We start from the raw sequence: 243848 nt of genomic DNA on the forward strand, positions 1-243848 counted from the left end.
ACATCCACCTTCTCCTGCCCTCAGACATCATTGCTCTTGGTCCTCAGGTGTTCAAATTCCAACTAGGACTTAACACCATTGGCTCCCCAATTCTCAGGCCTTTGGGCCCAAACTAAATTACACCATCAGCTTTCCTGGCTCTCCAGCTTGCAGACAGTGGACCATGGCCCTTCTCGGCCTCCATAACTTCATATATACAAAGGAACGGGGTGTGTGTGTGTGTGTGTAACAGATGCTCCAAAATGTGATTGTGGGCATCTAAGTTAACCTGCATTGTCATTGGTTTTTCAGATAGCATTGCTATAAACAGCAGAATTGCCTTTTAAGTTTGGAACAGTGGAGTAAACACAATTTCCCTTAGCTGCTGCCTGCATCATGAAGTCAACCCCAATCGGCACAATAAAGCTGACCTGAGGACAGGAACAAAAGTCTGCATCAAACCTGGATTCCTGCTTGTCCTATTCCAACCCTTGATTTTTTTTTTTTTAATGCAGTTAGTTGTATCTTGTTAAAGAAAATCATTTACTATCTAGCTGCTCACACTGAAAGAAGGAAAAAGAGTATGTAGGTACACTAACACTAAGGCTAATTATGTGCCCAGCACCATGCTCAGTGCTTTTGATGGATTATCTGATTTCTTCCTCAAAAGATCCTCTTGGTGTTGTCCCAAGAACACGAGGGATCTGTTCCAGGCGCTGAAGTGGTCCCCTCAACCCTGGAGCACTGCGATTCGCGTGCCCCACGGGGCCGCGAGCAAGCGTCCACGCTGCCACCCCGCAGCGGCAGTGCTCAGCCTGGGCGGCCAGGTGGGCACCACGCCTGAAAGTCATTCCCCCAGCGCACAGCGCTGTGCCCGGAAGGCGGAGTCTATCGGACATTCAAGCCTCAAGCACAGCCTCCTCCAGACACGGCTCTGGCCCCCAGTGGGGCCGCGGTCAGCAGTCAGGCTCCTCCTTCCCGCCGTAGGGCCTCAGTACCCATCACTGCCAGGGCCAAACTCATTGATCCAGAAGAGTCCTGTAAGCACCGCACCAGCAAGAGTGGAGCTCTCAATGCCCCTCCTCTTCAGCCTCTCTGCAACTCCGTCACCTCCTGCCTGGAATAGCTTCCCTTTAGCGGGTATTGCAAGCGGGTGCCTTGCCCGGCGACAGAGGAAGAACTAGGAAGCTCGACTGCAGCATGTCCCCCGCTTCCCAGTTTTGTGGTTCTTTCCCCAGAAGGGGCTGGCTGGATCTGCTTCATCGGATCTGACAGTTTACAGAGGAGTTCCTGCTCTCAGATAAGCTGCTTCCTCCCTGACAAGACACAGTCCCTCTGGTTTTCAGATGGTGACAGCAGTGTTCTTGGGGTTTTTTTCTGGAGCCGTAGCATCTGGGCTGCCAGAGGCCGCATCTGCTGTGTGTCTGGGGAAGATGCTCTTCCTTCTGTATCATGCAAGGCCTGGTTACCACTTTAGTAAGAAAGGAGCCCCAAAGAAAAGGCACTTCCATAGGTGGTTTTGCACAAACTGAAATAATTATCTTTTATCCTGCTAACTTTATCCTGCTGTGACCAGTTTTGTTTGGGGAACTAGTTTTGCTTTGAACGCAAATGTGCTTCCCTCTTGCATCTGCTCACCACAAGCTTTCCAAACAGGCAATGACAGACCACTGAGTAAAAATATTTTATCCCCTGAACAAAGCACTTATGTGTTTTTTGAAAACACGTTTCCTGAAGAAACATGTGCAACATCCGTCTTTTCCAAGCAAGTGCCTATGTGAATCTGACTTCTCTCTGGGGTTCACTGAGCCAGAAATGAATCACTCACTTGGCTGCAGGGAGAAGCCAACCTGTCGTTCTGCAAGGTTACAATCCTGCAGTCAGACTACCAATCCCTTCTGCTGATTGAAGCCAGACGACGGGGCTGTATTAAAAGACGGCTGAGGAAGTGACACAGACTAGCACATTTTCACCTCCTTTCTGATCTGAAAAGAGTTGCTCCCAGATGCTGTTTCTGCAGTCCAGCTTTTGTTTCGCAAACCGTTCAAGGGGGAAATTGTGGCCTGGATGGCAAAGAGCCCATGTGATACAACCTTTACCTTGTAACACACACACATGTATATACAGAGGAAACGAGGGGACATTTGAAGGAGGAGAGGCTCAGGGTCAGCCTTTGGTTGAACCCCTATAGTTCATAGGTCAAGACACCAAGGTTCCCCTCACACCCATAAGGATGGTTATTATTCAAACACAACAAAGCAACACAAAATAATTGTTGGTGAGGATGTGGTAAAATTGGAACCCTGGTGAGAATGTAAAATGGTGCAGCTGCTGTGGAACACAGTATGGTGATTCTTCAGAAAACTTAAAAATAGAATCATCGTATGATCCAGGAATTCCACTTCTGGATATATACCCAAAAGAATTGAAAGTAGACTCTTAAAGAGATTTCTATATTCATAGCAACATTATTTACAATAGCTAAAATATAGAAACAACCCATGTCTATCAACAGATAGATGGAAAAATAATATGTGGTGTATACATACAATGCGGTATTATTCAGCCTCAAAAAGGAAGGAAATTCTGCCTATGATATGGCATGGGCGAACCTAGAGGATATTATGCTAAGTGAAGCCAGCCCATCTCAAAAAGACAAATACCATATGATTCCACTGATAGGAGGAACTTAGAGTCAAAATCGGAGAGATGGGAAGTAGAATGGTAATTGCCAGGAGCCGGTGGAGGAGAGAGTAGCGGGGAGTTGTTGTTTAATGGGTATGTAGTTTCAGTTTTATAAGACGAAAAGAGTTATTGGAGATGGGTGGGGCGACATTATGTCTTTGAATGCATTGAAAAACCACTGAACTCTACACTTAAAAATGGTTAAGATGGTCATTTTTATGTTATAGAAAAAAATATTGGGGGGGGGGGAGACAACAAGGCCCAAAGAGGTGAAGTTACTTGGAGTCAGAGTTCGGGCTGCCTTCAGACCCCTGCTCCAGGTTCCCGCCCGGGCACATCCTGTCCGCCCACAAGGTAAGGAAGCAGATGAACTGCGTGTTGTTCGTGCAGCCACCATGGCTTCATGGATTTAAGGAATTTATCCTTCCCCATCACTGCCCCTTCAGAACCCAGCTTCACTCTCTGAAGTCTTCCGTCACTGACTAACAAGTCCAGAATTGTAAAGGGCATCTAGGAAAATAGAGTGAACACAGCCAAGGTTGCTTATAAAAGGGTGGCAAAACCCCCATGAAAGGAGAGGATCCGGAGTGAACAAAGGCTGGGCTGATTTGAGGTGTTTGGAACGTGCTCAAGACAACATTTGGAAAGGAGGTGGGAGGGGAATTCAGAAGTCACATATAGAACAAGAAGGGAAAACAAAAGAATGGTGTCCACTGTTTGGAAAAGAGTTCAATCTGATTATGGCTCCCCCTGTGGTAGATCCTTCTTTGAAATCTCTGCTTCTTACCGTGGCTCAAAGGTCAAGATGTGTACCCTTGTGGACCCTCCATGTATCTTTTCCCCTTCATCCCCATATTCCCCATAATCTGCATCCTTTCATTCTCAATTAAAATATAACTTCTGTTAGAAGACTTCCATCCACGTCCAGACCATCTCATCACACACAGCACTGTCCATTTCCTTTTGTAACGCTTAATTCTTGTTTATTGTTCACCTTCCCTGTCAGCTTCCAAGACTGTTTTTGACTTGTCTGTTCTCAGTTACCCAACATCTAGCACAGTAGGCACTCAGCAATATTTGTTAAATGAACTCTTTAATGAACAGGTGATAGAGAAAATAGGACAAGTCAATGCACGCAGAGCAAAGGAATAAAAGAAGGGAGAGATATGGTTAATCAGGAAAGACTTGTATGAAGTGGCAGATTGTCTGCTAAGTCTAGAAGAGACTAAATACCAATTAGCAAGGACGAGGCAGAAGTCAATGGGAAGCAGTGGGAGAAGCATCGGTGTCTAAGGCAAGGTCAGCTCGGAGTCTGTCCTGACCATGCAGCTGAGTTATTTAGATTGCATTCTTGTGGTCTGCATCAACAGAGTGACAGTCAGCCTGGAAAAAGGCAGAACATGGGGTGGTAGAAGCAAATTGAATCCCAAGATAACACATAACTGTGCTAAAAATGTTGTCTCTGGGTAAATATCATATAAACATGGTGCTGAATTTCAGAGCTATCATTGGTTAAACTCTGAGAAACAAAGCAACATCAGGAGACAGACAGAAGGAGGTAGATTTTGAAAGCTTCAGATCAACAAGCTTTATATTAATCCACAGTAAAATTCTAGATCAGGTTATTGAAGGTGGCCTGTGACCATCCTCACAGAAGAAAGCATTAATTAGTGGATATTAGCAGAGATTCACTAAGAACAAGTAATAAAAGGCTAATGTATCCTTTTTCCACACACAAGACTACCAGATTGAATTGTATAAATGAATAAATCTCCTAGTATAAATCCCACTTAAGTTTTAAAATAATTAAAAATTAAAAAAACACTTCTAGAAACCCAGTATACTATCATAGCTCCTCTTAGAGTTAAAGTGCATATTAACATATAAAGATTCTGAAGTGCACCGAAGAAGACTAACATTATCACACTGAGCAAGAGTTCCTTTAAACACATTTGAGAAAGGATGGTTTGGGCACATTTCACCAAGGTGTATTGCAAAGTCTTTTGATACATAAACTGTTAAGGAAGTGGAGATGTTTGGGATTAAAAATAGTTTAGTGAATTCACAGCTAACTAGACAACTGTACTTAAAGAACATGAATTAATCAATTAGTAGCGACTCTTTGGACAGTCTCTAATATCAGTAGACTGTCTCAAGGCTCTGCCCTTGGTCCTGGAATGTTTGACATTCTTACAGGGACTTGTATCACAACATTGAAGACCTATTTTAAAATTTTTTAGAGAGCCTAAAGTGAGAGAAACAGCTAATATGCTATATAACATGCAGAAATGCCATCTCAAAATCAAGAAAGGAATCCAACAGAATCCCACTGAAAGTTGTTAGCACCAATAGTATATGTAAAGGATAGATAAATTCTGATTTGAAACTAGCTCATATTAAAGCGATCTGAGGTCATAGCTACACCCAGATCAGCCCAGGCTAGATACATGACAAGGCTACTATGTCTCTGAAGTCGGCGAAGCCATGCTTGACAGGGAAGATGGCTTGCAAGGCAAGCATGGTGACCAGGATGGACTGGCCACACTGGGAATGGTATTCTGGTCTTCTGTTGTATTTGGTGAGAAACATTGACAAATTGGAGTACATTTGGAGAATAATTGACATGAGGAAAAAGTCTAAAAAGAAAACCAGAGATATTTAGATGATCTATAAAAGAGAAGAAAAGGGGCGTGTTGATAACCGGCTTTCGGAGGCAGTGTATTATAATAGGAAAGAGATGAGTTTGTGCTTAAATTTCTGCCCTAGTATTTCTAGGCTATGTGGCCTTCGACAAGTATCTTAATATCTCTTAGCTTCAGAGCCATTTAAACAAACCAATTAACAAACAAAAACCCTACCACTCCTATTTAGTGTGGATACTAGGATGGTCCTCAAGCAGAGTAGATGGTCAGTACATGCTTCTCTTTCCTTTCTCCATGTGAAGAAGCACAAACATAGCAATGAGAAAGGTACTCTATTTGATGTAGATATAGGGGGAAACTGGGACCAATGGGAGAATTTCCCTAAGGAGGGTAGATTTGGCTGAGAGTCAGGAACCTTGTAATCAAAAGCTGGAAAACAAAGGAACTGGCTCAGCTGCCTTTACATTGACAGCAGAATCACCACAGATCCTATAGAAGAGATCTCTGCTTTGGGTGTATGATGGGATTAAACGGACCCAGATCTCCTCTAACTCTGAAATTCTGTGCTTCAGACACTCTGCTAGACTGTTTATTGTCCTCTCTCATAGGTTGTCAACTCATATATATTCAACTCCCATTCATATATATTTAAGAGATACTTACATGAACTTCCTTAAAATTATTCTCTGGCCATTTCCTATGAGTTCTTTCTCTCCTGCTTTTGGGACCCATAGAGCCTCATTCAGGGATTTTTCCTCAGTAGGTACTTAATAAATGTTGATGGATTAGTAAAAGAGGTCTATGGGGTCTGGTGATTACACAGTCACACTTTGGACTCATCCAAGTATGTGTTCAAATCTTGTCTCTCTTACAGAAACACTCTTCCCCTGAGTGACAGCTAATACTCTGCAGCTAATGCCAGGGGTGGGTGAAAATACAGCAAGGAAGTTGCTGAGGTCCGCCAGTCATCATTACTGGGAGACCAAAGACACAAAGGCACCACTCAGACTCTCCCAGTTCACCCACCCCTACTCTTTGCAGCTGCATTCCTGGCAGAGGCTGGCTGCAGGGGACAGAGCTGGGATTTCATGGATTTGAAACCCCATCACCCACCACATTCCCCTGCAAGGTTGGTGTCCTGAGATCAAGGCAACCTGATCACAGAGAATATGCCCACCTTCCCGGGGAATACAAAACAGCTTCCACCACCCTGCAGAGAACTAAAAAACCAGTGCAGTGCAAGAGAAACTAAAAAAAACTTGTGCTTCCATGTCACCTGCTAGAAAAAAATAGAAAGACTTCTTATCGATCTACTAGAGAAGTACCACTCATACAAAGATGCCTAGACAGAGAAGAAATCCATCAAATACCATGAATAACCAAGGTAATGCGAGCGCTTGGAAACAAAATGAAAAATCTCCAGAAAATGAACTTAAAGACATGGAAATATGCAATTTAAATTTAATGACAGAGAATTTAAGATTGAAGTTTTGAAAAAACTCAGTGAGATACAGGAAACCACAGATAAGCACTTAAATAAACTCAGAAATAAAATCAACAAACAAAATGGGTGCTTTACCAAAGAGATTGAAACTTTAAAAAAGAACCAAATAGAAATTCTGGAGATGAAGAACTCAATAAAAGAGATCAAGAATGAACTAGTGAGTTTAGGAAATAGAACTGACCAGGTGGAGGAAAGAATTAGTGAATTGATGATAGAAATCTAGAAATGATGCAGATAGAAGAAGAGAGGAACTTGAGCATAAAAAGAAATGAAAGAACTCTAACAGAACTCTCTGACTCCATCAGAAAGAGTAATATAAGAATAGTAGGTCCCTGGCTTGTGTGGCTCAGTGGATTGAGCTCTGGCTTCCAAACCAAAAGGCTGCCAGTTCAATTCCAGGCCAGGGCACATGCCTGGGTTGCAGGCCCAGTTCCTAGTTGGGGGCATGCGAGAGGCAACTGATTGATGTATCTCTCATGCATCCATGTTTCTCTCCCTCTCTTTCTCCCTCCCTTCCCCTCTCTCCAAAAATAAATAAATAAACAAACAAATAAATAAGATCACTTTAAAAAGAGAGAATAATAGGCATGCCGGAAAGGAGAATGGAACAGTGAGCCTATTCAAATAAATAGTGGATGAGAAATTCCCAAACCTATGGAAAGAGCTAGATCCTCAAACTCAAGAAGCAAACAGAACACCTAATTATCTTACTCCAAAAAGGCCTTCTCCAAGGTGCATTGTATTAAAACTGTAAAAAGTAATGACAAAGAATGAAATCTTGGCTGTCCTTCTTGGCCATATAACCTTGGGCAAGTTACTTACTGGGCCTCTATTTCCTCATCTGTAAAATAGATATAGTAATAATAGCTTTATGAGATAAAATTGAAAAGATATTTTAAATTTTCAGAAAAACAGTAAGTATACAACAAATGTCAGATATCATTATTTTTATAGTTGTTGTCAGAGTGAACATAAATCAACTTAATACCCATATAAGGGTTTACACAGTAAGAAGCTTAGGGATGAATTGGTTCTTCCTGTACCTGCTTATTTAAAAACATTATCTCCTAAACAGTGTTCTTGGTTTTCATGCCCCAAAGGCTACTTAAGTCTATTATCCTAGTTCCTGCAACATTCATGATGGGGACGAACAGTAAGCAACTGGAAATAGGCAAAACTGGAGACATTGAAATAGAGGCAATTTAGCCTTATCCAGAAAATCTATGACAAAGCCAGAGCTCATTTGAAACGTACTCATGGGAAATACCTAGCGTGTAGTCAGCTCATGCTGGAAACCAAGTGAGCCTCCAGTTGAGGTCACTTGGGAAAAGGCCCTGCCTCTTGTTGTGCTCTACAGAATAGGGACTGTCCAATGGGTATGTTCTGGGGGTCTGGGGGCTTCTGCAGATGGGGCCTGCACCTTGTTCAGGGCCTAGCCCAGCATGGGCCATGGTCTGGGCTTAGAGATACTTGAATAGCACGGGAGGGAAGGAGAATGAAGTAGAGATGCTTTTTAGAATATTTTTTTAAATTGTGGTAAAGGAAAACATGCATGACTTAAAATTTACCATTTAATTATTTTTAAGTGTAAAGTTTTGTAGCGTTAGGTATATTCATATTGTTGGGTAACAGATCTCAAAACTTTTTCATCTTGCAAAACTAAAACTTTCATTAAACAATATCCCACTTCCCCTTCTCTCCAGCTCCCAGTAACCACCATTCTATGTTCTGTTTTTTATGGATTAATTAACCACTTTAGATACTGCATATAAATGAAATCATACAGTATTTGTCTTTCTGACTGGCTTATTTCAATTAGCATAATGTACTGAAGATTCATCCATGTTATAGCATGTGAGAAGATTTCTTTCCTTCTTAAGGATGAATAACCTATTGTGTGGGGAATGTATATATAAAATTTTGTTTATCCATTTATCCACTGATGGGCACACTTGGGTTGCTTCTACCTCCTGGCTATTGTGAATAATGCTTCTATGAACATAGGTGTACAAATATGGAAGTGATTTTAAAGGGATACAGAAGAGTTTGGAGAGATGTAGGGGGGTACTTTGGAGAAATAAATGTGTAGAGACAAAGAAGAAACTCAAAAACAATTTATGCCCAACAAGGGCAGTTTTTGAAAGGATACCAGCAACCAACTGGAGGAAAAAGTTGGTAGTCATGGATTTTGAGTTGTAAGGAACAGAATCTACTCAAACCGGCTCAAAAGGAGAGAAAGGTTTATTATAAGAACACAGGGGTGTGTTTCTCATCCTACCCAAGGTGAGGCCTCAAGAAAGACTAGAAACAAAAACTGGAGTTAAAAACCAAAGTTCCTCAATTTACTCCTACAAAACCCACATTCATTCTGTCGAACAGTAAGCACTGCTGTTCTAGACTTTGTGAAAACAGCTGAAAACAAAACAGACTTTACACTGAAGAGGGAGAGTGATAAACACTTAAATAAACAAGACATTTCAAGTTCTGTAAATTGTATGAAGAAAAAAAGTGAATACTGTAGGAAAGAATATAATGGAGTTGGGGTTGAGATTGGGCCTGACTTTATCCAGAGGAGCATCGATTGCTTCTCTGAGGAGGCCACATTGAAGCTGCCTTGAGGTGACAGCAGCAAGCAGTTCAAGGCAGCGAGGACAGAATGTTAAGGATGTGAAAGAAGATCGTGCGCCTGGAGGGAGGTGAGCGAGGGGGAGTGTAGCTGATGAAGAGGAGTGTAATGCACAGAGACTGGTTGATCACAGAGTGGATTTTTTCTCTAGCACAGTGGGAATCCTTTCACAGATTTTAAACTAGGGAGTGACATTACCTGATTTACATTTCTAAAATCCTTCTGGTGGTCAGATGAAGAGTGGGTTGAAGAGGGGGAAGAGTGGGGAAGGGAGATTCTTGTAGACAGTGGCTTAGGCCAAGGTGGAAAAGTCAAAACATAACTGGGGTATATGAATATTCAGCAGCATTACTCATAACAGCAAAAAGGTAAAAATGATCCAAATGCTTATCAACTGACGAATGGTAAAAAAAAAAAAATGATATAGCCATACAGTGGAATATTATTCACCCATAAAAGTAATGAAGCACTGCTACATGCTACAACATGGATAAATTTGAAAAACATTTTGCTAAATGAAAGAAACCAGTCAGAAAGGACCACATATTTATAATTTTATTCATATGAAAACCCAGAACAGGAAAATCTATAGAGACAGAAGGTAGATGAGTGGTTTCCTAGGGCTAGGGGGAGGGGTGATGGAAGAAGAGGTGGTAGGTAAATGGGGGAATTTTTTTGAGATGATTAAAATGTCCTTAAAATGACTATAAGGATGGTTGCCCATATCTGTGGGTGTGCTAAAAGCCACTGGATTGTTCACTTTAAATGGGTGAATCGCATGGTATATGAACTATATCTCAATAAAGCTGTTAAAAAAAAAATGACTCCTCCTTGGGAGGCAGAGCCAACAGGACCCGCTGCTGGTTTGAAGGAGGAGGGCACAGCCCCTCACCTCTATTTTCTCTGTGTCGCTGCTTCATTCCCTTTCCTCTTTGTGGCTGGGCTTACTCTGTGCACAAGGAGAGAGGTGCTGTCCTCGGGCTTACTCTGCATTCCATCCGGCCTGGTGGCCCTGTGCCCGGACAATAGAAATCTCTGTCACCCAGCTTCAAAACGCTGGGACAGAACTTGTTTGCCCAGTGCAGGTCAGGGCCGGGGAAACAGGGCTGCTTGGTCCTCCTGTCAGGCCCACCCCTTAGCAAGGCTGTGTGGGATGAGCAGCTCCCATCCTTAGAGGAAATAGGGGTCTATTTTCAGATTTTTCAGACAGAACTGACACATACTGAGCACCTGCCATGTGCCACATACACTGTCCACTGTTTTCACCTCCCTAATCCCATTTAATCCCTTATCTACCCTGTGTGAAAGCATGTGCTGACTAAAGAAAACATCCTCAACTGGGTTCACTTGCGGTGTATACAAAATGTCTCATCTAGGCCACCACTGGTAAAGCCATCGACCTCAGGGTAGGAAAAGGCCCCCTTAATGGGGTTCCCAGCCCCACAGTCTGGTTGCCAGACGTGTTTTCAGTTCACCAAAACACAAGGCTCAGAGTTCCTCCTGGCTGATGAGCTGCTTTAGCCAACAGAGGTGTTTCTGAAAAAAACCAATCTGGTGGGAAGTGAATCTGTTACACAATGATTTGGTTCTTAAACATTAGTGATTTGTGAATTCCCTAATTAAAAATCCTCCCTTGCCTTTGCTATCTGACATTAACTCCTTAGAAAGAATAAGTGCTAGCTAATGCCTCAGCTGAAGGTGAGGGGCCAGACACAGGGCAAATCCATATTCTTTAAGTTAATCAGTGTTTGTGTTATAGGCAGAACCCAAATCCAAACCATATTTTCCAAAAGAAAAGAAAATTTCCTTTTTAATTCTCAAGTCTATGTCTATTATATGAGAAATATAATCTGTATGTTTCTTACTCATTTACACTCAACTCATCAAAGTGTCCTCTGAAGAAGTATTTGATGGCCAAGGAGACTTTAGAAACTTTTCCATTTTAACAAGCCTTTGTTCTTAGACATAAAGGAGGTGCTGAAATTGTATATGCAAGGAATAAATGAACTTGAACCTCAGAAAGGTTAAACTTTGTTTAAGTAGGTTCTATATTTGGAAGAAACAAATTTAGGAAAGAACTGCTTTTCTTAAAAAAAAATTTTTAGGAGGGGCCTCCAAATGGAACTGGATTCTCATGCCAAAACAATTTTCTCTCAGCTATTGGTAGGCACCATGGGCTGATAAATTCTGTCTCCATAAGGTATTCGGAGGTGATCTTCAGCTTTTTAGTTAGAAGAAACCTCACCTAATTTTGATTTCTCTCTGATAATTTGTGACAAAATCTGCTCAGGGGGAGATGCTTTCTTCTGAGATCCCGGCATGTGTGCTGGGGAGAACAAAGCTCCTCGAGAAAGAGGTCCCATAGATCCACAGGCCACCTCCCTGTGGCCCCTTCCCTCAGGGCTGTTCCCAAGCCATCTCAAAGAAAGTGGGCTCATATCCTCTCTTATCCCCCCAAACTCCCAAATTTCTCCCCTAATTTGCTAACACTTACCTTTATCCTTCATTCATGTCACACTGTATTTGACTCTGTTTATATCTCTCCGCGTAGCTGCATCAGGGGCTATGGGGGATGGGAGGAAGCAGAAGATGCTGCTCCTGCCCCCGAGAAGTTCATCATTTCATTGGGAGAAGAGGCTACCCAACTGAGAAGTTCACGAGGTGTGTGCTTGGTGGGTATTCCAGAACTTCCAAAAGGGGAATGATGGTCAAGAACAGAACAGGAAAAGTTCCCCAGAGCCAGTGGACCCTGGGGACTGGGAACAGCTGTCTGAGTACTGATGCAGCCATACCCAGACGAAGACTCAGGTACCCTTGCTGCTGGTGGAAATAGGTCTCTTCAATGGAGTCATGTGAAAAGCATTTTGGGGGCCCATGCATGGGAGAATGAGGTGTAGTGTTAAGATTTATTGGAGCAAAAATAAAGGACTGCCCCCAGGTGCCTGGTGCCTCGTCCATGACCAGATGGCTAAGCTCCGTCTTGCTGCGGGGAAAGCCCAGACTCTGGGCCCACAAGCATACACTTGTCTTTACCAAGCCCAAGAGGACCAGTGCCCAGAGATTGTGCGCCATTGGCCCAGCATCAGCAGGACATCTGAAGCTTTTATAGTTCAGTTCAGTCCATGCCAAAGCTTAGCGCAGTTCAGTCTGTGTCCCTGTCTGGCTAGCTTAGTCTCTGTTTGGGGCTGTGCTCAGGCAGGTGCTACTGTGCCACACCCAGCCTATGGGAGCCACGCCCTTGGAGCCAGTGGCTGCTACAGAGAGAACCAATGAATGAATGAACCCTGGGGCCTTTGTTAGCCTTAATTACATTATCCCAAGCTTGGGAAAGAGCAGGATTTCTTTAAAACTAACCAATCTCTCTCCTGGGCTTGAGTTGGACCCTCCCACTACCCAATCCCTCCACAATCCCTTTTTTTATATCTTCCAAGGTTTCCTGCCCTCATCCGACCTGACCCTTTTTTCCAGGCTAGACATCTTCCCTTTATGATTACCATCTTGGCTTCTAGGGTTATTCCACCCCCTCCCCCACCATAGTCCTCAGGAGTAAACTGGTTCCTCCTCCGCAGCTTCAGGAGACTGGAGAGCCAGCCCTTCCTCCCTATACCAGGGAATGGCAGTAGAGAGATGTTAATTCCCTTGGTGGGGATTTGGCTTCCCCCTGGGGTGTCTGAAGCTGTAACTGCCACACATAAGCCTGATTAAGTGCAACTTCCAGACTCAATCAGACCCAGCCAGTCTAGCTCCCTTCTCTTTGGTTAACTCTCAGGCGCCTATGCTAACACCCTGGGCTGGCATCAATTGGGTACTTCTTCAAATTGATGTGTTTAAAATATTTGCTTGATGTTTATGTGGAAAAGAACTGTTTTAGTTCCTCTTGCGGTCTGTGCTGGGACGGCAGCCTGGATGGGATGAGGCGAGATATGGGTAAATATTTAGCTCAGTGCCTGGAGGGAAGGAACGAGGCTCAAGAAGAAAAAACAAGGTCTAGAGAAACCACATTTGCTTTTCTCCAACGTTCTGAGGTAGTGCTCGGTGCTTGCAAGAACGTTCTCATTTGTTCTCCAAAGCAGCACAGCAAGACGTGTCATGATTCCATTTAATAGATGAGGAAGAAGATACAGAGAGGCTAATACACTTGCCCATAGGCAGTTAATAAGGAGAGAAGCTTGGCTAGAAACCCAGTATAGGGTTAGGATGGACAAGGCGAGCAGAGAGGAGTGATGATTAGAGTCAGGGAGAGCAGTAAAGAACCACTGAGAAGCCTCAAGGTAAAAAGAAGAGGCAGTGGGCAGAGAAGGGACTGGCTTACAAGGGTCGAGGGTGGGGCTGGAGGGAGAGAAAAAGAAGTTTCTGGTCCTGATAAAACATGGGTGTTGTTGAAAGCTGGATGTCAAGTGAGGGCGTGGGTTTGAAGGAAATGCTGCTGGGCCTGCTGTGTTTGAGGTTCTGGAAGAGCTGTAGGTTAGGCTCCTGGTCTGTGCTAGAAAGTGGGTCCGTGCTGGACCGGGGGACGAGCCTCAGGGCGAGGTGCGGCAGCCCGCGGATGGGCAGCAGGCCAGGAAGCGGAGCAGCCCACCGAACACTGAAGCTTTGGGACCACCCTGTGCTCCTCCCAGTACAATAGTGGTGCTTCCCAGTGGGGCCTCTGCTGTTTCTGAGTCAGAGCGTTGAAAAATAGAGAGGATGATTTTGGTTGTTCCAGTGACTGGAGAGTGCCACGAGCATACAGAGGATAGAGGAATACAGAGGCCCCACAGCGCACAGGACAGTTCCGAACAATGAAAAGTTACTCTGGGGTCCTCTTGATTTCTAAATATCCAATTGGACATTCATGTAGGTGAAAAATCTATTTATAAGTCTCTGAACCTAGAATCTAACTAGTTTCCATCTATATGTGTATATTTTTCTCTATTAAATTAACTCAATTTCACAAGAATGTAAACATATAAATTAAAAAATTGTACTTTGTTTTGTTGGAACTTGATGGAGTTGTTTCAGCTCAGAAAAATCCCATCTCTGATGGGAATATAATTCTAGGATTTGAGGTATTCTTCTGCATGAATAGCTAATGCATTAATTGTGACCGTGCATATGTATTCAAGTATATGATTATTTTGTCTTTGAGCACTCATATCTAACTGTAAATTGAAATACAATTGAAGCTATAGATTTCTTTCCTTTATCTTTTATATTACAGTTAGTCCATTGTATGGATCTTTTGAAATTATGCACATAGATGTTATGTTATCTATAACATCTATTTAGGAGAGTGAAGAGGGTGTTGCAAATTTTTGTTCTAAGGAGGATGAGGACTAATGTGGTTGATAACCACTGGCTCTAGACTAGCACCATCCAATATAAATATAATGCAAGTTACAAATAAAATGTTAAATTTTTAGCAGTCATCTTAAAAAAATGAAAAAGGATAGAATCTTATGTAGCCTTGAAAAGGAAAGAAATTCTGTTACATGCTACCACATGTGGAACCTTGAGAACATTGTATTCAGTAAAAGAAGCAAGTTACAAAAAAAGACAAATTCTATATGATTTCACTTCATACGAGGCATCGAAAGTAGTCAAATTCTTAGGCGGATAAAGTAGAATGGTGGTTACCAGGCACCGGTAGGAGGAGGAAAAAGGGAGTTGTTACTTCCTGGGGATAGAGTTTCAAATTTGCAAGATGTACAAATGCTGGTGATCTGTAATACATAATGTGAATATCCTTAACGCAACTGAACAGTGTGCTTAAAAATGATAATAAATTTTGCGTTAAGTGCTTTTGAGCAAAATAAGAAACTAAAAGGCACAGATAAAATTAATTTTAATAGTATGTGTTTATTTAACCCAATACGCCCAAAGTCCCCTCACTAAAATTTGGCGCTCTCAACATATAATCAAGATAAAAACTATCATTGAGGTATTTTCTTTTCTTTTTCTGGTAAAAGTTTTTGAAATCTGTGTGTATTTTACATTGACAGCACCTATCAACACACACTAGCCACATTTCTATTGCTCAATATCCATGCGTGATTAGTAGTGACCATATTGGACGGCAAAGTTCAAGATAATAGCTAACACTTGTTGGGCAGATTTTCAGGGCCAGGCACTGCTGTGAAGTGCTCGCGTAGAATGACTCAATCCTCCTAACGGCCCTATGAGGTAGGCACAATTACTGTCCCCCATCACAACACAAGGAACTCGAGATCAGACCGCTTGAGTAGCTTGCCTGAGGTCACACACCATTGTGGCCCCAAGTGGAAAGCTGAACCCAGGCATTGTGGCTCCAGAGCCCTCCCGTAACTGCTGCGCTATGGCTGCCCTTGTGAGCCTTTGCTCTGGGACTCCTTTTCTGGCCACGTGGGAGTCTGCACAGTCCCCGTGGCTTCAAGGCAGCAGGAGCCTCACTGACTGTCTCACCTCGGAGGCGGGGAGGCTGGTCTCCCTGCCATTCCTGGGGAGCATGGCAGAGGTGCTGGCCTGCCCTTCTGAGGAGCAGAAAGAAACATGCGCTTGCCTCACAACCCTCTGCAAGGTTCACTCTTCTTTGTATTTCCCATTAGGAGAGGCAGCGGTCTGGGCAAATCAATACAAAACAGATGGGGCAGAAAGACCGCCCAGGCTTACTACCAGGATCTTGCTGGTGAACTGTCTGCATTCCAATACATTATTTCTCCTGGGTTCTCCTTAATAAAGACAGAGTTTTTCCTTAAAAGATTATACCGGTAACTTCCTCATTAATTACCAAATTAAGCCCCATCACAAAATGATTACATTTACTTCCTACCTAAACACCTCCCCTCATTGATGCAAAGCCTCATTTAAACTAATATGCTTTTAACTTGCTTCATTTCAACGCCTCCTTAGAGGCTACTAATGAGCTGACTCCTTGCCCAGCTGGTCCCTCAGCCCTTCCTCCTGCTCCGTGTTATAGACCAATTTAACTCTTGCGGTACAGGGAAGGGGAGGACTCGCCCTTTGAATCAGATGCCTGGTTGCAGCCTCCTTCTTCAGGGATGTATGCACTTAAACCCACGCCTTTGAGCCTGAGCCCCCAAGAAGTGAGACTCCAATTGCTGCTTCCAGAAACCTGAAAACTGCCCGAGAGCACGGCCACTGGAGTGAAACGGCCTCCTGGTTTCGAGTGGGCAGCTTAATGAGTCAGATAATTATGCCCAGATTCTCTTTACAGGGGCCTCTTAATTATTACTTAATAAAGAGATGATTTCAGGCTGTGACCCACAAGGCTAGTGGCACTATAACCACAGAGTTGGAGAATTGCCTCCTCCCAGATGTCCTCCTCTGCCGGGAAGACCGCATGCTTTGAAAGGACCCCTCATCCCTGCTTTTGGAGAACATCACGTGCCAAGCAATCCCTCTCCCTGGCACTGCCTCCCCTGGAGTGTCAGATGGGTCACTTCACTGGAGGGCTATGAATCAGGTCAGTCTGTTCCTCTGATTAACCCTGATCTCATTCTGTTGGCAACGGTGAAGCCCAAGTCCCTGCTGCCTTCTGAAGCCTGCCCATTCCTGCCGGCGCTGCCGGGAGCAGGAAGAGCCAGCTGACCGAGCTCACTCTGTGAGCCAGGCTTGGTTCTAAGTGCTCTCGATGCCTGTCCCCTTAAATGTTCACGTAGGTGTCACGTAGGAAATTACCCTTTCCTCCCCATTTTACAGGTTAGGAAAGTGAGGCTCTGTGGTTATGTGCATTGTCCAAGGCCACACAACTAATGTAACTGGGAAAGTGGGCATTTGAACCTAGATCTCTCTGACTCCAGAGCATAGGGGCTTAACTCCTGTCTCATACTGCCGGGGTTAGCTGGCCAGGGAGGGAGTTTTTTGGACTGTGTTTTCATGGCTAAACTTTAGTAGATTATCTCAGGACATCCATTTTTAACAATACTGATGGTGCATTATGCTCTTAGCCTCTGAGCAGAGGTATACAGCCATTATAATTTCCCATCCCCATGGAAGCCATATTCATTACACAGGGGATGGGCTCATTATCCCAGCCAGAACGGTAGATCTTCAATGGGAATTTTCAAATTGGAATTTAAAAAAGAGGGATCTTTGTCACTCTGGTGGTACAGCTAGGTAAATGTGAGCACCAAGTGGCCATGGGTCATGGTCCAGGCTTGTAGAAAGGGGCGAAGAGGCAATGTTAATAATACACAGAGAAAGAGAAAATATTCCAATGTCACGTGAGCCTTAGATTCAAGTGCCCGAGGCACAACCCTTGTTTTTCCCATAATTCAACTATGAAAGCCAATAAATTTCCTCTTTTCACCCAAAATAGTCCTACTTAGGTTTCTATCACTTGTGGCAAAATCATTCTAATATAGCATGCTCTGGAATGTGGTCTGCGGGGAGCCACTGAAGGGTTTTAATGTGCCCTGTAGAGAGGCAGCCGTGCGTGGCAGGGAGGGGGCAGGGGGCCTCTGCGCGGGCAGACGGGGAGGGGCGTCCTGCAGTGCAGGCTGCAGCAGGCGTCCCACGGAGAGATGATAAGGGCCCGAACCGAGGTGGTTGGGGATGGTGTCGAGGAACATTTCATTGGTAGAACTTTTTAGATTTTTGTGATTGATTAAAATGGGAAAGATGACATTGGAGGTGCCCAGGATGATTTGCAAGTGGATGACGATGCTAATGCGCTGAAGGTTAAACATGAGGCAGAGCAGACCTGGGGAGGTAGAGGAGCCATAGGTGATAAGCTTGGCCGTGGACACTGGACTGATGTCCAGCTGCGTGAGGCTCCTTTAAGCTGACGCCATGTGTCCTGGCACCGCGGCAGAGGCATGCTCTGGCAGTCCCCTCTGGTCACAGCCTCAGCCCTGACTCACTCCTCCGAACCTGCTCCTCACACCCCTTTCCATCCTGCTCTCAGCTCTCCCACTTGCCAAGTGGTCATCTTATTTTTTGCGATTACATCACCCTGATTTGTCAGAACTGGTATTGTCTTTCTGGTGGCACTCGGGCTTCTTTCCATGGGATTCTGTTCCTCCTGCTGTTCAGTTGAATTGAGCCACCTTGAATAACTCCCTCCCCGGAGGGGTGGGGAAGGATGGCTAGCACTGTTAAAAACAAACAAAGGAATCATGCTGCGGAAAACTGACTGCAGCCAATTGGGCTGCTTATAATCATTAGGTTCTTTGTGCAGGGTGACTATAGCCTACCATCGTTAAGGGGAGCTGAGGGCTCCAGCTCTCCTCTCCCACAACTGCCCAGCTAAGGGCTGTGGTAGTTTGCATTGAAAGCAAGACCCAGACCAAACTCTGCTGTATGTACAAACATTAACTAATGAGCAGGCATTGTAAATAAGGCATGGTTTTGTTCTTTGTTTGATGACATCTTTGCTTTCTGTCTGGCACACACCTGGCATGATGACACAATGTTCTAGCGGCAGAATTCATCTGAGCTACTAGTCAGGATCAGACAACAGCCTCATCTGTTAAGTGCAGCATGAAGATCAGGTGGAGTCTCAGGCTTGGCAGGCTGTTACAAAGGGCTCCAACATTCTTGCACTCTGTTTATGTAAGCATGGAAGGCTTGTATTATATGTCTAGCTATCCACACATCTTTTGTACCATTCATTTTACAAATGAAAAATCATTTCTAAACCCATTATACCAATTAACAAACCCTCTAGTGTCCACTAAAGATAGAGATGGCTGAAGCTCTACCCAGAAATGAACACATGCATATGGAGTAAACTAATATTTGACAAGGAAGCTAAAAATATGCAATGGGGAAAAGATAGAATCTTTAATAAATGGTGTTGGGAAAACTGTATACCCACATACAGAAAAATTAGATACCTGTCTTACACCACGCACAAAGATGAACTCCAAATGGATTAGAGATTTTAATGTAAGACCCCAAATTATAAAACTACTAGAAGGAAACATAGGAAAACTCCTTGACATTGGTTTTGGAAAAGATTTTTTTTAGATACGATACCAAGAGTGCAAGCAAAAAAACTTTTGAAAAAGCAAAAGTAAACAAGTGGGGCTATATCCCACTAAGAAGCTTTTTTTGTTGTTGTTGTTGTTTGCAAAACAAAAGAAACAACCAAAAAAATACAAAAGCAACCTACAAAATGGGAGAATATTTGCAAAACATCTATCTGATAAAGTGTTTATGTCCAAAATATATAATGAACTCATACCACTCAGCAAAAAAGCAAACAATCCAATTAAAAATGGGCAAAGGACTTGAATCAACATTTTTATAATGAAGAAATAAAAATGACCAACAGATACAAAAAAAGATTCTCAACATCATTAATCATCAAGGGACTGCAGATCAAACCACAATGAGATATCACCTCATACTTGTTAGAATGGCTATTCTCAAAAAGACAAAAGATAGATGTTGGTGAGGAAGCAGGGAAAATGGCATTTCCTTATACACTGTTAATAGTAATGCAAATTGGTGCAGCTAATACGGGAAACTGTGTGTAAATTCCTCATAAAATCAAAAACTGAGCTAAACTAATATATGATCCAGCGATCTCCCTTCTTGGTATACATACAAGTAAAATGAAATCACTGTCTCACAGAGATACTTGTACCTCCATGTCCACTGCAGCATTATTCACAATAGTCAAGACATGGACGCAACCTAAATGATGTCCATCAGCAATGAATGAATAGATAAAGAAAAAAAAAATATATATATATATATAATTTAGCCATAAAAAAGGAGATCCTGACTTTGTGACAACATGGATGAACCTTGAGGACATTATATTAACTATAGTAAGTGAGAAAGAGAAAGACAACTGCTCTGTGCTCTCAGTTATATGAGGAATCTAACAGAAACAGAACTCACAGAAACAGAATAGAATAGTGGGTTCCAGGGACGAGGGGTGGGTGAGTGGGTGAGGGAAATAGGAAGCTGTTGGTCAAAGAGTAAAAACCTCCCACTATAAGATGAGGTTCTGGGGATCTAATGTACAGCAGTAATGTGACTAACAGTAATGTACTAAATATTTGAAAGTTAATAGATTTAAAATTTTATTACTACACACAAACAAAAATGATAATTATGTGAAGGGATGAAGGCGTTAACTAATTATTGTGGTAAACATTTTGTAATATATATGTATCAAATTATCACATTATACACCTTAAACCTATATGTAGTAAGTCAACAATATCAATAAAACTGGAAAAAAAAGATTGCTGAAGCTCTCGTTAGAAGTTTACAAAATACTCTGGAATATGTATGACTGATCAGAGTATTTCAGATGTTAACAAATTGCTTCTCAGGTGTAGATTAAAATTAATACATACATCTCTCTGTCTAGGCTAAAATATTTTAAAATAAGTTGCATGCAATATAATTCACACCATGTACTTGCCTCAGAGCCTTTGCAAAAGCTATTCTCTGCATACAGTGTCTCCACCCCCTTTTCGCCCCTTTGTTTGGGTAACTCCTATTCAATCTTGAGGACCTAGAATAGCTGTCCCCTCCTCCAGAAAGCCTTCCCTGATTCTCCCATATCCTCACCAAGGCTGACTCTCATGTTTTGTATACTTCTGTAGCATTTCACATGCTAACATTTCATCTTTGAGAGTCAATTGGTCTGTCCCCTTCACTTGCCTGTAATTCCCAGTTTGTTTGCTTTTCTGTCCCTAGTCCTGAGCATAATACCTGGCCATTAGCAGGTGCTCAATTTGTTTGTAAAATTGAATTTAACTCAAAAAAGAAACCAGGTTTGTTTTCCTTTCTCCCTGCTTCCCATCTGTGTATTGGAAAACAAATCTTCAATGATGATTTGTCCGTGATGACTTGGCCAAACACTGGTACCTGGTGAGAAGGGGATGAATGGGGCACAGTCCTGGAGGGATCATCAGTTTGAGATAATTTAAAAGTGACCAAACATAGAAACATTTTTAGTCTGTTTTCACTTTAAATGCTCCAAGTCTTCACTGAGTTTGCTCTCCGGGTGAGCTCTGGAGCTGAAGTCTGTGTTTGCTGATCTCTGATATTTATCTTGAAGAGAAGAAAGCAACCGGAAGTCTTATTGAGTCGATGCTCCCATGAGCCACAATTCCTAGCGGAGTGAAGGCCGTGGAGGTGCTGTCAGCCAGACAGAAAGCCCATCGGGAGGCTGCTGACCTCATTTTGTCCACCGCAGTCCAAATACACAGACTTGGACTTGACATTTGCCAAAGTGAAGCTAAACAAATGGTGGTAAAATGATGCTCCCCACCTATTCAACGCCACATCAAAGTGGCTAAATGGGGTCTTTAATGTTAGACAATAGACTCACCATTTTCACAGAAACAGTGGGATATGGGTCATTTATTCGGAGCTCCTCTCCTTTGCAGCTCTGAAGCTATGATTTTTAAATAAGACCAGGACTATATCTCATTGACCATTTTGTCTCATTCAAATAAATAGTGAAGAAGGAGCAAGCATGAGGTGGAATTTATGGGTGAAATATATGCTTTCTCATAATGTGGAAAAGACTGAGCAAATGATTGCTGATCATAGAGGTGCCAGGGAAGCAAGGCTGAGGAGGGGCAGAGCTCCTGTTTCTCTCCTGCACCTTTATCCGTAGCCCCGACCTCGCAAAGTCACGCCAGAGTCAGCATTCTGGGCAGGAAAATTCTATAATACAGAGTTAACAACCACAATTCTAGGAAGCATTGGGCCTGCATTCAGGTAGAGCTGGATAGGCATATGTGGCCTGAGTCTTTTTATTCTTCCTTGTTGGGGATCAGAAAGTCCTCTGAACAGTTCTTGAATGAAAGTCATTCTGTAAATACAATCTGGAGGGTTTGTATCCTTGGCTCTGGTAATTGGTAAGAATGACCAGAGATTAAGAAAAAACAACAACAACAATGGAAGTCCTAAGCCTTTATTCAGAATACTTTGGGCGACAGATGTGTTCCAGAATTCAAAATTCTTTAGATTTTTCTGAGACCTCAGTAAATCAGCACATGAATATTTCTGGAGTGAACATGTGATTGTTCATCCCAAGTGAGGCCACAGAGATGGCGAAGAACTCACATCAATTCAGATCAAGTCATATTCTGCCATTGAATGAATTAGGAAAAACTTTTGGTTTTTGGAGCTATCCGAATCAGAATTTTTGAATAAGGGATCATGTAATACCATTTTCCAGAGGGGCTACTGCCCAGCTCAGCTTTCTTGAGGAAAGATACTCTGTGTTCCACCACCCCATTAAGGGAGCCACCAAAACCAGCACAGGGCTTCAGGCTTGGAACCCTGGCACCTTACAAGTGAACCTGCAGCAAACCCCTCCCACCAGCATTTCCTTCTAAGAAATGTTAAGACTCTGTGTGTGTGTGTGTGTGTGTGTGTGTGTGTGCTTTCGGCTTTTCTTTTTATCTGCATTGTGCTTAAGGCAATGTTGGCTTTATCACTCATGCTGATGCCCACAATGGTGAAAAAAATGCAGAATAATGGCTAAAGGCTAAGATTGTGGTGAGAACAAGCTTGGTTTAAATCCTACCTTGGGCACTCGTTAGCTGTTTGTTGGAGTCTGGGATGCTGCGTAGCCTCTCTGAACCTCAGCTTATTCAGCTATAAACCCTCTTGCAGGGTTGGCATAAGAATTAAATGAGACTATAAAATCGCTGACATTTATGGAATGCTTGCTCTGTACCAAGCGTGTGTTCAGAGTTCTACACGAAGGGTTACTTTATAAAACAGATACCATCCTAAATTTATAGAGCAGGAAACTGAGGCTTCAGAAGGTTAAGTAAATGGAGCCAGATTGCTATCAAATGAAAAAGCTGGTATTCAGCACTGCACAGCATTCAGTCTACCTTCTGGTACTCTTAGGTGAACTACTAGACTGTAATGGCACATTAGATGGTAGGTGAAATGTTTTGCATGGTTTCTGAAACGGAGTGAGCTCTCAATGTATGGTAGACTTATAATGTCATAGCAATGATGATGATGATGATGATAAAGGAGAACCAAACTTTATTTCATTTTTTGTTTTTCAATTATAGTTGACATACAATATTATGATTAGTTGCCGGAGTACAGCATAGTGGTTAGGCATTTATATAACCTACAAAACTGGTCCCTCAATAAGTATAGTATCTACTGACACCATAGTTATTACCATATTATGGACCATATTTTCTAAACATCTCCATGAATATTCAGTACTTCTCAATCCCTTCACCTTTTTTATGTAGTGCCCCATCCCCCATCTCACCTGGCAACCTTCAATTTATTCTCTGTATCTAGGGTTTGTTTCTGTTTTGTTCGTTCATTCATTTTATCAGATTCCACATATAACTTCACTTATATGGTATTTGCCTTTCTCTGTCGGACTTACCTAGCTTAGCATAATACCCTCTAGGTCCATCTATGTAAGTGAATGATAAGATTTCATTCATTTATATGGCCAGGTAAAAAATATATATGTATAAATGTATATAAAATATATGTATATATTTTCATATGTATAATGCATATGTATAAATATTGTAAATAATGCTGCAATAAATATAGGAATGCATATATCTTTTCAAATTAATATTTTGGATTTCTTTGGATAAACACCCAGAGGTAGAATGACTGGGTTATATGGTAGTTCTATTTTAATTTTTTGAGAAACTTCCATACTTTTTCCCATAGTGACTGCACCAATTTGCAATCCCACCAACAGTGTACAAGCATTGCCTTTTCTTCACATCTTCACCAAAACTTGTGTGTGGATATTTTAATGATAGTCATTCTGACAGGTGTGAAGTGATGTCTCATGTGGTTTTAATTTGCATCTCTCTGATCATTAGTGACATTGAGCATCTTTCCATGTGTCTATTGGCCATCTATATGTCCTATTTGGAGAAGTGTCTATTCAGGTCCATTTTTTAATTGTATGGCTTGATTTTTGGTTGAATTAAAAGCATTCTTTATAAATTTTGGATATTAATTCCCTATCAGATGTATCATTGGCGAACATGCTCTCCCATTCAGTGGATTGTCTTTTGGTTGGGTGCTGGTTTCCTTTGCTGTGCAAAAAATTTTCAGTTTGATGGAGTCTCATTGTTTATCGTTCCTTTTGTTGCTCTTGCCTGAGGTGATATATCAAAAAATGTTGCTAAGAAAAATTTCAAAGAGTTTACTGCCTATTTTTTTTCTAGGAGTTTTATGCTTTTGAGTCTTACATTTAAGTCTTTATTAATTTTGAGTTTATTCTTCTATATGGTATAAAAAGTGGTCTAGTTTTATTTTTTTTACTTGTATATGTCTTATTTTCCCAATACCCTTTATTGAATAGACTGCCTTTACCCCATTGTATGTTCTTGCCTTTTTTGTCATATATTAATTGACCACATAGGAATAGGTTTATTTCTGGGCTGTCTATTGTGTTCCCCTCCTCTATGTGCTTGTTTTTATGTCAGTACCATAGTGTTTTGATTACTATGGCCTTGTAATATAGTTTGATATCACATAGTGTGGTACCTTCAACTTTGTTCTTCTTTCTCAAGATTGCTGTGGGTAATTGGGTCTTTTGTGGTTCCTCATAAATTTTTGGAATATTTGTTCTAGTTGTGTGGAAAATGCCATTGGTATATCGATAGCAATTACATTGAATCTATAGATTGCTTTGGGTAGTATGGACATTTTAATGATGTTAATTATTCTGATCCATGAGCACAGTATATCCTTCCAGTAATTTACATCTTCAATTTATTTCTTCAATGTCTTATAATTTTTTGAGTACAAGCCTTTTTTCCTCTTTGGTTAAATTTATTTCTAGGTATTTTATTTTTTGATACAATTGCAAATGGGATTTTAAAAAATATTTCTTGTGATAGTTCATTATTAATGTAAAAATGCAACTAATTTCTAAATATTTATTTTGTATCCTGCTACTTAACTGAATTTTTAAGTTCTAGCAGTTTTTTGGTGGAATCTTTAGGGTTTTCTATATACAGTACCATGTCATCTGCAACTAATGGCAACTTTACTTCTTCCTTTCAAATTTAGATACCTTTTATTTCTTCTTCTTCTCTGATTGCTGTGGCTAGGACTTCCAGGACTATGTTGAGTAAGAGTGGTGAAAGCAAACATCCCTGTCTTGCTCCTGATCTTAAAGAAAACGCTTTTATCTTTTCCCCATTGAATATGATGCTGGCTGTGGGTTTGCCATATATGGTACTTATTATGTTAAGGTATGTTCCCTCTGCTCCCCCATTGCTAAGAGATGTTGTCATAAATGGGTGCTAGATTTTGTCAGATGCTTTTCATTAATCTATTAATATAATCATATAATTTTTATCTTTCGTATTGTTTATGTGGTGTATCACATTAATTGATTTGTGGATATTTTTTAACAAACCCTGCATTCAATGAATAAATCTCATTTGATTGTGGTGTATGGTCTTTAATATGTTGCTGAATTTGGTTCGCTAATATTTGGTTGATGATTTCTCATTTATGTTCAGCAGGGATATTGGCCTGTAATTTTCTTTGTTTGTAATGACTTTGTCTGGTTTTGGAATTGGGATAATGCGGGCCTTACGTAATTAGTTTGGGAGCGTTCCCGCCTCTTGAATTTTTTGAAATAGCTTGAGAAGGATAGGTTTTAATTTTTCTTTGGATGTTTGATAATAGTCACCTCTAAAGCCATCTGGTTCAAAATTGTTGTTTGCTGGAAGTTTTTTTTAATTACTGATTCAGTTTCATTGGTTGTGATCACTCTGTTCAGATTTTCTGTTTCTTTTTTATTCCATCTTGGAAGATTATATGTTTCTAGGAATTTATCCATTTCTTCCATGTTGTCCAGTTCGATGGCATATAATTGTTCCCAGTATTTTCTTCTAATTTTTGTATTTCTGTGATGTCAGCTTATACTTTTCCTCTTTCATTTCTGATTTTATTTATTTATGTCCTCTTTCTATTATCTTGATGAGTCTGGTTTAAGGTTTATCAATCTTGTTTATCTTTTCAAAGAACCAGCTCTTGGTTGCAATATCTTTGATATTTTTTAGACTCTAATTTATTTCCACTCCTATATTTATTATTTTCTTCCTTCTACTCACTTTAGGCTTTGTTTGTTGTTCTTTTTCTAGGTCTTTTAAGTGTATGGTTAAAATGTTTAATTGAAATATTTCTTTTTTCTTGAGGTAGGCCTGTATTGCTATGAATTTTCCTCTTAGGACTACTGTCAGTGTGTCCCATAGAGTTTGGGTGGTTGTGCTTTTATTGTCATTTATCTCAAAGTATCTTCTGATTTTTTTTCTTGATCTTATTGTTAATACACGTATTGTTTAGTAACATGTTATTTAGCCACCATTTGTGTATTTTTAAATTTTTTTTCTTGTAATTGATTTCTAATTTCAAATCATTGTGGTTAAAGAAGACGCTTGATATGATTTCAATCTTCTTAAATTTATTAAGACTTTTTTGGTGGCCTAGCATGTAGTCTATCCTGGAAACTGTTTCATGTATACTCTGCTGCTTTGGAGTGAAATACTCTAAAAATATCAATTAAGTACATCTGGTCTAATGTGTCATTTAAGGCTACTCTTTTCTTGTTGATTTTCTGTCTGGATGATTTACCCACTGATGTCAATGGGGTGTTAAATTTTCCTACCATGACTGTATTTGTCAGCCTCTCCCATTATGCCTATCTATATCTGTTTTATATAGGTAGGTGCCCCTATGTTGGGTGCATAAATGTTTACAAGGGTTATATCATCTTGTTGAATTGACCCCATTATTATTATGTAATGTTCTTGTTTGTCTTTAGTATAGCCTGTTTTAAAGTCTATATTGTCAGAATTAAGTATAACTACTACAGCTTTTTTTATTTCAATTTGCATAAAATATTTTTTCCATCCCTTTACTTTTAATCTGTGTGTGTTATTTTTTCTGAGATGGGCCTCTTGTAGACAGCATATATGTGGGTCTCACATTCTTATCCATTCAACTAGTCTATGTCTTTTGATTGGAGTATCTAATGCATTTACATTTAAAGTGATTATTGATAGGTATGTAGTTATTGCCATTTTATTGCTCATATTTATTTGTATACAAGAAATGTTTTCTTGTAATACTGTTTATGTAGTGATGAACTCCTTTAGCTTTCTCTTATCTGGGAAACTCTGTATCTCTCCTTAAATTTTAACTGATAGCCTTCATGAATAGAGTAGTCTTGGTTGTATGTCCTTGCATTTCATCACTTTAAACATTTCATGCCAATCTTTTCTTGCCTATGAAGTTTCTGTTGGGAAATCAGCTGACAGTTTAATGGGATCTACCTTGTAGGTAATACCTGCTTTTCTCTTGCTGCTTTTAAGAGTCTCACTTTGTCTTCAATTTTCCCACTTCAAGTGTTATGTGTTTTGGTGTGGACCTCTTTGGGTTCATCTTATTTGGAACCCTCTGGGCTTCCTGGACTTGTGCGTTTTTTTCCTGCACCTGACTAAGGAAGGGTTCAGTCATTATTTCTCTATCCTTTTTCTGGTACTCCTCTGATGCAGATGTTGTTATGCTTGATGTTGTCCCAGACATCCTTTAAACTATCCTAATCTTTAAATTCTTTTTTTCTTTTTTGCTGCTTTGATTGGGTGTTTTTTGCTTCCTTATCTTCCAAATTGCTGATTTGATCCTCTGCTTCATCTAATCTGATGTTGATTCTTTTTAGTGTATTCATTTTAGTTATCGTATTCTTTATTTATGACTGACTCTCTTTTATGATTTCTATGTCCTTTCTATGTGCTGTTGCAGTTCTCACTAAGTTTTTGAGAATCTTTATAACCATTGTTTTGAACTCTGTTTCTGGTTACTTGCTTGCCTCCATTTTATTTAGCTCTTTTTTTTTCTGAGATTTCTCTTTTTCTTTCATTTGGGACATTTTGTTTGTTTGGTCTCTCTGTTTTGGCTGCGTCTGTATTTATTTCTAGGTATTAGAGAGATCCGCTCTGTCTCCTATTTCTGGCAGGGTGGTCTTATGTAGTAGGTGTACTATGAGACTCAGTGGTCCTGTGTCCATGATCACCTGACTCCAGGAGTGTCCCTGCATAGGTTATTGTGCCCTCCTATTGTAGTAGAGCCTTGGCTGCTGATGGCACGTCCTTGGGTGTGGTTGATTCTCAGGCAGGCTGGCTGTCAGAATTGGCCGCAACCACAGTGTACAAGCTCTTATGGGAGTGCTGACCCCTTGTAGCAGAATTTGCCCCAGCTTGGTCTGGTGCTTGCCAAGACCTTCTTTGGGTGTGCCACTTGTGCAACTAACAGCATGGTGGCCTATTGTGGTCTGAAACCAGCCACCAGCTATGCTGCTTCTGGGACTATTGGGAGGGATTATGGTGCAGGTTAGTGTAAGACACTTCCTTTGACCAGCCCAGAGATACCTGTTGGGAGTTATAAAGCAATGCACATTTGGTAGCTGCCTGTTCTGGGCCCGGGTGCAGGTTGGAGGTGCCAAGCTTCAAACTGAGGGTGGCTGCCACCAGTACTGAGCCTGAGCAGGCCAACAAAGGCTCAAGGCACCCCAAGACCTGCCACCATCTGCTGGATGCCTGCAAGGCTTTGCCACCAAAAGAGCAGCAAGCAATACATAGTATTGCATGAAAGAGCATCTCAAGGATCAACTGAGTAAAGTGAGTGATATTCACCAGGTTAATATAGATTCAAACCTGGCACCAGTACTGGGACTCAGGCCACCCAGCAGAGGTCTCAGGGAACAGAGAGGCCAGCCACCACTCACTTAAGGCCCTATGGTGGGGGTGAATCTCAGGGAGTCAAGAGGATGGAGCTAGTAGAGTTCACCAGGCTAATGCAGATTAAGATTTTGCCATGTGAAGAGAGGTCTTAATACAGGAAAGTTGGCATCTGTTGAACATGGAAAGACGGTGCTTGCCCTGAAGCCACACAACTCGGATTCTGTCTGTCTCTGGAAGCCCATGAATTTGACTGGAATTTCTACAGAGTTTTTAAAGAACTACTACAAGGAGGGCCCCAGCTGGTTCCCAACAAGGAACCTCAGGCTTTGCATGAGTTGTGTAGCATTGGGCCTCAAGGAGTCACCAGCGTGGAGCTAGTGTAGATCAACAGGTAATGCCATGTGGGAAGGTGGCCCAGCCCAGGAAAGATGGCACCAATAGGAAATCTGGGAGGAGGAGTCAATACAGGGACATTGGCTGCTGACCTTTTAGCCCTCTCCCCAGTGGCACACAACTAGGTCTCTCTCCCTGTATGTCTCTGGCAGCCCCCAAGTCACTCTGCATCCACTGGAGTCCAGGGTGAGTGTCTATAAGTGAGCATTTTTATAGGTTCCTTTCAGAGGACACCTGGGTTTTCCAGCAGTCTTCATTCTCACTTGGGCAGGCTAAATCCCCACTGATTTTTCACTGGTAGGTGTTATGTGGGCTCCTCTTTCCAGTATTCATGTTTCAGGCTGGAGAGCCCAGCATGGGGCTGAGATTCTTCACCCTTCAGGGGAGACCTCTGCAGCTGAAATATCCCTCCGGATTCTCAGGTGCCCCATTTGGTTGTGGGGCCAGCCCTTTTTCATATCTCTGCCCCTCCTACCAGTCTTGATGTGTCTTCTCTATATCATTAGTTTTAGGACTCTTGGTCAGCTAGTCTTCAAATGTTTATCTAGATTGATTATTCTATAATTTAGTTGTAATTTTGATGTGGTCATGGAAGGAGGAGAGCGCAGCTTCCCCTTACTCCACCATCTTGGATCTCTCTCAAGATTCATAGTTTTAAATTTTACATTTAAACCCATGATCCTTTTGAGTCAGTATTTTATAAGATGTGAGATGTAAGTTGAGGTGCATTGAAAAATGTAGCCTTCTCCCACTGAACTACTTTTATACCCTTGTAAAGAATTAGTTGAGCATGTTTGTGTAGATATATTTCTGGGTTCTTTACTCTGTTCTATTGATCTATGTGTCTGTTATTCTGTAAACACTACAGCTCTATAAGTCATCTTGAAATCAGGTAGATTGATTCCTCCCATCGTACTCTTCTTTTATGAAATTATTTAGCTATTTTGGTTCCTGAACACACTTATTTGCTTTAGGAGTTGGGTTATTTTGTTTATCTATTTGTTTGTTTGTTTTGTAGATTCCATGGGATTTACTACATAGACAATCATGTCACATGCAAATAAGGACAGTTTTATTTCTTCCTTTCTTATCTCTTTGCCATTTTTTCTTTTTCTTTAAATCTTATTCAGTTGGTCAGAACTTCTAATACATGTTGAATAAGAGTGATAAGAGTGGACATCCTTACCTTGTTCTTGATTCTAGGGAAAAGTATGCAGCCTTTCACATTAAGTACACTAGCTATAATCTTTTGGTAGAGACACTTTAATAAATGTTGAGAAAGATCCCTTCTATTCCTATTTTTTTCTGAGGGCTTTTATTATGAAAAAAATGCTTTTTTGAACATCAATTGATAAGACCATGTGATTTTTTTTTTTTACCTATTAATATGGTAGATTACATTGATTCATTTTTAAATATTGAACCGGCCTTGCATTCTATGAATAAGCCTCTCTTGGAAGGGTGAAGAGGATCATTGTGGAGTTTTTTGTTGGATTTTAAGCTACCTCAGAAACAATATGAGGAGTTCACCCATCAAGGAGAAAAATTTCCAGGATCAGTTACAAAAAAAATATATAACAGTTACAAAGACACTGAGGCATAAAACTGGCCTCTTTGAGGAAAAAAATGCAAATATTTCAGTATGCCTGGAGTGTTGAGTTCAAGAGGAAGAGTAGTAGGAGATGAAGCTAAGATATCGGCAGGCAGAGCTCCAAGTATTTGTGTGCTATGCTCTGGACAGTGCCCTTTTGCTCGCAGGTGATGGGAATCAGTGTTAGGCTGGGTGAGGGAACGATCCAGTAAAGCTTGCTTTTTAGAAACTTTGTGAGGAGTAAACTGGAAGACTGAGCCAGAGAAAGGGAACCAATAGAACAATAAGAATAATCCAGGAAAGGAAGGAGTCCTGCATTACCACTAACATTGAATCCATTATCTTCCTTCTTCAAATGCTTCTCCTCTGAGTCCCCTGACTTTACACACACTGACACCATAGCCTCCTCATCCACCATCTTACTACTTGCCCAAGGTTATGTCAAACTCTTTTTTCTCTTGTCTTCCACATAAAACCTGTTGGTCCACTCTGTTGGTAGAGCCTCTGTGTCCTCACTCTGTCTCCTTGCTTTACTCACTACCACTAACTCAGTGAACCTGGAATATTCATATTTTCCTTATTGCTCCCCTACTTCTGTGTTTCCCCTACTTCCAATCTATTCCCCATTTCGGCCCTTGCTTTCATCTTTGAAAGTCCCTAATCTAATCAAATCATTTCCACTTCTCTACAAAAGTTTCAGAAAGGGTCTGCTTGGTCTGGGTCAAGTGGAACAGATTCCTTGGTCCTTTGGGGCATGGACTGGAGTCTCAGAGGAACTGCTTTGAGAATTCTTTGGAATAAATCTCCTGCGAATTGTTGGGGCCCCCACAGCAAGTGTCTTCTGCAGGGCAGATCTTTAGCGTGTCTGCCATCATTTAAACTCTGATCATTTCTCCTTGTGGCTGTTCTTTTAAGCAGACTAGTTCAGAAAAGGAACACAGGGACATTCAATGTATACTTGCTGAATTGAACTGAACTGAATGTGGTTTAGCCAGGTTATTGCTTTATTATTATTTTTTGTAACCTAATCTGAATTTCTGGGAGTTTCTTCTTCCTATAACTACCCCACTATTAAAAAATCCTTCCCCTCTCCCCACTTTACTGTGTTTGGCCTCAAATTTATGGGAGGCAGAAACCCTGGCTGTGCTATGGTCACTTAGGATCCCTGGACACTGAGTCTGTGTACCAGGGTGATCCTCCCAAGCTCTCGAGGCACCCTTTGGTCTGGATTGCGACAATCTTGGGGGCAGGGATTGGATGGTATTTGTAATGCAGGTGGGGCATGATACTCCAGTCCCCACTCATCCAGAGATAGAAAAGTATTTATTCAGTAAACAAGTGCTAATATTTGGTTAGATGTGAAGCCCTCAGGAAGTCATTCTAAGAACACAAACTAACATCCCAGGCTTCAAGTTCTCTAATCCAGTCTATCACTAAACCCAGCCCCCGCCATACACCTGAATTTTTTACCTTTCTTTATTATCTTCCTTTTAGATCTGCTCCCTAAGCATTCTCTAAGCCCCTTTTATGTCTCTGCACAGCCCAGGCATCTACTCTTGGCATTAACTCTACCTGACTCCTCCCTCTTCCCCTTTTCCAGTACTAGGTTGTTTGTTCAAACCCATTGTATCTCCATTTATAATAGCTATTAGGAAATGCCTCTGCTATCCCAACCATGTCTGCCTTTGAGTACTATCTGCTCACCTCTTGACCATGGTGACCTTCTGGCTTTGGATCTTCCTGCCTTACCTGTCAGGAACAATGGTGGTGGTGTCAATGGTGAGAGGAGTGACTGTAGGGTGGTCCTAGGTAGTTGTGGGAAAGTGTGGGATGCAAGAGGACTACGGATGATAGATTCTGGGAATGTCCACCTCTTTAGGGGTGTGCATTTACTCTTGGTCAGAAGGAAAAATAGCTTTCATCTCCTTGCCAATATTCATCAGTTTTTCATGAAGCTCTCTATAGAAAGATAGCAAGAAAGAGTCAGTGATTGATTAACAGCACCTACCATGGGTATGGCAAGGAGGAAAGATAGCATTTATGAAATGTATTTGCCTATGGCCTCAGCAGGACAACCTGTCTTTGTACAAAAAAAAAAGTCCAAGGTCCACACTTGGGGAATTTATTTCATATTTGCCCTTTAAGGATTTAAGGTTCCCCTTGGCAGCCTGCACACCCACTAGTGCACTACAGAGACTTGGGGAGTGGAAACTTTTAATAATTTGTATGAGTTCCTGATACAAAGCTGCTCCTAAGATATAGCAGAAGTTGAAGGAAGTAATTCAGTCACTATTGTTTTTTTGATTTTAGAATTTTATCATAAGCCTATATGAGGATGCTGTGCTCCTTGTGAAGCATTGTTCTATGCTTTGGCAATGGTGATGGATAAATCAGGAACAGTCCTACCTGGGTCTGAAACACATCTTCTAATAGGCCCCCAAGGGCATTTAGCTCAACGTCTACCCCAGGACTCTCTATATTAGATCTCCTGATGGGAGACCAAGAAGGCTCTCAAGCACCCTGAGCGTGGTGGGTGATGGTAGCCGGGGAAGAGCCCGAGTAGGTTTAGGTTGGTTCTGTGTTTGAACCAATGTGGGGGTACTGAGCATAAGAGGTGGATGGATCATAATCTGATCCACTGTGCCTCACAGCCCCAGACAGTGGGGCTGCAGACCCAGGGAGAGAACAGTAAAACACCGTGGAGAGCTGAAACAGGAGGTGGGAGGACGGCAGTGCAGGGTGAGGGAGCAGCCTTCCACGGGCGTCAACAGGAGAGGCGGCAGAGATGGAGTGTTCATGCCCAGTGAAGTGGAATATTGTCTTTGGAAGTTCAAATTACCCCATGAATTTCTTCTAGTACTTTCCCACAACTCTGCAACTGAACATGGGCATGTGGCATGTCTATAACTGTCTTGTTTAAAGCAATTGTTTGAACACTGTTGGAAACAGCTGAGAGAGACAGGCTTCCCACTTTCAAACATGGAAAGGAAGGGTTGCTCTCTGACTCAATAACGTGAGCAGATCATGGAAACAACGCAAGCATCAATGCATGGCCTTGCTCAGAATGGCCCAGCTCTTCTTCCTACACTTTCTGCAGTTTCTCAGACTGAGGGGTGTCTAATCGTTCACTTTCTCCATGGGCAGCATATCTTATTTTAATTTAAAGGACACCATCCTCTTTGATGGCCAAAGAATGAATATTTAGGAAGTGCTTATTTTTCTACTGTTTAAAAAATTGTTTTACTCAAAGATAAACAGATGTAAGTGGCCACGGATGATGTAAGAAATGCACAGATAATGGACGAGGGAGAGGAAACCCATCACACCTCCCCAGCCATCCCACTAATGTCCAAGTCAGAAGACTGTTGTTTTTTACTCTCTCCCTTGATCTTCTTATTCAGTAAGTAGTGATGACAATAGCAGTGTATATTATTTACAGTGACCGTGCAATGTATTATTCAGACAAGACCCTTCGGACAGGGAAAGCGACTGCTAATGATGACTATGACTCCGGGACAATAGATCTATGCTGACACATGTGATCACCCTAATAAATAGTGGAAATAGCATGGATTCTGCAGTCAGGGCCAGATTTCAGTCCTAATGTCTCATATGCTTACCTTGTGAGTACAGACATGCTACGTCACCTCCAAAGCCCCACTTTGCTCACTTGATATTAATATGTACCTCGCAAGATTGTTGTGAGGATTAAATAAGATAGCATATGTAAAGTCGCCCAGCACAGCACAAAGCTGGCATTCCAAATATATCCATATTCTTTGCTTTTTAACAATATGCCAGGATTAGTGAATTAGTTCATTTATTTATTTAGTCATGCACCCATGGGTGAATTGAACAAACATTTATTGAATGGAAGGGGCTCTTACTACTTCTCCACTGGGGATGTTTTGGGAATTTGTGGAGGTGTATCTGTTGTCACATGACTAGAAGGTGTGACTGGCATTTGGTAGGAAGGTTTCAGGGGTGCTAGATATCCTGCAGTGAACTGAAGCCCTCCGCACCACGGAGCATGGTCTCCCATCCCTCGTGGCTTCCGAGTGTCCCATTGGACATGTAGGTTAAAAATACTCTTTGTAATGATCTGAGCCTAGAGAATAATTTTATTTTATACATAAATGCAAAGCATTCTTTTCACAGAGTTCTAACGTGCACTGGATTTTCTAAGAAGGTAGCAGCTATGTAAATTAAGGGAAGACTTTAGAATTTTACCAAGAGGTTGCTCACCATTCCAGAAATGCTCCTTAGTATTACTGGGTTGGCTAAAAAGTCTGTTACATTTTTTCTGTATGATGGCTTTGGTAGTGCTTAGTTATCTAACTTCATTCTAAACAATTTTGCTAGATTGTACGGTGACAGCTTACACATCAGTGTAATTTTTTAAAAAAATTATCAGCCCCATCTGGTGTGGCTCAGTGTACTGAGTGCTGGCCTGGGAACCTAAAGGTTGCTGGTTCAATTCCCAGTCAGGGCACATGCCTGAGTTGTAGACCAGGTCCCCAGTTGGGGATGTGTGAGGCAACCAGTGGATGTATCTCTCACACATTGATGTTTCTCTCCCTTTTTCTCTCTAAAAAATAAATACAATCTTTAAAAAAAATTAAAATTGGTGAATTTTTGTGTAGCCATTTAAATATTGAAGATAGAGGAAAATGTACATTTTTAACATATTATGCGTTATTATTTCAAGAAAGGTAAAAACAACTGAAATGCAAAAAAAGATTTGTGCAGTGTATGGAGAAGGTACTGTGACTGATCAAATGTGTCAAAAGTGGTTTGCAAAATTTCTTGGTACTATTGACATTTTGGCCAAATAATTCTTTGCTGTGGGCTTGTCTTATACATTGGAGGATGTTTAGTAACATCCCTGGCCTCTAGAAGCAAATAGTGGGAGACAGTGGAAATACTCAAATTATCTAAATCAATAAAGTTATTTTTGAAAATGAAAAATGTCTTTTATTTTATGGACAAAACATAACAGACTTTTTTGGCCAATCTAATAGCAGTATCCCTGTTGGATAGTAATGGTAAAATAGGGAAGGATATGTTAGTCCCTAATACAACACACCTGAGTTAAACTTCACTTAAAGCCTTCCCATTCACATGATTTTCCATGCTGAAATAAGCATCTGACTCTCATGTCTGCTCTCATATAGACATGGCCATGCCAAAGGTTTTACATAATTAAAATCATATTACTTTCTTATAAATTGTTTTTCTTTTATATCTCCTTAATAACAAGATATTGTATTTGTTGCAAAAACTGCAAGATGTTCACCAAAGCTATGTTCTCCTCTCTTTCCTGGGGCCACAAGTAGACTCGATTTCTTAGCCACTCTTACATTTAGTTATGGTCATGTGACTGAGTTCTAGCCAATGGCACCTGAGAAGTGATGCGTGCCACTTCTAGATTTGGCCCACAAAGACCTTCTCCACACCCCCTCCCCTTTTCCATTTCTGTTCCCCACTAATTCCTTATTTGCCCAGACCTATGTAGAAGCTAGAAATAAATTTCTATTGTGTTTATGCCATTAAATATAAGGTCTCTTTGTTTTAGCAATAAATGTACCCTAACTAATACAATATGGTCTTTTATTACTCACATATGAATTTCATTTTAAGATAGTAAAGAGGACATCATAAAATATTAGTTATAAAACAGGACTTAGGTCTGATAGATTTGAGAACTTCTGCCTTAGACTGCGGAATGTTCTGTAAGGGCTATAAAGAAGAATAACACATGGTCTGGTCTTCACCAAGCTTATAATAAGAGTAGGCACTATTACTCAGACACACACATGCATTCAGAGTTAATCATTCATTTAAAGCAGTGTGTAATAAGAAACAATTAAGTTGTATAGGTTGGTGGCCACCACACTTTTTTCATTTTGTGACGCCATTAATTAAAAACATTTTGAAAAAGCATGTTCTCTCTCTCTCTCTTTCAGTTCAGTTGTATATTACAATTATATTGGAGCATAAGGTTTCTTTAGGCATCAATTGTAAAATGCATCCCAATATGAGAGAGGATAAAATGTGATATAATGTGTATCTTAGAACGTAGATGAAAATTGATCATATACTTGTAAATGAACATATTAGGTCCATTTAAAAACCCACGCAAAAATGGGAGTTTTAAATGGTTGATATTTTATAAGCAAAAGTTCCAATACTTTTTTGCTGCACCCCAAAAATCACCAGAGACATCCCACTTAGGAGACCTGTGGCCTAGACATAAGTCATCTGTGAGCTGAGAAAAGAGAAAGGTACTATCAGCTGTGCCTGTGGGCTCTGGGTAAGTGGAATGGCCTTCCAGACGAAAGATGTTTCCTGAGTACAGAAACAGGCAGAGCTGTCTGAGTGGTGTTGGGAGACTGTGAGTAAACCAAGGGACTGGAGCTGAGTCTGAGCCTTAGTGTTAGAGCTAATGACAGAAGTGGCGTAGGCAAGAGGAGGAGCTAGGCTTTGGGAAAAAGATAAATAACATAAAGGAAACAGAGGTCACTCAATGGAACTAACCTTGCACAGGGCAAGGAAATGGTAGCTGGACGCTGGATTTAACATCAGCCTGGGAGAAGAACAACACGAGAGTTTGGGTAGGTGCTATTAAGGCTGATCTTTTACGCCAGATGTTGTGTGGTTTGAGAATGAGTCAGGAGTGCCTGGCTCAAAATATCTTCCCTACTAAATATGACCGTGCCTGAAATTTCTCCTTTGAAAATTAATCCCTGTCAGTTAAGGTACTGAAGACCCCAATTAAAGAGCAATTACCCCCAACAGAAGTAAGGTTTTTGTTTCTTGTGAGTTAATACTTCAAAGCAGACAATTGCTGAGAGGAAAACACTGTAGAAAAATAGTGGGGAAGCTTGAGGTAAGAGAGTAGGAACCCTAAGAAGACAAAAGGTTGTACTAACAGCATAAGATCTACTAAAGTGACTTTTATATTCAAGCTGCATATATAGTCTTGAATTCTTCACTGAATTTTATATAGTAATACATAATTAATGTATATAATTATAGATTAACCTTGTGGTAAACACACACATATGTAATGTAATTATATATAACATAACCCACATAATAATATAATGTAATTATACATATTTTATATGTTATACAGGGTCTGGCGGAAGTAACACCTACTTGAGTGTGGTTGGTAGGGTAATAATATGGGTGTAATAATTTATAGTTTTAATTGGAACATCTTGCCTAAAATGTCATATGGTATGCTTGAGTGTGATATTGTTATGTTACAGAATTACATGCTTATGATTTTGTAATAAAAGATTTTGTAATAAAAAGGGGCATTATTTATGCTGGAACCTGTATATTACACATATGTATTTGAGTTTTCTTACAATTTTTTCTTTGTGAGAAAACACACATGATTTATATAATTATCACAAAGAACTATATTCATTAAAAGAATAATAAAATTATTATATTAAAAATATAATTATATTACATTATAAGTATTATTATATGTATCATAGACATGCATGTGTTTCCTTAAAAGGTGGTTTATAGCAAGAAAAAAGTTGTAAGAGAATGCAGAAGTAACCATTTTTAGCATTTTCTCAGCTTAAAAGAAGTCATAAGCAAAAAGAGCAATAGATTTGAATAGGTAACTTTAAATTCTGTAAAAAGAGGGGAAAACCACCAAAATTAAGATTAAAAGGTAAACTGAAGAAAATATTTACAACAAATATAACCAAGAGCTGCTCTCTGCTCTGTAAAGAACTCGAGCAACTCAATGATAAAAATACAGGGAACCTTGAGTTTCAACTGGCAAGGGCGTCACATACAGTTCACAGAAGAGGAATTCTCACGAGTCAATACCTATATGGTCTGTGAGGAAGGGGCCGTGTCTTTGCCCTCACCATTGTAGCTCCAGTGCCTGGGTCAGGGGCAGGTCACCTACTTAGTAAATATTTGTTTAATAATTGGTTAAGTGGATTAATTGACTAATATAATAAAAAGTTAATCTGGAGGTAACTGAAGGATTAAAAAGTAAATTTTTTGTCCACCACTGAAGCAGAGTTTTTAAAGGACTAATATCCAATGAGTACAGTAAATAAGTGTAGTGAAAAGAATATTCTTGTGTGAATTGATAGTCATGTCAATTGGTGTGACTCCACAGGAAAGCAATTTGTCAATAATACTAAGCTTGACATGACAGAGACTTTCAGTGTTCACCTCTTTCTCATGCATGGGAGAATCACACCCCCTCACCTTATTTCACCCCCTTGGAATGTAACTAGTTCTGCACAATGGGTAATAGGCAGAGGTCATGTGTGTCACTTCTAGACTGAGGCATTTGAGAACCTTCCATGAAGAAGTGATCATAGAAGTGGCTCTGGTTGAGGTGATGGAGCCAAAAGACTGCACAGCGTGGATTGTTGAGTCCCCATAATGAAGACAGCAGCTTCAGAGGATAACCTGGAACTAAAGGTGATTTTCTGTGACTAAGAAGTAAGCTCTTATTTTGTTAGGGCATTGAGTCATTAGAGCTGCTTGTTACCGCAACACACTTAGCTTGTTCTGACTGATATACTTATTTCATTCTATTAATGAATATGTATTGAGGTAAGCACCTATTATTACACAGACCTGGACATTCCATCTGTGAGGATGAAAATTATCCTAAACATGAAAAAGGATATTGATACATGAAGAGGCTCACTGTAAGCTTATTTTAATTTTTTGGGTTTTTTTATTGCATTTATTGGGGTGATACTGGTTTAGAAAACCATACAGATTTCAAGTGTACAACTCAGCAAAACATTATTCACACACTGCATCGTGCACCCATTGCCCCAAGCAAAGTCTCTTTCCACCCCCATTCCTCCCTACTCCTTTGCCCACCTCCACCTACCCCACCCTCCTTTCCTTCTATCACCACATGGTTGTTTGTGGACGCATGGACATGGACAATAGTGTGGGGATTGACTGTGGAAGTGGGGGGTGGGCTGGGTGGAGGGGGCAAAGGGGGAAATATTGGGACAACTGTAAGAGCATAAACAATAAAATGTTTTTAAAAACACGATTGTCTATGTGTCATATTCATATATACATATAGAAATATATATTTTGTTTAATCCTTAAGGTTATTTTTAAATCTGCATTCCCATAATAGAATAGTTAGTTACTAGGGAAAAACAACACATAGCAGATATTTATAAATATGTAATTACATGGGAGAATATTTGTGACTATCATTCTCATAAACTTTTTGTACGTATTAAAAAAGATTGAAAGGAAAACTGCCAAAAATATTAAAGACCGATTCTATTGGGTGATGAAAATATAATTCTTCTTTTTTTCCTTTCTACAATTTAAAGTTTTCTGAATATTTAAAAATAAATTGATATCAATTTTATAATGAAAAGCAGTTCTTTTCTCCCGGTTAGTCAACTTTGAGATTTATAACAACTAGGTTATTTTATTATCTCATTGAAAATATTTCTCTTAATTCTGGAAATAGACCTTTCCCAAGTTGCTCCAAAATCCAGATGGTAGATGATCTTTATGCCAATATATATATTATCCAAGGATATGGTTTTTGTTTTGAGAGAGAGTCAGGGGGAGCGAAAGAGAGAGAACCATTATTGTGAGAAACATCAATTGGTTGCATCCTGCATGTGTCCCTGCTGGCGATCGAATGTGCAACCTTTTGGTGTAGAGACGAAGCTTCAACCAACAGAGCCACCTGGCCAGGGCTCTTTATGCTTTATATTTTTTGCTACTTTGTTTTTGTTCATATACGTGCAGAAAATGCAAATTTTATAGGAAAAAAAATCTAGTCATTTTTTTTTAAAGGCATTACAGAAAAGAGTGTGAGCAAGACCCTCCTCCTCTCTGGAGCCCATTGTCCCTGTCTGAACAATGGGGAGCTGGGTCTGACGGTCCCTGAGACCCCTGGCAACTCTAAATCTAAGTGGAAAAAGAAGTTAATAATTTCATGTCAGAGGTGTCGTGCCTTTCCACCAGGTTTGGAAAACACTTGTCCCATTAATCTTTGTAAATAATTCTCAATGGAAACAATTTATATGTACACTCAGGGGAGATAATTATTTATGAATTTATCTCCACACAATACTCACAAAGAAAAGTTGTGCTCAGGCTAAGCTTCTAACAGTATGCACAGGAAGATACGGTTTTATACCCTTTTTGGTAGAATCGGGTAAAAATTATCCTGACAAACTGAGATACTATCAGAATTGCAGAAACTGGAAGGTTTCATTTGAAAATATACCATAGGGATCCTGAGAGTCACAGTTTTCCGTAGACACAATTTTAGAAAAGTTGAAAAAGATATACTGGAATGGTGGCAGAATGACTCAAGTCATCATGGAAAGCAAAAGAGAAAAAAAAATAATTAGAAATAATCAGCATCAGTTTTTAATTCAACCTGCATTCATCCAATGATTCTGAAATGACCAGTTTGGTCCCTAATTAGCTAATCCTCTACGCTGAGCCCAAGCTTCTGCATGTAGAAAATGAGGCACCTTGGCCAGAAGATACGTAAGGTCCCTTGCAGCTCCAATAATAAGACGATTAAGCTAGTATTTATTTTTGCAATCATTTGATGTCTTCACCACTTAAAAACAAAAACAAAATCTAGATTATGTGCAAAGAAGCACTTCCATGTCTTGATATTGTCTGGTAAACAAAACTGATGTCTTCCAGCTAACGGTTCTTTTTTCCTCTCTAGCTGTAATATTCAGAATTTCTGGTAGCTAGTAACTGAAGCTGAACATGACTTCACTTAACTCAAAAGTGAAGCTTTGACTCTCTTAAGGCAACCAAATTCCTGGAAGGTCATGGCTCATATGGCCAAAGGGCTCAAATGGATTCAGCGACTTGAATACCATACAATGAATCACATGGCTGTAGGCAGCTTTGGCTCACATTCTTACAGCTCAGGACCAAAGAGAAAAATTAGCTCCTTTTGTAAAGTTTAAAAATTCACAGGTAAAGAGACTGGTTGCACAGTTTGGGTTATGTACCCAACACCTGAACCAATCATCAAGGCCAAAGGCAAGGGATATGCTGATTTGCTCACCTGGTCACATGCTCAGTCTTTTTTTGTTAAGAGAATTTGAGTCTATTATTATGAGGAATTGAAAGGAAAGGTGCTGAACAGAAAATAGGTGCTGTATTAGTTTTCTGTTGCTGTGAAGCAAATTACCACAAACTTAGTGGCACAGAGCAGCACCCATCTATTAGGGCTTTAGGTCAGGAAGGCTGTGCACAGCATGGCTGGGTTCTCTGCTCAGGATTGCACAAGGCTTAAAGGTGTCAGCAAGGTTGTTTTCACTGGAAGCTCAAGATTTTCTTCCAAGGTCATGTGGTTGTGGTAGCATTCGGTTCCTTGTGGTTGTAGGACTGAGGCACCCATTCCCTTGGTGGCTGCTCTCAGCCCTGAAAGGCTGCTCGTATTCCTTGCCGCGTGCCACCTACAATCTTCAAAGAAAGCATGTGTTGAATCTATGAGTATTTTACTCTTTAAATCTTTCACCAGGAAGAGCCCAGTGCCTTCTATGAACTCACCTGAGTAGGTCAACTCTCTGCCCTTGGAAATCTTCCTTTCTAAAATTCAATTCACATGACACCTTAATTATGTTAACAAAAATGGGTTTGCTGCCCAGCACACATAGAAGCAAATACTAAAGCACCAGCTTTTGAGAGAAGAAAGGAGCTTTATTTGCCAGTCAACTGCCAAGACAGGAGGCAACCCTCAAATCTGTCTTCCTGTTCCAGGATTTGGGGTGAGGCTTTGAGGGATAGCAGTTAAGGGCTCACAGCTGTTACTTGTAAGTGGTGTTTCACAAGTGTTATTCATAAGTGGTGTTTCCAATGTTTAAACTTTGGTTCTGGGTCTTGTTAGAAACACAATAGGACCAGGTTCTGCAGGCAAAATGACAGCTGCAAAATCTCTTTGCAAGGGCACCCAGCATATTGTCTGATTGAATAACAGGGGGCAGGTATATGCTGGGGGACAAGCGAGTGGGAAAAAGGGGGGCTTTCTTAGAATCCTGCTGACCATGGCTGCTATAGGAGGAACTTAGGCAGTTGAAGTCAGTTCTGAGTAGACATATTTCAAAAGGTCAATTATCCCAAGACTAAGTTTACCTAAATTTTAAGCAACTGATTAATTTATCAGTCTGGCTCCTTTATTTGTGTAATCAAAATAAGTTGATGAAGTAGACTTCTTATTATTAATCTGATTGTCTTAATTTTAGGAAGTTGGAGTATAAACCAAAACCAGAATTTAGTTAAAAGCATGTTTTAAGCACTTTCTGCAAGCTTCTTCCCTAGGTCACACAGTTTGATATCATAAACTCAGTTTAGTGCCCTTGTTGTACACCCCCATGGAACCATATCCTTTCCACTCACGACCTTTACAATACTCGTCATTTCTACTAGACTATGTACCGACCATGCAGAATCTGTGTTCCCTGTTTAATGCAGTATCCCCTGTACAAAGCACAGTGCCTAGCACATGCAATATTTCTAGGATGAAAGAGGATGGGTGCCATACTGTGGTGTAGCCACTTAAGTGCTTCTGTACATAGGGCAGTGCCAGCCCATGCTAGGTGTTCATCAAAGTAGAGGGAAGGGAAGGAGGAGGGAAGAAGAGAGGCCACAGCACTAGGCATTTGAAGGGAAATAGTTCCTTTGTGTCATTCTGACTTGATCAAACTATAAAAACAATTTATCAGCATTTGCTTCTAAGAAAAATTGCATAAAGCGATCCAATTATTTCAAAATGGTTTTTGAAACTCTCCAAGCCCATGGAGGACAGCGGGCAAAGGCTGGCATCAGGTGCACCGGGAGGGAATTTTTCTGGCTGGGCTCCAGGCCTCCGGACTGGCTGCCGGGGCTGTTCTCTCAGTCTGTTTTATCCTGAGCACAGAAAATTGCCCACTTCAGACTTTACACAAGTAAAGTGTGCCTGGAGTCAGTTATTCCTGTAGCAAAGCAAATATGTACATCTACGCTCAGACCAACAGTGGATAGGCCAGAAGGCAACTTTGACTCACAGAACCTGGGACTGATTATATAAAAGACTTTCTATCATGCCTGGGAGCTCAGTCTCAGTGTTCTGGCTCTGGGGATCTGGCTTTGGAGGTGCTCTCAAGATTTCAGACATTTCATAAAGAAACCCATATATTCTTGGTCCAAAATGCTGGTAAAAATGTACAAACCAATCATCTTCACTGAAAGAAACTTGGGAAATACCTTCCAGGGCCATTGTCGGTGACACTGTGTTGGTCTCCCCTGCCAGACCTTCCTCAGTCTCCTCCCTCCTCCCCCTGGCCTCACCCACAACTCCGCCTCTCTTTTAACCTTTTGACTGAAAGTTTGACAGATCAACATGTCCTACTGCCTAAGTGGTATAACCATATTCTCTGGCTTTTTCCTTCTTTGATACATGAATCCCTGAGGAAGAGATTATGTATAGATCCGGGGACAAAACCATTGGAAAGAGTGTGTCTTCAACACCAGTTCCACATTCCCCAATCCCAGACCCCTCCCCCCGCCAACTCCCGTCACTAGCTATTGTCATGGGCTGAATGTTCGGTCCCCTGAACATTTATATGTTGAAGCCCTAACCCCCAATTCCATGGTATCACATTGTGTACCGTTCACAGGTTTTCTTGTTTTTCACGCGCCATCTGTTATGGACTTTAGATGTCAACACAATGTCTTGTCCACATCGAATGAAGTGATCTCATTGGTGGAAACCATGCAGGTCAATCTACAAAATCTATATAATTGCACGAACCCATAATGTATTGCAGTTACATTGTATTTTGGTCATTCGACCCTGGCGTATGTCTTAGAGATTTCTATGCGGTATGCAATGTGGTATTTGGAAGTAGGACCTTTGGGATGTGATTAGATTTAGATGACATCATGAAGTTGGACCCTCAAGAAGGTATTAGAGCCCTTCTAGGAAGAGGGGGAGAGATCTTGATCTCTCTTTATACCCATGTACTGAGACCCTGTGAACATACAGCTAGAAGGTGTCTGTCTTGTCTACAAGCCTGGAAACAGGCCCTCAGTAGGAAACAAATTTGCCCACACCTTGACTTTGAACTTGGACTTTCCAGCTTCCAGAACTGTAAGCAAAAAATGTCTGTTGTTTAAGCCACCCAGCTTATGATATTTTGTTATAGCAGCCTGAACTTAGACACATATTCCTGGAATTGATAATTCGTATGATGACAGATTCCTTCACTTGTATTAAAGCTCTCCAAGAGCATGTTTTATTCATCTTTGCTCCGCATGGCACCTAACTACAGGTTAGGTACTTTCCTGTATAAATGCTTATTAAATTTTGTTCAACCTTAATTCTTTTCTAAGGAACTTGGACTTGAACAATGAGAGCCAATAGTAGTTTTTGAATGGAGAGTGGTGGTAGCTGTGTCTTCTCAGGCAAATCACTTGCCCTTTGGAACTTCAGGATTCTACTAAGAGAAATCAGGTTGCACAAAGACAAAAAGATGCACAAGTTTCTGAACAGCATAATTCATTACATTAATGTAGGATAGCCAAAGGGTTTCACACTTGCCCCCCCCTCCCCTCCGCAAGGTGAGGACATCTGCTACAAGGCCACTCTGTGAGTGCTCATTTCATTTCTGTTTGGTTAAGCAGGGCTAACTTTTTGACTGAGTAATTCTTTCTAACCCTGTGCTTTAGCTGCCTCCGCAGAGAAACTATTCACATGTGCAGAGGATTTAAAATCCTTAATTATGGAAAAAAATCTCCCATCATGACTTGCAACTTTACTTCTAGGCAAAAAATAGAGATTCCTTTCTAAATTGTTAAAATTCAGTTTGCTATCCAAGAACTACTGAAGGCAATGAAACCTTCAGCTTAAATTTGTTAACTATATGCTAGTAGCAATAAAGGCTATTTAAACTCGCACAGACATGCACAGATGCGCGCACACACTTCATACCTGTTGCTGTTGTTGCCAATCCATCCTCAGGCTTTGTACTTGGCTTACAAAGACCACAATATACTCAACACTTCCCAGTAAAATGTCTTGATTGTGGAGTTAGACACATGGCAAGTATTTCTATATATGGCCGTATGGTTAAGAGCTGAGAGAAAATGTGGCAGAGACTGTTAGCTAAAAATCCTGAATAATTCCCTGAAAAGAAAGGGGAAAAGGATAAGAAAACTTGCAAGGGCACACAGGAAATGCCTGCCCAACATGGCAGCTGAACATATGTGTGGGAAAACATACGGGCTCGCAAACACCAGTTCCTGCTGGAATGATGTTTTTAAATTGCTCTCTCCCATTTTTACCTTTTTAGATGTCCAAGAGCTTCTTTGGGGACTTTTTAAAAAGCCCTTGGCACATCAGGCCGGGACATTTTGAATAACCTTTTGCACAGGCTCCATGTTCTTTGCAAACTGCTGAATCTCTCAACCTCAAAATTTTGTTCTGAAGTCATAAATTTCTCTCCAGGTGTCTTGGTTTTCAGAAAGCAGCACAGCATGTTTCACTTGTGAACGACTGGAAGAAAGCAACTTTACTACCCAACTGAAAAATTTTTTTCACTCTTACTGGCTTTTAATTTTACATTAAGTTATATCCTGTCTGCCAGATGCAGGGAAATGCAACAGCATTGAAATATTGTAATCCTCAGAATTATACTGGTTTTCGAGTCTAAAAATATCTCACCAGGCTAAAATGTTGGGCTGATTTAACAAAACATAAATGAGAAGAGATGAAGGTAAAAGTCCTTGCTTAGCTTCAGTCATTCAGCTGCCTGAGTGCATTTAGCACTTAGGGGTTATTTACTTGCAAGTCTCTGGTCCTTGGCTGGGTTTGCATTCTGCCATTGTTACCAAATAATGGACCCATTGCAGGGTGGGGGCCCAGATGCTATTATCGAAACAACGCCCCTCCCATTTCCCCGAGGTCACTCGGTTGCAGGTCCTTTGCCCGCCACCCTTGGAATTATGGCTCTCAATGGCAGAGTTTGGTGAAAAGGAAAGGAACTATTTATTCAGAAGTTATACAGGTTTGATTAATGGCTAAATGTCGCCCTTAAATCTCAAAATCCCTTCAAAACATCCGCCATTTAAAATACCCACCAACTCACTCAGTCCTGCTTTTCCCTTTTGCCCAGTCAGGCCAGTCAGGGGTACCGTCCTTCAGAAGAAAAAAAACAGAAGTCCAGGGCTTGATGAGGGAGGTCTCTTGCGGTTCTCAGCACCAGCCACTGCGTCGCCGCGATTTCCAGTTCTTATCCAAAACCATGTGGCACCTTCTCATGGCCCACTAGCAAGAGTCCTTTCTCCCTTTTCTTCCCGCGTGGTCTTCACACTGTTCCCCAGAGTCTGTGTCCCTTTTCTCCCCCACAGGCCCTGCCTCTCCTTCCTCAGTTACGTTCCGTATTAAAAGTTTTCCAGACCTTCTCAGTTAGCCTTTTGAGATGCAAAATAACCATCTTGGTGTAGGATGTCTGAAGCCAACCTGTGATTGACATGCAAAATGACTCTCAGTGGCCCTGCTCCAGGTCTCCCATCCCCCATGGCAGCCCTCTTGGGGCAGGGAGAATATACCAAAAATTTTTTGGACATCCCAATTTCCGGACCCTGTTACAAATACTCTTTGGGGGGCCCTGGCTATGCCCTGTTACACCATCTCCAGCCCCCACACAGACAGGGCGATGGGTGGTGGGCTCAGATGGACCTGGATTATAGCCCCAGCCCTGCCCCTAATGCAGGCGGCTGTTTTGGAACAAGTCCCTTCACTTCACTGAGCCTCAGCATTCTTACATGAAATACGAGGAAAATAGGAAATCTTTCCCAAGGGGTGGGTAAGGATTAAATGAGATGACCCATATGCCTGGTCCTTCTGAAGCTCTAAATAAAAGCCTGTTATCATTAGGGCTGTTTGTCCCTGACTAGGCACCACGTTGGCGGGCAAATAAATCAGTGGGCTCCACTCGGCTTCCAGTATTTCTGACATAAACCGAATCTGTAAGGGCCATTCCACTGGAAATGTTGAAGCCAAAAGGATTTCCTTCAGAATAACTGCATATGTACAGTCTGAAGAACTTTGAAACCACTCACAGGGTTTCAATAATGGAACATATATAAAATCTTTATTGTATTTTTTCATTACTATTTAGCCCCCTTATATCCCCTCCCCCCAAACATCACCACACTGCTGTCCATGTCCATGAGTCCTTTTTCCTTTTCGCTAAGTTCCTCCACCCCTAACCACCCTCCCCCACCTGTCATCTGCTCTCCATCTATATTTTTAGATGTCAGTCGATATCCTTGTATCAATCCTTCTTAACAAGTCTCAGGATCTCCCTCCTTGCTGACATTCATTCATATTTCATTTCTTTTTTCTTTTGTCTCTCTCACACACACACACGCCTAGGACATTAGGTTTTCAGAATAATGCCACTACAGCTGCTTTTTCTTTCCGTAGTGTCGGCTTGGGTTCATATCCTCTGTTACTTGTCCCTTACCCTCTGTGCCTCCATCTCCCCACCTGTAAGATGACTTTGAGCAAGAAAATACCTACTTCCTGGCAGTGGGAGGAAGGGAGGAGGGGCGGTTGTGCTCCGGTCAAGGGCCGCACAGCACGGTGCAAAGAGCAAGAGCTTGGACCCGGAGGGCCTGGCTTCTAATCTCAGCTCAGCCCTTCCTTAGCCGTGTGGACGTAACCAGTTGCTCCTCGCCTCTTGTCTTGGTTTTTCATTTGTAACACTGACTGGCAGCCTGTTGTTTCTCATTCCACATCCATTTCCCATTTTTCTTTACCAATAAAAAACTGATTTTGTTTGGAGCTGAAATGTCCCAGATAAAAATCTTCATCTTCCCACTGTCCCACTGGACACAGGTCTGACCCATGAGCTATGGAGCGGAAATCACTGAGTAAGCTTGATAGGGAGGTTGTTTCTTAAAGAACAGCCCGGGCTGGCATGATCTTCTCCCTTTGCCAGTTCTCCTCTTTTCTCAAGAACCTGGACATGATGCCGGAAGGGACAGTAAGCCATCTTGTAACCATGGATGTTACGTGTTCATGACAAACATGAAGAAGGCCTATACTCTAAGGTGGCTGAACAAAAGGATGGAAAACGCTGGTCTCTGGTGGCCTCACAGGAGCCCCTGCAAACCCTGAGCTGCCCAGGTCCAGACTTGCAGTAAGTTGCAAGACAAATAGATTCCTATCTGTTAAGCCTTTTTGGTCAGTTTGTCTGCTATTTGCAGCCAAACTCTTTCCAAATAAATACACTGAAGTGATACTTGCTTCCTGAGGTACTTGCCAGAGTGAAAAGAGTTTAGGTTTGTAAAGCATTTAGCACAATTGCCAACACATAGCAGACTTTCAATAATGTTTATTCCCTCCCTCCCTTTTCCATCCGCACATTATGGATGCTCTTTGCTGCACGTGTCCTTTGAGTTGCCCAGCTAAATGCGACCCCACAGGTTGTTGTGACTTCCCAGAGCACATGAACTTCCAGGCTGTCTTCTCAGAGCAGGGTGCTGGGAGAAAGAGAGCTAACGGCCAGGCATTTTCTGCATGAAGACATTCAAGCTTCATGATAAATTCCAACCCCACATTTCAGGACTGACTTCCCTACCTGGAGAAGGATCTAAAAACCACTGTCCTATTGTCTTCCTTTGTACATTTAGCTTAGAAAAGCAAACATTTAGGGAGAACATTTTTCAACTATTACTTGGGCCCCTGGGAAATGGCTAATTATGAGCCAAGTGGCCTCAACAACCTCTGAAAGCCCTTCCAGTTCAAGTTGAGATGCGTTTGTGGGGCGTGGGCTTTGAGAGGATGAATGTGATATTATATTTTCTTGGTAAATATTTAGTAAATTGATTAATTAATTAAATGGCTAGGTATTTAGCCCTGATGCTTCTATGAAAAAATAGAGCCCGAGTCTCCCATAAACCAACTCACTGGTGAGATCATACCCTTGTGTAAAACAAGGTCATCTGAAATCCAGCTTTACCTTTCTCTCCCTGCTGGGCCCTTTCTGGGACCGCCCACGGTAAACCCCCTTGAAGGGGCGAGTTTCTAACCGGTCCCAGCCCAATTTTGAAGGCAGTGTTAGCAACTGAAATCGCTAAGGCCAGAAGGACTGGTTTATGCAAAAATCATTTTCCTGAGCATTTTGTTTTATTTCAACTGAGTTAACATCACACATTTTAGGCATTTCCTCTAAGAAACGTATTCAGTAGGTCAGAAGCATATGAAGCGGAGCCTCAGCTCTCGGAAATGGCATCCTGACTGCTTTTGAAGTTATTAAATCTTGAACATGTAGAAAGGAAAATGCCATAATGCTACCAGCGGAGAAGAGAAAGTGCACACAGGATCCACTAATGTGGCAGCAGCATGTTGGGAAATGAAGCAAAAGGGAATTGTTCATACTCATATCAGGGTTTTATGTTACAGTGAAAAGTATCTGGCTACTACAGTTGGTTTTATGTACACCTCATCTATAACTACCTTAGCGCTCCATCAGGCTAAAATTTAATCAAATATCTTGGCTTCTAGTTAGTAAATTTGTGGCATCAGAGATTTAAAAAAATCCACATGAAATATTCCCACCTTGGATACCATAAATGTTCCCTTCTCAAATTCAGGTTGAAAAGAAAGAATTCTCTGACAGAGACAAGAGTATGAGTTTTCTCACTTTTTATTCTTTTCCTCATTTAGACAACACATTCATCTTTATCAAGGACTCTTGGCATTAAGTTTGGTTTCAAAGCACGAGAACTTGTTTCTGAGGTGATACTGGCAAACAGCATCACATCTTTTTAATAAACTTTTCCTCACTATCTATGTAAGTCAGCTGAAATTTTTCCAATCATTCCTCACTCCTAAGCCCTGGCCCCAAATTTACCTTTCTATACAAACCTTCCAAATTGGAAGAAATATCCTTTTCCCCAAACTACAAGAAATTGTAAAAAACAAAATTAAGCCACATGACTTTGGCAATAAGGGAAAAGATGTGTTTCACTTGTATACTTTCATTATGACTTACATGGATCATCGAAAGAAGCCCTGTATTTTTATACATTTGGTTTTCTTTATCTCCTGTAAGAATAGGTATCTTGCATTCTCTGGGGAAGGCAGGAGGGGTCAGGAGGAGGAAAATGAGTTGTTTCCTCACATGCACCTCCAGGGCCCTCTGCAGCCTAGGAGGCTGTGTAACCTAAACCCCTGCACACTGCAGGAGAAGGAGTGGAGCGCTGGGTTTCAGGAGGGTTCAGAGCTGCCGAGACAGCACCTGGAGTCTTGTGTTGTGCTCTGGCGGCGACATTTTAACCCAGCTACTGTCAATCCGGAGAACCTCCAGAGAGGCTGAAGGGTAGACTCCGTGCTGTGCTTGAAGGAGCCCCTCACATCCAGCGTGGAGAGGCCCCGGCCTGGGAGCAGAGCAGCTGCCCCCGCTGCCTGAAGTTCTATTGGGGAGAGAAGGAGAATGATTAGGTTTAGAGTCCAGCCTTCCAGAGGGGAAGGAAGCTGCAGGGAGGACAATCTCAGAAATGTAGAAACACATTCTGACATGGAGAATTGCCACAAGTGCCTCACAAGAAGCTACTCCTAGTAATAGTTGATGTCTGGAAATCTCTTGCAACACACTTTCATATTTTTCATCTCAGTTGAAAAGTATTCTTGTTTTACTGAGGAGAAAACAGATTCTGAGAGGTCAAATGAATTTTCCATAGTCACTTTGAGTTATCCCTTTGAACCTGCAGGGTGTTGGTTCTAGGACTGCCTGATGCCAAGCTCCCAGAACGCTCCGTCTCTTATACAAAATTTGCACATAACCTATGCCCATCTTCCCATAGACTTTAAATCATCTCCAGATAGGTCATAACACCTAATACAATATAAATGCTATGTAAATTGTTGTTGTATTGTTTAGGAATCACCTTTCTGGAGATTTTTTTTTCTAGCTATTTTTGATCTGCAGTTGGTTGAATTCATGGATGCAGACCCCCCAGATATGGAGGGCTGACTAATCATTTTAGGGTCCTAGAATGTCATCCCTGACTTGAAACCCTTCAGTGGTTCCACTGATTTTAGAAGGGCCACAATGATTAACACGGCCCATAGCCCCGTGCACGGTTTGGCTTTTCCGTGCCTGTCCAGCCTCAGCTCACAGCAGCCTCCTCTCATTCAGCTCTGGCCACACTGGACTTCTTCCCCATGCCATCTAGGTTCTTTCTTACCTCAGGGCCTAGAATGTTCTACCTCTGCCTCAGGAAGTCAGGTTGCCCCACTCCAGCCTAGTCCTTCTAGAGCCCCATTACATCCCTTCATGGCATTATGCCTGTTCACAGTTAGTGATTTGTCTGATCACTCACTACAGTCTGTCACTAAACTCTAAGTGTCTTAAGAGTTTTGCTTACTGCTATTTCCCAGCATCCAGCGTGAGGCCTGTCATTTACATAGGTGCTCAAGGAATACATGTGAATGAATAAATGGCTTTGGAGGGGGCACTTCCAGAATAGAGTTTGGTGAGGTGTACGATGGAAGGTAGGACTAGATTTTCTCCCAGATCCCTTCCTCCTCAGAGATGAGATGAGTCCAGGCTTTCTTGGATAGCCTCTCGCCACCCTTTCCAGATGTCGCAGCGCTTCCATGAGCCCACAGGAGTCTGTCAGTAAATACTTGAGAACTTGTAATCAATGATGCTGAGAAGTAGAAATTTAACTTTGAACTGACTATTATGCAGATTCTTATCCTGACACTATCTCCACTCCTCCATAGAAAGGTAGACACTCATTAGGTATATGATTTGGGAGAAATTAAGTAATATCTCAGAACCTATTTCTACATTATAAAAATGATTAGTTTTAATAAAGAGTTTAGCTAGATTGCTGGATGTAAATTCAACATACAAAAAATAAAATTGCATTTTTTATACTAGCAACAAGTAGTTAGAAATGCAACTTTAAAAAATATTATTTATAATAGTAATGTGAAATGTAAAGTATGAAGTATCTGTGAATAAACATAACAATAGCTATATAAGATCTTTGTGGAGAATTTATAAAGCTTTATCAAAAAAAATTAAAGAAGCCACAGATGGTGTGGCTCAGTGGATTGAGTGCTGGCCTGCTAACCAGAGTCGCTGGTTCGATTCCCAGTCAGGGTGCATGCCTGGGTTGTGGGCTAGGTCCCCAGTAGGGGGCGCATGAGAGGCAACCACATATTGATGTTTCTATCCCTTTCTTTCTCCCTCCCTTCTCCTCTCTCTAGAAATAAATAAGATTAAAAAAAACATTAAAGAAGTGGGCAGGGGAAAAGGAAGGGAAGGGGCAAGTCAAGGAACATAGAGCAAGGACTCATGGACAAAGCCAAAGTGGGGAAGGATTGAGGGAGGGTGAGGGGGGAAGGGGGCAAGGGAAGGTGGCGGGGGGGGGGGGAAGGCGGAGACAAATGTATTTGGAAAAATAAATTAATTAATTTAAAAAACATTAAAGAAAACCGAAATAGTCAGAAAAATAGATCACATTCATTAATAAGGAAATTCATTTTTTTCAGATAAACTTTTAAACTCAATACAACTCCAACCAAATTTCTGAAAGAGATTTTCTTGGATTTTGTCAAGCCAGTTCTAGAACTCAGGAAAAACTTTGAGCTAAAAATAATCAAGGCAATTTTGAAAAAGAATCAAATGGTGGAAGTATAGAAGAAAGAAGGGCCTCTAATTGTCTACAGCAACTACGACAATGTGGTTTGGCACCGCGAGAGAAAAACAGGCCAGTACAAAAAAGTGAAGAGCTTAGAAATAGTTCCTTGAGTATATAGATATAATATTTAACAGAATTACTGAAGATTAGAGAGACAAGGATGATCTAATGAATAAAACTATGCTGGAACAATTGGTTATTTGTGTGGAAAAAATGAAAATAAATCTCTCCTTTAGTAAATTCCTTAAAATTAATTTCAGATGGATCAAGATATAAAAGAAAAAAGCAAATTTTTAATATTTTAGAAGGAAATACAGAATATCCTTATGAAAGATTTCAAATATACGCACTAAGTTCAACCCATAAAAGAAAAGATTGATATATTTCATTGCATTAAAATATCAACACTGTTAAAGGATACAGAGTTTTGGTTGGGAAAATGAACGAGTTCTGGATGTTGGCCATGCGAATGCATTTAATGCCATAGAACTAATTGTAGACTTAAAAATGGTTAAAATGGTAAATTTTATGTTATGTTTATTTATCATGACTTTTAAAAAGTCTCAAACACTATTTAAAAATGAAACAGGTTATAAACCAAAAGAAAATATTTTCACAAGTGTTCAAATATGTAAGAAGTCATACAAATAAGTATAAGAAGACAAATATGGAAATTAAAGAACAAGCAAGGTCAACGAAAAGGCAATTCACAGAAGAGAAAATCCAAATGGCCAATAAGCATATAAAAAGATGTTTACATTTACTAGTCATCAGAGACCTGTAAATTTAGGCTTCAAAAAGATACTATTTCACATCCACCATAATCGCAGAAATTATAATGTCCAACAATACTGATTGCTGGTTAGAATGTAAAAATGCCATCTCTCATTACTGTTGGTGGGAGTGTCCATTGGTATCTGGCGCTTTGGCGGTTACTCTGGCAGCATCTTCTGAAACTCAAGATGGCCAAACCCTGTGATTCAGCAATTCTCTATCTCGGTAGACACCTCAGAGAAACTCTTGCACCTTTGCCTCGCCCAAAGCAAGGACTGGCATTGCAGAAAAAAAAAAAAGTGAAAACCTAACTGTCCATCAAGAGAATTCTAAATAAATATAATATAGTTACACAATGAAATACACTGCGGCAATGCTATATCTTTTTCAAAAGCTTAATAATAAAAGCAAATCTCAGAAGGATATATAAAAAAGGATAAATAATCCACTTAAATAATTTTTTTAGAGCAAAACCACAAAATGTGTTATACAAAGATTCTTGCAGGTGTAATAAAAGCACAAAGACATGGAAGGGAATGGTCAACACCACAGCCAGTTCTGGGGCTGCTCCCACTGTGGAGGGAGATGAACGAGATCTGAGTGTGGCACCGAGGGGCTTCCCCCGTCCTGGTCATAGCTATTTAAGACGGGTAGTTCGTCAACTGCTGATCATTACCTCTGACTTTTGTCTATCTGAACTGTATCATAATTAAATTTTTAAATATATACTGCAGAGGCTGATTCATTTTAAAACGAGAGGCCACACAGGGTTTTATGGGCTCCCATGCGTGTGGCTGGCTCAAATTAAAATTGCGTTTCTTCTCCCCAGTCTGGGATTAGAGATGCCAGGTGAATGCCGGGCGAGTACCAGGCCTCCTTGCTGTGCCTCCAGATCCCTTAGCTCTCTGGTACATTCTCAGTGGACCCTAATGAGGACTCAAGCCAAAAAGTTTGAAAGAAGATATTTTCCCTCTAATTCTGGGCACCGGGAGCAAGATCCTGATGTCTCCGTAGGGAGCCTGCAGGGAGAAAGCCTGGGAAGAAGATTGAAGCCACTAGGTCCCAATGTCTCTCTACGGTAGGCATTATTGTACGTTAACTTTCACTATCCTGGCCGGAAGGAACACAGGACTGGTTGGTCTTCACAGCAGGTATTCAAATAAAGGCAGTTTACCCGCTTGACCCCAGAAGGCCAGCAGGCAGAAGCTGGACGGCCTTGCATTCTCCCTCCACGCCTCATCCACACACCTGTGGAAGCCTTCTGTTGAGGGTGGGCCGCCATCCTCCTTAGATTTACCCCAGTGCTTGTGGGATCCCTCCCGCCCCTGCCCAGGCCTGGCTTCTGCCCTGAGGTGACTGTGGCCTGTAAAAAATACCTCATGCTGATCACCCAAAGGGTGTGCTAGTGTGAGCTTTCTGCTCACTTTCTGTCTCCGGGTGGCTCTAACTCAAAGGTGAGAGGGTAGGAAAGAGTGTGAGGGTCAAAGTGAAAGAGAAAGGGCGGGGCGGGGGGTGGGGAGTGCGCGGGCAGGGCCCTGAGGAGGGAGCTGCTGTGCGGGAGGCCAGGGGACTGCAGGACAGAGTGGCCAGGCCACTCACTGTGTGAGCTGCTCCTGTAATAGGCTTCCAGTTTCTCTCTCCCTCTCCCTCTCCCCTCCTCACCACACACAACCACACACCCCCCTTCTTATGGCTTGCTGGCTGTGAGCACAGGCTCTGGTACCACCATGGCTGGATTTGGCTTCTGGCTAAGCCACTTACCAGCTTAATGACCTTGGCTAAATTGTGAAGCCTCAGTTTTCTCCTTGCCCACACAAAAGCATTACTAGAAATGATGATATCTACTTTGTATTCACAGCCAGGAGGGTGAAATGAGTTAATATAAGTTATGTATCTAGTACTGGTGTACTGGTGTAGTTAGCTGCGAGATTTCCCCTTCCCCATCCTCTCCCCACATATCTTGCCTTAACCCAGTCCTAGGAAAGCTGCCCAACAGCCTTCAGGCTGCTCCACCCACTTCTCCCTGGACAGAGAGAAACACGGGTGGGACAGAATACCAACCACCCTCACCTCATCAGCCCAGGTTTGCAACAATGGCCACCTGTGCCAGAGGGGATGGTTCAAGGCCTCCCCTGCTTCATTCCTCAGGTGTTTCTGTATCTTACTCAGGATCACTGAGTATGAGGAGGCACAGGGCCACTCTTGACCACTGTTGGTTAAACTGTCCCCTCTGGTTCCAGTAGCTCACATCTCGGGGAGGCTGGTGGGAAATCTGTCCTGCCACAGAAGCACACCTTTCAGGCTGAGGTAAAGCACTCCGACCTCTGCCTTTTTGTTTCAGCTCTCCTATTGTAAATATGTGTCTTTTTTTTGCAGTGTATTTGGTGCCACCCCTTTTTGCATTTTTGTGATTTTTGTTGCTACTGTTGCTGTTTGAAAGGATGCTCAAATGTAGTGCTGAAGTGCTTGCTGCCTGGCGTTCCTCAGTGCAGGGGGGCTGCAATGTACCTTACGAAGAAGAGATGTGTGTTTAATGAGCTTCATTCAGCCATGAGTTCTTGTGCTGCTGGCCATGAGGTCAGCATTAATGAATCAACAACATGTAGGCGATAAGATGTCCTTAAATACAAACACACATGAAACATGAAACAAGCTTATGTATTAATCAGTTGATGAAAATGTTGTGATTAACGGTTGGGAGACCCTAACCCTGCACTTCCCCTAGGTGTCGTGGTTCGGTATTTGTTAATTCAGTGTTTATGGTGACTTTACAGAAAAAAACATAACTATAAATAATGAGAATCTACTCTGCTTGCATTTTTACCAAAAAAAAAAAAAAAAAGTCCTGAATCTCTCTACATCTTGCTGTCACAAACAAATGGGTCTTTTTCAGTCAACAAACAAGGTGGAAGGAATGGCCAGTCCCAGGTTCCTGAGCTCATGTTTCTCCCTGAGCACACAGTTTAAAAGATTTTACTCAATTGTCCTAGAACTTCTACCAGAGAAGTAAGAAGGGCAACCAGGTATCTTACTGCTTTCCAGCCTATGATTTTCCTGTGGGAAATCTAAACTTCATAAAAAGTAAAAGCCAATTGTTTTCAACAATTACCTTATTAGAAATATCATTAATAAGTAATTTTTGAAAAGAAGTTATTATGAGAAAAACAACATAACTTCTTAACTTTCAGATCTGTAATACTCTAAATTTAAACTCTTTCTTAAAAATTAAAATGCAAATTAAGTATTAAAATATAAATTGTACTGAAGCTCTTTCGACCTCATGGTAAGATTAATATTGAGCAGAACAAGTCTTTACTGTTCAGTAAATCCAAATTGAAAGGAATCAAAATTTGTTACTTGTAACATGAATCTTGGGTCCATTAACTTTCTTGCATGTTTTCCAAAGGGACATAAAAAATGAGGGAAATAACCTTAAAAACAAACAGCAAAAATAAAAATTAGAAACACAGCTATTGCAATAATTCAACCAAATAGTTAAGATAAATGGTGTAACAAATTACCACAACCTGGTGGCTTAAAACAACAGAAATTTACTCTCTCCCAGTCCTGGAGGCCAGGGGTCGGAAGTCAGCCTCACCTCGCTTCCAGTCCCGGACAGCGGTCTGCCACTGGGCTTCTCTGTCCTCATGCTTTTTACCTGCAAACCTGAAAATTTACTGCTTTACCTCTGGAATTCAGAAATTTACCAAGATTGGGAGTAGAATTCAGTGAAAACTTCCAAGATGGTTTCTGGTCTTTCTTCGTCTGCAGGAAATTTTTTTGGATTGTGATTGAATTGTTGCCTTGTCCCCACTTGCCCCTCCTGGCACCGCTTTTTGCCCTCACGGAGGCAATCTCTTATCGGCTGTGTGTTCTGAGTCTAATTTTTTAAGCGCCTTTATTTTTTATATTCAGATTTCCTGTTATTTTTCTCTCTCTCAGGCTGTTGCTTTCTGTGACGTATTATTTTTCTTTGTTTACTTCTTGGGGTTCAGGAGTTGCTGCAACAACCTCCTACGCTACCACTTCCAAGAGCAGGAGAAGCTTCTGTGGTATCTGCGGCCCCAAGGGCTGGGAGTGGACCAGACAGTGAGCTGTCAGGCCTCTGTGAAGGCACACAGGAAGGAAGTCTTCCTGTTTTCCGTCTTTTCACAGCCTCCCAACCTCAAGAATGAAATGGCCTCAGCCTCCCTTTCAGCCCTTGAGAGGGATTACACCTGTGGATACAGATGTTCTCCTGGGGTGGACAATCCCTCAGGTGCGCTCTCCCTGGATGTGTGTGTTCACAGCCTCCCCGAGTTCCTCAGACACTGGTTCCCAGGCTCCCTCATGGTCCAGAGGAGAGAAGGCTGCTGAACTCCCTTGATGCCCCCTTACCTGTTGCCAACGCCTGTCTGGAATAGGTAGGATAGACAGGCTGGATTTGTGGCAGGGAGGGAAAGGAGTTAGGACATCTTGCCCAATTCCTGCTCATTTCTGCAAGTCAAAACTCTATCCATCCTTTAAAGGATGTTCACAAAACCACTTCCTTTATGAATCCCTTCCTGATCCTCCAGTCCCAGTGGTTCTCCACTCTGGCTGTGGAAGACTGGAATCTCTTAAGAAACTTTTAACAGTATACCGATGCCTGGGCCACCTCCCAAGATTCTGAATGACAAGTTGGATGTGCAACGTGGGCTCTGGGACTTTTAAAGCCCGCCAGGTGACTCTACTCTGATCATCCCTAGCATGTCCCCTTGGCATTCAGCCTGGCCCATATTACACCTTTGTGCACTTATGTGTCCTCCTACCAGTTAGCTTTTTGAGCTCACATACACTTAGTCACTCAGTAATTTAGTCATTCATTTCCTTACTTTATTCATTCACTTTCATTTATTTATTCAACAAATATTTAAAATCTACCAGTCTCAAGGTAGCAAGCCCTGGAAGATTCAAAGATGAGTAAGAGTCTCTCTGTAAATATATTTACAGACTTTTGTGAGTTTAGTTCATATTTTTCAAATGAAGGTGATTTCTCTTGCATTCTTTTCTAAAATAAACCTGGGAAAAAACCTGCTACAGACTGCTCAGTGATCCTGACCTAAAAAGAGTTTTTGTGAGTAAAGGTGTGATCTCATACTCAATTTTTAAAAATTAAAATGAATAAGGACTACAGTGTCAATTGTTATCAGAGACAAATGGGAAAAGTCAGGGAGATCTCTGAATAGGGAAGCTTCGCAAGTCACATATCATGCAGGCTTGTGTCACTAACATCTGCCACTTACTAACCTAGAATCCAATTTGATGGCAAAGTTCCCTTTTCTTTCCATAATTTCTCTTTTCCAACCCCCCAGATCTGGGCATATTCATAGATATATATATATGAATAATGTTTGCTTTGAGTCATGAAAATAATAATAAAAAAACAATTCTAACTACTAATGTTCAGTGTAGCCAGATGTTTGCAGACACCTTGCGTGTATTGGTTAGGAGGCAGTACCATGGAGGGGAAAGATCAGCAACCCAAGAATTTGATGGTGCAGCTCTCATACCTCTTCGATATTTCCCTCAGTGTGTCCTGAGCACCTCTCATGCATGGTCAGGAGCCCAGGTGGTCTCTTTCCATCCTGAGTGAACATTTGTTTGGATAAGCTTTCAAAATGAGCAAGTGAAATGCCAGAGGAAAGAGTTTCTATGAAGAGAGGCTGCATTCAGGCTAACTTCTGTAAGTTCCAGAAAGATTGGCTTCTGAGTTACAACAAGAAATGCCATGAAGTTAGAGTAACTTTTTTTCTTCTCCTAACTTACTGCATTTAGAGTCACATCTCACATGTCTGGAACCAAGGAAGGAACAGAAAGGGCTCTAAGCATAGCTGGCCATTGTAGAAGTTCTACTGCATGGACATCAAGACATTTTATATTTAGGAAGATTTAGCTCTTATTCAGCATCTTTTTTTTTCTTTCCATACAGTTTTAACAAGTTTGAGGGTCCGGTTTCCAAATCTACAAGAGATGGATAGTAACACTTTGGAAGGGATGTAGAAGATACGACATGACAGCCATGAGAAGCAGGCAGGAGACAGGGAGAAAGAAATGCTCATAATGTGTCATGTCCCCATTTTTTTCAGCCCATTCTACTTTTAATATGAATGTTTCACCTCCATCTAGATTCCAATGAGCAGCCAGAGCTGAGGACCACTGGGACTGGAGGATCAGGAAGGGATTCAAAAAGGAAGTGGTTTTTTGGACATTCTTTAAAAACGGAGATAGTTTTGACTTGTAAAAGTGACCAGAATTGGGGCAAGGAATGGTCCAGGGGAATGCTAACAATAGTGATAATGTACAATGGAAAGTTCTTCTATATTTCAACTAAACCTAGAAGTGGGAGAAGGATGGAGTTTAAAGGCCAAATCAATATGTCTCTTCTGGAGAGGGAGAGGAGAATGAAAAAGAAAAAGCATTCTAAAGGAAAATTAGTCAATATTAATGCTGAGTGAACTAAATAGAAAACAAAAACAGAATAGACACTGTAAATAAATCCCAAAACTAGTTTTTAAAAATTCAACAAAGTTGATAAACCCTTCTCAAGTCTGAAAAGAAAAGAAAGAACAAAAAACAGACAGACTGGGAATGACAAAGGAGTCATCATCACAAATATAGGAGAAATTAAAATAATTATAATAATTTATTACATGTTAACTCTTAAAAATAAGTTTGAATATCTAAAGAAATTACCAAAATTAATCTAAGAAGTGAAATCCTGAATAGCTAATTATAGTGGAGGAGAAGAAAACAATTAAGATCTATCATTGAAAAGGGTAATGAGACAGATGGATACACAGCTCAGCTATTTAATCTTCAAAGAACAGATTATATCAATGTTAATTAATTTATTCTAGACCATGGAAAAAATTGAAAGCTCCTCAATTTATTCTATGAAAAAAAGCATAATTTTAGTATTAAACTCTGATATAGATACTACAAAAAAAGAGAACTATAGGCCAACTTTACAGCAAAAAAATTCTAAATAAAATATTAACAAATATAATCTAGTAATATGGCAAACTGTAACTAAGCAGAGTTTATTCTACGACTAATAAGAACAACATTAAGAAATCTATCAACATGTAATATTTTGATTGACAAATTAAAGGTGAAAAATCGTATCATCCTATTAATAATTCTTGAAAAGTCACTTGATAAAATTCAGCAGCCATCCTTACTAGAACTTTAAGGAAAATAAGAACAAAGTGAGAGTTGTTCAGGATAATAAAGTCTCTACCAAAAACCAATCACTATTATTATTCTAATCAACAAAATATCCAAAGTATTTCTTTAAAATCAAGAACCTATAACAAAGGAACACCCATAAGACTGTCAGCTGATTTCTCAGAAGAAACTTTGCAGGCTAGATGGGAATGGCAAGAAATATTCAAAATGATGAAAAGCAAGGAACTACAACCAAGATTACTCTACCCAGCAAAGCTATCCTTTAGAATTGAAGGACAGGTAAGGAGCTTCCCAGACAAGAAAAAACTAAGGGACTATATCACCACCAAACCAGCATTATAGGAAATGTTAAATGGTCTTTTTTAAGAAGAAGGAGAAAATAAAAAATAGGAACAATAAAATGGCAACAAATATATGTCTATCAGCAATGGAATCTAAAAAACAAAATAAACAAGCAGAACAGAAACAGAACCATTGATATATAGAAAATATTTTGATGGTTTTCAGATGGGAGAGGTGTGGGGGATTGGACAAAAAATGTGAAGGGATTAAGAAGTACAAATTGGTAGTTACTGAGTAGTCATGGGAATGTAAAGTACAACTTTGGAAATAAAGTAGCCAAAGAACATATATGCATGACCCATAGACACGGGCAACAAGGAAGGGGGGGCGGTTGCCAGAGGGAGCGTAGGGGATTGGGTGGAGGAGTGCAAAGGGGGAAAAAGTGGGACAATTGTAAAAGCATAATCAATAAAATGTAATTAAAAAAATAAAATCAAGAATCAGACAAGAACTCCCACTATTGTCATTTTAATTCAGTATTTTATTAAAGACTTAGAAATTTAAACAAATGTAATAAGGTAAGAAAATAAAGTAATTGAAAGCAGAAATATAGGATTGGAATTTTTTTTTGCTCATGGTTCTGTTTCTTCTTTTCCAGATTTATGCCCGCTATTAACATCACCGCTCAGCAGTGCCTGTGACGTTTTTAGGAAACACAATAAGAGCATAAAACCAAGCAACTGACATAAATATTTTCTTCCACTAAAAACATGATTATATTCTAAAACCCAAGAAACTAGTTAAAAAACACACACACACTCAGATTAAAGAAGACTGTTGTAAGGTGCAAGATTTACAAAAATGCATACAAAAATTAATTATTTCTCTATACTACAACACATTTATGTAAAAATAGAAATGAGAAAAATATTCAATTAATTTTTGTGACAAAATCTAGGAAATACTGAGAGAGACATATAAAAAGGTATAGAACGATGTGAAAAAATCCTATAAAAACAAGAAAACAAAATTTGAATAAATGTTAACACAATACAATTTGTTCAGAAAAGTTAATATAATAAATTCAGTCTCTCAAAAAATATAAATGTAATACAGTCTCAATTATAATGTCAACAGATGTTTTTATTGCAAGTGAATTTTGACTTGAAGTATAACGCACATACAGAAATGTGCACAAATTATAAATGTGCCCGTGTCACTAATATCCCTATAAAGAAATGGAACACAACAGGCACCCCAGAAGTCTCCCTCACGCCCCTTCACAGTTTCTACCCTCCACCAGGGCAACCTGTTTTCTTGACTTCTAATACCGTAGACTTACTTTTGGCTCTAACAGGTTTTATTAGTTAATAGGATAAAAGGGGCTTAAAATACACATGGAGGAATAATAAATGTCCAGAAGTGAAGAAAAATAGGGAAAAGAATAACAGCGAGGGAGATGTAACCTTATCAGGTACCGCAGCACTCCAAAAACCATTGTAATCGAAGCATTGTGTATTAGTACAGGAAGGGATGAACTGAGGAGAGGAACAAAATGGGGGAAGAAATTGTTGATTCCAGTACGGGATCATTTAATACACGGCAAAATTGAAATTTCAAGTCAGCAAGAAAAAAAATAGATTATTTAATACATGATACTAGCTCAATTTACTATTCTCTAAAAGAACAAGTTGAATCCCATCTTATGCCATATACAAAAAAATCTAAACATAATAAGGACTTTTTACATTTATGTAAAATAAAATAATAAATAGCTTAGGAGAAAATCTAGGTAAATACATGGGTTGGGGAGATCTTGTTCAGATAGGAAACCCAGAACCTCTGGAAAAAGTGTCATCATGGATTATTATGTAGCCCATACCAAAAAAAATAATAATAATTAGGCCCTTATCAGGTGACTATGAGAGACTTCCACAAGGTGTTTTTGAGTGAGAAATGTAGGATGCAGAAAATGCATGATCAATTTTTTTCCAAAACAAGCAGTGGACTTCAAAAAACCCTAAATATACGGAGAGGCTACTGCCATCAGTTGTCTGGGGGTATGGAATTTGGGGAGAGGGCTGGTGGGTTCGGTACTTAAGAATATGAAGAAGTGGGAAGTTGCCGGGAATGTGCGGATGAGAGTGGGCATCTCAGTTTACCCGAGGGGTATTTCTAGGGTTCTGGGCTCACCCAGGCTCACGCTTTAAGGCTGCTGGTGGGGCCTCCCTGGTGGGACTCTACAACCAGACCCTCATTGGAAGATGTGGGTGCAGGACAAACTAGAGAGAGTGCCTCTCTCCCTCCAACATCTGACCTGGTGACATCATGGCATTGTGAATACGAAGGGCATGGAAGAGGCCCTAAGACCAAATCTTGGGTCTAGGGCAAGGCGCCCCTGCAGGCCTCCTTCTCCGGAGGTAATGGGGTAACCGTGGGATCACTGTATGTGATACTGAACCCAAATTACCCCAGGGCCCTCACAGCCCAGTTTTGGCAGGTCAGAGTCCTACCAAAGTCCACAAATGAAAGTTATTGAGAATAAACTCCAATTTTCACTTACATCTCTGGAAAAACATTAAGGCATCTAAGTCAAAATCCACATTAACACATCTTAAACGACCCGTTCCGAGGGTATATTACTCTGGGGTGATGAGAATGTTTAGGATGAGATGAAGGTGGTGGTTGTACCACAGTGTGAATGTAACTGAATGCCTCTGAATCGTTCACTATAAATTGGTTAATTTTATGTTATGTGAATTTCACCTCAATAAATTATGTAGTTAAAAAAAAAAAATCCCTCTCTCTCCCAGCCTAAAACTGCTTTTGTATCTTACTCTCAACTGTACCAAAAATGCTCCTCAAAGCCCAGCCCACGAGCCTAGTGGGTTTATTTCCCTTTTCTCTTTCTTCCTGTGTTTCTAGTTCAGTGTCTCTGTACCTATGCTCTTTATCCTAAATCTCAAAACCCCAGGACACAGGCAGCAAACGTGGAATTCTCCAACCAGGCAAGGAAAGAGGGAAGCTGAGGGAGAAAGTCACATTTTTTCCTTTAACAGGTGGTGGGAATGGGCGGGGTGAAGGCTGGTGTTACTCATTAGTCAGATTTGCGCCTCTCACATATGTGAGCCAAAGGTAATTTTGGGACCTGCCACCTTCGGCAGCCTGTCTTCCTCCACACCCCGAGTCTCTTGCCCCCGCTTGTCACGACAGCTGCTCTCGGGGCCACCCCCAAAGTCAAGGCCCTGTAGCTGGGAACCCCCAATCTGAGAGTTACATTTGGATGGCGACATGGTACCTCCTACCCTGTGGGGTGGGGGTGGGGGAGGGGGAGAGTGACTCAGGAGAGCTCAGTGCTTGGCAGCACACAGCCTTGCCGAACAGGTGGTATTATTTATTTTTCTCCATTTTATTTACAAAATTGTACCCTTTCCTAAAACAGCCCTGGGGCTCAAGCACAACAAGTACAGGCACAGTAAGATGACATTTAATTAAAGACAGAAATATAAGCAGCTGACATCACGATGGAGCAACAGAAATTGCCACAAAATAAACATTCCCGCAGCCATCGCTATTTGGAGGCTCAGCAACTGAGAGGACAGGGAGACAGAAGTGTCCCTGGCTCTTCCCCTCACCCTGTTTACCTGGGGCGGGGCAGGAAGGCTGATGGGAACCCATCTTCAGGGTCTGCCCCTGCTTTTCCCCACCCCAAATCCCCAAAATGCACAACTCCAGCCCCAGTGTCTCTTCCTGGGGCCCTTTAAAGAGGGTGGGTTTTCCTGGGCTAGTTCCATAGGTTAACTGTGTTTTTGGGAATCAATCTACTAGTATTACTCGCATCAAAGAAACTTCTGTAAGTCATTTTGGCACAGTGGAAAGAACTTTCTATTTCTCCTTCTTCTTCTGGTCAAATTCCCCTGGGCCCACATCCTGGCTCTGTCACTTACCAGCTTTGTTGAACACGTACAAGTCACATAAATAAAGTCTTTAGGCTTCTGTTTGCTCATCTCTGTGGCAAAGATTATTCGCTAGAATGATATAACTAAGTTTACTGAGAGTCTCAGCTTACTGGGGACAGAGCATGAAATGGCTTTTTATTTTTGAGATAAAATTGACATTACATTGTACTAGGAAATGGTTTTATTATTTGTGGCACGGCTCCCCCCTCATTCACGCCCCCCATTTCTCAGTAGGTAGCAGCTCTTCTGAGTGACAGGTCGGCCCGATTACTTAATGTTTCAGTCACCTTCTTTTATTAAACTTACTTCTGATCTTTAAGATTCTGGCTTGTTTATTTTAAAATCTCAATCTTTTATCTGTTTCAAATACTTCTCCTCCCCTCTTAGGATTGCCAGATTAAATACAGAATGCCCAGCATAATTTAAATTTTAGACAAATAATTTTTTATGTGTGTGTGTCTCACATAACACTTTTATTTTCATTTGCTAAGCCTGGCAACCCTACACCTTCTCCCAAGCATATGCTTTAGAGAAGTGGTTCTCAGTCCAGTCTGATCATTAAACATTTTAATGCCTGGCTTCTATTCCAGACCAGTTAAATCAGAATATCTGGGCATATCAAGAATTTTTTTAAAGGTTCCCAAGCGATTCTTGTATGCAGCAAGGGTTGAGTCTGTTGCTAGGGTTTTGGAGGGTGGTCTGGCTTCATCTTTTTTGGAGGGTGGATGGGTCTGGCTTCCTCTTGTACCAACACCTCCCACCTCCCAGCATGCACTGCTTTGGTGTTGGGAAGGAGAGGAAAGCAGGTCTCATCTTACGAGCCTGCTCATTGTAAGCAAGTAATCCTCACTGTTGGTCACCACAGCTATTTTGTTTGGCACTGACACACAATTTGTTCCTAGTAAATGGCAGGGGTCCAAACATGGGCTCCCCTGTGAAGTGCATTTGTTGGTTCTTTGGAGGGCTCTGTGAAGGTTTTCCTTCTCCCTGGTCCCTTGTGTGGAGACTAGCCTTCAGTTTGACCTAGCCAATTCAGCCCTCTGCCAGAAGTAACCCCCACAACAGCGGCTTGCTCCTGAAGGCCCCTCCCTCCAGGGTGTCTTCCAAAGGGAAGATAGTAGCAAGACAGCTTAAACCACGCCCCTTTCTGCAGAGACCAGTTAGCCCTCAGGGCTGGTCTCTGTCACCCTGCCGGGACTCAGCTGGCCCCAAATGCTGCAGCTCTCTGAACTTTTAGAAAGGGAGCACTTAGCACCTGCTGTTCTCAGGTGGGGGTGCCAGATCCCAATTCCAGCCCTCCCTCTACACTCATCACCGCTCTGCTCATCGAAGCGAGTGTTTGTTGAGATTTCCCGTGTGCCTGGTACCAGGCACTGTGCTCAGCTCTTTCACACATTATCTCCTTTCATCCTGAAAACAGGACGGGAAGGGATGAATCACTTCCCCATTTTTCAGATAAATAAATTTGGGTTAAGGAAGTTTAAGTAATTTGCTGCATGAAGTTCATACTGCTATTAAGAATCAGAGCTCAAACTTGGCTTCAAAATCCTTACTCTTGCCAATATAATTTATAACACTTACTCCCACTCTGATGTGATTTATGAATGAAATTTACCTTGGTGTCTAATACACAGCAGGCACTCAACAAATATTAGTCCTCTTCCTAGACAACCCTCAAACTGGAAATCTATCGTGAAGTACAATATTATAATGTTCAATCCAAGTGAGTTGGAAATGATCTAGAGCTTTGTTTCATCATCCCCACATATGAATTTCGTCAGAAATTCACTTTTTGAAACACCTAATATGTGCCAGGCTCTATGTTAGTACTAAGATAGAAGATTAAAAAAAATTGCATTAGTTTTCTTGTGGTGGCTGCCAACAAATTACCACAGCTTGGCAGCTTCAAAAAAGAGAAATTTATTCTCTCACAGTTGGGGGCCAGACGGCTGAAATCAACAGGCGGACAGTACCATGCACCCTCTCACGGTCCTAGGGATAAATCTTTCCTTGCCCCTTCCAGTGTATGGGGGCTCCAAGTGTTCCTCAGATTGTGGTGGCGTCACTCCAATCTCTGTCTCTGTCTTCACATGACCTTGTCCCTGGGTCTATGTCTTCCTCTCTTCTGTCTATAAGAGTACTTGTCATTGGATATAGGACCCACCTAAGTAATCCACAATAATTTCACCTCAAGATACTTAATTACATATGTGAAGATGCTTTTTTTCAGATAAGGTCACATTCACAGGTACCTGGAGTTAGGATGTAGATAAATCATTGAAGATGAGGTGGAAGGGGAGGTGTGGGTGGGTGCTGGATGGGCACCCTTTAACTTGACACAGAAGTACAGCCTGGCGTGTTGGGAAAAGCTTGCATTTGGTCTTTGGAATTTGAAAAAAAAAAAAAAAAGATGTGTTCAAATTCCACCCATGCTATTAACTCACTTGGGCAATGACAGTTTCACGTTTACAATACAATGTTACATGAAAAGAGCAAGATGCAAAATAGCATCAAGTGCAGGATCTCAGCTTTGCGAGGAATACACATACTCACCCACATGCTTACAGGAAAAAAGACTGGAAGAATATATCTTAGAAACATACACTCACCGAGGGAGGTGGGGCTTCTGTGAACTTCTGCTGAACTGATTACAGATGGTCCTTCCTTCAAGCAGGTATACAGCTCTCTACTCTCAGCATTTGCTTCCCCTCTCAACCAGCTGATCAGTTGCTGATTTATTCCAGTTAGTTCATGGATGTGGCCTGGCTCCACTCCGACGTTCTTTTGGTGCTTCCTACGTACACAGCTCTCTCCTCACGCCCATGCCCACACATTGGGCTGCCTCCTGAATCCCCTTGTCACAAAATCTGCAATGCAGAGTGACATCAGGGAACCAGGATCTGTCATAAAAGTACTGTGAAAATGCATGCAAGCCACTCTTCTTAATGCAGAAAAAATTGGTGTGAATCATTTTCTAATTTTGTTTTTAAGAACCTCTTACATTATGCAAAGCTGAAGAGTTCTTCAGGAAGATAACATGAATTTTCCTGGAAGGAGCTAATGTAATTCTTTTAAAACCTATCTTGTGCTTGTTGGAACAACTGATGGAGCCACTCTTGAGCTTGTTTCTCTTCTTACGTTTGTATTACAGATCAAATACTGTCTAGGTGCTACAATAGGATCTAATTACATCTTTGCTTTCCTTTGTAATGAAAGGAAACCAGGAGCTGTAACCAGCTCCTGGTGAGTTGTCTGATCACTAGGTGCCAGCTAATATTCCTTTGTCCTCACCGTCTGTGAAGCTCAAGAAGCGACATCAGAGAAGAGAAAGACAACAGCAGCATTCCCAAAACAAGGAGCAAGAGACCAGGTTGTCAACAACGGTGAGAAGTTATTTTTCAAAGAGCACATCAAACAGAAGGACACTGGGCAGTGAGAAAGGTGCCTGGTTCACCAGACTTTGGGCACCAGGAGGCTTACTTCTACCCCACAAGGCCCACCCCTCAGGCACATTGATCAACCGACAAAGAGGAGATGACTCCAGTTTAGAAACCAGAGACAGGAAAATCATGGCTATTTGAAATCAAGGAATGAGTATATTGAATGAATGGGAGAGAGCATGACTTCCACGAGTTGGAGATGTTTCTAAGCAGCTGGCTGCCCACGGATTTCCTGTGAGGTATCCTGGATCTTCAGGAAGATATTTTGTAATTAGAAATCAGGCTAAACTGAAACCAGCAAACAGATTGATGTCTTCCTTTTTGAAAAATGTATTTTTGTCATAAAAAGTGGCACATACAAATAAAAGCATAGACACAAATAATCTAAGCCTATCACCAAGAGTGCACATTAAGAGATTCTCTGGGTCTTTTCTTAAAGTCTTTCTTTCATAGGCACATATATAAACACTCTCAAATCCCACCCCCTCCCTGAAATTAGGAAATCGCATGGCACATTCTATGTTGTAACCTGCTTTTCTCACAGAAAATATATAGTCATGTTGCTCCATATCAATACATAAAGTTTCACATGCTTTTAATGACTAAATAGTATTTAATGACTAAATCATATGGATTGGGAGTATTTAATTCCTTAGGGGTTCGAAATTTGTCTTTTTACATTTTATAGTCATTATAAACAATCACCATGAAGTCACCATGAAGTCTTTACCAAAAAAACTCAGTGCATAGCCATGATTGTCTTAGGATAAATTCCTACAACTAGAATTGCTGGAACAAAGGGCATGCGCGTTTTAAAAGAATTTCAATAGGATTCCAAATCCCTTTATTAAGTTCATGCTAGTTTATACTCCTGTGTCCTGCTGGTGGTGTATACACATTCCCATTTTCTCACATCCTCAGTAAAGTGTGCCTTACAGGACATTAATTCAGGAGAACACTGGTCATGCTAATTAGGCAGATTGGAGGGGCAGTACCCATCAAAACTGGACCATCCCAGTTTCCCTCCATACTCAGCTCTTCTCACACCCTTTAACTCTCTTTCTCTTTGTTTTTTCCTTTTTCTTTTCCTCCTTAGCATTATTCAGTACCCTTCTCTCTCTTGCATTAGTCCTAGCTAGTTTGAGGGTAAGGAACATGTCTGATTCAACTTATGTTCTTCTATACCCCTTATGGCCTAGCACAGAGCTTTGTTTGTAATAAATTTGTTAAATAACGTAAGTTAACTGAATTCAAATGTGTAATTTAGATACAAATAACTCAAGGGATACAAAGTGTCAGAGTGTGGAAAAACAGCATATTTTAACTTATGAAGTGATTGTTTTATTTTGAAGTCCAAAGCTGCTTCGCAAGAATCCTTGCCCTTAAATTCATAACAAAATTCTTGCCAATGTTGCCCTTAGGCAGCATACTCATTTAGTTGTTCATTCATTTATTTAGATTCTTACTACATAGTTAGGACACTCAGGGTCTTTACAATGGAGTTGGAGAGCTGAAACATACACATTCACACCCTCATGATGTGCCAGGCCCTAGGGATACAGACATAAATATTAGCACCTTATGATCCCATAGAGAAGAGAGACTGTAGACAATCTGATTGTTTGTGATAGTTCTATGCATATCACAGCATGGTGCCAGTAGAGGCACCACAGTGTGGTCAGAAACTAACGGGTGCCTGAATCATGCTCTGAATTTATGACCCCGGGCAAGCCACATCAAGCTTCACTTTCCTTATACTAGGTCTACTCTGCCGCCTGAATAAGATAATGCATGTGGGGGGCCTTCAAAACCTGCAGATGGTAAATGATTGCTTTTAGCAGGACGAGTTCAGAGAAGGGTTCACAGGGAAGGAGGTGCTGGGATTGGACCAGGAAAGAAGATATGATGTTATTGGGGTCAAAACATGAAGAAGGGCATCCTAAGCAAAAAGAACGGCATGTGTAAAGCATGAAAACCACTTGGTCTGTTTGGAAAATTATGGCTTTTCAGTGATGTTGTACCATAAAATAAGGGACAAGGAAGGGCTGTAAATGAGGAGCAAGAAATAGGCAAAGGACAGATCACCGAAGAGCTCCATATGTCATAGGGAGGAACATGGGTGTTATTCTTTGCAGTAGCTGTCCCCAACATTTTTGGCACACCAGGGACCAGTTTTTCCCCCTGGGTGGGTAGGGGTGGTGGGGGGAGAGGCAGCAGGCAGAGCTCAGGTGAGCTTCTCAGTGGCCTGGTTCCTACCAGGCTGTAGACCAGCACCAGTCCATGGCTAGGGGGCTGGGGACCCCTGCTCTACAGCTGTACTGTTTCATACAGTAACCACTAGCCACATGTGGCTATTTAATTTAAATGAATGAAAATGAAATAAAATGTTAAATTAAGTTCCTCAGTCACATGAGCCACATTTCATTAGCCACTCTCAATAGTCACATGAGGCTAGTAGCTACCATACTGTATAGTCCAGAAAGAGAACACTTGCATCATCATAGAAAATTCTATTGGACAGTACTGCTGTAAGACACATCTACTCCAGGTGGTCAGCAGATGAGCATTGAACTAACTGAGGAGCTTGTTACAAATGCAGAGGCTCCACACCAGCCTCAGTTAATTAGAATCTGCACTTAACAAGGTCCACGCCCACATCCCCACTCTACCCCCATGATTCCTGTGCACATAAAAGTATGATACTCACTGCCCTGTAGAATGGATAATGACTGAATGGTTTAAGCAGAAGCAGCATGTTCAAACACAGTTTTTCTTTCTGTATTTTTTATTCTTTTTGTTCAACATCTCTCCATTTTCTATCCCCTGTCCCCCACAAACAACTACCATTCTACTTTCTGCCTCTATATTGTCTTTCTGTGCCTTTCTTATATGATTTAGCATAATGTCCTCCAATCTTACCCATGTTATTGTAAAAACAGGATTTACTTCTTTTCCAAGGCTCTTCAATAAACAACCCTGGGAAAACTGAATATTTATATACAGAAGAATGGATAATGGAATAATATTCATACATATAAAAATTGATGTGATATATTTATATATTATTTATATAAATACATAGATATATATGATATTTTCTTTATCCATTCATCCATCAAGGGACACTTGGAGTGCTTGTCTTGACTATTATAAATAATGCTGCAATAAATATGGGGGTGCAAATACTTCATTAAGATACTAGTTTCACTTTTGGGGGGCATAAATACCCAGAAGAGGGATGGGTGGATCACATGGTGGTAGTTCTATTTTTAATTTTTTAACGAATCTTCACACTGTTTTCCATTGTGGCTGTACCAATCCGTATTCCCACCAACAGTGCACAAGGGTTCCCTTTTCTCCGCATCCTTACCAACACTTATTGTTTGTTGATTTATTGATAATAGCCATTCTGACCGATGTGAGGTAATATCTCATTGTAGTTTGGATTTGTGTCTCCCTGATGACTGCTGATGTTGAATATCTTTTCATGTACCTGTTGATCTTTCATATGTTTTCTTTAGAGAAATGTCTATTCATTTCTTTTGTCCTTTTTAAATTGAGTTATTTGGTATCTTGCTATTGAGTTTCTTGAGTTCCTTATATATTTTAGATATTAACTTTTCATCACATGCATGGCTGACAAATATTTTCTCTTATTCCATAGGTTGTTTAGTCATTCTGTTGATTGTTTCTTTTGTGATGCAGAAACTTTCTAGTTGGATGTGATCTCATTTGTCTATTTTGGCTTTCCCCCCTCTGTATTTTTGGGGTCATATCCAAAATATCATTGCCCAGTCCAATGTTAAGAAGATTTGTGTTTTCTTCTAGAGTTGTATGGTTCCAGGTCTCACATTGAAGTCTTTAATCCATTTTGAGGTGACTTTTGTATATGGAGTGAAATAAGGGTTCAATTTTATTCTGCATGTAGACATCCAGCTTTCCCTGAAACAGTTATCGAAGAGAATGTCCTTTTCTACTGTGTGTTCTTGGCACCATGGTTAAGTTCACTTGATCATACACAAGGGTTTATATCTGGGTTCTTTATTCTGTTCTGTTGGTTTTCCTCTATATTTTTATTCCAGTAACCATATTGTTTTGATTCCTATAGGCTTCCAATATAACTTGAAATCAGAGAGTACAATGTCTCCAGCTTTGTTGTTCTTCCCCAAAATTGCTTTGGCTATTTAGGGTCTTTTATGATTCCCTATAAACTGTATAATTTTTTTCTATTTCTGTGATAAATGCCACTGGAATTTTGACCGCAATTGCACTGAATCTGTAGATCACTTTGGGTAGTATGGATATTTAACAATATTACACAGAATAGCTTTTCATTTATTTGTGTCTTCATTCTTTCATCAACATTTTCAAACCTATATTTTAGAAGTTTATCCTATTAAGTGGATGAATAACAAGGAGGGCAGGATCAGGGGAAGAAAGACAAGTCAGGAGATTTGTGGGGCTATTGTTGCAACTTTTAAGCAAATTAGAAAAGACATCTTTTCTTCATCTACCCAAACATGCTTTGGGAGTCGAGGGCAGGCTGGATGTAAGCCCCACTTTGGCCCAGGCACCCTCGTGCCATGAACGTCATGCATGAGCATATGAGGAAGCATGTGGCAATTGTCCAGGTGAGTGATGAGGAAGACCTGAACTACACAGACTGAGGATATTAACAGCAAAAAGGCACCACGGTATGAGGTGTTGCTCTGTGAAATGCATGTGCTACAGGAGGAAAGGACAGTGGAGTAAGGATCTGTACTGCAAGGACCAATAAGGAGGGCTGGCCCCTTCCCATCATGTGTCAATGGGTAGCCCTGCTCTGCAGTGTCCCTGTTTCATTTCACATCAGGAAAGTGATTAAACTAATTGCCTTACCCGGTGCCATATTTCATGTGTATAATACCCATAATTTGGGGTCTGAATACAATTACAGTAAATTATACTAATCACAGAAAAACTTCATTAAACTAATATAGGTTTATTCAAAAGCATATAGTTTTAAGCAATCAGTATTCCCTAGTTGAAACGGTGCCTTCTTGTTTTATAATGAAAGATATTGGATAGTTCACAACTCTGTTAATTGGAAGTCCTTTTTTTCTTTTTTCTAAAATAATGGGAGTTTTTAGACATTGTGAACCCTTCTGGAGATGTGTTATCCTTAGATTATGAGACATACTGCTAAAAAAATATTATAAAAAACCAGAAACCTAGAAGAAACCTTAAGTGGAAAGTTTTTAAAACTCAGTTCTTTCTATTCTAAACATTTATAGATTTCTCAGGCAAGGTAAAATTTAATTTTTACATTTCTGGTTGCCTTAATAGTATGAGTTGAGGCAGAGAAAATGCCTCCTGTTTGCTCCACAGAGTCGTACACATGCACAAACACACACACACATCCTCTTTTGGTGAGGGTTTCTACAGGCATTCCGTCGGCACCAATCAGGGCAACTGAAGGTTGTTTAATAAAAGGATCGTTTACAGCTGTGTAGGGAGGGCTTAAGAAAATTAACAGGGACTGTGACAGCACTCTGGGAGTAGCAACAGCTGGGAGCTGTTACCACCCTCAGTCTGAACAAGAAAGGGAGGATGGCTCTTCCAGAAACTTGGAGAAGGTAGCTGAAAGGAAAGGTGGATCATGAGCGTCTTTGGCCTTGGGTAGAGGGATGCAACCGACTTACAATGGCCCGGCAGAAAGGGAGTTGAGGGAATAAATATTCCAACCTCATGTCCCTCCCTCCCTCTCTTATCCTGGTAACTCTCTGGCCAAATCAAACCAAAAACCAAAGGATAAAAGAGTCTGTGGCTGTAGTCCTTTCAGGGAGGCTCACCAAACTCAAAGCAAGATGGAGACAATATCCAGCAAACACATACACAGCTTTATACAAACACACAGCTTATATTTTCATAACATCTCACAGTTAGCAAGCACTTCCAAACATTTTTTTCAAATGTGCACCTCACTCACAGCAGATACTTCATATATATTTATTGAATAAATCAATGAAATATATTATTTCAACTGAACTATTTTTTTTACTCTCAATCAATAGGTTTCTTTATGCATTTATTTTTATTGTGGAAAATATATATAACAATTATCATTTCAGCTATTTTAAAGTGCACAGATCAGTGACATAAAGTACATTCATGATGTATAACCATGATTGTTATCTAGTCTCAGAGCTTTTTCATTATCTCAAATGGAATCTCCATACTACAAATTTATTTTTAAAGTCACAGACTCATTTTCCATGCAGAGATTTGTGAAAGGCAAATTGTATAAAGATCTATTAAATGTTGTAACAATTTTTCTAATAGTGAAGGATAAAAAAGCTCCCGTATGATTCTACCTATACCAACAGTGAAATACACAGAGTAGTTACATATGAATTAATGAATTCAGTTACCTGGCTACTTGGGGAAATAATTTCCTATTGACTACCTTGATTGATCAAACTGGCCAGAAAGTCAATCAATTTTTTGTTTCAGTGTGACTATAGAGATGATAATGCCCTGATACTACATCCTTCCTTTTCCAACTATGAAATAGCCATTTTCAGTTCCTGAACTTCTCCAATGAAGGTATAATAAATTCCCAAACAGTTTTGGGTAAACATAATTTCACAGTCTCAGCTGGGCCTGTGAGTGGCAGATGGGAGGTCTCATCCTGGTTCGGCCCTTCACTAGCTACGTGGATGCAGCCTGCCAACCTGGCCTCCCTTATCCATAAAATGAGGGTGCTGGACTTTGATCCCTAAAGCCCCCGGCTGCTTTAATGTCCCGTGACTCTAGGCTCTGCTTCAAACCCCTGAAGCTTTCACTGGAAAATGTTCTCAGTCTAAGCACATCAAATATCTAAACATGCAGTATTTACCTTTCTGATGAAACTGCCAGTGTGGAATTTGACCCTATCAACAAATCACGGATGGGAAAACCAACATTCTGTGCATGTACAGCCAATGGGGACAGGTTTAGCACTTGGAGAAACAAGTAAGCCAGATTCATTGACTAACATAGGTTTGGTGGTTTTTGTTTTTTTTTTAACTTCAGAAAGCAAGATTTTATTTTCAAAACTCTGCATAGTAGTGTTTTATAAAAAGGACTACCATATGAAATTTTTTAGGACAAGGTTTACCTTTACTCAACTACACTGAATAAGAGTTCTTTTTGTTTTCTTTTTTATTGAGTTCATTGGGGTGACACTGGTTAACAAAGTTATATAGGTTTCAGGTGCACAATTCTACAACACACCATCTCATCTGTACACTGTATGGTATGTTCACCACCCCAAGTAAGTCTCCATCCATCACCATTTACCCCCCATATATCCTCCACCTCCTTCCCCCAGCGATCACCACCATCTTGCCCGTGTCTGTGAGTTTTTCATGCTCTTTATTTTTTGCTCAATTAATCCCTGTCCCAGGCCCCCATGACAACTGTCAGCATGCTCTCTATCTATGAATCTGTCACTATTTTTCTTGTTAATTCATTCTGTTCATTATATTCTACAGTTGAGTGAAATCATATGGTACTTCTCTTTTACTGACTGGCTTATTTCATTTAGCATAATAACCTCCAGGTCCATTCACGCTGTCAAGAAGGGTAAGATTTTCTGCCTTTTTTTTTTTAACAGCTGAGTAGTATTCCATTGTGTAAATGTACCACAGCTTTTTTTATCCACTCATCTACTGATGGGACCTCGGGCTGCTTCCAGATCTTGGCTATTGTAAATAATGCTGCAATGAACATATAGGGGTGCATATATTCTTTCAAATTAGTGTTTCGAGTTTCTTTGAATAAATTCATAGAAATGCAATCTCTGGGTCCTAAGAGAGTTCCATTTTCAATTTTTTTGAGGAAACTCCAAACTGTTTTCCAGAGAAGCTGCACCAATCTTCATTCCCACCAACACTGCACAAGGGTTCCCCTTTCTCCACATCCTCCCAGCACTTGTTGTTTATTGATTTATTAACAATAGCCATTCTGACAGGTGTGAGGTGATATCTCATGTGGTTTTAATTTGCATTTCTCTGATGAATAGTGATGTTGAACATCTTTTCATATGCCTATTGGCCGTCTGTATGTACTCTTTGGAGAAGTGTCTATTCAGGTCCTTTGCCCATTTTTTTAATTGAATTGTTTGTTATTTTTGGTGTTGAATTTATACATTCTTTATAAACAGCTTTGGATATATTTTGGATATTAACCCCTTATCAGATGTATCAGTGGCTAATGTGTTCTCCCAGAATGGGTATTTAAATGATATGGAGAAGCAAGTTCTGACCTTTCTCAAAAGCACAGTTTTCCCCATGGTACCAGCAGACTGGCACTGATCCACTTTGTCTCCTTGGTAACCAAGGGCCTAGGCTTGTGAAATGTTTGCAAGATTAAGGTGTAGACTAAGGCTATCAGAGATCACTCCCTTAGCCTTGGCCTTTGAAGACCCAGTGCTAAGTTAAAGAACCAGCAGGCTCTGAGCACACAGCCCTGCTGGTGAGTCAGGTTAGCACAATGGTTGGCAGCGTAGGCTCTGGAACAAGATTGCTTGGGACTAAATATCAACCTATCTCCAGCTAATGTGGAACTTGGGCAAGTTTTAACTTGCTTCTCTGGGCCTCAGTTTCCTCATTTGGAAAATGAGTTTAGTAAGAGTACCTTCTTCATGCAGTTGTTGATAGGATTAAATGCACTGAAATATTAAAAATACCTAGAGCTATATATTATAGGAAGGGCTCAATGTGAATTGGCCAGTAGTAGTGACCTGATTGTGTAATGCCAAGAAGATAAATGGATTTTTTTCAAGAAGACCCCATGCAGCATTGTTTTAGGGAGATCCACAGCAAATGTGGTGGGAATATTCAGCTGGAAAAGCCTCTTTATGTTCCCATAATCAGCGTTCAAGTTAGACAAGCAGGTCAGGGATACGAATAGGAGCAAAATATTTTGAAGGTTATGATCAATGGCTTTGGCATCAGACTGATCTGATTTGGGACCCTAGCTCTGCAGATTACTAGCTGTGCGAACTCCAGTAACTCAATCTGTCTGAAACTTACTCTCCTCAAATGTACAATGAGGTAGCAGAACCTACCTCAGAGGGTTGAATAATGTGTGAAAAGTGCTCAGCACACTGCCTAGAACATAGCAAGTGGTCAATAAATATTAATGACTATTATTACTAGGTCCAATCAGGCCCCATCTGGCCCCAGTTTTCTCCCAAACCCCTAAGATTATTCATTTATTCATTCCATCAAACATTTTCCAGTACTAGCTTTGTGTCTGTTAACCAAACTGGACAGAAGGAATTCAAAAACAATTCTGAGATGAGGTTCATGTTCCTACATATCTCACAGTCTAGTCTGGAAACGAGTCACAGCTACACCGAGTGACAGCAGAGCCGCTTCGGAGCGCCCCAGGCACAGCTGTGAGATGGCAGAGAGGCCAGCCGGGGGCCGCGAGGTGGGCCAGGACTAACCGGCGCTCCTGCGGGGTGGTCCTGAAGGCTGCGGAGAGGCAGTGCGTCCCTGATGAGGGCACAGCCCTGGGCTTAGACCCTGCGCTGCCATCCCCAGGTAGGCCCCCAGGCGCTCACGTGACTCGGTGAAGACAGGCCATCCCTGCTTGTCCCACTTTCCTCCACTATAGACCGGCCAAATGATAATACTTACAGAATTCAATGAGTTAAAAACCTGTGAAGCACTGAGCAGCGCTTGACTTACAGTAAAAATTACTGTTACGGAGGGATAAGAGAAAGGGAGCGTTTTCCAGGCCGATAAGATAGTAAGAGCTTTCCTTTATGTTTTGTTTGTTTTGGTTTTAAACTTGACATTGCCCAGGTAATGCTGTCACTGCGCCCCTCAGAGTTTCTGAGGAGGATCCTCTTAGTTTATCTCTGAGAACCCAGGCTTACTCGTGGCTTATCAGAAACACACGTGCCTCCCAGAGGCTCACATAGACATTTTTGTGCCTTCCCTTTGAGGGACTTTCAGCAAGGGCTGGCTCAGTATTCTATGGAAGCCCCTTCTCCTGGGCCACCTACCCTCCCACCATCTCCACCGTCATCGCCCCAGGGTCCCAGCTTTGTCCTGTCACTGTCCCTGGACTAGAGCCTGTGAACGCTGTCTCTCAGGGCTCCCCACAGTTTCTTAAGTGAGGTCCTGTTTGCCTGTTTTTAAATTCTTCAGGTAGAACACCATCCCATAAAGCAGCCTCTTTCGAGCTAAACCAGTCACGTTGCATGGAATATTGGTATTTTATACTGAAAAACCCTCTCCCCTACAGACAATATATTCATGAATTTTCTACTCAATTCCCCACACTCATGTCTGGCATAGAGAACACTTCATGGCTTTCTTTATAACGTCACCCAACACCACATGGAAGCCCCTGAGGTCGAATTTAGGAGGACTAAGAGTTTAACTGAGGATTCTCATTGCCGAAGAGCTGCTGGATCGAAGCCTCCCCCGCTCTCCCCTCCAGGGATTCTGATTCCAGCAGCATCCAAAGTCCTATCAGCCCAGTGCCTCGGTGAGCAGCCCGGCAGCTCGGTGTGTCCCCACAGTGCTCACCGCTGATGTGCTTGGTTGCACTGGCCATATGGCGGTGCGGAGGAGCTCTTTTGTAGTTTGATGGTCTGGAAACTATGAAGGCTCTCTTCACATTCTGTGTCGCTGGCTGGCTTCCATTTGGGAAGAGCAGTTGCTGCTAGGGCTTTCCGGGACCATGACACTGCTGAAGGAGCCTTTTGAACCGATCCTTTTCATTGCTGGAGTTGGCGCATCTTAACTTGTAAGACAGATGGCTAAGGACTAGTAGTTTAGGAGGCGCTTAACAATCAGCGAGCAGCATTTCTTAAACAACTAATATAAACACTCCAAAGGCTTGGTCTAGTGAGAGAGTCATGAGGAAATGGCAATCATAGTAAAATGGGAAAAAACAAACAAACACACACAGGAGAGGGGTGTGTGGGAGGCCCTGGGAGCAAAGGGAGCTAGAAATAGCTCCTAAAAACAAGCTCAAGTTGAGTTGTAAAAGAAGAGTCTCATTTATTGACCACCTAGTAAGCCCAGGTCCTGCCCTGGATATTTTACTTAGGTTATTACAATAGAGTCTCTCACCAGAGTCACACAGCTAGTATCAGAGCTGGGGTTTGATTCTAGCTTAGTTTGAACCCAAACCCATTCCACTCCTGCCACTGAGGGAATCAAGCAGTCCTGGGTAGGTGGTGAGGGTGGGCCGCAAATGGGATCTCAGGACAAGGGACTAGCCTTCCCAGAAGTTAGACAGAAAGTGAAGGTGTAGAAATTCCTTCCAGATCTGAGGTAGGCACATGCATTTTTTGTTGCCAAGCTCTAAAGTAGCCTTATAATTCTTTTCTTTTGTTTAAATTTAATTTAATTTAATTGTAGTTCAGTCACAATTGTCCCAGTTTTTCCCCTGTTGCTCCCCCCTGCCCCACCCACACACCCCACTCCCACAGACAATTTATACCCTGTTGCCCATGCCCATGGGTCCTTTGTACATGTTCCTTGACTAGACCCTTTCTCTTCTTTCCCCCTTTGTCCCCCCTCTCCCCTTCTCTCTGGTCACGTCAGTTTGTTCCTTATTTCCGTGTCTCTGCTTGTATTTTGCTCATTTGTTTTGTTCATTAGGTTCCACTTATAGGTGAGATCATATGGTATTTGTCTTTTGTCAGCTGACTTACTTCATTTAGCCTATTAATACTCTCCAGTTCCATCCATGCTGTGGAGAAGGGTAAGAGTTCCTTCAATCCAGCACTCCAGGGCCACTGTGGATAAAATTAGGAACATATTTGCCACATAGAATAATAGGTCTGGAAGAGTCACAGGGTTCTAAAAGAATCTTGCAGAACCAGAGCTTCAGAAAGGATGATTTGAATTTTCTTAAGTTCTTAATGACTTGGTGTGGGGAAGAGGGGTGCAGGAGTTATTAACCTGAAAATCCTACTTCTAAAAATTTGAGTCTATTGCTTACTCAAGAACAGGGCCTGAGTTCAAGGTCAGGATGGCTTTTCTTTGTCTGGTGTGGAAATCTCAACATTAGTTACTGGTAAACACTTGTTGACTATGCCAAATTCAGACTCCAGAATGGTACTGAAAGCTTAGTAAGACATGTTCAAAACTGGGCCTTTGCTCTCAAAACTTAACAGCCAAACAGATTTCCACCAGCTGCTTGCTTTGTTTTCCTTGACTTAAAGCACTCTGTAGTTAAGCAGAGATGTTAAAGGCCACCCAACTTTGGTTAAAACATTTATGTTAGGCTGCACTAACCCAGAATATTAGTCTGACCCAGACAGCATTTTGATTAAAAACATGCAACATCATCTGTCTCAAAAGTTTTTGAGCACTTGGCTGATGTCTGATGCCAACTGGAATTCATCTCCGCATCCCATTAAGAGGAATAACTGTTTCTCAGGTGGATTTTTTTATTTGTTTATTTTATTTTATATTTTTGTGGGTGACAATATCTGTGTAATATTCTTCCAGGGGCTCCTGTGGGATTCAATATGTGACATTCAAAAAATAATATGTAAATGAATTTCTGTCCATTCATCAAGAGAATTGTTTTTTCCATTTATAATCTTTTAAAAATGATTTTATTCTTCTTGCAAGAGACAGAAGTAGAGGCGCACCCAGGCCATATGTGTAACTTTGGGATCAGCTCTGTGATGAACTGGAAGCAAACCCCAGATGACAGTCACGACTCTTTCAGTACAACATCGCTAAGCCAGTGTTCTGACCAAGTTGTCACACATAGAGCAGAACTACCGGGGAGAGCTACACAGCATCTGTTGCCTGGGTAACCATCAGTCCAGTAAGCTCCCTCTGAGTCATGAATGGCATGGGGAGAAGGTCTGCCAGGGCAGAGGGCAGTAGAAACTCTTCTCTTCCTTCTCTATCTCCAGATACGGCCAGAGGTGGCAATGGAAGCCTATTGTCAGGTCCCTAAAGACCTAAACGCCCACTCTTGCCCTAGTCTTCGTTCAAAGTTTCTTGGACCTCCATCAGTTTTATCACAAAACCTCCCCCTAGATTCTTATCAGTGCTTAGCATACTACACTGTGAGGTAGCACTACTCCAAATGCCAGTCCTTTGACTGGGACCGCATGGTTCGCACACTGGCATCTGGCTCCCTGCCTGTGTTTTGAGTAGCACTGGACTAGAGCTCCCGGGACCGCTGTGGCAGCCCAGCAGAGCCCACGCACTTGCTGTGACTTTCCCTCGGGACTGGTGCTGGGAAAACCTACCACAGGGGGCTCTCCTTTTATGTATTCCATTATATCCAAGATGCTTTGCACGAATTCAGAGAGAAAAATGAATAAATATGCCTTCACTGAGCAACTAGTTCTAGTTCTCTCCAAAAACACTCCTGTATAGTCCCAAAAGAATTGGAAATAAGTATTCAAACAAGAAGTTGTACACAAGTGTCATAGTAGCACTATTTACCATAGCCAGACAGTGGGAACGACCCCAATGGCCATCAGTGGATAAGTGGATAAACAAGATGGGGTATCCATACAACAGAATATTATTCATCCATGAAAAGGAATAAAGTACTGATATATGCCATGACTTAGATGAACTTTGAAAACATCATACTAACTAAAAATCTAGGCAGAAATGGTCACATTTGGTATGGTTTCATTTATATGAAATATTTAGAAAAGTAAACACATAAAGACAGAAAATAGATTTGTTGTTGCCAGGGATAAAGGGGAAGGGACTATGGAAAGGTTGCTTAATGTGCAGGAGGTTTCCTTTTGGGGTAACAAAATGTTTTGGTACTCTGTAGAGGTGATGGTTGCACAACATTGTGAATGTATTTAATACCACTGAATTGTTCACTTAAAAACTACCCCTGGGATCCCAAAACACCTATACAAAAAAATATACACACCCTTATGTTTGTAACAGAACTATTTACAACAGCCAAGATTTGGAAACAGCCTAAGTGTCCATCAGTAGATGAGTAGACAAAAAAAGCTGTGGTACATTTACACATTGGAATACTATGCAGCAGTAAAAAAGAAGAATCTCTTACATTTTGCAACAGCATGGATGGACCTGGAGAAAATTATGCCAAGTGAGTTAAGCTAGTCAGTGAAAGAAAAATATCACATGATCTCACTTATATGTAGAATCTGAGGAACACAATAAACCAATGAACTAAATAGTAACGGAGGCTTAGATATATAAAAACAGACTAACAGATGCTGGCTGGGCAGGGGAGGGTTAGGGTTAGGTAATAATTAATTACCTCAATCAAGAAAGAATAGTAAAAGAAAATTTACCTAAAAGAAAAGCTGAAAAAAATATATTACCCATAGTTCCACCACCAAAAACCAAATACTGTTTACATTTAGTTCTAGTTTATGTTCATAGTAATAACTCATCCTGCATATATAATTCATATTTGTTTTTAATGTAATGTTATTTTGGGAGCATTTTCTATGTTCCATGTTTCATAAGCTTAAACAACTGGGTAAAGTTTCTTGACAGTATTTTTTAATTGTTTCTTAATGTTCCTGTGCTAATTTATCCAGACACCCTCAATATATGCAAATATCTATTGCACATACAGCAGTGACTAATTTCCTTAAAAGAAAACAACTATTAAATAGTTACATAGTTAGTTTAATACTATGTCATTGGATTGTTAGTAAGGTTGTCACCTTTTTTTTGTTTTGAAATAAATAAATGTGTCGTAGAGATTTCTCTATGCTTTGTCTTTGTTAGAGTGAATAATAGAAAGGCATTATTATTTTGGGTAGAATTCAACAGTAAATGCTTTAAAAGACTAGACTGGACACGACACAGTTGTCCCTTGAACTTGAGAGTTGAGAGATTGATACGATTAAATTACATAGAATGTAATACTGAGCAGAAATAGAAAATATAAAAGATAAGAACATGAAAGATAAAATTTTTGAATTCTGGCATTAATCAAGCAGGTTTTATCAGCGAAGGTTTGACCTTGCACAATTGCGGGAAGTGGTTAAACCCTGTATAAGGCTATTGTCTTCCTGTCTGATAGTAGTTGCAACAGCTACTACTCTAGCTCCTCTGGCTTCCGATAGAGAGTCACAGAAATAACACAGACTGGCCTTGGTATATACCCTAAGATGCAGGCTGTTTAGTCTTACACAAAGTGACCTTGTTCTACGTCAAGGTGTGGAGTGGGGAACAGTGACAACAGGAGCTGGGCTGTGCCACTTAATCTTTCATCTTTGGTAATTAATAAAAGGAATTAAATTCTGAACCTGAAACTTCACCATAATAGCAATGTAAATGACTTTTAAAAAAATTTCATCTTTAACATTGTTGTGTTGAGACGCTGCTCGTATAGCAATGTGGCAGAAAGTCACCAAGATCACACTAAAAAGTTGAAACTTGACTTGTTATTGAGTTATTGGAGAGACAAGACATAAACTACCACATCATCAACTGGCTGGGGTTCCTTGCCCAGGATCCCCCCAGAAAATGGCTGAAAAAAAGAAGCTTTAGGATTACAATGTATACTGCCCAAGATTGTTCTTGTCTCTGTTCTTTAGTAAACCTAGGTGAGAATCTCCCAAATTTTAAAGACTGCTAAGGGTGGTAGTCTGTCAAGATGCAGAATTCCCTGCTCTCTTTTCTATTTTAGAATAAAAATAACAGAAACATTTTATTTAGAATAAAAATAACAGAGTTCTAGTTCATTGTGCAGAAGGAGAAACTGTGATTGAACTGTGACAAAATTTGTTGAAACAGTAAATGCATGACAGATGGGCCTCACTTCTGGTGAGAAGAAGGAATGTTCTCAGTGGTCATTTCTCAGTTCTTCAAAGCCTAATTATGATACAGGACAGTGGTTTGTTTTTTTTAATTATATTTTTTGATTATGCTATTTCAGTTGTCCTGATTTTTCCCCTTTATCCCCCTCCACCCAGCACCCCCAACTCCCTCAGGCAATTTCCCCCACCATTGTTCATGTCCATGGGTCATGCATATAAGTTCTTTGTCTATTCCATTTCCTATACTGTATTTTATATCCCAGTGGCTATTCTGTACTACCTAACTACCTATTTGTACTTCATTTTTTTTTTAAATAGGAAAATTTTTTTATTTTTTATAATTTATTTATTCTTAGACAGACGGGGAGGGAGGGAGAAAGAGAGGAGAAAGAGAGGGAGGGAAACATTAATGTGTGGTTGCCTTTTATGCGCCCCTTACCGGGGAGCTGGCCTGCAATGCAGGCATGTGCCCTGACAGGGAATTGAACTGGCGACCCTTTGGTTCGTAGGCCAGGGCTCAACCCACTGAGTCACACTGGCCAGGGCCCTATTTGCACTTCTTAATCCCCTTACCTCTGCACCCATTGTCCCCCTTCCCCCTCCCATTTGGCAACCTTCTGGTTACAGGGCAGTGGTTTTAATATTTCATCACTTAGTATCATAATACCCTAGAGGTCAATCCTGCCATTCAAACATAATCATTTATATATTGTAGTTATATTAAGATGTTGCTTGAAAAAAGAAAATAAGCCAATCAAACAATAAAGAGAAAAAATTAAACATAAAATGAACAGAAAACCTTAGAGATCTGTGGGAAAAATACCCAAAAGCCTGGAATTTATGTCATCAGAGGCCCAGAAAAGCAAGAGAAAGAAGACATATGCATAGATTTGTAGAAACAATGCCAAAAAATTTCTCAAATTTGATTAAAGACATAAACTTACAGATTCAAGAAAGCCCAAACAAAATAAACTGAAAAGAAATTCATGCTCAAACATATCATAGTCAAGCTACGGAACACTAAAAAACACAAGTCTTGAAAGAAGTCATAGAAGGATGACACTTTACATATAGAATAATAGAAATTTAATGGCCATAAGCTCCTTTTAGAAACCATGGAAGCCAGAAGGAAGGCACACTACACTTTTAAAGTGCTGAAAGGAAAGAATAGCAAACCTAGAATTCTGGCTATATGCAAATATCTTTCAGGAACAAATGCAAAAGTAAAGACATTCTCATGAGAAAAAAAACAAGAGAATTTGTTGCTAGCAGACCTGCTCTAAAAGAATTGCTAAAGGCAGTTCTTCAGATAAAAAGGAAATGATATCGGAGGGAAACTTGAAACTTTATGAAGGAAGGAAGAGCAAGAGAAATAGTAAATATCTGGGTAAACAGACTATGAAGTTAAATATACACACACACACAAACACATATATACACACACACAATTGAAAGCAAAAAAAAAACACTATTTGGTTGGTTTAATGATGCATATAAATATCACACTTATGACAACTACAACATTAAGGGGGAAGAGTAAAAAGACATATGATGGTGAGTTTTCTAAACTTCACTTGAAGTGCTATAATATTTCCTTTAATTATATTAAGCAATCTTTTTCTGTGATCTTGAGTCACCACTAACAGAACTAAATAAAAATATAGTAAAAAACTTAATCGATAAGTTAAAATAAAATACTAAAAATGTTCAAAAAAGACAGCAGGACAAGGGAAGAATCAGGAACAAGCAACACAGGGAACAAATAAGAAACAATGAAGTGGTATACCTAATCCATATATATCAATAATTACATAAAACTTAAATAGTCTAAATACATCAATTAGAATTAAAAAATGTCATAGAAAATAACAAATCAAGACCCAACTAAATGTTGTCTATAGAAAACAATGGTATAGGTGAAGCAGGATAGTAAGAAGCTAGGAAAATCCTGGGAAAGTGGAATGGGGAAACTGAGATAAGATAATTAAACAAGGCCAAAACAATTTGAACAACTTACAGCCAGTTAGTGAATTATAAAACCTTATCTTTCCTAACCAGGGACACTTAAGAGCAAATGGTTTATACCTATTCTCCCTAAATACATAGCTTAAATTACACTGGTGAGGAGATAGAGAACAAAGACCCAAATGCTATTTGTGCCAGCGAAACCCAAGGATGGATGAAGTCAGGGGAACAAATAACAGAGACCCCATTAGAGCTAGACAGACCTGAGATAATAGTAAAACAGTAAAGGAGAACAAAGAAGAATCCCAAACTTATATGCTTATTTTGATGCATCAACATATTAAAAACACACCTGAAAAGCTGATGAATATTCTACTGAAATCCTCCCTTAAGAATCTCACCCACAGAAGAAAATAAAAACCCGCAAGACAAAGACCTGGTGAGGGCTGGCTGCAGCGCATAGCCATGGCCCTTCTCAGGCATGAACTTTTTACTTCCTCCTAAACTCTAAGGGTCCCCACAAGACTTGCAACCAGGGGAGCAGTGGGCAGTAGCAGTTTGTCCTGCACTAACCCCCTGACAAGGCCCCCTACTTCACCTTGGCTCACTTCTTTCCTGCAATGTTTCTAGGGAGCCAAAGCAGAGCACCCTCTAGGCTCCCCTCTTGCTTCTTCTATCCTCAGTCCTTCCTTTGTTTCATTGTCCCCAGCCTTAATAAACATACTCTCAAAATCACCTGGACTTGTGTTGTGAAATTTTTTTCTGCACAAAATCAAGAACCCACACTCTGCAGGCATGCCTGAAGCAGAGCAGTTCCAGGCTTGGTCCCTGTCCGGTAACATAGGTAGGTTAAAAGTAAAAAGATGGGAAAATCATATTATGCAAATATTAATGCAAAGATACCTAGAATGGATAATTTAATATTAGACAAAGTAAATGTCAGAGGAATGAAAGTACCTAGGGATAAAGATGAAAATTACACAATGATAAGAGTCAACTTACCAACTAGACATACAAGTCTAAATGTGTATGTAACTAACAAAAGTTTCAAAATACATAAAGCAAAAACTGATAGTGCTTGAAAGGAAAAATGGTAAAATTCACAATTATAGCTGGAGAGTTTAATATTCTTCCATTAGTAATTGATTAGTAATTAACACTAATTACTTATTAATTAGAACAAATAGATGGAAAATCGACAAGAATACAGTAGACCAAACAACACCATCAACCAACTTCATCCAAATGACATTTATATAACATTTCACCCCACTGCAGAAGCCTGCCAATGGTTTTCAAGCACTCATTGAATATTTACCAAAATAAGTCATACTCCAGATTCTAATGCAAATCTTGACAGATTTAAAATAATTTAAGTCATACAATGCAAGTTTTCTAGTCATCATAGAATTAAACTCGAGAGGTAAATAGCATCCATATCTAAATACTTGGAAATTAAAGAATACATTTCTAAGTAATTCATGAATCACAGAGCAAGTCTCAAGAGAAATTTAAAAATATTTTGAACTGCCCTGGCCGGGTAGCTCTGTTGGTTAGAGCACCATCCCCATATACCAAGGTCGTGAGTTCAATCCCTGGTCAGGGCATATACATGCACGAATCAACCAATGAATACATGAATAAGTGGAACAACAAATTGATATCCCTTCCCCCACTCAGTAAAAAAATATTTTGAACTGAATGAAAGTGAAACTACAGTATTTCAAAATGTGTGAGAAAGCCCTTCCTGGTGTAACTCAGTGGATTGAGTGCTGGCTGACGAACCAAACGTTGCTGGCTTGAATCCCAGTCAAGGCTCATGCCTGGGTTGCAGGCCAGGTCCCCAGGAGGGGGCACACAAGAAGCAACCACACATTGATGTTTCCCTTTCTCCCTCATTTTCCTTCTCTAAAAATAAATAAATAAAATCTTTTTAAAAAGTGTGAGTTAAAGTTAAATTAGTATTAGTTAAGTAGTGATTCTCAATATTTATTCACATTTGAACCACTTGAGAGCTTTTTAAAAATATTGATTCCTGGTCCCCACTTCAGACTAGTAACATTAGAATCTCTAGGGATTAAGCCCAAGCAATGATATTTTTGCAAAGTGACCCCAGTGATTTTAATGTATAGCCACAGTTGAGAGCTACTATCTTAAGTGATGGAAAATGATAGAAAATGCCCTGGAAACACAGATGAAACATTTAACACTGCCAGAGCCATTGTGAATGTCTTCAAAGAGGGGGTGCTGGGTTTCAAATATGTGAGAATTTATCAGGCAGGGAAGGCATAGGAGGAAAGGCATTCAGGCACGGGGAACAGCATGCACCCAGCCGCAGAGATATGAAAAAGGCTTTAGGAAATGAAGTTGAATGGTTGATGCCTATCTATTGCCCCATCCTATGCACACACATACATATATTTGTATAGATCTGTATACATATACCATAATATAAAATTATTTCTTCCTGTTAGGGTGAAACTTGCATACGATCTAAACATACATAAAAGTCTCGATCAAAAAAAGATATAAAATATTTGGAGATACACTCTTATTGGAGAGGAGAAATTTCAGAAATACAAATTGCTAAAAACGTTTTTTTAATATCTCAGTTTATAAGAGTTTTAATATTGTAAAAAATTATGACAAGCAGAAACAACCACTAGATGAAGGAAGCCCACCAGAAAATAACATGTTACTTTCAGCCTGGACTGGTTGAGATTTCCTTTCTTTAAAAATTTTTTTATTGTATTTTTTTCCCATTAGCATTTAGTTCCCTTCTAGCACCTCCCCACTCCGCACTCACCACACTGTTGTCATATCCACGAGTCCTTTTTCCTCTTTGGCCCAATCCCCCTTCACCCCCTAATATCTCCTCTCCTTAGCTGTCATCCACTAATCTATGAGTTTTGTTCTCTTCCTGATTTTCCAGTTTCATTTCTTGCTGCTCTTCCTCTGCTCTCCACCCCTGCGTCCTGTACTTCTGTAACCAACCCTTCTGGGTTGAGCACCCAAACCAAGGTTCTTCTGCCCAGTGCCAGCAGCATGAGACTGAATTGGGTAAAGCAGAGCAGAAACTTTATTCTTTGACCAAGAAATAGGGAAGTGTGAGATGACTCCCTAAGGGCACTTTCCTCCTGACTGGGCAAGGGCCTTTTGTATTTATAGGCAGTGACATGGAGTGATTAAATTTTTTAAGATGTGTACTTACCCTTCTGCACACGGCCCCTTTTGCACACAATGCCCCATCACCATTTGTGCTCGGACCTCGATCTTTGCACTCAGCCCAGTTCATTTTTCAGTGGGGAATGCTTTTTCAGTTCCCATACGCAAGCATAGCTTGTGACATACCAGTAGTTTAGGTTTTGAGAAACATTAAGGTCTTTTGATTGATAGCTTGTTGCCACATTATTCTTTAACAGCAAAACACAGAATAAATTCACTTCCCTACTTCTTGCTTCCATGCTTTTGCTCACATCATACTCTTAAGACAGTCCTACTCTTTGCCCCCAACCTGCCCTGGTTACCTTCTACTCACTCTTCATGTCTTGGCTCAGGTATCACCTTTTCCAGGAAGCCTTCCCCGAAGGAGAGTGCTTGGGCTGGGCCTTGAAGATCCTTCGAGACCCTTGTTTGTAAATTCAGGGTGCTTCATCTTTTTCTGCATTGTCTTTGGTTGTGTGGTAAAGTTTTACAATTTTACATTTTCTTAATTCTGAAACACAGGTCTGAACGAGATTGCAAAATGTTTTTGTTATTTCTGAGACTCCGGGGAGCTGGATTCCTCTGTTGTCACTATTCCACAGGAAGCAGTTTGAAAGACTAGCAAACAGGCACTTGTTTTTCTCAGTTATTCCAGGAAATACTGAGGACGCTTTAGAAGACAAAATTCTAAGCTGTGGCAGGTGGTATCACTGCAGAGAAGAAATTAAGCATTGATAAGGATGGTGACACTAGATCCAGATGCCTATCCCTCTCCGTGTTGGGAAGTGGCTGGAAAGATGCTAGGGCCTGGCACGAATACACCTGCGGCTACAAAACACACTTGGATCCCAAGAGGCCCTATAAGGAGTTTGAAAGCTGGAAATGAAAAATCCACATACACATTGATTCTCTCACTCCCTGGAGTTCCCTGTGGCAGGGATCAGAGACAAAGGTAGCACAAAAGTTTGAACGGAGTAAGGAACTGAACCTGGCAGCGGCACAGCCATTGGTGGTATGAATTTTATATGACAAGGCATTAAAGCTATATTTGGGACAAATTTTGTTAAAATGAGTACTGCCCTGCTTAAATAAAATGAATGTGCAGGTATCAGCAGGAGGCTGTGCTCGGTAAGATACTAGGTGAAGATAAAAGTAGATATAGAATACTATATGTAACGTCATCCTAACTTTATTTAAAATAAAACTAAACGCTGCTTACAAAAATTGGTATTGACAGTATGGGTTCGCATTTTTTGGTATTTTATATATTTTTTATACTGAATACATATTGCTTTTATAATAGAGAAGCAGCAAAATGTATTAAATAAGAGTAAATAAACAATAATAAATTAAAACATGAGCCTGTATGTGCAGAGAGAGGGCTCTGACTAGGCCTGGGTATGAGACCAGTCAAGCCGTGCACTTGCAAAGTGAAGGAATGGACAAGGTCATTTGTTACTCTTTGCCAATTTGACAAATAAAAAAATAATAACTCAGTGTTGTTCATTTTTATTACTTAAAAAAATTTCATTTTCCTATTTTTAAAATTGTTTTTTTATTTTTTAATTATAGATGACATACAACATTATATTAGTTTCAGGTGTACACCCCAGTGATTAGACATTCTATAATAAATCTACTACCCATCTGACGCCACACATAATTATCACAAATTATTGAGTATATTCCCTGTGCCGTACTTCACATCCCCGTGACTGTTCTGTGACTACCTTCTTATTCCCTTCACCTTTCATTCTCCCCCTACTCCCCTCCCATCTGGCAACCATGGGAATGTTCCCTGTATCTATGAGTCTCTTTCTGTTCTGCTTGTTTATTTTGTTTTTTAGATTCAGATGTTGATAGATATGTCTTTATTGCCATTTTATTATTCTTATTTTTGATCTTTTTTCTTCTTCTCCTTCTTAAAGAAGATTTGAACACTTTATGTGCACTGGTTTGGTGGTAATTAAGTGTAGCTTTTTCTTGTCTGGTTAGCTCTTTATCTGTCCTTTGATTCTCAATGATAGCTTTGCTAAGTAGTGTAATCCTGACTGAAAGTACTTGCTCTTCATCACTTTGAATATTTCTTGCCAGTCCCTTCTGGCCTACAAAGTTTCTGCTGAGAAATCAGCTGACAGTTTTATGGGAACTACCTTTGAGGTAACTAAATGCTTTTCTCTTGTTGTTTTTAAGATTTTCTCTTTGTCTTTAACCTTTGGCATTTTAATTATGACGTGTCTTGGTGTGGGCCTCCTTGGGTTCACCTTGTGTAGGAGTCTCTTTGCTTCCTGGACTTGCGTATCTATTTCCTTCACCAGGTTAGGGAAGTTCTCTGTCATTATTTTTCCACAGAGGTTTGCAATTTCTTGCTCTCTCTCTTCTCCTTCTGGCACCCCCATGATACAAATGTTTGTACACTTGAAGTTGTCCAGGAGACTACTTATACTATCCTAATTTTTTAAGTTCTTTTTTCTTTTTGCTGTTCTGATTGAGTGTTTTCTGCTCCCCTATCTCTCAAATCTCTGATTTGATCCTCTGTTTCATCTACTCACCTGTTGATTCCCTGCAATGTAATAATTTCAGTTAATGTATTCTTTATTTCTGACTGGTTCTTTTTTATGTTACATATCTCTTGTTGGAGTTCTCACTAAGTTCATCTACTCCTCTTCTAAATTCATTGAGCACCCTTATAACAAGTATTTTGAAGTCTGTATCTAGTATATTGCTTGTCTTCATTTTATTTAGTTCTTTTTCTGGAGTTTTGCCCTGTGCATTTTTTTGGGACATGTCTCTTTGTCACCGCATTTTGACAGCCTCCCTGTATTTGTTTCTATATTTTAGGTAGAGCTACTATGTCTCCTGGGTGTGGTATCGCGGTCTTATGCAGTAGTCATTCCATAGGGTCCAGTGGCACAGCCTCTCTGATCACCCAAGCTGAACACTCCAGGTGTGCCCCCTCATTGTGATCTGTGTATGCCCTTGTGTTGTAGCTGAACCTTAATTGCTATTGGCAGGCCAATGGGATGGATTTACCCCCAGGCGATGGAGTGTAATAAATGGCTGTGACCACCAACCACCATGCTGACAGGGGCCTCCTCCACCAAACAGAACTTACTTCAGTGGGTCTCTGGTGCTCACTGAGTCTGCCTTGTGAGTGTGGAGGTGGTTGGGTGGTACTTCAATGTGGCCTGAAGCTCTCCACTGGGTGTGCTGTCTCTGGGGCCTCTGAGGATATGCAGGCCAAGGTCAGCCACCACTTGTGTTATACCTGGACCACTTGGCAAGAGCTACAAAGTGAACTGCAGATGACTGCTAATTGTGCTGGGCTTGGAGGGGCCCAGGAGAGGCCAAGCTCTGAACCAAGGCCAGCTGCTGCTAGTTCTGGGCCTGGGGCCACTTAGCAAGAGGAATGGAGCATGTTGAGGCCAGATGCTGCTTGTTTGAGATATACAAAAAAGTCTGAAGCATGAGCTAAGATGGGCCATTTGTGTGGAAAACCCACTGGAAACAGCTTGGGTAGGCCCACAAGTCAGGTGGGACAGTGTCTCAGGGAATTACCAGGGTGGGGAGAACAGTGCTACCCAGGTTAATGGAGATCCAGATATGGTGCCCCCCTGCCAGCTCTGTGGGAGGAGGGCTCAGCAAAGGAACAATGGCCTCTGCCAGCACTTCTGTCATAAACAAAGCTTCCCTTCCAACTCTCACACTAATACCAGGCACTTCAGCAGTTCCTCCCTAGATGTTCCTGGTGCCTTTAGGAGGAATGCCTGGGACTCTAGAAGCCCTTTGTGTCCCTCAACAACAATCCCTGCTGGTTTTTACAAGCAGAAGTAATGAGAACCTTTCTTTCTGGACTGGAACTCTGGGCTGGGGAGCCTGCTGTGAGGCTGGGAGAGCCTTCATGGCCAACAGGTCCCTCCCAAATTATATCTGCCATACATGGTTGGGGACCAGCTCGTTCCACGTCTCTGCCCCTCCTACCAGTCCCAATGTGGATTCTCCTTTACATCTTTAGTTGTATCCTTAGTTGTAGGACTTCTGTTCAGCTAGATTTCAGGTGGTTCTGAATGATGGTTCTTCTGTATTTTAGTTGTAATTTTGATGTGGTTGTGAGAGGATGAAAGTACTGCATTTACCTGTGTTGTCATCTTGACCAGAAGCCCTAATTTTTATTATTTTGATGCCAGTTAAACCTTTCTCTCTTGGAGAAAATACTAAGAAAGCACTTTGGGCATCTGCCATATAGAATGATATCATCAAGGGGGACACCCACAGTGTTCTCTGTACACACAAAGGTCACACTTCCACCCTTGGTGAACTTTCCTTAAAAACTGTGGAAGAACTTCCAATGCATAAATAAGGTTAGCAGAATTCTGTGTTATTCCAGAGAATCATTAGCCTTGTGTAGGTATTCTGAAGTCAGAGTGGGCCTGTGCCTTGTAGGCGAGGTAGGTGGGCTTTGGAGAAAAACTGACAATCCAAACGGTGGAAGATTGTTGACTGGCTACACTTGCCACGTACAACTGTATCCTAGGTACCTCCCTGCCAGCCTTTATGTTCCACCGCTTGCCTAGGGCCAACCATCTGCCATCTGGAAGCACCTGATAGACAGCAGTGCCCAATTATTAGCCACCGATGAAGAGTCAAGACTTGATTAGAAAGTAACAAGGGAAAAGGTGACTAAAGCTTCACAGTTATTTCTGCAGCTTTTACTCTCCTATGTAGACCTATTGAGAGGTTTTTTTCCAGGAAGCCAAAAGAATCCTTTTGTCCTTTAAAGTCACACTCATGTGCACTCTGGGGATCCCCCAGGAAGTCTTCAACCCATTTTGAGCCGACTTTCATGCCAATGGGAAGAGTCACTTTTAGTATCTGTTAGGCTCTTCCCACATGTATGAGCCACCAAGAAAAGGCTCTAGAGTTTCAGAATGCTGTTATCATAACTGTCATCAACATCGTCGTTGTCATCATTACTGACTTCAAGTAAATTGACTGTGCAATCTTCATAGCATTTTATAGCTATCCCTTGCTGAACCAATTTTCTGAACAAAATCTTCCTAGTCTAACATTGGATTGAATGGGGTTTCAGAACACAGCAAGGAGGAGCTTGATGGTAGGTTTAGCAGGGTGTAGGAAATGAAAACTGGGAATACTTAAAAGAGTTAGACAACCATCAATGGCAACTATTATTACATAACAAAAACTCAATGATTTTGATAGTTGTAATATCAATGACTAATATTTTGATAATTTCATCTTTAAAATTGTCATATAGTAGAATGAACTTTGTTGTTGTTGTACAGTGCTACAAATATTAACAGACATAGAGATTCATGTAACTATCACCACAATCACAATACAAAAACCTTGTGCTTCCCCTTTGTAGTCATACCCTCCCCACTCCTATCCCCAACCACAAATCATTTCTCTATCGTTATAGTTTTGGCTTTCAGAGAATGTTATGTGAATGGACTCATATAGTACATAACCTTTTAAGACTGACTTTTCACTCAGCGTAATGCTGTGGACCCTGAAAAAGAAGAAATCTGCTAAGAAGGGCTCCTGGTGGCTAACTGGGCTCAATTTAAACAAAACAAAACAAAACAAAACAAAACAAAACAAAAAAAAACCAGCCTAGCAGCCATTTATAAATAGGGGCATCTCACAAAAGCCATGCTTCAGGGAGAAGCCTGCACTGAACTGCCTGCCTGCGGAGTTTTCCTGCCATCTGAGCCAGCCCTTATAAAGAGGCTCCTGGAATTGCACTTCAACCAAAAGGACTGAGACTTTCTCTGTCCAGTAAGAGCTGCATAGTTATATCCCAAATAGCATCTTCACTGACAAATCAGAGTGACTCTACTCCAACCAATTAAGACAGTCTTCTTGGACCAATCAGGGGCCAGGGGTGGGGATGGTTCTTTACATAAGTTAGCTCCCATTTGGCTCCCAGAGTTTATTTTTCCTTTGCAATGAAGATAGAAGACTGCATTTCCCTAGCTGGAGCTGAAACACCAAAGAAGCCCTACCAGGGCAGAGCAGGGTAGAGCAGAACAGGGAGAGCGAAGTGGACCAGAGCAGGTGGAACTGACAGGAGCAGAGTGGGGCTGCTCCCTCTCCCCAGGGTCACGCCATAGCTGTGATGGTTCATAATTGAGCTGTTTGCCCTGAATAGCTTCCTTCTTCATGGCACCCCAAATTGGAGAGTCCTTTTGGCACAGGGTTTGCACCAATAACCATTGGTTGACATGGCTTTGAGATTAATCCAAGTTGCTTCTTGTATTAATAGTTTGTTCCTTTTCATTGCTGAGTAGTATTTCACTGTGTGCATGTACCACAATTTATGCATCATTTGTTGAAGGGCATTGGGTTGCTTCCAGTTTTAGGTAGTCAAGAATACTGCTGCTATAAATATTTGTGGACAAGTTTTCATTTGTCTAGGATAAATACCCAGGAGTAGGGACTGCTGGGTCACATGGTAAGTTTCTAATTAACTGTATGGGAAAGTTCCAGAGTGGCTGTATTCTTTTGCATTCCCATCAGATATGTATAAGAATTTTAGCTTCTCTGCATCTTTATAAGCACTTGGTACTGTCAATATTTTTTATTTTAACTTTTGCACTAGGCATGTGTGATATTTTTCTATAACCACAATTTTCATTTCGCTGATGGTTAATGGTGTTGAACATCTTTTCTTGTGCTTATTTGCCATCCTTATATCCTCTTTGGTGAAATATTTGTTTCTCCTTTGTGTTTTAATTGGTTTCTTACTGTGGAATTTCAAGGGCTGTTATGTATTCTGGGTATGTTATTTATGGAATATTTAGTTTGCCAATATTTTCTTCCAGTCTGCATTTTATTTTTCATTCTCTTAACAGCGTATGTCATATAAAAATCTTTTTAATTTTGATAAAGTCTAACTTTTAATAATTATCTAAGAACTAACTTTAAGTTATAAATATTTCCTACTGTTTCCTTCTGAAAGTTACGTAGTTTTAGTTTTTACATATAGTTGCACCATCCATTTTGAGTTAACTTTTGTATAAAGTATAAAGACAGTTAAAGATTCATCATCCTGTTTAGGGATGTTCACTCATTCCAACATCATTTTTTAAAAAGACTACTTTTTTTCCTGCATTGAATTGCTTTTGCACATTTGTCTAAATCAACTGGTTATACGTGTGTGGGTCTGTTTGTGGATTCTCTCTTCTGTTCCATTGATCTATGTGTATTGCTTCACCAATACTCCCACCGTCTTGATCGCTGTAGCTTTAAAGTGTCCTAAAATCAAGTAGTGTGATTACTCCAACTTTATTCTTCTTTCTCAAAATTTCAACAACCAGTTTTCAACAAGCTTTTGCTATGAACACAACATCATGCCAATCACCTTACATGAATTACCTCATTTAATATTCACAACAAATCTGTGGGGATGTGTGTCAGTTTAAGTCAAGAAGCAGATATCAAAGTGAATTCAGAAGTGCAATAGATTTATCGGGTGAAGTTGCCATAGAGGAGAAAGGGGAGAGGGAGCAAGAGCAGCAGGGGCAGCCTTCAGATCATGATGCTTGCTGACACCTGTGAAAGGAGAGGAGCAGAAGGCTTGAGTAGGAAGAGACTCAGAGTGCAGCGCAGCTCTGAGAAAAGCTGTGATCATCATCCGGGGCTATGAGGGAAAATCCAGAGCAAACTTTTCTGATTAGAGTATCCCACGTTGAGCAAGAGTCAGCACGATTCCTGTACTTCGTTGAGCTCAGCCGTTTGCTGGGAGCAGCCTGGGAAAAGGTGAGCCTGGTATGAATGCTGCAGAGAAATTAAAATCCAGAATAATATGATTCTACTCTTATTATTTCCCCCCAAAAGATTTTAAGGTCAAATTTAATATTACAAACATGTAACATAATCTGAACTTTCCCTTCTCAAAAATGAAGACCTCAAGGTTAACGGAGTTAGAGATTTCATAGCATTACTCTGTTCTGTCAACAAAAAAATATTAATAGACCTCAATGTAGTGCTTTCTGGATTGGACAGTATGGCCAGAAGGATAACACAGAAGTTAAGACTATGTTCCCTGGTGTCCAAAAGACTTAATTCTGCCACAAACTCATTGTGTGGTCTCAGGCAGATTATTTAATCCCAGTAAGCCTCAGTGTTCTAGTAGGTGTATATGACTAGTAGAAATTCCTAGCTCTTAAGGGTTGGTATGAGAATTGAATAAGATTGAATGTGTATTAATTAAATAAGACATAGCAGAGTGCCTGGCATGTAAAACGTGCTGATAAATGTTAAATGATAGCTTCTTTTTTTTTCTTCTTCTCCTTCTTTCTCCTCCTTCTCCTCCTCCTCCTCCCTCCCCTCCTCTTTCACCTCCTCTTCCTCCTTTACCTCTTCTTCTCCTTCTTCCTCCTCCATCTCCTCCTCCTCTTCCTCCATTCTCTTCCTCACCTGAATGCTACAAAACCTAGCCCTAATGTTGAGCATATAATTCTCACTCCTTTATTTGGAAAATGCTTCATATATTGCCAACTATACCAGGAACTGTGATATGCACTTTAGAATATAAAGATGAATGAGTGCACTCCTGAAATTATGTTGTTCAATGATGAAGAAGACAAATACATGGACAATGTGCTGAGTTAAGTGATAGGGCGGAGATGGCAGGGAGGAGCTACAAGGAAATCAGCAACTGACAAATCAGGACTTCTTCTCCACTAATTTTTCACTGATCTTTCTATTCTTTAAGAAAAAAAACAGTAACAAAAGTAAAGGGTATTCTTTCTGTAAAAGTAATGGAAACATCAACTTAAGTATATGCAGCTCTTTTTAATTTGGAATGTGCTTCCTTCTTTCAGTCCTGAAATGAACCTGTGAGGCAGATGGGCCCAGGGACATCACCCCCATTTACAGATGAGAAACGTGTAGCACAGAAAGTCCAGTGACACCCAAGGCAGAATTGTGATGAAAATTTAAGTTTCATGACTGATATTATGTGTTCTCTTCTTTACATTTAAAAGCTTGTATATAGCATAATAATATGTAAACAGATGCATGGTCCAGACCATGGTCTTTCAAAAAAGACAGGAAAGATTCTTTGACAAATATAGGAACCAAGCCACCTTGGCTGTGGGGAAAAATTTGAAGTACAAGGCAAGGTCCCATCTTCAGAAAGTTTACAGCTGTAATAAGGAGGTGAGACCAACATACATTTTAATGAGACAGTGACCCAGACACATGAAACTGTCTAGACATCCACTTCTTTATCCAGACGTTCACATCTCTACCAGTGAGTACCTGCTATGCCCTACACTGTGCTCAATGCTTTACATCTATTTTCTTAATAATCCTTCATAAGATCTTCAAAAAAATTACATATCATTCTCAGTTTACAAATGAGAAATTCTAATTGGGAACACTAAGTAATTTGTGCTAGATCACAGAGCTAAAAGCAAATGGTACTTGGGGCTTCCACAGGACTGCAGAGCCCAGAGGCTGAACCAAAAGTGGTAGGGATCCAGCCATTATGCCATAAAAGGAGAATGTTTCCGATCATACTGCAACATGGAGACGTCTTTGTGAAAGATGAGGAGTCTTCGCAAAGACTTGTAGATCCAGTATAAGTTCTTTCAGATTAGCTAATAAGTCAGTCAGGATATTATAGGCATGGGACAAGGACAGATAAATATTTCCTCTTCCGCCCAAAGATGGTAGGTCTGTAAGAAGGCGACAGGAAGCATCCTGAGTAAACAGGGGATGGAGAGCAGGGAAGGGGAGGAGGTGCGAGGGGAGGGAAGTGCTGAACACCTGAAGGGAAGCAAGTCTGCAAAGTGCGTAAGGGAATAATGAAGTCAACTTCAGTTTCACAAGGGACTGGCCTTGCTTAAGGAAGTGAAAGAATTATGTCTTGGAGGTAATTCTCCTTATTTTGTTATTCTGCTTAAGCAAGCAGAATATTATCTAGTAAAATAACATTTTGGGGCACTTACTATATGTATCAGTCTGTGTTCTAATAAGTTTTGCATAGTTATACCTCATTAAATTCTCATAGCTAGCTATTAGTTGATTCTCAGCAAATATGAATTGAATAAATAAGTACTAATTTGTTAATCTGCGGCTTGCTTTTATTTAACTTAATGGTATGTTTGGAGCTATTTCCAGGTGGGGATATAATAATTTGCTACATTCTTTTAAATGGATACACATTATTCTGTAGTATTGAGGTACCATGATTTACATAACCATTCTCCTATTATTGGATATTTAGGACACTTCCACTCTCTTATACAAACAATAATCCAATGAACATCTTTGTTCAAGCTATCTTATGTACATTTGGCAATGTTTCTATAGGATGGATATCAAAAGGAGAGTGACATTGTTGTTTTTTTAAAAAACTAAAAATCCAAGCTTTATTCATTGCTGAGTTGATAAAACAGCTCTAACTTCTGACCTAAACTGGCTTTTGAAACTTTCTTTTTCTGTTTTAACGTAAAGCTGAAAAACATCTTTTTAAAAGTTTGGGGGTATAAATTATAGGCCTTCTATTTTAGATAACAGACCAAAAAGCTATATGTAATCATAACAGAGCTATAAAATTCTATACTGTTCTTCAGCAGGAGGCAAATAAAAATTTTCAGAGTAATGAATATAATTTTGTGTTTTTATGTCAAGTTTGGGGTTTATATTTTATAGTAATGCCCTTCATTATTCCTATTTTCAACTGATTTTTTTTGTAGATTTACTTTTTATGCATGGAACACCAAAATATGGGGGGATAACTGAAGAAGTGAATGCTCGAACACCATTTTTTAACCATATTTTGTATTTGCGCATTCTTTGATTCAACTATTCTCTAAATACCTGAATGTGTCATTTCACAATTAAAATGCATTTGGTGAGGAGGGTCAGTACAAGGTGGAGAAATAATGAGCTAAAATAAAATGTTATCTATGGAAATCTCCTGTAGAAAAGGCTCCTGGACTCCGGGAGAAACACAGATAAGCAACCCAAATGTCCATTGGCAGATGAATGAATAAACAAATATAATATACTCATATATGTACAATGGAATATTATTCAGCCTTAAAAAGGAAAGAAATTCTAAACCATGCAGCAACATGGATAAATGTTGAAAACATTACTTTAAGTAAAATAAGCCAGTCACAGAGAGACAAATTCTGTATAATTCACTTATATGAGGTACCCAGAGAAATCACATTCATAGAATCAGAATGTGGAATGGTGGTTGCCAGGGGCTGGGGGGACAAGGAAATGAAGAGTTACTGTTTAATGGTTATAAAATTTCAGTTCTGCAAGATGCAAGAGTTCTGGAGATCTGTTTCACAAAATGTGAATACATTTAACACTAATGGACTGTATACACTTAGAAATAGTTAGGATAAATTTTATGTGTATTTTACCACAATTTTTAAAAATTATAGGTAATCTAACCCAAATAACAAGAAATCTATTAGACTTTGAGTAACCTACATTCTAGTGCTTATATTTAAAATTGCATTCTCAAACTTAGTTGTATCAGTTGGAGTAGCCTAAACCCCAACAAGTTGACCTCAAAATGTACAATGACTAAAACATGAAAGAAGACCATTTCTCTCTCATGTAACAGGCCATGGCATGTGGTAATAAATGCCTTTTAAATGAATGAATGAATGAATGTGGGTTATAGGATGTTTATACAAGCCATAGTACCAGACACAAATCTCATTTCAAACACTCAGATGTGAAAGACATGTGACTATATTCTTCCATAATTAAAATTAAAATACATTTTGAACCTTCCTTCTGCTTGGTTAAGTGGCCAAAACTTAACCAATGGATGTCCCTATCCTAGTCCTCAGAACCTATAATATGCTGCCTTACATGGCAAAAGGGACTTTACAGATGTGATTAAATTAAGAATTTTGAGATGGGAGATTATCCTGGATTATCTGGGTGGCCCAGTGTGCTCAGCAAGCATCTGTGTAAGTAAAAGAAGAAGACTGGAAAAGTCAGAGTGAGAGAGAGATTTGCAGATGCTACACTGATGGCTTTGAAGAAAGAGGAAGGGGCCACAAACCAAGGAATGAAAGAGGCTTCTAGAAGGTGAAAAAGGCAAAGAAATGGATTATCCCCAATAGCCCCTAGAAGGAGCCCTGCTGAGCTGACACCTTGATTTTATCCCAATAAATGTGAAAGATGTCTAACCTCCAAAACAATAAAATCATAAAAATGTGTTGCCTTTAACCACTAAGTCAGTGGTAATAGTTATGGCAGCAATAAGAAACTAATACACACACCATCCCCAGCATGCTGACAATGGTAGCTAATTTCCAGACTGGGGATGCGATGTTAATACACAGAAGCCGTATGGAGCAAAGGAACATAAAGTAGAGACCACTAGGATTTAAAACTCAACTCAGTCACCTGCTTGCCTTGTAACCTTAGTGAAGTCATGTAACCCCTTTGTAAATATTACTTCCTCATACGGAAATTAACTTTTTCATCTGTAAATTGGGAATGGTATCAGTACCTACCTCATTGGGTTATCGTGAGGAACAAATAGTTCATTTAGGTGAAGGGTTTATAACAGTTTGTGGATGCAATAAATACTGTACAGGTATTAGCTATTATTGTGGTTACCCTTCTTATTACCATCTTGTCCCAGGCCTCAATGAGTCCATGTTGGTTTCTGCCAAGTGAGCCCTCACTCTACACCATAGGCTGCCCCAGGTTTGCTTTTATCTCAGTTGATTCTTCTGCAGAATGCTCCCCCCATTTTGGAAGCACGATGCTGGTTTCGAGGCCAGTCTGAAACAGAAGATGCTGGTGACTCATCCAGTTCACTTAGAATCCCTTTTATGTGGTGGTTGATGTTATTGTCCTCCTAGCTTCTGCCCATGCTTTGGCTGAAGGCTCACCTTGGCAACCTTGTCCAGACGATTGAACTCGGGCAATGGAAGCCACCTTGCCTAAGTTAAGATGCTCTCATTTGAGATCAGGAACACTAGGGAGGTTAAAAGACGTGCTCTTTTGTCTCAAGGCAGGACAGACTCTGCAGTAACATTTATGCCCCAGAGCTTGAGAGGCTCTGGGAGCCACATTCTCCTCCTGCCTTACCCTGCCGCTCTCACTACCATACAGATTCCTCATGAGAGAACCCCCTCGACAATCACGGGCATGTTTGCAGGGAGCCGAGCCTCACATGTGGTCTAAGACCTCAGGGCACGTAGTAGGGCCTGTGTAGGACACAATAGTAGGTGGCCTGAGAGATGAAAATAAAAAGTCGTGAGATTGCAGAGGAAGGAGAAATTGGGCTGGAGGAGGAGGAGAAAGGCCCCCCAGAAAGGCCTGCGCCAACATTCCGTCTAAGCCGACATTCGGCCTGTACACATTTAATTTAAAAAAGCATACTTTTAGACTAGGCTTCGTTCTATCAGCCACCTTCAGATGTCATTGTGTTCTGTGCACACAGAATGTGTAATGCTATTTTCAACCCAACCTTAGTTGTCACACAGCCAATTTTTTTTCTCAAAAGCAATAATACTTCTACCCCTGAAGGTTCCCTTATGTCCTCAGTCTTAAAAGTAAGACTTAAAAGCTCAAATTTTTGTTGCACCTAGAAACGAAATAAAAAGTTACTTAGAGAGGTAAAATTATGTTTGTAGTTTTTCCTGAAGAGATTTTTTAAAAGACCAAATAAACCATTAAATTTTGAGACAGCTCAGCAGTTCATACTATTATCTCTTTGTTTTATTTTTCCTTTAGGTGATATACTGCTTAATATGTAAGCATTTATACCAGAGTATCTCAGTGTTTTATGATTTTACTTCCTTCCATTTTCGGTAGTTTACATGTTTTACGTTCCTCCCTGACTTCCCCTCTATTCAAAAGAATCCTACCTCCATTTAAAGTCCTCTTCCACCTCATCCATACAAGTGTTTCCTACACACACACACACGCACACACACTTATTTTTATCCCAAAAGAATTATGGCCATTGGCAAGTTATTCTGGGAGTTATAAGAATATCATATGCATTCACTGAAAAAAGACACTAACTATATGTCTCAATGGAGATGCAGATAACCTAAAGAACAGTGTCTTCCCTGGGATAGAAAAGAGCCACCAAAAATAACCCATTATTTGCCAGTGAACAGGAGAAGAAAACTGGGAATGAGTGACTTTGCACTACCCATTTGCTTCTTTATCTCCTTCCTTCTTATATTATCTAGACAGTTGCAGGAACCAAACACCACTAAACTGACCTGTGGGAACGTCCCTAAGCTGACGGTGAGGGAACAGGTCCCTCCAGCCCTGCTGAGTGACAGGCCTGGAGACGTTGGCTCCATCCTGGCTGCCTGTTGGCTGAAAGGCTGCAGGCCCTCCCTCTGGACCAGGTGCTTCCTCATCAAATGGGCACTGCAAAGGGATGGCACACAAGGGACTCCTTCCCGGACCTCTCTGTCTACTTCTCACACTGGCATCTAAGTGTTGACACTTTTACATTGGGAGTCTCCAATATAATTCTTTGATTTTTGCTTTTTTAGGACATAAAGCTGAAACCTGGAAAAAAAGGACAGGTAAGATACTTTTAGTCCTTTCTCTAATTTCTCTTAAAAATATACTTTAATACATGCCTTGGGACTTCATCTACAGTCTTTTCCACAATTCTTTGCTTTACGCTTTTTAGTTCTAAACCAAGAATGGAGACCGGAATCCAGATGCCTTTCAAATTACTTCAAGGGGAAATTATGAACTGTGTGTAAACATAGCATGTAGTAGTTAATCATACTGAATTAATTTTATTTCTAACAAAGGCCTTGTAAAATGTGTTGGTCATCTCCATTTAATAGAGTAACAAAAACAGATGAAACATATAGAGTGATTTTTTTCAAAATTCATCACATTCATGGCAGTGGCAAAGCAAGAAACCAAGAACTTTTTAATCTGAATCCAAAAGAGTTTGTATAGCTTCCAATTTAATTGGGGGGGAGGGGAGGGGAAGCTGTGAGTACACGTCTTTGAACACAAAATGAAAACAGAAATATCACTTGTAGTCCATTTACTAATTGTCAAAGAATGCAGCCTCCAGCTTTAGAGTTTTGAAGTCTATTTCAGCATTCAAATAATATTAGCCACCAGCCTCAATTAAGCCTTTCCTTAGATTGCTGTTAGCAACATTACTATGTGAGAGATTTTTTCTAATGAAAAAGAAATTGAATGCTTACATATCTTCTCACAGTCCCACCCCTAAATGTGCTCTGCTCTTTCCTGTTGTCTATAAAAGCAATAAAAGCATCATCATCACCTTCCACCTCAAACTGCTGTGTGCCTTTATGACTCGCTTCTTGGAGATCTATCTCGAGAGCACTAAAGCTGTGCAGGAGAACCGTACCTCAAACCCGGACCTTAAAAAACACATATCCTTTAGCCTATGGCAAAGGATCTGCTGTATGAATATTGAAGGCAAGCAAACCAGGAAGAAAATTTCATCATTTCATCAGGAAAGGAGAGCATCAGAATATAATAGAAGAGATAAAAATAATGTATGGCTTCCCTCGGAATTACCAACTTTGGATAAGTTTCCTGGCTTATCTTACATTCTTTACAAATATGAAAACACGTAACATTTTTATTACTAGATAAAATATCTATTCAAGGTTGTGATCTTGTATTTGATTTGTAAGGAGAGCTTTCTTGTTCTGTTTTCAGTATGTAATTGGCTAAAATGGAACACAGCCTAATTATTTTTGCTCCTTGTTTCCTTGTTCCTTAAAAAAGTTAAAAGAAGAAAAACCCATGAGAGTTAGAATTAGATTTAAATTCATTGTTTGTAATTCATTTTTTGGTTGTTGCTGCTGTTCTTACAGTTTAAATTAATTACTTTTTAAACTCTATTTCATCCCCTAAGCTCTTTGGGTCTGAAAAATTGGGTTAGATTTAACTAAAATTAAATTAATGCAATGCTTTTTGATGAATAAAAGGACTGCCAACATCCTCTATGCTATTACTGAACCCTGGCATTCCCACATCAATGCTATGACATGGTCCAAAAGAGAGGCAGATCTTTTACAGGATGGTAAAAGATTTTATGGACTTGGGTTCAAAATCTCTATCTGCAATACTAATTAAACCTAAGTTAAGTTTATGATCTTTAGGGAAATTTGTGATGCACACGCAAATCATTATTGTAAATTATTTTCCAGTAGGGTTCCACATAAAGGAAATGAGTATAATTCTATGACTAAGCAGAGGTGAAACTTTATAACAAAAACAAGCAAGGGTTGGAATGAGTAATCTTTTCCCAGAGATATCTCCAACTGAGTCAGATACCCATCTGTCCCGAATGATTTAGTTAAAGCCTCTCTGGAGGCTGAGTGATGGAGCATATAACTCTGAAGGCTCCTCCCATCCTTGCAATTCAGTGATAAATCTCTGGGCAGTACATTAAGTGCGTGTCCCCAGAAATGGGTGACATGGCTTTCTCCTCTGTGACTCCAGTGATAAATATATTTGTTGAGAGATTTTCTTCTTCAGCTCTCTGTCACTCTCCCTGCCTGAAAACAATGAAGAGAGATACAATTATCTATGAAGGAGAAAATGAAATTAGATCCCTACCTTATACCACACACAAAAATCAATTCCATATGGATAAAGATTTAGGTGTAAAAGGCAGAACTTTAAAACTTTCAGAGTTCTATAAATGAATATCTTTTTTGGCTATGGATACTTTAAACAATACCTCAAAATGTGCCAGCCATAGAAATAAAAGCTTGAGAAATTTAACTACATTAAAACAAAGAACTTCTACTCATCAAAAGAGAACTTTCAAAGTGAAAAGATAAGCCACAAACTGAGAGAAGGTATTTGTAACATATAACAAACAATACTGTTTTGTAAGTTTAAAAAAGGCGAAAGATTTATACGATCTGAAGAGAAACCAGAGTATTGTTTTGAAAGTTTAAAGGACTCGCTTCAAGTTCATACAAAAAAGACAAATAGTCCAATAAAATAATAAGCAAAAGAAATGAAGAGGCATTTCATAAAAAAGGTAACTTATGTAGCCAAAAAACATTTGGAGATGCTCAAGGTTATTAGTAAGAAGGGAAATGCAAATCAAGACTACAAGGTGCCATTTTGTACCCATTTAATCAGCAAAAGGTAAAAAATTTTACAATATCAAATATTTAAAAGGATGTAAATAAACAGAATCACCTGTACATTTCAGGTAGACATATAAATTACTACATCATCCATTTTGGAAAATAATTTGGCTTTATCACATAAAGTCATATCCCATGACTCAGCAGTTGTAGTCCTAGGCATATTCTTGTGCACTCCCTGAACATTCGTGTTTTGGGGAACAGCAATAAAACACTAGCAGAAAAGATAAATTGTTCTGTGGCTTATTCACCCAATAGGATGAGTGAACTATAGCTACCCACAGAACATGGATGAGTTTTAGAAACATAATATTGAGTGAGAAAGCTGAGATTTAAAATTAGCGAAACTAAATAACATTGTTTACACATAGAAAAAAAGATAAACTTCAGGAGAGTGGTTATTTCTGGAGTTGAGAAAGATAACACATAAGTTTAATTCAGGGGTTCTGTGTAGTCATTAGATTGCACGACAGGTTGATAGGTTTTCATTAAATAATTAAATTAATACAAAAGAAAAAAAGATGAAAAGAAGATAGCTGTGCCCATACCAAACGTGTTAATGTTTATGAAACAAGGATGCTGAGGAACCAGGTTTTGTGCATATGAGGTCTCCCTAAGCCCCCAAATGAGAAATACATAAAAATTACATGTGATTTCAGAAGTGGTTTATTTGTGCTTTTATTCAAGGATTATAAAGTGTCTTACAAGTTTCTTTTTAAAAATATACTATTTATTTATTTTTTGAGAGAAGGGAAGGGAGGGAGAAAGAGAGGGAGAGAAACATCGATGTATGAGAGAAACATCGATGGGTTTTGCCTCTTGCAAGGCCCCGGTGGGAACCTGGTCGGCAACCCAGGCATGTGCCCTGACTGGGGAACCTGTGACTTTTTGGTTTGTGGGAGGACACCCAACCCATGAACCACACAAGTCAGGGCATCTTACAAGTTTCAAGCCACAGATTGTACACTATTTCATGTTATTTTCACCCTCCCCCAACTCACACACACTTTGTCTTCTGTATTTCCCTTTGGGCTTATAGTTGGAGAAACAGGCAAGGAAGAAAATGCTTAAATGCTTTTCTCAAAAAATCAGTGGTGAGCCTAGAAAAATGACTTCCTAGGTTTTTATCTCTATATCCAACAATACACCAGTGCATACTTCAACCTAATTAGTAGCAATGATATGCATAGTTCTCAGAGTTTTACATTTTTGCCTGTGCGGCTACCTTTTTTCTTAATCAGGCTTGCTAGAGGGCTAATACTTTTCAAAATCTTTTCGAAGGACTGACTTTTTTGCTTTGTTAATTTTCACTACTGGTTGCCTATATTCTGTATTATTAATCTTCATTTAGTATTTCCATCGTTCTACCTATTGAGTTTATGTTGCTTATGTTTTAAGTTGGAAATTTACGGAGCTGATTTGAAACCTTTCTTTGTTTCTAATATATAACCATTTAAAGCTGTACATGTCTCTCTGATTACCGTCTTAGTCATATTTCACAAAACTTAATACACTATTTTTATTTTAATTCAATTAAAATATTTAAAATATACCTCGCGATGTCTTCTTTGATCCACTGGTTATTTTAAAGTATGCTATTTAAATTCTAATCTTTTCTATGTATCATATTGTTATTACTTTCTAACTGGTTGCGAGTTTCTAATTTGTTTCTGCTGTAGTCAGAGAATACATTCTGTAAGATTTAAATCTTCTGAAGCTATGAAGACTTATTTTATGACCCAGTTTACAGTGAACATTGGTAAATGTCCCATGTAAACTTGAAAAGAATGCATATTCTACAGTTGTTGAGTATAGGGTTCTATACATATCAATAAGGTTAAATTGATTGGTAGTTTTGTTCATATCATCTATATCCTTATCAATTTAAAATCTTTTTATTCTTTCAACTACTGAGAAAGGAATATTAAAGTATGTTAGTTCTGTCAGTTTTTGCTTCATGTCTTTTGAAACTGTTTCTAGGTGCATGCTTATTCAGAATTATTATGTATTCCTGATGAGTTGACACTTCATTATTATAAAATGCCTTTTTAATCTTTTGTATTATTTTTGTCTTTAAGTTTGTTTTCTATGATATTAATTTAGCTATACAAGTTTTCTTAGGTTTACTGTTTGCCAGGTATATTTTTTCTATTCCTATACTTAAAACTTATTTCAGTCTTTTTATATAAAAGAACTGTTCTCTATAGTTTGGTTTTACTTTTTTCACCCAGACTGATTTCTGCTTTTAATTCGTGTATGTAATCCATTTAGATTTAATGTAGGTATTGGTATAATTGGGTTTAAGTCTACCATTTTACCAATTTTATTTTATTTGCCTCAAATGTGAGAAAGAATAACCAGACATAGCAGGAAATAAGTCAGTTTCAGGTGCAGCGTAAGAGTTGGTCACTGTCAGATCAAAATGTGTCCATACCTTATCAAACTCTAATTGAATTTAATATTGTCCTTCATATAAAATGTAAAACTTTTACTATAATTTCATTTACTACCCCCTTTATTTATTTATTTTTTGCTCTTGCTCTCATGGATTTTTACTTACACATATATTATAAACTCTAAACTAAAAAGATAATTACTTTTGATTTAAACAGTCATATGTGGTTTAAAGAAATTAAGAGAAGAAAAAAATTTAATAGTTATACATATATTTCCTTTCCAGGTGTTCTTCATTTCTGCCAGTAGATTTAGATGCCATTTGGTGTCTAAATTCTTTAGCCTGCAGCGCTTCCTTTAATATTTCTTATAGCATATGTCTGCTGGCAATGAATTCTCTCAGCTTTTGCTTGTCTACAATTATCTATTTTATCCTCATTTTTCAAAGATATTTCTATTTACTAGATATAGAATTCTGGTTTGACATCTGTTTTTTTCCTCTCCTGTAGCACATTAAAATTAATTTCCCACTGTCTTCTGGCTACCATATTTGCAGACAAGAAGCTAACATTCCTTTTGTTATTCCTCTGTGCCTAATGTGTCCTTTGTTTTTGACTTTCAAAGATTTTTCTTTTTAAACAAATAGAACTACGTCAAACTAAAAAGTTTTTGCACAGCAAAGGAAGCCATCAACAAAATGAAAAGTCAACCTGTTATATGGGAGAACATATTCACCAATGATACATGTGATAAGGGGTTAATATCCAAAATTTATAAAGAACATGTATAAGTCAACACCAAAAATAGCAAACAACCCACTTAAAAAGTGGGCAAAGGACCTGAATAGACACTTTTCCAAAGAGGACATACAGATGGTCAATAGGCATATGAAAAGATGTTCAACATCGCTACTCATCAGAAAAATGCAAATTAAAACCACAATGAGATATCATCTCACACCTGTCGGAATGGCTATCATCAATAAATCAACACACAATAAGTGTTGGTGAGGATGTGGAGAGAGGGGAACCCTTTTGCACTGTTGGTGGGAATGCAGACTGGTGCAGTCACTGTGGAAAGCAGAATGAAGTTTCCTCAAAAAATTAAAATGAAACTGCCTTATGACCCAGACATTCCACTTCCAAGAATATATTTGAAGAAACTCAAAACCCAAAATCAAAGCAATGTATGCACCTATGTTCATTGCAGTGCTGTTAACAATAGCCAAGAGTTGGAAGCAGCTGAAGTGCCTACCAGTAGATGAATGGATAAAAAAGCTCTGGTAAATTTACACAAGGGAATACTATCTGGCCATAAAGAAGAAAATCTTCCCTTCTGCAACAGTGTAGAAAGACCTGGAGAGTATTGTGCTAAGTGAAATAAGCTAGTCAGATAAAGACAAATACCATATAATTTTATGTGGAATCTAATGAACAAAATAAATAAACAAAATAGACTCAAAGTTACAAAGAACAGATGACAGCTGTAAAAGGGGGAGGGGGACTAGGAGAATTAGGGGGCTGGGTAAAATGGGCAAAGGAATTAAGCAAAAAAAAAAAAAAACAAACACCAAACAAAACATGGATACAGACAATAGAATGGTGATTGCCAGAGGAAATGAGGGGTGGGGGTAGGGGAAGAGGGTAATAGGGGATAAATGGGATGGAAAGAGACTTGACTTTGGGTGGTGAACACACAGTACAATATACAGATGATGTATTTATAGAATTGTATACTTGATACCTGTATGATTTTATTAACCAATGTCACTGCAATAAATTCAATAAAATTTTTTAGAAATGAAAACAAAGGATACCAATATCGACCTCACAAGACAATAAAAAAATAATAAAGATTTTTCTTTTTATCTTTGTTTTTCATCAATTTGACCATAATGTGACTAGGTGTGGTTTTATTTGTATTTATCCTACAGACTATTTGTTGAGCTCATTAGATCCAATTTTGGAAAAAAATTCAGCCACTGTTTCTTCAAATAATTTTTTCCTGCTCTATTCCCTCTCTCTCTTTCTCTCGCCTCTTCACCCTTCTCTCCCCCTCCCATCTCCTCTTCTCTTTTCTTCTCTTAAGCACTAAGACATGTCTGTTAGACCACTTGATATAGTCTTACAAGTTACTTTTTTCTGATTTTTTTTTGTCTCAGTGATTGAGAAGAGAAGAGGAGATGGGAGCAGCAGGGAAGGAAGAAGTGTGTGTGGGAGACAGAAAGAGAGGGGAGAAGAAAAAACATTTGAAGAAACTGGCTGAAATTTTTCTTTTTTCTGATGTTTTACTTTTTTCTGATTTTCAAAATTTCAGTTTTAGAATTTTCATCTGACTCTTTTTTTATAATTTCCACTCATGTGCTAATATTCCATATTTGTTTATTCTCTATGTCTATCTTTCCCTTCAAGTCCTTGTAAAATTTATTTGTAAGCCCTTATTGGCTAAATCTAACATCTTGGTAACCTCAGAGTTTATTTTCATTGACTGCCTTAAAAAAATTATTCATCACATTTTTCTGGGGTTTTTTTTTTGCATGTCTAGTAATTATTGATGGTATTTTGGATATTGTTAATGATTATTTTGCCATCCTTCAGTGAGTGTTGAGTTTTGCTCTGGCAGGCAGTTACAATACTGGTAGGTCTTCATTTTCCGATCAGCTTAAATTTACCCTCTGTTGGAGTGGGTTAACTCTGAGTCTATCCTTCATCCTAGGGGACGGATGTAATTTATTCTTAAAATGTAATTTTTATCTAATCTTAACTGAATGCATTTATGTCTCTCTAATCTGGCTGGGATGGGACTCCAACATGTACTAACACTGTATAATTCCTAGTGTCTCTATTATGCTTTTGGCTTCACACTAGCTACCTTTTACTAGGTTTGATGCATGATAAATCCCCACACAGATTTCTGGGGTCACCCTCTGTGTAGCTATCTCTTTGTCAGTACCCTGCTTACAAATTTCAGCCTTCTTAGTCCCATCTCTCATCTCATCTCATCAACTTTTTGGACTTCTCTCTCTGAGTTATGGTCCCGAAATGTCCTCCAGGCAGAAAGGTCGGGTAGCCATGGTATCCCTTTGTATGTTTCCCTTCTCCCAAGAATTGCGGCTCTGCACTGCCTGTTATCCATGCTTTAAGACAGCAAGTTACCTCATATATTTTGTCCAGTTTGATAGCAGTTTATGATAGGTGTGCAAATTCAGTGGCAGTTACTTCACTTGCCAAAAGAAGAAGTAATAGCACTTGATTTTTATAAGCTTTCATTTTGTTTTTATAAAATCTTTAAATGTTTTATAGTGTTGCAAAGCAAACTGAGTTATGACTTACACTCACAGTTCAGAGACCTAATTTCTCATCTATTTGCAAAGCTGTCACATCCCCAACTGTTATAAGATTTTCCTTCTCACATGTCAGAACACTTCTCTGAGATATTTGTGTCCTGTCCTTCCACTCCCACTCCCAGTACCTGCCTTCTCATGTCAGACTTAGGCACCTGATGCCAAAATTTCTCATCAGCTACATCTTCTGGGTTATTTACCTCCACGCATGAATTACAAAAATTCTTAAAGCTTTTAAATAACTGATGTACAGTCATAATTTGTGCATTATAAAAACACTTCTTGAATCTATTTATATTTTCATTTAAAGTCATATTTGAGGGAAAGATCTTCAACATGTAATTCTTTTTACTTTTATGTATGTTTAAATTTTAAATAACATTTTATATCAAACATGAAATTTCCAAAATCTCACAATTAGTTCATTTTTGCCCTAAAACTCTTTCCTACAAGAACCAAATAATGACGCCCTTCAGTTCTAAATCTAGAATTGATGAACAAGTCTGACGTCTCTCCAAGATGGCTTTCCTTATGCTCTTAACATGAGCCACTTTCCTGCTACCCTTTATCTTGCCTGAACTCTACTATTTCATTTACTCTCTCCTCATTGGCTAGCTCCTAAATATGTGGGCATTTTTGTTGTCTTTCTGCGGGACCTCCAGGTGTCCTTTATGCCTCTTTCAGAAGCACAATAAACCCAGCTACGTCTGGTACTCCAGATGAGTACCCACACCCAACAAGGAGGTGCTGATTTCACACTTTGAGGTCCTCCCTTGCTTGTAACACATATCAATGACAGAGGAAGATATCCGAATTATGTTGTCTGATAACGATACAAGTCATTTGGCATTTGATAATAAAAAGATTTTAAAGTCCACAAATTTGGACACTATAAAACACATTAAAAAAAACAAAACTGGAAACATCCTCAATGAAATAATTGTAAAATTTGCTTAAGCCTTTAAAAAGCGAACAGGTAACTAATGCCTTCAAATCCCAACCAAGAAGAACTTATGAAAGAGATTTCATAAAACCTTTAAAAGCTCCAGAACTCACTGGGCTTGGGCTCCTGGATCTAAAACTAACTAGTTGGGTCAACTTGGGCAAATGATGGAAACTCCTCGAGCCAGTTTCTAAGCTGTTAAATGCAAACATTCCTTGGTTTACATGAAGTTTTCCCTGAAATGTTCACCCGGAGATGTATTACAATGAAAGCTTATTAAGGCATTGTAATTCTCACTTAGAGTATGACTACATTTTATTCTAAGACTAAGTTCAAACATTACCATAGCCTGGTCTCTAAATATCTACGTTTATGTATATATTTTTTTAAAAAATGGTTTTATTTATTTTTAGAGAGGAGAAAGGAGGGAGAAAGAGAGGGAAACATTAACGTGTGGTTGCCTCTCGATCGCCCCCTGCTGGGGACCTGGCCCGCAACCCAGGCATGCGACCTGACTGCGAATCAAACCAGTGATCCTTTGATTTGCAGGCTGGTGCTCAGTCCACTGAGCTGCACCAGCCAGGGTTACATGTATGTATCTTAAAGGTTCAGAACTCTTAAGCAATATAGACTGAGTTTTAGATCAAAATTTATTCTAGAAATATTTATTGTGTGTCTTATGTACCAGGAATAAGAAAGCAGCAGTGGGCAAGACAGAAAGGTCCCTGGTTTCCTGCAGTGGGCATCCCAGAAGCAGAATGGCCTCATAATTCATTTACTCCGTAAGTCAGAGAGAAAAAATAGCGTTAGAAACTGGGAGGGGATATGGATTTGCCATGCTCTCCCGTATGCCCTAGACACAGAATTTAAAAAAAAAAATTCAAAACTAAATATTTCAGATTACTTACTTCCATTCAGGAAATACAGTTTCAAATGCTTTTATTATTAAAGAAAAACACAAATACAAGAACTTAGAATTTTATTTAAGAAATTATAAAGAGATCAATTTCTAAAAAAGAAATAGAATTAACAAGGACAAAAAGGGAAAACAAGCAAACACAAAAAGTGTAAGGACAAGTAAATGTAAGTTACTTTAAGAAAGTTTAATAATAGAATGGAAAAACCTCTGGAGCCTGCCAGGGAAGAGTCCCGGCAACATGGAAAAGAATGAGAAGAGGGTACAGACCAAAACTTAAGAGTTATAAGAGAATGCTTACTTCTCTAAAAGCAAATATATGACAACAAATTTTAAAACCTAGAGGGTAATAATGACTTTATGGCAAAATACAAATGACTGAGAATGACCCCCAGAATAGAGCACTTGACTAGAACCATTATGATAGAGGGAACAGGCGCCAAGACCAAACGGGTTCCTAGAGCAGGTGCCATCTCAGCTCTAAAGAACTGATCGTTCCAATGCTGATCAATTTGGTCCAGGCCAGAGAGAAAATATGGAAAGCGCCTCAATTTGTTTTATATAGTCAGCACAGACTTAATGCCACAGTCCAATCTAGTAGAAAACACAATAAAAAAGTATAGACCTATGCCACTTTCAAATGAGATGCCACATATTATAGACAAAATCTTAGCTAATTATTATCAAGTTCTCAAAACATGGATGCACTGAGGTCAAGCTAGTTTTATCTGAGGAATGTGGAAGGGCTAGTTATCAGAAAATCAATCTCAGGGTACAGCACAATGAAGTATATCAACAAACTAAAAGATAAAAGGCATAGAATCAAGTCAATAAATCTTGGAAGGACTTTGATAAAATTCAAAAGCCATTTCTAATAAAACTCATAATAAGTAATGAAACATTTTGATCTCCTAAAGGCGACCTGCCAACCAACCACAACTGTAATTGTAAATGACTAAACAGAACACACTCAATCGTTTCCATTAAAATCCGAGCTAGATTGGAATGCCTTGTTACCCTCATTATTGTTTATAACACTTCTGTGGTTAAATGGCTGGCGTGGAGGTTACATGAGATATTAAAACCATACTTTACTTTTTGCTGATGATATAATTGTACACCTAGAAATTCAATAGACTCCAGTAAAAAAAAATGTGGTAGATTAATTAAAGGATTTTGTAAGATAGTAGTAATTAAAATAAATATTAAGAAGACAGTTTTTCTCTAGCAATAAGTTCCTGAATGAAAATGGGGAAAATTCTTTTTATAATAGTGACAAAGCGTATATAATGAGACTATATGTTCAAAGTTCACAAGATATATAAGAAGACTATAAAATCTTAAAAAAAGACATTCAAAGATCTGAGCAAAGTTGAATATAGCATTTTCTGGTTTGAGAAGAGTTAACATTGTAAAATACATTAATTTTCCCAAAACTGATACATAAATTTAGTTCAATTCCATGTGGAAATCTAAAATGTTTTAATTGTCCAAAATATCCTTAGAATTTATATGGATAAAAACATCCCCCAAAATATCCAGGAAAAACATGAAAAAAAAAAGTGTAGGCTTAGGGAGACCACAGAGATTGGCTTTAGAAATATCAGAGGATGCAATGCAGCCAAGGTAATAAAATGGATATGCCATGACCTGAAAACAGACAAATAGGTCAGTATATTTAAGAATACATGTAAGACAGATTAACAGCATAGTTGTAGATGTGTATGTTATAAGAGCTCTTACAAGAAAAAAAGCATATTGTCATGTAGCCAAATGGAGAAAAGATATGAACAGATAATTGACAGAAAACCAACTCCAAATATTGCAAACACATGAAAATATTCTCTAAAGCACCAGTAGTCAGGAAAATACACACAATACTGGCAATGAGCTATCACTTCATACTCATCAAACTGGCCAAAAAGAAAGCTGACACCTATTGCTGGCCGGGATACAGAGAAAGGAAAAAGATACTCTCAAACAGTACTGGTGGAAGTGTGAGAACTTTTTTGTTGTTGTAAAATTGGCAAGTAACATCTTATAATAAAAATCTTTATATTCTCCAATCCAACAATCCCATTCTTGGGAATCTATCCCACAGAAAGAAAATCACCATTAATTAAGGCAATATATAAAAGGTATTTCTTGCTTGTAGGAAACAAATGGAAGCAGAATAAATATCTACATTAGGGAATTGGCTGGATTTAGTATGAACTATACAGTCATGAAAAAAAAAATAAATGAAAGTTCTGTCAGGAAACTTGGAGGAATTTCCACAAGATACGGAAAGTGTTGAATGAAATCCCACTTTGTAATTTTTTTGTAGTGGTACAAGATTTATTTGAGAAATGATAAGCATCATTCTTTTTTAATTGAATTTATTGGGGTGACACTAGTTAACAAAATTATACAGTTCTCAGGTGTACACTTCTGCAACACATCATCTGTACACTGTATGGCGTGTTCTCTACCCCGAGCCAAGTCCCCAGCCATCACCATTTATACCATCCGTACCCTCTTCCCCCTCCGTCCCACCCTTGGCAATCACCACACAGATAATCATGGGTTATCTGTATCCATGAGTTTTCTTCTCTTTTTAAAATTTTTTTTCTCAATCCCTCCACCTCCCCACCCAGCACCCTAATCCCCCACCCCAACAGCTGTCAGCCTACTTTCTATCTATGAGTTTGTCTCTATTTTGCTTATTAGTTCATTTTGTTTATTAGATGCCACATGTGAGTGAAATCATACCGTACTTGTCTTTCTCTGACTGGCTTATTTCACTTAGCATGATGCTCTCCAGGTCCAGCCATAGGGAGTAAAGGGAAACTAAGAAAACGAGCCCTTTCACAATCACTTCAAAAGAATAAAATATGTAAGAATAAATATAACCAAGAATGTAAAAGACCTGTGCTCAGAAAATTATAAGACACTGAAAAAAAGAAATCAAAGAACACATAAATAAGTGGAAGCACGTACTGGGTTCATGGATAGGAAGAATTAACATCATTAAAATGTCCATACTACCTGAACCAATCTACAGATTCAATGCAATTTCTACCAAGTACACCAATGGCATATTTCACAGAACTAGAACAAATGTTCCAAAAATTTATATGTAACCATAAAAGACCCCAAATGGCAACAGCAATCTTGAGAAAGAAGAACAAAATTAGAGGAAGCATGTTACCTGGTATCAAACTATACTACAAGGCCATAGTAACCAGACATATAGATCAATGGAACAGAATAGAGAGCCCAGAAATAAACCCATGCCTTTATGATCAGTTAATTTTTGACAAAGGAGGCAAAAACGTACAACGGGGTAAAGATAGTCTATTCAGTAAATGGTGTTGGAAATATCATGCAAACAAAAAAGCAGCAGCATCTTTTGAATGTCATCTTTTGAGTCTCAAGGACCCTTTGGTGTAAATCCTAATGTGGTTGCAGAAAGAATACATATTGATTCAATGTACAATACAGTACCGCCTCCAACTTTACTCTCCCTTGGATGTCACTTTTTGATAGCTATTTAGTTTATTTTTTCATTTATTTTAACTTCTTAATTTTTTATTGACTTTATTGAGGTAACAATGGTTAATAAAACTACATAGGTTTCAGGGGTACAATTCTATAATACATCATCTGTATGTTGTATTATGTGTTCCCTACCCCAAGTCAAGTCTCCTCCCATCATCTTTTCCCCCCATATCCCATTTTGTAAAACAAGAACAAAACAAACAAATCTCGTGTGCAGGCACGCGTGCACGTGCGTGCTCCCATGGAGTTATTGAGTAGAAATGGAAAAAAGGACAATGCATACTGGGCCCCGGGGTCTGAGGGTGCGCCTGTGGTGAGTGGCAGGACGGGGAGAGCTGCTTTCACAGCGCAACTTGGGACTGGACTCTGCAGCGAGCTTCCCTTGTCGTTCATATTGGTGACAGCTACAAGACAAAGAGCAAAAGTAGACATTTTGAATTCTGACTCCTTGATAGACTGTGGTTTTTCTTTTCCGTGAGCATTTTCCTTATTTCTATGTGAATTCAAAGGAGTGGTATTTTGTTTTCACAATTCAATTCTCTTTACTTCGATTTCAGAACTTGCAATTTTGGAATGTTATCTTTCTCCAGAGTTTTATTTGGGCTTAAACTTGTTATGGTGTGTGTTTTTTAAAAGATAAAATGATGATGGGTCCACTTGTTTCCTATGCCCTTTCTAATGCTTCTCCATGTTTTGTTTTTACTTGTAGCTACATCCGAACATGTTTCTATGAGCACATTTTACCAGTACTCAAATATTCCAAGTTGTAATTACTAGGTGAGAATCTCTTGTCTTAAAGGTCTCTTATTCAGGCTACAGAGATGAGGAAAGGCTACCTGGAGGAGGTATGAGACACCCACTAGGCACTCAGATATTTGCTAACAAGGACGCTTCTAAAATGACACTGAAGAGGAAAGCAGAAATCAGCCAAGTTGGCAACTGCGAGAAAAGATGTTATTCGAGGCAGAGGAAATACTAATAACAACTGGCATTTATGACAACTGACATTTATTGAGAAGCTGACATTTACTGCAAGTTTTCTCAAGTAATTGGCTAAATACTTTACATGCATTAGCTCATAGACTCCACACATTAACCCTATTATCTTCAATCTACTGGTGAGGAAACTGAAGCTTAAGTTCAGTGGCCTTCTCAGGGGTCAAGGTCTCTTATAACACAACAGGAGGTAGAACTAGCATTCAAACCTCCATCTGTTTGTCAACAAAACCTGAGCTGTCATCCACAGTAGTGTACAACCTCCCCTAACAGCAGGTGGAAGAGGCTGCGCTATGTCACCTTAATGTATCGGGTTACTCTACAACTCGCCCATGCCTGACTCGCTTGCCTGTTTCACATTTCACTACCTGAAAGAATTTAGTAACTTTTTCACTCCAGGACATTTGTGCACTTTGCCTTTTAAATATTTTACAAAAATGTTAAATGAAGCAGTTTCCCACATTAATCTGTGTGATCCCAGTATCAATACTATTTTGTTCAGAGAAATATCTATGTATTCTATTCTGATTTTAGAGTTTTTAATATTTCCATCTCTATCGAACATGGAAAACATTTTTCCCAAGGTAATTCAATAACTAAAACATTTTCTTGAAAAGTTTTTTTCTGAAAATCTAAATAGTTTCATAGTAGTCGTCATTAAGACTGTTCTTTATCTGTATATGCCTTGAAAAGCCCTAAATGGCAAGGATCTCATTCTATTCAGAGAGAAGATAAGGTAGTCAAAATTATGACTTGTCATCTTTCCTTGGGATCGTTGGTTTACCAGGAACAGAACTAAATAATAAGGAATTGGCCTTAAGGACACGAAAGTGTCTCAGAGATCCTGTAAGAACACATTTGATTTGGGTCTCAATAGAAGCTAGAAAAGAAACTGAAAAAAAAAGTCAGAAACCTACATTATTCTGGAGCCATGTGTCCTATACTTCTGCCTCTCTCTGTTCACCTGCTTTACCCTTCTCACTGCACAGCAGTCTTTTCTATTTCGCAATTTTGGATATCTCCCAGGTCAGCATACAAGTGAGTTACATTCTGAGTTCCTTGGCTTAAGCAGTGTCCAACCTGTCACCTGTGGACCTCATATGGCTGAGGATGGCTATGAATGCAGCCCAACACGAGATTATAAATGTACTTAAAACCTATTTTTTTTTTTTTGCTCATCAGTTTTCATTATTGTTTGTGTCTTTAATGTGTGGTCCAAGACAACTCTTCTTCTAGTGTGGCCCAGAGATGCCAAAAGGTTGGACACTCCTGAATGATCTGAAGGGTGAATCTGATTTGCCACCAGCCCACTAATAAATTGCCTCCCCTCACATCCATCCCTCTATAATTGTAATCAAGGAGGTGTGGGGCCATTTAATGTATGGGATGTGGGGTTCTTCTTCAGGGTCTTGGGGAGGATGGACCTCTAATAACACTAAATGGGGTCATGGCTAGCTGCCATTGAAGTACTAGTCTACAGATAGTAGCAACAAGAATAGTACCATTTTTCATAAAATCAGCCAAGATTAGATTTTCCTGTCCAACTGGACATGTACAAATGCAATGCGATAACTTGAAGACACCTTTATGAGACCTCCTTAAATTCATACATTCGAGATAGCTCTTAGAAAAATGTTGCCTGGTGCCCAGTAACAATCTGTTCTATAAACAATGTTTTCTTCAAAATTTCCTATTTGATTTTAGGATGAAATTTGATATGCACCTTAGACACAGATTCGTGATTTGAGTATACCTTATAGTTCAGAGATGTATTAACTCCAACACATTTCAATAAAACCATCTGCATACCCAATGAGTCCCTGGCATGTGGTCAGTGATATAGATATATGTTTGTTTAACAAATGGATGTAAAGTTTTGCCAGCCTTTAAAGAACATACCATTTTATTAGAGAAACAGACAAAACTGTTTTGCCTATTCTGTTTTATTCAAGGTGTAACTTAAATATTGGACAATTTCTTGTCTTTCTTGCCTGTGTCCTGCTACCCAAAATGAAATGTTTGTTTAACATTAGCACCAAATCAAATTGTAAAACTCAAACTACCCAACTTTCCTGGCAAAGGGCTGACAGAGGCAAATGGCAAAAACAGTGGAAAGATTTAGGCTTAGAATAGATTGTTTTAGTTTGTCTGTAGATTTTCATCATGACCTCTGCTCACGTGACATTGTTAGCATGGGTAATTAATAGTTGGCTGGCTGGCCTTCCTCTTATTCTCAGGTTCTGTCATCTTTCAGGTGAATTTAGTCAGGGCTTATCTACTACCTAAGAAATTTCTAGCCTAGCCCCCCGATAGCAGTCCAGGGAAAGGCAAGTGGAAGAACAACCACCAATAAAGTGACATCTTTCTCCCTTTGCAGTTCCCTACTCCGGACAGCTCACCTTGGGACACAGCACCTGCTTGTCCATGGTTACAATGTGATATTGTTAGATATCATAATGACCAATGTGTCAGCTTAGGTTAAAAAATATGTCCCTAGTAGCTTTCATTTCTAGTATTTTATTTTGTCTGGTTACCTTTTAATTCCTGTCTTTTTACATTTCTGCATCTCAGTTTGTGTTTATTCGTTACATTTTCTTCTGAGATTCTTGAGTTAGGATGTTTATTCTTTTAACAACTAGTGAAGCTATTTGGAAAGTGATTGGTTTTGATATTTTACTGGCTGTGCCCCTCAAAGCACAGCCCTCAAACAGAGAACCTGAAGACACATAATAGTGAAGAAATTTTGGCTCCCGTCATAAGCTCACTTAGTGTATTTGATATAATCCACAAAATTCTACCTAACTATAGTCCTTGTCAGTTAAAAATCCAATGAGCAAAACACCCAAACAGGCCACTAATAGATGTTTGCGTCCCCCCAGATTTTATATATTGAAATCCTCCTATGTGAGATGATAGTAAATGACAGTGGGGACTTTGGGAAGTACTTAGATCAGGAGGGCTGTTAAAAAAACAAAATTCAACTGAGTAAATTTTAAAGATCATATTGACTTCATGCAACAATTCATGAATTGGCCAGCATCGCATCTAGGAGATAGAAAGGAGCTCCTAGGAGCTGGACAAAATGGAAGTCTTTTCAAGGCAAAACGCGGACAAGAGTGGATTGTTTCAGGCAATGCCACCTCCCTTTAAGGGATGAAAGGGGCCTGTCAGGTGGGTGATGTCACTAGTGCTGACCAGGAAATTCCAGACTTAATTTAAGATTACATTCCTGGGAGAGGCTAAACTTGCAAGTAGGTTAGGTGTTAAGTCTCTGTTTCATGACATGGGACTTAGCACAAGTGACTCCAGTTTTGACCTGTTGTCTGTTTTTGACCAGTTCCCTCCTTTTGGTCAGACTCTCAGCTCAGAGAGATGATAAAAATTAAGGCATTATTGCCACTCCCAGATACTGTTCTAAAATTCTAACAGTTTTTGTTGATTCACTGTGTGGTCATTTACAGGTCATGAAGGGTTGTTTTTTGTTTTGTTTTGTTTTTTCCCAGAATCTCTGTGATATTTACAGGCCACTACTTTAAGTTAAAAAATTTTAAGTTTAGTCTTTCTCTTCATTCCTGCTCTGACATTCAGGTCTTAGGGAGGTCATTTGCTCAATGGTTAGTGGCTGTGAATATGCCTTTAAAGCTTTGAGAGAATACAGCATGCTAGAGAGTCTACTGTGATTATCATAAGCAGGGCAATCCCAATGTTTGAAGTGCCCTTTGGAGCTGTGAATCAAATCAAAATCAAATAAATCAAAGACAGGTCCTGTTGAAGGAGTCACCTGTCTGAACCAAGTGCAACTGAATTTCAGCTTCCCCAGAAGTGTAGTCCAGGTGCTGGATTACAGCATAGATGGTGTTGGTCATAGCATAGACCATAGCATACACATGTCCTTGCTCAGCTAACAGATGATCAAGAGCTATCCTACAAGGACAACTTTGGCCTAAGAGCCAGCTATTGCTTTGACAGCAGATTCAACAACACCTTCAAGAGTTAAGGAGAGATTCCTGGACATAGCCTCATCTACAATCACTCCTAAGGAAGTAGGGCCCACCAAAGGAAGGGAATCCTGAATCACGAAGATCTCCTGGTAGTTCCCATTTAAATCCATGGCTCAGGGCTGGAAATGACAGCCATGGAGGCCAGTACAATTTTTTTTTTTTTTTTGTATTTTGCCTCCTTGGTTAAGTTTATTCCTAGGTACTTTATTTTTCTTACTGCTATGGCAAAGGGGATTTTTTTTTCCCTGATTTGCCAGTACAATTTTAAGGGTCTGTAGACCATATAGGCAATTTTACTCTAGTTATCCTTGGCTTGTGTCCCTTTCTTTGCATAGACTGGATTCAAGGTTCCCTGAGTTTGGGGTTGTTAACCAGAGATAGGGAAATAGACCACAGGTTCTCTAGCATCATGGACAGACTGGAGTTGTTGATGAAAAATCCAGCAGTCTGAAAGATTGCCCACCTTAGCAATATCCTGGGGAAAACAGACGATGGTATTATCTTTTCAGGCCAATGCTACAGTAAAGAAAAGAAAGAGAAGAAGAATTTCATGTGTATTTAAAGTATGAAGTCCTGATCTAGCATCTTTAGAGGAAGCAGTCTACTTCAATGTTAGCTACTTCTCTCCCTATTTAGTCACTTTGATTTGGAGGTCTCCGATGTTTGCATACATGTCAGGTGGAGCCTTTTTCAGCTGAAGTTTGGCTGCCACCTGGTTAGTGAGGAAGACTGGCATAGGCCCTTCCAAGGAAATTCAAGGGTGGTCTTTACTCTTCGTGATTCCAAATCAGAGGGGTGGGAGAAAACTGGAAACATTAGTTTGTAGATTTGTAGCTAGGTTTTTAGGAAACTAGAAGAATTCAGGATGCAATCCACTTTACAGGTATACAACAAAATCTCAAAGACAATTAACAGGATCGTAATCTAATATAGACAAAGGTGCAAACATAATTTTTTACTCTATAATTATCCCTTTTTCTTTTTTTCATGGATAATTACAGAAAACTAATTTGTTTGCATTACACTTGGCCGGACTATTTACATAAGTGCAACAAGAACAGTGATTGACCATGTAGCCTATTATAAGGCTGCTTTGCTGGAACCTTGTAAACAATGGTACTACCAGGGGGAATTTTTCAAGGCCTGTTCCAAGGAGAACAGGTTTTTATTGAACTTACGCAAGTAACTAATTGTATTGCCATGAAAAGAATGCTCAAGTTTCCAAGTTATGGTGGAATTATTAGGGAGAAGTAAATGTTTCATATTTGTTTTCAAAGGTATACTTCACCAAATTGCTACATTTCATAGCCTAAGAGAAAAGGTTTCGTTAAGTATGGAAAAATAAAATATTAAAGAACCAGCAATGTTTCATGGAAATTAAAATCCTACTCCTCAGTCCATTCAGTTCTGTTACTAATTCTTGTTCTGTTTGAACTCAGTTTTTTCACATTAGTTCTGGAAATTCTTACCCAGTTTAGTTTTATGATCTTAAAGTTATCAGAATCCTTTACTTACCAAAAGACTTTTCCTTGAATTTCCTTGAAGATGAAATATTTTTTGCAGGAAGACTTTTACAAAGTATCAGAGTAAAGAGATCATTGTCAATAAATGACAGAAAACTTAAAAAAAAAGTCCATTGTTTATGAGAGCTCATTATAATGGAATTGATAAGGAAATTTGGTTATTTCTGTGACACACAACACTTTAACTGGAATTATGACTGATAATTTAGACCAGGAGATATCAGATGTTAGGAATTTCATAAAGTTTCTGGAACATTTATAACATATACCTGCACAACATGACATAAAGGAGGCTTGGGATCACTTCATATTTGACAACACTTCCCATGGAATTTAACACAAATTAGCTTCATTCGTTTATCCCTTACAAGGAGAGAGGAGAACATCCTTTAAGATGTTCTAGAGTTTCTCTGAAAAATCCCAAAGTTACTTCTTAGGAAGTAACTAGGTACAAAAAAATTTCATTTAGAGTTTGATTTTGGGAAGTTTGCCAAGAATATCAAGAGGTTTTCAAATACTTGGCCAAACAGGATAATAGATCACTGTGAAACAATACTTAGTTACTCATGTAACCATAGTGGCAAAGATTTCCAAGGCAAAAACAGGACGTTATGTAGTGTAAAAAAGAAAACACAGCACTTTCAATAGAGAATAGTCAATTTTCTTAAGTGGTCAGAAGATCTGATAGAAACAACATGAGAAAATATTCTGACAAGGCACAAAATCTTTGTTCTCAAGAAAGATCACTTAGAAGGTAAAAACAAAACAAAACAAACAAACAAACAAACAAAACACCTTTTACAATCTCTTATCAAGAACTGACCAATAGTCCGAGGAGAGTCTTTAACAGAGAGAAAACCAAATTCTACTTTTGTATCAGCTTCCTTTTGATATTAAAATTCATTTTTTTCACTGAACTAAATTCACTTAAATCTAAGCCAGCTTGACCACGCATACATTTCTTTTCTCAAGATTTTTCTTATTAGCCATCTGCAACTTTTAGATTTTGTCTTATGTTTTTTCTCTTTCCTATTTTGAAATAACCACCTTCTTTTTAAGGCAAAATCACTTCCTTTTTCCCTTAACAAAATGCATTTCTATCCCTTATACCTTCTTTTACTGAATACGCACATTGTACTTTCCTTGCATACGCAGATGCCTTGCTTGTTTTGTTATCTGAAGTAGCTTTAATCACATATATTAGAATTTTTTAAACCTTAGAAACCTTGGATTTCTAATGAAAACTTCAAGAAGTATGCAGTTGTAAACTGTCTTTTATAGTAGCATTTGTTTGTTTGGCAAATTTATAAATACTTTTTATAATTTTCAGAAATATATACTTTCTCATAGTAAGTTTTGCAGCAAAATTAGCAAAAGCTGTATTTACTAATAGACCCATATATCTTTAGTTTCTCTGAAAATGGAAGCCAATAGTATATAAACCTATGTCCAGTAATTAATATTTCAGTATTTTAGATTGTTTTGAAATGATTCAGATAGTCAATAAATTTAACTCAATGTATCATTTAACTCAGCTTAGCAAATCTTTAAGGTTTCAGGGTACCAAAAACATTTAGGGTAATTGTTTTAAAGGTTCATTTAAAAATTTTTATCCTACCTACATCTATTTAATTTACTTGCTCTTTACAATTATGTTTAGAGTATCCACAAAAACTTCATGAGATGGTAGACAAACTTAACCATCATCCCCCAATTTTTTTCTTGCTGACAAATTTTGTAAGGGATAGCATGAACTTATTTGACTGTTAGTAAGCCTGGGGAGAATAAAAGTTGATAAGTTTAGGTAGAATAAAAGCTTAGGTAGAATAAAAGCTTAGGTAGAATATGACTGTGTGTGTGTGTGTGTGTGCGTGTGTGTGTGTGTGTCTCTCTCTCCAAAGAAAGACCTTTATTTAAACCCACAAACTAGATTTAATGGCAAATATTTCCCCAGATCACATCAACCTAAAATCCATACAAATTAGTTTCTATTAATTTCTGAGAATGTAATTTATATAAGCTCTAATTTTTAAGCCAATTAAAAGGAGCACTTTACAAATTTATTTTTGGCAATGCCATCTGGAGGTAGAAAATACCATACATGTACAATACATATATAGGGAGAGATACACAAACATATAGATTGATGTAAACAAAGATCTTATAGTTTCTGTTTTAAAATATTAGGCATGAATTAGGTATAGTCATAACCAAATTCACAGGTTATAAAAGAAGTTGGATTTAGGTTGTTTTTGTGGTAGACGGAGTAAGCGAAGTTTATCTGTTGAAATGGCTAAAGCTTATGTGCTAAGAAAAATACTCCAAAAAGTCCCTAACAGTTCCATCAACCTTGGGAGAGGTCCTTCTTTGAAGGTACATATGGGGGGGGGGGGGGTTTGGAGTTGATGTTGAAGAATTTGCAGAGGACCCATGAGGACGATTTCTTTTTCAGTGTCTCCGTTGATTACAATTGAGATATCAGTCTCTCCGGGCTTGTGTTTGAAAATATACTCCCAGGAGGGTATAATGTGAGAGGCCCCTGTTATTTTAGAGCTCTGGCCTTGGAACTGTTGTAGTTGTATGGCTGGTAGGTTGGAGGAATTTTGTTAAAATCTTAGGAGATAATCCATGTCCAAAATAGAGCTGCTCAGCAGGTTGCATGACCTCATTTATTCATTGTATGGAATCTGGAAGAGAGCTTTAAGTTCTGTTACAGATTCATCTTTCTTCTGTTTGCATGTTTGAATAATAGACCGATCAGTGTGGCCAGGGAAAACTCTAGGAATGGCTTGCAAAACTTAGTTGCTATCTTGTGAGCTTTTTCTTGTCCATGGGGGAACCATGTTGAAGTTCAAACACCTTGAATATCATCCTTGGGGTTTTGCCATTTTGCATCCCTCATGTGCTTTGGGCTTCACCAGTTCCTACCAGCATGTGCACAACAAGCCAGTCAAGATCTGGCAGCTCAGTGTCATAGACCTTGACAATGACTCTTAAGTTCTTCAGACAACTGCAAATTTTCCCTGGGTTTAGGAAATTCTTCAACTATGGCCCTTAGTTTGGTCTTTTATCAAGAAAGGAAAGATATCTGAGGAGGAATGTCTGCAATCTGGGGTAGTTTCATTTTGAAAGGTAATTATGTAAAAGCTTCTTCAGAGTGGAAAGGTAGTTCACACAGACGTAGTAAAACATGAGTACTTAGGTGGAGAAGAATAGAGGGGAGCAGTGTGAGCCACAACAGTCTTATTGTCTTTTGTTTTAAGAACCTCTTTTGTCTTTAACTTTTCATTAGCCTCCTACAAAAAAATCTTTTAATGAAGCTATTTTGAAATCTTGAAGCCTTTTTCAGCTTCTGCATACCAATTAAAATAGGTTTCCCATTCTTTGACTTGGAAACCTTAACTTTAAGTGAACTTTCTAAATGAATTGTTTAATTGGAACATTCCCTATATTGGCTGTTGTAATTCTGCATTGTTTTTATTAAGATTTTTGCCATTTTTGTTGATATTCATAGCTTCTGGGACCATAGTTTTAGATATGAAATGAGAACATATGCTGGAAGGTGGCACACTTTTTGGAATTTAAGGATCCTGTAATATTTCTTTTAGCTAAGCGTTTGGGTCTCTTAGAGTCAAACTAATACCTGAAAGAGATGTGCCTCTAGCTTGGGGGTTGTATACTGTTTTACAATGTATCTCATTGCCTAAAAATTTTCTTGAGGTTGGTGGGTGACCTAGAGTCAACTGAACCACATCCCATGACCAACTTATCCTAATGTGGGAGCCTCAGAGTTAGGTGATGAGCACTCTGACAGCTTTTAAGTGCTTGACTCATGCCCATCAATTTTGTGGAGTGTGTGTGTGTCTTCTGAGATTCCCATTAGCAATAGCTTTTGCTAACTGGATCCAGTCCAGCTTAAATGGGCCCTAGTCCAATTCCAGACCCAGTCCGATTTTTAAGTCAAACCTAGTCCAACTCCTACGAGTAGCCACCAGCAGCTTCCAATGTGGAATCCGAGGACTGAAGAGATGGCTGAACCAGCAGAGCCCAAAAATGAGGACTATGAACCGGGGTTCCACGCAACAGGGAATTGAGTACTGAAGCACCAGCAGTTCCTAGCATGGAATCTGAGGACAGAATCAAGGGCTGGGATTTCCAATCAAATAGGGAACTAACTGGAAAACCAATTAGACTGGGAACTTGATGCAAAGAGAGCAGAGCTCAGACCTGAGAGGAACTTCCCCATAGCTTCAGAGACGGCGAGAAAGAGTGTGAACTCTAAGTATTTGCAGAGAGCCACACCTGTGTTTCTCCTTGTCCCAGAAGCTCAGAAATTTGCTTTGGATTTTATTGTTCCCTCCAAATCTGTTGAAAAAACAAAATTCAGCTGAGTAATTTAGAAGATCCTATTAGCTTTATTCAGTGATTCATCTAGTAGATAGAAAGAAACTTCCAGGATCTGGACAAAATGGGAGGCTTCTACAGACAGAAGGAAGAAAAGAATGGATTGTTTCAGGCAATGTCGCCTTCCTTTAGGGGATGAAAGGAGTCTGTCAGGTAGATGACTTCAGTAGTGCTCACCAGAAAATTTCAGACTTAATTTAAGATTACATTCCTGGAAGAGGCTGAAATTCCTGTTATGTTAGATATTAAGTCTTGGTTTGTTCATATGGAGTTTAGCACAAGTGACTCCATTTTGGAGCTGTTGTCTCTTTTTTAGCAGAGCTTAGACCTCGTGGATGGAATTAGTGAACTTATAAAAGAGGCTCCAGAGAACTCCCTCCCCACTTCTGCCATGTGAAGACACAGAGAAAAGACAGCCATCCATGAACCAGGAAGTAGGCTCTCATCAGACACAGAATCTTACTTGATCTTGAGCTTCTCAGACTATAGAACGGTGAGAAATAAGTTTTTTCTGTTTATAAACTACCCAGTCTATGATATTTTTCTTGTGGCAGTCCAAAAGGACTTAGACAAAGGGCTTTGTCATTTCCGACATTTAGGCTAGTTCCTAACACCTCCATCCCACTTGGCATAGGTAACTTTTTTCGTATCCAGTTCTTAATGTAAGTGTTTTCAGTATTAGTGACTTTATATGATCAGATTATCCTTTTGGACACATCTTTTAATACAGTTGAACACAAGACCTTGAATATTTACTTATCATATACCTGATATGTTTAACTGTCAAAACAGTACCGTCTCCTTATATTACATATACTCTCAATGCTGCGTGATCATTTATAAAAAACAAATCACCGAGAGTCTCATAAACGTCAAGAGCCTTGGGATGTGTCTTCAGGGCGCATGGACAGATATATTCCTTCAATAGATGCACCTGCTTATTCAATGTTATCAATCTTTGGCCAGCACAGAGAAACGACCATGCTTCATGTTAGGTGGGATGCCCCAAAAAGCAGCAATAACTGTGAGACCCAGTGAATGAGTGCATTTCCCCCTTTTATTGGAATTCTAATGTATTTGATGGGCTCTAACTGTTGGGAGAGAATGGGTGTATGATCTTGCTTGAAGGCTGAGGGGCAGCCTAGGTCTCTTTGGGGGATAGAGGTAATATTTTATACCTCTTTGTATTTCTCTAATATTTTTTTAGAACCTTTCAGAAGTCTCTCTTTATGAAATTCTTCAACCCACGAACACTACTTATTAAAAATATAGTCATAGTGCATTCTTTCAAAAACCAACCTGGACCACCACATTGATTCACAGGTGCTACTTCAATTTTTGTGGAATCAGAAGCATCTAATGTTCCAACTTCCAGTGCCCTGATCTTTTCTTCTCTTCTTTCCTCTTTGCTCACTCGTCACTTCTCCATATTACCCTTTTGGCTGGCAATACCTTAAATTTGCCCATGGGGAGCTTGGTAGTGAGCACTCAAAAGCCAAGAGCTGGATGTCTCCAACTTCGAGTTGTAACTCTCCAGTTCTCTAAATTTCTTTCTTTTAGATTCATTACAGTGGAATGTTACTAAGACGTTGTAATTCTCACTTAGAGTATGACTGTATTTTATTCTAAGTTCCAAAATTATTGTAGCCTAGTATCTATATAGCTACCTCTTTGTATATTACAGTTGCAACTGTTATGCAGTATAGATTGAGTTTCAATCCTCACTGGAGGATATGTCTATTGATTTCAGAGAGAGAAAAAGAGAGAGAAACATCAATAGGTTGCCTCCTGTATGTGCCCCCAAAGGGGATCAAACCTGCAACATTTTGCTGTTCCAGAGGATGCTCCAACCAAACCACTAGGACAGTGCTAGATTGAGTTTTAGAACAAAATTTATTCAATAAATATTTATTGTGTATCTTTTGTACCAAGAATGAGAAAACGGTGGGGGAAAAGACTGAAAGGTCCCTGGTCTCCTGGAGATGGCATCCCAGAAGCAGAATCACTTCATAATTCATTTACTCCATAAGTCAGAGAGAAAAATAGTGTTAGAAACGGGAAGGGGACAGGCATTTGCCATGTTCTGTAGTATACCCTAGACATGGAATTAAAAAAAAAATTAAAATATTTCAGATCAATTACTTTCATTTGGGAAATACATGCTCATTATTTTCTTCAAACTAGAAATTACTTTATCCCTCTTTTCTTTGAAGTTCTCTTAAATCTGTTATTATTCGGGGTCTCCATCCAATTTTTTCACCAAACTATCCCATTTGTAGCTTCCAAATGTTAACACCTCTGTGCTGAAATGAAGCCTATAAAACGCCTTGGGGGCTTAAACTGCGTGTGAGGCAGAAATGGTATTTAAGCCCTTAATGAAATTATGAGCTTCGAAAGTGTTGCATTTTAGGTTTATAGGAGTCTTCCTCCGCTTTTTTTTTTTTTTTTTTTGGCGGGGTGGGGGTGGGAGTCTGGGGTGGGAAATACTCTTAGTACACGTTTTTGTGGGTTTTTTTTTTTAAAATCTGTATTGTCTTTTAAAATACAGCTTTCGTGAATTGGAGATTTATAAACACTTCACACTGCTTAAAGGCATCTGTAAACTTTGTGTATGCGTTTTTCCAACTCTCAAAGCAGTTTTTTTTTCCCCCTACTGGTCTAATTCTCGCAGGCAGAAAAGCTAAATATGTCTCTCGTTGCTTCACCGATCTTTCTTCAGAAAAATGAAAGTGACGAGAAAACAAAATAGATCAGAAAAGAGTATGGAGAAAAGAGCACGGAGAGGAGAGAGGAAAAGCGGGAAGAGAAGAGGAAAAGAGAGCGAGGAGATGAAGGCGCACCGGAGTCTTGAATGAGCACAAGACCGATCCAGAGCCCCCCAAACGCCGAGCCGCCCGCGCCCACTGGTCCCCGGGCCTGCCAATCCCGGCGTAATCCCGTAGGAATTTCTCTCGGGTTTAGCTAGGAGTCACATTGCCGCCTCCTCTGCCCGAGACGCCCGGAGGCGCCCGGAGCAGCCAGCTCTGTAGGGAGAGAGGGAGGGAGCAGCAGGAGAGGACAGGAGGAGGAGGAGAGGAGGAGGAGGACCCCGGGAGGGAGGCGGTGGCGCGGAGAGAGGAGGGGCGCAGCCGCGGAGCCACCAGCCGCCCTGCGCCGCGCTTCTCTCCAGATACTCTGGGAGCTCCAGCCGCACGGAGCGCACCCCCACTCCTCTGCCCCCAAACTTCAGCTGCAGCTACATTCCAAGCCATCTAATTTATTCCTCAGGAAAAGAAGCTGAGCCGCGGCGCGGGGAAGGAGTCCGCGGAGGAGTGAAATAACAGCAGAGCTAGAAAGGGCTCTGGAGAGCAGATTCCCCCGAGCAACAACTCGGCGTCTGGAGTGCAGAAACCAACAAGTGAGAAGGAACCGCGTTCCCGGGGCGCAGCCGGAGACCTGGGAGCAGGCGCAGGAGGAGGCAGCGAGCGCCCCCGAGCCTCGAGCCGGAGCCTCCTGCTCCGGATCCCTCTGCGCGGGCTGCGCCTGGTGCTGGGCAAGGGGCTTCGTTTCGCCCTCGTTGCAAGCGGCGGCTCCCAGCCGGTCCTCGGGGAATATGCAGCGCGCTTGGATTCTGCTCACCTTGGGCTTGGTGGCCTGCGTGTCCGCGGAGTCGGTGAGTGGGCCAGGAGGGGATCGCGCGCGCGCCGTTTAGGGGTGTTGGAGGCCGAGCGGAGTCCGCAGCGCCAGCAGGAATCAGGGAGCGCCACTTGGGGGTTCTCACCTCCCACACCCCCAGGGAGCTGCAGGAACAAACGCGCTCGCTCCTCCACCCCTTTTCGCTTTCCCTCCCCACTGAAAAGCGCCGCTCGCTGGAGTGGCCCCGAGGTCCCTGGGGATGAGGGCGCGAGAATCGCAGTTTTGTCAAACCGCAGAGGCCCCCGAAGTCACTACCGATTTCCTCTGAGAGTCTTGCTGCGTTGCCCGGGAAGGACCGAGGGGGAAAGGGTGGCGGGAGACGGGAACCTGGAGAAGGTTTGCAAAGGAACGGGTCCCCTCCGCAGGCTCCCTGAGATCCAGGGGCAAGCAGGAAACTTTGAGGTCCCTTCCTCTGCACAGCATCTCCCCACGCCAGCTTTCCTACTCGATTGAATGCAAGCTCTAGGGAGAAGTGACCCTGATTTAAGAAAGCCGCGAGTATTGGGAGAGGAAAGTTTGCGAAAGTTCTTTTGTCTGACGTTCCCTGTGGTTGGGGCGAGGGAGCAGACACTTATGTGGAAATGCTACCCATGGAGGCGCAGTCCCCGTTCCCGCGGGTGTTAGAGAAACGGTCGGGAAATGCTGGGGCGCCAGCAGCTGGAATCCCGGTCCTGCGGCGTCCCCTTCCTTCTTGAAGGACCGAGGGCAGCCCGCGGGCCTTTAGCGGCAGGAGGACATTTTAATACTGATTGCGCTGGAGTGCGAGGTGCAGGGCGAAGCGGGGTGCCTGTGACACCGCACGGCCTCGGGTAGCCTGGCAGCTCGGGGAGCGAGACTGCCAGCCCGCCACGCTTTCCATCGCTGGCCCTGGCGGGGGTGCGCTCACAGCCCGGAGGACTTTCTTCTAACCACCGCAGGTTGCGAGCACTCGGTTTCCGGCAGAGGGAACTTGGTTTCTCCTTTGGGTGGGTTTCGGTGCCTGGAGCTTGTTTCCGTACGTCGCCCAAAGAGCGCCCTCTAATGGGAACTGTTTCCAGAGCTTCCCCGGTCCGTGGCGGCCCCTACCTGGGCGCCCTGAGCTTTGCTGGGCTAGGTGGAAGCCCAAGCACCCCCCGATTACGTCTGCATCCTCAGTGCTGCCTGGGGTCTCGGTCAGGAAGTGCAGCCGTTTCTGTTCCTTCTCGTTCCTATTATCTTCTCCTTTTGCCACCTAATACCTTGTCCCTTTCTAATGAACTGAAATGGCTCTTCCAAGACAAATAATGTCATTTCAAGGGGTGGTGTTCTGAGTTTTTTCCCCTCCTCTCTGGACTTCCCCCTTCTTTTTTGAGTTGAGGCAATTTAGGATTGGGAAACCTCCTTGGCGCGGAGCAGCAGATGGACATTTTTCATCCGTGTGGGAGCCTCTGTGTGGGTTGGCAGATCCCCATAGGTTACTGGAGATTGGAGAGCTTGTAGAATTGTACACTGTGCAGAATAGTTGAGTATTTGGCTGCTCAGGCTATAAAATAGAACTCCAAACCTTATCACTATTATTTTTCTTTGGCAAATGCTCTTTAATCCACTGGGATTGGTAGTCTCCCAGCCAGTTATGAACTTTGGCTCCTTGTACACAAAAGGGGAGAGATTCTCTGTTTATTTCAGGAAAAAAAAATAGTGCTCATCTTGTTGCAAAACAGGGCAAAGGGAGGACTCCATCTAAAGGTTTTCAAGAGAAGCCTGCCTAAAAAGCTGTTCAGGCTTAAGGAGGTCCTTTCTTTTCCCCCTGAGACTTGTTCAGGGTTTACCAGGAAATGTTACTCTTTGGGGATTCTAGAAAAAGAGTGTCTCTATTTTCTGCCTCTCTGGGTTTTTACCTAAATCGGGCAGTGTTCCTTTGGGTCGCTTTTTGGCTGAACTATACCTGTGCTCCCTCGCGGCACCTTTTTCCCAAAGTCGTTTTGAGGTTTGAGTATTTCTGATGTCTAACCAGAATTGGATGCTTTCCAAATGAGCTGCTTCACTGTGGTAGATAACTGTTTTCAGTAATTGGAATATCATCCAAAAGAGGGATTAGATATTTTTAAAATGTCAACTTGGAGACTCTAGCAAAGAGTCTTTGTTAGGCAGTGAGTCAGTTGTTTTCAATAGAAGCTGTTGCAAAGCCCAGGATGGCTAATAGTCCACATACCTTACTTCCCAGTCTATGTTTGTTTCCTGTACAGCAACATAAATGTATACAAAGTTGACAGATTTAATTTTTAAACACTTAGTCACGGTAGCACTTTATTTCCAGCATCTCACATTTTACATTGAAAACTGCTGCTGTTTCCTGGGAGTTAAAAGTGGTGATCTTCTGAGCCACTGCGCTCAGAAGAAAGGAAAAAGGTCTGCGGTGAGGGAATTCTTTACGTTAAACTAAGCTTAAGGGTAAAAAAAAAAAAAAATGGATTCTAAGGAACCAGGGCTCAAAGCTGTCTGTGAAAAGGAACTGGTGGCCCTTCCTTTACAGGCGCTGGGAACAGCAGGGACAGCCGCTCTGGGGTGATGCATTCATACTTTCCACCAGCAGGTTAGGACTTTTCACTGCGGAACGGAACGCTGTGCAAGGGGAAAGACTGACTGAGTGTGGCGGTAGTGATATGCTGCTGTTTCTCTATCCGGTTTTTACATGACTGTTTAGCTTTAGAAGTCATATATCGCAGACTGTTATAAATGCATAATTTGAACTGGAAATATGTTTTTAAAACGGAAGCGTTTTGAACTAGTGGAATTTTATACATATGCTTAGATGTATGTAAATTAAAAGAAACTGTCAAGTCATTTGGACCCATGCATTACCTACCTCTCAGTGTATTATGAAAGGCGGGCTTTGAAAAGTTTGCATTAGAAGGAAAAATAAAATTGGAACCATATAAACTTTTGCAGTTCTTTAAAAATATATATGTTGGCTGTTTGAGTAATGAAACAAATTACTTTTCCTAGGGAATTTTATAGAAACAAGGGCTCTTTCTCTCTTGGTTGCATATTAGCAGTAGCGAGATGTCATTTAAAAAGGAAAGATCTTACAAGATCAGACTTGCAGAAGATGGGGGCCGTAGAAGGAATTTGAGTATGCCCTCCAACCCTTACTTCTGGAACCTGGTACCTCAAGTTTTGATGGTGCTCACCTTTTGAAAACCTGGGTAACATGATACTCAAATGGTGCATTGAATAATCATTAGTTTGGAAAAGATTCAATGGATCGTTTAGTTTTTTCCCCCAGGTAGGACTCAGTCTGAAGTCTCCAGAGTCCCCCAGTGACCTGACTGGCCAGCTATACCTGTCCCGGGCTCTTCTCAAGTTGGCAAGGCCCCTGAGGCTGACCCAGCCACGTAGAGCTTGGCCACCTTTGTCATTAAGGTTTATAGGCACACGGGTCAAGCCACTGTGCTATAGGCGCGTCAGCGGGCAGTGATCCAACAGGTCATATGAGGAATGTTATCTGAGTTTAGATTCTCATGAGATTGGCCCTCCTCCTTTTCCTAAAAGACACTAAAAGATCTCGCCCATCGTTTTCTTCTTCCCAAAACAGAAGACTTGCCATTCATGCCATTGTCAACAGTTTATTACAACATCTCGGAATCACCGAATTCTTTCACGGACCAAAAGCCAAAATAAAGTTGTAAAGAAGAACAAGACATAATGAAGAAGAGCCTTTGCTGAAAACAGCTACTCTTATTTAACCTTTTAGCCATCTGTGCCCGTATCATCTCTTAATTGTAGTCTTTTGGATTAGAATCTTGAAGATGTCCTTGACCCATGTGTCTTTGTTGACTTCCACATCCATTTGGTCTCTAAACCCACCTACATGTTGTTCCTTCCACAAATATTTATTCAGCCCCTCCAAAGCGCTCAGGATAGAGCAGTGAGCAAATTCCTCTGTCTTTTGGGAGCTCTCATTCTAGCGATCCAGAAAATTTTCCCCTTCGGTTTCTTCTCCCTTGGGGCCTTGCCAGCTCGTGTCTCCTTACCCATAGCCTTGCAGTCACCCTTCCTGGTTCCGATGCTCATCTGCTCTTTGATTTATCTCGTATCACTTTGATAGTATTGCCCATGCCCCATAAATGCTGTGTTTTCTTGTTATCATGGAACTGAGTATAAATGTCTCTGCCAGATTTATAAGATGCTCCGTAACATTGTTCCTTCCGGCTTGTAGCCCCGTGATCACTCTCGGTCCTGTTTCTGGTCTGTGGCCTGCTGGTCTCACTGTCGTGAATGGCCCTGGGACATGACCTCTTCACTGTTTTTGCTTTTAAATTCTATTGATTCAAGTCCGAGCTCCACATAACTTTACATGAACTAGCCAGCCATTGTTTTTTATCTTTCTGTAAATAGTCGGGTGGACTGATGATCAGAATCACTAGAAGTAGGTAAAAATACTAATTTCAAGGCCTCCTCTCAGAGCTACACAGTTAGAAATCTGAAAGGGGGTAGGTTGGTCTATGTTTTTATGAAGCATCTCAGATGATTCTAATGAATCAGCCACACGTGGGAACCACCAGTTACACATTTTACCCCTGATTCTATGCTATTTTGTTTTAGTCCCAGGGCTCCCAGCAGTCGGTAGTTCTGTGACCCAGGAAACGAGGGTAGAATGCAAAGGGGTTGGATGTGCAAGGTGGACAAGTCGGAGTTCAGATGCTGGTACTTTGCCACTTACTCAGTTTTGCCACTAAACTCTGAGTCACTTAAAAAAAAAATTACACACATGTGTGTGTAAATTGGATCTAAGAATGCCTTTATAACTTGACTGTTGTGAGCATAAGAGGAGGGAGCATAGGAATGGAGCTTAAGGCAGAGGTAAGAAGTGTTGTTGTTTGGTGGTTTGTTTTTTTTTTTTTGCCTCTGTTTTCTTGACCATGATATCAGGGAGCCGATAAGATATTCCTAAGGCCTCTTCAACCTCTGACATGCTAGAGAGGTTGGTGCCACCTGAGTGGAGGGCCCTTGTTTCCACACCTTTGACCCCTGCAGCGAATAGCTGTTGGTGCGGCTGTGTAAGTGCCAGGGCCTGTGACGGGTTGGCTGGTCCTGCTGGAGCTGGCTTTCCTCCGGCGGCTTTGGGCAGTGTGGTCTAGGGTCAACGAAATCCAGTGTCTGGGGGGTGGACCTGGGCTCATTCGACGTTTTTGACTCTCTAGCCCTCAGTTTCATCAGCATTGCGGTTTTGGTATGAAGAATAAACAAGCCATTGATGTCAAGTCCTGCACAGTGTCAGTGTACGTTCGTGCTGCTTCTTGTTTCCTTCAGCTGGATTGAGACTGCAGCGAGTAGGAAGGAGAGTTATGAGTGCATTGCATGCTGGAGTGCTGGTGGTCACCCAGAATGGGGTGGCAGGGGTGGTGAGTGGGTGTTGGGAAGCTGGGGACTAGAAAAGGAGTATTTTTTTTTTAGGGGTAGACATGCATGGAATTTCTCCTTTTAGCAATTTGAGCTTTTGATCTTACTATTTCTAGGGCAGCATTAGCTTTAGCAACAAGGCTGGACGGGTGATTGCCTGTGACTCGGAAGGAAGACTGTTCAAGTAGACTCATGAATGTCTTTTTCTGATGTATCTCAAAAAATTGGTAGGACTGGGAGAAGGGGAGCCGCCTTGGAGCCTTTGGAGATTTCCCATTTGAAGTGTCTGTCAGCAGAGTGGGGCCCACGGGTATGCAGTTGATGATGTAAGAGCCAGTTCATGATCTTGGACTCCATGCTATTAAAAAACAGGTCGCTAAAGATAAGATATGTGTTCCTATTTCTTTCCTCTGCTGTTGAGTCTGTTTTATGAAAAATGTCACAAAACAGTAATGTCACAAAATGCAGTAAATGTGCCCTTTAGCATTTTAATGTTTATTGTCTTTTCTTATGGTGGTACAGGTATATTAAATACAAATAGTACTAATATTTAAGGAGAATGCAATTTATAGAATTTTGTCTCATGGTAAGAATAACACGGGGAACAAAATATCCAATTATTAAAAGAAAGTTATTTTTTTCAAGTTCTTACCCCCAAGTGAGTAAAAAGTTAGGTATGTATTTGTGTATGATTTATTATGAAATATAAAGACTAAAAATAAATGTAATATTTATGGCAAAAAGGAAGGCTTTGCACACATTTAATTAAACTATCTTAATCCACTTGAGACCTTAGCTTCCCCATCTTATAAATGTTGGTATGAACTGGAAGAACTTTCTGTCTTTAATATTTATTTTTTCTGTGTGCTTCAGGGTATGATTAGAGAAATGTTACGATTAACCTAATCGATGAGTAATTATTAAGCTCCTGTCAAATACTTACTATTTTATTATTGAAGCAAGGAATTCATTCACATTACAGAAAAGTTAAGTCATTTCTAATGGCTGATTAAAAAGTTATCGTGAATTGAGTATTTGTTGCATATTAGGATTATATACATTGCTCCCAATGCTCATATCTAGTGTCACATTTTCCAATGTATTTTCTGATATAAGCCACTATAGCATCAAGATCAGCCGAAGTGATAGAATTCGCTTTCATTGTAGATAGAAGAAAAATGACTTGTAGTGTGGAGAGCTTTTTAAGGCATAAGTTACTGAGGGATATAGGCTTCTCCCTTGGGTTCTGCCCTAGACCTTCATTTCCAGAGCGGAGCCTTTAACTGGTGCCTTCCCTTTGCTTCCTCTGTGGAGCACTGGAGCCCAGTGTACTGAGGTGGAGACCACACGCAAGGCTCAAAGGGAGCCGGAAGCGTGGTAGAGTGGTTGAGAGCCTGGGCACTGGAAGTGAGACTTGCCCGGGTTTGAATACACTTGCTTTGCTTACCTTGGGCAAATTTCTTACTCTCTTCCTGCTCAGTTTCTCATCTATAAAACTGAATATCCTAAAACAGGTTCTTAGGATTATGTTAGACAAAATAGGTAGGAGCTCTTAACATAGAGGCATGTTCACGCTCTGTGTCACATCTTTGTTACTGTTATTCGAATCCCTGGTTTTCTGCTTCCAAAGAGTGGGGGCTGGGCTCGCTACATGGGCTCATCTGATAAACTCCAGCTGGTAGGGTGGCTGGGGATATGCGTGATTCATCCTGCCTTTTCTTGCTGGGGCTCCCTTTCCTGACTTGGGGTGTCCTACTTCTATATTGAGATACTGGGGACGTATTTCCTCTAAATGTGGGTGATGTGAGAGAATACGCCATTGATTATTTCTGGCCCATGAAAGGTTCCTTACAGGGATTGGATGAATCCGTGTTAGGATTTGAAAAGCCCATCTTTCCCAGTAACTGTACCTCAGCACATCTGTCCAAAGGAAATAATCACAGATGCTAAGTGTGTTTATCGAAGCTTTCCTTAGAATAGTTAAAAATGGGAGAAATAATAAAGGAATAGTTAAATAATAAATTGTAATTTATACATTAAATATTATACAACCATTAAAATATATTCAAAGAATGTTTATAACTTGGAAACTGTTGGCAATAGAGAAAAAGTTGGGTATAAAGCTGTATAATAAAATTTTGGTTGTATTAAACAAATTATATATCATATAGAATATATACATATATATGAGGTATATATGTATATATACACACTATATGTATATATTATGTATGTATGCACTACCCTGCACATGTGATAAAATTGTATAGAAGTAAATATGTATACACATACGCACAAATGAGTGTAAGTAAAACTGGGGAACTATGAATAATATTGGTTGACTGTATCAATGTCAATATTCTTGCTGTGATATATTTACTATAGTTTTATAACATATTACCATTGACAGAAACTGGGTAAAGAGCACAAGAGATCTCTCTGCATTATTTCTTACAACTTACGTGAGCCTACAGTTATCTCAACAAAAATTTCAATTAAAAAATGGCACCAGACCTAGATGGTTTTACAAGTTCTGCTGATCCTTCAGAACAGATAGTAATTGTTGTCCCAGAGCCTAGAGAATACAGAAGGCTATTCTTTTTCATTTTATGAAGTTAATGTTACTCTATGTCAAAACCAGACAAGGAGAGCGCAAGAAAACAAACTTGCTGACCAGTTTCACTTGTGACCATAGATGCCAACATTTTAAATAGAATGTCATGAAACTGGATACAGCAGCTTATTAAGAGAATATTGATGAGTCCAAGAAGGGTTTTTCCAGGAATGCTTCAACATCAGAAAAGCAATGCAGTTACTAAGTTTAAGGGAGACAACAATATGATCATCTGAACAGATGCAGAAAAGCATCTGGTAATACAAGTTCATGAAGATGTTAATATGAGGGTCTCTAATATCTGGTTAACTGAAGGTCTACTATATTAAGGTTAGTACATCTGCGCTGATGGCTCAATTTACTTGACATGTTTAGGAACCAGAAGGCCACTGTTTACTGAGTTGTTAGGCAACAGTCTCTAGTTACATGGGTGACAGGTGTGTGACAGTACAGTAAAGTGTGGATCCTAACATAGATAGATTTTAATTCATATGAAGTTGTAGTTCTGGCATTGTCAAGGTTCAGTTGTATGTTCTCCCAGATTAAGATAATGCAGGGGATGATTGGGAAGGTTTGGGAATAAGGTGAATAACTTAAGGGCCCTGTTGCTGGTATTACCCCCGAAAAACCTTGAGACTATGGGGGAGTTTCTTATAATCTCTGAACTTGTTTTTTCAATGTGAAACTGGGGATAATAATAACTTGATTTCCGGATATTTTGAAGATTAGCCTCAGTAACGACTGAAAACTTTGAACACAACCTTACTTACTGTAGGTTTTTTAAACACATTTTTTCCCCTTTCCTTCTAGCTTTAAGTGTAGCGATTCTGGAATATTTTTTTATATATGCATAAATATGTATGCATATGTTTTTCACTTCCAAGTACTAACCAGGCCCGACCCTGCTTAGCTTCCGACATCAGACAAGATTGGGTGCATTCAGGGTGGTATGGCCGTAGACTGTATGCATATGTTTCTTATTTCTTACTTGCATTCTGACCCTTGACCCTAAAGTACATATATTTTCACAACTTTATGATGAATTTATTTTTTATCAGGCAAGGTGTGATGCTGAATTATACTTTTTCTTTCCCCATCATACGTATTTCAACATCAGAAAAGCAATGCAATTCTTCACAGTTTAAGGGAGCTGAATTACACTCAGCTAATGCTCAAAATCGCCATGTATACAAGTTGGAAATTTAGTTAAGACTTGAAAATATAATGTAGTACTTGGGATTATAATTGTAAAATTCTTAAAGAGGGTCAAATTGGAATCTTAGGTTGTAAACACTGACTTATCTGTTAGGTTTACTAACGAATTAAAATCTTAACTTTATGTTTCACTTCTAAACTCATTTAGATAAGAGTGGTATTTTATTTGATAATATTATTTGATTAGATTTTTGTCTTGATTAATTAGTAAAAGAAGTTTTATGCTTGCCAAGTCAGGCAGTTAATAGTGAACTCAAGTTACTACACACTTACCAAGGGCAAAATTCTTTGCTGGTCTTGTAAGTTAAAAGGAAATTATGACATGATACCTACCTGCAAGCAACTATTATCTGCCTTTTGATTATCTAGAGTAATTGAAGATGGGTTGGGCCCGTAGTTAATATATGCGTTATATAAAATATGCATCAGTTTGTTCTTGTCTGCTTAGCCATATCTAGCAATTAAAGCTGTTAAAGAACTACAGTGAGAAGGATCAGAACTCCTTGTAGATGAGAAGTCCCTGCTGCCAGAACAACAAAAACACCTTCCCTGAAGAGGCAAAGTGTGTTAGAGGAAAAAAAGAATTCTATTGATGACTTGAAGACACTTGATTTTCATTTTTTCTTTTTCTCCACCTGTTATCCAAGGAAAGGCTTCTGAGTGTTAAAGTGTACAAAAGATACAGTGAGCAGGACATTTTTTAGAACCTGAATAATCTGTTGATGTTTATATCAGGGTAAAAGAAACTTTATATTTCACCAGTCTTACTCTCCATACTCTAGTCGCTTTGGGCTCTTAAAGGTGGGAGCTGGACTGTATGTGTAAAGATCAAATACTCTTAGTTGCTGAATGGAAGAGGTATAAAAATGTTGGGATGATTCTCATTGTATTCTTTTGAATTCTGTTTTTTTCAATATGTAACAATGGATTAGAGAGCTGGAATTGACTTTTAAAAAGAAGTGTATATAGAGAAATTTAATTGACTTATCCAAGAGCACATAGTTAGTAAGTGGTAGAGTTATAAGTTGGGCCAAGGCCATCTGATTTGTTAGTATTTATTTCTAACCATGTAAGTTGCCCTTTGGGTTCCTTCCTTTCCATTCCCCACATCAATGATTAGCACCAGATAAACTTACTTTGGGCCCATGCTTGATGTATAAATGAAATACCAAATGGAACCTACACTGTATGTTATACAATGTGCATCAATGTGATTAATTTGTTTTGCACAAAATGAATAACTTAAGGTGATGACTAGATAATTTCTCCATTTCCAGCACAAGCTGTGCTCCAGCTAACTCTTTTATTTGTCTGCAAATCATTTGGCTTGTTAAGAGGGGAGAGCTGGCAGCGCTGGGAGCTGGAAGACCCTGAGAGGTCAGAGATTGAAGTGAAGCTGATTTGAAAACCTCAGGAAGAGTCTGGGGATCTGTGGGCAGAAAAGGAAATAAAAGCTTCCTGGAGATACGAATCAAAACGAGAAGCAAAATCCTCATGAATTAAATGTGGATTTAATGGGGGAAATATTTGCTATTGTAGGTTAAGGGAAGGAGAGCATTTTTTTGGATTTTTATACTTAACATACGACAGTCCCTTCCAGGAAAAGAGGGTCTGAGGCACTAATGGCCCAGGTAAAAGCACTTTTTCACTCAGTTCTTTTTGCCAGTGTTGGATGCAGGTTCATCTTTTCTCCCAGCCTTTTTTTCTTTGAACACTGCTTTTGTAAATCTCAGAATAATAACATAAATATATCTGAGTCATAGTTTATCAGCAAATGAGTTTTGGTGATGATATTTTTAAAGAAATGAGTTTCTTAAAAGACAATAACATTAAAAGTACTACATTGACCTACTTAGACCTATGATAGGCCCTTCCTATTCATTGTCTTTGTCTCACAACTGCTAGGCCTTAATACATGACAAGGCTGCATTTTATGTGGCCCAGCACAAGTTAGATCCTCAATTTTTCTAGCTTTAAATAGTCCTGACATGATACTATAATCTTTCAAGAAAGTGGTGACAGTGTTTAAATATATAAGCACTTTTTAATGTAGTCTATGGGTGTTAGCCCCAAGTAGCAACGTGTCAGACCCTTCGTTTGCATTGGTTGGCCTGTATTCTGATTTCTTCACAACATTTAGCACGCTACTTTGACGACCCCTCTCCACAAGCTTCAGTCTGGTAATGGGAGAACTAAGGGAGTAGAATTAATGGGAATCTCTTTAAATCCCCACTGTGCCAGTATCCATGTGACTTTGGGCAAGTTACTGAGTCTCTCTACGCCTCAGTTTTCTCATCTGTAAACAGGAGCTGAGTCACAGTAGCCACAATTAGAGAGGCTGCGAGGGTGAATGAGTTCCAGCCTGTCAAGCATGTAGAAGAGTGCCTGGTGTTGAGTCAGCACTAGCCTCTATGTTGAGGCTGATTGAAAAGGATGGCTCATTAGATGTGGGGATCAAAGAAGAAAGGATCCTCTTTTGATGTTGTGCACCTGAGACTGAGGAGAATGATGGTGCCACTGGCCAGAGAGGAAAGACGGGAGAGGCTGAATTTTGTCTTCCTTTTCTTTTCTTCATATGTGGCTGTTGCGTTTTGGTGAAATGAGAATGCATTTAAACCTCTCTAGCTCTTAGTTCTCATCTGTATTATGAAGGGCATATTCTAAGTCAGTGGTTCGCAATCCTTTCTGCGCATTAAATGCACCTGTGGAGCTTCTACAAGCTGTCTCTGCCTGGGCCCCGCCCAGCACCAATTAAATCAGAATCTACGGGGCTTTCTGTTTGCAGAAGCTTCCCAGGTTATTCTAACTTCCAGCAGGTTTGAAAACCACTGCTCTAGATACCTTTCGTTGTTTCTTTCAGCTTAGAGAGAAGTCTAGCAGGTAAGACTTTTGTCAGCCTAAAGCAAGTTCTGTACTGCTTGGAGTGCAGTGATGTCAAGGACTGATCTGTGCCTGTCACAGTCTAAACTGCGCGGAATTGGGAAATGCTTATTCTTCTTCCTTATTTAAGAAAATCCTTACCTGAGAATATGTTTATTGATTTTTAGAGATAGAGGAAGGGAGAGAGAGAAACATTGTTCGATTGTTTCCTGTATATGCTCCAGTTGGGGATGGAGCCTGCAACCTAGATATGTGCCTTGGCCAGGGATTGAACATGCAACCTTTTGGTGTATGAGAAGATGCTCCAATCAACTGACCCACTCAGCCAGGGCCACCTTTTTCCATTTCTAGTCTTCTCCTTGACATCTCTTTCTGCTGGCTCATAGTTTTCTGATAATTATGTTGGTGGACTATGAAATATTTGAGAGCTCTTCAGACAAGAGTTATACGTGTGTGTATCTATTAAGTTTATCTGAGGATGTCTTAAAAAAAAATTGAAGCATTTTCCTTTCCAAAGGAAAACTTTCCTTAGTGGAACAGAGGATGTTTGTCTTCTTGGCCTCGTTGCAGAAAAGCATGTTTGGTCAGCTTGTTAGATTTGTCTGAGTTCATGCTCTGAGCAGAGATTGTGTGTTTTACCGACTGGAAATGTATCTAGGACTTTTCTGAGTTTACTGATCGTGTATAAGCCCTACACATGCATCTTAATGATGGCCCTCTTTTTGTAACTGCACTTCAGCTCCTTGGAGCTTGTTCAAGTCGAATTAATTCCATGAACTGTTCGGTTTCCGGTTGAAGTAGGGAAGAAAAAGTGCTTCAGGCTGTCCTGTGAATAGGGCATCTGAGTTGTCTTTAGTTCTTGCTTCAGTAAAAAAAAGCAGCAGCCCATTATCTAATCTATTCATAGTTTACTTTTTTCAGATATCTAATTTGGGAGCTTGTTTGCCCTCACTCAACTCTGAAACACAATTTTCCATCCCTTGAATAAAAAGGGATATCTTTAATTGACTCAGGGGAAAAAAGCCTCATTTAAGAATTGTAGAGTTCTCAAAGCCTTTAAAAATTGCTCTGCTGGGTAACATTAAAATTCTGACCCTTTAGAAACTTCCATTCAACATATATCTTTCCTACAATAGAGTTGGAAGAAGTATTATTCTGAGCAAACTGTTAAAATGAGCCATTTGCAGTGATTCATAGGCATTTAAATGTAATAAGTCTCTAATGTCTAGAATAAAATTCAACATTACTGTTTATTATTTTGGTAACAGTAGGGTTAACTGTGTCTGTTCCAGAACACTGATGTCCTCCAGTTTGAAGACAGAAGTGTTTGTTCTGGGTAGAAATTGAGATCTATCGCTGAGTTATTAATTAGGTCAATGGTTCTCAAAGTGTGGAACAGGTCAGCATCTGCATCATCTAGAATTTGCCAGAAATTCAGGTTTATGGCCTTCCAGACCTACGGTTACACAGGTAACAAAAATCCCAACTCAGACTGGGAGTAATAAAAGGAACTTTTGGCTCAGATAATGAAGTCCAGAAGTAGTCTGTCTTCTGGCCTGCTGCATCAAGAGGCTTAAGGAATGTTATCAGGCCTCAGGTTTTATTTATATCTTTCAAAGTAACTTTCCTTTGATAGATTCACTCCCAGGCCCTATGCTAACTGAGGTAACAGCTACCCTGTTGTTAAAAAGAGATACCCAAATATAGTGGCTCAAAATAACGGAATGGCTTATTCCCCTTTGACACGAAAGTCCCAAGGCGGGGCAGGTGGGATAGCTCTGCTGTGCTCCCATGCAGCTCTTACCTGTGGCTCCACCTTTGCTGTCTCCCAGCCAGGAGAAAGAACCAAGGGGAGGGCATACCCGTCCTGTAAAGGCCACAGCCTGCAAGTGTACACATCACTTCCACTTACATCCCAGTCATCAGAACATAGTCATATGGTCATACAGGGTGCAGTGCAGGCTGGGAAATGTTTTTACACTGATGGCCATGTTCCCAGTAAAAATACGGGGAGGTTGTATTACAAAAGAAGGGAAGATGTTAGATATTAATGACAACCAGGAGAGACTTCTCGTCTGGTAGCAACATGGGCTCTGGGAACTCTAGGTTACAATCACTCCGTATTCTCAGCAGTTGTAGTAGAGAGAGTTTCTTTTCCCCAACTATACCAGTGAGATCAGAAAATAGCTCCTTTTTGACTCTGGATTGGCCTGGCCTGACTGTGTCTGGCCTGGATCATACACATCATCCCTGGAACTATAAGTGGAGGAAGCATTGCCAGAATCCCATGGACTGAGAGAGGAGAGGATTGTTTCCCAAAGAGAAATGGAAGGAGGACAGTAGATGTTGTCTGGAAGGGACACCTTTTCTTCCCTTCGTCTGTGCTCTGGTTGGTTGTTATTCCTGTAAAGCCTGATCTTCGTCTTACCTGATATTCCCAGGGTGGGATGTGCGGCACGCATTTGCCCTGGGCCTCACAGTCTTGAGGACCCGTCTTGGATGTGGATGGGTTCAGACATCACCCTCTATCCATGTGAAAACTCCCCTGTACATCTACTTAGTGACAAAATGAAGGCATGTATAGAGTGAGCTTAACCACACTTTTTTGTTAATTGGCATTTGGACCTAGACAGGGAAGGGAAGAACTTGAGGATGCTAAAGCCAGGAGTGGGGTGGATTTACTGTCAGCTTAGTGGAGTATGGAGCGTTTGAAGACTGTTAGCACATTAGATAAAAGGCATTTCAGAACAAATTTATTTGGTAAGTTTGGCAAACACAGGAGACGATCGTATAGAGGTCTTTAGTATATTAAACAATGATGAGTGTTACAAAAAAGATGAATTGCACTTATGTTTACCTCATTCTCAAGGGTTTGTTTCCTCTAATACATATATTTTATACCTTGCTTATTGCATAGAGGAACTGAGGTAATTTCCAGGATTGCATATCTCTTCCACAAACTTGAGAAGAAATGATGTAAATGGTTGATTTATATGTATATGCAGAGCATTCCAAAAGCATACTGTGTAATGTTTAAAAAAAAAAGAGTTGTAGTCTTAAATGACAGAAAAATAATACCTACTATTCAGAATAACATGCTATTTCCAAGGCTCTCAACCGAATGCTTATTGTCCTTTTAATAAAATTGTGGATTGAAGGCACATCTGATATAAATGAATTAAAATTTCATTTGCCCAGAACTTTGTGTATTACGTTAATAAGATTTACCCAAAACACTATTGTTGGTTTAATAAATATTAAGAGAGCATTTGAGTTGCCTCCCAGTGTTTGCTGTTTCTTTTCTTGGGCATTAACTACTCTTGTGAGTCCTTTCCAGGCTGCTCTTGTTATTTTGTGCCTTGAGGTATAAATAGAGACCGAAAACCCAGAAGATTCAAACAAATTCCATACCATAAACTATTTGCAGATGTGTTTAGTATTCATTCAGGAGAGCCTTTCCTTTTTGTTTATTTAACATAAAACTACATTCTTTTAGCATTCGACACATACAATAGGATAAGTTTTTATTTTATTGGAAATCTAAACAACAATCATAAAAACACTTTCTGGGAAAGTATCATTATCTAACAAACACCAGGAAGATTTTATGTAATGACTTATACCTGACCCTTTGTCTTCCTGGATCTTACCTTCTTTTGGACAATCAAGGATGAAAGGGGTGGAAGCTTCCAAGGAGATGGATTTTGATTGAATAAAAGGAAGACCTTTCTGAAAAGCAGTCAGAAATGGAATAGAAGACTTTTGAAGTAGTGAGGGCAGAGCCTGGAGGTAAGCATGCATGTGTTTGGATGGCCATTTATTTGGGATCTTTATAGGGGATGCAGCGCATCAGCAGCCTGGGAGAGTAGCTGACCTTTACAGCTTCCTTCTAACAGATTCTGTCATTCTTTTAGTATTTTGAAATTGAATGCTGAGCCACTTAATGTATGTTTTCCTTCCTTTCCCATTAGCTCGATCTGACTGAGGCTAGACATCCTTTGGTGCCTTTAGTTGAAGGAATAAGGCATTCTGGAACAACTCTCTGTTAAACTATTGGCAACACCTCTATTTGCCAAATTTAGGGGATAATGTAACTATTGGAATTTGACATTGTCTCAAACTTCAAGCGACCCTCACAGGTACTTAATCAGGTAGAAACGCCAGCTTGACTGATGTGAGCCATGGGGAGGTAAGACAAACTTGAAGGGCAAGAACTGGTGGGGAAGGAAGAGAGTCTTTAGAGGAAGAGAAGCAGAGGATCTCCAAGCCGGCATCAAGGGAAAGGTGCCCCTGCGCAGCCTGTCAAGGGTTTTAGGGGGGTTGTTCTTAGCCACCCAAACATTCACTGAAGCAACTAATGGGCAGGAGGATTTAGATAAGGGACCATTTCCCTTCTGCTTCACGTTTACCCAAGGAGCATTCGTTTTGCGTTTCCTTCTTGAATCTGGATGAAGCAAGAAGATGCTGGACAGGCAGCCAGAAGACTTGGTTCTTACAGGCTGGCTTTCTCTCCCAGTAACCAGCTGCGACCTTTGGTGTATCGCTCAACCTCTTTTGCCTTATTTTGTCCATTTGTAAAACACTGTTGATCCCTGCAGCCAAACGTGCTATATAGTTTTTTAATGGCTGTGCTCTTTTATTTTTTTAAGGAATCATTTTTTCTTCTTTCTGCCTACTTCCTTGGAATAAAGATTTTAAAATTCCAGTCCACATTTTAACATTGTGCTCTATTCTCCTCTCTTGTCTGCCCAGTAAATTGGTTATAGTTGTCACTTAGAATGCAGTCATTTTTCACGACGAACCATTTCCTCTCAGAGATGCCACTCCATCCGGCTGCTGTTTCTTCCTCCCAGAGGATGGAGGTTGCTTTTGAGGATGGGAAATAGGAGTTGGAGTAGGAGATAAAGTTCTCGCAGTGGGAGAAAATGTTGTCTACCTGTTAGAAACAGGGAATAACTGGTGTGAAGGCCAGCTGTCCTTGTTCTGTGGATGATAGTTCCCAGCAGAATTTTCCCCCCTACATTTTAGGCTCTGAAACATTGCACTCAGGGTATGTGAGTTGGTTGTCCTGGAATTTAATATTTCTGTTAAGAACTGGGAAGTGAGTGCACTCTGAGAAGATCAGGAGGCTGCGGGTAGCCAGTGTATTCCGGGGTCCCAAGGAGTTGAGGAACCCCCTGTTCCAAAGGCTGTTTCAGTCTGCATGAGCTGATTTTCAAAGTGGAAAATCTCCCAAATGTCTATGAAATTAATGGCAAGGAGAATTACGAGGGAGGTGACAAATACTGCCCGACTGTGACCATGCCACAGTCACCAACTTACAGCTCATTAGCCCCAGGGACTGCCCAGTGGGTCCTTTCCAGGGTGATGGGTCTCCTTGCCCAAATCCTTTCCTCACCCTGCCTGCGCTGGAGTCATCTTGGCTGTGTTTTGTTAAATATGCACATTCTTGGTTCCCACCTACTGCCTTTTAATGTCTAAACATGCTGATGTTACACAATGACTGCTGTAGGCTGAGAGGCTACTGAAGCTTAGAATGGCTTCCTGTGGGCCCCACCTTGATGCTAACCTTCCTTGTGTTTTTAGTTCTAGGTCTGAGGTCCTCTACAAAATACAAAATTTGACACTGAGCTCGGGATCAAAATATATCTAGCATTATCTAGAAATTACTGATTCATTAAAAAAATTAGCTTACGTGGCAATTCAATAACTATAAAACAGTATTATTTATTTTATGCTACTTGCAGTTGATGTACATATTCTATGTATTTAACGTTTAATAGCTTTCTTGAGATACAGCTCACATACCACAAAACACCGTTCATTGAAGGTGTGCAGGTTAGTGGTTTCTAGTATTTTCACAGCTGTCCAACAGTCACCACGACCTTCTTTTAGAACATTATCATCATTCCCAAAAGAAGCCCTCTGTCCCTTAGCGGTCACTTCTCATTCCATCCCCCACCAAGTCCTAGTGGTTACTAACCTTACCTTATGTCTTTATGAATTGTGTCTATAGAGATTTGCTTATTCCTGGACATTTCATGTAAGTTGAGTCATACAATGTATTTTGAGACTTGTTTCTTTCACTTAGTGTAATGTTTTCAAGATTCCTCTATGTTGGTACATAGATTAGAATTACATTTCTCTTTATTGCCGAATAATATTTCATTGTGTGGCTATGGCAGATTTTTTTTTTTTGCCCATTTATCAGTTGATGGACATTTGGTTTGTTTAAACTTTTTGGCTATTATATGTAATGCTACTTTGAACATTCCTGTACAAATTTTTGTGGGGACGTATGTTTTTATTTCTTTTGACTATATAGCTAGGAGTGGAATTGCTGGTCATATGGTAACTCTATGTTTAACATTTTGAGAAACTGCCCAACTGTTTTCAAAGTGGCTGTAATATTTTACATTCCCACCAGCAGTGCACCACGGTTCCAATATCTCCCCATTCTCGCTCACTCTTGTTATTGTCCGTGCTTTAGATTATAGTCACTCTAGTCAGTGTGACGTGGTATCTCATTGTGGTTTTACATTTACCTCATGACTAATGATGTGGAGCATCTTTTGGGTTCCTATTAGCCATTTGTTGTTGCTTTTTGGAGAACTACCTGTTTAAATCCTTTGCCCACTTTAAAGTTGGGTTATTTGACTTACTGAGCTTGAGAGATTTGTTTATATATATTTTTATATATACAAGTCCCTTATTAGATAGACAATATGCAAATATTTTCTCCCATTCTGTTGGTTTCTTTTCAGTCTTATGATAATGTCCTTTGAAGCACATTTTTAATTTTTATGAACTCCTATTTATTTATTTTTTTTGTTACTTTTTGGTGTCATATATAAGGAACCATATTCTAACTGAAGGTGAAAAAACTTTATTATGTTTTCTTAGAGTTTTACAGTTTTAGCTATAATATTTAGGTTTATAATCTGTTTTGGATTAATTTTAGCATGTGTTCTGGAGTAGGGGTACAACTTTTTTTTAAATGTAATATCTAGTTGTCCCAACACATTTTGTTGAAAAGGCTGTTGTTTCTTTCTCCTATTGAATTGTCTTGTACCCTGTTAAAAAGCAATTGAACATAAATGTAAGGATTTATTTCTGGACTCTCAATTTTATTCCTTTTATCTATATAATTTGTGCGCAGTATGTACATAAATATATATACATGTGTACGTACACGCATACACAGAAGGAGATCTTAAAGCAGACTCAGGTGTGACCAATGTATTTGTCTTGAATTTGGGTGGTTAGGAAATGGGAAAAATTAAAAAGTAGGAATTTAAGGCATTTACAACATCAGGACACGGCAATGAGGTAGGTCCCTTGAGCCTCAGTTGAGCCCGCTTACCAGAAATACAAAGCGTAGGGAGCGGAGGGGTTGGTGCTGTTCATTTTTACTCTTTTTCTTTTCTTCCTCCTGAAGTGGAATGTATAATCAAATGTTTGGGAGTGGAGCATATTTTAGTTCTCCTTGGCTTTGGCTTAGCCCTGCCAGTAAGGACATGGTTAAGTGACCTTCATAAGCTCTGAACGCCTTCCATCCTGTAAACTGATTCTGGGGCCTGAGTTACTTCAGATGTGAAATGAAGCAGCTTGGCTATGATGCTTCTCCCGAATCAGCTGAAATCCTGTGATTTGTGTGCATGGCCACCCTTAAAAAATGGATTGTTTTATTCTTGACATCTGCACACATAACTGAAAGAATAAAGGCTTATCCTATTAATTCTATCATTTTACTGCTGATTCTGGTGCGACTTGGAAGCAAATAAATAGAGGGATTGATTGCAATTCGTTCTTTCTTTTTAAAAAATTTTAAAAACATTCTCATTTGAGGACATGTTCATTGATTTTCAGAGAGAGAAGGGAGGGAGGGAGGTAGGGAGGGAGGAAGACAGACAGACAGACAGACAGACATCAGTGTGAGAGAGAAACATCGATCAGTTATTTCCTGTACACTCCCCAACCTGGGGATCAAATCTGCAACTTAGGCATGTGCCCTGACTGGGAGTCGAACCTGCAGTCTTTTGGTGTGTGGGCGACTTTTCAAACCAACTGAGCCACACTGGCCAGGGTGACCAGTTCTCTTATTTATTTTAATGGCATGAAAAGCCTACTCATTTGCTCTTTGTAATGATCCTTGGTGATTTTAATTTTTAATGATGAAATACATGACATAGAAAAACGAAACAAGATTTTGATGTGACACTGTGTGCTTCAGCCTTATGGATATAGTTAGGGGGATTTTCTTACCTTGAGAGCAGTTAACTATAGATAAAGAGCTAAAAATTCTTTCAGAATATCTTAATTCTATTCTTGGGTTTAAGGGAATTTACAAATATAGGCTTTTAATTGTTCACAGCTGGTGCATGAATGTAGTGGTAATAATAATTAGGAATAATATGGTTCACCTCTTAAGCTGTTCATTTTAATCTACTACATTTTTTTGATCTGACGTCTGGCATAATCATCCAGTGGAACAGTTGGAGGAGGTCCATCTTAGTTTTCTGTTGGAGAGTGTGTGAGTCTGCCTTACCTTGCTCATTTGTTACACAGATTTTGATCGCTTGATTTTAATATCTTTTACCTAAAAGCCCACACTTAATATCCACGCAGACTTCCTCACTACAAAGCCTTTGAGCCTGAGCAGCAACCAAAAGCCTGGATGCAGTGTGAGTGCGGAGCCGACAGCCTCAGCGGTGGCCCCCGGCAGTGGGACGGGGCCTGGTGCAGACTCAGCCTTGCCAGGAGGGAGAGTTTGCTTTAAGGCTCTCGGGGATGGAGGCTGACCGTGAGCGTGGCACTCAGTACTTTCTTGGGATAAAAAGAGCTCTTCCAATCCTCAGGGTAGAACCCTGGAAAATCATAAAGCTGACTACATGTTATCTCCGCTCTCCCCTCTTCGCCTTGTTCCTTGTAAAGTCCTCAAATTCTAAAGTATTATGACAGTTTATTGATGGAGTGTATTTCCCATGGTTTCTTAATGCCCCACCATAGAGAAATTTTTCAAAGTGTTTTAAAGTGATAAATATTTATTAAAGAACAAGTGTAAAAAATAGAATGTGTATTGAAGAATGATTTGGATGGAAGTTGTGTTCTAGGAAGCTTTAAAACAACAACAAAATGGATGTTTTATGAGAACATGTAATTAGGTCAGATTATTAAAGTATAAAGTATAAATACCTCTTTTACCCCGGATAATTTGGGGAGGAAAAAAGTCTTACATGTACATTATATGTGATGTAAATTTAAGATTTTTTCACTTTTTTTAAATTAATTTTTTTAGTAGTTTTCTAACATTAATTAGATGAAGAAATCGATAGCTTCTCATATTTTATCCTGGCCTTTAATTTGGATGAGTTAATAAATAGTTGTGAAATAGTAAATAGTTGTTGGAACTAAGTGATTCTCATAAAACATCTTCACTTTTCTCACAGGACTTCCTGGAACAGATGACTTTTGCCAGGTATGGTTGATATAAGAATCCTGACAAGAAAACTTCCTAAGGACAGGGTTTTTTTGTTTATTTGTTTGTTTTGTTTTGTTTCTTAAGTACACAATGAAAAAGGCTCTCTTGAATCTACAAACAGAACCCATTTTACAAAGTTAAACTGTTGGTCCCATTATGTTTCTAGGAAAACAAGTGGAATTGTTTTCACTTCAGGGGGCCATGGAACTGAAGTAGAGGGAGGTTGTGACTTCATGGAAACACTAGATAAAAATAGAAATCAGTATGAGATCCATAAAATTAGCAATTTCCAAATGGGTTGTTTTTACTACTTTACTCACTTTTCCTTTCTCATGAAATATCATTTGTCAAAGTGAACAGAGGAGCAGTAATACTTTCCTTAATAAGGAGCCCTACATCTCTGCCCCCCAAAGGGCCTCTTTTCCCATCTCAAGCTGTTTATATGTGATCAGCATGTGGACACTGTGCGTGCTTATGTTTTAGGTATTTCTTCCTAGAGAGCCATCTTGAAAAAGCAGAGCAAAAAAATCCATTGGCATTTTGAGAGTTGAATTTACAGAAGATGTTATTTGCAATGTGCTGAAAACATACGGTCCAAACAGACGGAATAGGCCTGGTGCCAGACAATTTCACTGTGAGAGAAAGAGGAGGTCTGAAGCAGTCCTTTCAGGATTATCGTCCAACTCAGCAGCTGCTGTCTGAGTCTGATTATGCACATCCTGCGCTGGGAGACCTGCAGTAACCCTTGGGCCCGTGGGGAACTTCAGGGCTGTCTTTTCAACAAAAGACTCTCGCCCTGGACACCCAAGGGCAGAAGTCCAAACAATATGGAGGTTAAAAAAAGGTGGAGCTTTTGACGGTCGGATTTGAGAAAACAATCTAGGAAGGAAACATTGCTGAAGTTGGGAACTGCAAGTGCTTTTAAGACCCTGTAATGTCTTAAAATGATGAGGAAGCAGGGGCTCAGAGAAGTGAAGTGACTTCCCCAAAGAGAACCAGTCAGAACTGACTGCTCTGGTTCCCAGGTTTGAGCTGTTTTATATGGCACCCTCTTCTTGATGGCATGATTCTCACATCAATATAAATAATATGTTGTGTGTTTTGGAAACTTGAGCTGAAAGAGAAGCAGCCTTAAAAAGGCATTTTGGAATTGTGTGCTAACCACTTGTTATGTACTGTCCAGCCACATTCATATTTTTCTTTAACGCAGTAGTGCTTTATCAGTGTGTAAATCTTAGTAACTGCCCATAAATAGATTATTCCAGTAAAGTCTATGTATAATTCTTAAAGGCAGAACAGGCATATTAGAGAGGTGATGGGAGGGGAAAGTTGAGTCTGGGAAGACCGCTCTGAAAACTAGGAAGAATGTTTATGGAATGACCTCTTTTGTTCAACTCTGGTTGTGTCTGGAGCAGGGCCTCAGTCTCTGAGGATTTATGGTCTCCAGTGTGCAGAAGGTAGGTGGGCTCACATTCTCTGTGTCGAAGACCATGTGTGGGGTCTTTGAGCTTCAGGCTGTCCAGGTTACAAAAGGCTTTGTCAGAGGAGATGGCTATCTAGAGCTCTTTGAGGGTAACCTGTAAACGTCTGGGCTGGGAATTGGGAATTTTTCATGCTTTGTGGTTGTAGCAACAGCCCTAGTTTTTTTTCCTTTTGTTCCTTTTAAAGGTTGGGAAGCTGATGTCTCGTAGGAAAGAATTCATGAAATTCAAGGATATCGCTAGAATGTGGACGCCTTTTCCTCTTGCCTAATTAAAGGATTGAGCTGTTGGAGTTTTGTTGGGTATACTGGAACTATTTACTTAACATTGTTGACCTGAAGGATTTTGACTAAGAAAGAGAGAAAAACCAGGATGGTCTCCTTCACTAAAGTTCCTAGTGGATGTGGAATCTGTTTTTATCCTTTTTTAATAGTGTGATTTTCTAATTGCTTTATTCATTTGTAAAGGTATGTTGGGTGTGAACTGAGTATCCTTTTCTGTGTCCTACTGTCCTTTCCGAAAAACTTAAAAAGCAAGTGCTACATTTAGGATACTCCGTTGAGATGCAGTGGAATGTTTTTCTTTGCATTTATTTTCTAAGATTTGGTGACTGAAAATGGATAAGGGGAGGCCTGGAGCGTTTTGTAGGATGAGACTATTTTTCAAATAGGCGAATGGGAGAGTCTTTTAGAGCTCTGCCTTGGGAAACGTCTTTCATTTAGTGGCCTAATTAAGCCATGTCTGTGTCTGTTCATTGATTGATGAGCTTTTGAAGTACCTGTTGCCTGAAAGTGAATTTGTCTCGTGGTTGTCTGATTCCCAGCCCCCACTGACCAGAGAAAAGTTAGACAGAAGGAAAACTATATATTAATCTTTTTCTTCCGGAAAGACACAGTTTTGGGTACTTTGGAAATAAAAGGCATCAAAAGGTCATTAATACTTCCCTCCTTTGTTTCCTTTCATTGATAGTGGCTTCTGGCCCCTTTGGGAAACACTCTCTGAACACCATTGTATGAGAGGAGGCCACTGAAGTGATTTTCTTGGGAGGCAATTATTCTATTTTGTATGATACATTATAAACCTTTTTGGTGAACTGTCTAGACTACCAAGGTAGGAGATACGATGCTCCAGGATCTATGAGGCGTATTTGAAAAAATGTTACTAAGTTATCTAATTGGATGTTGAGAGAGTTTCAGGATGTATAGTGTAAGATACAACCTGCCTGTTCGCTGCTTTCAATTGTCACCACTACCAGAAGTAAGTTTCCTCATGCGGTGCTTTCTTCAGAAAGGGGATATATATATGTATATTTCCCTATTAGTTTTTGACATAAATGAATTGTATTTCCCACCTGCTGCTTTTTTTGCCTGGGGTTGGAATTTTTCCTTCTCTCTGCTTGTCGCTTGGCATTTGCATGGAAATGTGTCCTCCCTTTCACAGCCACAAGATTTTGTGTAATTCATCAGGACAAATTTCTCCAAGGAGTTCTTCATTCAGTTGCTCCATAGTAAATGCCTTACCCTATAGTGATGAACTTCTGAATTTGAAATCTCTTTTAAAACTATTTTTATTCCATCAAAAAATGTATACAATAAATTTCTGAGCAGCTAAAACCCCATACTGGAGAGCATCGTCATTCTCTGTAATCTCTTTTTAGAAGATTTGGTGGTGTTTTGCTGCTTAAACTAAACCATGCTAATATGAACTTTAGGCTTTTGAAGCATAGAAGGAGTTCAGGAATAATAACAGGAGATTCTTTAAATTTCCTTGAAGAAGAAAGATGACTGTATGGTGAATAAACATGAAGAGCACATGTTTGAAAATGTTACTTAGTAATTTTGGTTGTGAGTTAAGCTTTCCCAGAGTGAACTGGGTCTCGTCCAAGAGTAACACTTGGAGTCCTAGGTGCTATTGCAGAGGTGCCTTTCATTCTTGGCATTCTGGGGAGATTGACATCTGTGAGCCAGATAAAAATATGTGGAAAGGTGATTAGTGTAATTGGCCCACTATTATAATTATTCAGTAGGTGGTGACCGTGAGACTGCTATTATAGCCCAAAATGCCTGGTAGGAAGGGGAGGAGAGTCATTGAAAGCAGCCGCAACATTGTAAAATGCTGTTTTAAATGTGCCTTTAATAACACATTACAGTGGCACTTTAAGAAGGATGGAGGAATTCTTACCTATTTGGGACAAGAATTCACACATAAAAAAAAGGAGGGCTTTTTTCAAGGATAATTGTAGAGAATCCTGCTAACGATTTCTGTTCCCTTAAAATAGTGTACAGGGTAATGGGATTTAGGGGTATAAACTCGCTCACAGTGTTTGTAAATTTAAGATGGACCCTCTGAAGTTGTGTTGGGACAGACACTCAGGGTGGCCCTCATGGTGGTGGTGTTTTCTCTTCTTTCAGAAAAGAAGCCCAGTGCGGTCATGTTGTAAAGCAAAGTTTTTGGGCTTTTTTTCACATCAAGGGGCAGGGAATGTTCTACAGACAGTGAGCTAAGAAGTAGGCAGCAGGCATTCCAGTACTTGCATTGGGAAACTATGTGTGGAATGCCACAGTTCATGGACCAGGGACCTCCAAGTGAATCCAGGTGCCTACCCACCGCTGTTTTCCTGGAGACAAATGACTGTAGGCAGAAACTGCAGACAGATGAACCAAAAATAAAATTGATGGCTTTATTGGACATTCTTTTCATGAAATTTAACTTTCTAATGTGCACATACATCACTCTGGGGATGTCATTATAAATGGCTGACCTTTTGTTGGGGGAGCTGCTGCTGGCTGTCTGTGCAGCCCCACTCAGCTCCCTTTGATTCCGGCCCACATCTGTTGAGCATGTGATCAATTTTTTTCTCTCTGAAGTACACTGACAACTGGCTAAAAAGATTTAATGAAAACCAGTCAGAACTAATTTCAGTTAGATATTCCAGCTCTTCTGGTTTCAGATGTAGAAGTTATGGTTTCCTAAAAGTCACTGCTGAGGGCAGCAGCAGGAAGTCTCCTTGGGCAGGGAACTGGGTTTCTTTGTCTTCCTCCCTGCACTGTGCCCCAGGTTAATGATTGCAGGGTGGCTGGGAATAACCAACCAGTGCTGCAAAGCTTGTTTTCAGCCAGCTCGAGTAATACTGAAAAATCGTTCCTCCACCTCTTCGTCCTTTCCCATAGAAGTCAGAACGCTGCTGTGGTTACACCTAATAAATACTGCAGACTTCATTGGGCTGTTTAATGGGACTTAATGTAGTGTCATTTGTGCACTTCAGTGAGTGGTTCTTATTTTTGTGTGGTTTACTGTGCAATCTTGAAAAGATGTGAGGTTTGAGGACTTTCCAATGGTTACTATTTATTATGGAACCAGAATTTGATTGGGAATGTTGCCAGTGGAAGTAGGATCCTTTCATGGAGTCGCAAGAAAAGCATTTCTGGGGACCCATGCGTGGGAGGACGAGGTTTAGTGGTAAGATTTATTGGGGTTGAAATAAATGGCTACGCCCAGGTTTCTGATGTCTCATCTCCTTTCATTACGCTGTGGAAAAAGTCCAGCCTTGTCTTCCTCAGGCCCAGAACAAAGGCCAGTGTCCAAAAATTCTGTGCCATTGGTTTAGTACATGTCCAATCCCATCTAGCTAGCATCGTTTGTTCCTAGCTGTGCTCTGGTTGGGGCTGTGATACTGTACCCAGGCTGCTGTACCCAGGCTCATGCTTGGAGCCTGGGCCCCAGGCAGCTGCTAGGTCCACGTGGCTGTTACAGGAAGGGAATGTGGGAGCACAAGGTGAGCATGTGTTACTGAGAGAGAGCTTTGTTAAGCTTTGATTATAGTATCTTGGACTTGAGAAGGACCAGGTGTCCTTTCAAAATAACAAATCAGTTTCCCAGTCATTCATGGGTTTGTGCTGGGTCCTTCCCTAACCAATCCATTTCCTAGATCTCCTGGGGTTCTATGTCCCTTATCCAATCTGATCCTTTTCCTAGGTTAGGTTTTGCCCCTTATGGTCACCATCTTGGTTCCTACTGTGCATGCCTTGCCATAGAAACACCTTCCCCAGTTCCATCTTGGCTTCTATTGGGCATGCACTCAGCAGGGGAATTTCTCTGGCTGTTTTCATTTCTCCCCCAGTAATGATGAAAACATTCTAACCTCCCCGACCCCCCATTTCAGCAATTAGGCCTTGAGGGCGGAGGACACAGAGGTCCCCCCGGGTAGCCTGTGAATGCTGAAACTTCCTAGTGAAGCAAGATTATTGTCTGATTGAGCTCCCTAGTAAATTAGTCTTCTTAATGCCTGATTACTTTTCTTCCCTTCCTTAATTAATATCTAGCTACCTACACTAACATATTTCCCCCTGGAAGAACTTTGGGCCTTGCAATCTTATAAGGGTCAATGGATGAAGTTCTTGTCTTCTGTAGCTTTTTATTGCTGTCTAAGGATGTAGTCCTGCCTATCCCCAGGCTCAGAGATTCTTGCTATTTGCCAAAGGAAGAAAGGAGCAAAGGGAAAGGGAGGCTTCATATGAGGGAGAGGGATTGTTGTAAAGTCCTGGTCAGTCTGTTGTTTCCCTTCAGAGGTAGCATAGGTGATGTCTAGAAGATGATGATGTTGGGCAAGCTGGCATCCTTGTTGTACTCTAGAGGTGACAAATTTGACAAGAAGGTTAAAAAGGCGTGGTCCAAAGTGAGGAGAATTATAGCAGCTAAAGGTCTGATGAGAGGTAAGAACAAGGTGATAGAGAGAGGGACCTATTTTCAGAGTCCTAGATCAGATTGGAGGAGTGGCTTCCCTGGAGGAAGGCGTCACACTTGCAAATGCCCTTTTGTTTACCATACTTAATTCAAATTAGGCTAAGGGGAATATTTTAAGATTTTCTTCATGAAGCAGGGTTTTTCTTTCTGAACTACTTGGGCAGAAAAGGGAAAGCAGCTTTAAGCTAAGCCAATAAACTGCTCCACACCTCCAACCCAACCACCTAGTCTTGATAACAGGTTAATCCACCCAAACCATTGAGTCTCATTTCAGGAGGCTGTGATACACAGCCTATACTGCATAAACAAGCAATCAGGTAAATAAGGTCATAGGCATAAACCTTTTGAATACAGCAGGAGAAAACACACAAAGGTTAATGAACACAGTAAGTCATAAACCAGTTTCTGAGTGTGTTAGACTGTCCGTTGAAGAATTCTAGATGTAAGTTTTTTGTTGGAATGAAAGCAAGCAGTGAAAATCTGATAGATTTTTCCATGTTTGCAGTGAACATCTCTGGCGATATCATCATGAGCTCAAGGAAATTCTGTATGGTATACACAGCCTTAGGAAAAAAGTTTTAGTTCTCAATAATTCCTAGTCAAAAGATGGGAGAAAAATGAAACATTAGTTTGCAGGGTTGAAGAAAACTAGAAGAATTCAGATACTAATTCAGTTTTTGGTGAAAAGCAAAACTTGAAGACAATGAACTGACTAGAGTCTAATATCCATAATTGGGCATTATAATTCCCATTTAAACATGATTTCTCTCCTAGAATTCACCCTTATTTTTATTAAAGAGACTGGACTCAGTCCAGTCTTAATTTGACCTGATTATTTGCATAAACAAAACAAGAATAGCAATTGACCATACAGGTTCTTTTAAATCTGCTTTGCTGGAAGTTCATAAGAAATCGTCAGATTGAGATTTAGTCAGCCACTTCAGGGGAAAAAAAGCCAAGCCACACAGTTGCCATCAGGCTTTGCCTGCAATACCTATAGGTTTGGGTAAATCACTCAAGTTCTTAAGGTCCTCGAAAATGTCTTTCAGGAAAACAGCCTTTGTTCCTTACCTGGGAATACTGCCATGACCAAATGACTAAGCAAGGTTCCAGACTATTTTTTGAGTGGGCTTTTATCAGCTTTGAAAGTTAATCTTAATTCCACAAGGCTTTCTGGTGACATCCAGAGTCCAGGTATGTCTTTTGTAGATACGACATTTCAGTCAAAGTCTGGGTTAATAAAACCACAATTGGAAACTGGTTTATGTATTCTATTATACAGACAACAGATTATTACTGGATTCATGGAAACAAAGATATTGACATGACTTATTAAGAATTGCCAAGCCCTGGCTGCTATGGCTTGGTTGGAGCATTGTCCCATAGCCAGAAGTTTGCAAATTTGATTCCTGATCTGGACACATAACCTATGCTGTGGATTTGATCCCTGGTCTAGACATGTATGTGAGGCAACCAATCAGTGTTTCTCCTTCACATCAATGTTTCTCCCTTTCCCTTCCTCTCTCTCTAAAAGCAATGAAAAAATTTCCTCAGGTGAGAATAAAAAGAAAGAAGTAAACAAAAAAAAAAATTGCCAAATTTTGGAGGGATGAGTAGGGAGAAAAATATAAAGCAAAAAGGAAAATCATTGTCCTATTACCAGAGTGAGAAGGACCAAATCCCAACTCTATATTAGACATCTAGAAAGTGATTAGCATTTTTATATTGGCAAACATATTTCATAACTTTTAGAAACATAGGCTCCTTTATTGGCAAATACTTGCATTTTTTAAGAGACATACTTTCATGAAACAGGTATTATAAAGCAAAACTCACTGATCTAGAAAGGAGCAGCTGAAATAAGTTAAATTAATTTGCTCAGATGGCTAAGGCTTTCTCTTTTGATCAGATTTACCTTTTCAGAAATTTGCATTTTAAAAGATGGCCCAGACAAGAGTTTTTGGAGATCAGGTATTTGCATTTCAAAGGTTCAGACTTTCATTTAATAAAGTCAATTATCTATAAGCCTTTTCCTTGAAGGACCCAGGGTTAAATTTCTGCCAGTTGGTGAGTATGTACCTCTAAAGGTGTCTCTTGAGGCACTGTGGATGGAGGTGGTATTGCCTATTGTCTTTCAGGAGAGGAAACTTTCTTCTTCGTGAAAGAGGAAGGAATTGGGTAGCTGAAGGAGGCATGAGAGTCTTCGGTGCTCCCTAGCGCCACATCACAGGACCAAAACCAGGGATGGCATGTGACCTCTTATTTGCTGGTCATTGGCATCCCAAGGCCAGTTTCTGCCCATGCTGGCCATAGCATCTGTTCCATAGCTTATGCTTCACCTTTCCCCTAGCAAGGGTAGAGATCCTCCTGAAGGAGATTGCTTTACAGTGTGTCTATGTGTGGAGCCTTACCAGCATTTACAGTGATGATCAGGTTGGTCTGCTTAGTTGGGTTTACTGAATTTCACACAGGCCATGTTGATGGCCTCTGGCCATAACTAGTCTTACCAGAGGTCCTCATCCTTGTGTCTTTCTGTACTAGGAGTGCCTAGTATCTTTGCTGTCTCGGGTAGAAAAGCTTGCGCTAGAACTCTGGCCTTTAGCAGTTGGCCTAGTAACCTGTTTCACTGCCTTTCATATTTCTGCAGCCCCAGCCCTTCATGATGCCTAACAAGGTTAGGGAAGCCTCCTCTAAGAGGGAAGGGAGTATCCCTGTAAAGCCATCCTGAGGATTAGGTGGGCCAGCCAGCTGGAGATAGCACCTCGGACCCTGGCAGCAAAAGTTATCGGCCTTCTACAGGAACATCATAAATTGCTGGATCCGCTGGGTATGAGAGGGCGTGAAAGTCATGGGAGAGATTAACAAGCATCCAGTCAGTCTCAAGATTAGTTTCCTCTTGTGGAGGGTCTTTTAAAATCATCACATCCCAATTAGTTTAATACTAACCTTTCCATTTCTGTGAGTACTCTCACATCTGAGGCTTTTATTTAGTGTTTACCTGTAGGAGCCTTAATGAGGAGTAGGATGTGAGAGTGTTCAGCCTTGGAGGCAGACTTTCCATGTTTACTGCACAGCTAGGGCAACTCGGCCACCCTGGGGTGCAGACAAACATCTGCATTCGCAGCAGGAGGTAGGAGCACAGCAGAGGGCTGTGAGCGCCAGGCGGGTGCTCTGGCTGCAGTGGCAGCTTCCGTGTAGGCTGTACCCTGAGAACTGGCAGCTGGGTGTGCTCTAGGCATACATGAGTACATGCTTCCTGTATTCTGCATCCCCTGACGCTCATCCACCAGTCTACCCAAGAGGACCCACAGTGCTGTGTCTGGTCATGCAGGACCGAGGGAAGGGAAATACCCAGTACGTGGAGTCAGAGTCTTAGACCACGTGCCAGCCGCACTGAGAACAAAGGAACCCCCGTGCAGGCAGACAGAAAGTGGGCGCTGTGTTCTGAGGAGGCTGAGGGCAACACTAGGCGGTGGGGTGAGGTTGCTCAGCCCACACCCATGAAAATAGAACCAAGGAGAATTCTTGACCTGGAGGTGAAATGGCAGGGAGGGAGAAGAGGGAAGAGGAACTAGAAAACACAGGCGGCAGCAGAGAGTCAGTGAAAAAAAGACCTCCCAGCCTTCCAGCACAGTGGAAGCAAGGTCTCACTTCTTAACACAAGCCATGCCTGATCCCCACCCCCAGTCCCTTCATGGTTGCCAGATGTTGCTGGTGGAAATGAAGTCCTTTCACAGAGTCCCAAGAAAAGCGTTTCTGGGGACTCATGCTTGAGATGATGAGATTTATCGGTGAGATTTATTGGGATTGAAATAAATGGCTGTGCCCAGGTTCCCAATGTCTCCCAACAGTTCCATTGTGGAAAAAAAAAAGTCCAACCTTGTCTTCATCATGCCCAGAACAGAGGCCAGTGTCCAAAAAGTCTGTGCCATTGGTTTAGTCCATATCTGTCCCTATCCAGCTAGCGTCGTCTGTTCCTAGCTCTGCTCTGGTTGATGTTGTGTTGCTATATCCAGGCTCATGCTTGGAAAACCTGGCCCCCAGGCAGCTGCCAAGTCCACATGGCTGTTATGGAGAGAGAACACAAGAGCTCATGGGCAAGTGTGTGTTACTGAGAGCGAGCGAGAGAGTGCACACACACTTTGATTAGCTTGGATTATATTATCTCAGGCTTGAGAAGGACCAGGTCCTCTTTCAAAATAACAAATCAATTTCCCAATTTCCCATTCCTTCTTGGCTTTGTGTTGGGTCCTTCTCTAGCCAATCCATTTCCTAGATCTTCTGGTCTTCTGTGTTCCTTATCCAATCTGATCCTTTTCCCAGGCTAGACTTTGTCCCTTACGGTCTCCGTCCTGGCTCCTACTGCGCATGCCTTATCATAGAGACACCTTCCCCCGTGCCATCTTGGCTTCTATTGGGCATATGCCCAGCAGAGGAATTTCTCCGGCTGTTTTCATTTCTCCCCCGGTAATGACCAGTAACCTTCAACCCTGCCTCAGGGATTACCTCTGGAGGTTAGAGGATGCAGAGGTCCTCTGGGTAGCCTGTGAATGCTGAAACTTCCTAGTGAAGCAAGTTTATTGTCTGGTTCAGCTCTCTAGTAGATTAGGATTCTTAATGTCTGATTACCTTTTCTCCCTTCCTTTATTAATATATAGCTACCTGTGCCAACAGGAAGTCTTTGGCCCTTATTTTACAGGTCATCTTGATTTCCATATGAGCTCTGGAGATACTGGAGGAATTAAGTCATGAAATTATAAAATTGTGTTCTCTGCTTCTACTCATTCCAGAGAAATGATTGGGACCCCTGATCTCCCTCCTTTCTTCACACAAATTCCAGTCACGATTTCAACCTCTACCCACAGGGCTCCTGAGTGAGGCTGGCTGGTCAGTGTGTGATGTCGCTTAGGGCAGGAGCTGGCGCTGTCTTGCTCATCCTGGAGAAGCTTCTGCCTCTCATGAGGAAAGCTGCCCTACTTGGTGTTGCTGCAGCCTCCTTTCCGCTCCTCCAAGCCGGCCTCCAGCCTGTGTTTGGTTTTATTGGAAGACCTCAAGTCCTATAGGCTGAACTGGTCCGCGAAGGTTACTGGACAAGTTCGTTGTCAGAGCCCCTTTCCCATTGGGGTGCAGCTTGCCCCATCCCACCCTTCCTTAGCCTTGGTGGCTGCCATTGCCTTGAGCTGTTAGGGGGCAGGGAAAAGATTCTTGACCTGGGGGCTAAAAGTCTGGCCAGGAAGCTCTCTGGAAACAAAGTTTCTCTGCTGTCTGCCCTCCAGGCAGGTTCCTTGGACTCAGACAGATAAGAGGACTGGGGCTTGAAAAGGTCAGGGGACTTGCCTAAGAGCACTGCCCGACTGGCAAATTGGATCTCCAGCTCTTTATTGATTTCTGAAGACTCTCCCTTGATTTATTGGACTTTTCCCTCCAGGACAAAAATACTACTTGGGCCTCAGTTTCTCCATATATAAAATCATAACAAAACCACTAACTCATGTAACTGAGGGGACATCGGAAGATGGTCAGAGCGCCTCCAGAGGAAAGGGTCAAGGACACTTGCAAAGCTCTTTATAATTTACAGAGCATTTTCTACGCATGGTCAGGTGTGGTCCTCCCAGTAATCATGTGAGGTGGGCATCACTGAACTTGTTTCTGAGATGAGGAAACTGGGTCCCAGGGAGGTTGAAAGCGAGGCTTGGCAAGGCTGAGCATTTGGCCTGAAGTTTGTTAAGCCTCAGGTGATAAGAGACATGGCTTTGGGAGGAGACCCACCAGGCAGAGGTAGGCATGTTCTTCCTTGTAATTATTTCCCAGTGTTCGGTCCTGTAGTTCTCCCCAGAGTGGCTCTGCACCTATTTGTGTTATGGGTCTAAGGAGGTGAGAGTTCAGTGACTATGTACTGACTATACATGGTTCTGGATTTAAACATAGTAATCTTTAAAGGGAATACAAACTTTAAATTTTGTAGAAAAAGAAGTATCAAAAAATCATCTTACATAGGCAAAAGGAAAAAAAATTACAAGTTTGCATGCTTGATATAGAGCTCATCTCCCTGAAGCAGTTTCTAAAACCACCTCATTATCATTTAACAATGTCTGTTTCTTGTTATGTAGCATATGACCAATAAATGGCATGACTAAATATTTTACAGTTGCAGGAATTTCTTTCCTCCTTCCCTGGAAGTTTAAAAAGGTGAAGCAGATGCCTCTAGTCTATTTTCAATGCAATGAGAGAGAGAAAGTTCTTTCTAGATTCAGGGGTTCCAAGACGTTGGTCTCCTGCTTACACATAGATTTTACCTACCGAGAGCTGTGGACAATGGCCTTTCCCCCGCCCCCGCTTTTTTTTAGAATGTTTACGGGCCTTTGTAAATACTTGGGATACATCACAAAGATGAAGGATCAAGCTGGGAACCAAAACTGAGTTCTGTATTGACACCCCCCTCCACTACCCGCTGTGCGAGCACCTGATTTCATTGTCCCTGTGGATTGACCTGTAAAATGGGCAGTGATAGTGCTACCTGGTGCCGAGAGGAAGACTAGAAGGGTGCTCAGTCAGCCCCTGGATCTGCAGGGGGAGCAGGGGGCCTGGCCCCTGGTCTGGAGGGGAGAAGCAGGTATTCTCCTAGAAGGTGGTGGCTCCGCGCTGTGGTCTTTTCTTGATGTCTGGGAGACTCCAGTTCTAATGCTTTGTTCTGTTTCTGGATGTCAGAGTCATATTTATTCTCCGTGACTCCTGATGATTTTTGGCACTGACTCATTCAGGCTTTCCTTCAGCCGCTGGCGTGGTGCATGACCCATAGTAGGTGCTCAGTAACTACGGGTTGAGCAAATGTAACCCTCAGCAGGGAGAGGTAGGGTGTGCCTATTGACATGCAGAGAGAGACCCTGCTTGGGGACAGGTACCGGAGCTTCATTATTTCTGGCTATGGACTGTTTAAAGCACCCTTTGTAGCAATAGAGGCCACACTATAATATAAATGCCACGGGGATCATTCTTTGTTTTCCAATGTCATTGTCCTTGTCACTGCTTGTCTAGAACAGACACTACAGGAGAATCCTAACTGTTCTTGCTGACACTATTGGGCACTTTAATCTAGCTTTCCACTCTCAAGTTATCTTTATCCTTCTAAGTCAGAAATCTGGTCATGGTACCCTCCCACTTAAATGTCCTGTGTCGGCTCCCTATTGCCTCCAGTAAAATCCGTACTCCTTGCCACCAGGTCACAGAGGGCCCCGTGTGCCTCTGCCGTGTCCAACCCCGGGCCTCCGAGTGCAGCCCTGCAGGCTTTTCAAGTGGGGGCTCTAATCTACCAAGTGGAGTTAGATTTGTTGGGTTTTAAATCCCTCTGGCTTGAGTTGGGTTTCCGAATGAGCAGGGAATCAGTGTATTTGGGACTCGTCAGTAGGCTACATTAAAAAAAGGGCACTGAATGTTTGGAACAGGAATGTAATAATTCATGTTTAGCAACTGGAGAAAATTAAGATGTTAAGGGATCTTTGCATATCATCTTCAAAAATCAGTTTAATAAAGATGTTTTTCAACTGCTTGTGTAGTTTATTTGAAAAAATATACAGGGTGGGGCAAAAGTGGGTTTACAGTTGTATATAAAATTACACAATTAATACAAGAATAAACTGTTTCATATACTCCCACTGTAAGCCTACCTTTGTCCCACCCTGTACATGTGTGTATAGGTACACACACATACACACACATATACATGTACCATTGACCCCTGGACAGTATGGATTTGAAATGTGCAGGTCCACTTATATGTGGATTTTTTTCCAATAAATATACAGTTGACACTCCATATCCCTAGGTTTTGCGTTCAACCAACCGTGGATGGAAAACAATATTTTTCCATTGGAGGATGGAAATCCCAGGGTACAGAAGGCCAACTGTATGTCCTGTTCTTTGTCATTTTTATGTAACGGACTTGAATGTCTGTGGACTTTAGTATCTGCAGTGGTCTGGAACCAATCCACCGTGGGTATTGAGGAACAACTGCAAGTTAAGTTTTGGGGGAGTCAAAATCATATGTGAATTTTTGACTGTACAGTGTTGGCACCCTTAACCCTATGCATTGTTAAATGGGTCTAATACATATAGTATTAGATCTTTTTTTAATTTGGAAAAGGAAGGAGGCAGAGACTTGTGCTACTGGAGATTAAAGCATACAGTTATAATAAAGAGAAGATGATATGGTATAAAACTATACAAACAATCTAACAAAATTGTCTGGAACATTTTCAATATATAGTATAACACTTATATGATAAGTCATGGTGGGAAGGTACAGATTACCTGGTAAAGGAGGTGGTAAAATTGGATACTTAAAAAAATATTTAGCTCCTTGCCTCAGGCCATACATCAAAATACCGTCCATGTGGATTGGAATTTTATACACACACACACACGTGTATGTATATATATATTTTACATATATGTGTATGTATATGTATTTTAAAACCCTAAACTAAAAATAATTTAGAGGATATTCGATCTTTGAAAGAGGATATCTTTTTAAGTCTGAAAGCAAGGAACTTATCAGTGATTGCTCAACTTAAGTACATAAAATTATTCCTTTTACTGAAGAAATACAAATGACTAGTAATGATCACCAAGATAAAAAAAATACACATCAAAACAAGCATTCGCTGTTATACCATCATATTAGGAAAGATTTAGGAACTGCAAATACTCAGTGCTCATAAGGATCTGCTTAGATACCCTTTCTAGAAAGAAATGTAATTTAAAAAAATTTTAAAATAGAACACTTAACAATATTTTGATTTTATATACACTGGGGAATATTATTTAACAAATATAAATTATTTAAAAATGAAAATAGTCTTTAATTTTTCATAAACTTGGTTTTAATCTTAGTTTGGTTTTTGTTTTTTTCTTAAACAACCTTTTGGCCCTTGGTTTGACCAAAGAGAGATATCTATAATTTACTGTTGTTAATCATATACTTCTCCATATAAAATATGGCGAAGAGATAACCCACTGGGGAAAACATCTTATAAAGGTGATTTATGATCCTTAATGTCCTAGAAGACCATAATGAGGCATCTTATATAAAAGACAAGTCATATTTGACTGTAGTTTCTGAAGTGCTCAAATTATAATTTACTGTGTGACATTGAACATGCTTCTTTACCTGTTTGGGTCTTAATTTCCTCATCCATAAAATGAGAGAGTGAGGTTAGATCACAGTTTACCCACTGGGATGCCCTTACACAGCTCTGTCAAGATTCTGATGTCCCCTGGCCCTCGGTCCAGCTGGACAGAGTCTAGGATGGAGGCCACATCACCTCTGGCCAAGACCTGCCATTTGTTTCCCGCATTGAGTTGTGACAATATTACCAAAAGTCCCACCTAATGCATGAAACCTATAGGTAGTGAGTTGTTTTAAATTCAAGAGATGAGAGCCAGTGGAAAAGGAGATAATTTCAAAAGTCATAATGAACCACTCATCCTTCCCATTCAATATTCAATAGCCATGTTAAAAAATCAAAGGAAGACAATCCATCAAAATGTTATCAGTAATTATCTCTGGTGGTGGGCTTGTGGATGATTTTTATTTCATTATTTATAAAATTCTACATCTTTCAAATTACTTGTGTTAAGAATGGGCTAAATTTAGATTAAGCTTAGTTACTAAAAACAAATTCTCACTTGTAGCCATCCTTGTATTCCAAGACTCCATGAGTACAAATGGCTGCTGTACTGTGAGTGTTAAGAGTCTAACAAAACGAATAAGCAGCAAACCCGGGCCCATTCCTCCCTGTGTGACTCTCCTCAGGCATTCCTCCCCCAGGGTTTCTTGTCCAGTGCTTGTTTTCACGGCGGGTTTAAAGTGAGAGAACTAAACTCTGAGCAGAAGGCCAGCCTTCGGGACACTCAGGGGTCTTCTCCTTTGCTTAGCGTAGCTTATCCCTTTTTCCTCTTCATATTCCTCCCAAAATTCTTTCGTCACTTTCTTGTCCCTTCTCTATAATCACTGCAATTACTGAATCATTCTTTTTGTTTGCGTTCTTGATCCCCAATGTGTATGTAGTTAGATGTATGTCTCTTATGCTCTCTTCACTAAGTGATGGAGATTCTGTTTTTAACTTGTTCCCTCTGGTTCCTTAGTCATTACTGTGATCCCCCTGCCAGCTCCCTCCTGCTTATTTACATCTTTCTGGTAATGAACTGCATAGAACTTTCCAACCTATTAGTTTAAACCAGCTTTGGGGGGGTGTGGTATGGAAAGGTGGGCTTTTCTTTTTCCTGCTCTTTGTTGATTTTGCTTTCCTTTGAGAATAAAACACTATACATATTAAAGGTGTTTAAATCCTGTTTTCTCTGGCTTCTTAAACTGGTACTTGGCATTGACTCCAAATATGTTAATTATCTGAAAAGTGTAATTGTTTTGTCTAAATGATGGAGGTGGCGTGGTGGGCCCATGGAGAGTGAGAAGTGCCTTTATAAGTCTTAAGCAAAATTTTGGAATGATTAATAGCAACTCTACCGTGGCATATCGTAATTACATATAAAAGTTAGAATATACTATAATATTGTTTGTATTAAAACTGGTAATATTGATTGCTTTCTTTTCTATAACACTTTAGTATCTTATAGTGTGACTTAATTTTCTGAGTATAGATAAGAAATGAAGATATTAAGTAATAGAAGTTTCCAATTAGGAGAATGCTAGTAAACAACAGCGTAATTATATATTTAATTTTTACAGTGATATTGATTTCTTACAATGATGCTATTACAGTTTGAGTCATAATTATAAAGCACCATGCCCTGCTTTGCAGACGATAGAATCTGCCTTGTGGTTTGCCATGGGCAGTAGTAGCTCAGACTTAAAATCAGAGTTACAAAATGTCAGAGCTGATATGGACCTTGAGGTCATCTGATCTGGTGTTTCCTAGCCTTTTTTACATCCTGAGACACATTGAAAGGTTTGCACTTCTTACTACCAGGAAACAAATGGTTGCTTTCTGCTGGAGGTGATGGATCTGGGACCTCCAGCTGCCCTGGAGGCTGAGGGGTATCAAAATCTTTCACAGCTGTACCAGGTCATCCCAGTTGGAAAGCTGTGATCTAATCCGACCCTCCTATTTTACAAGCAAGTCACATTTGTGTTTACCATTGAGACCCAGAGAAGTAAAATAGCTCTTTAAAGTTAAACAATGAATGTGAGGTTATGGTAGATAGAATTTGAGTTGAAATTTCAGCAACTGGAGAGTCTCATATGACTTCTCTTTTACATGGAATGCCTCATTATGGTCTTTTTAAGGACACTAAGGACCATAAAAACTTTTTATAGGGCATGTTTTCTCAAGGTCTATCTCTTTGCCATATTTTATATGGAGAAGTATATGATTAAGAGTGTAAATTATAGATATATTTTTCAGAGAGCCCAAAGAATAAAAGGCTGTTTAAATAATTAAGGTTATGAAACTTAACCTTATAGTCCAGTGTATGTAACCAAACCAGTTTAAAATATTTTATATATACAAATTAGGAAGGTACTCTATGTATAAAACCTTTAAGCTTGGGTGTTGCCTTGCTTTTAAAATTCAAGAAATAAAAGATGAAAAAGGAGATTGAAATTTTAAATATTATAGTTAATCAGTACAATCGTCATTCTTACTTACCCCTCAAGAATACTTGGAAACTGTGGTTATCTGACATAGTTTTTTTAAAAATTTAATTTTTAGAGAGCGGGGAAGGGAGGGAGAAAGAGAGGAAGAGCAATATCAATGTGCAAAAGATACATCCATCTCTTGCCTCTGGCACTTCAGGCATCTACCCTAACTGGAAATGAACTGGTGACCTTTTGGTTCTCAGGCCAGCACTCAAAGCAGTTATACCAGCCAGGGCTGACATATGATTCAGTTGTAGTAACCTCTAAGTTCTCCCTCACCCCCATGATATGATTCAATGACTCTCGTGTCATTATGGCTTGGTTCAACCTTACGAACATTCGTGTGTGTCAGCCAAAATGCCTGCTGGAACATGGTGACCCATCTTTAGTTCCTTGACCGAACTACAAACTCTACGTGTCAATTCTGGATAATTTATAGTGTGCAAAGATTGTGACAGATTGAGTTGTTTCATGGTTATCTCAAGATGTGTATTTCTAGACTAGTATCACCAACAGCATTGTGACCTTGAAGTTCCCTAGTCTCTCTTTGCCTCCATTTCCTCATCTATATAGTGGGGGATAGTTAGTACCTGCCTGCTATGCTTTTTGCATGGATTAAAGTAATAAATGCAAAGTCTTAAGAATAACATCTGGCACATATAAACCCAGAATAAATGTTAGCTATTCCTCTTATTTGCCACCATGGGTTGTCATTGGGTAGGGGCCAGTAGGAGCCTTTGGGTATAGCTGAGAGCTGTCTGCTTTCCCAATCTCAGACTTATATCTTTTACAAAAACAGTGGTCAACCTAATTGAGTTCTGGGGGCATAAGGGAGTATGATGATTGACAGAGAACCCCAAGTCTCTGCCTATTGAGGACACTTTTGTTGGCCGCCTTCTTTGGGGAAAATAAAGAAAGCCTACCTCCTGGGACATGGGTAAAATATTTTTTTCCATAATTAACATTAACTCCTGGTTATCCTTTTTGCAGAAATGCTGTAGAATAAAGGGGAAAAAGGATCCCAACGTTTGGCTTTCCTAAGACTGCCCCTCATGGATGTCAAGATAACATTGTGCTTTTTCAGTCGTCTGCTCCCCCAAGGAGAATGAGGGAAAGAGCTGGAGCTTTTAATTCAGACAAGCTGGCATTGGCCCCTAGCCCGCACCTATGACTGAATATATCCTGGCGGTGCCTTTATCTCCCCTCGCAGTCTTCCAGCTTGGAGCCACCTTCTACAGGTGTAAGCCATCACGGGTTTGGCGTCAGAGACTAGCGAGGTGCCTGGAACATAGGCTGTTCCCCGTAAACGTGCCCCCTGTTTTCTAAGTTCAAAAAAAATTGTTGAAGCAGTTTTTTAAGTGCATCTTTGGGCAGTCTTGTGTGGTGGCCCGCGGAGGCTGCTTCATGCCAGTGGCTTTTGGGCGTGACTTTTGATTAATGGCTCTGAATCTCATCATCCTCTGCTTTCCTCCCCCACAAACTTCAGCATCATCCTAAGTTACTGAAGCTCCTTTAGTTTTCTCACCCAGGTCCCGGCCCTCCTCAGCCTGTAGCCTCACAATGTTCCTTGCTCTGTCACAGACAGATTAGTAGTCTCTCCCTGGAGGGTTGCCGGATGACACACTGGATGCCCTGTTAAAATGGAATTTGAGATAAACACTTTTTTTTAGCATACATACGTCCTATGCAGTATTGGGGACAGTCTTATACAGGTGATCCTTGAACGCTGGTGTGAAGGGAGCTGACCAGCCTTCCCCGCCGCTGCGCTTCAAAATCTGCATATAACTTTTGACTCCCCCAAAACTTAACTAATAGCCAAGTGTTGTCCAGAAGTCTTAGCAATAACATAAACAGCCAATTAACACATACTTTGTATGTTATATGTATGAAACACTGTATTCTTAAAGTAAGCTAGAGAAAAGAAAATGTTAAAACCATAAGGAAGAGAAAATGCATTTACAGCATTTATTGAAAAAAAAAATTCATGTATAAGTGGACCTGTGCAGTTAAAACCCGTGTTGTTCAAGGATCTACTGTATTAAAAAGTGTTCGTTATCTGGAGTTCAAATTTAACTGAGCATCCCTTATTTTTGTATCTGGCAACCCCGTGGCTCTTACACTCTTGCATTTACTTCCACCGCAGCATATTCTGGCCTTAGGAAGGCTGAGAGGAATAACAGAGGCTTCCCACATGCCTCCGAGGCCTGTTTTGACTACCTGAAAAAGAAAAGGCCTGCAGGTTACCAGGAGGGTGTGACAGTTGGTAAGGGATTCTGTGAGGTCAGGGCATGAGACATATATCTCTTCGATTTGGGAGACGGACACCGTATAAAAAGACAACCGTTAACCAAGGAAATGTTACATTAGGCAGTTTTATGAAACATAAAAATGGCTTTTTCATACAGCTCAAATGCATCATGTTGACAGAGAAAACCCAAATAGGAATGGTTTGTGTTTGTCAACCAGGAGCATTTATGGAATTGTCCACGGGGAAAGTACCAAAGTAATCGGGTGATGTGGACTTGCCCCTCAAAGAATTTAATTTATGGGTGAGAAATTTGAAAACAGAATGGCTTATCCCAGTGTCTGTTTTTCTTCCTTTTGTTTCTTCTCTTATCTCCCTCCCAAGAGAGAATAGGTCAGCCACAGCTATGGACAGGAATACACAAGGGAGGCTGGGCCGTCACTGGGAGCGCCCAGGTAGAGGTTGCTGCTACGGCTCATGCTATTTCTTGAGTGCCTGCTGGATGTGGATCGTCACTGTATTTAATGGGTGTCTCAAGCGTGCTTGCCAGGGCTTTAGGTGCTGGTGACACAGCAGCGAGCGACACAGGCACCGCCCCAGCCTGCTGGAGCTTGTGCTGTATCCTGTCGGTGTTTGAGAAATAGGAACATGTGCCCGGTGGGGAAGGAAGCCTGGCCTCAAGCCTCTTATTCAGGATTGATTCCTGTGTGCTCTCGCTCTGTGACATTTACAGAGCCTGCTGTTGGCTGGTGCACTAGAAATCTGTGCATTGTTGGAAAAGTTTATCTGACCGTAGGTCCCTCATCAGTGAATTTTTACCAGAATTTTCTGTAGCCAGTCCAAACTGGTAAGTGGCAGGCTTTAATAAAATAGGTGGTCAACTAGTCAATCTGTCTATTATTACAAAATAATGAAATGCCATATCAGACAGAATGCTTCCTAATATTGGAGCACTATCAGTACCTTGTGGATGTGTGTGTGGGTGGGGGTCGCTGGGATGAAAAATGGTAGAATTTGATAAATTATAATGATACTGTGATAAATTTAAAGGGGCTAAAAACCATGTACTGTGGGAGGGAGCTTCTTCCTCCTTATCAGAAGAATTTACAAATGGTACAGAGTGAGAAAGAAGCCTAGTGACTCTGGCAGTTCTGATTTTGTTTTTTTCCCTAAGATAAGAGAAAATAAGCCTGATTTTAAGCTCTTTGGAATTTGAACTCTTGCCTGTGTTCTGGAAGCTTCTTGGGTGCCTGAGCTCCCCATCCTGAAGTTTACAGGACCTCAGTGTCTGGGTATCTCAGATCTGTCACAAAATTCTCAGAAAATTTTGAGAACATTTACTTAATGACTGAGTATATGGTGGAGAACTCTTTAGGGCTGACTGGGTTCTCTGTTGGGGAAAATTGCAAGTCAGGCAGTAATGAGGTGTTGTCATGTCAAAAGATTGCCATAGAAATCACTGGCTTTATGTGTTCAGGGAAGTTAAAAAAAATTAGTGAATTTTCTTCTGAGGGGTTTTTGCTTTGAGATATTCTGATTTTTTTTTTGTAGTGGTTTCAAATGCTATTTTAATGAGCCCAGATTTTTGTAGTGAAACTATAACTACAGCCATGAATTTCAAGGAAAACTTATGAAAGGAAAAAAAAAGATTATTTTCCCATCCCTTAAGGGCTAATGCACTTAAAAATATCTGTGAGCTTTGTCTTTAAAATCTCTTTATTTACAAGTGACCCCTGACTTTGGGCCTAATTGGTTCCTGAACATTTAATCTTGAGTCATGGCTCTAATACCAACTTTATTTCCTGTGGGCTGTGTTAAATGTAAAGCTTATGTTAATATATATTGGGCTTCCATTCCTGGAAGTCAGCTTTGTAATATTAAAAATAACACAGTGGATATAAAAATACATCAAAAATACAAATGCACTTTTTAAACAAATATTTATTAAATATTTCAAACCAAAGATACTAAAAACAGTAAAAAAGCTTTGCTGTAAATGTTACCTTTGGGGAATTTTTTCTGCTTAAGCTGAATTGACTAAATCTTGTCAGAGTCCAATGTTAAATCTTCGCAAAGCAAATATAGGTATTTTTTAATGATTTATTGATTTTTAGAGAGAGGGGATGGGAGGGAGACAGAGAGGGAAACACTGATGTGAGAGAGCAACATAGATCAGTTATCTCTTGGATGCCCCCCAACCGGGGACCAAAGCCGCAACCCAGGCCTGTGCCCTGACCTGACCAGGAATCAAACTGGTGACCTTTCCCTTTACAGAATAATGCCTAACCAACCAACTGAGCTATACAGGTCAAGGTCAAATATAGATATTTTTATTCCATTGCTTCAAGGACCTTTACATTGTGTAATGTAATAGGGTTGCCTGCCTCACATTCTGTTGTATGTGAAAAGTGTAGAAATGCCACTAAGTTTCTTAATTGCTAAAAGTTGAAAGAGGGGCCCTTGCCATGGCCACCTGTGCTCAGATATTTCAGAAGGATCTTCTCAGCTGAGCTGTGACTGAGATATTAAGAATTCGATCAAGCCTTCACACTGTGAAGCGCAATTGCTTAATAAATTCATTTGCCCTGAGCGCAGTTAGAACAGACTGCTAGCTGGGTCTGTACTGTCCCCAGCTGAGTCAGCCTTGCCAGTCCACTGACCAAGGCATGGACTTTGTGCATCTGATTGGCATCAGCTTTGGTTACCCCTGTGAGAGGACAGGCAGTTGCAAGTTGAGCTGTCTTTGGGGTTTGAAGCCCAAACATCATTAGGATGTTCTTCTTTAATCTGGACATGTTTGTGTCTCAAGACAGTAAGCAAAATAGAAATTTTAGATAAAAGACCAAGTTTAGGCTGTAATCATTTTCTGGTTTCCCTTTTAAATAAAGGGATAAAGCAGGGCCTGGCTTTATCTCATAATAACCAGGACTGACCATAGAATTTTTTGTGTCTGTGCCCACATGAGCCATCAGAGTTCCTACAGTGACATTAAAGGAAGATCTTTTATCTCCCATGTTTTCAGAGATGAAACACATCTAAGTGTGAAAGAGATGATAGGAAAGTATTTTCTTCAAACACTTTTAGGTACTTACTTTTTCTTTGACTAGATTTTGTGCTTTGCAGGGTTGAATACATGGTATTTAAGTATTTGTGTATTCATGATATTTCGACTCTCACTTTCTGGTTGAATTTGTATTTAAAAAAAAAAATTACTGAAGTATGTTAAAGAAAAAGAAACAACGATCTTGCATTATTGCCCATAGTCCAGTAAACATCAATCTCTAAATCATCGCATGTGAAATATAGTAGATGCTTGCCTAGCACTACACCACAGGGACCAAAGGAAGTATGAAGAGTTTTTCCTGATCCTTTTTAAGTTTTCTGGTCTGATTTTCTGACCATTTATTAATAATTAAAAACCAATATGACCTGAGTTTAATTAGATTTTCATGGCAATGCATTCTACTCTACTCAACACTTTTTCATTCATTCAGTTTTCCTGGGTTAGGTGACATTTCTGGTGTTCTTAGTCTTGTGGATCACTTCTCTGCCTAGGTTTTCCAATTTTCTAATGTGTCATTTCTGGAGCAAGGCATAATATAACCCTTTCCTACCCTTAGGACATCGTATGGTAGAAATTACCTGAAGCAGTTCTGACCCACTTAAATTGGTTGGGAAATGGGACCATATTGGCAGGAAGGTTTGACAGAAGAATTGCTTTTAAAACAAATCTATATATTTAGCTTTATTAAGATGGTTAGATCAAGCCACAAAGAAGTTCCAAGGAATAGGAAGACAGTGTGTAGTATTCATTATGAAAATCACTTGTGATTATGCATTTTGGTTGTCTGTTCAAAATCTCAAGGTGGAGTGAGGAAGGAAAAGGGAAGTTGCTACAGGTACAGTGGCAAGGCCTTGAAGACTGTAGGAACCTACACAGTAGCTCTCGTCGGGGCCTTGCAGTGCTCATCTGCCCGTCTTAGGGGGTCACCCTTGTGGGGAGAGGGGCTGCCCAGGGGCCCTTCTCACAATGCTGCTTTCTTTAAACTTCTGTGGTTTATTAAAGTCAGGATTTGAAAATATTTAGCAATGTTTATTCATTCTGTAGTGGCTTTCTCTTTCTGGATGAAGAGGTTCTCCTCTTGGCCTTCATGAAAATGGGTTTCAGCTCTGCACTGAAATGGAGGTGTTAAAATATCAGCTGATAAAAGCAAGGTTTACCAGAAAAATCTCAGTTCACACAGACCAAGTGAGAAGTATTGAATCATGTGCTATCCTTGAATGGTAAGAAATAGAGACTCGGGGAAGCATTTTTTTCACCTGATTTTTATTTATTTAAATTGCCAGTTCATATATGTTTTTGTAAGAAATTTTAAATATCATAGTCCAAGAAAGAGATTTGACATTCTCTCAAATTTACTAAGACTGGGCTCTAGTTTCTCAGGTATAGCTACTGTATTGATTCAAAAGATACATAATTTGGAGAAACAAATAATATGTACATGGAATAAAGTATTATTCAGCTTCAAAAAAGAAGGGAATTCTGACATGTTAAAACATGGATGAACCCTGAGGACATTCAGTGAAATAGGCCAGTCACAAAAAGACAGGTGTCGTATGATTCCACTTCTGTGAGGTACTCAGAATAATCAGTTCAGAGACAGAAAGGGTAAGGTTGGTTGCCAGAGGGTGGGGGGAGAGGGATAAGTGAATACAAAGTTTCAGTTTTACGACATGATAGGAGTTCTGAAGACTGATGGTGGAGATGCTTATGTGGCCAGTGAACTCGAGGTCTTTCACAGTATCACAGGGAAAACATTCCAAGGACCCGAACACGGGAAACTATGGTGTGACAAGATGGTTTATTCAGGTGGAAATCTGCCCCTGGTTTTCCAATGTCCCATCTCCCTCCATCCCGCCGTGGAAGAAGTCCGGCCGTGTCTCCAGCAAGGCCGAAACAGACTTCAAGGCCCAGGGGTTCTGCTTCATGTTAAACCTGAGTCTTTTTGGAGTCTACACAGTCTGCCGCAGCCCCCGGTAGCTGCTGGATCCACAGGGTCACAGGCTCCAGGGCAAGAGAGAATGTGTGAATAAATGAGGCAAGTGTGCAGGCAAGAGAGAATGCACGTACAAATGGGGGCGGGGGGCGGGGTGGGGAGAGAGATTGAGATTGAGATTGATTTTTTGGTCCCGTGGGATATATTAGTTTGTGTTTGGGATGAACCAGGTGCTTTTTCAAAAGAATCCATCAACTTCCTAAGCTTTTGCGGGCTTTGGATGTGTCCACACCTTCTAGTTAGAGTGACAGGCCTCTTTGGTAAGCACCTCCCCCTGCGCCACCCAACAGTCCTGCACTGGAGGGGACTGGGAGGAGTGTTAATGCCCTGGCGTGTGAAACTGTAACTTCCTGGTGGAGCAAACAGGGCATGCTCCCCGTTTATTAAGCTCAATGTCTAATTTCCTTTGCTCTTTTTTCTGATTAATAATTGTTAACTACCTATGGTAACAGTTACAGAACAGTGATTTTCAACCTTTGTCATCTCATGGCACACATAAACCGATTATTAAAATTCAGTGGCACACCAAAATATATGTTGTATTTTTTGCCCACCTGACCAAAAGTATAATTTTGATTCATTCACAGCCGATGGCCATTGTTGTGTTGGCTGTTGTCATTTTTTTTGTTTGACAATCTAAGGGAAAAGAGGTCAGTGCTCCTGATAGTCAAGTATTACATGTTTTAAAAATTCTGGAGGGACACCAGTTCAAAGTCACTGTTGTGGAACATTGTGAATGTACTTCATCATACTGAGCTGCACACCTAAAAATGGTTAAGATGGTAAGTTTTATGTTAGATTTTATTAGTTATAAAAAGTATTTATTGATCACCTGTTTTGGGGGTGCCAGTTAGAGTCCAGTGACCAACACAAAAGCCCCAGGTTTAAGGGAGCTCACCAGCCAACGAGAGTTGGGGGTGTAGTGCTGGGATGGGGAGCCCAAGGTCATAACTTGTGGTTAAGAATGCCTTGGTTCTAAACGCACTGAACCCACTGAACCGGAATGGACCCTGCAAAGGGACCTGAAACGGTTCCCTTCGTGATTCTCACCCCTGCCTGCTTCCCCTCAGGGGAAGCGCCGCCTCCATGCCTGCAGGTGCGTGGAGATCACTTTGACCAGTTCCTCCTCTAACTGGTTTGCTTTATGCTCTGTTCCCAAATCCAGCTCTGCTCTTCTTTCTTGGCCTTTACTTTTAAATTGCCTATTTGATGTGTGAGTTTCTCCCATTTTAGGCCCCTGCCATGTCATTTTTCTTCTTGGGCTATAAATTCATAGAGAACGTGAGCTCCACATTTTGACCTTTGCAGCACCCAGCACAGTAAACCATATTTAATGAGTGTTTTGGAGGAGGATGAAGCTGAAGCTGCCATAGCTAATGCCTATTTAATTGAAGGTTCTTAGAGCCTCTTTAGCAGTGAAGGATGGCCTTCAGTTTACAGCAGAGAACAAACAAGCGCTTAAGCTTTTTCCAGTGGCCCCGAGGAAATCGGGCATCACCCCAGTGGGTGCTCACCTGGACTTTGCCAGAGGGGAGAAGAGAAACAACTGGGGCAGTGGGGCAGCCTCTCTTTCTTGTACACGGTTCAGAGATGGGAGCTCAGATAGGAGCTCGCTGCTGGGGCAGGTCCGAATGTTTACTTACTAGTTCAACTTACCAAAGGTGCAATTTCCCTTCTCTTTCTCAGGGAATAGACTTTTCTTTCTGCCCAGAATAATAGTTGTAAGTAGGGTTCCACATCCTAGCTTTTTAATTTTTTTTATACCCGTTTTGCTGGCTTAATTATTAACAGCTTCTCCTTTTCACGCTCAAAAGTGACCTGGTTTGGATAAATTTTATTGCTACTCTGGTTAGAAGGGGCATGAAGAGGGACTCAGTTATTAGGGGAAGGTGGGGAGAAGGAAGAAGGAAAACTTAGGTTGTCAGAGGTTGAGGAGGTGAGGAATTTGAGAAATAGCTGTGTAGTCTGACATGTTAGATAGTCTTTGGGTAGGAAAAATTATTTGGCTTTTAAATTGTAATCGTGCTAGTCTAATATGTGAGAGTGTGCAAGTCTTGTGGACTGCATGGGATCAAAGGAGGATTTATTTTAACTAGTCGTACTATAGAATCCTTTACTGCAGGTTAGTATTTTCTTTAGAGCTTCAAACATTTTTTATGGCTAGTGGCAAAAGAGTTTTCTGTAATGTACAAATCTGGGTACATATCTTGCATTTGTTCTTTAACAACTTTAACTTTTGCAATGAGATATGAAGTCCTAATTCACATCCATCTTATCGCATCAGCAAACAGTTTTAGTGGGGGGGAAGACTTATCACTTGTATTTTGCATGGGAAGAAACCACAGTGTGAGTGACGAACTGCAAGTGGGGTAGCTGGCAGGATGCGCTTGCACTCAAACCCACATCTTTTGACTTTTATGCTCTGGCCGGAATCTTACTTCTTCTTGCTCAGATATTTCAGAAAATTTTGTTTCCAATTTTCTCTCCATTTAGGTTTAATAAGGTTGCGCCACAATATTCCTTGATAGGAAAGAAGTAAGCTGGGTGCCTTTGGGCTGACTGGGCTTGGCTTAGCCATCAGCAGCGTGACTTGATGCAAAATTATCCATGTCCTCCAGACATACAGAAGAGAGATTGAGGAGCCTGTTTGAGTATCTTTTTGACAACTCTGCCTCAGTGCCATCCCGTTCCATTCCTAGCACTGGGGTTTTCCCTCATTGCTCCTCAGCTCTTGCCCTTCCTGCTTTTACAGACTGCCCTCTCAATTCTAACCTCCACTTTACAGACTTATGCTCATTCCTTATGAACCAGGTAAAATGCTGCTGCCTCCGTGCCATTTTCTCTGTTTATTCTGGTAATCACTCTCCCTTTCCTGAGCTCCTGGAGTGCCTTGAATTCCTCTTATGGCACTTAGCACACGCTGCTTTGTACTATAGCTATTTGTCTTTATTATATTCCTCCCCACAAACTCGTGCTGAGCTCCTGAAGGGCAGTGACCATTTCTCATTCATCTTAGTGTCCCCACAGCACTTAGCACAGCGCCATATCCCCAAGAAACTTTGCAGTTACTTTTTAAGAATAAATGCATGGGTTTAGAGATCGTTATGCCCACTCATAAGATTTGAGAATTACAGATTTTTGAAGCACGTGGATATTATAGGGAACCTTATTATTGGTATAATTATCACCTGGTTTGTACATAATTTAAAAAGTAATTGTATATTTTTATGCAGTAGGTTACAGTTTTAAGTCTACACTACTTTTTAGGGGCCTACCATTTAATTAAATGGCATAGGTGTTTTTGAGAATGTTGCTGTGTAGAGGAGGGGAGGGAGTGTGGAGAGGAGGTCTTTTTCAGAAGCTCAGTGACCTGACTCCATGCCTGGCTCAGTGTGTCCTGTTAGGCTAAGCCATGGACAGCTGTCTCCACCCGACTAGCTTTTCTCTCATTGCTTGCATTCATTACTTATCCTAGAGGAACAGGTTTAAAGGATTTTAACTCCTCTCTGCCTGGCCTGTGTTTCAAAATATTTTGGTGGTTTTGGGAGTTCTCTCTGTTTCATATATACTGGATTTTTCCTGTGTACATATTTACATTTCATTCCATGTTCCCTTATGTCTGTAGAACTTGTGGTACCAGCAGTATTTAGCTGGGAAAGAGAGCAAAGGGAACTAGACATTGAGTTTAATAAGCTGGGAAGCATAACCCTGTTTGCTTGCTAGCCAGGAAGCTACACCTTCACACTCCAGGGGATTGCCGCGTTTCTCCACCAAGAGGAGTAGCATTCCTTCTCTTCCCCCTCTGGCACAAGGCCGGAGGGGCTGGAGCAGGGGAAGGCAGGCCCCCGTACAGAAGTCGAAAGGCATGGGGAAGGTGCCGAACCAAAGAGACCTGTCAGTCAAGCCTGGGGAAAGAAGGGATTGGTTGGGAGGTGGGCCCATCAGAAGTGTACAAAAGTTTGAGAAGGTGATTGGTCATTTTGAGAAAGCACCTGGTGCATTCCAATCCCAAACTAATATAATCCCAGGGGTACAGAGAAGCTCTCTTTCTTGCCCTGGTGACCCGCACTCACACGGCACATGCACCTGTCCTCTCCACGGCCCCCAGGAGGGAGCCTGAATGCCGAAGCACGGCAATGGACTATAGCTAGAAACACATGCTAAGCCCGCCGGATGCCGGACTGGACTGGACTGGACTCTGACATGGAGCATAAACTCTGGGTAGTCGCCTTCATTCTGGCCCGGCTGAAGACATAGTTGGACTTTTTCCATGCTGAGGCAGGCCGAGATGGGACCTTGGGAAGATGGGAGGGGAACCCCCTTAATTTTACATCAGTAAATGATACGACAGAGCCATATCTTCCCGCGCAGGTCCCAGGAAATTCTTTTCCTTTAGATACCGCAAGAGCCCCACTTCTGGTAGCAGATGGCAGTCCACCAGTAGCCCTGAGACTGGTCTAGGAACTGGCATTTTTGAGAACCTCCCCACTTTATCTCATAGTAGGTAGCTCTGATGTTGGGGTCAGAGAAGAATCCATCCCAGGAGACACCAGAATAGATCAGTGTTGAGGAATGAGGGGCTTTGAGATTGACCTTTTAAAAATGTGTAAGATGTAGGTCAGTGGAGAGGAGAATATTTCCACTTAAAGGAAAGTAATAGAACAAAGTCTAAGGTGAGAATGAGCACACAAAATTAAGGCAGGTGGGCTCCCAAGCAGGCTTCAATAGAAGCTTACTTTAGAGAAGTGACTTGCAAACCGTGGGTGCATGAAAAGTGCCCCATGAGCTCCTTAAATAGTCACATTGCTGCACTGCACTCCCACCCTAAAATTCTGTCGGACTGGAGATTTAGGGTGTGTCCTGGGCAGTTGCATTTCTAACAAATATCTGACTAACTTTAAACACCTTGAGTAATGGGACACCTGCTTTATGGTGTAAAAGAGGATAAGCGGATGGACTGCATGTTAGCAGTCGTTCCATTTCTGGACAAGGTTTTGGGGGTTTACGAGGAGACAAGAGCTCTAGCTGGGAGATAGTTCCAGGGTTGCTGAGTAATCCTGGTCAGTGATATGTGCGGTGAGGGACCAGGGAGAAGGGAGGGTTAGGAATTAAAAGGTAGGCCGTTTCCTCAGAAGAAGGTGTGTAGACAGCTGAAAAAAGGAGTTTACTCTTCTGCAAACTACAAAGAAATTACAGAGGAATTTTCCCTTAACATAAATGGCTGAACTTTTTTAGAAAGGTTACCTTAATCCACTCCGTAGCTGTCCCCAATAGACATCCAAAATAGCTCAAAGTCACAGATGGGTCTAGTCTTGGATTTGGACTTGGAATCTGTGAACTCTGGACAAACCCTTGACAATGGACTTTGTGAATCAACTCCCTGAAAACAGAGAGTTTAGTGTGGACACACATTACCTGGGAGAGGGTCCGTATTCTTGATCACATTCTCAAAAGAGCCCTAATCAGGATTTAGGGTAAGATAATATTAGCACTTTTCTGATTGGCTGGCTGGATTTCTCTTTCTTCTCTCTTTTCTAAAACCCATAATAAATTCTGAGTAGTGAACAGATTATCCCCAATAACAAAGAAGGCCACAGCCCATATGATGGAGTGATAGGGGAGCCCTTCACTTCCTTACCGAAGACCCTGCTTTGGTGCGCGCATGTGTGTGTGTGTGTGTGTGTGTGTGTGTGTGTGGTGTGCCATCATTAGTAAACTGGAGGAAAATGAAATGGGGGCTTTTTGTTGAATGTATGATGAATTTTTCTATTCCTCGTGGAGCAATTTCAGTGGTCTCAGCTGAGTTACAGAGAGCTATTGTAATGGCAGGTAAGAGAATGCTAGTTATTACTGTCAAGTTTGGGACTGAAGAAAAAAGCTGGTGTGTGAAACAGAACCAAGTGTGAATGGCTTTCTCAAGTTTTTCATTAAAGGTTTGTCAAAATGGTTAGCCTTCTAACCAATCCAGAGTCTCTGGTTTCCGGTGATTCCTTTGCAGAATTAAAAAATGCTTTTTGGGAAGAGGGGCTGAGCGAGTCCTTTGTTGGGATTTCCATAAATTGATTAATGGGCCCAGCAGAACATCCTGCTGGGAATTCCTTCTGCTGATGGTAACCATCACAATGAGCAAAGCTTTTCTGAGCTTAGCACTTCCATGCAGCCTGTAGGCTGCTATATTGGGTGAGACCATTTTTAAAAAGCCACAGTGCTAGGATGAAAACGGGCCATTTCGAAATGGCCTATTGATTTGCAAAACCTTTTTGTGTCAGGTTGAATGGTCTCATATCTGAGTTGAGGGGAAAATGCAGGCTATTTTCAATTTATTATTGTGTCTTGAAATTTCGAGTTGACATCTCGGGCAGTGAAGTTGGCCTCCTGTTGAAAGGTCTCCTTGCATTTCAGGCCTTGGTTATACATGATAAAATCTGGTTCATTAGCTTATACTACAAAACCTTCTGCAGGCCCTACTTACAGTATGAACCACAGTCAGTAAATAAGGATCTAGAAGGCTTAGCTATGAGTCAAGCTCACCCACACACTTAGGGACCACCTCCCCACCAAGGCTTTCCACCAGGCTCTTCATGGAAGAAGACACTATGTGTATTAAGTGTTTGCATAGCCAACAGGGTCTGTATTCACTTGTTGCAGCATTTAATCTTGAGGCTAAGTCTTGGCTCTTCATAAGAGTTACAGAATGGTCATAGGCCAGGTCGGCGTGCACCTGTGTAAATGACGTCTTCGCCTGTTGATAAGAACCACCCTGATATCCTTTAATACAAAAGTATAGGATCTGTGTTTAAAGGATTCCTTCCATATCTTAATACCTGGGCTGGCTTGGCGTGAGTCCTGGTTTGACTTCTATTGCAAACTTTTTATGCACCTTTTGTAGATGTTTATTAGATGCCAACAATAATAGTAATAAATCGTTAAGGAGGAAGGAAGTTCTAAGAACCACAGATGCTCTTTGCAGAAGTGTGTGATTCACCTTGAGGAGAAGGCTTCTCGCTTCAGGCAGCCTGCGGCCTGGAGTGAGGGAGCTGCCGCCCTTCTTCCTGTATTTTAACCAGTTCCTTCCATGCCTGCATTTTTTTTTTCTTGAAGTTGCAGGAATATTTGTGAAAGGTGAGGAGCTACTGAAAATATTTATGACCCGAAATGGACCAATGACATTGGTCAGAGCCTTCTATTTAAACCCCCGTTTTTAACATTGAGAGTCTGCTTTACAAGGAACGTGAAACAGCGTTTGCAACTTTGAAGGTGTGTGCCTCACTGTCTTGATGTCAAGTTTGGTGGTGGTAGGACCACAGCAATAAAAAAGCCCTAACCCTCACTCTGCTTGGGAGACAGAACTTCCTAGAGCATCCTGGGGAGTAGTGAGCATGTGGAGTAAACATCATCTTTAATGGATTTTTGCAGCATATTGTGTTTTGTAAAATTCCCTCTATCACTTAAATTGAACTCAGACTGAGCACATGTGCCTGTGTACATACCTTTTATCTTCTTCTGGCTGTTGTGCATCTTGGTGCTTCCCATCAAGGAAAATAAGTTTGGAAGGCCCTCATATCTGTTTCTCCTCTGAGGCCTGGATTAGTAACTCACATATGTTTGCATTCCCTGAAATGCCTTTGTGTAGGGACTTAAAAAGTATTTATTATTGAATTTAATGTTTTGAATTTAATGAGCATTGTTTAAAACACATAAAATCTTTGTCCTTATGTTGAACCAGAGCCCAGAAACTGTTGTAATGTAGTGACATGAATACTGTTTTTTAGCTGAAAAAAAGTTAGAATGATGTTTCCAATTCATCAGTTTTGAAATCCAACTCACCTGTGAGACTAGTCTCTCTTTTAGCTTTGAAATTTTACACTTAGGTTTAAAAAAGTTATTTCTATTTCATACTTGTGTCTCCCTCGTAGTGTATAGCACTTACCCATACCAGCTACATTGATACAGGCTGGGGACCTGTCTACTCATATGAAAATGGGAACCCCAAAAGTTTGTCAAAGACCTCATATTTACAAGCAATTAAATATAATATCAAATGAAAAAATTAAAATCAAAATAGGAGCTAGAATGGCTGTCCCAGTCTTCCTCTAGGATTTAGGGTATAGTTATAATCCAGCACTTTGGTGGAGAATGCTGACAGTCATTCCCAGAGACAAAGTCCCCTGAAAAGGAAAGTTAATGGGCCCGAGGGTGCTACTGTCGTCATTATTGACACCACGACTTGTTTCTAAAGTGTTCCTGAAACAAGGAGTTTTGATGCTCTCCAATGTGTATGTACAACGTGTCCACTGACTTGGGTTGGTTCTTGCCCAATGCACAGCCGCCGAGTACCCTGGGGGAATGACTTAGTAAGACAGTCCCAAACAAGTCGCCTGACCTCTGTTCTCCCGGCACGTTTTAGAAAATAATAAAAAATGTTCTATTGAACTATGGCATGGCAATTCTTATCAAAACAGGCCAAACATGACAGTGTGGTGTCCTACTGTGATTATTCCCAGTCAGCATCTGGAGCACACACACCCCTCCCTCCCCCGGCAACTGCTGGTGTAGGTGTCGCTCCTCAGTGACCTCAGTGACAGGTGTCAAATAGCTTGCTGATGGGTGCCTTGATGTTGTTCCTGGTCCTAGTGTTGTCAGCTCTTTGTTCTTACCCACGGTTTCTGTGATCACCTGCCGGGTGGGGTCCCCAGGCACTCGCAGCTCACAAGTTAGTGTTGAGAAGTACTTGAAGCTGGCGTCTGTCCGTCCGTTTAGCCAGTGTTTAGCATGCTCACCCACGTCTCCTCTGGAGAGCAGGGCTGCTGGAGTGGGTGACTCTCCCTGGAGAACTCTTGCTTGGTTCAAGCCAAGCCCTCGTACCCTGGGGAAGGTTTCTTTGACCCACACTAGCCTCTGCAGGTGGTGTAGGTGCACAGAGATACATGTCACAGCCTTGCTATGGGTTACATCCTATTCCTCTTAAAAGCCCTGACAAATTCATGGTCACCCACTGAATGGGATTAAGAGAGAGACTCAGTCTGTGGTTATAATTTTTTCTAATCAACCCATCTTCCCTACCCAGGACAGTATAAAACCAAGCAGTTGCTCAGTAAATATATTTGCTTAGATACACTTGGGTATACTGCTTACTTACCATGAGCCAAGCACCTCTTCGAAGGAGTCTGCCTGTGTTAAGTCTTGGAATCCTCACAGGCATCTTAGAAGCTGGTTATGCTACATAATTGGCCCCAGAGACAGGGAGCAGTTAAGAAATGTGCCCAAGGTCACTGGGCTGGTGGAACCAGGAAAAAATGCCCCCTGTGTCGCTCCAAGGCTCTGTCCTATTCAACCTGTCATACCTCTTGTTGCCAGGTGCAAATTAGTTTCGAGGTGGCTGGTTCATTTGGATTCTCATGGCCTGTTCAGGTGACTGAGTTTGATCATCTATGAGAGCAGGCAATTTGTTTTCTGAACCTGTGGAGGACAGATACCAAGAGACCTGACTAGGTCAGTGTGTCTGGCTGGCCCCAGTGCTCTGGGACTCTCTCCTTCCCCTCTGGTCCCAACCCCCAGGAACCTGGTGCCAAGTTTTCTTGCGCCCATTTTCTTTTTCTTGGAATAGATTTTTCACAGGTACCTACATCTTCCTTCAAGTTTTGTCTTCCTCTTTCCTTTTTCTTGAACAAGATCAGCCTATGTGCACTCTTGGGCATGGAGGGTATGTGCCCCGTGAGTCAGGGGCTTGATTGGAAGGTGGAGGTGCCACTTATTGCAGCCAGGTTTGGGGAAAGTAACAAATTACACCATTCTTCAATAGAAACGGTGCCATACTGGTGTGCATGTGGCCTGCTTCTGATCTGAAGTCATCTTCTCCAGCTAGGCTTGGCCCCGACCTCTGCTTTACCCCGGCCTTGTCCCAGTTCACGTCTCTGACTGCAGGTGAAATGAGGAAGGCAGTGCAGCTTCCAGTATCTAATATAAAACTCCAGCATGTTTTCACTCAGAGCTCCATCTTGGGACTGCATTCTATCTAGAGGCCCCAAGGAACTTCTTTCACTCTCTTGTTTTGATATATTAAAGTTCTTGAATTATATTCCATGTTATTGATCTTGGCAAATGTCGGTTTCAAAATTGAGAGAGAAGTAAATGGTGTAAGTTTACAATATGCTGTTGTTTTTACGGTGCGTTTGTCTGAATTCTATCTAATGTCTGAAAGAATTATATCAAGCTAGAGTCTTCTCACATAAAATCAGTTTACTTTTTAAAGTTATTAATTTATTTTCAGAGAGAGGGGAAGGGAGAGAGAAAGAAACATCGATGTGCAAGAGAAACAGCAGTCCGTTGCCTGTTGCACACCCCCGGTCAGGGACCTGGCCCGCAACCCAGGCGTGCGCCCCACCCAGGAATCCAGCGGGCGACCTTTCCATTTACGAGATGACGCCCAATCCACTCAGCTACCCCAGTCAGGGCTAACATCAGTTTACATTTTGCCTTTTAAAAAATATTGATTGATTTAATACATTTGGCAGTTGCCATACCTGAGAGAGTTTATTCTGATTCAAGATCATTGTAAAGTCCTACATTTTACTCAGACAAAATTTTCTCATAGTGCACTTATACGCTCTCTTTCTCTGCACTCAAGACTGGATGAGACAAAAGGGTTTAGGTTATTGTCACTAGCCTAGAACATGTAATTAAAAGTAGTTTTATACTGTTTGGAAGCCTCTCAGTCTGGTTTCCTGGTCATGCTATTCTTCAGAAGGAACACATTAAAGTCTCTTTAGTGTATTTAGTTAACTTTTCAGAGCGCGGTATCCCCTCCCCATGTAGGAACTCTGATGAGATTCCTGTGGAGTCTTGAAGCATCTTGTCTTTGTTAGGGAGTAATGTTTCTCCAATTCATTAAGCTTATAAGAGTTTTCTGGTATTGAATGAAAAAGAATTGTCGGTATTTCAGGAATTCCTGAATAGCTATTTGATAATCAGACTGATGAAAAGAAAACAGTGTTAGGCTGGGGTTCTATGACACAGATTTCAAATTTTGAAAACGATGCCAAAGTTGGACACTCTTGTTTCACAGAATGCTCTTTTGCACTGAAGGAGAAATTCCTAAAAGGCATAAAATGTTTCATTTGATAAATATTGGAAATAAAATGTGCTTTTTGAGGCATACTTTTGAAATAAACTCAACTCCTGTAAGCCAACATTTCTGTTGGTACTAATTCCAGAAAATCAGAATTGTAGACATTCAGTTTTGATAGTTCATCTATAAATATATATTCTGTCCATACAGACCACATATGAGAATGTTTTTATAAAATTTTACTTTGTTTTTATTACTTCAATTTTCTAAAAGTAATTTTCTGAAGATATCAGTAATATATTGTAACTCTAAATGACCTAGAGGTCATCTAAACAGCCCAAAACGGTTTTTTTTTTTTTTTGTGGGGAAGGGTGTCAATTCAGTCATTACTCTTGCTAAATTTGATTGCTGTAAAGCTTCCTTCAGGAAGAGATAAGGTAAGGGGAAGTTGTAGAGATAAGCTAAACTCACACCAACGCAGTCTAGAGCACCTGGCCCTTTTTTCTTGCTTGCTATTTTTTTGGCAGCAAGAGCTGCATACACCACTAAGGGAGTAGATAATACAGCCATTTATCCATCATAAAGCACTGCAAATGCTTCTCTTTTCTATGTGCTTCATTGCTCTACTTTAGAATATTGCCTTCAGACCGTGAGAGACACTTGCACTTCAACTTATTTATGTTTAATTTTCCACTAAGATTCTTAATCTGTCTGTCTGGTTTGGCTCCAAGCGCTCTATATAATAAGATGATTGGTTGATGACACACGATTCTGGACTTCTACCAGGGACATTTTTTCTAAGGAAGTTTACATGGTGTTTATTTAAAATACAAGATTCTGGTGGACTGAAATATAATGTATAGTAAGTATCTGAAGAGTGTGCCTTCCAGCTGTACAGGGTCATAGGACAGGTTAGCTTCCAAATTTTAATGTTCTTGAATTTTCTGAATGTAATTCCTTTTGGTGAAAGCTGAAATCTGAGAGGGTTTTATCTTTGGGCACATGCTCCTTAATTTGTCCCTGACTTTAAAAGAAAAAGCTGCAAGTTACAGTTTATGTTTCAGCATTTAACTTCAGAAAATATGATCTTGTAAATGCTAATTTTCCAAGCACTTTACAAAGCAATTTCACATACTTTGACCTAGTTCATTCCTCACACAGTTGCTCTGAGATAGGTGTTAGTATCTTCAGCTGACACGCTGAATGGGACAAAGGTCAGGTCTATCCTTGCAGGGCACCCACCTGGTTTTTGAACTGGGACTTGGGACTCGGGTTCACTTGACTGATTTGGGATCTAGTCCATTTTGTAAAATGCTACACAAGCTTTTTTTTTCTTCTCCTTTTTATGTTAAGATAAAAACACAGCCTTAGCGAGCACCGCAGTCTGACCTCCGCGTGCCTTCCTCTCTTTCGTTTTTCTCACCCCCTGTTGCTTTCCCTCCTGCCATTCAGCCTGTGGGCTGCTTTCTAGCCTCTCCTGTGGGCCCAGCTTCCTCTCTGCAGGGGCTTCTGCATAAGCTACTCTGTTTTCATGGAACTCTTCCTTCCCCTTCCCCCTTTTTATTTCTTTCCTTGTACCCCTAGTTAAGGCCAAGTTATTCTTCAGGCCTCAGCACAAGTCTTTTTTGAACTTACACTCATAATTCCACTTGCTTATTGGAAACACTTCTGCGGTTGATTTTTGTGGCACTTAGTTATCTCCCTCATTAGGTCAGGTTCCAGGAGGGTGGGGAGGTACTTTCCCTTTGTGGGGTCTTTAAGAATCGTTACAACATGGCTGCAGAAAATTACTCTGGGAGGGGCATATGATAGTAGAGTTACACTCACGGGTCCTGGAAGAGGGAGGCCCGGTGCGCCACACAGGGGGCATGTGGAAGGCGCGCCCGAGACTGGGCTCAGCCAGGCAGGTGGGACCTGAGCGAGAGTGAGGCCTTGTGGACAAGTTCCTTATGTGGGGTCAGGGTAGAGTGCCCAAGCAAAGTCTTAAAGAGATTTCATGAATGTTACTCAGTCATAGACAGAGAGGAGAGGGCCAGAAAGGGTGGGGGAACTTTTGACAGGGATGGGCCTTATCATACTGATGCAACCGGTCACCTGGGTGTGGTATTGACAGCTTGTTTGTGAGGATGTGGAGGCAAGAGGAGAATACAAAGTTTTAAAGTACATGCGCATTATGCGAGGCCTGTCCAGAAGGTACCCAGCCATGTAATATGAAAAAGGGAAACATGTATTGAAGAAGATACAAGATCCCAGAAACATTGTACAGAGGACAAAGACGCCTCAGTCTCCTTCAAAGTAGCCACCTTGAGACCTCACACAGTTCCTCCAGTCGCCATCAGCTGCCCCCTTGTATTTTCCTGAATCTCATTGATGGTCTGAAATCTCTTCCCTTTCATAGGGGATTTTAGTTTTGGGAAAAGCCAGAAATTGCAGGGCACGAAATCTGGGCTGTGCGGGGGCTGAGTCACCTGGGGGATTTGATGTTTTGCCAAAAACTCTGCACGAAACATGGTGCATGAGCGGGCACACTGTCATGATGGTGCTGCCAATCACCAGTTGCCTGTAGCTGCAGCCTTCTGAATTGCCCGAATAGTTTCCACAGAGGGATGTTCAAGCTTAATGCAAAATTTCATGCAGATTCATTGCTCTACTCGCTCAGTGATTTTGAATGCACCAGCCACACAGTACACATGCTCACTCAACAGCATCTACCACCCCCACTGACTAGTACAGTGAAGTCACACATGCTCATTCCAGTCCACTCTCCTTGGCTGCCAGGTTTCATTGACTTTGCACAAACCATTCTTGTTACATTAACAATGGCTGGACTTTTTCCAGACAGACCTGTATTCTCAGCACCTAGCATGGGCGCCTAGCACATCAGAGGTCTCAATTTTCTGAATGAATGAATGAATGAATGAATGAATGAGAGATTTAGTTAGCATCCATTAAGAGTATCTGGTAGAGCACTCAGCTAGATTTGAACAAATTGGGGCTCTTGTTTAGTTTAAACTTGAATCAATTAAGCAGTACTTACTGAGTGCGAGACAGGGCATGAGTGTTGTAGCACTGTTGTCTTATTTCTCCATATTATCATTTTTTCATGTTTTCAGAGCCAGTGAGGATGATTCAGGTAGCTGCTGGAAGCCACCCGGTAAAAATGTGCAGATAATAAATAGCAGTATTTATTTAGGGGAGCTCCACAGACATTTGAACATAAATATATGTCATTGGTAGAATTTAATAAAGTAGGCTTGATTTAAAATTTTTCCCTTTGATGTATAATGACTTCATGACCTTGTAAGTTTTCCAAAAATAAGGAAACTTCTTGGAGTGAATTCTCAGAATATCACAAATACACACATATTCACGTGCAATTATATGATATACTTGGAAGTCAAAGTTGAACTAGAAATTTTTTGGCTTGGGTTATACTTGTAATATTGTTTCAGATTTCCTGTCATTATGTTCCCTTCTTGGAGGCTGACAGTTTGAGAAGTTAACTACTTACAAACCAGCTTTAGTAAGAAATTTTATGTTTAAAAGAAAAAAAAACCTAAACATGGAAATTATTTCTTCTCTTTGACTACAGCACCACCCCTATCCTTGCACATACACTTTTAACCAATTTTAGGATTGTATCAATTAAATGCTTTGCCATGTGTCTGATCAGTTGGTGTTTATATGAGAATGTTTTGCTGAACAGTATTATTATCTCATTGATCCTTGCCTCAAACCCAAGAACACAGTAGCTGTGTTGTGCAGTAGGAACGTCCTAGAATACCAGGCTGGGGTTATTTTGAAAAGAGGATACATAAGTGCGGGAGGAATGCAAGTGCATTATACTGATCCTGAGGATAAATGTCAGGGTGTGTCTAAACCATGTCTACATTTAGTGTACTTTGTAAATAAAGCCCATAATTGGTATGCATGAGTAGTTAGAGCAGTTCTAATTGCATGAAACCCGTCTGAGAGAAGGATCCATTCTGTTCTTGGCGGTTGAGGAGATTATAAGTGCAGAGTAGAGCTGTGTGTCATTTAGAAATGGTTTGCTAGGGTTCAGACATCCTTCTCCTCTGGTGGGTGGAGATGGGATGGAAAGAAAATAGCTGATTTGCCCTGGTTCTTGGGAAGGAAAAGGGGATTTGTGATTCTGGCTCAGGATTTGGGTAACCAGGAGCAATGCTTAAGCAAAAGAGCTGGCTGATGGTGGCTTTGTGGCCTGCAGCTGACATGCCTTTATTGGTAGACAGTTGCTGGTTTAAGCACTTGTGTTGATGTTATCTTCAATTACATCCTTGACATGTAGGGAGGAGATCTTTGCAAAGCAAACAGAATGACAGAGAATTTCTGAATTTTACCTCCTGAGATTGGTTTAGGATTCTGTGACCAGGTTCCTGACATCTAATTTGTTCTCTGAAATATTTATTTGTTGAATGAATGAATGAATGTGCTTTTTAAATGGGATAAGTCCATATAAATCAAATATCCATTTTTGAAGCATTTCCATAAATTAAATGAAATTTATGTAATAAACTAAGTGATATATACTAGTAAAGCACCTAGTGGAAAACTCTTAAATCATACATTATCATAAAAGTTACATGTAAAGGTAATTTCCAAGTTATTTCATGGATTACGACTTGAAGGACGGCTTTAGTTTTAGGCCTGTTTTTGAATGACTTACAGAAATTGGGGAGTAAATCTACTCATGTAACTTAATGACTAAGTTACCTGCTTTATACCCTGTTTTGGGATAGGTGGTTTCTGTGTGAGACCTCCACACGAATAATGGTGGAAACAAGTTGCCATGTTTTAGCACAAGAGCTAAAGAGGCCTTGGTGGGATATGATGACGTGGGAGAGGAGCGTCAAGGCTTGAATGCTAAGAATGAGGTGAAATTTGAGGTGGGGCTTCAAAGACTTTGGAGTTTGACAGCTAGAGGGGAGAAGGGACGGGGATGCCAGGGCATCTCCGCTAATTTGGAGAAGGAGTTGAGTGTGGGACAGCGAGGAAGGCGATAACCCTGAGATTATTGTAAAAGGGGAAATGAGGCAGGGGTGTAGGGCAGAGGATTTGGGATGTATCTGATAAATAAGACGGTCACAGATTTCTGAAGGGAGAAGTGGAAGAATGAAACTGCTGTTCAAAGATAAGCTTGATGTGCCGCATTCGTGAATCCTTCTCATGACTGTATGCACAATTCACTGTTTCTGTAAGCCATACACCAGAGGTTGTCTGCAGTAGATTTTGCCCCTGCCTTTTTAACCTAATGAATAATCAGTAATGATTCATCGACTAAACTTTTCTAAGTGTTAGGTTTTTGTCTCAGTTTGTATACCCCTCTAAGTTAGAGTGCAAGTAGTGTAGTCCCCACTGCACAGAACGGGAGGTACGTGAAGCGCTAGAGCCAAGAAGACAGATTCTGACCGTGCTGGAATTAATCCAGGAATAGTAAGCCAACTTTTCTCTTCCAGGTACTACTGAACATTCTTAATGTGGAATAAATTTTAACTACTCAGGGAAACAAAAACAATAAAGCCTTCATATATGACCAAATGGTAGTTTTTGAGTTGGTAATAATTTTGATCTAAAAGATTACAATATATCAAAAATTCATCCCCTCCCAATTTTCACTTGATTTTTTTACATCTTTATTGAGATAGAAGGCACACACCATACAATTCATCCACTTGGAAAGTGTACAACTCAGTTGGTTTTGCCTCTTTGGAGTTGTGCAACTGTCACCTCAATCTACTTTTTAGAACTTTTTCATCACCCCCCTGAAAAAACATTTTCACTAGCAGTCACTCCCCTCTCTCTGTATTTCTCACTTCCTCTCTCCTTCCCCCCAGTTCTCAGCGACTATTAATATAATTTTGTCTCCATAGGCCAGTTGATTTTTTAAAAACCTGGTATTTCATACAATGTTACCATGGATTTTTGGCATCAGAAGACTTGGATTTAAACCCAAGGTTATTAGTACTATGACCTTAAGAAAATTTCTTAACTTGGTAAAGTGTATTTCTGTATTTTTAGAACATGAATAATAATAACTATTTCACAGCTCATTTTAAAGATTAAGGGATATTGATGTAAAAGTGTTTTGTTAAGTATTGTATGAGGTGGTTGTTCTACGGGAGTTTAGTAACTGAATTTTTAAAGAGTCTCAAATATTAATACTTTAAAATAGATGGTGGAGTTGGGGGAGGTAGAAGAGGGAAAAGGAGGTCAAACATATCGTGACGGAAGGTGGCTTGACTTCGGGTGATGAACACAATGCAGTATACAGATAATGTGTCTGAAATTACACACTTGGAACCTATGTCATCTTATTAACCAGTGTCAACCCAATACATTTAATGCAATTTAAAAAAATAGTTGGTGGAACATAATAGAATGCATAACAAATGTTTGACTATGGAAAAACAGATTTTATGTTTTTAAGGCTATGGTTGTATTATTTATGTGAATTTAGGGTTTGACTTTTCAGATGGACATTTTTCTGGATTTCCCCACGGAACCTAGTATGTTAGTACATATGCAGTTTTTGGATCACAAGCCCCTTTGAGAATCCAATGAGAGCTATGCATGTGTACTCAACTTTATTAAAGAAGATTGGGAGGTTCACAGATCCCTTAAAACCATTCATACACTCTCTAGATACCAGGTTAAGAGCCCATAAATGGTCTTTTTAAAAGAAAGATAAAATTGCTCTTCAAAGTTGGAGTGAGCAACCCCACACATTGGCAGGAAAACAGATCTCCGGTGTGTGTGTTTACTGTTCAATTTTTAATATCCACATAAATGTGTGCCTCGCATATGTTTGACCAAGCAAGGTGGATTTGCTTCTAGGTATAGAAATGAAGAGAAAAGAAACAAAGTATCTTTGAAAGATAGAACTGGTGAGAGGAAGAGCAAGCAGGCAGAGGCTGTTACATTGTGAGCCATGCCCGTGTCTGCTCATGTTAGAACCCTCATGTAAACAAGCGTCGCACTCCCACAGGACAGGGAAGTGGGGACTCACAACAGCCTTACTGTGCACGGCGAGTGAGATGGCCTTGGTGGAGCTTATTCTCCAGAGACCTGCATTCACAGGGCACCTGGTACCATTGCTGAACACTTCACAGTGGTTGAGTGGCCCAACTGTGCAGCATCCTCAATGGATTTAACAAAAGAAGTTCTTACCAGATCTAAAACGCAAACAAACTTCTTCCCTACAAACTCTGGTTTCTCGGTTTCTTCCCTTAATTTGAAACACATTATTATGGGAAGATATTTGGATACCAATGGTAAAAAATAATCCAATTAAGGTTAAAACTCAGAGGGTTGGGACTGAGAAGAAAAGATGAGGGAAAAGTTAAATGCTACAGTGGCCAGCAGGTCCCTGTCAAGTAAGAAAGATCGCTTGCTGCACAACCTTTCGATAACATTCTTTACCAGCTATGTCTCCTGCAAGAATTTTCTCCTGCTCTGTGGCTTGTCTTCTCATTTCCTTGGCCGTGCCTTTTACAAAGCAGAAGTTTTTAATTTCAATAAACTCAGCCTTATCAGTTTTTTCTTCCATGGATTGTGCTTTTGCTGTTTTATCTGAAACATCATTGTTATTCTCAAGTTCATTTAGATTTTCCCATGTTACCTTATCTTTTAGGAGTTTTATAGTTCTGCATTTTGCATATAGGTATATGATACATTTGTAGTTAATTTTTGTGAAGGGTGTAAGGTCTCTATTTAGACTTTTTTTTTTTTTTTTTTTTTTTTGCCTGTGGATGTCCAGCCTCCCCATCCCCATTTGAAAAGACTGATTTTTCTCAATTGATACTGCCTTTGCCCCTTTGTCAAAGCACATTTGACTATGTGGGTCTATTTATCCACCACGGCCTTTTAGTGACTTAAAGATAAGTGGACAAGAGTTGGCACTTTTCACTGGAGTGGCTGCCTTTGCTTGCCCTTGGCAGGATTTCTGAAGGCTGTGATCAGTGTAGGGAGTCAGGGTGGCAGGGAGCTGGCATGGAGGATGCTACTTTTGGGACTTGGAAGTTCTGGAAGTTTCTGAGGGAGGGACTTGTTTCAGAGTGAAAGCGAGAGGCGCTTATTACTGGAATAAGAACGAGTCCAGTCCCCATTTCTTCCTCCTCTCAGGCTCCTCATTCCTACCTAACACACGCATTCTAAGGGGTGAGATAATGAGAGCAAAGTTTTGTGTAACTACTAGAACCAGGGATTCCTTCGCGACAAATATAATTGGTAATTCTCACCTTCAATTCTTCATTCTCATGAAACCTAAAATAAAATGAGGGTTGTTTTCAAGCAGCTCTTTTGTGTTTAAATTTTCCCATTACTCTCCCCATATCTGCAGGCTAACCCAAATTCTGGAGTTTCCATTTGGGGACTTGGTTGGCCCTCCCATGGAGGCCAAGGTTAATTTAGTGACAGGTTAGTGCCTGGGAGAAGGTATGTGTTCATAGTAGAGTTCCATTCTTTTTTTTCTTTTCTTTATATTTCTCCCCTGGTAATATCACTTAACTTTGTGGCTTCAGACCATCATTTTCCACTCACATCACTCCTAATTTGTTTTTCTGGCCCTGTGCCTTTTCTCTTTCATGATTCAAACCACCTGATAGACATTTTCCTTGGATACCCTGTTGGCACCTCAAACACCATAAGCTACATCTGCCAGTATAATTCTCCCAAACCTACCTTTCCCAATGCTATTTCTTTAATGGTGTTAGTAAAATGTCTCTATTACCAAGTTTTGTTGAAGTTTCCACTTCTGAGACCTTATAAATCTCTCCCTTGTCCGTATTCCCTGACCTTGCTCTAGATCAGCCTTTGTGACCGCCTTTCATCAACTCTTCCTAATGCGCCCTTCTAATGATCTCACCTCCTGCTCCCCAAATTTTCAAGAGCTCACCATTTCCACTTACAGAGAGTTCGGGCACCCTAAGCTGGCAGTCAGTGCTTTAAAAGTCCTGGCCTTTATACCCAGCTTTCATCGTTATTTTTACATTTTTCCCCACATGCTCTTTCCTACCTACCTAAGCTGAGTAGTCTTCCAGTACCCACATTTCCTATAAATATCTTATACTTTTTCACTTATATGTCTCTGTCCTGAGACTTCTAAGCCGGTGGTGCTCAAACTTTAGCATGCCTCAGACTCCCCGGAAGGATGGTTATAGCACAGATCACTGGCTCGAACCCCAAGAGTTTCTGCATTGTAGGTCTGGGGTGTGCTCTGAGAATTTATATTCCGGGGTGTCTGGGGATGCTGATGCTGGTGGCTCAGGAACTCCACTTACACCTTGAGAACTGTTCTAATGAAATTTCGATGCTGAGATGGAACTATCACAGTGTATGTTTAGTATACTTGGGTTAAAACATAAATTTAATTCTTAAGGAGGTTGTCAGTTATTCAGGTTTGTGCATTGGAGCTTTTATGCACAGTTATGATTTGACTTAAAAAAAAAAAAAACCACTAAGCTTTTACTGTGCCAGCTGACAGGCCCCTTGCCTGTAAAAGCACTGAATTGAGGGTTAGCCTTCTGTTTCCTCTCTACATATTGGACAAGGACACTTGCCATATTTACGCATGAGCCACCAGTGCCCATGCTCTATCATTACAAAACAACAGGCCCCACCGTGAACTGCCAATTACCAAACCATAGCACTGTATTCCAAAAGCAGTTTAGCCAAGCTATGCCAGCATCTTGGTTGTGTCTTCTGTTATCAGGCCTAGGCATAGTCTTGAGCTTGTTGGCTTGGTAATTACACTCTTTTAAAGACTAGGTATCCCCAATGCCCTGGTGAGACAGTTTTATATTTTAGTCTTGTTTAAAAAAGTAGTGATCATCCCTGGCCAATGTGGCTCTGTTGGTTAGAGTGTCATCCTGTAACCAAAAGATCGCAGGTTCGATTCCCAGTCAAGGCACACGTCCAGGTTGCATGTTCCATCCTCAGACTGGGTACGTACAATCCCCAGTCCAGGAGCATACAAGAGGCAGCTGATCCATGTTTCTGTCTCACATCAATGTTTTTCTCTCTTCCTTCCTATCTTTACTCTCTCTCTAAAAGCAATGAAAAAATGTCCTCAGGTGAGGATTTAAAAAAAGAAAGAAAATACTTGGGGATCATGTCATTTTTTCATTGTAAATGGAAGTGTAAGCCACCTGCAGCTACCAGTGAGGGTAGAGAAAGAGGGTTGGGAGGTGCTGTGGCCTCTAGCCTATAATGCTTTTATTTTTGCAAGAGCATGGCCAAGGGTAAATGCAATTTGAATAAGGCATTTGGAACTCCTTGGAAGGTAATCAGTACCTAATAGAAGATTTTTCACCTCTCTTCTTATTATGGTTATATTCTTCTGGCCTAGACTGCAGACTTTGAACATAGAGCTCTGTATATGTTGGCTCATGTGGCCTAGCCCTATGCAGAGAGGTAAATGACCTCTGACTCAGTGGAGCTGTTGTGAAGGATCCTAAAGTGAAAGCCTGAAGAGTGCTCTCTGACGGGTGAATGTGCCTAAGATGTTTCCCTTACACCCTTCAGGGCTTTTGATTATTTAACCTGAAATGAAACTTTCCAAGGAAATGCCTCCAAATTCTAGATTGTTTTCTGTGATTCATCTTGCAAGTTTTTTTTCTCTCCTGTAGGTAAGTGATGATGTCAGTCCTGCCAGGGCTTTAGGAAAGCACCTTGCTTGTTGTTTTTGGCAGCTGAACTTTGTGATCCTTTGGAAAACTGACTTAATTGTCTGCTGTTGTGTTGTTCTTGGTACACTCTTCACTCTGCTTCATAAACTTGATAAATTAGCAGTGGGATATCTTTTTCTGCCCAGGAATATTTGTTTATCCTCTTCTGTTGAGGAGAGGAAAGTAATTTTTAGGAAAATCACCATGCATTAAGCATGTCTATTAAAGGTATGAAATATATCAAGGGTCTAAGTTATAGGTTATTATGAATGAATTTTATATGACTAAATTATTACTGTATTTTGCCATGTATAATGCACACTTTTTTTGCCAAATTTTTGAGGGAAAAATAAGGATGAGCATTATATATAGGTAGTACTAATTTGTTCACCAGTTTATAAAATTTCTTGTACCTTGTATCTGTTCTTGTGTTTTGTAATTATTTGCTACATAAAATTTCTTGTACTGTAATATATTCAAAAATAACAGCTAAAATTCCTTTATAATACACAAAACAAGTATCTAAATATAAATAAATAAATAATTGAATTAAAAAATTAAAGTGAAAGATTTTTTTCCCCTTAAAGTTTGGGCCAAAACCATGGGTACGCATTATACACAGCAAAATATAGTACATGAATGAATTTATGCATTAATATACAAAGGTATTATTTCTGAAGTTTGTTTCAGAAATGAGATTTCTGTTTAGTATTAGTTCGGTTAAGTGAGTATACAAGTATTTGCTGTTTGTTGATTATTAATTTTTAAAAAACTCTCAGAATCTTCTTCTAGAGGTTGAAGTTCCATTTAGACATGTTCAAATCCAATCTCTCAGTTCACAGGGGAGGCCAAAGGGCTCCTGATACGTCACACTGATCACCAAAACCACCCTGAATGTAACTTCATCTTTGATTCAGAAGGTTTCTCAGGGTCCCAAGGGATCATCATACTGAAAATAATCTTTGTTGTTTCTCTCTATGCTAAAGAAATGAATTTAGGTCAAATCCTAGAGTAACAGGGTTTTGAATAAGTAGAGTGTTACATATAAATCCTAATACTGTATACAAATGTCGTCTTCTGTATCAGGGTAGGCGTGAGGTGGGAAGTGGGGAAGGAGAATTAAATCCTGGGGACACCAACAGCAGTTTCTCCTAGAACTGCAGATGTAAGGGTGTGGCCGTGTTGCTGTGTCTCAGCCCTCCTGGACACCAGTCACACTGACCTCACACATGGATTGGGAGAGACTGCATTTCCCTCCATGAGCCCTGGAAAGGTCTCGTTGGAAAGGCTGTGTAGAAACTGGAGATGTTTGGCATCGGTGTAGGAAGTTAAGGGCCCAGGGATGGATAACATTCAAGAATCAATGACCTAGAGGTTGTGGAGCTGAAGTTCAGCAACCAGTTGAAATACTTGAGTTGCCACCTCACAGAAGATTCTTACTCTTGGTGAAAATACAGTGGTCATGTCCCCCATGAGACCTGGGCTTGAGTCTTTCTTTTATCCTGACCCCTACGTCCCCTATTAACTGTGTGGTCTTGGGTAGGACCCTAGTCTCACATCCTTTTTGATGTCGATGGTGCTCACTGCCTGGTCTACCTCACATGGGTTCAGTGAGCTTCACTTTCATGGAATGACTTTAAAGTATATCACAGACATAAAGCAACAAACAGAAATGGCTGGTGATGATCATGGTTGTAGTATATTTATTATTTAGGCTGACTTTATTGTAGGCTTTCGAGATGCTTTTCATAATGAAATATCAAATTTTAATTTAAAAACACATTTTGTGTAAGAATATTGAAGTTCACTTTGGTAAATTAATGAACTTAAACACTTAAATTCTCTCATAGCCTTTAAATATTTCTTGATTATTTAAGAACATTTGGGTCATCCTAATGCTATGGAGTTATAAAACCATTAATGGTTTTATAGCTTGGGAAGCAAAGGCTACAGCTAATTCACTAGAATGATAAGGGATATTTTAGGAGAGCTTTCAAGCATTCTACTCACAATATTTCTGGGGAAAAAAGAAATCTGAACCATGATAGATTTTAATTGGTCACATTTTACATGCCTTAAGGAGCTCTTACATTAACTACTATATTTAGTAGTTTTATTTGAAATACAACTACCAAGGATATGTACCATGCCAAAAAATATTTTTGCTGATTGTCTTAGTTTCCCTGAGATGGGTAGTCTTTTTATTTATTTATTTTTTCCTTATAGGTCATTCTGGCTTAGCATGGACATTATTTTCATATTTTAACTTCATTGTAAACATTTATATTTAGAGAGAGTGTATGTGTGTCTGTATATGTTTTTGTATGGTTGTTCTTTATTTTCTGAAGTTTACATAAATGAAAATTTATTAGTAAAATCTCATGGCTATAATGGTTTCTATCAAATGTTATCAAAGTCTGACTTTAAGAAATTTGGTAGCAAAAAGATAGGGAATAATTCTCATTTCTTGGTGTCAGTTTGAAGAGAACGTAGTATCTTACAGAATAAGTCCTAAGTTGTGGCATGTTGTGCCATCTTTAACCTCACTGTGAGTTCACAAGAATAATTTAGTTGCCATAGCTATTTTTCCCTAAACTTATTCTTACCATAAGAGCCTCATTACCCACCTGGATTCTGAGAAGTGAAATGGAAGGAATATCTATTGAGTACCTACTATGTGTCAGGCACTGTCAGACACTTATGTGAAGGTCATCATTATAACCACCATAGAGGGTAGTCATATAATGCTCACTTTTTAGAAGAAACTCCTATAAAGCGTTGCTGTCCATTGAACCCAGGTCTGCTGAACACTGGAAAGTTCCTATTTTTCCCCACTGCTTCTGTACGGAGGCATAATTACTGACTCTTTTTCAAATATGCCAATAAAGCTTATTTTATGTTTTAGAATCAATAAACTTAAAGGAGCATTGCCTCAGTTTTCTTTGCTTTGCCTTACAAAGTTGTATGAGGTAGGAGCCAGGTAAACCCTCTGTCTGAGGCGAAGCCTGTGGGTGTTCCCTCTCTTTCTCAGAAGTTTTTAATTACTCTTGGCACAGCTTGTGGTGAAGGAACACATCTTGTGGGGGTGGAAAATGAAATGTTAACTATAATGAATAAAATAGTTAGCCAACTCAAAGAGTTGGTTTAAACAAAAGGGGGAGCGGCTTGAAGGAATTTTTCATAATCTACCTTTAAAACACAACCAAAACCTGTTGGAAATGCGAACACGACTGCCCACTTACTAAAACGGTCTAATTCGTCCTTGGTGATGGGGCCCCGATACCCTGTCTGTATTAGCTTGACAGGCAAGGTGGCCAGAGGAGTGATGCGTGTAGGTCAGAGAGGTTCACCACTTGCCTCATGGAAAATCTGGAGGTGGAACTCTTGGTTGGCATTTCTGATTCCTAGGTGCAAATAAATACCTCAGAGATTGAGTTGGGCCCGTCTTTGCTTGTATCTGCACGTTTGTAGACTGAGAACTGTAAATTGACTGTGTGTCTGCTGAAGCCAGGAGCTGGTTAATACAGCTCTGGCCCAGAGCCCTCACTCAGGCTGCCGTTTTGGGAAATGTGGGTCTTCAGGCATAAGGGAAACTAGGGGAAAAGGGAATTTATTCAGTGGACATTTATTGAACGTTTTCTGTGCTTGGTAGCAAAACAGATGACTAAGGGAATTCTTCATCTGTTTGGAGTAGGCAGACGTAAGTCACAGTGTAATGTAAGTAAGAGGCATAAAGAGGAATGAAAAGCTATTTTATGAGCAGAAACGGTGAGGAGTTTCATGTGGCTGGTGCTTGGGTGAGAATGGTAAAGTGTTCTTTCATGCTTACTTCCCCTTCTTCCACATAGTCTCAGCCTAGATACCCTTTCCTCCAGGAATCCCTTCGGGGACCCCCCACCTGTGAACTGCGGGTAGGGTCTCTGGTTGTGGGGTCCTAGGGTACAGTGTACCACACTGTTAGCTTACCACCTACCCCCTGGATTATAGCTGACTCTTACCTGTCTCCTACTTGACTGTAAACTCCTATATGGGGAAGAGCCATGTAGGCACAGCACCCTGCACTTAGTAGACATGTAAATATTTGCTAAATGAAGTGAAGCTATAAAGGTTCAAATCCAATTGTGGAGCACCCTGTAATAATAATAATAATAGGTGATATTTATTGATTTCTTATTATATGCCAGGCAGTGTAAAAAGTGCTCAGCACATATTAACTCATTTAATTTTTCAACAACCCATAATGTCGGCAGATTACTATTATTCCATTGTACAGAGAACTGAGGACCGGAAAGCTGAATGTGTGTGTGTTCAGCTTGTAAGAGCAGAGCCTGGCTCAGCCCTGGTTATGGGGTCTGGAGTCCTGCCCTCCTCCACTGTGCCCTGTGCCTCTGGCTTGCCCTGCTGCGGAGCTTAGACCAGCTCCTGGGGGCAGTAGGGCTGTTAGTGCTGTAAGCAGGGGAGTGTGTAAACATGCGTGCCCTGTGGCACAGCGACCCCGGCAGTGTTGTGTAGATGGACTGCAAAAAGAGGAAAGACGCCTGGAGCAGTGCAAAGCCAGTCCTGAAATGGCCATAGCAAGACATAGTAGTGTGATTTATTGACCTCAGAAATACACAGAGCACGTACTGTGGGCCAGGCACTGTTCAATGTGCTTTACATACAGAAGCAGCCTCTGTGCCCACCAGTGCATGAATGAATGGGTAAAGAAGATGTGGGATATATACAATGGAATGTTATTCAGGAATAAAAAGGAAGGAAATCTTACTATTTCCGACATCATGGATGGACCTGGAGGGCCTTATGTTAAGTGAAATAAGTCAGAGAAAGACACATACGGTAGGATTCCTTTTTATATGTGGAATATAAAGACAAAACAAATGATTAAGAGAAACAGAAACTAGCCCACAGATATAGAGGACAGTTGATGGTTGCCAAAGTAGAGGGGCTAGGGAGATAGAAATAAAATTTTTTTAAAAAATTGGGGATGCAGAACAGCCAGGGCAGAGTGGTAGGTAGGAAAGTTTTTTTTTTAATTTACAAATATTAACCAATTTAATGCTCATGGCAATCTGTGAGGTAGGCACTGTTACTACATCCCCATTTTATAGGCGAGGAACCCGAGGTTCCGAGAGGTCCCACAGCTGGAAAGCAGCGGAGCCAGGCAGGTCCACTTCCGGCTCTACCCACTGTCCCATGCTGCCGCTGAGCCTTCCTGCGAAGGGAGTGACTTCTAATAGTTGCCAGTGATGTTTCCACTCCACGTAGTAGATCTCAGTGATGTTTCAAAGACAGACTTCCATTTATAAGAGCCCTGGCTCTAAAGACATTTGTCTAGAACTATTTATATTCTATTTAACATATGCTGGCTTAGAGCAGGGGAAAAAACAGACACAAGGCCTGCCTTTAAAGAACTTGTTCTGATGACGGGCCACAGAAAAGCATATAGATGTGTAAAGAAAAAAATAATTTCACCTAGAGAAAGGAAAATGAAAAAACTAAAACCAGGAAATCTACTTGACCTGCACCCTCCACTGGGGTAGCTACAAGCCACATGTGTCCAGCGACTACTTGAAAGGTGGCCAGTTCAAACTGAGGACTGCTATAAGTGTATAATACGTACTGGAATTCAAAGACTTAATATGAAAAGGAAATTACAAATATTTCATGAATAATTTTACATTGCTTCTTTACAATGTTTCATATGTTTGATTAAATAAGTTATAATAAAGGAATGCTAAGGAAAGTAAGCTAGGCATAAAAGAATAAATATATTGTATAATTCCACTTGAATGGGGACTCGTCAGATTCATAGAGACAGAAAGTAGAGTGTTGGTTACGGGGGGGGGGCTTATGGTAAAGAGTTTCAGTTTGGAATGATGAAAAATGTCTGGTGGTGGTTCAGGTTATACAACAATATAAATGATTTGATTGATTCACAGGCGATGTGCTTGCTGTACTAGCAAAGCACACACTTTGTTTTCTAATTACTTGCTCACTGGTGGGTGCCTCAGAGGACAGCACTCATCCTGTTGACTTGCGGAGAACAGCGCTCAGCAACAAATCTGTGTTGAAATGGAAGAAAACCTAGCTGACCACAAACTAGAGCTGTCACAAATAATAAAAAAAAAAAAAAATCCTGAAAGCAGTACCTTGAACATTTCCTATTTCATAAACCCTCATCTTTGTCAGCCCTGGTGGCTTTTAGAACCCAGAGGGGGAGATAATAGGGTCATTAACACCTTTGGATCTTGGCTCTATCAAGTCACTGGGGACGTTTATTATTATTGCACAGGTAGACTTTTGGAAAGGCCTTGGCTCAGATAAGTAAATTGAAGGGCTGGCTTTCTCAGTAGGGGAATGTTGTTGGGAAAGTAAGTTGGGGTTTGTTTGTTCTTGTATAAAAAGGTCATCAGTGCTGGCTCAGGTCGTCCCGTGGCCAACTTCTGTTTCCCGGGGCCACCATGATGGCCTCGTTGTGTGTCATTACAGCCCTTCCCTTAGCAGGGGGTCTGGGACAATGAGAGGTGACCCCACTGGAGGTGCAAATCATTTTCTTAATAGTCTTTGACTCCAGAGCCTCTGGTGGGGATGCGTGTTCATGTTAGAGGGGAAGGTGGTTAATACCTAAAATTTTTCATTTTGCGTAAACATACTCTAGGCTTTGAAACATCTCTGGCCGGCAGCTGGGGACTGGTGAGTCCAGCCAGCAATAACAATCACCTCTTGGTGCTCTAATCTGCTGTGGAGACATTCTGTGCCCTGTTTGAACTCCCCAGTGGGGTGGGCCAAGTGGCTGTGGGCATCTTGGATGGTGTGAGTAGGAGCGGTGACCCCAGGCTCTTTGCAGCTTAAAAGTTGGCTGGGCACTTGTGCTCCCCTGGGATGACTAGACACCATTTCCCGGTAGCCTAGGTGCTTGCTCTTTAAGCTAATTTTTTAAAAGCAATGGAGGTGTGTTCCACCCCATTTGTAATTATTGTTATCTGAGCCCCAATTCAGCAATATATCACACAGTTTCTAGATTTCTCAGCTCTGCACATTATTGTGATCCATATCTGTGGGGTCACTGTTGTATCACCTGTGTTTACTGTCAAATGGTCAACTGATGCAAGTCATCAAGTACATTATTTCAACACTTTCTAAACTCATGAAAACCAGCTATTTTGGTAGGTTTATGTGGAGGCGGAGTTAGGCTTAGGCTTCGTTACAGATTTTCCGTTCACTTATTTTTCAGCCCTGACGAGCTTCCTTTGTTTGTTTCGTTTCGTTCTTTTCTTGCCCTGATTTGAGAGATGATTGTGCCCACCTGGCTCAGTTATGACAGCCTGACAAAGCTGTGTGATCTCTCTCCTTGGAGGTGGCTTAAGTTTGAGGAACAGCCAGTCACTTCCGTAACATGGTACTCGACCTGCCTAAAAGAGCAAATGCATCTACACAAATATAAATAGTTGTTTGTACTGGGTTTTCATTTTACGGTTTTCACTAGCTGGCTTATACAGTGCATTGCTTTCATCTTCACGTTATACCTCAGATCGGCGTTACAGTCTTCTCATCTTACAGATAAGGAAACTCGGTGCAGGAGAATCTAGTTATTCAACATATGCTGAGAAACAATGATCTATCATGTGTCATTTCTGATCGATCTTTAGTAACTCCTGTTACTATGGCCCACTTGCTCATGTCTCAACCCAACTTGCTGTCTGACCTCAGCCTGCCTCTTCCTATATTCCTGAGTCAGTGTAAGGCTCTACTCCTTGTCCTGGGGACCAAATCAGAAACCTGGGTGTTGTATTTAATATTCAAGTGATGGTGGGCCGACCATGGGATCACTAAGGCGCAAATTCCAGTTGTAAATTTGGAATAAAACCTGCCTTGTTGGATGTTAGTCATAGTTGGTGGTAAATGCTCTACAAGGACAGCAGCTACTGTTGTCATTTTTAAAAAATTATCAAATCCTTTCACTCACCCCTTACATAATCAGTTGGCAGGGCCTGGAGATTCTACCCATATTAATACCACTGACTCAGTCCTCCCTTTTCTAATCCCTCTTTTGTAGACTTCTTACATAATTACTGCCATAATTTGACTCACCGCCTTGATCTAGTCTAGCCCCTCTTATCCATGATCTGTGCTACGTCCAGCCTGACCTTTCAAAAATAAACAAATTTGAACTTCTCCTTGAGGTTCCTCATGTGTTTGCAGAATAAATCTAAATTCCCTAGTTTTTCCCCAAAGCCCTCCATGATCTGACCTTCCACAGCCTCCTCTCACACTATCATACCTGTTCCTGGACACACCCTACCCTCCTCTGCTCTGAGTTCTCTGTCCTGTCTTGATTCCCAAAATGCTGGCATTCCCCATGCCTCAGTTTCCTCTATTTTCTTCCTGCCTTCTATTCCTCTTCCCCTCTGCCTAGCTAGTAGCGTCCACTCATCTTCAGCTTTGTGGTCTTAGCACCCTACACATAGTAGGTGCTAAATAAATGAATGAATGAATCAACTCTTGGCTAAAGTGGATATGAAATGGCCGGTATCTTTAGACTCAGGGGATTCTCAAGTCTCTAACTTCCCTAGAGGGTTAGCAAGGCTGGAAACATTGGATCTTCAGAAGAAGACCCTGGTTGGTAGCTGAGCCACCAGGAGACGTGTAATCTGAACCCAGGAACCTGGGCTGAAGAGAAATGATATCACTGTTGCCACAAGTTGCCTGCTTAATGAGCAGCAAGAAAACCTATTCGTGATTTATTTGAATTCAAGTGTATACAGCCGCTGTCACATCAGGAATTTATCTAGAACTGCCCTTTGGCTATCCTGAATTTAAACCATTATCACCCCTATGTATTCCCTGCAGAAACAACAGTTCTTCCCCGCTGAGCAACAGTCAGCTCAGAGTGATTGTCTGTGGTTCCCAGGTGCGAAATCTCCATTAGCTGAAAAGCAACAAAGCCAGGCCTGCTCTGCATCCAGGCGGTAGGATCTTGCACAGTTGGGATCAGAATCACACCTGCGCATACTCATCTGACAGCTTTCTCTGGAAGGTTTGGGGGCACTCATGCAGCCTTGGCCTGTTGTTCTGTGAGAAAGATATTTAACACCTCCGATCTTTATGTTAAGCTTTACTTCTTTGGAAAACAGAAGAAGCGTGAAAAAATTAGCCTTTTTCCTTCATGAAAAGTGTGGAGATTATTTGCATTCCTCACGTAAGAGGCAGAGCCTGTGAAAGATGTTTGAGAATTGGCATCTCTTTGACTTTTGTGCTCAGATACACAGCTGTGCCTGGAGAAGAACCACATGATCCACCTGCTGTGTATCTTGTAAATGCAAACCTGTATTAAAGAGAATGCCGTGACCAGGGACAAGGCTTCCTTCTCTAAGATTAGGTTGCTCTTTTAGTAAACCTTTTTACTGAAGCATAACATAGAAAAATACAGAAATCTTAAGTGTACAGCTTGAATTTTCAAGTTACCCTCTTAATATGTTAATATGTAATACATTAATAATTTAGGATTTGGTACTGCCACCAGTTTCTTGTTTAATTAAATTGAGGGGTTGGGGAGGATGGAGGTAAGAATGAATGCCGTTCTGTTGACACAGCTTTTTAACCTTCCCTCGACTCACATGCTCGAGGTGGCAACGTTTTGTTTCCCTGGTGGTTCTATCTGAGCCACTTGTAGCCTGTAACTTTTCCCTCCAATTTCTTTTTCTTTTCTTTTTTCCCCAATTCTGTTTCTTTAGCTTTTGAAGACATACATGAATTCCATTAAAGCCACATACATACATAAATATGATCTGCTCCTGCCTCAGTGTGTCCAGTGGGACAGTTTTTTTCCACCTAAATTCAATAATTGCTAGTATTCTACCATATTTGCTTTATTCTCTTTTATATATAGATTTTGGGAGGTTGCACTATTGTTAGTATATTGTGTTTTGGTCTTCAGCAGACTCCCCCCGCCCTGCCCAACCGACCACCCAAATACTTCTGCATCCATCCCCTATGAGCAAGGACAGTATCTTATATAAGAAAGTTAGTGATGATTTTATACTACTTTCTAAAGATTTCCCCAGTTATTCCAAGAATGTCTGTTTTGGTTTTATCATTTGCACCACAATGCGCTAGAGTTTCTATCTCCCACAGTTTATTAACGCATCAGAGAACACTCCCGTGATTGCCACAGCTCAGTGGAGGAACAGTGGTGCCACCCTTCACTTCCTGCCAGCGCCCGTGAGCTGTTTCCCGGGAGAAGACAGCACTCACCTGTCTGTGTGCAGCCGGCCGTTCCCTTCCTTGCTTGGTGTAGCAGTGGAGCAGGAATGAATGAATGCGAATTCTTACTGTGAATGGGCCACTTACAACTTCTAGAAACCCAGGAATGCTTATTTATTTGGTGAAGCTAATTGAGTCTGATGCCATAGGCTGAGGCATCCAGGTACACACATTGTTAGCAACTGGGAACCATCTCTCATGTACTGGTTGGCCAAAAACCTGTTGTCACTCTCACAGAGAGCAGAGCTCAGGGCAGAATATTTAGACAAGTTTTCCAGGCATTGGGATTTCATGATAAAATAGACTTTATTATTATTTAATACAATTTAAAATTTATAGAATAATTAAACAGCGTATAGAATTGCATATACTCATCTAACCTCCCCATTTCCCTTATTTGTGTGTGTTTGTTATTATCATGTACATTTGTGTATTTTGCAATTAATGAGCTGATATTGGTACATTATTATTAACTGTAGGTCATAGTTTGCATTAAGGTTCACATTTTGTGTTGTTCAGTTCTGTGGGCTTAGATAAATGCATAATGTCATGTATCTATCATTACAGTTTTTTACAGGATAGTTTCATTGTCCTAAAAATCCTGTCCTTCACCTATTCACCCCTCCCTCCTCACCCCTGAGCCCTTGGCAACCGCTGATCTTTTTACTGTCTCCATAGTTTTACCTTTTCCAGAATGTCATGTAGTTGGAGTCATACATTACGTAGCCATTGCAGGCTGACTTTTTTTCACTTAGTAATATGCATTTAAGTTTCCTGCATGTCTTTTGGTGCCTTGATTGCTCATTTCATTTTATCCCAGAATGTTACTGCACTCTACCACATTTCGTTTATTCATTCACACGTCTTATTCTATTTTTAAACAAAAAGAACATTTTAGCACATAGTAGATGTTTGATAAATAGTTATTATAAGACCTACTTAGATTGAATCCTTAATTTTTCTGGCTGCTATACAGTGCCAAGGGAGGGTTATGATGAAAAAGACAATTGTGTTTCTAGGCACTGATTTCTATTAATGTGAGGTTATTGTTTAAGGAGAGAGCATTCCACACTGCAGTGCCTTAGTGGAGCAGCAGCGGCTGGCTTTGATCTGGGTTTCCAACAGCAGTTTACACATCCCCTCTAGAACTGTACTAATACAGTAGCCACTAGCCACATGGGGCTATTTGAATTAAAGTTGATTAAAGATAAGTAAAATTTAAGAAAGAAATCAGGTCTATTGCATTAGCCACACTTTACCTGCTCAATAGCCATTATGTAGCTCATGGCTATCATTTTGGACAAAGCACATACGAAACATTTCTGTTGTCACAGTAAATTTTATCAGACAGCCTTGATCTAGAGCATTCAAGTAGAAGGACAGAATTGAAATTAGTTGACCAGGCTGACTCTGGTTTCAGTGCTTAACTGTTTTGTGCTGTGACAATTTTACAATGGCAGAGAGGAAGGCCAGAGATTTGTTTGCTGGAGAAAAATTGCTTAAAATAACTTGCTGGGGATAAAAAGGTTGCCGGGGCCAGTGAAGCTGTGAAATCCTCCTTGTGTGACACAGCCCCGGGAGGCAGGGCGGGACAAAGGGTTAGGCCCTTGATCAGCCAGTGTTAAGGAGTTTTACAGAACTCAGCTCTTGCTTCTTTGGTTTGGTGAAAAAGCAGAGGCCGTCTCTAATTTGAGGGGTTGGGGTGGGTGTGGACAGGGAGTTAAACTTCACAACTAATAAATTGGCAAATTGCATACCTATCCCTTCAGTAAACTCATGCGGTTGTCGGATGCCAGGAATGTCAAACCTGAATGAGTATCAGGTATTTGCCACAAAAATTGTAGCGCATTGCCTTGGAATCGAAATTACTCTTATTTGGGAACAAAGCAAATGGCAATTAATTTTCTTGGCTTTTTCTCTTTTTTGCCAGCTCTTTGGATTTGATCAGATCTGATTTCATTCATGTGATAAGTGCCATGCTGACACAGAGCATTATGGGCTGTCAGTCTACTTAGATTTCAGTTCTGTATTCATTCTATGTATGGCATTCCAGTAAAGACTTTGGGTTTTGTTTTGTTGTTGTTTTTTTTAAACAGAAGTACAGATAACAGATATTACATTAAACTGTTCTTTTCCTTAAAGTCTAATCTGGAAATTGGCTCTTGATGTTGCTGAAGGCTTTTAATATAATTTTTAAGAGAAAACACCAAATTATCCTCTCTGCACATTATAGCTTTAAATATTGACTTTTTGCCTTTTGAAATGGTTGAATTTGTAAGAGGCCTAATGTGGAAAGGCAACTTTGACAGAATAATATAATTCCTGTGAAAAGACTTAAAATATTCTGGTATTTGGAAGTTCAGTCAGGATGTGACCACTTGGAACCATGACTGTCTATAAACACAGGCTTAAAATTGATAGTTTTCTCTAAGAATAGGCACCGAGAAAATAGTATATTATCTTGCAAATGAAGAATGGGAAGTGCCAGACCCCAAATGAAGACAGATTTCCCTTTAATCTTTCAGCTAGTGTCACCTGCTAAACAACCCTTACAAGAGTTGCTGAGGTTTAATCAGGATTTAATAATTATTGCATTTGTTCAACCGACTTTTCTTTTAAAAGGAAACATGTCCCTTGAATGAAAGGCAGGATAATGGATGGATTTCTTATATCTGCTATGGTTTTAATTTAATTTTTAAAACTATATTTTAATTTCGATACTGTTTCATGTTAGCACAATCTAGAGAAATTGATTATGGTTTCTAAGCATGGGATTGTTTCCTTAAAAGCCATGAAAGGGAAAAGAATCAATATTAGTGATTTCCAAGTGGCAGCTTTTTACAGAGTCCCCCAGCACGATTGATTACAGCTGCTTTTGTAAAGGATTTTAAAAGAATAATCTGTATTAAAAACATTATTCTTTGGTATGAGCTTCAACAGTTCCAAATGGGTTTCCATGGGGGCTGTGCTGCAATGTGTCCACTTGAAGGGATTGTGGCTGTCACCGGTGGGCCAGGGCAGCCAGGCAGAGGAGAGGCTATTAGGTGAGGAGCTGTTGGCTCGCATGCCAAAGAGGTTACCCGGGCAGCTGCAGTCATTCAGCCTCCAAAGCAGCGGGGCAAGAGGCAAGTTATTTTTCTCCAAGCACTGTGTAAGGTTAAGCAGCAAGAAGAGAGAGTCAGAAGGATGTCTTTGTTCCAGAGCCTTGGCTGTAGGCAGGTGTGTTCAGTTGAAGTGAGGCGTAATAGAAGCTGATGGCTCCTCAGCCTCCGTATCCTGAGACCCGTGAGGAGAGGCCGCGTCTGCATGGGCATATAACACTTGAGCTCCGCGACCAGATTATTCTCAGGCTGCATGCTGAGCCTGTACCGATTAAATAATAAACTTGACTCTGTGAGCAGAGGTGCCCTCTCAAGGCAGGGTGCCTGGAGCAGTTAACTCGATGAGAAACAGGTCCCATCTCAAAAGGCAAATGACAGGACCCCAGTGAGAGACCTTTAATGTGGACCGGACTCTGACGGGTTTTAATGCTCAGTACAGGACTCAGTGCTCTCTGGGAAATGAAGATGTAACATGTAGCCCAGATGGCTTTCAACCCAAGGGTGGGGGGAGAGGCAGAGCTTTTATATATACCTTGCCATTGGCTGCTTCACAGAAGGCATTGGTAGGAATAGGGCGACCCATCAGTTTGCAAAAGATGGAAGATCCTGGGGATGTGGGAGTTTTTAAAAAATAGTGTTCAGTTTATCATCATCGATTTTTATTTAGTATCGATTTATGCTAAATCACGACAAAGGTCTTTGGTAGGGCTTACTTCAGAGCTGGGGGGAACAGCTGGTAGGCTGCTTTTATTACTGGATTCACTTGGAGGAAAAAAAAAATTCCTTCAGGTGGTCAGGTGGGTTCTTGACTCGTAATTATTTGCTTTCCTTTATGTCCCATACTTTTGGAAAACTAAATGCTATGTCTCTTGGGAAATGGTGCTTCTGAATGTATGTTCCAACTGAGACTTAATTGTCACTGAATCACCATGAATCACCCCCTTGTTTGGGGAAAAATGATAATATGCTTTTAAAATTTATTTTCTAAAGTGTTCTTTAAATATTTTTTTTGAGCATGTAATTTTACCATCTTGCCAAGTTTCCTCTTTCCCCTCATCCTCCACATCCTCGTATCCTGAGAGTGAGTGTGCTCATTTCCATCCGCAGAGTGTCTTCTTCATATGGAGGTTCTGATGGAGGTAGATCAGAGAGACAGAAAGCAGCGCTGAGATGGATTAAGTGACATTTTGGATTTTTGAAGGCTTTGGTCACATGTTGGTTTGCACAGTCAATAAAATATCATTGGTGGAAAAAATATTACTGTCCACACGTCTCCTTTCCTCTTCATTTGGCAAGACTATAAATGCTATCTTCAAATAAATTATGCAGACACCAAGAGAAGTGCTTTCTAAAGCGCACTGGCTGAGAGGTACAGGGCCTGTGACTGCATACATACTCCCCGTGAAGCACGTCCTTTTGGCTGGGATCTCATGTTCCTGCCTCAAGTGTTGCAGGCTGGGGAAGGCTCCATTTCTTGGGGAATTTCATCCAGTGTCTATGATGAATTTCATCACGTACTCTAATACCTTTAAATCCTTTCCTGGTTCCTCCATTAAGGAAACAATTTCTTTAAGAGCTGCTTGGCCCTCGTTGTTTATTTTACTTGGTTAAAAAGTTTGGTCAAAAGGGGGAAAAACTGGGACAAATGCAGTAGCCTAATCAATAAAATATACTTAAAAAATTGTTCCTTCATTATATAACAAAAAGAAACCCAGGGCCTGGGGCTGTGAGTCTTGGGCAGAATCAGGGTATTACTCCAGTAGATAACCAGGAATGTGAACAGTTCTTGGGCACACGGTTGCGGACCCCACTGTGACTTGGCTTTGAGTATTAAAAGTTCAGAAGAGTTTGACTCCAGTGCTGAAATCAGTGGTCTCATCACCTTTTGATTTATCCCCTTCTGCTTAGCTTTGTTTCTTTCCAGCGTAAGGAGCCAGCTGCAAATATCATCTTATTTGAAAAAGCCCTGCCAGGTTAGGTAGTTACTGTGTTGACCCAAAGGTTTTCTGGAATCAGCCAAAGGACAGACAGAATGAGAGGCTCCCCTTACAGACAGATGAGGTTAGTGGAAGGGTCCTGGAAACCGGGAGCAGTGTGGACCGTCTGCGGGGCCTCCTGGCCATGGCCTGGCCGCCACTGCCTGGGACCAAGCTGGAAGGGCGCTTGTTCGTAATTAGACTCAGGAGATTTTAGAGCCAAGAATCTTGTGATTGACTGTCCCTTTTACTGGACCTTTGTCTTTGTGACTTCAGATAAAATGGATCAGGAGTGGCCCGAGCATTGTGGTGCCATTCTGCGGCACTTTCCTGAAGTATGAAGTTTTTTTTTTCATGCTTGTCACTTATGCACCTGTATGATGCTTTTCTTAGACTTTTTTTTAATATAATGCACCTGTCTCTGTTTGAATGCATTAACTGTTAATAATTAAGATTTCAGAAGTCATTCGTACACTGGAAGTTACCTGGTCCTTGGTCATTTGTGCACAAGATTTATTGGTCCTATGTGTTCTCTACATTAGCACCGTGTGTGTGCGCGCACGTGTGTGTGTATAAAATGTAACAGCAATATCACTTAGGAAAGAAAGAATTCACAAGCCCACCTCTCCCTTCCATACTTTGTTTTCCAATCCCATTTCAATGCTTGGTCAAATGGATATGAAATTTTAACAGGGTTGTAATATTAGAAAATATTACAATAGCATATGCTTTTTAAATTTAATGTGTAGTCTACACATTTTTCCGTGTTGCTCAGTGGTATATAATTTTTAATGGCTATGTTGAGAAAATTCACGTGTCATACACAACTGACCCAGCTACGCTGCCGTAGTGGGCACGTAGGTTATCTCAGTGGTCTTTCTTTTCTTTTTTCAGGTGAGGTATAATTGACACACTCAGTGATTTTACTCTAATGCTGCAGTAAACACCCCCAACTTTTCCTGTTTTTAGACTATTTCCTTAGGATAATTCCTGAGAGTTGAACTTTCTGATCAGATGGTATAAAAGATTTCAGATTTTCTTAAAACGCATTACCAGAGTGCTTCCCAAAGGGCTTATGCAATTTCTGTTAGTTGGTATCTAGTAAATAGTCCAAGCTTCTTGTTCCAGGCCAGTGGTAAAGTGCCCATATTCCTCTTCACATTCAGTCTCAGGGCTAGCTTGGACTCTGCAATACAGGCTCATTCGGAAATTCTATTTATCAACTGCTGTAGAGCACAGGTTCTTTCTCTGCGTCAGCTGAGCCTGGAAGGACAAGGTCTACCCTTCGGAACTAGGGTCTTTCCATTTTACTGTCCCATAGGCTTCCTTTGGCATTCTGTCAGCCCCCAAATAGGGTGAAGATGTAGGTGGCTGTGCCTCAGGGCCTCCAATTATAGCAGTTGAAATACCCTTATAGTGAATTATTAAATCTAAACCAGAGCCTGCTGGCTTCCTGCGCTTGCCTTGGAGTCTGTTCCATTATGGTAGTTTTTACAAAACACTTCTGAATTAGAAATAAATTCCAAATCTCTTTTTTCCCTCCTCTCCTGCCAAACTCCACCAAGAAACAGAATCTCATTATTTCAGTTAGAATGTATTAACACTGACCCTTGCCAGCACTTGGGACTTTTCAGGTTAGGCTCACATGGCTTCTATTTTTACTCTAGTCTAAACTGTGGTCATATGGATAGCAAAATAAATACTGAAATATTCTAGTTTGAGTGGTGGAGAGGCAGCATTGCTTATAATAACATGGCTACAAACTTCTTCTCTCTGTTTGATATTCCAAAAAAGGAAGAAAGCAGGACTTGGAGCACATCTGTAAGTAATGAACATTTTCCTTTTGTGTGTCATGCATATTCATCATAATCCTACCCGAAGTCCCAGGCATTGCTTTCATATACATTGCTTCAGAGAACCCTGTTTTTGTTGCCAACAAATCTAATTCAAGATGAAGGTTGCTGCCCTTCTCTCTCTGGATTGGGAATCCAAACCCGTCCCCACAAACAGAAATAAAAATTGTTGGTGTATTCTGCTTTTGTATTTTACCCTCCCCCCCCCCCCCCCCCCAGTTGACTTTCTGATAGAAGAGGAAGACGACTGGTTTTTGTTTGGTATTAGCAATAAATCAATTTCAGGAGGAGTATTTTTCAAAAACCCATTGATCGAATTTTGTGATTCAAATATTTCAGAACTTTCAGAATGACATAAAGTGAAAGTTCCCTCCAGATGAGATATTTTTCTTTTAAATAGTTGTCTTTGTCATTTCTCTATCTTACAAAGTATAGGGTTTGTCAAGAATTTGGGGACAAAGTTTAGATTTCTTTCTGCTCAGTTTGTTTAGTTAAGGGTCCTTCGAACTTCGTGAAGTGGTGGCTTATGGAAACGAGGGCTTGGGTCACAGGGGTTTGTAGGTCATGTGCCAGCAATAGGATTATTGGTAGGTGAGCATATTCTCAGTGAGCATCTGTGATTAGGGCTGTTCATTGTTACCATGTTCCAGATTAAATAGAAATGGAACTGAGAAGCTTACATCCTGCCTATTCTGTGTGTTGTGATGCTAGGGAGAGAAGGAGGGGTACAGCATTCAGTGACATAAGCATACAAGATCTTCTGGATCACCGTATCTCAGATGCTCTTAAATTTACCCAACAAAACCAGTTATTGAGCCCAGTTACTATTGTGTAGATTCAATAGACAACCATTATAGGAAGAAATAACTGTGAAGCACCAGCTACTCCAACATACAGTGAGGCACTTTTTCTGAAAATGATATTGATCCTGTTTAATCATAAATACAAAATTAGATGAGCCAAGTGATCCTTTGGCAAGATTTTTTGTTGTTGTTTTTGTTAACATGCTGATTATTGTGCCGAGCATTTTATTAAAGATTTTATTTGAGCTTTGTTGGCTAGGAAATCTAACTGTTTTGAACCATATTCAATTTTTTTTTTAAACAAAGAGGAAAATTTCTACAGTTAAGTACACTAGCTCAGTGTTGCTTTTTAAAATGCTTTCAGCCATTTAAATGTTCTCCAAAGACTAGTGCTGTGCCTGCCTGGCTGGTTGGAGGCGTTGTTAATGAGTTGGCCGTTTCTTCTAAGGTCATACTTATCTTCCTGGCAGTCCTCACAGCTAGTTATAAGGATGAATTCCACACTGCCTTTTTAAAAGAGAGCTAGTAAGAGAACATTGATTTAGTTTTCCCAGATGTGAGGTAACCAGTTAACATCTTTCAAAAGTACGAAGTCTGTCCAGAAGGTATCCAGCCATGCACTATGAAAAACAGAGACATTTATTGAAGAAGATTCAAGATACAGGAAACATTGTACAGAGGCCGGTGACACCTCTGTCCCAGTCAAAGTAGGCTCCTTGGGACCTCACACAGTTCTCCCAATTGCCATCCGCTGCCCCATCGTATTTTCATGAATCTCATCAACACCCAGGGATTTGGTCTGAAATCTCTTCCTTTTCAAAGGTGATTTCTAGTTTTGGGAAAAGCCAGAAGTCGCAGTGCGCCAACTCTGGGCTGTAGTGGGGCTGAGTCACCTGGGTGATATAGTGTTTCTCAAAAAAAACTGCACAAGATGTGATGCCTGAGCGGGTATGTTGTTGTGATGAAGCTGCCAATAATCAGTCACCCATAGCTGCGGCCTTCTGAATCATCCGAATGGTTTCCGCAGAGGAATTTTCAGGCTTAACGCAAAATTTGATACAGATTCCTTGCTCTACTCTTTCAGTCATTTTGAATGTGACAGCCACCCAGTACACATGCTCACTCAACAGCATCTACCACCCCACTGGCTAGTACAGTGAAGTCACATATGCTCATTCCAGTCCACTCTCCTTGGCTGCCAGGTTGCATCAACGCCATGCAAATCATTCTCATTATATTAACAATGGCTGAACTGTACCTGGAGAGACTTCGTATGATTATTTCCTTTCCTCAAATGGCTTAACAGTGAGGTTCAGCCTTTCTGAAGAATGTTACCTCTGTGCTTTTTGTTGAGTATTTACCCTACCCAGGCTCTTAGAGCACAGTGATTAGCCTGGCAGGGATGTAGAAAAACTCAGACTTGGTGCTGGTCTGGGCCCTCTTCCAGAAATGTATATGCTAACTGAGGAGAAAGAGTCCCACACTGTGGGAGGCATCCACCAGGAAAATCCAGCCTCAGTGCTGAGTTACAAACAATTGGTTCGGACTTGAAGGAATATAGACGTACATCGGAGGAATTCTGTCGTCTGCCCTACCTTGGTTTGTTTCAAAAGGTTCATGGAACTAGTTGTATTTGCCTCCAGTTGCCTGTGATCTGACTTTTTTTAATTTGAATTTTTTTTAATTTTACATTTTTATGAGCAGCTTAGTCATCCTTTGCCCTCATACTTCACACCCAAAAGTGATTCTACCTTCATATCACCTCATTTTTTTTTTTCAGAATTGGGTTTATTTTCCTCATATGTACCAGTAAATAATTTAAATTCATACCCCCACTCTATGGAAGGAAGGTGTGCTGGAGTGTTTCCTAAAGGAAAACGCCTAGCTTTCTATGTAATTAATTAAGAACCTAGTGTAATTGTTTGAAGCAGTTTTGAGCTAAAGACCTTTCTTAGGCGGGGATTTAAGAATTTTTCTCTCATGTGGACCTCGTCTTTGACCATAGCTTTTGTATGTGTTATATATACAGAATGGTAGAGTAAGCCTGATACATGATTAGGTACAGGTAGTTGTCTATAAATAAGCCCTTAAAAGAAGTGTTTGTAAATATAACAATGTTTGCTTATAAACTTATACATCAGTCATACCTCACGTATTCAAGGACAACAGTATGTTTTTCTAGTAATAAACATAAGGCTCTTTCAATTACATTTTTGGTTCACAGGGACACCTGATAGAAGGTGTTACTAAAAATGAATGAATGGCATTTGCTGTACATGGCTCCAGGCCTCTTCCATATGGAGAAATTACAGGACATCAGGCAGAGAAAAAACTCTTAAGCCAGAACTCTTAACTAACACAGAATTTTCTCATACAGTGCCAAGAATGCTAGTTCTAAAAGACATTAAATAGATACTCTGGGGGGAGAATTTCCATGGCCAGAAAGTTTGAAAGTGCTGAATCAAGCAGTGTTCATCATGATTGTTACTGGTCTTCTGAGTCTTTTTATGATTATGTGCAAATCACATACTAAGGGAGGGGGAGATAGACCCAGCATGGCCAACACTCACCGAGTGCTCACACTGGAGTTCACACGGGCTGGAATCCCACTCCCCTGTCTGAGCTGTAGGTCTTTGGGCAAGTGTCCGTTCCTTGGTCTCTAGTAGAGATTGTTGAGATGATTACTCGTAAATGTGCCAATGCTTATAAAGCACATTTAGCACAAAATGCCTGGCACACAAGAAACATTTAACAGTTAGCTAGAGCCAATCCTTTTGAAAACCCCAAAGGCTGAATGACTTTGCTATCGTAATGTTATGGATCTCTACAGTGCCACAGAAAGAGCCCAGAATAAGGTGACCAAAATTCTGGCCCCTATTTTGGCCACTAACTAGACTGGATAATTTTAAGGTAATTTGCTACTGTGGTGTTCTGTCTCTTTTGAAAAAAATAGGTGATCTTGATGCCTATAATGTCTGGTCAAGCTCTAAGATTATATGTTTCTTTGGGCTATACAGAGGCCAGAATTGGAAAGTTCATCTTAAGGGCAAGTATATCATTGCTGAGCAATTGTGTGGGAGAAATCACTTCATTTAATATATGTATTAGCTAGTAATAAAATAGTTGATTTAGTCACCTCTGGAAAGATAAGCTAAAATTACAGCCAGTTTGACACTTTGTAATGGCTTTAAAAGTTAGTACACATTTGAATTTAAATCAGGACTGGATGTGGCTTTATCCTGAAACTACGAGCCATCACCTGGGTGTTGTTTTCTATGATGTGATACAGACTATACTGTCAGGCAGTGTGAGTATATGGCTGTTATGTGCAAAGACTGATTTTCTGAAAGTTGTGTCCTGGGGTGGACGGTATTCACAAATAGTTAGGTTTTCTACTTTCTGACTTTGTTACTCACCTAAGCTTAAGCCATGAAGTGAATTTAACATCTACAGCTTTGAGCTTTAATTATCTTATCGGCTGCACTAGTGTAAGGCATTTAGAGGGCGTGCATCTAGTAGATAAAGCAGTATTTCTTTCAAGTAGGATCTTGGATTTCTAAATAACAAGATTTCCATGCCTACAGGTTGAAGCATGATAGCTGTTCAATACAGACTTTACCTACATGAGAAAAAGCCAATGATTAGATCTGTTCCGTTGCTATCTCACAAGTTTTCTTTGCTGAGAAAATGGACAGATGTGTGGTATTTCTTAACTAAAATCAAGATCGGTGCACTTAATGGTCTTTCATGCACAGAATTAACATTTCTCTTCCTATTTATTACAAACACCATCTGCGTTTGGGCTGAATCGTTTTTAACAAAATGCTAGGCTTCATCATCCTAAAGTAGGTAGGACCTAGATCGCCATTGCTTTCCTCAACTCTCCGTCCTGGAAGGGGTGTATTTCCTCTAACAGATCTTATATAAAGGAAATTGGTGTCACCAGGTCACAGTGGAGTTTTGGTCATAGAGCTGAAGGTTTGGGTAGAAGTGGCACCAGCAGGTGCTAGAAGTGCAGGTGAGGCCACACAGTAAAAGAACTTTCAAGACTAAGACACTTTTATTTTACCCTATAGATGACAGAGGGTCAATAAAGGGGTTCTAGCAGGGGGATGATGTGGTCATGTTTAGGAATGGTCCTTCTGCAGAGAATGGATTCAAAGACAAAGACTTGAGCACGTGACTAAGCGGGGAGGCCTGAGTAAAGGTCCAGATGAAGATGATGAAGTTGCTGCAGTTTGGGGGCTAGAACAGGAGGGATGGAGTTAGGAGACTTGCTTTTCTTCTAGGCACTGTGGGGATACAAACTGAGTCAGAAGAGCACCCTCCTCTGGGAAGAACTGCGTTGTCTTTGTGCTTCAGTTTCCACGTCTGGACATGGCATAAAGCAGGAGCCTCTATCTCAGTCTGCAGTCATGCTCCCTCGTCGTTCCTGGCTGCTTTCTGCAGCTTGCCTTTGCTCTCCTTTGTGCACATCTTGCATCAGCCAAGGGGAAAAGGTCTGAAAAAGCAGCGTTGTTTTCCTTCTATCTTACACTCCAAGCCCTGTCAGCCAACCATACTGACACTGCCTCACAGAATTGGTCAGTCCCAAGTTAAACACCCTCGTCACTTAATCCTCCAGTCGAGTGGCTGCTCTGCACTCAGGGGCGTGCCTCTGTGCCTTTTCTCTTGGTTATTTTTGTCAGGTGGTTCTATCTCATCCACCAAGAGGGTGTCCAGAGTGTGCCCTGAGGCGTTCTGCTTGGGGAGGCAGACAGCTGGCCAGGTGTAAAAGCAGTTGTCTTGAGTTACCCCTTTTGATGGCTTTCAAGAGATGCACATCTTCTTGTCTCAAGGAAATGGTGCATAATTCCCTTCCCTCTCCAGGCATGTTAACGGCAAAAATCCTTTCAGCACAGTGTGAATCTTGACAGAAAGAAATGTGTCGTGTTTGGAAAGGTATTTTTTGTTGAAAGACACTGAAACTATTCTTTGAGTATTATCTGCTACAAAGTGAAAAGGGCCTACTTATTATTAAACTGGACTCTCTGGAGGGACGTTGGGAATTCCTCCTATACGCTTGGTGCCCCTGACATTAGAGCAGGAGATGACTGTTGGTTGGATGTGGAATTATTTGCATCCCACTGGGTGATGAAGGAACAAATACTTTTAGCTTCATTAAAGCACATTAAACATGTTGCCAGGCCCTGGACCACCCTGGAGTCCTGCAAACCCCAAGGAGACAAGGGCAAGTCAGCTCTTCTAGACACACCCTGACCTCTGCCCCGGGTCTTATAGTAATTCAGGCCTGGTAGCCCTCATACGGAGCCCGTGGTCCTGGAGAAGTCCGTTGCTTGTCGGGCTACTCAGTGTGCTTGAATGGAGAGAACTGGGAGGTGGCCAGAATCTCTGGGAGATGTTTCTGCCCATCTGCTTGTTAGTTGGACAGATGTGTCAGTCTGGACAACTGGGTCACCTAATGAATAGAAATTTAATTTACACGCAGGGATTAAATATTTTAGTGGTACCCATGCCACCTCAAACTTCTTGGACAGAGCCCAGAGGAAAATGAAAGGCATTCAATGAGTTGCTAATATGTAAACAGAGTCTTTGACTTACTTTTATGACTCTTAGGTTACTTAATTGGATGCAATGCAGCATGTATGGGGCAGATGATCACCCAGGCTTAGATGTGAGGGGTCTAATGATAGGCACCGTGGTGGGGCTTGCTACATGCGTTAACTCGGAAACCTGAGACAAAGGCCAATTTGTTTTAGGTAATCTCAGTTGACAAATATTTATTAAGTACCCATGCACTTTGAGAGGGGCAGGGAGCATACACAGACCCTTGAAGTTCTGCCTTCAGTGAGTTGTACTCAGCTGAGGGACAAGAGAAATTCACCTGTGACAGTTAAAAGTAGAAGTGACCCTTTGTCTTAAATTGTTCATATGCTACAAAACCCAAAATAATAGTTTATAACTAGGGAACATGTAAGGACTAGAGAAGTCAGAGGCTGTTTTGGAGTAGACAGGATTTTAGAAAGAACAAGAGAGCCCTCCAGATGAGGTGCACAGGACAAAGGTCAATTCAAGCAGGACCGAGAATTGCTTTTAGGTGGGAGCACGTAGTAGTCCAAGCAGCATTAACTGAGTGCCTCCTATCTGCCAGGCACTGTGACTGCAAAGAGTTGGGGTAGATTAATGATGAACCCAAGGGACAGTTCCTGCCCTCCAAGGAGCTGCGAGTGTAATATGGGTCATTTAAGTTGATAGCAGAGCTGTGGAACGCGGGGCTCTCGATATGGTTCACAAGCTTTGGGAATTACGGCCTGGAATGGTGATAGCCTTGGAAACCGGTATAATGCAGGATGGCCTCAGATCGCGGAGTTAAGCTCTGACCATTCTAGCAGAAAAATTCCAGCACACTCTTGGCTCAGGGTGGTCATTCAATGCCTGCAAGCCAGCCCACTGGAAAACCAATCCCGAAGGTTTCAGTTCTCAGAATGTGCCGGTGCGGCGGCTCAAGTAAAACGGGTTCCCATACTTTCCCGTCAGCTGGCCCTGAAGCCTGGTGGGAAATATGGGCTCAGGTTTAAAATACTTCAGCATCTGTAGCCAGCAGCTGAAACTTGAGAGAATAAAGTGGTAGTGTTGTGGAGGGCTGGACCCGTCTGTCCTCCTAGGAAGGTTCCAGTCACAGAACAGAAAGTTTTATTTTAAGAGGAAATCTGATGAAAGCCAATGTAGTAAGGGAAACATTTTTTTTTTTATAATTCCTGCTAGGAACAAACATTCAATTTGAATTTTAAAAATAAGACAATAATAGTGTTACCTGTTTCCAAACACAAATATTGTTTAGAAGCCATGAGTCTGCTTTATTTGTTTCTGGGCTTTTATGAGATATTGGTGGTAAAATAATCAATTTACTAAAACCATTTTAGAAAAATATATATGTCTACTCTGCCTCCAATTCATGCATGGTACCCTTTTGGCAGGATTAGGTTGAATTTTAATACTAACACTCTTGCTGAAGAGCTAAGAAGCTGTAGAAGTGGTATACTTAGGGAGTGATCCCTCTCCATATTCAGTGTGTGGTTTACTGTTACCAAGTGCAAGCGATATAAAAAGAATGTTCTTGTGTGGGCTTATTTGCATTTGTCATTAAGGCTCTGCCATGCCAGTGAGCCCTAGAAGCGGGCTCACGGTGGGCTTTCGCCCTTGTCATTGAGCCTCACCGGTGCTGTTCCTTGCAGGGTGCCTGGCGTGGCTGCTGCCCACATCTGGGCTGTGGTAGAAAAGTTCCGGACTGCCCAGGCGACCAGGGAGCTCTTGGCTCTGAGCATGGCCAGGCCTGCAAACACTTGGTGGCCTTGATGGACCCCTGGGTGATGATTTAGTTTAAGCACTGTCCTACCTTTGTATACATCCCCAAAAACGTCTTATGTGATTTCAGTGTTCTATAGCTTTCCAGTAAGGGAGCTTCGCAGTGACTCTGACAAAGTGAATGCCTGAGGTGGCTTAAACTGGCATTGGGACCACTGAAACTCGGGTTTAGTGGAAAGTAAAATAAGCGCTTGTTGGGTGCTGAGGTCTCTGTGCTATCTTCTATCTACTGGATTAGGATATGGGCTTCCTTGGGGAACATTCGTCTGTGCTCAGCCCTTCATGCATGTTGTCAGGGGGTCCTGAGGAATGGTAGGGCCAGAAGTGGGAGCTCAGAGGAATGGAGGAATGGAGGAGAGGGCCAGCTGCTCATTGCAGTGTAAGTCTGAAGAGTAAAATAATTAAGCACATTTAATTTCTCACCATTCTGAATCCCTTGTCTTTCCTTTCTCAGAGGGCAGAGCTGACGTCTGATAAAGACATGTACCTCGACAACAGCTCCATTGAAGATGCTTCAGGAGTGTATCCTATTGATGACGATGACTATGCTTCTGCATCGGGCTCAGGTAAGGCTGGGGGTTGCCACTCTCCCCATGCTCCGTGCCTGCACATGCACACACACACGCACAGTGTCCTGGAATTTACGTTGGGGAGACAGGCAGGTGCACAGAGGTTGAGAGCATGCTCTTTCGAGTCCTAGTGCCTGGGTGTGAATTCTAGCTCTCTATCACCTAAGCTGTGAGATCGTGAGAGTGTGTTTAACTTGGCTGAACCTGTTTCCTCATTTATTGAATGGAAGGTCACAACCACATATGCTTGTTGTGAGCATTTAAGGGGTTGAAGCCTCTATAGTCCTTAGAGCTTGCTGCTTGGCATGTAGTCAGTGTTCTGTCAACATTAGCTTTTTTTTTTTAAGGCTTTCACAGTGATGTCATGAAAACCACCCTTAAATAAATCCCTCAAACACTAGTTTTATAAAACTGTCGACCCTATATTGAAGATTATGGATGAAATCAAGGAGAGTTATACTTTCTTACTCCTAATATATTGCTCAAAAGTAGAATTGCACAGGGATATCCACAACTCCTTGGTGCATCAGCTCTTTGTTGCTTCAGTAATGCTGTATAACAAACCACCCCAAACTGCAGTGGCTAAAAACAACAATCATTCATGCAGCTCATTATTCAATGGGTTGGCATTTTAGGCTGGGCTAAATGGACTCCTGCACATGTCCGTGGTCAGCTGCAGGCTGGGTATGCAGCTTTGCTGACCTTGGCTGGACTCTGTCATATATCTGAAGCAGCTGGGCAGACTTGGCTCTGGTCCACATTGTCTCTCATCCACTAGCAGGTCAGCCATTTGTTCCCAGGGCAGAGGCAGAGATCCCAAGAGAGCAGAAATGTGCAAAGCCCCTGAGCGCCTAGGCTTAGAACTAGCACAGCATCACTACCCCGTCTTATTGGCCAAAGCAAGTCACAAGGTTTGCTTTCCTTTCATTACTCCGCCTTGTAATGAAAGGAGCTACAAAGTCACATTGCAGAGGGTGCGGATACAAGGGGAAATAAATGATTCTGGCCATTTTTGCAATCTACCGTACCTAGTAAATGTGTCACCTCTGCCGGGAATGGTGCCCAAGAAGCTGAGAAAGAGCATGTGCATATATTTAATCAATGATCAAGTCAGGAAATTGTGGTCAGCAGCATGTTAGGGAAGTCTTATCTAGGACCTTTCTTGCTTTAAATTTTCATTGTAAATTCAACGGATAGTAAAAGTTATGTTGCACGTAGATGTCCAACAATCAGATTGGCCTGGGCTTGAGAATGACCCAGAACAAGTGAAAATCAACGGTACCTTTGGTAGCGATCTAGCTGTGCACGAGTCAGTGCTCTAAGTTAGAAAATGGCAAGTCTGAAAAAGACGAGAGAGGTGGCGGCTGACCTAGTAATGGTGAGCTTACAGTGCAATCCTAATGTAAAAATAGCCCTAGTTATTCTCAGAAGAGTGATACATATTGCACACACAGACTGAGTGTGAAAAGAGTGGTTCTCCATAGCCCACAACTCTATTCATATAGTTCACTTGCGGTACCTCTTTTTTTTCTCTTAGCACCTCAAAAGTGCTTTGTAACTGTCATCTTCAAAATGCCCCAGGAAATAATAAATATGGGAACTTTTCTGTCCCCGTTCTACAGATCTTAGAATCCAAGAGCTGTTGGAGATCTGTAGCTGTTGTCCAAGTCACTTGGATGATTTCTGCCAAGATTGTCCTTAAGTTTAACATAAGAAAGCAGGTAACACAGCCCTGCTCCTCTGCTATCCCACCTCTCCTCATTGGGGTGAAAGAGGTCTGGAGTGGGTTGTTTGAAATCGTGAACCCACTAATCAGATAGATTGAGTTGAGGCTTCAGTGTGGGCTGGCATGGCTTCTTGACCCCAGCCGGGGACAGATGATTGTTGTAAAGAAGTTCACCATTCGGACTTTGGAAAGCATTGCCCTGAGGATGTTATTTCTCAGCCTAAAAAATAGAAGTTGTAGCTAAAATGTGTAGAGCACATACTGTGGTCAGGCACTGTCCCTATCCTTATAACATCTCCGTAAGGGCATTTCTAATACCGTCTCCATTTTTCCCAGGAAGCAACCTGAGGCACAGAGAGATTAAGCAACTGGCGTCAGGTCACAGTGTTAGAACATAATGGAGCTGGCATATGGGCCAGGGAGCGGGGCTTGAGGCTGTGTCCTCTTTCACTCCTTTGCTGGGCTGCCCCCTCATGTCATAGAACCCCACTCTAGAATCAGGACACCCTGCCTTGCTGATGGCCAGTCCCTGGGTTTGGCCAGTGTCATCTCTGTTTCACTCCTATCGAGACGTCCTGTGGGAAAGCAAATGCACTGGAGGAAAATGGCCAAAGGCCCAGAGGGTACTATCTAGGGGGAGACTTAGGATGGGCATTAGCGACTATGAAAACTTCGCCCATTCACTTAAACATTTCATAGACATTTGCTATGTACCAGGCACTTTACCATGTTCCTGGGACACAGGGATGAGAAAGACTTGGTTGCTGTCCTCAACGAACCAAGAGCCTGATGAAAGAAATGTAGAAATGGGAAAACATAATTGTAACCCCGTGTCATGGGCGACATAACATAGCAGAGTGCAGTACGTCAAACATTTAAGGGTTAAATGTAGAGCTCTGGTTAAAGAGGACGGACTGAACACACACATCACCTTTCAATACCCAACTAAACTGACAGTAAAGAAATCGGGTCTAAATTCACAAGGACAAACAAAACCATAGGCAAGACAAAAGCCCGTGTTTTGGAAGCTGGAAATCAGCCGGGCTAGAAGTGATGGACTTGGCAGATACCAGACGGCTGAGTGAGCCAAGAGCGGGGGTGGGGCGGGGCGCCAAGAGGCAACCCCCTTAACACCGCAGATCTCCCCCGGGGCCCAGGAATTTGTGGCACTAGAGGGAGGGTGGAAGTGATACTAAACTGAGGACAACTGACTGAAATTCTGTTTAAGCGTCAGGCAAAGGAAAACTGTGATGAGTATAAACTGTAGAGTAGTAGTCAAGAGCAAAGACGAGAGCCAGAGTGCCTGGGCGAACATCCCCGTTGCACCCTGTACCTGCTACGTCCTTGGTAGATTGTACATGTCAGTGCTCTGTGCCTCAGCCTCCTCACATGAGAAATGGGGAAAAGAGTAGTATCCACCACCCTGGGTTACCGAGTTAATGTACGTAAAGTGTTTACAACAATGCCTAGCACATAATAAATACTAAATAAATGTTGACCATTTAAAAAAGAAGCAGCAGCAGCAGCAAGCAGATTTTCTGATTCCTTCCCACCATGAGGCAGCAAAGTGGCTCATGCTCCCAACCTCAGAAGAAAACTGGAGGTTTATTACCTGGAGAGAACAGAACAGAGGGTCTTTGGCCTGGGAGTGTACCAGACAGAGATGGAGCTGGGGTACGATACTGGAAACAGGGAGAACAAGTCCCTAGACTAAGAGTCATTAAGTGCTGAGCTATTCCTAGTTGTCGCCTCCCTATCAGTTCTGGAACACTGACAGTCTGGCCTTTACGCTCTCTGGGGAATTGGTTCACCTCAAAAGAAACAACTCCATGGTACTTGAATTGGGCGCTCTCCAGCAAACACACAGCTCTGTCTTGACTCATGATACCCACATCTGACAAACCTCTTCCGCGTGCCCAGAACTTCTCGTCAGCATTTCGGTGTTTCCTTCTTAGCTGTGTAAAGACAACCAAGGCTCCCTGGACGTTTATGAAAAAATTTATAATATGAAAGACAGAGACCTCTCCGTACCTCAAAATTGGGAGAGGACAGAAACTCAGATCATGAAGAGAAGTTACAAATGTATTCCATTTGGAGAGAGAGGAAGATGCTTGAATGGTGAAATAAGAAGAGCATATACTGTAGAAAAGCAGCCTTCTGAGAGCTGGAAAGAGTCCTTGGAGAGTGGAAATAGTGTGTCAGAAATGAAAAACCTCATTAGAAGATGAGAAGATACAGAGGATATTTATTCACGTAGTTATTCAACAAGTATTTGTTAACCACATAGGGGAACAGATACCGGTTTGGGAATATGCCAGTAAATAAAATGTAACAACGCTTTCTCTGGCAGTGGAATAATTTTATTTATTCCTGTCTGTATGTCCAAGTTTCTATCTTTCATGGGTGAAAATGTATTTTTTAACGTGTTCTTTTTAAAAGTAGAAGAAAATGTTGTTTCGTTTGGTTTTTAAGAGGAGATTCAACGGTAGTGGGATCTTAGAAACAGTTTCACAATGGAGTGAGGGCAGTGACAATATTGTGTCTGCGCAGAATAGTGTAAGCAGGAGTCTCCCAGGTGGGAACATCTGGGCGCTGGGCCGGAACATCTGGACTCTGGGTGGGAACCCCTGGGCTCTAGGTAGGATGTCTCAGGCAGAGGGAACAGTGAGAGCTGAAGGTCAGGGTTGAGGGAGATGTGGTCAAGGAGGCTGCCAAGTTTCTGGTTTCGGCAAGAGGGTCAGTGTTTTTGATAAAGATAATAAATACTGTAGAGGAGCTGCCTGAGGCAGATCAGTCATCTGTCTCTAACTTCATAAATGCTAGCCTGAGGGAATGTTCTACTTTACAAAACCACTTCTCCCTCACGACACGGTCCCCACCTCCTAGTTCGGTGATTCATAGTTGTAGCTATTGTGAACCAAGGGAGCCTTGAAAGCCCTTAAAATTTTTTATTTCTCCTTGAAAAGTTGTATGGAAGAAAATGATTCATTGTAGGAGGAGCAGATCAAGCATATTGTATGTAAAGCTTTGATGGAAAACCAGGTAAGCTGGTCTAAAAGAGCAATGCATTTCTGGAGCCCTTATTACTAACAATGTATTTACATAACATTTTATGTGTACAAAATGCTTTCAAATATATATGACATTTGAACCTCTGAGAATTAGTTATGGTTTTTCCCCATTTACAGATGAAGAAAGGAACACTCGAGCATTACTTGCCCAAGGTCATAGAGCTCATAAATGCCAGGACCTGTACTAGGTTTGTTGGTTTGCCTGTTTAGTGCCAAATCCCATATTTATTCCAATATACCCTGCCATTTCTTCCCTATATAGTGAGTGCACATGCTGAAATTAGAGGAAACAGTTGATATATGAAAATATTTAAAAAATGAACCATAGTCATAGCCATTGTACTGTTCCCAGCACCTTATCTCTGAATTTCTCAACTGCTTAGCACATTAACAGGATTCTGTGAAGAATTTGAGGTATTCATCATTTGTTTCTGCCTAAGGAAGCAGGTTAGTTTGAGTTACAGAGTTTGAGTTTGAGATTTCACAAATATGACAAATGATGATCTTAAAAAGAATGGTGTACGTACTTGAATGTCAGAAATTCTCCAATGTAAAAAAAAGAAAAAGAAAAAAAAGAAAAAGAAAAAACTAGTCCTGATGACAGTCAGGGGTTAGTGCTGAATCTTAAGGAAGTCTTGACATTTCGTGTCCAGGTCGAAGAGAATGAACCTGCAAAGGAGGCAGAGAGCCAAGAGGTGAGGGGAAAGCCAGTCACAGAGGCCCAGAGACAATGTAGCCAGAAGGAGATGGTGGCTGGACATCAGGAAGTGACCAGAGGTGCTAGGAGGTTCAGTGAGATGAGAACCACTCTAGAAAGGGCCATTGGATCTAGAAATGTGGAGGGCGTTGGCGACCTTACCCAAGCAGAACCAACAGTGGTGTGACAGGGACGATCTGACTAGAGGTAGAAGGGAGCAGATGGCAAGGGACGAATGCGTGAGGAGCCGCAGCACCACAGGGAGAGCCTGGCCATGCAGAGGGGACCAAGGGCAGCAGCCCCCTCAGATAAGGGGTCGCTGTGGGGCTGATCTCCTTTTTTTGGTTACTGTTTTGTTATGTTTTAAAATAGAAAAAGTAGCGTGTAGAAGGGAAGAGATCTCATTGAACAGGAACGATTGAACGTTGCAAATGAAAGAAGGGTTACTCGGGAATGTTCATGATAATAATATTTTTTTGAATTGCCAGGCTACACACAGACCCACTTTTAAATCACTTGTTCATCACAGTGAAGACTGCTGAATGCTTTATAAGGGAAAAGTGCCCCACCATAAAGATTATATGTATTTATTTTTAGAGAGAAGGGGTGGGAGGGAGAAAGAGAGGGAAAGAAGCATCAATGTGAACGATAGACATCGATCGGTTGCCTCTTGTACACTCCCAACTGGGAACCTGACCCACAACCCCAGCATGTGTCCTGACTGGGAATTTGGTCCTCAGAGCGACCCCAACCCACTGAGCCACACCAGTCAGGGCGAGACTGCTGAATTCTTGATGAGCAGGTATTTTGAAAGAGCATGGCACTGTCAGTGTCAACAAAACACAATATTGTCTGTTTATGTGGAAATCTGCTTCTTGATTCATGTACTCAGCCCATCTTTGCCTCTTTCTCCAGGAGCCAGTGAGGATGTGGAGAGTCCCGAGCTGACGACATCTCGGCCGCTTACAAAGATCCTGTTCACTAGTGCTGCTCCGAAAGTAGAAACCACCACGCTGAAGATGCAGAACAAGCTACCTGCTCAGACAAAGGTGTGTTTCGTTTTGCATTGCATTATCAGGTTACTGTAAATTTAATTATATGAAATAGTTCTTTTGAGAGGCCCTATTTAAAAATATGTAAGGACAAATGGTAGTTTTCTTACATTATTGTAAATGGCTTTTCCTTCCTCTTTATGCTTGTTTTGACTTTTACTCGCGGGCTGCTCCTTTTGTGCCTTAAGTAGACTTTGTGTTTTAGAGCAATTTTAGGTTATAGCAAAATTGAGCGGGAAGTACAGAGTGTCTTTTACCGCCTGGCCCCACCTATGTACTGCCTCCGCCACTATCAACAGCCTCCACCAGTGTGTACATTTGTTACAGTCAAGGGACCTACATCCGCATGTCATTAACACCCAAAGTCCGTAGTTTACATTCTTTGGGTTGTCACTCTTTGGATTCTGACAATTGTATAATGACGTGTATCCACTATTATAGGATCATACAGAACAGTTGTCCTGAAAGTCCTCTGTGCTCTGCCTGTTCTCCCCCCACTCAGACCCGGCACCCACTCATCTTTTCACTGTCTCCGTAGTTTCGCCTTTCCCTGGACGTTACGTAGCTGGAACCTTACAGTATGTATCCTTTTCAGATAGGCCTCTTTCACTTAGTAATATGCTTTTAAGGTTCTTCCATGTCTTTTCATGGCTTGATAGCTTATTCTAGGTCCTTTTATCGCCCAGGCCTAGCTTATATATGAATATTCTTAAAGGGTGTTCCTCCTTAAGGAACTCAGAGCCAAATTAAGAAACAACCCTTTTTGGCTTTTTTATTTGGCTCAAGCCAAGAAAATTTATTTTCATTTCATTAAGAATCTGTTCCAAGTTAAAACCATTGTGGACTTTACATATGCTGAAACCAGCTGTGAAATAAGGAGACTCCAGATACTAGTTGCAATAAGTTTTTCTCAGAGTCTCCACCAGCACAGTATCAGTAGTGTGTAAACTTTGATCTCTTTCAGTGATAATGATGAATCTGATTACATTTCTATATAGTATTCATTTTGAGAGCGGACTTATTAAGAAATAAGAACAGAGCAAAAGTACTAGCTAATGAAAACTGTAAGACTTGTGATTTTGACCTTATTAATGTTACATTGCAATTAGCTGGCCACCCACTACTAGGTAAGCTTTTTAAGTTGGAAAATGTATTAAAGTCTGAAGAAGGCCTAGGTTTCAAATCCTGGATCTGGTCAAATTTCTGAGCTTCTCTGAGCCTATTTCTCATGGGTCAATGAGAAGATTAAATGTGAGGGCAGGTTATATGGCCCCTGAGACCTGTGAACATTCTGTAAGGCTTAACTGAACTTGGTTAGAGCAGTTGAGACCAAGCCAATTTGCCAAATAAACATATGTAATAATTGCAGTAGTAGACTTTGTGGACAGTCCAGGACAGCATGCTGTTTTCAGAAACTAAGCAACACAGTGGCCCTTTTTGGAGCTCACCCATCTGTTGGTGCCCAGCTTGAGCAGCAGATAGGCTGTGGAAGGTTGTATTGTGCAGGCAGTGATACTCCTTCTCTGAAGTAAGAGGCACCCCTCTGCTGGCAGGAACAGAGGTGGGCTGCCGGCCCTTTCATTTTCTGCCCTTATCAGAGAGTTTTGGCCTTTCCCTCCTCTATCCACTCCCCCACCCTCTGTCCTCGGTCTTCGCAGTGACTATGAAGAGGATGGTGAATAACACAGCGGGAAGGGTGTCTGCAGATGGGGAGCAGCCAGGTCAGCCCTCTCCAGACTGGAGTGCTCTCTGCGGGATTAAGAAGGGTCAGTTACTGTTTGTGAGTAGCTGATCAACTTCACAGGTCAGGTGATAGAAAAGAAAGGAGAGGCTCTCTGACCACTGAGGCAGCCACACCTAGCATGGTCCATTGCAAGGTGGCTGCTATTAAGTTGAATGAATGAAAAAAAAGAAGGAAGAAGGTGAGAAATGCAAAGTAACAGGTGCAATGGATGGGAGGACAGTTGAACACCTCAGAACGGGTGTGGCACAGTTGTCCAGCATGGGTGTTGAACATGCATTTGGTTTTGCTACATTTTTATTTGAACCACTTGCCATGACTGAATCTCTAGAAGTCAGTGACCATGGAGACTCACTAGCTTGAGGTAAGAAACTCAGTTTTGGCTTTCAGTGATAAAATAGTGTCCTAAGACAAATCTTTGATGTAGAATTCTGGTCAGTTGACAACAATGGATTAAAAATTGATTTAACGTTTTAAAAATTGGCTCTCAGAAAGTAATTGTGTCAGATCAAGATAAAGAAGATAGATATTTGGCACATGAGCTCAGAAATTAAGGATGTCCAAACGTTTTAATATATTTCTATTCCTAGTATCATTTGTGTTCAATGTAGTAACAACAAATTTTATTCATTTATGGGAGATTTATTAAGGGCTATTCATTATGTGTCAAATACCATTCTAAGTACCGATAATTGATAATATTGACAATGAATAATAATAGTGATTACATTTTTATTTTGTAGTTACACAGCACAACTAAATTAAACATTGCCTCTAGGATACTACTAATGTAGACTTTGCTTTTGAATGAGTTTCGCAGCGGCATTAGTGTCACCGTTATAGATATTCTTTCTAGTTTGTTGTAAATTTATGTGGCAAAAAAACAAAAAGAACACAGTTAATTGTTCAAGCAGAACATTGCTCTTAATCTTTTCCTTCTATTACATTTCTGTGGTATTTAAACAAGCAGACATGGATGTGACAGATCTTTCACTGACTTCATTTAATCATCTGGGCTGCCTTTTGGTACTTTCATTTTGCACATACATACAAGAGTTAAAGTATTTCTGATTAATTCTGTACTACAGGAAGAATTTTTTTTTTTAGTGAAGCCCCTCCTTCCATACAATAAAACTTTCAGTTTAAAGAATGTGTGTCCTCTCTAGAGCACCTGGAGGCTGTGCTCTGCTGGACCATTCCTCAAAGGTCACAGTGACCCCACTTCTGTGGGGCTCTCCTGTCCCCACACTCGCACCCCTGGGATGCCTGCTGCCTCCTGGCTGCTGGACTGGAAGCTGAGTCAGGGGATATTGAAGTGTTAACTCTCTCAAATGATTCTAGGGACTCAAAAACCTGAGGGGACATTATGTAATTTTTCATGACAATGGGACATGTGGATGAAAGATGTAGTTAAGTTAAACTCAGCCTCTAATATCACAGTAGCTACTTATGTCTACCTCAAGTGCCACCAGAACTTGCTTACCTCCTTCCTTCCCTTCCCTTGTCACAAACCTGAGTATCCACCCATTTGAGTTTTCTGTTCCCTTTCCTAACCTCTAGGGGCAGTGCTAACGAGCCATGAAAATGTTCCTAGATTAGAGCCCGGACAATCCATTCTCTTATCTGTTGGGTTGTCCTTCTGACAGGCAGCGGGTCAGCAATGGGATTTCAGGAGAACAGAGAAAACCCAAGCAGAGGACACCAAGGAGCTTCCCCTCTTCTGCTTTATTTTCATACATGAAGGCAGGGGAAGACCCTTCATGCTTTCTCTTCTCACAATGGTGTGAGAGAACGTGAGATTTGGGGTGCGTTTTGTGCAGCTGTGAAATGATCATTTACCCATGGCCTCTCCTTTTTGTAAGTGAGAACATGTTGAGGTTTCAGTCACTAGAGGGTTACTCATGGCTTGGGAAAGGAAGACTTTATTACACTACACTATATCTTAGCCTCACTGGAAACCTAGTGCTTGGTTCAGCAAGGCGGGGACCCACTGACCTCACATACTCTGGAGTTCAAATGGATCCTCCTGGTCTAGTTGATGGTTCTTCCTAGAAATGCCCGTGACCATGAGGCACCCCAAGAAGGTGAGTCTTTTTAAGGTTATTTAACTGTCGAGTTGTAAGTAGCAGGCTGCCACTTTGGGTGAACCCCGGCTTTCAAAAAGCAATCAGCCGCTTCACTGGGCCGCAGCTCAGAGTCCTAATGAAGAGGGTTGGCTATTCTTAGGAAGAGCAGTAGAGCTAAAAAGGATTATTGTCTTCAGTAATAACCCAGTGCCACTGACAGTGTTTTCTATCCATACTATTGACAACAAGAACTTCAGGCTCATAGAGAATAAGCAACCCATGTAAACTGAGATTCTCTAACCCAGTAGTTTTCAGACTGTACAGTTGTTTGGAGAGCTTTATAAAAAAACAAACAACAACAACAAAAATCAGTGGTAGCTTTCCCACCCCAAACCCACTGAAACAGAATCTCTAGTGTATTTTGTTTTTAACTTTTTAGGTTTTGTTGTAACCGTAGGTCATTCACACAGGATGGACAGTGATGGAGCTGAGTGTTAGGAAGCCAACAGAGGATTTATGTGTCGATGTTGTAGACTGTAAAGTGCCTTGGGGTTTCAGAGAGGTGAAAGATGAGGGAGGGCTTTTTAAGGACAAATGGACAATGGAAGAAGTGGAAGATTTGGGCTGGAGTTGGGAGACATTCATGAACCAAGGCACAGATATTAGGGTCGATTTTGGTTAAGTGGCAATAGAGATGGCTGTGCAAGGTTTCCTTCTGGGCGTTAAGCTGGGGTGAGACTAGAGACCGTCCAGGATGTGCAGTTATGAGGTTGTTGCAAGAACCAGGGTGGGATGTGTTCCCCACCTGAACGAGGCAGAGGAAATGAGAATCCAAGGGAGGGATTTAGTTGGAGAGAATGGTGAAAGGCAAATTGGCAGGGCTGTGACACAGCAAACTGTGATATGGTTTGGAATGTGCAAAAATACTAACTCTGGGAGGAGGCCCAAAAGAATAGTTGGAAATAGAAAAGGACGTAGATTTGATTCAGTGCTGCAGCCAAGGGTTGGTGTCTTATGGGCTGCTGGGTGGATAATAACGCTGACCAGAGAGGAGGTTTCGAGAGATAGTATGTTAGATTTACACGTATAGGATTGTGGAATACCCAGGGGCCTGAGGGTGTTCTTCACTGGTTGAAAAAAACCGAGGTCCAGAAAAGTGGTGTGACTTAGTCAGGGTCACAACAAAGCTACTTGCAGAACGCAGGTCCCTGAAGCCCTACTCCAGGGTTCGCTGAATAGGGGAGAAGGCTTAAGTAGAAGAGAGGATCATACTCGGTAGGGTAAGGCTGGGGGCTGCTCCCCACAGAGTGGGGTTAGAAAGAGCCCTCAGACAGCACCTGGAAGGAGCGCCTAAAAGGAAGCCATCGCGGTGCCCTGTGTCACTAAGGAGAATTGGGACAGTGCCACTGGGCTGGAGCAGCCAGAAAAAGATGGTGGCCTGAAGTCAGGAGAGTGGTGAGAAAGGAGAGATCTTATGAAACAGCCATTAAAACCACCTAACCACGTCATTAGCATTGTTATGAACTCGTTATCTATCTTGCCTACACATGTGATGGCTGTTATACAAAACCATGAACTCCATGGGTTTATCACAGGACTCACCCATTTGGTAAAAACATCACACAAGCTGATTATCTCAGTTATCTCCTAAATTCATTGTTTGAGGGCAAAAAAGCAACTTGGAAATATACTTATCTTTTTAACACATTTGAAAAAATCTTTACAATCTTTCCCTTTGCTCCTACCAGTCACCTGAAGAAAATAAGGACAAAGATCACCACTCTGACTCAGAAAGAAAAATGGACCCAGCTGAAGAGGATACAAATGTATATACTGAGAAGCACCCAGACAATCTGTTTAAAAGAACAGAAGTCCTGGCAGGTGAGAAGTCTAGCCTGGTAAGGGGTAAGGTGAGAGGGTTCTTAAATAGGCCTCCCTGTTTGTCCGCGTGAGCTTCCGAGGCGTGGGCAAAGCTTGCTGAACGTCACCTTTCTACTGAAGGCCCCCTGGGGGTTGGGGGTCTCATTCCAGAATGAGCGGTAAGAGTTAGGCAAATGTATTTTCTGTCATCTCTCTCACCCTTGTCCTTGGACAGCCATGTCAGGGAGTTGGGGGTGGGAGAAGAGGAAAGTTAAGATTGTTCCAGAGCAGCTGGGCATGGGGGATGGCATGATGCGAGATCAATCAGTCTTGCTCCAAGTCATGCTGATTTCAAAATAAATTTAAGAGAAGGAGAAGTTCTTCATGGAGAAGGCCATCGACACAAGTAACACCCAGGGCATTAAAGATGTTTCTCTAATTAACTTATCTGATGAAAGTATTAACATTCCTTGTTAAAGGGGAAGATTTGCAAGATATAAGAACACTTAATCCTTAAAAGGATAATCCCAAATCCAAGTCTAGAAAAAAAAATTGCATGCTTTTTTCCTATTTACTCTTACAAAATTTAAGTAAATCATATCATGCTTTGTGTTTTCATTGAAAAAGTGTTTAAAAAATTAGACTGTGAAATGTGAGAACTGAAAAGACTAAAGAATCTTAAGGTATGGGATTCATCGAGCTCACAGCCAGATTTCTCTTATTGAGGCTTTTGGGTGATGTTATTAATACAAATCAAAGAAAGTGTTATACCTTTCTGAGGAATGTCAGAGTTGCGCAATTGTCTGGTTGCTTCATTGAATCCAGTTTTTACATTTTCGGGGGTTTTCAAATTAAGCCTTTTATGAAAGTGTCGTAAAATAGATTGGGCTTGACAAAGCTATTTCTCCAACCATTGAATGTCTCCTAAAAGTAATCTCCCTTTTGGTGTGTTTCAGCTGTCATTGCTGGTGGAGTGATAGGCTTTCTCTTTGCCATTTTCCTTATCCTGCTGCTGGTGTATCGCATGAGAAAGAAGGATGAAGGAAGTTATGACCTTGGAGAGCGCAAACCATCCAGTGCTGCTTATCAGAAGGCACCTACTAAGGAGTTTTATGCGTGAAACTCCCACTTAGTGTCTCTATTTATGAGATCACTGAACTTTTAAAAATAAAGCTTTTGCATAGAATAATGAAGATCTTTGTTTTTTGTTTTTTCATTAAAGAGCCATTCTGGCACTTTAATGATAAAATCCCATTGTATTTAAAAACTTTTCATGTATTTCTTTAGAACATAAAATTAAAACTTAACATCTGCAGTGTTCTGTGAATAGCAGTGGCAAAATATTATGTTATGAAAATTCTCAATATTCATGGAATCAGTTTAAACTTTTATGCGCAAATATGAACCGATTGTTTTTATTCAATGGTTCAGAGATGAAAGCTGTTTAATTTGTGTCAGCATGTCTCCAACTGACCTAACCAGGTTGGTCTTAGTTTGTTAATTTATCTGTTTTCCCTTCTCCTCTGCTCTCCCTTTGTGTCCCTTGGAAAAGAAAACAAAACTCTATGCCTTTTGTAGCTGTTACGGTGCAATTTGTCTTTGGATAATTCAGATAACGGTAATTTAGTGTATATGTGATTTTCAAATATGTAAACTTTAACCTCCACTTTGTATAAATTTTTAAGTGTCAGACTATCCATTTTACACTTGCTTTGTTTTTCATTACCTGTAGCTTCAGGCAGATTTGCAACAGCAAATTAATGTGTAAAATTGGATTGTTACCAGAAAACTGTTTAGTCATATCTAATCAGATCTTCTTTTGGGAGGATTTGATGTGAGTTATTGACAAGCCTCAGCAAACCCAAAGATGCTAACAGTATTTTGACAAGTTGCTGCAGATTCCTTTGGCCACTGTATTTGTTAATTTCTTGCAATTTGAAGGTACGAGTAGGGGTTTAAGGAAAAATCAGTTTTTGTTCTTAAAAATGCATTTAAGTTGTAAACGTCTTTTTAAGCCTTTGAAGTGCCTATGATTCTATGTAACTCATCACAGACTGGTGTTAATGAGTATATATAACAGTTAAAAAAAAAGTTGGTATTTTATAAGCACAGACAATTCTAATGGTAACTTTTTTTGTAGACTTACGAATAGACATAAATTGTAATTTGGGAACATAAAAACTACTGAATAAATCATGTGGCCTAATAATTGAAAATGTCACGGTTATAAATTTTGTACATTTCGATCAAATGTACATCTCCCCTTTGCCATTGACTGTCTGCTCTCCAGAATGACGTGGGCTTGATTTCTCAGTGTTCCACAGCATCTGTAAATCACCACCAAAGAGCTCCTCATTAAAGGCTGTCACAGCTTCACTTCCGAATTGGCCAGAGGAATTCTGAGTGTATCATCTTGTGTGTATTGGGGTGTAGATATTGGAAGACTGCCAGGGTGGGAACGGTGACGTTTCCACCCCTTATCAGAGAGCTGATGGCAATATTGAGACAGATGCCTGCTCTCACAAACCACTTTTGGGGCTATCAATGCCAATGAACCGAAGGGGGCTTTTCTGACGTCGGTATCTTAAGATTTAGATTTATAGTTTGATTTACCTTTGGAACTGTGCTCCAAATCTCTCCTGAAGCTGAACCCGAAGAGCTAATAAATGGAATACCATCATTCACACTGTAGGGAAGGAGAGAAAGGCAGGGAGGCTCTCTGTAGCAAAAGGAGGGCCTCACCACTTAGGGCTGAAAGTGCGGGCAAGCAGTGATGAGTGAGGGAGACGGAAGGAGGGTCCCCTGCCTGGGTACTGCTTTCTAATCGAACATTTCCTTTTTCTATGTTGCCATTAATTTTGTTTTAAATTATGAGCTTCCAAAGTAGGAAGAAGACAGCAAAAACAGCGACCTTTGCGATGTGTAATTTACTTCAAATAAATATGACTATTTCATTTCGAGAACATCTCCACAGAACTCATTTCTTTACAAAAATGTAAAGCAACACCTGGAACAGTGTTTACTTAAATTTTTAATGGCCTTAATTCTCAAATTCCTGCCCCATCACTTACAGAACGAATTTGCTTTGGAGCGATTAAAAGGAAGTGATAGCACCTTCTAAAGCTGCCCCACTGTCCCTCAGTTTCAAGGTTAAGAATCCAGTGAGCATACCTCTCACAGTACAAAACATAGTAAAACTCAGTTTGCAGAATAACAACTGCTTGGAAACTCTATTCCTGGAAGAGAAAAATTCTGGCAAATATTTTGTCACTGCTGTAAAGCAAAATATTTGTTAAAGTGCCAAAATAAAGTCTGTCATGCTGAAAGTTTAAAAAAAAAATCATTGTATAGACTGACATCCAGTTTTCTTCAACTGTATGTTTTCTGCCTACTTTTATTATTTTTTAATTTTAAGATGCAATAAATAGTGCTATAAAAAGTGTTAGTTATGATTACCGAGTTCAGAAAAATTTTGGTCAACTATAAATATTAAAGCCAATGTGAAAATTTCCTGTTTCCTTAACCACATGTAAATGATTTCCTTTGTGTGAATATGGCTTTGTGTTTGAGAGAGCTGCAGCACTTAAACTGACCCGTTTTTAACTTATGGGGGGAAATGGGATGAGCTCACTGTTTTTGAAAAATTTCAACCATGGGTCAGTAGTCTCTGAACTTCATGATTAGGACCTGGTTAATGCAATTGAATTTAGGTTGGAGAAGTTTGCAGAAATTGCCACCTATAAATGTTATAAGTTCGTAGTTTCAGATCAAATGTTTAGTGAGTTGGTCTTTTTGTAATGCACATCTTTTTGCAAATTAGGTGAAATACACTTCCTTGTTGAGGGTATAGTTTCTTTGAATAGAGTTTAGGAAACTAAGTAAGTAGAACA

At 40.7% G+C, this 243848-nt stretch overlaps 1 protein-coding gene across 1 annotated transcript; it reads left to right on the forward strand.

The window, feature by feature from the left end:
• Positions 1-132747: 132747 nt before the first annotated feature.
• On the forward strand, positions 132748-243384 carry SDC2 (syndecan 2). Its single transcript, XM_054590296.1, has 5 exons — positions 132748-133309; positions 227631-227742; positions 234155-234288; positions 239847-239979; positions 240915-243384. The coding sequence occupies exons 1-5, from the start codon at positions 133250-133252 to the stop codon at positions 241076-241078; spliced, it is 603 nt and encodes a 200-aa protein (XP_054446271.1). The 5' UTR covers positions 132748-133249; the 3' UTR covers positions 241079-243384.
• Positions 243385-243848: the final 464 nt, after the last annotated feature.

Source organism: Pteronotus mesoamericanus, unplaced genomic scaffold, assembly GCF_021234165.1.
Source record: "Pteronotus mesoamericanus isolate MK-2021 breed Mesoamerican mustached bat unplaced genomic scaffold, CSHL_Meso_final scaffold_174, whole genome shotgun sequence".
NCBI classification, from domain to species: Eukaryota; Metazoa; Chordata; class Mammalia; order Chiroptera; family Mormoopidae; genus Pteronotus; species Pteronotus mesoamericanus.

Excerpts from the sequence above, each read along its gene's own strand:
- SDC2 (XM_054590296.1), top strand. The coding sequence starts at position 133,250 with ATGCAGCGCGCTTGGATTCTGCTCACCTTGGGCTTGGTGGCCTGCGTG. Across the intron at positions 227,743-234,154 it reads TGCTTCTGCATCGGGCTCAG|GAGCCAGTGAGGATGTGGAG; the intron begins GTAAGGCTGGGG and ends CTCTTTCTCCAG. Across the intron at positions 234,289-239,846 it reads AGCTACCTGCTCAGACAAAG|TCACCTGAAGAAAATAAGGA; the intron begins GTGTGTTTCGTT and ends TGCTCCTACCAG.